This window comes from Vanellus vanellus (genome assembly GCF_965231255.1).
Source record: "Vanellus vanellus genome assembly, chromosome: 1".
Lineage (NCBI taxonomy): Eukaryota > Metazoa > Chordata > Aves > Charadriiformes > Charadriidae > Vanellus > Vanellus vanellus.
Window position 1 is genome coordinate 183922157 of NC_138905.1, and position 288358 is coordinate 184210514.

A 288358-nucleotide genomic window follows, 5' to 3' on the forward strand; every position below is an offset into this window, starting at 1 on the left:
AATCTCACACATTCTCCAACTTTTTTAACTAATTGGATTTAACAGAAATGCCTCCAGATGTTTCGAGACCATAAATCAACCTGTTTCAGTGTACCTACTGGACAGTTCTGACCTGTTTTCCTAGCAGAGCCTTAAAGCCCTTACAGGCTTCCATCTCACTGGAGATCGGGGAAAGATCAACCTTTTTCCTCCGGCTTTAAGCTGCCAGGTTTACTCAGGATTATTCTTACACTCTGTGGGAAAAAAATACAGATAATCACTTCAAAATGTGTACTTTCTATGTAGTAAAACTAATAGGTATCAGAAGGCGTTCAGCTGATTTCAGGTCTATCAGTTGGCTGGAAATATGCAAGTACAGTCCCGATTCACAACTTGGGATGCATCATGCACAAAATATTAAATCAATTTCTGGTGTGAAAGATGTCTTGCCTCACAAGATGAGTAACCAAGTGACTGAAGCAATGAAGCCATACGCTGTTGCTGAATGATGGCAAGAGCAGGAGAATGAACTTCAATCATATGGTGTCATCCTACCCGGATGGCACAGCAGAAAATATTCTTCTCATCTTGCACTGAATCTAGACACTCCACGAACATAGTTAATGTTGTTTTACTCTTGGTTTATGTTCATTTTTCTCTTGGTTTATGTTCATTACATGTACAAAAATATTTTACATCAAGGATTTTTTTTTTCTTTTTCTCATCTCCTCCCTATCTGAACAGTTGTAAAAAAAAATAGATTTTACTGTTTGACAGCTTCATGAGCAAGGATATCATTGACTACTCTGCTGCACAGGAATTGGTACTGAGGGGGTAAAATCAATAACAGGGAAAAACAGTGGACTTATGGTGTGAAGTGTGCATTTAGGTCATAGCAACAGAAGCTAAAGGAGTACCCTGCAGCATCCACTCTGATTCCCAGAACAGACTTAAGCATTTTTTTTCCTGTTTCAGTTAAAATGATTATCAATAGGGTGAGGCCTCTAAACTGAAGAATTGTTTTTGGCCTGCGTGATAAACCAGGAAAAGGATAAATGCTCTGCCACTATGCTTTGAGGATGCCTGCTGCGTGGTGGGAAAACGTCCTCTGAATCCTCTTGTGAGCTCACACTTTTTCACACAAAACACGCCTCTAAATGTCATCTGCTTTGAAAAGCACCTCCTGCCTTCAACATTTACCCTACTGGCTTTTATTTTGGGTTGTGCTTTGTGCAGTTTTTCAGGGCGAGCGAAGGATGGGTTGCCTAAATTAGTTGAAATTAGGACCTGAAGTTTTTTTGTTTGGTTTTGTTTGTTTGTTTGTTTGTTTTAAATACACAAATGGACTAGAATCAATGATTAAGAAACAACAATTTTAAGTCAGTTGCCCAGTGGAAATACACTTGGCTACTTTTCAACATTACAGGAAATCCTTGCAGCAAAGACTATGCAGCTGGATGAAGACTCAAGCTGACATGATGAAGCTTTCAAATCAACTTAGCCACCAGCTTTAGGAGTACTATCTCAAAATAGGTGAGGCAAATACCGGGCTGCACATTTGGTCTGCATCTTTCCCTCTCCCCCATCTGTCAAAGCACAAGCAGGCAAACCTTTTAAAACTCACTGCTGAAAGCTTAAATAAGTGATTTCCCCAGGCCTTTGGCAACCTTTCAGTGAATTGGACAGAGGAGCACCTGCACAGGTTTTGGTGTCCTTTTCTATAACGTATCATTGGAATACTGTTTCTTTTTCACTTGACAATAAAACCAAGTGCCATTCTTGATTGTAGGTGGAAAAATACCAGCAATAAAAGCTTACTCCAGGTTTTCCTGCGAATCTCATGTATACAATAAATCTGAATAAATCCATGATCATAGAAATCTAGAAAAAATATGCTTCCTTATATTTTAATAGACTTATGATTCTGTGTTCAACAGGATACACAGTAGACTAGCTTACCTGCAAATGACCTAAGTTTGAAAAAGCACTACATTATAAATTGGATAACTCATCACTTGTCCTCTCAGAGGAAGAAGAAAAATGTATAGAAGATAGCAAACTTCCATATCCCCTTTACTTCATTCTTTTTCCGCAAATTTCATATTTTTGTTTTCATCTTTCTCACTGAACTTCTGTTAGAGAATACTTTCACTGAAGATTGAACGTTAGAGGCTCAGCATTCTTTATCAGTCAATTAAAGAGAGAAACTTCTCCAAATAGTAATATAAAAGTACTTAAAACAAGGTTCCACTATAAATTCTCTGGATTTATGAATAACCAAATAAATAGATAGATAAATAAGGCGAACTTGTGCAGAAATTTTATATCCTGCAAACACTATTTTCTTACCTGCCTCATCCTGCAAAAAAAGAAAGACCTGGGAAAAAAAAAAAAAAAAACAAAAAAACAAAAACAAAACATTAATCAAAAACAAGGAAAACAAGGAGAGGAAGGAATTGCTGGGAAGAGATATTTGGCATTCAATGTTCCAAGTTAGACTGGAGTTTGGGGCAACACTGTCTTCTCAGAGCTGATTTGTGTTTACATGGCTTACAGAGAAGGGAGAGAGAATAAGAGAGTCTTATGGGTGAGAACAGGTTGCCCAGGGAGGTGATGGAGTCCCCTTCTCTGGAGATTTTCAAGACCCACCTGGATGCAGTCCTGAGTAATGTGCTCTAGGCAATCCTGCTTTAGCAGGGGAGTTGGACTAGATGATCTCTAGAGGTCCCTTCCAACTCTGAAACTCTGTGATTCCGTGAAAGAAATGAAACTAATGAAATATTAATGTTAAAAAGAAAATATAATAATAATAAATTAATGAAATATATACAATATATACAAAACCAGTATCGAGCTCCCAGGATGACGATCATATCACTGGCAGGCACTGGGAAAGTCCCAGACTGGACTCAGTAACGGATGGGAACTGGATTTTGGATCTGGATTCAGGAATACACAGATTGGGATCAAAGGCAGACGAACAGACGCGAGTCCTCCTCGGGCACTGGTCACTGAAGAAAAAGGCTGACCCCTTTGATCCCTCAGCTTTTATACTGAGTATGATGCAGATGGGATGCAATACCCTGTTATTCAGTTTTGTGTCACCTATTCTGTCCACTCCTCCCCGTGGGTACAACCCCTTTACACCCTTCTGCTTCCATCCCTCCAACTTGATACATAACAAAGTTAGCTGACCTTGGTTGTTATGGGAATAAGTATAAGAAAGAGCCTCTCTGCATACCATTCTTTGGTATTAACTATAAACATCAGATGTTATCTGTTAGAAGCAGACACTGTCTGAAAAAAATGCCGTTAATTTCAAATAGTTTGTTAGTTAGAAGAGACTTAACTGAAAAGTAAAATTACTGACAAGAAAATCGGTTCTGTTTTACCTCAAACCAGGATGATATTGGCCTTCTTGGCCACCTGGGCACACTGCTGGCTCATATTCAGCTGGCTGTCAACCAACATGCCCAGGTTCTCCATGGACGGATGGCTCCATCCATGACACTCCTGGCATTGAAATGCACTGTAAGACCATGCATTCATGCTGGCTAATACTAGCTGAGAGAGACAAATTTCTTGACCAGAAGTGAAAAACCTACGTGTAGCCATGTGGCTCCCAAGCAGGTATTGGACTGATTCAAGTCTATTTAGTGCACAATATATGGAAGAACAGTAAGACAATTTTAGGAAAGTTTAAAGTTTTATCATTCCGTATCAAGCTATGGTCTCGCTTCCGATACTGGTTAAAATGTGTTTGGTTCCCAGTTAATCTATCAATGTCACTTGTAAATCACACAGCTCTGTCTGATGAACTAATCATTGCTTCTCATTATTTGAACTGCAAACATGATTTTAGAGAATCATCAAGTGTGTCTTACATTCACAAAATAAAAGAAATAAAATAAGCCTGCACCTGTAACTTTTCCATTTCTTTTCCTCAGTTGTCTCAGGTTTTAAAGAAAAGAAAGGAGAGGGGAAAGTTTTCTTTGAGTTTTGCTACAGCAGTTGAAAATATTTACTGACTCCTGGGAAGATAAGAAAAACATGATGCTCACAGCCCTTGAAAGAACATAATTACAGTTCCTTTCTGCTACTCTAAAATATGCACACCTTCCACTTCATGGCTGCAGATCAGACACAGAAATGGGCATATTTTAAAGTGACAGGGGTGGAAAATGTTCTTGTTCCATGCATGTTTGCTTTCATCCTTACCTGTTGATTGTCACTGTTGCTGGAAACACTAAACCAGCCAGGAGATGGCAGCTTGTTTGCCCCAGAGCTTGAAGCTTAAGCTATTTTTTTTCCTGAGTTTTACTTTTAATTTAACTCAAGATGTGTTTAGTACTTCTTCATCTCCCCCCATTTTGTTATATCAACTTAGATTCTCAATGGTTTGCTGCATCCAAGTTTTTTGAGCAACTGTGTCCAAAGAGCCCCACAAACCCTTTATAGTTTATGCAAAGTTCCCTCCAAGAAGAGAGGAACTTTTTTGTTATTCTAATGCATTGGCTCAGCAGTATCTTCTGTTGCTGAACAACAAAACAACTTTCTTGAATCTCTTACCCTGAGGCAAGGACAAAAAAGCTAGTTAGAGTTAGACTGTGGGATTCAGGTGTCACTGTGCCAGCAGAGCTTAACAGAGCAGACCGTGGCTGATGAAATGCTCCTTTTATGCAAAGAGGATTTCAACCCACATGAAACATTTCTTCTTCTGTTACAAAAGCTTATCAGGTTCCAGAGGCTTTAAAAAGTCCACGTGGGAAATTCAATTTATATAGAGGCACTTTAATCAATTATGTTAAAAAAGATTCCAAAACAGTGAAAACATATCCAAGTGAACAATATCCTGCACAGAACAATGAAGGAAACTAAGTATCCGTGGAGCTGCTGGGGCAGAGCTGAAGGTCGGGACTCCTTTACTATTGTGGATATTCACATTGTTACGAATGCAGTCATCCAGGCATGATTTCAGAATTAACAGCAAATAAAATTTGGGAATAATTGAACGTTAGGTGTTTGAAAGAGAATGATAAAAGCTCATCATTACATTCAAAATCCAGGTCATAGTTAATCCACCATAAGCTATACCCCAGTCACAGAAAAGTAACATTTATCAACACTGTATTCTGGTCTCTTCATTGGACGAACAGTACCAAAGAGACTGACTAAGTCCTACTGTTGAAAACCAGAAAACAAATTGTAGTGAAACTACACACAACAAAAGAGAACTTAGACACTAACAATAAAGTTAACACCAGAAAAAAACAACCTAAAACCAGTGCAGTAATTTTCTATTAATTGATTAACTGTTAAAATAAATAGATATTTTTTGAATTATTGTTAAAGAGAATGAAAAGAATTGTGAGAGGATTTCATGCCACAATAAGAATTGGAAACGGAGAGAAGATACAGCACTTTATCTTATATGGAGGCCAGAAGAGAGTATTGATAGATGTTTAAATCATCTCCAAGAAGATCAATACATATTATGAGAGATGCATAGTTCATCATTCCTCTTGACCAACAGGAATAATGAAATACACAACAGATAGGTGTAAACATTGAAGTACTACTCTTTGAGGGCATAAATATGCTTCCTGTAAAAGAAGAGGTCCCCATTTTAACAAATGGAGTATCAGAAGTAAATCCATTCACTGCAGTGAATCCATTTTAAGTAAATTATGTAGTTTAAACAGAGAGAGGAAGCTAGTAGACCTCATCTAAACAAGGATTAGAACTTTTACAGGCCACCAAAAAAGAGTCCAGGTCTGCCATGGGGACCTGCATATATGATAGTATAAACCTGAACCAAACACCAATCTCTGGTGTAAAACGGCACATGGGAGTGACACTTATCTTAGTTCTCCTATAGTTATTCCCTTCCTCAGCCTCAGAAGAATGACTTGCCCTGCATCAGGTATAACCTTATCTCCAAAGGCTTACAAATGCATATGAGCATTTACAAGTATAAAACAAGGATTTGTGCAAACAAATTATTCAGAATTTGTGTACATTTTTGAAATTTTACCAACCATTCTGGTTCCTGCTTCTGACCATTACATAAAGACTTAAATAATAAAAAGCAACCAACCAAAACAAAACAAAACAAAACAAAACACCATAAAATCTGGATGTTGGAGCTAGTTACATGCTTTGGCAAAGTGTAATGAGTCTTTGAAAGTTTATTATCTTTTCAATCTCATATAAAGGCTTAATAGCACAAGAGATTATAAAGCCAAATTGATGCTGCCTTGGTGAGGTCAAGTTACCACTGACGTAGCAATGCAAACTGTCATACAGTGTTTGAATACAGATAGGCTTAATCGAGGAGAAAAAGGAGTCCATGCCACTTTCCACAGCTGGTTTTCCAGTGGCGAGAGGGACATCCTCTATAAGGTTTATATGGCAGCATGGAGAATGTGCCAACAGGAGCTCCAGTCTCCTAGGAAAGCTCTCCCAGAGCTGGAAGGTGGTGAGGCAGAGCAGTGCAGGGCTGTGGCTGAGCTAGCAGCCTTGCTGGAAAGCGAATTATCTTAACCCGACCTCAGAGCTGCCTTGACCCATACAGGGATCGCACCCAATGACACATTGCAGGCACGCTGTCACACCTGTGTCCTGACTCATATGGTACAGGCCCTCAGAAACAGTCTTTAACCCCTTTTTATTTCCAGTTACCTGAAGCACATAAAGTAGGACCTGTAACCATTCCACCCAAGTTTGACACAATTTATTTGACCCACAGAGGACAGCAAGCATCTCCAGGAAACAATTCATTCACACATAAGAGCTGAACTGCCCTCTGAAGTAGTCCCTCTCTCTTTCTCTCTCACTCACTCTCTTTCTCTCTTCTCCTCCTTCTCAGCCTCACTTCTAACGAAGATGCCTAGCAGAGGCGAGATAAATGTGCAACTTAGATTTCATTATCAAGTCTGGAAAAAAACCCTCCATACTGTTAACTTCCAATCATGGAGGGAAGAGGCGATTCTTGATAATCAAAACAATTCTGGGCTCTTGGCTGAAAGTGCACACTGAGCAATGCTGGTCCACCAGGGCAGCAAGCAAACTGCCCTTAGCTGACTGTGAAGCAGCAGCTACTGCCAGCATCCATAAATAAAAAGATTCTAATGCACTAGTTATTTAATCAGCGGCCATACACCTTGTGTTGACTGTATATCACTGATCAACAAATGAATGTTAGTTTTGCCCTGAAGAAAGCAATAAAGTGGGACATAAAATTAATAATGAATGTCAGTGCATATGAGTAATAAATAGATTTTAATGTTTTCAGCTCCTTAGAGGGAAAAAAAAAATCAATTTCTGTGTAAAAGTTTGATACTTTTACACAAAGCTCATTCCCACAAAAACCACCCAAACATTTTAATCTAAAAACAAACAACAGCAATTACTTTTTCATCTAAATTGGCCTAAAATCCTATTATAGACTTTTTTCTGAATTGTTTCTTGTAACTTTAGTTTAGCAAAGAACTAACAGCCCTGCGATCAGATGACCTATGAATAAATTAATGAAGTAGTAATGCGTAATATTTTATTTCTTCAATGTACTTCCTGAAAACAAAAGGTGAAGGTGTGAGTTTGCAGTTGACTTGATCCAAAGATCTTACAGAAATGGAGCCAATTTACACTTGGAAAAAGAAATGGCTCAGCAGATGAGCGTGCGCCCTGGCAGTAGTCTTCCACTGCGGCTCCCATCCTTCTGCGTCATCTTTTGTTTGCACAGCATCCATCCAATTTAGACCTGTCCTGCTCCCTAGCTTAGGTATTCACAACACACCTGTCATCTTCCTATCTAAACTCCTCAAGTCAGGAACTTTGTCCCACAGGGCATCTAATCCAGCAAAGTCATACAAGTATACAACTTCTGAATCACTGCAACTAAGTAAAGGTGTCTGTTGGCCGTGACCACTGACATAAAGGGAATAGCAAACAGATGTAAGGCAATAGAGGTCTACAAGGGGAACTCAAGGGGAACTGAACAGCAAAGATAAGGAGGCAAGTGAAATCCACCTGCCAGAAACAGGAGGAGGGAGACAGCAGGCCCTGGAGACTCAAGTGTCCAGTTTTGAAGTTGGAAAGCCAGAGCCAAAGAGCACTTCTCAGAGATATTGCCTTTGGAAATCTGTGTAAACCAGGTGTTAAATCTAGTCAACAAAGGGCCTTGATGATTGAAGAAAATGTTTTAAACTTTTTGTTATTTTCCTCACTGAGCAGCTGCCAGCAGTTCTCAACAAAAGCTTTCCGGATCCATTTCTGTCCAACTTCTGTTAAGCCCCATGTTGCAGCAGAACTTAAGGCCAAACGAAACTATTCTTGTCCTCTTCCTTTCTTTCCTAATTATAATCAAGGATGAAAAATCACTAGTAAAATACATGTATAATTAACATATTTGATGGATGTGTTACTCAGTGGTTCCTGATTATCTGTCCAAGAACACCGATAGCTTATCATCCTGTTCAGTAGTTAAAAATGCACTGAGGGTTGCAACAAGACCTTGTAGGAAGAAAATAGAGCAAATGCTATCACAAGAAAAGATTTTTAAAAACAAGATAACAATCCTGATACATGATAAAAAATCTGGTCAATTAGAATGTAAAAATACATGTCCTTCAAAAAATGTTTTTGAGAACTATAGTTTCATAAACTCTGCAAAACAATGCAACATGACTTACAATGTACGGCTGCTCCATCCCCAACTTTTATCTTAACAGCTGGTTACAATGTACTTTCAAGGAAGGATCTGATCTGATCTCTTCCCATTTGATTACAGAATTTAAATGTGCCATTTAAAGTGCTTTTGTTTTCTCTTTTGAAATTTGCTCAGGAGGAAAGATTTAATTTTTTCTTTAGAAGGTTTTTCAGTGGTAACTTTTTTCCAGAAGATTTACTTTTTTCCTGAAAAATCTGAGTCCTTCCTCACTTCCACTTCCCCCATCAAATTCTTTAGTATAAAAATAGCTAAATAATTGTTCCATACAGCTACAAAAATCAGAGATATATTGAGGGAAAGAGCACCTACAGTAGTAGGAATGGCTTGTAATTCTCACATGTTCAAGTTTAATATATCCAGCAGGCTGAACTGGTAGCAAAGGGGGAGACTTTGTATTTATAGTAACAGAGCTGTCCATCATATATTAGATTGAAACTGATTATTACTCATCCATTAAAATCAGTATATAATCTGTTCACTCCTTGCCCCTGGATATCTAAATACATCAGCATCCTTTCCTGGTAAGACAGCAATGAGCACAGTGATAGTTACAAACCCAATGACTAATCTAAATTTAATCAAAACCTTCCCCTCAGCTATCAAAGTAGCAGGAAACAACAGAATGAGCCACATGCTTCATCAGTGAGGGATAGTGACCAACACCTGTTTTCCCAAATGAAATGTCATCATAAGATGAGAAAAACTCAGCACATAGTTAGTAGCAAACACAGCAAAAAATTGACAATACTTTTTTCTTTTTTTTTTCATTAAACAGTTATCAAAAACCTTATAGTTGAGTACGTAAGCAATAAAAGTTTTCTCATATAGCTGATCCCTTGAATTTGTGAGTACACTCAAAGAACTGATTTAACCTGCTACTATTCTCATTTTGTGTGTGTTGGAAGTTGTGGTGGGTTGACCCTGGCTGGATGCAAGATGTCCACCAAAGTCGCTCTATCACTCCCCCTCCTCAGCTGGACAGGGGAGAGAAAATATAATGAAAGTCTCATGGGGTGAGATAAGGACAGGGAGAGATCATTCAGCAATTACTGTCACAGGCAAAACAGACTCAACTTGGGAAAATTAGTTTAATTTATTACCAATCAAATCAGAGTAGGATAATGAGAAAATAAAAACTAAATCTTAAAAACACCTTCCCCCCACCCTCCCTTCTTCCTAGGTTCAACTTCACTCCCAAGTTCTCCACCTCCTCCCCCAAGCATTGCAGGGGGACAGAGGATGGAGGTTGCAGTTAGTTCTTCACAGACTGTCTCTGCCTCTCCTTCCTCCTCAGAGGGAGGACTCCTCACACTCTTCCCCTGCTCCAGCATCATGTCCCTCCCATGGGAGAGAGTGTCCATGAACCTCTTCAACGCGAGTCCTTCCCATGGGCTACAGTTCTTCACGAACTGCTCCAGTGTGTGTCTTTTCCACAGGGTCCAGTGCTTCAGGAACAGAATGCTCCAGCACGGATCCCTCACGGGGTCCTGCCAGCAAACCTGCTCCAGTGTGGGCTCCTCCCTCCATGCATCCACAGGTCCTGCCAGGAGTCTGCTCCAGCATGGGCTTCTCATGGGGTCACAGCCTCCTTCAGGCATCCACCTGCTCGTGTGGGGTCCTTCATGGGCTGCAGGGGTACAGCCTGCCTCACCATGGTCTTCACCACGGGCTGCAGGAGAACCTCTGGTTTGGTGCCTGGAGCATTTCCTCCACCTCCTTTTTCATTAATCTTGGTGTCTGCGGAGTTGTTCCTTTCACAAATTCTCACTCCTGTCTTAGTCTGCAGTTGCTGTTTTTTTTTTTTTTTCCCCTTTCCTAAATATGTTATCCCAGAAGCACTACCACTGACAGGCTCAGCCCTGGCCAGTGGTGGGTCTGTCTTGGAGCTGGCTGGCATTGGCTGACATAGAGGAAGCTTCTGGCAGCTTCTCACAGAAGCCATCCCTGTACTCTCCCTCGTTACCAAAACCTTACCACACAAATGCAATACAGAAGCAAAAAGGAAAGTCAACATCCATAAGTTGTGTTTCTAATGCAGTTTATATGGATATTTCCTTGGCTTAATGCTATTGATACTGTGATGAACTAGGTGAAATTCATATGCAGAGGTAACATGTTTTATTAAGAGTGGAAAACAGATACTGTGTGAAGAACTTCTGCACAGAAGCATCTCTTTTTCTAGGTGCAACAATTGATCTAACAAAAAAACATTGTCCATCAAAATGTTCACCTCCCTGCAAAATCATCATAAAATAACCCCTTTTGTGTGGCCTGTATTTTAATAATGCTTCTGCAAACTTGGTTTTTCTCCACAAGGCACGTACCTCACTATTACATAGTCCTTTGCTAAATACAGAACAAAGATTTAAACTCTGCTCTTCCTGGATATGTAACCTTAAAGTCATAGAATCAGGTGCATCCATTTTTTGCTGGTAGACCTGCTCTGCTTTAAAGAACCACTTGTAAAAATCTTTTTGACTCCTACAATATCCATTTTCCTCAGACCCTCCCTCAAATTCACCTACATACATCAAATCTCTAGCAGACATCCCAGAAGAACAAATGACAATAGTGCAAAAGAGGCTCAAAATATACTTTGTGAGCTTCATCATTACTACATTTAACATGGAATTTTCTCTACTCTTCAAAAAAATCCAATGAACTGTGAAGACTTGTTCATTGCTTCAGATTTCTTCTCCATTGTCTGTGGAAACACTGTATTGAGTAGGAAAGGTAATTGTTCTTCACTCTGAAAGGCATGGTTTATATAGATCTTTGACTATAGTAAATTACCTAGGCTGTATCACTCAAATAAGCTCTTCATAAAAAATATATTTTAGGCATTTACAGTATAGTAAAAACACTAAAGTTTCTTACAGCTTTTATTTTTAAGAGAAACTTTAAAAAATCTATGCTGAAGAATACTATAGCTCAACCACATACGTTGTTGAAACAATTTCTGCTTTGGATATTCACTCAGGACATAGCACTTAAAAGACAGTGGGGAGGAAAGGTGACTGATTTTTGCTCATTTGAAACACTTTAGCTTTATGAAGAAGATTCCAAATTAATCATTACATGAATTTTAGAAAGTACTTACTTCTGAAATTTAGTGATGTTGGGTCTGAATACAATTGATATAGAGTTTTATAAATTAAACAATGCTCAGTCAGTACTTGACTGGTGCATCTACCGTAAATGGTAAACTTGTACCGATGCCTCATTGTAGATTATAGGACCAAGTAATCTAGGATGACACATCTACATACTGTCCTTCTGTTCTATGCTTTGATCTCTGCAGTAGCTGGCAGCTATGCAAGGTACAGACAACCGAGAAATTTTGTGAAATCCTCCGGGCCACAGGTGTACGACTAACTCAACCCAAAGCTGAAACTTCCTTGTTAAATCTACCACATTTTTTTCTGATTCATTTAACATTTTCCACAGATTTTACCCACTTCGAGCCAAATGTCCCTCCATGAAATGTTGAATGCAGGATAGTTCCCAAGTGGGAACGTGAGCCAGACTCAGTGCTAGCCTTTTAGCATGGAGATGACCTCATTTGCTCACTCTGCAGGATCACTCTAACATTATCACTAGATGCCTGTGTTTTAATACTGTACTCATCATAAAGGACTTTGGTTCTCTGTGAGTTAATGAGAATGACCACAGAAAAAAAGTTCATCCATGTATTTATTCAGGTCAGATAAATGTCAATAACTATTTTATCTTTTTTTTTTTTTTTTTAATTTCCAAGAGAATATTTAAAAGAATTTGCCTGTGTACTGAACAACAAGAAAAAAATCCTAACATGATGAAAATCTCTGGAGTGAGGGGCACGATTGTTTGCTTGCTCTTCTCATCTGCCCATTGGACTAAGAATATATTACACAAATTTCTGTGCAAGTGGATCTTCAAATATTAGTCCACAGGCAGTCCTCTGTTCCGTGTTGATTGCATTTGATTGTTTTTACATGCTTTAGGCCAAAAATACAAACTTCTTCCATACTAAGCACTGTGTAGCTCTAAGCAGATGTTGCTTTAACCCTGTTTCTAACACAGAAACTAACAGAAACTTCCCAGAATTCCTATGTTTTGCCTTATGGCTAACTTAAATGACTGCAATATAAATCTCCACGTAAGGTTTTTCCTGAGCTTAGTTATTCATTATTGTTTTTCTTACAGGAACCCTCTTTTCCCTTTCCTAACTCCCTTTACTACACAGTAACACTCCAATTTGTCTTCTGCCACCACTAATAAACCCCACCTGACTACGTATCAGACTGAGTCAGAAAGGAGGTTTCTGCTTTTCTAGCATCTTGTAACAAACTCAAATCCTATCATCCTATTATATAGCTCATTAACTCACATTTATCACTCTTCAACTATATAAATTTGGCATCATTAAAATTTGGCATTACCCAGTGCAATCACTGGGTGATTCACTGATAATTACATAGTATCTCCAGTGACTGAAGATACCTCTATGGAAGGAGAGGAATAACGTATCTGTGGACATCCTACCAACTAGCAATCTCTTCAGAGTCTTCATTTTCATAACAGTTTTCTTTCCACTTTTTCAGCTCAAAACACAACCCAAACGAAAGAGCGATGGAAGTCACTTCCATAGAGATAAAAGAATAAAATGTGTTGGCTACGCTGCAGCATACTCAAAGTCTTACGCAGACAAGCCAGGAGCTCCTGCACCAACAGGAGCCAATGGAGAGGCACCGTTAATACATGGCGAAGGAATGCTGCCTGGAGAGCAATGCAAAGTAATTACAGCTGCTCCAGCCAAGTCAGCCTCAACGAAGACACAGCTGAAGTGCTTCTATGCAAATACACATAGTATGGGGAACAAACAGGAGGAGCTAGAGATGTGTGCACGCCTCCAAGGCAACGATCTCATTGGCATCGTAGAAACTTGGTGGGGTGACTCCTATGACTGGAGTGTTGCCATGGAAGGCTACAGGATCTTCAGGAGAGACAGGCAAGGGAAACGAGGAGGTGGCGTTGCCTTATATGTCAAGGAGCAGCTGGAATGAATGGAGCTCAGCCTAGGGATGGATAAAGAGCCAACTGAGAGCCTATGGGTCAGGATTAAAGGGAAACCGGGAGCAGTGGACATTACAGTGGGGGTCTGCTACAGGCCACCCGACCAAGAAGAGCAAGTGGATGAAGCCCTCTATAGACAGATAGGGGTGGTATGACATTCGCAGACCCTGGTTCTCATGGGTGACTTCAACCACCCCAACATCTGTTGGAAGGTGACACAGCCAGGCATAGGCAATCCAAGAGGTTCTTGGATTGCATCGAGGACAACTTCCTTCTCCAAGCGGTTGAGGAGCCAACGAGGAGAGGAGTTATGCTGGATATTGTTCTTACCAACAAGGAGGGGATGGTAGACAGTGTCAAAGTCAAGGTTAGCCTGGGCTGTAGTGATCATGAAATGGTCGAGTTTGAGATCCTCGAGGCAGTGAGGAAGGTGCGCAGCAGGCTGACCACCCTGGACTTTGGGAGAGCTTATTTTGGCCTCTTGAAGAACCTGCTTGGTATGGTGCCACGGAATGAAGCGCTGAAGGGAAGAGAGGTCCAAGAAAGTTGGTTAATATTCAAGGACTACCTCCTCCAAGCTCAGGAGCGATGTATCCCTACAAAGAGGAAGGCAGGCAGAAAAGCCAGGAGGCCTACATGGATGAACAAGGAGCTCCTGGACATGACCAAAAGGAAAAAGGAGGCCTATAGAGAGTGGAAACAGGGGTGGGTAGCATGGGAAGTATACAGAGGAATAGTTCGAGTAGCCAGGGATCGGGTTAGACAAGCTAAAGCCCAGACAGAACTAAATCTGGCGAGGGACATTAAGACAAACAGCAAATCCTTCTTTAAGTATGTCAGCAAGAAAAGAAAGACTAGGGAAACTATGGGCCCTCTCCGTAAAGAAACACAAGAACTGGTTACCCGGGACAGAGACAGAGCTGAGGTACTGAATGACTTTTTTGCCTCAGTCTTCACTGGCAAGGACTGCAGCCATATTACCCAGGACAGAATCCAAAGGCAAGGATTGGGAAAATGGGGAACCACCCACTGTAGGTGAAGATCAAGTGCGAGACCACCTGAGGAACCTGAAGGTGCACAAGTCCATGGGACCTGATGAGATACATCTGCAGGTCCTGAGGGAGCTAGCAGATCAGGTCGCTAAGCCACTAGCCATCATATTTGAGAAGTCATGGCAATCTGGCGAGATTCCTGCTGGCTGGAAAAGGGGAAACATAACCCCTATTTTCAAAAAGGAAAACAAGGAAGACCCAGGGAACTACAGGCCAGTCAGTCTCACCGCTGTGCCTGGCAAGATCATGGAGCAGATCCTCCTGGAAATTCTGCTGAGGCACGTAGAAAACAAGGAGGTGATTGGTGACAGCCAGCATGGTTTCACCAAGGGCAAGTCAAGCCTGACAAATTTGATGACCTTCTACGAAGGGGTTACAGCAGCAGTGGACAAGGGAAGAGCAACTGATGTCATCTACTTGGATTTATGCAAAGCGTTTAACACTGTCCTACACGATATCCCGGTCTCTAAATTGAAGACACATGGATTAGACAAATGGACCACTTGGTGGATAAAGAACTGGCTGGACGGTCGCACTCAAAGAGTTGTGGTCAACGGCTCAATGTCCAGGTGGAGACCAGAGACAAGTGACGTTCCTCAGGGGTCAGTACTGGGGCCTGTACTGTTTAACATCTTTGTCAGCGACAGGGACAGTGGGGTCAAGTGCACCCTCAGCAAGTTTGCCGATGATACCAAGCTGTTTGGCGCGGTAGATACACTGGAGGGGAGGGATGCCATCCAGAGGGACCTAGACAGGCTGGAGACATGGGTCCTAGCCAACCTCATGCACTTCAACAAGGTCAAGTGCAAGGTCTTACATCTGGGTTGGGGCAATCCCAAGCACAAATACTGGCTTGGCGGGGAATGGCTGGAGAGCAGCCCTGAGGAAAAGGACCTGCGGGTGCTGATTGATGAGAAGCTCAACATGAGCCAGCAATGTGTGCGATCGCAGCCCAGAAGGCCAACTGTATCCTGGGCTGCATCAAAAAAAGTGTGGCCAGCAGGTGAAAGGAGGTGATTCTGCCCCTCTACTCCACTCTTGTGAGACCCCACCTGGAGTACTGCATCCAGCTCTGGAGTTCCCAACAATAAGAAGGACATGAACCTGCTGGAGCATGTCCAGAGGAGAGCCACGAGGATGATCTGAGGGCTGGAGCACCTCTCCTATGAGGAGAGGCTGAAAGAGTTGGGGCTGTTCAGCCTGGAGAAGAGAAGGCTCTGGGGAGATCTTACTGCGGCCTTCCAGTACCTAAAGGGAGTCTACAGGAGAGCTGGGGAAGGACTTTTTACTAGGGCAAGTAGCGATAGGATGAGGGGGAATGGCTTTAAACTGGAAGAGGGCAGGTTCAGATTAAACATTAGGAAGAAGTTTTTCACTTTGAGGGTGGTAAGGCACTGGAACAGGTTGCCCAGAGAGGCTGTTGAGGTCCCATCCCTGGAGGTGTTCAAGGCCAGGCTGGACATGGCCTTGGGCAACCTGGTCTAGTGAGAGGTGTCTCTGTCTATGGCAGGGGTATTGGAACTCGATGATCTTCGAGGTCCTTTCCAACCTAAACCATTCTATGAATCTAGGAAAATAAAGGTCATAGAATAATACAATTGGTGGCTTATTAAGAAAACATGCAGTTCAGAGTTATACAGAAAAGTCATATTTGTGCCTTCAACAAGGTGTACAATCCATCTAATCTCTTTTGGGTAGATTCCAAACAAATATAAAATGAGGTTTGCAAAGAAGAAAGATTTGGTTTTAATATTCTACCTAATTTTGCCTTTAAGAGGTGAACTGTACTGAGATAGGGAGTCATGACTATTGAGAACATAGCACAAAAGTGCCAACAACGGTGCTTGCAAGGGTCTACTGATGTGAAGAAAGCAGATAGACCTTGACTTCATTTATGAAGCATGTGTAAAAATAAACGGATTACTTCCCCCCCCCCCCCTTACATATGTTCTATAGGGGGAATTATTTTCTACTATTTAAAATTCAAAAAAGAAAATTCACATGATGCATATAGGTTGAGGATAGGGTTTACAGACTGCCTGTGGATTAACACTGCACAAGAAAACTACAATAAAGGTAAAGTTTAGAGTGAGCTCTTCAATCAAGTTAATATAATGGATCAATATACTGACCTCTTCTAATACTACTTTATCTACAGTTTCAGACAAAAATCAGACGGAGTGAGGAGATAACAAAAGTGATTGACAGGGAAGTGACATAACCAGAAAAGATAACACACTGGGTAAGATGTAATAACTTATGTAATGTTATGATTTAAACTGAGATAAAGCATCTGTCATTTGCCCTCCCAGCCACAAAATCTAACATCCCATAAAGTGAGAACCAAGAAATGTTTAATAGTCCAGAACCCCTTAATGATTCGCTCAGCAAGCCACAATGCAACTCACCCGTAAGAAAGGCAGAACAATTTGAAACAGACTGTTAATTAAAAGCAAAGCACCTGAAGATATGTGCATTGAATCTCACCAGCACTTAGTACTAAGAAAACTCTCAAGAGATGTTACTCAACTGAAAATGTGGCAACTGCATTACAAATAAACCTTTGGTACAACCACAGTGTGAGAGACAACAGAACTTTTCTAAAAAAGCTGAAAACTGCAGTAGCCAATGATGAATGGAAATTGGAAAAAAATTAAGATAACTGAAAAGGGTATGTCAACTAGTCAAAGATAGACGCTAGCAGTTTGATATAGGATTGATTTAATGAATACACAGACTCACATGCATATAAGAAAACAGTCAGATAAGGTTTGAATGTGCCATTCCTCAGAAGTACCACTAATATTTAAATGCTGCACATCCAAGCTTTCTCTGGTTGATGTCTCTATATGTATCACCTCTCACTCCTGTAATTTCCCTGTTCCATTGCGAGTAGTATATTCATAGACCTGTCCCAACTACTGTTTAGTTTTCCAAAGATTCAAAAGCCACCAAGCCAAAGAGCTTAACCAGAGTGCAGTGCAGCAAGTAGCAAAAAAAAGGCAGGTTGGGTTATTACTGATATTAAACTCAGAAAAGGTAACAGGCTCATCACAGTTAGAAAAGCAAGACAAGGGGAAACAAAACACAGTTCCATTGGCATGGGAAGAAACTGCTAGCACGTTACCTGTTTATGGACATTTTTTGCAATGGGATCTAACTTGATTCAACATCCTAGTGAATTTCTATACAGGATATATAAGTATTTATTTAATTACTGGATCTCAGACTGATCTCCAGAAGCAGGACACTACTACTGTTTTTTCTTGCAGTTAATAAGCTAGCTAGAGAGTAATCAACTCATTCCCACGCAGGTTCCATAAGACACCTCTCTTTTTGAGGCCAACAAAACTGGTCATAAATTATTTCCAAAACCAGAGACACCACAACCACTGCCCAGTTATGAATCCAAATACTATTTTTCTTTCTTTGTGCATGTTATTAGGTTTTTTTCTTAGGACTGAAGGGAGGAAATTAAGTTGCTTCAAAATAAGATAATATGTTTTGGTTTTTAAAATCAGTATTATAACTTTGAAATATATAGTATATGACAATCAGGATCCAAGCACTTGAGAACATTTCCAGCATCTCTTTTTTTATCAAATACGTGGACTAGCAGCCACAGAAAATAAAATAGCTATCCTCCCCTGAAGGGTGTCAGACAAGTACAGGGGAGTGAATGCTTCCCATGTTTTTCTTCAATGTGTCTCAAATCCATTATGATGGGACCACTTCCAGAAGGATGTTGAAGCCACTCACTTTCAGAATATCTCACAGAATATCACTTTTCTCCACTCTCTACATGCAAGAACTTCAACAAATACACCCATTAACAACTGTGGAGGCAGTTTTATGACGTGTATATCTGTCTCCCGGGAACAGGACTGAAGCTACCAACCCAGTTTGCATGGACTACCACGTGAACTTCAGATGGTAATAAATTAAGGTGACAACTGCCAGCTAAAGGCTTGGTATTCTTATTACAAAACCCCTGAGCAACACAGACAGGGTATAGTTTTTGAGACTCTAAATCAAACCTGTAACATTTTGTGAACATAGGTCGTGGCATTTTGTATCTTATCTTGCGTTGGAGAAAGAAAAGGCAGCAGCCTTTAGAAGGTGCTTGGGGGTGGGGAACATGTCAACCTGTATGTTAAAAATTAGAGGAGCGTAACAAATTATTCTTAATATGCATTCACAACACACACCGTAATGACTGAGCATGCTGCAAATACTGAATGTAAACTATTGCTAATGCGTTTTACAGATCCACACCACAGAGTGCATTGAGTCATGTTTCACGTTTCAGTTGACAGATTGACAGATACCAATTGACAGAATACACAGCAGTGGAATTCTTGACATTGCTATTATCTATCATAAAGTGTAGATGCACGATCACAGTAGGACACATTTCCATGTGAAAAATTAGTCATAGAAAGTGGTGCATTACCACATTTCAGTAACGCTGACTGTACAGAAAATTAAGGAAGATGAAGGTACAGTGACGGTTTTCTCTACCTTTTCATAAAACATTGCTTTAAATGTTGCAAGGACTAATTAAAAGAAAAATACTGTTATGAACTAATAAACTGAAATACTTGATTTACATAATCAATTTGTATCTGGAAAATCAATGCAATGAAAGCAGAAAATCAAAAGTATGTTTATACCTCAGCTCTTCAAAGTACGTGGTTCCTTTTAAATTGCAAGGAAGTCACTCCGAGGGCCTCTGGCTCCTCCTGCTGAAAAATAATGACAAAATAAAAGTTTCACCACAAACTTGAATAGGAATAAGACAGTTCTTTAAAATTGTTTCCTTTATTTAAGATATACAGTTACATCCTTTTATATATATGCATATGTATGCATGCATATCTGAACAAAATGTCCTGAGAATATAAGTCTACAACATAAACTTCACTGTTTCTTAGGTTGGTGCTCTCACCAAAACATAAGACAAAATTCTTAAATGTTTGATTAAAAGTAACATTCAACAGGCAGCATGACAGTGCAAAGTGCTAAAATATTCCTGTAAAACTTGTTACTCTCTTTGCATATTTTAAATGCCATGTGGATTTTTCTTCTGTTCTAGATGACTCATATTCATATTTGTTAACAAATCTTCAGAAACAAATGCCACAGGAATGAATCAAAAGACCACCTCATGAAGGATAATGTTAGAGGTGAAATAAATAGATTCAGGCATGAACAAAACATGTAATTCTCAAGATCATTCCCATAGGAATGTCACAAATATAGAGAAACCAAAGGCTTTTTGATTTGTAGGAGAATGAACCTCTAACGATGGAAAATTCAGGTAGATCTAAATATATATAAATTTCTTTAATAGATATTTCAGCAGACTGAAGATCTGAATTACTAGACAAAAAAAATGTTGAATTTGAATTAGTCATTGCATTATCGATAGAATTATATTACCATAATGTAAATCAATCAAAATAAACCATAGATTTCTTGTTATTTGCCACATTTAATTAAAAATCATTCTGTGATCCATACTTGCATAATTTCCTAGACCTCCTGTGGCTGCCAGTGACAGTCTACAGCTACAATAGGGAATTAGTTCATACAACAATGCATACTAATGAAGCAACTGATACAGAATTCTCTGCCAGCACAGGAGAAAATACAAAAATGTTGTTGCCTTAATTGTGGAGATCACTGGGAATTATAACAGGATGTTTTTTTTTCTGTGCTATTAATACAAACTTTAGTGTGCAGCTGCCCAGTGTGCCGCATTAATGTGTTAATTCCTTGATGCAAGTTTAATCACTTTACATTGACAGAAAGCCAAAGGCTTCTAAGTTGCTTGCACTGCTATAATATTGAATTTTTTTTCCCTCTTCCTCCTGTCTTCTCTTTTCAGAGCACAGTAAGAGACACAGCTAGACATGCACAGCACTCTGTAAAACGTTTTAACAATGAATTTACTGTCTGACAAAGAGATCATTTACTTACTACACCTTTGTTTCTTATTACTGTATGCACTTTCACTTCTGGCAGTTTCATATGATAAGGTGGCATCTTATTTATTATATACTGAGTATTAAGTACCACAAAAAATCCCCAAACACCTATCAACAAATGTTTCAGCTAAATTACTTTTTTCATATTTCCAGCTGCAGCACGTTGTCACTCAGGTGCTGGATATAAAGCAGTTTAAGGAGACGGAACATAAATTTACAAAAAACAAAACTTTAAAAAGGAAAATATAGTTCTTCCTGCAATTTCTTGGCAGGATATCTGATGTTCTAGTTTGTCATTCAAATTGGACAGATCAGTTCTGACCTATTCCTAAAGTGTGCACAATCCAGATGATTTAATACCTTTTTACGTGAAGGCAAGAGACAACAGAAATGTATCTCTAGCACAATGTTCAAAGATGCAAAGCAAACACGGTGCTTAGCGAAGATAACATTTTGACAGATTCAGTCCTCATGGTAGTCTCAGTCGAGACCTAACAGTTCCTTACGTGTAGAGCTAATGCAGCAGAGCAGGGGTGACTGAAGTGCGGACAGTGGAGCAAACTAGCCCATAAAGCAATTTTAGATGGTCTCTGGGAATGTTTCTGGCCAACCAGTCACCTCACACTATCAGCTGCTCACCCCAGAGATGAAGATCATGAACCTTCAATAATTCCCGGGCAGGTTTTAACTCATCTGTGTTGGAAAATGAGAGCATTCTTGCTTCTGAAGGATGTCTGTGAGGTCCTAAGTAAAGCAAAATGGCTAATAATGAGGCAAGTGATCGGATAGGAACAGAAGTTGGCCCAGACCTTGGCTCGCATTCTTGTTGCTGCTTAACCCAGAAGAGGAGACCTGGTTGAGAAAGAGAAAGACATCTTAGTTTGCCTCCTACTCCAAACCTGAAGTAGGAGGAGGGAAGGAAATGCAGGTGTCTCCACACAGGTAGCTTCTGCCTACCTTCACTCAATAGGTCTGTCTTAGCCCAAACACAAGGGCCAGCCCTGTACTGTTGAGAGAGGTCACCTCCTCCAGCCACCCTGGCCCAAGACCCCTCCTGCCCAGCCACTGGAGCCCAGCTCCATACCCCAGGGACCTGGGGTCTTTGGCCATGCTGAAGGATGTGGCTTATGCTGTTCCCTTTGCATGTTCAGCCAGCAGCGAAGCTGAGCACATATCCCAGACACACACAGAGAACAGGGCCACAGCTGGTCACACAGACAAGGCGCTGCCTCCAGCAGCATCCACATTCAGGACTCACACCAGACACAGGCACAGACAGCCACGTCCCCTCCTCCTCTTGGGATCACAGAGGCAGAAGTTCACTGATGCAGCACACACCACACTCCCTGGGTTCACAAACACATGCACATTCACGGATCCCCCAAGCACCGACATGACTCCTCTGCCCACCCAGCACCCCTGCCCAGATCCTGACTTTCATCTACTGCTTTTTATACATCACAAAATTGCAGCAAGCCACTTCTACTTCTCGTCTGTTTTCTAACTATTCTTTCTCTTGGCAGGAGAGTTGTTTCAGTGAAACACTCATAGCTAGAAACTAGAATCTGTTCATCTATTTAGAGAAAAGGCATAATTACTAAAGAAGTAAGTTGCATATATATTCTCCTGCCAACTTCACCAGGAAACTGCAGAATTATTGCCTACTTGATTTGAGGTATGCACCTCATTTCAAAGTTTTATTTGTCTGTGCCTTTGATCAGCTCATCCTAATAAAAGTATATCCTATTTAAAAAAGTCTGTCTGTGGCTTTAGGGTTCTTTTTGGTTTCTTACCAATTGCCCAATGATCATAAAGGGCAATAAGAAAATTTAAGCTAAAGAGTAAAAATGTGACAATAAAAATAGCACATATGCCATCTGCAGGATCACACAGCACAGCTAATTTATGGCACGATGTTGAAATTCAGAACAAGGCTCAACTGTACTTGCCTAAACTTTTTCTCCCACACAGATTAATAAAGAACAATCAATCCAGTGTACTGCTCTTTCAGTAGACTTAATGTACAGTGAATTGATAGCAATTAAACTTCAAATTTCTAAATTGTCATTGTGCTGTAGTCTTATTTTTTCTATTTTGGGGTGTTGGGGTTTTTTTGGTACCACCTATAAATTACACTATAATGTATTATTAAAAGGATACAGGAGGCAGTATTGAGATTAGAATATCAAAGTACCACAGCAACAAACAAGTAGGGCTCAGCTTTCAAAGAAATTTTTATACTACAAGTGCAGTAAAACAGAGCACATGATGATTTGCTGCGAGCAGAGAAGAAAGTCATACATGATTAAAGTATTTCAAGTGAATACTAACAAGACAACCCCTTCTGGACAGCATAACAGAACTGGATAAAGGACTTCTAGACATGAGGTCCTGAGTTTCTACAGAAGCAGCTAAAAGCCAGCCTTGGTCATTAACGTACTAGTAGACTAACATCCCATAACTAGCAACCTAGTTCAGATCATCAATGCTTTTGATAGCTTCCCATTCACTGCAATGGTCAATATCACATCCTCCCTTGCCCATCCTTATTTATGCCTAATTTTAGCTAACAGACTTCAATGTTCAAGTTAGTTGTTCGGTTTCCTCACACTCCCTTTATTGACAGTAGGAAAAGGCAAGCTTCTACAGAGTAATTTGGAACAGAGGCATAAACATGGAAGAGTTCCAGATTTCCCTTGAGCAGATTATCTCACTCTGCTGACTGGGGAGAGGCCAGTGACAATGTTCCTACTTTAAGTATCTAAAAACCAGGCAGCTCAATCCAAGTCAGTCTGGCCTAACACACCCACCCGGACATTGCTTATTTTTGAAATAACAAAAGGCAAATTCCACTTTCAGTTTCTCTGCTCCCCAAGACAGTTTTGCACTGGGAAGGAAGTAATTGGCTTCGAATCACAGTGAAATAACCTGGTCTCTAACAGGGCAGGGCCAGCATCTGGCTCATTTCTCCTTCAGCTGCCCAGGAGAATTCATCCAGCAGCTGATAGACCAAGGCTTGCAATCTGATATGAACAGATTTGGACAGACAGAGCTGATTGAAATTGATTGCTGGCCACCAAAGCATGGCGAGTTTTGTGTGAATAGTCCATGGGGAAATGATGTGTGAGAGTGTGTGTGTGCTTATACAAAGATTGCAGCAGCAGCACAGTGTTAAAACTGTACCAAGAGATGAGGTGCTAACCTCCTCAAGAGGAATCCAAGATGTCTGTCAAGAAAGAGACAAGCTAGTTTAAACCGGGGGTGTCAGAATGGACAAACCACCTTCCTTTATCTCCCACGTGTGACCCCTTAGTGTAGAATTCCTTGCTACTGAGGGTTGCCAATGCTAAAAGTCTAGGTAGGTTCAAAACTGATAGGACAACATCATGGAAAGAAAAAGAAAAAGAAAATAAATTTACCAATGGCGGTTAAATGCAAAGACACCCCTCAATCCATAAATCCGTTGGTCAGGAACAACTGGAGTTTGGGAGAATATTCTGGAAAGTACCAAATGCTGACTTTCTACATGTACTCTTCCTCAGGCTATTGTCAGACAGCAGATATTCACTCTGATGTAGTAAGGACATTTTAATGTTCCTTGTCATATTCTTAAATACTCTTACCAGACTGGGGGTTCTCTCTCACTTCCTAGAAAATCTGTCACTGTCTCCCTCTAGAGAGGGAGACTCTAGACAGACTAGATAAGGATGGTGAGAAAACAGGAAAGAAAGAAAGAAAGACAGAAAAGTCTCACTTGATCGAGGTGCTCTAAAGAGAATAGAAAATGAAGCGTTTCCTTCCATAGGCACAGACAAGATGGAAAGAAAATTCTCCATGCAGCAAGCAAACAGAGTAACAGAAAGAGATTTAGTCTGTATCTCTTATGCTGACTTTTATAATCTGAGTGAAGATACAAATGCAAATCTCTGGATTCAGGACTAGCTAACCTGTTCAATTCCCTGTTAAGCCATGTTCATCACCTGGTCATCTAAAATGTTTTAAGAAGTAAAAGCTCAGACATTCCATAGAACTTCCAAAAATACCAAGAGATTCTCGCATCTGTTAACCTTCAGCTATTCTAACCTTTCTTATACAGTAGCTCAGTAAAACATAAGCACATCTTGTCATCCTTCTCTATTCAGCAAACATTCTATTAGACACACACGCTTTAGAGATTTGCAAAGTACGGATGGTTGGTTGAATCAGGGTTCAAACAGCCACGCTTCTTTATAAATCAGAGTTTTACATAAGCTCTGAGATTCAGAGAAGGGTAAAAAAGGCACCATTGCTATAACAAGGTCTATTCTGCCGTGTAACACAGGCCACAGGTATTAAATCCTGCTTTAGGTCCAATAACTGTGGTTGAGCCAGAGCATATCAAAAGGTTTTAGCAAGAAAGAATTGAAAAGGAAATGGGGCCAAAATACTAAACTTTTCAAAGTTGCTGGGAAATGACAGTTCCTAGAGACACAGAAGACAATATATGCCAACAAAGAAGTCTAGAACATGAGAGAAACCAAAACTGAAGAGCTGTAAAGATAATTCGGTCTTATGTGTTCAATCAGACAGAAAGCAATAAAGTACACTAACTATGCTAGACCTAGATATTTCAGTTTAAATTATAACCCTAAATTGGAAAAGTTATTTTCCTTCCAAAGGCAACCAGAATACCCAAAGCATCTGGCTGCTTTGAATAATGCATGAAGAGGGGGGGAAAAAAAAAAAAATATTTTAACTTCCTTAGAAAAACAAGCAGAATTTTTGTTAGAATTCTAAACTTTACAGACTCATTTCAGAAAAATAAAAATGCCTTGAGACATAAAATATTCTTAAAGAAATGCTTATTAATTTAAATTCCTTCTGTTTTTATTCAGAAATCGATACACCGTATTTAACTAAGACAAACTGTAAACACGTTCATCAAAGGGTTAAGAGATCTAAAAGTTAATATTATACCATCACTTTTACTTTTAATCAAGATTAATTTTACGGAAAGACTGATAACACAAAGATTTGTATGTGTGCTTCAGCTTATGCACTCCAAGTAGTCCTATCCGACTCTACAGGAATAGTCACAAAGGATAAAACTGAGCAGCAGCATAAGTCTCTGTAGGATTGGCAAGTAATACATCTGGGAAAAATAATTTAACTATTAGCCTCTGGGCGAGAAGAAACTGAAAGACACTGATCCCAAAAGAGATCTGGAGATTTTAATTGGGAATTTAATTAGATTACTATGTAATGTGACAGAGAAACAAAAAAGGCAATGCAATTCTGATTGAGGTATTGCTTCACAGAAGTAGGGAGAAAATAATCCTCTCTGGTTTAGTCAAAATAGTAGCTATAATTAGAAAAAATACGTATAATTACATTACTGAAAATGACAGCCTCGAATAATTATTAGAAAAAATATTCTAACAACGGGAATCATTAAGCTGTGGCATAATCATTTGGAGAAAAGACTAAAAAGCAGAGCAGCACTTAGGAATTTTAAACTCTGCCAGACATAATGTTAGAAAATTGTTGTACTCCCAGGACAAGTCTTCATAGGCTAGAAGGTGAAGTGAGTAGCTTCTTTTCCGTATTTCCATCGCTTGTCATTCCATGAGCTTCCAGCTGTGTGAATAGCACTAGCAACTCTGAGCCCGTTTTGGATGCAGTGGTGGTTCACACGAGATATAGACACACTACGTCTGAGACTATTCCCCTCTCCACAGGCAAGACACCAAACACATCTCATGACCGAATCTGACTGTGCTGAATTATGCCATAATTAAATAATTATAATTACTTATATTAACCATAATTTAATATAATTACCTAAATGATCACTGTAAGCTTGTCTCTCAAATTAGCAACTTTTTCTCCCATTCAAAGGCAGATGTCTTTTGTAGTACCTGTCAGTGCTATTTTTTTTATTTATTACAACCTGTCTTCCCTTGACAGTTTCACTGAATAACAGGAACCTGCCCCTTGGAGAATTTACCTCAATAGCTAAAAAGTTTTGAATCCAACGGAGTCTTAAATAGACTTGGAATCACAGCTCCTGTGTGACTGTAACAACATAGATGACTCAGGTTTGCAATGCTTTTTGTTATAAAAATGTAGCGTTTGTTTTATTATGACTTCAACAAATTGAACAATTCAGGTCAAAATTTTCTATGTGCTGTGACTTCAATTTTAATGTTTAAAACCAGGAAATATTCTATAAGCACGGATAAAACCTTCTTGCAGTTTCTAAGACCAAACAGACTTTCCATTTGCCGTATCAGTGTCTGGGTGCAAGTAGAGGAAGGGATGTATAATTGTACTTCAAATAGAAAAGTCATTTAATTTTTTTCTGTTTCACAGGAACATACTATGCATTTAGCCCCAGGAAATAAGTTAACTAGATCCTATGATTTAGCATCCAGCCTCTCACCCCATCCCCACACCCCAAAAAATTAACCTCAGCTAGCCATTTCCCCAACTGCAGTATTAATTTGTAATAGCAAAACAATCATTTTTATAATATCACACCTAAAGAAGCATAAGTTTTGCTTGTGCTGTTGTTCAAAAAAAGGCAGTTTAATAAAGTGAGTTCCCCTATTCTTTATGTTTTATGACTTGTGATTCTTCTGCTTGTCAGTTCATTTCGAAGTCTCCTTATACTATGAAAATAGCTTGTGACACAATCTCAAGAAAGGAATTTCTCTAAGGATTACAGAGCAATGTTAGTGGATATATGAATGAATCACCCTCTACGAGCAGGAGGTTTAAACCTGCTTGGCAGTTATAGATCCATCTCCAAAAATATGCTTGCACATAAGGCTTCTTTTTTTTTTTTTTTTAAAAAAAAAAAAAAAAAAAAAAAGAGCCTCGCTTGCTCAGACTGAAGTTCTTTCTTAGAGACTGCCAAATCCCAAAGCTTAATGGATGCAAGATTGCTGCACCTCTGTGACCCCACCTCAAGCCAGTAGTGAGGTTAAGCATTCATTCCCAAGAAGCACACATGCATATTATATAGCATACATATAATACATATATAGATATATCCATATTCACACACATCACACAGATCAACGCAGACAGAAAATGCACAGCACTCACACAAACCGGCAGCCTGATCCCTGTTCCTCCTCTCCAGCTGGCCAGGGTTGAACTCTGTCAGTAGAACGTAGCACCATGGGTGTCCATACACACAGTTATAAATACGTACATCTGTTATTGTATACGTGCATGTGCAACATCAATCCTTCCAGCAGCTGCCCTAGATGCTCAGTATCTACCCAGTAGGTGGTCCCTGATCCTTTGGTCTCTCTAGCTGTGGGCACAGAGACCTGCGAGCCTCTGGAGGTTCATGGCCCCACTCCAGTTGCTGGCACTAAGACCTCTTCTCCTGCTCACTGGCTAGTACAGTTTTAAATTCATTAATATTCACATACACACACACACAGGATGGAGAGCTCAACAACACAGACAGTAAAAATTAGGTTTAATAAGAAGATATGGCAAAGTGTGGTAATTAAGCACAGGACTCACTCAGACAAGTGTACTGATCTGCAACCTGATTACACTCAACCAGGTTCTTTAACCCCTTCTTCTATTTTCCCCACACCATTCCTCCCCAATCCACCGCTGTTAATACCCCTAAACATGCCATAGTAAGTCTTACACATTGCCACAATCCCTTTAATATATCACATAATACGTTTTACACATTCATCAAAATATTCTTCTGCCTGCATCCCATGATGGGTCCTATTAGCCCTCTGGGCAGTAACATACAATCAGAGAGTAAAGGGCAACATTTCCTCAACCTTACATAACCTCCCTTTGTACAGCTGACATACAATCAGTTACTTTCTTTAAAGAAACCTGAAGCCTAACATAATATTGTAACTAGCACCAGCAAGAAAAAAAAAAAGAAAAACGGTTTGGATTTGCTTACGCACAAATCATTGTATTAATATTACCAATTATTTACTCTGTGGAATGGATGAGACAGTGGCTGCAAAGCAGGTCTTAAAATATCTAATACAGATTTAAACAATGAAAGCATTTCCTTACTGAGGGCTAAATACAGACACTTCACCATGCAGCCGTAAGGATTAAATATTCACATTAACTGCATAGAAATTAACACAGAAACTGTCTGTACCAGACCATAATCTTCCTACTTCTGTGCAAAAAAGTATTTTGAAAATCTGAAATAATCATGAAGCATCCTCTTGTGAACACCATGTTTAACTACACTAAAGCAGACGCATAATTGGTTGCTATACCTGGAGCTATTTCTTTACACCCAAATGGTGGAATGGACAAGAACATATTTTTGCCCTGGAAAGAAGAGTATCTGGGCCTTTCCAAACATAATTTGATTTGCCTCAAAACATGAGGCTAGTCTGAACCCGCAGGTTGTATGGATTACTGCAGTCTGGTTTAAGTGAACACACTGCTTTAGAGCTCTGCTTTCCAATTCATTTCCCAATAAAGCTGCTGGATTTTGATGTGAGATTTTTACTTTAATCTATAAGACTTTAAGTGATTACCTTCAAGCGATGATACGAAAGATAGCTTGTAGCCACAGCAAAGAGTAACAAAAGGTTTTTATCTGGACCACCTTTGCTGTGGTGACTTTCTCTGGAAGAGAGCATTGTTTTTTTGAACTTGTTCACATTTAATCTCTTCCTTTCTCCAGCACACAGATTTGTTTCTGTTTTCAAACATTCAGCAGAACCCACCACTTCTCAGGCTATTTCTCTAGAGGAGATTGCAGTGATTAACTTAGCCCCTGCCTTTCTCTCTCTTTAACCCATGAGATTGAATACATTAGATAAATAATAACCAAACTTGACATTGCAAAGCAACCAGGCAGAGGGAGGTTTCATACCCATGGCTATCTGAACCATTCATGCTGGGTACTCAGGAAAATGAGGCCATTTAGCTTTGAATGGAGAGAGATGCATTACGAGCAGAAATTATTAGTGCTTGATCATTATTTTATTAAAAAAAAAAAAGAAAAAGAAAAAGCTGCATTTTCTGAATATCTCATACTGCATAGTATTAAAGAGGAAGCTTCCCTAGTCTGTCATCTGAGCCCCCCTGGGAAATCATCCTTCAAGTCTGTCCAGCAAAATGCATCAAACACTTACTAGCTTACATTTCCAAAAGACCTTTCAGGATCTACTAGAGGTACACAAAGAAATAATAGAGAATAAGATTTTTAAAAAGTTACTAAAATTTAACATTAAAGAAAATATTTCATACTAGAATTTTAAGATTAAATCATAACAGTTCACATACAGTCCTCAAATACAAGCCTACCAAATACTGTATTATTGCATACGTACAGTAAATGTCAAAGTACTTCTTTATTTTGATGTGATAAATGTCATGTCTCTTGAGTATTTTCCAAGCAATACTGCTTCTCAAACAGTAAATAAATTCCTAATTTCTGTTATAAATTTTTATAGCTTCAATTTCAAAAGATTTAAATTTATCTCATTAAAAGGTTTGTGAACTAAGTTTTTTCAGGACAACAACTTTGACCATAATATGAAAGGGGAATATACATAATTGTATATACAAGTGGTATTTAGAAAATACACGCTTATATGTGTGTGTATATATGTATACACACATATATATACCCACTTACATATGTGTGTGTATACACACTTTTATATATATATACACACAAGGATGTCTGTAGTTCATATAATTTTTAATTTCCTGTTCCTTCACAGAAAGAATCTATCAAAAGCTCCCTGAAGCTGAATTATAAGACAATTTTTTTTAAAGTAAACAAGTGAACCCTCAACTATTAAAACAGGAAAGATCTAATTATTTCCCAGAAGAATGCTAAATCTCATCATCACAATGGAAGTTTTGATATACTGGGGTTTTTTATGAATTTGCAATAAAGCAATACATAGCACTGTCTTCCAAAGGCACCTAACAAAACTTATCGGGAGTATTCATTGTTTTAATATTCTTTTACAAACATTGTGAATAGAAGATGGCATCCATGGAAGAGCTGCATCCGTTGTTACACCACAGATGATAGCTTCCAGCAACATACACCATGGGTCTGTAACTCCAGAAAGGAACACATAAGGGAATATGGCTTTTCTTTCAACCCAGCAAATCTGTCAACAGTTCATTCTGCAGAGGACTTCATCAGAGAAAAATCATAGAGTTCCCTCCTAGCACCCTCAGTCGCTATTTTTATCCTTTTAAGCCTTTAGAGACCTTTGATACTTCTAGAATTATAGATTGAGAATCGTTGCTTCCAACCACAGTTCTCTCCTTGGCACTCTGCTCACATAATGTTCTGAAGTGCACCACATCGTTTGGAGGGTAGAGCACAAAACCGAGTGACAAAAAAGGTTAGGAAAAAAAGGGAAGATATGACTTTGAGGTGGGAGGTTGAACTAAGAGGAACAGACGCATAGATTAGAAGAGCCCTGATTTCTTTTCCTGCACATCAGCAAGCTTTCAACAGTAGGAGATGAAATATTGTCTGTTCAGATGGACTACTGCCTAATAGCTAAGGCAATTTGTGGGAGATGCAAATGTGATTCCCATCAAATGGAGGAGGGACTTTCAGGTTAACTGTGAATGCTCTCACATCATTACCACCTTCTCCTGCTTCTGTTCTGCAATGGTTTAAAAGGGGAACATAAGCAGAAGGAAAGCTAAGTGCCTGGAGTCCAGTCCTTCTTTGTCAAGTGGTAGGTACTACTGTGAACACCAAGAGTAAGACCTTTTGTGGGCATTTTTGAAATTTAGGCACTGGCCAAAAAACAAAGCCCCTTCCCATCAGGCAGCAGATGACAGGATTACAAGTTTGCACTTCAATGCTGAAATTTCACTGCTGCTTTAGCGTAAAGGATTGAGGTTTATCTTTGCATCTCAACCTTTGGAAGTCTCCCATATGAGCAAACCACAGCATTCATCAGAACCCTACATTGAAACGCACAGCTTCAGGATGGGGCACCAGGACAGATAAAAGCTAATCATATTGTCAGCCAGTTTAGGTGGTGACTTTTTAAGTCATTACCTTTCAGGGACATCACATATTCACCATCTGAGTATCCACTGAAACTGCCTAGAGTTTCTTCACAAGACTTACATATATAGCATGCGTTGGCAACGCATCTGTTCTGTGGCAGCTGACCGGTGTTTTGCCATTCTGCTGCCATGACAGTGCCGTCATTAAAATGTAATCAATACAATTCTGTATGCGATCTTGATCTAGCTTCAGAAAGGCATATAATTGGATTATCTTTTGAATTGTAACCTCGCAACAACTGCAGATGGGGCTTCTTGTATCTTACTCGGTCAAGGACAGGTGAAGTATGAAAGCATGTTATTGAAACCAGAAAATTCTATTAATAAGTCTGTGTTTAATATGTTTCAGTATGACCTGAATCTCCCCAGGTCTGGAGTCGTAATCTTTCCTTTCCAATTTATTAGCAGAGTAGCTTTGGGTATACGAATAAAGGAAAAGAATTAACAGAGTGAATGCAGTCTAGAAACAGTCCTCTTTTCCTACTCTCCCGTCCCTGTCTCTAGGAATTTGAGTTTTTCCCTCCTCACATCCCACTAAGGACTGAAGAGCTTATTAATTATCAGATAACAAAACCCAGTCATTTAGCCCTTGGCACATAAATAAAAACTAGGAACTACGTTAGCGCTACAGGTTATGAACTTTTTTTTTTTTTTTTTAGATTTGTTGGATTAGTAGCACAAAGCAAAGCACCTAAACTTTATTTGAAGATTACCTTACAAACTTGCAAGTCAAATTATTTATGAACTCTTCCTGGCTCCTGGGCTGGGTACAATACCTAAAGGGTGACCCAGGAGTAAAACCTTGTATCTTTTTTTCAGAGTGTTGCTATCCTTGTTTAGGGCTGAGGCAAAACGGAGATCTACTCTCTTTTGAAGGGCAATAGGAACTGGTATGCTATTCCATATGGACACCGATTTTAATAGTAATACGATACAAGCTAATTACATAGGACTGGACTTTGCCTGAGTGCTTTAACTAATGTGTTTCCAACTAGGAGAAAGGCAATAGCAGTGGAACTACTACAAAGATTTTAAAAGAAAGGCCACACTCGCAGCACTGTACTCCCCAAACCTCAAGCAGCTAAGATGGAAAAAAAAAGGGTTCAGAGTCCTTGATCTGGAGAGGAAGAAGGAGAGAAGCAAGGAGAGGTTTTTCATACCACAGAAGATGACAGCCAAATGCAAAACAACTTCCCTCTCTTTTGCATTCTTATTCCCTTCTAAAAAGCTTCTTAAGTTTTGAGAACCCCATTCTTAGATGGTTGGTTGGGCAGAGAAGCCCAGATACCTGTTTCAGGGCTGTCTTTGAGTAGCTACTTGTGCACCTAGTCCACGGACCTTCATTTCACATAAAGACATGGGGTCAAGTAGCAGGAGAAGAAAGGGGATTGTGCTCTTTTTTTACACTTCACACTGTGATTCATCAGCACACAGCTAAGCCGTGTCACAGCATCTCATGCTGACAAGCCACAATATCGCAGCACGTCGCAACCAGGGAACTACCTGTTTAGGCTTAATTTAACTACTGCCATATCCCACAGCCAGCTTGGTTTTGCTACGTTTATCCTGCTATAAAAGCAAGAGCAGTTAACATCCCAATGTACGTTTTACTGCTGGGTTATGGCAGGAGCCTGCAGATGAATAAGCGTGGCTTTTGGAATATCCCAGGAAGTATCGCCGTGAAATAGTCATGAGGGCAATTGGACAAGAAAAGCAACAAAAGACTGAAATTCCAGGATGACATTCAAATCCACTCCGTTATTATGTTGTTTATACCAAAGCCCATGGCTCTGCTGTTGTTAAGGGTCTTGTCAGCTTTTCCATTATATGTTCTTATTTTCAGGGATTTGTTGGTCACAGAGATTCACCCCAGGCAAAGTGAAAACACTAGGAGACTAAAATTTGGCCAAAGGCAAAGAGCATTGTTTACAGCTGATAAATTCACAGCTGGACCAATTCTCTACTTTAACAATGTCAAAAATAAATGGAGAAGTAAGCATGTCGTCTTATAAAATGAAACACTAATAAGAAGAAAAATCTTTAACTTGATTTTTACAATACCAGAACCTATTAAGCGCTAAAATCCTGCTGAGGATAAACTCTAGGCACAGCTTCTCAACACAGTCGCATGCCTTTTTTCCACTCATCCCCAACTCAGAATTACAGGGCAGGAGCAAGAGTACTTTGACATCTGCATCCACATGGTAAGACTCTGCCTGCACACATAGGTTGGACTCAGTTACACACCCGAAAGTACACTTTGACCACCTCTAAGAATCTGTTTCCAGGTCTTCTGAAGCAGCGACAATCTAGGTAAAAAGGGTGGTCCTAAGCTGTATGGACAGAGCCAAATACTCACAAGCTTTGGATATGGTCACACTTCAGTGCACATGTCATAACTGGTTTGTATGAAAGCAGAAACACCTACAAAGCACCTTCGAAAAAAAATAGACATAATTTAAGCATCACTTAGGTATACCTGAAGGTAATAATTCTCTACATTTTTAAACTTAATTCTCTCATTAAAAGATGTGTATTAAACTAGCTGATAAAGACAAAACGGATTAGATAGATAGAAAAAGAGGTAACGTGACATTGAGGTGGGAGGTTGAAGTAAAAGGAAAAGACAGATAGCTTAGAAGAGCCCTCATTTTTTTTCCTGTGCATCGGCAAGCTTTCTACAGTAGAAGAGGAAATACTGAATGTATGGTTTGCCTCATTTTTAATGACCATTGAAGAAAAATTTCAAAGAAAATTTACATCTTCACTTTTTCAGAGAAACTCTTCCAACACTCAGACACTCATCATCTGATTTATGGAAATGTTGATTTATGTAATCAACAATTGAATCAAGTTTATTCAAAAATAAAAAATTGAGAAATTAAGATACATAAAACACAAAAATCTTCAAAAAAAGAGTGCACATTTCTGAATACCTTCTTAATTTTAGAGAAGTATATAGAAACTTAAAAGTCACAGATATTTGGATTTAAGCAGCTTACCAAGGTTTCTTTACTTAGTCGCGTCCATGGTACTCAGCTTGCCAGCAGGGAAAAGAAGGTAACATGGGGCTGGAAGTGAGGACGCCAGGTTCAGTTTCTGGCTGTGCTGTTCACTGCCTCTGTGACCCCAGAGAAGGTGTTCTGCTCTCCTTCTATAAAATAGTGTCGCAGCCTCGTGCCTTGAGGTGTCATGAGATGTTCACAAACAACAGGCAACAAATTCATCATGTTAGAGGAAAGAAGAGATGAAGCAAGGCTACCTTCTGACAAGAAAAGACTTTCCCCGTCCCCCATTTTTCTCTGTGAATTAAGTGACATCAACTCTTGGGGGGATACACAGAACCATTCAAGCTCTGGAAAGTACATGTTTTTCCCAAGTCCTTAGTCTGTAAGCACATTAACAACCATTTGCCTGAATGTTTAAATTATGATCCATTCCGGCACTACGTACAAAGACAAGCCATCCCAAAGCTTTTACAGAGAGTGGCAATTCCTCTCGGACAAGCGCAGCAGTATTAGGACAACCATAGTCATCCTGTTAGATTTGAAACCTGTGCAGCTATTTACAACATCTTTTCAGCTCACCTCCAAGTTCTAAACCTTAAATCTCTGGTTACTGCAGAGATCTGCAAACAGTGGGAGGTCTCATGTATCACGCTAATACTTTTGGCACAGCAGCAGGAGACACTATAATTGCCTCAGCAAAATTCCTTCATTTATGTGTCTACATCACTGAAGAATTTGCAATTATTTTTAAATATTTGCTGGTGGGTCTTTTAAAATATATTTATAGAGCTAACATTTTGTGCAGCGCAGAAACTATAAACCGTACAGTCTGTTCATATTGTTTTGTATGTTACACTTCACTGACACTACAATGTCTCTAATGGAAAGGAATCCTGATACTTTCATTGCCACGTGAATTTTAACAGGGTTTCCAGACTGCACAAGTACTCTTCTCCAGCTCTGTAAAGGGTCAACATGAGCTGTTGCATTTCTAGTGGTCCATTAGGATGAGACAGAAATTACAAAGTACATAGGGTATACAAACCAAAAAATGTGTTCCAGCCTCCTCGGATGATACTCATCAGACAAGCCACTGTGCTACAATTTCCTCCTAGTTAATACACAATCTTAGTATCTCCATGTTCAGAATAATTAGGAAGTGTTCTCTACACTGCTGTCTCTTTCTAAGTGAAGAACATTAAATATTTTGATAGCTTCACCGTACCTCACTGTGCGTATTTTCCTATGTCAGGGCAAATTGGAAGCAAATAATATCAGTAGAGCATTAAGAAGGATGAACAAAAATTCATTCACATAAACTCACAAAATAGCCCTTGGCTAAGTACTTGGCTGAATGGGAAAGTTTCACCAATAATAATAATTTTCCTCACAACTGAACAACCCCCGATACAAGTGGAGATTTTTTTTAATTATGATTTGAAGCCCCTTTCAAGTAACACACAATGAACTTAAAAAAGATGATTCTTTTTAAATCCCAGAATAAGCCTCAACATTTGAAGTGGGCTGGGGAGAGGGAAAGGCTGCAGAAAGTTGCTTCGGGAAGCAAAAACAAAGACGCACCATTGGTGGCTTAAAAGAAACTGTCAGCGTGGTTAGAAAGATGCATTTGAAATCTTACTTCTGGATACCTACAGGCAAATCGTAGTAGTGAATTTCTATAGGAAAGAATCGTGATTTAGTTTCAACAGCCCCCAAAGAAGTCCTTTTCCATCAGCTGACAGTCAGTAAGAACATACTGGGCTCAGGTGATTATTGTTATCTTAACGACAAGACCACAGACAACCTACCACGCTACACCAAGTAAAGGGGCTCTCTTGAGGAGATTGATATTTGCATCCAACTTAAAATATAAGACTTTTGAAACACTATGCAACTGATGCAGGAAAAAAAACATAATCATGAATTCAAAAGTAACGTTAGCTAAATTACAAGGTAAGCCAGTATAAAATCCAGTCTGAAAATAGAATAACGTTTTTCTAAGGAAAATATAGCAATTGCCAAGAACTGACAATTTTAAGAGCAGCTGAAAAGTTACAGTAGTCACAAAAGTTCATTTACAATTACTGAAATTTTCCAGCCTATCTTGCCACATGTACCTTATTTCAGATGAAATGGGAGGGCTGTAGAAAGCTATTCCGTTGCTACACACAAAACAGACCACTAACTTGCCTTCGTGCGCTTTCCTGCAAAATCACTTGAGCTTTCTAGTCAGAGTATCCTTCTAAAGCACTTGACTCCTCAAGACTCAATAACGACCTGAAATCTCAACAGAAACTTAAAACCGTTCATGAATTAAATTGAGCAATGATTTTATTTTAACTCTAAATGAAATTAAAAGCAACACGAATGAGAAAGAGCAAAGCAGCCAACTTCAAGTGTAGCCAGTTTCCCTTTAGAGCACTTCTAAGTAGCTGGATTATACTGAGGCTTCTATTAAAAACTGAAGTACAATAAAGGGAACAATTCCAGAATAATTGCCATTACCTTTCTAAAGCTGCAATCAGTTAAGAAGCAGTGAAGATATTTAGCCAACCTCACTCAGAAATGAACACAAAATTCAAAACAGAACGAGCAACAGTGAATTTTGAGTTGTGTTTAGCACATATTTTGCTTGATAAAAATATTGAGGACAGTAATTAAAAATACATACAGGGGAGTACAGGAATGAGTCTTGTGCGCGCACACACACACACACCATCTTTAAACCCATTTCTTCTGCTGCAAGGGAGCAGCTCTGCATTGCACTGCAGGCAAGAGACAGCCCTAAAACTGAGATAGCTATTAAAAAAGAGGATTACTTCAAGTGCTGGGGAGCCCTCCAGTGGGACAGAGTTATTATAGCGATTTCTCCACTGCCTCTGGCTCCAACTTAGAGTGAAGTACATTGATGTTTGCTGTGCAGATGAACTCTCCGGGGAGTCAATCTCATCTGGAACAATAAACACGTTGTTCCAAATCACATGGGGAATTGTCCAGCACATGTAGAAACCAGCATCAAAAAAAAAAAAAAAAAAAAGAAGAAAGAAACAAAACCACGGATTTACTTTAAAGCTGTGAGTCTATCCACAAGGAATGCAAGCTCATCGGTTAGAGCATGTCTTTGTGTTCATGACAGCCAAGTTCAAGTCCCTGATCTACTGTGGGGTTAAGCAAATCATTGTGTGATCTACTGCGGGGTTAGGCCAGAACCCTTCCTCTCTGCTGAAGGATGGAGATCCAGCTGTACAAGAGAGTTTTTACAATAAATACATTCCAGGCAGTTCAAGCCAGACTGCATACGCGTATAACCACGTAAATACCACATAAGTTTTAAAGAATAGCCAGCCAGGTCTCCTCTGGTTCACCCGTGAGTCCTCGCCTCATTTCGCAGTTACTCCTGCTGCATTTCTCAGTAAAGGCCATTAACTGTAACAACCCAGAACAGCATCACAGAAGGTAGACTTTTTTTTGTTAGAAGTGCCTGTGGATGAATGCCAACACTGATGAGCATTGATCAAAGCATGGATCAGCTGCTATCCCTCTTGTGTCAGGGCACTTTAAGAAGCCTAAGTTGCGGTCCTAAGCCACAAGAGAGATCTCCAGCAACAAGGGAGATCTCCACGAGAGATACCAAGAGACCGTATCAATCAGCTGGCATTACCTGGTAAACTGACAGTGTTCACAGCCCAAGGGGAGAGCGCTCCTATGAGGATATTTCATCAAAAAGCAAATCTGATACTTCTGATTGCACAATCTGTTCCCACTCAATTTTGATTTTGCTTCATACTGACTTGGGGGGGGGGGGGGGGTGCGGGGGGCAGTGTCTAAATATCCAAGGACAAACTAGGTCAAAGAAATAGAATTTTGAGATTGTTAATTTTTATGTGTTTGGAGCATCAAGCTATCTTCTTCTTTTTTTGCTCCATTTCTTCTGTAATTCCACAGATTTCGGTTTGACCTCCAAGTTCTTTAGTCACTTTAGAATATAAACCCTTCCACTAGTGTGCATCACTAATACAACTTTCAGTCCTCAGGCAGACATCCTCTTGACTTCAATGTAAAGTAAAAGTATATTCAAGTGGCAACAGAAGTAAACCACCTCTGTTGTTGTAGTTTAAATTGCACAGTTTACAAAGTAGAAAAGCATATGAAATTACTCCTGAATGCTACATTTCTAAAATGCACAAAGTATGAAGAAACTAGGCTTGGCTCAATCATTTGCAATTTTTTGTAAAGCACTGAAAATGTTGTTAAATTCTGAGAGCAAAGTGGCAGAACATTGGCATTTCAAAAAGAAGGCAAGGAGTAATTACTAAGAAGTCAAAGGAAAAATATGGTTTTGTTCTGCACTTTCATTTTCTTCCATTTAGCAAGAACTAGAGTTGATTGTATTAAAATATTTCATTAAGCCTTGAATTTTCAAAGGTTGAAACAAGCTGTTCAGCGTTTAAATGCTCACAATACAGGAAAAATAAAAAACAGCGTAATCAGTATAATCGCAGAGGAAGAAAAAAGAAGATTATCTTTCACTGATGCCAAAAAACCTAACTCACGCAAAATGAATGGTTGCATCATATGTTGTTTTAACACTGTATCAATTTACTAATATTAAACTAGAATACATGAAAAAAAATCATACTTATATCATAGGTTTAGGTTGGAAGGGATCTTGAACATCACCTAGTTCCAACCCCCCTGCCATGGGCAGGGACTCCTCCCCCTAGACCAGGTTGCTCAAAGCCCTATCCAGCCTGGCCTTAAACACCTCCAGGGATGGAGCTTCCACAACTACTCTGGGCAACCTGTTCCAGTGCCTCACCACCCTCAGAGTGAAGAATTTCTTCCCAATATCTAATCTAAATCTACCTTCTTCCAGTTTGAAGCCATTACCCCTCATCCTATATAATTAATCTCTTCCAAACTAAACCAAACCCCAAGGAAATACAATAATGTAATTTATAGGGGTGAGGAAAAAAAAAAAAAAAAAAAAAGCATTATTTCACTGTATGACATGAACTTTCTATTTCTTATCATATTCTCACCATCCTGCCCATAGCTTTAATTTACAGAATGATTAATAGCTATTAATAGAAGGTTATGCTGCATAGGTTCCCACCATTACTTTAATAGAAGAGAACTCTAATATAGTCTCAGCTCTTCTAATAGAAGATTATACTCTAATAGAAGAGTTTAAAACAGAAATTAAGGTAAATATATGCATTATTTAAAGGAGAGATATGAACATACTGACTAGCTAATTTTTAAATTAATCTCATAGTGAGAAGTATCTGATTAGTTTTAAAGAGTGACCTCTCCGTTTGAGGAGGAAGGGGACCAGGGCAGCTCCGTTCTGCTATCAGATCCCGCAGGAAATGAGCATGCATACACACATAGACTCTGTAGCCCTGGGGCAAAAACCAGCATTGAACCGTGGATGAAATATCAAAAATGTTTAACTTCATTAAGCTACTGAACACACCTGTCATGTGGGTAGAGATCAAGGAAGGGAGATATGGCATAGACTGGTTTGGTCCTTTAAGGGCCATCTGGCATTTCAACATCTTTCCTTCCAAAATTCAGCAGTGCCTGGTGAAACCATGTTGTGACGTGTTCCTGAATGATATTTTTGGCTTTACCTGTTGCGAGGCCTGTACATAGAGAAGTCCTGCCCCTACAAAATGTAATTACCAGAAGGAAGTATTTCACCACACACTTCAGGTTCAGACTGCCTGCTGCAAAAATAGGAAACAATCCACACTGAAATATTTCTTGCACTAAGGGGAGGAAACACAGACCTAATTCAGGTAGGTATTTAATTTTTATAAACTATTTACATTAAAAAAAATCATGAAAGCATGAACTTGCTTTGAAAAAAAAAAAAAAAAAAAAAACATTTCTAGAAGCTTATTTTATTTATCCAAAAAGCACCACTCTTTTGGCAAATAGAAAAGTTTTGCCAGACTTCATATCATTAAGGTTTAAATTTGAATGGAAGGTTGCAGCATCATTTTTTAAACGTTTTTCAGATAGCAAAGAGATGTGGTTTTCCTTTTTTTTTTTTTTTTTTTTTTTTTTTTTTTTTAACGTCTTTAAGCACACAGTGTTGGGTTGAACACCGAGGATGGCAGTCATCTGACAAAGCACAGCATTCCCCATTGGGGTATCTGACCAGGACTGTTAGTAGGAGCTAATTCACTTGCAGACTGAATGGTTACATCATATATTGTCTTAATACTTCATCAATTTATTAACAATTACATTACAGTCCTGTTAGTAGAAGCATTTTGGAGATGGTGGTGCTTTCACTGGATGAATTGCTCTCTGCAAGTGCTTTAAGGTAGATGAGGTGATTCCTGGTCTTGAATATGCCAAGTTTCCAACTTTTATTTGCTATACACAGTAATACAATATATGCTACAGTGATTCTGATAACAATTTAATTCCAGATCGGGGTCAGGCAGGAGCAGGAGAGAGGCTGCAGGGAATCGAGTTCTGGGAGTGCACGAGGCCATGATTAGGGTATAACTCATGTGGAAAGAGCTCAGAGTTTATCTGTACTCTTGTTTTATTCATGACCTGCTCTGACCCCCAGCAGAATAATTTGGTCAAAAAGTTCACTTGGAGTTCTCTCATTTCAAAATCAGCAACAAAACAAGAAAGAAATGCATAACCTGAGGGATTGTCAGTTGGCTAAACTGCTTTTGCTATACTCACTTCAGTGGAGTGATGCTAATTTACACCAGCTCAGAAACTGCCCCGATGCGTTTCATTTACTCTTGAAGTCCTTTAAAAAACATACCAAGTTCACCTGGTAATTTTCCCCAAACTTTTGAGGTCAGTCACCTCTACCTACTTCTGAACATCTCTTTGAATCAGAATGGGAATAATACAGTTTCTCTGCATGGAAAGAGATCGATTCTTCCTAATATACAAAGATTTCAGTGAACAAAGTGATGATTCCATCTACTGTGATATGTCATAAATAAATGTAACAGCAGAATCAGTGCTGTTGCCAGTTATTCCACAGGAAGCTATCATCCTTACTAACAATATGTCAATATGCTTAATTAATGACTCGAAAGCATATGAAAGCCCAAAATCATGGCAGGTTTTCAACCCAAAGATCAAAAATGCACATTTGTATCCCAGGAGACAATTAAATTAATCAAAAGATAGCAAGCCACACACCGAGAAAAACTACTGTAAGACAAACAGTAATATGATCTATGCCAAACCAGCTTAAGAATAGTAATAAGTCATTCTACTAGTACATCCATGGAAAACATATTTTCCTATTGAAGGCCAAGGAGGCAAGAATAAAAAGGATAATAAAAAAATTATAAGCTTAGAAACTTATACAAGCTCAGTCTCAGTGAGACTGACAAATAGAATTCTCTCTGTGCTATAAAAATACTTTTTGAGTAATTTGAAATTTTCAGAAAAAAATAAGAAATTGTCTTAGGCCTAGAGATATTGACTCATTTAGGCAAATGAACATACTGAAAAGCTTTCTGCCAAGAAAAAAATACAATTTTGCATTTTGTATCACCTGTAGTGAATGGGGTTTTACTGCTTAAATCACATCCTCCATAAAACAATCATCAGCGTATCAAAGGCAGGAAAAATCTCTCATACGGACTGAAACTTCTTTAAACTGCAAAGGATTCTGCAGACAGGTAAGAAATGTTGCACACTGCTCCATACCCTTCTGTGTTTCCCCTGGATATGGGTTAGAAGGACCTCTTGATTCAAGGCCAGCATCTCTTAATGGAGTCAATCAAGCTATTTCACCTTTAGTAAGCATCCAAAGCCTACACCCTTCTGGAGGTTAGTAACCTTCTAGTTTCTAACCTAACTTTACCCACGGAAAAATGAATACTCCTGGCTCCTCTTCTACCCTTCTCCTTTAACTCTTGTTTCCTAGCATTTACCCTGGACATGTTTCTAGTATGCAATCAGGCTTTCTCTTGCCAGGCTAAACAAGCCTGTTTCTTTCAACTTGTTCTGGTCAGATTGGCTCTGCATTCCCTGATCATCTTAGTACCCCTTTCCGGCAGCTTTTGCGTTTTGAAATAATTTGAAGTCAAGGAGGTTATATGGGAGTAAATCTGTAGTAGAAAGAAATTGGAGATGGTCTATGGGATAGACTTAATGGTACCTGTGCGCCCTAGACTATATTTGTGGCTTATAAGGGGGGAAATAACACTGGGTTAATAACTTGCCCTCTCTAGTCTCATTGTTTTCCTTTGTTTCCTCTCAAACTGCTTTATTATTAATTGCAAAGAGCAAATCATAATAAAATTGGAATGCAGAAACTCAGCTGTGCCAAAAAAACTCTCCCTAACCTCAAGGACATTTTGCTATTAGCAAATGCCTCATATAAAACTGAAAATAAATGCACAGACTCAGCTTACAAGATTTTCTTTCTACAGCTTCTGCACACTGCCAAACCACAAAAACCAGACAAGGGCAATAGAGCCTAGGGTGCTCTATTTCCTCTCCCCGAAGGTTATAATTGCTTATACATTAGCTTATGCTTCAAAAATTTACAGTGTAGAGTGATAAACTCATTATTACATTATTTCTGCCTTCCTTCTTCATTTTTCCAATTATTATTAGATTTAAATGAAAGTGTATACCAACACCTCATTTTATATTTCATTGGACTGATCCCTGAAGCCTTACAATTTCATATGTGGAAACATGTATGTGAAATAACCTCAACTGTTACATTCAAAATTTCAATTTTTTTTTTCCCTAAATTTTTCTTGACTAAATTTTGCAGAAAAGACCAAAAAGACCTGAATCAGCTCTGTTGCTAACTTGGGTTCCACAGTTAGATCAAAATTTACCATGTGAGAAAGGCAATTTCAACAGCAGAGGCAAAATATGGTAAGAAGACTTTAATGAATTCTTTAGTATTTTCCATAGACTGAAGGACTCAAATTTTAACGGGTCTCAGGCTGAATCTTTCCTATTTGTTCCTACCAACATGTGACACTACAGCCTAGATTGACCCAGTGGAAAAAAATTACTATCTTTATCAGTTCCCTCACAACATAGTTGCAAAAAAAAGATGCGGTAGGACAAAAACATTAAATTTCACATTACTGGCAATGACTAAAGAGATAGGGACAACTTATATCAACTTAGACAGCCTTACTATGCAAGAGGTGACAGCCCTAGATTTAGAAAAACGTTGCACATCTTTTCAGTATAAGAAATTTGCTAAACTGAAATAGTGTCAGTACAGCCAGAGAAGGATGGCTCTTAGTCAGCACAGGCATCTTGACTATTTCTTGGTGAGTGTTTCAGAATCATATACTAATTTAAGTTGAAAGGCACCTCAGGAGGTCATCTGGTCTGATGAAGCTTTGCCATTAGATAAGGTAGCTCAGGGCCTTATCCAATTGAGTTCATAGTATTTTCAAGCATCTTCCACAACTTTTTGAGGCAACCTGTTCCAATATCTGATTGTCTTTACTATGATTTTTTTTTTTTTCTCCTAATGTCTAATTAGGATTTTCCCTGAGGCAGCTTGTGTCCATCGCCCCCCCATCCTTTATCTGTGTACTATTTAAGAGACTGGCTCCAACTTCAAAAATCCTTCTCCCTGAAGGAGATAGCTGAAGATGTCAGTTTATACACAGGAAACGGATGAGGAGAAAGGTAAACATCACTATTTTAACAGTCATGACACTTCAAAATATTGAAAGATTCTGTTATACACGAACTGAAAAGACAGATTCAACCCATGAATAAAAGCATGTGTTACTTATTGCTAAGTTAACATCAGTAAGATTAACCTTCTCAAGAACAGGAAAATACTTTGTTGAGATAGGAAGCCCCGTAAAATGTGTTTTATAAATGGGTTTTCTGGTTGAGTCCTGCTACCTTGCTCTCTGTCAACTCCGAAATTATATTTCCATCACATGAGAAGTGGAAAACAATGAAAAAGACTTAAATGATTCAGTGAACTTTGGCATGCACGTTATTGAGATAAAACTCATACTCTTCTTTCAGTCAAGCCTTAATGAATTGCAAATTTTTCCCCTGAAGGAACAGTGATTGGATATTGATTTAGAAAAGGTAAAGGGATGTGATTAAAAAACAAACTGCAATAGAATCAAATTACAAGGATGTGGAATCTCACTGTATGGTGAAATGTAACCATCCTATATACACTACTCAGCATGGGAAAAAAAAAATGCACAGTTTTTTTTTATCTCAGAGGAGGCAAAGTACAGGTAGAAAAGTCATCATGCATTGCAGAACAGGCAAAATCCATCCCTGGAGTGAGCTACCTGAGCTCTTTCTTAGTCTCCAGATGGATTTTATTAAGCTTTCTATTTCATTCTTTCAAACTTGTCTTCATTTTTCTCTTGCTCAAATGGTGCAGGAAAAACTTATTTTTTATTCTTTTCAGAACAAGCATTATTCTAGAGATTCCACTGTACAAACAGTAACAAGATTCAGTGTGTGTTGTGTGGGTGGCCTGAATATCACCTCTGTGTCTATATTTACAGATGGGTGGTTAAATGCACAGAGGCTGTTAATTTTTTTAATTACCCTTAAATTATGGTGGCAATTTGGTTTTTAGGAAATAGGTAAATTGAGCTGAAGTGACATAAGCAAATCTAAAAGAAATTAACTTCATTTTCCTATTTTCTTTCAGCTCACCTGTCTCTCTAACGTCCCCCTATCCTTCAGGATACCTCAGTATTTCAGTAGATATGAATTTTTATGCCATATTGCCCCCATCCTAAACCTACCCCTCATCTTAAAACAACATCCCAGAGCTAACTCTGCCTTACCAGAATATGAATCCACCCTAACCCTGCAAAGCTCTCAGAATCCACCACTAAATCAAGCTCTTCAGATTCTGGCATTCCTGAACTTAATCCCAACCCTGACTATTAAACTATTACACTGGCTCCTGCCCATCCCAGGTCTAGTCAGAGGTCATGTGCCCCCTTATCCTGGCATTCTGAGTAGACCAAACTTCCAGGCCACTGTGACCCCAGGAGGGAGCGAGTGCCTCAGTTGGACTGGTTCTTTCCTACCTGTCATGTAATAGCTGTATTTCACCCTACTGAGACGACTCACACCTTCCCCTAATAAAAAAAAAAAAAAAAAAAAAAAAAAAGGTGGTACATATACCTCTATCTTTTGTAAAGGCTGTAAATTGTGTGCACAAGTAAACATACATACAAAGGTGAAGTCTACATTGCTGTGGAGGAGAGGTCTGGAGCCTGATCCATAGCTCTGAAGTTGAATGGCGCTGTCTCACACCTACATGCTATACAGTGCTTGTGGAAGAGGGGGTCCACTCCTCTCTTTCTCACACCCATCCCTCCTGTTATTGTTCCCACCGCAAAACCTTATTCCAAGTGACTTGCTAGGTCTCCTCCTACACACTTTTCCTTCTACTATATTCTATATGTTTACTTCTGCGGCCCACCTTCCTCTGTTCACAGTCCTGTGTCATTTTTTGAATGGTTTCCCTTCACCTACCCTAATCAGAGCCAGTGTACTGAGCTTTAAATGTTTCACACATCCCTTTGATTCCCTTCTTGTTGATCCTTCCTCATTATCTCACTAGGTATCCTTGTCCCATCATTCCTCCTTCAGTGCAGTCAGAGGAGCCAGTACCCACTTTTCTTCACCCTATACCTTCATGGTTATAACTACATAACTACCTTAAATAATGAATCATCAGACTAAATTGTCTTACTAATCACTCCTTTTTTTTTTTTCCAGATTATTTATGGCTATGTTATACAGTGTAGACCTATTTGATAACACTATCAGTGACATTTCCCCTTTGGAAAACTGATTATTGCTGTTCTTCACTTCATAATCTTTTAACCTCTCCCAAAGAGTAAATTCCATGTTATCTGATAGCCCCTTAGTTTTTTGAAAGAGCTTTCAGCTAACAATCAGGTCAAAAGTTTGTCTGAACTCCATGTACACTGTTTAACAGGATGACCTTTATTTACACATTTATTGATTTTTTTCAAAGTTACAGATTTAGAAGACGTGATACGGTAATGTAAAAGAGAAGAATCAATTTGGATTTTGAGGAATGTTAAGGCTGGGGGAAAGAAATAAGATGGGGGAAAAAAAAAGGGGTGTGAAGGGAAATTTATTGTCAAATTTTTGAAGACTAACAATAGACAATGCAAGACCTGCTGTCATAGAGATGTTGACTCGCAGTTGATCCTGGGGCAGGTGGGGATGCCTAGGTAAGTACGGGGGTAGGGCTATCCAGGTCTTAAGACAGAAGAGTCTGGAAAACTAGCTTTGATGTTGACTATTTGATGTAGCACCCTACATCGTCCATAGAGGTAGTATAAGGGTCAGACCGGGTAAATAGTAATGATTTTCAGTTATTTTTGAGGCAGACCATGTTTGCTGGACTATGGCTTTAACTCCAGCCTTAAGCAGAAACTTAGTAATGGTTTGGGATAGGAGGAACTGGAGATCTGTTATCTGTTTGCGGGATATACACATCAGAGAACAGAGATGATCTGAATGGCATATTGATAGTTTTTGTCTCAATCCTAGGCAATAAAACGTGAGACTGTTAGTATGCAAAGTTAGGCTTTTATAAAGCTGGAATGGAAGAATTAAATTTCCTCATGAATCATCCACACCACGCAGAGCTAAGGTGACTTAGAGCACCAACAGGGACAACTAACTCTGGGACAGAACAGTCTGTCTGGTCGTAGTTGTACTCAAGGAACAGTTAGGAACCTGCTGCAACCTTTGAGGATAACCCAGATAGAAAGAGGGTAACGTAAATGCCTTATGCAAGGTTCTTCAGAGAATTGCAGAATTAGGATATAAAGATTACAAAATTAGAATATTCAGATTATGGTCAGGATTGTGGCTAGGATTCATGTTTGGACCAGAAGGGGGAAAGCTAAACTTCCTGCACATCATTAATTGGGGCCAGGGAGCAGTCAGGAGTCTGTATAATGAGAGGTCCCCTAGCCAGAAATCTAGCTAGAATTAAGTAAAACTAGGATTAAGAATTGTGCCACTGGGAGTAAAAAAAAGGTCAGGCCCTCCAAAACCAACGTGGCTAGGATGGAAGAGGCTGCTGGCAGAAACAAGGCTATGGTTCTTGATGTCCTCATCCAAGGTCAGCAGGTGTTTCAAGTATGATTGATCTAGGGGTTCAGCTGAATGACAATGAGGGATAGAGACCAAACAGCTCGGTGTTTTACTGAATTGTGAGGACCTTGGAGCTGAAAGCTGCTGCCAGGGAGGGAGAATGGCTGATTTGACTCCTGAGGCAGGAAAGGCACAAGAGACGCTAGCGTTAAGCCCTGGAGTCAAGATTAAGCACTATACTTCACATCCAAGACATCTGGGTATCTGTGGTACTTCTTGGCAAACTTCACAGGGGTCAGAATGAACTTGAGAACAGTATATTGCTGGGCTGTTTCAAACCTAATTTAGGTAACTCCTAATTTCCAGCCTACGTGTATTCATAGCCAATTTATATTAATTTGTTGTTGCACTCAGTTAATGATCCAGTGATACAGGAATCACTATGGCCATGTTCAAATTATTAAGCAATTAAAATCAGCTTCTCACACAAATAACCCCATCGAACTTTTCAAACCAGGTGGAGGGTCTGCGTGGGTTTTACAGTCTGGGAAGGTTATTTTGCAGCTGAGCCACAGAGAGCCCTGCACAAGAGTACCACTCACTGGTCGCTGCCAAAGGCTGTGGGCAAGAGCCCATCTCCAGCAGCACAGTATCTGCCTTGCTTTCTCTGATAGTCCTCATCCTGTAGGTAACAAAGCAAGAATACGAAAGGACCTGACTTTGTAGTCAGCAAAGTATACTGAATTGCCCTTCACTTCAGATCAACAGCAAAGAGAAAAAATATACAGTTAGTGAATCAGAGCCTTCTCCTAGCCCACAGGCTCATACCTTAGTCATCTCTCAGCTAAGTGGATCTTTCTTAAAAAAAACAAACAAAAAAAAACCCAAACCAACAAACACACAAAATCCCCTCAACAACAACACCCTCAACCTCTCCCCCCCCCCCAAAAAAAAAACACACACCAAAAAAAGCTTCTTTTAAATTCCAACACAAGCAGAAAAAACATCGGGGTGAGTACCCGCAAGTGAGAACAGCTTCTGGGACAGCTCATAAAGAATGAAGTCCTCTCTGAGAAATGGAATACAGAATAAAGACCAGAACAGCCGGAAGATAAATACAGGAGTCCTTGCCTAAACATGAGAGATTGAACCTGAGCCCGTACATGAGACTGACTCCTTTTTGAAGACGTTTTTTCTTTCCTAAATGGATGATAGAAACTTGTAAAATAAGTATCCCCGGTATTCTCCCCTCTATCTATTATCAATTGTGCCTATTTACATTATCCAGCAAATCTAGATATTTTCCTGTATTTTTAAAGGGCCATACACCCTATTATATATATCTCAGAGGCTTCTCTCCCTCCTTTCAGATGGAATTGGAGCATATGCTTCCTCTTCTATGTTTAGACAAGCAATGTTGCTTAACAGGGAATATCTTGGGGGTAATCTAAAGTTATGCTGCCACATACAGGTAGGACATGTGGCTTCACAGACCAGGAATTTTTCCTCATGGTATTCATTAAAAGCTGATAAAAGCAATATGCACTTTCAGGTTCACTATCATCATTACCATCTGAAGTGTTAATGTCCCTGTGTGATGAAACCACCTGGCCAGAGCACACTTCACAAGCTTTCTAGGGCTTCATCATGTAAATGTGACCTTTTCCTCTTTCTCCATCTTGACCCATTCAAAAAGGGTATTTAGTAGTTGAGAAGAAACACAATCCACAAGTGGGTTTAGAGTTCATCAACTGCCACTTTTAACACTGCCAAAATAATTCTGTATGTCCAAAAAAAGGCTGTGCTCTCAAGTTTTAAATGCATACAGATGCCCATGCACAAATTGCCTGCCTCAACGCCTCTCAGCCTGCCTCAGGATTTTATCTACCTGGCCTCTGTCCACAGCTACAAGTTGTTGCTCTCACACAGCCCCAAGATTAAGCTGTTCTTGAAGAAACACCTGCCTGGAGTTCATTAACTGTAGAACCCGAGTTCCTTCTGCTACGTGGGCCACATTGTCTTGCAGGCTCATCATTCCTCCCCTGGTTTCTGAGGTAGGAACAAAAACATGACCAGCTTGTGGCAGGGACAGCTTCTAAACTTCTGGATCTCCTTACCAAAGGTAAAGCCCTTCACTTCGGAGGGACCCTTCTATTATGGACCCTTCTTTTTTCTGCCAGCAAATCTTGCCCTTCCTGATACGAAGGTATCTCTGAACCTGCTTCCAACAACCATATGGGAAAGACAGCTGTAGGGAGAAAAAAAAAAAAAAAAAAAAAAAGCAGATAACAGGGTCTCATTGTGCAAATTCCTTTTTCTACAAGTGAAATGCCTTAAGGTCTGGAGTCTTCTAGTGGTCTGCTGCCTAGGTACACTTTCAGCTGACTTTCTACCGGTACTGCTGCCATCTCTAGGCCCAGCATCCAGTTGTAGCAATCCCATTTCTAGACTCCCCTTGGGAACACCCAGAAAAATTGTTCTCGGGTAACTTGTTTTGCTATCTCTTGAGAGAAAAGTAATCTCTGGTTTCAGCCATAGGGTTCAGGTTTGTCTCCTTAGGCATTCCTGTAGGGCTAAAGTCTGAGATAACTATATCCTCTGCTTAATCATCTCCAGCCTTCAGAAAGGCTTCTTGTCTTAACTCAAACCAAACTAGAATAGCTATATAGTCTTAAGCATCTCATGCTTCTCATTAGTTAATGATGTATCCCCAGATGGATGATCCATTTCAGGGCTAGCTATACATATCATAGTAGGAAGATTTTAAGTTATCCACTGCTGTGAAGACTCCCCATCTACTGCAGGTTCCTGTGTCCTTGCACCCACTTAAGGTCTCTCTTTCCCAGGATTTGTTAGGCAGAACAAAAAATGTTGCTATAATTGTTACAGAGGTCAAGAGCTGCTACTATTCCTGTCACCAGACACTTGTTATTCACTACTCTGGCCATTTTGATTGCATTTTACTCTGCATAAACTGGTTCTATTTCCTGTTAACCACCTCAACAAGAAAAAAAAATCCAAGATACTGTTTGTTTTTTTTTTCCCCCACTCAAACAAAAAGAAGGAAAAAAAAGAAAAAAAAAAAAAAAAAAACACCAGGACATTTAAACCGATTTCCTCTTAAGAGAAAATAACTACTGTCATTCTGTGATTTTGTGAAAGAATGGTTGAGGTTGGAAGGGACCTCTGGAAGTAATCTGGCCCAACATCCCTACTCAAGCACGGCCACCTAGAGCTGATTGCCCAGGACCACGTCCAGACAGCTTTTGAGTATCTCCAAAGATGGAGACTCCACAACTTCCCTGGACAACCTGTGCCAGTGATCAGTCACCCTCACAGTAAAAAAGTACTTCCTGATGTTCAGAGGGAACTCCTCTGTGTTTCAGTTTGTGCCCACTGCCTCTTGTCCTGTCACTGGGCACCACTGAAAAGAGCCTGGTTCTGTCGTCTTTGCATCCTTCCTTCAGGTATTTATATACATTAGTAATATCCCTCTGAGCCTTCTCTTCTCCAGGCTGAAGAGTCACAGGTGTCTTAGCCTCTTCTCACATGTGAGATGCTCTAGTCCCTTCATCAGCTTCTGCACCCTTAACTGGGCTCTCTCCAGTATGTCCACGTCTCTCTTGTACTGGGGAGCCCATAACTGGACACAGCACTCCAGGGCTGAACACAGGAGAATCACAGAATCATAGAATTGTGTAGGCTGGAAGGGACCTTGAAGATCACCAAGTCAAACCATCAACTTAACACTGCCAAATCCACCACTAAACCATGCCCCTAAGCACCATGTCTACCCATCTTTTAAACACCTCCAGGGATGGCGACTTCACTGCTTCCCTGGGCAGCCTGTTCCAATGCTTAACAACACTTCATGTGAAGAACTTTTTCCTAATATCCATCCTAAACCTACCCTGGTGTAACTTGAAGACATTTCCTTTTGTCCTATTGCTTGTTACTAGCGAGAAGAGGTTAACTCCCACGTCGCTACAACCTCCTTTCAGGTAGCTATAGAGAGTGATAGGGTCTCCCCTCATCCTCCTTTTCTCCAGGCTAAACAACCCCAGTTCCCTCAGCCACATAAGACTTATTCTCCGGACCCCTCACCAGCTTCATTGCCCTTCTCTGGACACGCTCCAGCGCTTCAATGTCTTGTAATCAGGGGCCCGAAACTGAACACAGTACTCGCAGTGCAGCCTCACCGGTACTAAGTACAGGGGAACAATCTCTTCCATAGTCCTGCTTACCACACTATTCCTGATAGAGGCCAGGATGCTCTTGGCCTTCTTGGCCCCCTTTTGTTCCTGGGGGATGAAATATGCCACTCCCCTGACAACCCAGGATTGGCTTTTATTCTCTGCCGGTACTGTCCCAAACACAGCTTGCAAGTTAAGAGCCCCTTTCTGCTAGCTCACGTGAATCTGACAAGACTCCATAAGAAACAGGGTAAGTTGGTTTTTGTTTGTTTTTTTTTTTCCACATAAACATGGAGTTTGCACGCAGCAAAAGGGGCCAGCAGAGAGAGAAGCAGAAGAAAAGAATAAAGGATGGTCCAAGCCTAGTACCAGGGAACTTGACTCTGCTCACCACAGACCTTAAGGACAGGTGTAATCCTCACTTTATTCATGTGAGAATGTGAACCTCTCTCACACACACTCTCTTTCACACTCGTTCTTTTTTCCTAATGCTCTCAGAAACTTCTACCTTTAGTCAGTCATCCTTGCTGCAAGTCTTTTTAAATTGTAATTGCATCCTCTCCCAGTTCAGGGGTGCCCTTTTGTCACAGGAATTCCTGCAGAGATGACTCCTATCTGATTAAATTCTTTGTACATTCATGTTCCTGTATTTTATTTTCTGTCAAATTAGACTGAATTAATGAATACTGTGATCTCTGTGTGCCACACCGGGGATCTGGATCTTAGCCTGCACACTTGCCACACTCAACCTTAGAGATCCCTAATGCCTAGGAACCATTTGAACTAATTTCCTCAATCAGTTTCTTATTTTCACCCTCTGTGTACCTGTGACCCTTAGTCACATGCAAAAGCTCTACACGTAACAAAACAATGCACTACTGAAGCCACCAGCACTGTATAAATCTGGGTAGTTTCAAACCAGTATAGCTGCATGGAGTAAATGCAAAATTATTGTACTATTTTCATGAAATGTATACATTATTTGATTTTCCCTGCTGTATTCTGCATTGTTACCTACCACAGCAGCAGGGGTGAACAGCTTTGCTACGAGGTGTGCGTCTTCGTCCCTTCCGTGGTTGCCTCTATCAGGAAGAGACAACGTGTCCAAGGAGCTACTTTGGAGATGTGACACAAAGCAGCAACTGAGCCATTAACGTGTAGGAATACTACTGGGTTAAACCCCATCTTTCTGAAGGTCCTCTCCTGTTCTTGAGAAGAGAGCACAGAAGTTATTCCCATGAACTCGTTGACATTTTGAGCCAAAGAGTGAAAGTAAGCATTAGTTGTGGCAAGCATAGTGCTGCCTGGGGCAGAGGAAATGAAATAATGTATGTCTGTGGTACGTTAAGCAGCAGGGAGATCAAAACGCATCTGTACATCTCAATCTTCTGTTCTAACCGAAGAACTATACAGTGTGTTCCCCAAACTAACAAGTATTGCCACATGCAGATTTATACACCTGCTGGTTGCACTTGCTTCCAAGATGGTTGTATTTCTGAAAAGAAACCAAATTATCTGGTAGGGGAGAACGCTGGTGAGAAAGAAAGGAACTGAAGCTCAGCTCCATCTCAGAGCAGTGAAGCTGCTACGGCCACTTTGCAGAGCAGAAGACTATGCCCAGAGCTGAAAAGAGTACGTTGCTAGAGGTGCTGATTAAACGTCTGGAAACTCATAGCAATTTGTGACAGTCACATTAATACAATCAACTTAGGAAATCTTCTCTTAGCATTACTCAGTTCCATTCGCATGACTTGGTTCTAATTCTAAACTGTATTAAATCCTCTTCCTTTGAAAGCAGACAAAAAAAAGGCAAATTAAATAGGTTAGGTTTTCCCTGCAATATAAAAGAAAATTTGAACAGAAAAACAATTTTCAGATGAAAACAAGAGAAACAACAGGAAAAGCAGTCATTTGCTGTTGAAGTTCACTCTGTTTTATAAACCAATAAAAAAACAGATTAATAGATTCCTTTTTTCCCATAAAAATGGAAATAAGACATATATATTTCCTCTTTGCAACCCATTTAACCAGAAAATTCTGCACTGTTCTGCAAGAAGTGCCTTCTATTTGAGGACAGAAAGAGAAGGAATGTAAAGAAAGGCAAAATTTTGTGTAACAGAAACTCACCAAATTATGCAAACTGTATAGGGTTCCTGGAACTAATAATACCAAAGAAAGATAAACATACTCTTGGAGTAATAGGTACTGCTCTATTACTAGAAAAGATAGCGATCTTAAATACAGGATTGACAAAACAACAAGTAATTACATTGGACTACACTTCCTTTACATCATTTCACAAATAGAATTAGTGTTTACAAAAAAAATACAGAAAATAAAATGTTCTATGGAAATACACAATGACCACTCAACTGAGACCCTAAAGCAGTATCATACACCTCAGGTGGGACATAAAGACATTCCATTGCAAGTCTTTATTCACCATTTTGTTCCATTATTGCCTGCAACTACAGTCTCATCTTTCACAGAAAAGTACATCACTTTAAGAGGTTAAACCATGCTGGAAAGTCAGTGAGCCTCCACTGCTTCATCTTAGCTCTCAGGCTAACAACAGGCCCAGTCATGTAAAAGTTGGGAGCGGGAAGCAGAATGTAAACCACATCACCAGAGCTGCTTCTACCTGGAAATTCACAGAACTCTGTTTCAAAAGCTGGAGAACTTCACTCAGCCAGTGTCAGGTTATGATAGCATCATGCATATCATAGAATCGTTATGGCTGGAAAAGACTTTTAAGATCATCAAGTCCAACTGTTATCTAACCCTACCAGGCCCACTTCCAAACCATGTCCCTGAGCACCATGTCTAGACGGCTTTTAAATACATCCAAGGATGGAGATTCAACTACTTCCCTGGGCAGCCTGTTCCAGTCTTTGATAACTCTTTCAGTGTAGAAGTTTTTCCTAATGTCTAACCTAAACCTACCCTGGCGCAACTTGATGTCATTTCCTCTTGTCCTATTGGTTGTAACTTGAGAGAAGAGACTGACCACGACCTCACTACAACCTCCTTTCAGGTAGTTGCAGAGAGCAATAAGGTCTTCCCTCAACCTCCCTTTCTTCAGACTAAACAACCCCAAGTCCCTCAGCCGCTTCTCATAAGACTTATCCTCAAGAGCCTTCACCAGTTTTGTTGCTCTTCTCTCGACCCTCTCCAGCACCTCAATGTCCTTCTTATAGTGTAGCACCCAAAACTGAACACAGTACTCAAGGTGCGGCCTCACCAGTGCCAAGTACAGTGGGACAATCACTTCTCTGGTCCTGCTGGCTACACTCTTCGTGATGCTGGCCAGGATGCTGTTGGCTTTCTTGGCCACCTGAGCACACTGCTGGCTCATGTTCAGCTGGCTGTCAATCAACACCCCCAGGTCCTTTTCTGCCGGGCAGCTTTCCAGCCACTCCTCCCCAAGCCTGTAGCGCTGCATGGGGTTGTTGTGGCACAAGTGCAGGACCCAACACTTGTCCTTTTTGAACCTCATACCATTGGCCTCAACCCATCGATCCAGTCTGTCCAGGTCCCTCTGAAGAGCCCTCCTACCCTCAAGCAGATCAACACTCCCACCAATAGATTAATCTCTGAAAATCCAAGCTCTTCACCCAAAACTTGCATACCCTGCAATCAATCACCTCCATGTGGATGCTTTGTTGTCATGATCTAAGATACTGGCTCACACTCTATATTTTCCCCTCCCTGGGCTAGGAGGCAGGGAGGAAGAAGGGCAGGAAGAACCTCCACGTAGCCACGCAGTTGTGCTCTGTAGCCCTGCAATTCCAACTCACCTTTGCAAACTGCTAAATTGGCTTATTAAATGCAGATTTCTTAATCAATAGCAATCTGCTTATTAATGACAACAAAGGATACAAAATTTCCATGAAAATATAAGGTTGAAATCAAAACCAATTAAAAAAGACAACTACTGTATTTTAAGTGATGTAGTGGGAGCAACGACTATGTTTCAGTAAATCATATGCATAGACTACAAGGATTTGGGAGAAGCTTTCTAAAACAGCAACAGGCACGAGTCTACTAAGGTCAGAGACTGAACCGTGAGCTCCACTGGTTAAAATATAACGCAGCGCAATTTTAGCCAGCAGGGACAGAGGTGTAACATATTGCATTATTAATGAAGACAAACATAACTGAAATTGGAAATAAACCCATTTGGCTTTTTTTCATGTTTTTGTACCTTCCATCTCAAAGAAGTCTGCTCTACAAGTCAGATGCTTTTACAGAAAGCCACTACAGAAACATAACATCTGAGGTAAAAAGGAAATTGCAGTTGTCAGACATGTTCCTCTCCATCGTTGTAAGTAGCATCTGCTTGAAATTATCCCTAATGAACAAACCATGTTCTTAAATTTCTACGTAATCTTAAAAACTTTGATTTAGACATTTTTCATTCTGAACCAGAGGGATTCAGTTTGACAGATTGCCTGGATGTTTCTCAAAGTAATTTAGCAGAGAATCACAAAACTCTGTCAAGAGGTGCTAAAAATCCAAGTAATCAACATAAGCACTTTGAAGAACACACATCAGAGACTGAAACTTAGATATTCTTAATGTGAGTATCACTGAAGAATTAAGATGCAGTTTTTACTGACTCCACAAGTCCATTAATTCCCCTTCCCTCAAAGATGGAAAAGTGAAGCATTCTGTGTTGAGGAGACTGAGGCAAAAAAAAATATGTATTTGCCTGAATATAAGTTCTTTCTATCCAAATAAACATGATTACCCCTTTCTTTTACCCTGAAAACATGGGCTACCCTAAGCTCTCATATTCATACGATTCAGCTGTGAAGGGCAAAGGGATTTTTCTCGTTACATGCAGATTCAACTGTACTCAGTATGCAGCATTCAAGTGCTCTAAGAAGGAATTTTATGACTGGATCCCTTTGAGGGATCCAGGATTACAACAATTTCTTGAGCTATGATATCTCCCAGTGTAATAGGGAAACATTAAGCATTTATAAAATGGAACTTTGCTGACATACATACTGGCAGAGAATGGTTATTGAGGACCAGGATGAGCAACATTTTCTCTATTTCCCATGTATCTCAGGGGGAGGGGGGGAAATAAAAGGATTTTGTATGTTCAGATTAAGCACTTCCTAATTAAATATTTTAAAATAAATTGTCATACAGTGCTTCTCCTTATATGAACAGTAATTTCGAATATTATTTTCTAAGGAAAATATTGGAGATAAAATATTTTTGTATTTTCTAGGTTTATTTAGTTAATCTCTGCATTCATAATCAGTGACACATTATCACAATGTTTTGAGCACAGGACAAACAGAAAGCTCATTTCAAATGTTTTATCAGAGCACGTATTTTAAAATCCACAAAGATGAGGAGGAAACAACAAAAGGACAATGCAGGAATTTTTTATTTTATTTTATTTTATTTTTTTAGGAAAAAGGTTACCTACTTGTTACTGCATCACTGGAAAGTGCACTTTGAGCTAATCCAGCTCAACAGACAAATTCCATGAACTTCCTGTCATTCAAGCTGACCTCTCTTAAGATGAGGTGTAGAAAAGCTATTTAGAGTTCCCTTCAGAATCAAGAAGATTAAGAACATTTCTAATTAGTGTTTCTGTATATTCTGGACAGACTTAAGTTTCTGCTACTTTTAACAGATTTAACCCTGAAATTTAGGGATATCAGCATGCAGAGAAATCTTATTCCCTGGAAAGAGAAAAGTATCACATAAACCACAGTGAATATCAGAATTACTGTAACAGAGAAACAGAGAAGCCACAATTCAAAACAACGGTATCAAACTAGAGGAAAAAAAAAAAAAAATTAAAATTGACACTAGAACACCAAACAACTAAATACTATTTCCAAAAGCAACAATTTTTATTCTCATATAGGAGGTGACAATTTCAACAACATTATTTGGCATATTTGCAGAGTTTTTAAACAGGTTTTTACACAGATGCTGCCTTAAAATTGTGACGTTCTTTTTTTAGTATGTTTCTGTATTGCACCATATAGCCTTCCAGTACAGTAATTGTTTCCTGCATCATAAAAAAAATAAAAGTCTCTAGTACATTGACACAGTGTTCTAGGTATCCAAAACTCTGTTCTGTTTGTAGAGGTTTAAAAACATTTTTTCTAGCGCAAAAGTTAATCCTCATCTCTAGTTAGAAGAAATGCAGTTCTGCGTACTTTCAAAAGAGCACATAAACCCCTTAATGCACATCTGGATTCCTGTAAAATGACTGAGAAAAATGCAAAAACTGGCAACAGGACAGAATGGGCTAAGGTACAGAAGTAGGGTAGCAAATCAAGAATACACCGAGCACAGACAGATGAATGACATTTCAGGTCTGGCTGCTCTAGATTTACCATTAATTGCTATAATAAAAGTAGCAGCAGTTTCTTTCTCTATTAGAAAACGGGTGAAATACATCCAGCATTCATTCCTACTTGTTGCCAAGTTATGTCCTAATCGCAATGAAAAAATCATAAGAATTACCAGGTAAGAATTACCAGGTAAAAGTCTTACTGATTACAATAGGCTCTGTTGACTGCAGGATTGTTTGCCTGTGTAGAAGAATAAATAAAAGTGTCGTCTTAGTCTAGTACGATCCACACTAAGAAAAGGGGTATGGGTGGGACAAGACAGATAGAAGGACGTCAGCTATTCTTAGACTGCTGCTGCCATACAGCCAAAAATACGCCGGGTGAAGCACGGGCAGAATTTTCACTGGAAAAAGGTTGCACGAATTACTGTGTTTACACAGTAAGGAGGGAAAAGGGAGAGAGATTATGATTTTCAGTCACAGCCTCTGTATTGCAGAGCAGCACAGACCCTTGCCTTTCCCTGGGGCAGAGGCAGTCATACCCACCGGCTGGGGCAGCGCATCCTCTAGCACCTTCCTGAAGCTGGTGAGCCAGCCCATCGCAAACGCTGCCCAACAAACTCTCAAGAGCAGGTCCTTACGCTGCTCCTATGACAGAGCACACGGACACACGACACAATGACATCAATAAAAATCATTGTGCTTCGGCTATCCTGGTACAGTCATAGTGTTTCTACTACTGTAATCTGTTTCCATAAGGGAATGACCCTTTAAACGATCATAAGTCTTTGCAACAGGAGGATTTTTACCAGTATAATTATCTCAGGAAGCAAAAAGCATACCCTTATGTGATCCAGTTATTATGCAGAGAACACATTTCAATGTATTCTAGCTTTACCTGTGCTAAGATATTTATAATGAACTACCTTCTATAAATATCTCTTCTTTGAAAAGGTAAGCACTGCTAGGCTCCAAGTCACACATTTCTCCAACAATGTAAATATTAAATGACAGGCCTTTGGTGAATGAACAATGATCTTAATCAACCATGCTCAATGAACCACAGCATTATAATTTGATCTTGTTCATTACATATTACTTGGCATTAGATAAATTGCAAGTACTTTTTGATTTTGCCAAGCACAGCTAAGGTCTCTGCTCCATAACTCCTTTAATTAATCAGATATAGATGTTGACTTTTATATCGTATTTTGGGTTATTTATCTTACAGCATATCACAGCTCATAATAAATGAGCTCATGGTACAAATCTCCATGCAAAGGAAAGTTTTAAATATGCTAACGACTTTCATATTTGGTACATTCAACCAAGCAGCTGGAAGAAATGGACCAAAAAAGGCTCAGTAAATGTAGACTCTTAAAGTTAAGTCTTACATAAATCCTCACATGATGCTTTAATTCTGCAGTCCACAGACAAATATAGACGAAGAAACGTATTTAAAGTGATGTGGTAATCTAATAAAAAAATAGGATATTCCAATCTTTCAGATTACTGTGTGACCAGTGCAGTCTATTCCAAGTTTTATGGGATAAACAGATATATGTTACAGCTCCTGCTAGTAACTGCTAGCAATAAAACATACTCATTGACAGCAAGTCCTGGAGGAAAAAAACATTTATTTTTCATTAAATGGGTACTTCAGGATATGCCTACCCTTATGATTTGTACTGTTCCAAGTTTCTTTGGAGGCACAGTTTGGAGACCATGCCAGGAGCGCCGTGTTCCTCAGGTTCTGCTGCTGGGAATAGACACATTAGTCCAGCTTCTCTGTTGCCAAGTCGATGCTCATCAGACTTTGTTCATCTTGTGCCCAAGGCCAGCTCTGCTCCTGACATTGTCCGAGACACTCATTTCTATTCCACATTGGAAATACAAGTAGTTAGCACATAGATTTTACTCTGACAGCATTAGACTACTTTGCTTCTGGGTCCTACCATATCACATAACATATCACTGTCAGTAGATGGCTTCCCTGCCCTACTTCAAAGAATTCCAAACAGCATATTTAAGATAAAGTTGCTTCATACTGGTAATATCAACAACATAATAAACAACCTCTTCTTCCCCAGGCTCAGTTACTACTGTTTGAGTTTGTGCGCCAGGCGTGCTCAACTCTTCGCCTGTGGAGGGTGGAGTTTTACAACCAGTCAGGTCAACACCTTGTCAAGAACCATCAGCAGGTGGACGCAAAACTCCAGTATTTGCTAGCAGATGTGTTCTGTGGAGCAACAGTCATCTGGCATACAAGGAGTATCAGTCCAACTATTTTAGACACATATTAGATCAAGTTCACAGTAGCAGCGTTAGGTCAGCCAGGCTTACATTGTTACATTGTACAATCCAAGTCATTCTTTTTATCACAATTCTATCCTTATCTTTGCCTTCTTTAAATTATTTTTAAAATAGCCTATTTTTGGATCTTCCTAATATCTTACAAGGAGATGAAACATTGTAACATAAATAAAATGCATAGAAATTGTAATTAGAATAATAAATATCACATGGTATGCTGTGGTAACAGGTACTCCCTCCTGCTGTATAGTCTTACTGCAAATCCCTCTTACTAAGCAGAAGTTTCACTTGTCTTCCAAAGCACAGATCATTAATTAGAGTCTGACAAGCCCCCAATTACTTGAATAATTACCTCTTGTTACTACCAACTAAGCTTTATTCTAGCAATGTTCCTTTGGGACCTATGGTGATTAAGGAGTTAGAAGATGATTCAAGGACCAGCGAAGTCATTGAGTGCTGATATACTGTGTCTTTGCAGAAGACCAACAAACCTACTGGTCTTGAGGCCAGTAACAACAGGAGTACCGCAGGGGTCTCCCCTGGGATCTGTCCTGTTTAATGTCTTTATCAGTGACCTGAAAGAGGCAATGAAATGGTTGCTCATAAAGTTTGCAATGACACCAAACTGGTGGTGGGCTGGGAGGAGAACCAAGTAACATGCTTGAAGACAGGGCTACCATTCAGACGGACCTAGACAGGCTGGAGGAATGGGCTGACAGGAATCTCATTAAACAAAGGACAAATAAAAAGTCTAACACCTGGGAAGGAAGAACGCCTTGCAGTGCTACAGGCTGGGGACCGACTGGCTGAGGAGCAGCTCTGTGGAACAAGAGCTGTGGGTACTGGCAGACGGCAAGTTGAATATGAGCCAGTGGTATGCTCTGGTAGCAAGGAAGGCCAACAGTATCCTGGGGTATATCAACAGGAGCATAGACGGTAAGTTATCATTCTCCTTTACTCAGGACTCATTAGACCCCACCTAGAATATCACATACAGTTTTGGATTTGCCAATACAAGGAAGATATCAATATATTAGAATGAGTTCAGTGGAGGGCTACTGCAATGGTCAAGGGGAGGAGCACCTGCCATGTGAGGAGAGGCCAAGAAAATGGGGCTTGCTCAGCCGGGAGAAGAGACAGCTGCAGGGGGAACTAGCAGCAGCCTTCCATAGAGAGATTTATGAAGACAGAGCCAGGCTCTTCACAGTGGTGTATGGCAAGAGGACAACAGATAACAAGCACTCGCTGAAATAAGAGGTTCAGACAATGTAAGGAAAGACTTTTTATCCTCATGAGGACAGACAGTCAAACATTGGAGCAGGTTGCAGAGAAAGGTTATGCATCTGCATCCCTGAACGTTTTCAAAACCTGACTGTATAAAGCTCTGAGCAATTTTACTTGACCTCACAGCTGACCCTGTTTTGAGTAGGAGGTTGGCCTAGAGATACACTTCCTGAGGTCCCGTCTGTTGCGTTAAGGGGCAGAGTAGTTTGGGCAGAAAATAAACCCCCTTGCGTTCTATAACACTCCTCACCGTGGTGGGAGGCGAGGTGCGGCTAGGTTTAAACTCTGAGTGATGCCCAATCCACCACTATCAGTCCAGGCGCGTTTAATATATTAAACTGTTACGGCTCAGCCCATCGACTGATCCCAGAAGTCCACGATGGTGTCTTCCCTCACATCCCCCCTTTCTTGGGCTATTTTTGCACTATTTGTTATCTTCAAGGTGGAGTTTGAGTGACTCTAGTCATAAATACTTTCATTATGATTGGTGTAACATTTTCTCGCCTCTCATTTAAAGGTATAGCTTACAAAAAATTCAGGGTGCAGACTCGAGGAGAAATGGTTACACCTTGGAGGTGAGTAGCCTTTGGGATGGAGGTGTGTTTTGGTATTACAATAACATTATAATGAGCAAAGTTCACTAAAGGACAGCATTTCATCAAAAATACAGATTGTTGGCTCAGGGTAACAAGTAGGCAGTTTATCAGTTCTGTAAGACCTTCGAGGGCTCCATTTGGTCCCCAAGTTCCCAGTTTATCACAGAGTTTTAGCCGCAGTGTCTCCACTCTGCTCCATCCTTCGCACTGTTTTTCTTCCATGGTGCCATCCCATTCCCATGTTTGCTGGATTATCACAGGGTTTGGCCTTGGAGTCTCCACCCCACTCCACTCCCTGTGTTGCTTGGCAAGCAATATTGTACAGGGAATCACAGATGTAGTGGATTCTTCACATACCAGCTGCGGCTGTATTCTACCCTAGAAAACTTTTGATTTTATACCTTTCCTTAATGTGTGACCAATGCTGTATTACTGATAATTTTTAGTAATCGTTCCACACCGTCTAACCTGCACTGTTCTGTAATACAGAATCACAGAATCTCCTAGATTGGCAAAGACCTGTAAGATCATTTAGTCCAATCATTAACCTAACACCAACAAGCCCATCACTAAACCATGACCCTTAAATACATCCAGGGATGGGGACTCCACCACTGCCCTGGGTAACGCGTTCCAATGCCTGATGACCCTTTCAGTAAAGGAACTCTTCCTAATATCCAATCTAAACTTCCCTTGGTGCAACTTGAAGACATTTTCTCTTGTTCTACCACCTGTTACTTGACAGGACAGGTCAACTCCCACCTCTCTGCAACCTCCTTTCAGATAGTTGTAGAGAGCGATAAGGTCTCCCCTGAGCCTCCTTTTCTCCAGGCTGAACAACCCCAGTTCCCTCAGCCTCTCCTCGTAAGACTTGTGCTCCAGACCCCTCACCAGTTTTGTTGCCCTTCTTTGGACATGCTCCAGCGCCTCAATGTCCTTCTTGTAGTGAGGGGCCCAAAACTGAACACAGTACTCAAGATGTGGCCTCACCAGTGCCGAGTACAGGGGTAAAATCACCTCCCTGGTCCTACTGGCTACACTATTCCTGATCACACTATACAGTCTTTTTCCCTGATCATGAGAAGACAGGCACATGAAACTAAAAGTTCAAAGAACACATCGGTTCAGCAAAGGCGTATATGCCTGAACAGAAATTACTGCATACAATATAAGCATGGAGGACCACATGAGTCACAGAATGTCCTGCGATAGCACGCTGCCACACTGCAAATGGTTATTGAACAGGAGTCGCAGAATCGCAGAATATTGTGCTTCCATGACCTCATTCAGCACAGTTCAGAAATTGCCCACAAATACCTCAAGGGTCAGGTGAGAGCTCTTTAAATTGAAGGTCAATGGTGACACAAGCACAAGTGTGTATAACTGAATACATTTTGGCTGTAATTAGAAGATTTTTAGCCTTCTGAGGAATTACATTCAGGAACAATCTGGTAATAGAAGTAATTGGGAGTAACAGAGCTAAGTGCTTTCAAGAGCTAAGGAACTTTATCAAAGGGACAAGTTAATCAATGTCCACAAAAAATTAACAAAGTCCTCATATGCAGAGGGCTCAGGAGATTCCTATTTGCTATGCTGAAGAAATATCTGGATAAAAGTCTATAGCCTGTGATGAAAGCCAAAATCCCCTTAAAAATGTGATACTAAAATGTAAAGTAGCACTGATAATCAGTCTTTGATGAAAGGATCCAAGATAAAAGTACATAGTAATATTACTCCTACCTAGTTAATCCTGAAGCAGAACACTCTTCCTTGTTTTACAATAGATTTTTTGCCAGGAAAAAAACAACATACCAAACCCAAACCAAGTATCATTATTATTCTGCATTACACTGGTTTGAATCGTAGGTGTTACATTACCCAGGGAAAAGTCACAAAAATGACTAATGCAGTGGTTAGCAGTTTAAAGATTGCAGGTCAGAAATGGCCCAACTGAACAGTGTGGTCCAAATAAGCACTCTGGATGCACATTTTCTTGAGAGATATTTGTTTGGCACTTGTTGGCCAAATAGAAAATAATGGTACGAAACAAAGAAACAGTGCGACCCATCCTCCATGAATGCTTTCTCTAGAGTAGGAGGTACAAAAATGATGGCAGGAGACATCAATGTTTTGGTCAGATGAGGACACCAGTTGAGTTATACAGACTAGCTGGGCTTCAGCATATGACCCACAACACCTTCATAAGAGGCTATATGGCCGTCTCTTACTAAAAGACTGGCCTCCATTAGCATCAAGGAAACAATACATAGCTACCATTATTTCTAACCACCAATGAAACGAGAAAACAAATAATCCAGTGGCAGACTATTTTTATTGGCCTACTAAAAAATAACAGCATCTCACCTACACCTCAAGTAAACAGCATTAAAGGCCTTCTTAACAGCCACAGGAAGATAATCACCTTACTGCAAAACAGGAAAGTCAACCAAATGATGCTGATATGGATGGCACATTCAAAAGATCTTAAATTTGATTTTCTTTCTATAAATACTGTGCACTCTACTGTAACAGAGGCTGCATTTCAGAATGCTAAGCACTTTGCAGATGGCACACTTTATTTGGCAAAATTAAGCTACTATATCATCATTTCAATAGTTGGTTTTCCACCTGTCTTGTCCTTGTTCAAGTATGCACAACTGCAGTTTGCAACACATTAATGATACACCACTCATCCTGAACAACTATTTAACCACAGAGTCCCAGCTTCTTCCATATTTTCCAAGTACAGAGTACAGCTCCTCACGTTAAGTTAGGAGGAACTCGTAAAGCGACATCAGTATCTTAACCTCCCTTATCAACTCTCATTTGAGACTCCCAACTGTGGTCTGACTTCTTGCAAAGTGCTGCAAGAAAGCTGGAGTGCCAGGGGTAACTAAAGCTAGGTTCCTCATGGGGTATAGAGACTGAATGAAGTGCTGGTGTAGTTGTTTTCTAATATGACTATCCTATACCAAAATTGTTCAGATTTCCAGTATTTTGGAAAAAATGCCAGATCCCACAGCTACAGAGCGCAAACGTTCCTGGTTGATGTGCGTGGCACGTTTTCACATTTCACAGGTCTTGCAACTTTTTGTTTCTTTCTTAAGATGTTGCAGGCATCAGCTTCTTGTTTTAAATTTGATCACATTTTCAGTGTTTTACGTACAGCTGTAAGAATTTCATCGTTATTTTTCCTTTTAAAAATGAGAGTACAAAGTTAACGCAGCTAAGTAAAATGGAGCAGCACAGGCTGAATTCTACTGTCATTTCTGCAGCTGTAGTACACTGAAACTTAGTTATAAACCCTACTCCAGATTAATATCAGCATGACATATCTGAACCTTGCCATGTACAATGCTAAATCTCAAGTTTTGATATACATTTTAATGCAACCAATTGGAGTAAAAAACACACTTGGTACTTGGCCATCAAGAATATCTGTTACTGGGAGCATTTGATGTGGCAAGAGCAGCAAAATGCCAGAGTAGATCATCTGTCTTATCAATTAAACTGGGATGAAATATTTTTTAATTAGCAGGGGGAAAAACCATATCAAATTTTTACATTAAAAAAAATCAATTTTGAAGAAGGCCGTTTTACTCATTCAAATAGCACATGGAACGCTGATTTTGTATATGCTATTCTAGTCCCCCAAAAAACAGTTTAATTTGTGGCATGTCAAAATGACAGAGAATCCTTTATTTATTCTGCTTTTTACTTTTATTATTGTAAACAAACCAAGTTCCTCAGCTAAATAGCTACAGAAGAAGAATCAGCACAAAATAGGTGGTTAATTGTGACTTAAATCTGCACAGTCTTGTAAGATTATAGCTGTTTTAAATGGCTATGCCTCTGCTATCTAATGACTAACAAAATAGACTTGGGGTTAAGACTATTTTGACTATAAAAAAACCCAAAACATAAAATACCATTTATGTTCTTTAACCTTCGCAGTTTAGAAATATATGGTATAAAATCAAAGCATTCAAGATCCCATGACATACTAAACTGCCCGAAAATCACATGAGTATCTGCTGCACAATACTTACCTATACATCCACTTAAAGATAGATTAGTCAAGTTGCACGAAATGTTACAAGGCACCATAATGATTGCAAACATTTTCCTTAGAAGCAGCTGCAGAATTTTTTTTAGATCTTTAGTGCTCCATTGCTACTATATGCCTCATTTGCCTTCCCACAGTTCCTATTTATTTGAACACATGTAAGAATTATTTGTAACATACACTAGATTCTGTTTCATTCATACCACCATAATTTCCAGAATATAATTATGTCCATCAACAGCCCATGTCTTTGAATGGAAACTGATGATTTATGGTCTCTCAATCTTGTGGGAAAATTAAGTATTGATGTAATTTCTATCTTTACTTTTTAAATTATTTGGAATCATTCTCAAAACCCCAAAACAAAACTGTAATTTAAAGCCAGAACAAGCCAACATAAGCAATTAATATTAAATGAATATTGAAAAAAAAAAGTAATTATGAGTCTTTACCATTGCTTTGAAGGCTAACACTAATACACAAAGCTTTTCATATGCATATCATGTTATCAGAAGGTCAGTGCCTACATGTTTGGAGTACATTCCATAGTTAGCTGCTCTCCTGCAATAGGCTGCTCTAGAAGATTCCAGAAAGAAAAAAAAAAAAACAAACAAAAAAACCCAAAACCACACACACCACAAACAAGAGAACACCTCAATAGTTGTATAGCAAGTAGAAAGGTGAACTGAGTTAGCTAGAATTGTGCAATTACCCATTCTTGAGGCTTATATAGTTCTCAAGAAAGTTGTTGTAAGATTTTACTGGTGTTGGATCAAGTCACATGATGAAAGACAGTCAAAATGGGATTCTCCTTCAAGAAAGCATCTATAGACAATCATTCCGAACTATGTGTTCCTTTGGATGCACAAAAGCACTGGGGATTTTTCTGTTTGAAGTCCCCTCCAACCGTAATGCTAGAAAAGGACTGTTTACCCTACACTGCTAGATTCTTTCAGCTACCTGGCTAACATTAGACCAACCTTCATTAGCTAATTCTTCTGTTTGGGAGTTCTCTTGCAAACATCTTATTCAGATTTACTTCAAGCTAGATCTTTATCTCCCATTAAACTTTTACTCATTCTGTATCTAATGCCAAGCACACCTCATGGACAAGACTTGTCCTTCCTGTGATATCAACCTTTCGCCACCTAATGGAAATACGCATTGTTAATACTGCCTTGGAAAGCCATATTCCCAACAAGTTTCATCTGCATAAGGCTCAAGTCATTACAGAGACATTCTTCTGAGAAAATTCCATCAGTGCTTCTTGGAAGAACGACCTTGACAAGCCAGCCTCAAAATGCTTTGTACTGCTGTTGCCAAAGACTTAATAAGAAAGTACCTGTTAGTAACAAAAGAAAAAGCTATCTTTTTATATATACACACACACACCCCATTAATATATATCAGATGTTAGTCCGAGGCAGAATTTTAAATGAAAACTTTACAACTTCAAACAGATTTTCTTACAAAACTCTGAAAACACCTAAGATAAACCCATAACATTTCCACTCTTTGTTTCAAAATGTTTTTACATCTCAACAAGGGGAAAAAAAGGTAAAAATAAATTTTATTCAATGATAGTATTACCAATTTGGAACATAACTTTTAGAATAATTTGAATCAGAAACACTAACTTTTTTTTAATTTCCTTTAGGTAAAAATGTTATATACAAGTCCATGGCAAGGAAAACACCTCATTAGAATTACATCCCTAAAATTCAAGACAGAAATTCTCATAAGCTGTATCTGTAACCCTAGTAAAGGAAGACCACGGACCGAGGACCTACTGGTTCACAGGTCAAGAGGCACAGATTGGCTCATGTCCAGCTTGCAAAGGGCAAAGTTTCTTTGTGACAGGTTTGTCTTAGAAACAGCTAAGTCAACAGCACGCCAAAACAGAGTCAGAAATCAAGCTAGTAAATAAATAGCATAGATGATCAGAATAGCCCCATAAAGCTCAGGAGCTTGCTTTTGCTGTTGCTTTTGACAAATTAGAAGTTAACTTTTACATCAGTTTTGAAGACCTACCTAGTAGTGATAACATTTTCTGAACATAAAAGCTAAATAAATTAATGTTGTACTTACATATGTAAACTTTACAACATTATGATTGGCATCTTATTGTATTTGTGGGTTTGATAGATTATGCAAATAAAGAAAATAATTTATATACATACCTAGTTCATAATCATGTTTCCAGATATAGGAATCAATAAGCATTAATATATGAATTCTTGCCTTTCAGAACAGGTTGACACAAACAGATTTTATCTACGCAATCACTGGTTCTTCAGATCCTAAACAGGCAGAACTTTCAAAAGAAGTTATTTCAGTCAAAATCAAAACAGAAAAGAATCATAAAACACACAAAGACAATATGTCTTTTCAAGGAGACTCTCCAGCTGCTTGCTTACCCTGGCTTTCCAGTTCTTCAGCACCAGTGAAAAGACCAGGACATGGTCTTTACTGTTTTACAAACAAAAACAACATTCTCAAATATATTCAATTTTCCTACAGACAGCTGCAAGTACATGTGGTAATTTCATAATGCCACAACCAATACAGAGGAACACTGCACTGTATTTCTACAGTCTTCACATTTTCATAAGTAGGCTTTATTTTTTACAGTTCACTAAATCAGACTGCAGTTTTATGAATTTTATGATTCAGTTCACAGCAAGAATGAAAGCTCAAAAGAACATAAAAGTTATTTTAATTTCAAAAATTGCTTTGGTACACTGATTGTAGGGCTCTGCTTTAATGCACAGTCTATTTGTAAAGAAAAATCAAAACTGCTTTTTAAACTGATGCTATGGCTGCATAGCTTTATGATGCTGAACAGCTGTTATCAGTGGTCTTAGCAGTAATTCTGGAAGTAAAGCATCCAACATCCAATATATTAGATCTACAATTTATTTATTTGCTGGTACAATTTAGCAGAACTGACCAGAATGATTCATAGTATTGGAAAGTGGTTTCTAACTTAAATCTAACAAACTTCATAAAATTTGTTGTGTCAGTTGACAGTGAAAAACTTCAACATTGTACAGCTCATGTTTTAAGCTTCCAGATTTCCTTAGAATTGTTAGTGAGTTGCATTATAATTCTCAAGAAGCTGCTTAGTATCGCTTAAGGCAGCAAAACATTTGGTTCCTTATTATTCTGCAAATATTTATGTGCTTGCTAATATTTCACTGCATTTGGACAGTAATCCACATTACGTACTGCAAATACATTCAATTACATCATCAATATAAAACTTCTTTTCATCCAAATAAACCAGTTTTCGGCCAAACAGAGTTTTTTATGAGCACTCAAAGAGAAATTCAGTAGAATTAATCATACAACTTATACCATCAATACATATCTCCGGTAAAATTCTGCCTGTACAGAACTACCTCAAAACGTATGTGATATTTCAATCTTAATTGATCAGAATAATGCTTAGAAGGGTTTTGCACGGTACACAGACCTTGAGTGCTTCTCAGCTAAAGAAATACTGAAATTTCAACTATTTGTCATAATTACATAAGATTCAAAGATATAGCTTAGAACAAAAAGTAGTTTGACATAAGATTCTTTCAAGCATCAATGACAATCAAAAAAATCTAATAATAGGAAGCAATAAAAGCAGAGTTCAAAGCTACAAGAAAGTTAGAAACTACTATTTAACAGGTTGTACATGTGTGCATGTATACACATATTTATGTTTAAAATACTCATATTCATCTTTCGGTATTTTTTGTTTAAATTACTTTACTGTACCTTCTAGAAATGTTTCTATTTCTGTAATATAAATATTCCTAAAAAGAAAATATTTACCTAAAATTATTTAGAAAATTACTATTGAAACTGATGATTTTTTTTTTCTCCCCTTCAACCTCTTAGTCACAGATCATGAAAAACATAATAGGCAAATTTGTAATTTGGCCTTCAGCAACTTTGGAAAATAAACACAGAAAACACAGTCAAAACCTATTCAGAATGTCACTGTACAGTAATTAGCTGAAAATCTTTTAACATGTTTCAATAATGCTCGCCTAAAATTTAAATTAAAGGTCCAATCCCGTCTGCTTGTGAGAAAATATAAACTTCACTTTTACTTTACTAGAAACAATATTGGAACCAAAATCAATTCAAACTGAATAAAAATCATGATACATTAGTATTATGTTACCTAACAATGAAGGCTCAGTAAAAAGAATACAAGGCAAAGAATAGAATAGTGCACTGTGGTTTTATTGATGGCAGCAATGACAATTTGCCTCTTTCATATGTAAAAAGTATTCAGCTTCATGTAACTAAGAATTTTAAAAAAGTCTTTTGTGGTGTCAGGTCCAAATTCCTTCTGCTCACACGAGCTTTCTTTGTTCCATCCTGTTGCTTGAAAAAAGCCAGAATTTCTTCCAGAAGTCTTCTGCAAGTTGGAGCTGCCAGTGAATTTCCCCCCACCCCGAGAAGGTTGCTAAATGAAAAAAATAAATACAATAGATAAGCATAAAAACTCTCTGTTCTTTGTGCAACATACGCTTTACTGTTATTTTCTTCCTCCAAAAGAGTAGATATCTGTTTTTCAGTACTTACAGAGATAGTAAGTCTTTAAAAGAATAAATCAGAAGGTTGCACTTCAATGCAATAAATATGATTGGTATAACACAAGAAAAGAACACTTTCTGGCAACAACTTCTCACAAAAAAGCAGTTTCTCCATTGGTAAGGACTTCAATACAGATTTTATAGCAAGTTTGACAAGGTGTAGATTAATTCTGTCACAGAGCAAAGGAAGACCCAAGAAACAGATAATGATGAAGCACTCATAAGTTCACACTATTAGGTTCTTTCAAGCTCCACAAAAAGCTATGATCACTCAAAACACTCATTTCTCACTACTTGTTCCCTTTCTTTTTCATACTATCATGACATTCTATCCAGAAAGTGTAAACTCAGGATGTATTTTTATTATTCTTAAGATTCTAATTCTTATATCTTGATTGTCTAGAAGGAGGCTTCAAAAAGGGCAAGGAGGACCAAGGAAACTACAGGCCAGTCAGCCTAACCTCCAATGTTGGAAAGGTGATGGAACACCTCATCCTGAGTGTCATCTCTAGGCATATGGAGGAAAAGAATGTTATTGGGATTGGTCAACATGAATTTCCAAGGGGAAATCATGCTTGACCAACCCGATGGCTTTCTATGATGGATTGCCTACGTTGCCTACCTTGACCTTAGCAAGGCTTTTGACACTGTCTCCCATAGCATCCTCATAGGTAAGCTTAGGAAGTGTGGGTTAGATGAGTGGACAATGAGGTGGATTGAGAACTGGCTGAATGGCAGAGCTCAGAGGGTTGTCATCAGCGGCACAGAGTCTAGTTGGAGGCCTGTAACTAGCGGTGTTCCCCAGGGGTCTGTACTGGGTCCAGTCTTATTCAACATATTCATCAATGACCTGGATGAGCAAGTTTGCTGATGACACATAACTGGGAAGAGTGGCTGACACTCCAGAAGGCTGTGCCACCATTCAGTGAGACCTGGACAGTCTGGAGAACTGGGCAGAGAGGAACCTAATGAAGTTCAACTAGGGCAAGTGTAGTGTCCTGCAACTGGGGATGAATGACCCCATGCACCAATACAGGTTAGGGGTTGACCTGCTGGAAGTGTGCCCTTATGGCCAAGGTGGCCAATGGTCTCCTGGGATGCATCAAAAAGAGTGTGGCCAGCAAGTCAAGGGAGGTCATCCTCCTCCTCTACTCTGGAACACAGGAAATTCCATCTGAACAGAAGGAAAAACTTCTTTACTTTGAAGGTGACAGAGCACTGGACCAGGCTGCCCAGAGAGGTTGTGGAGTCTCCTTTTCTGGAGATATTCAAAACCTGCCTGGGCGGGTTCCTGTGCAATCCGCAACTTCTTGCAAGTCTGCAGCAATTGTTCTTAATACCCAAAGTGTAGAGCAGTGTGGCAAGAAGCTCTTCTGAAGGACAGAATCATAGAATGGTTTGGGTCGGAAAGGACCTTTTAAAATTCACCTAGTCCAACTTCCCCTGCAACAGGCAGGGACATTTTCAACTAGATCAGGTTGCTCAGAGGCATGTCCAACAGGACCTTGAATGTTTCCAGGGATGGTGCACCTACCACGTCTCTGGGAAACCTGTTCCAGTGTTTCACCACCCTCAGCATAAAAAAATTCTTCCTTATATCTAGTCTGAACGTCCCCTCTTTCAGTTTAAAACTATTACCCCTTGTCCTATCACTACAGGCCCTACTGGAAAGTCTGTCCACATATTTCTTATAATCTCCCTTTAAGTACTGCCATAAGAAGACTGCCATAAGGTCTCTCCAGAGCCTTCTCTTCTCCAGGCTAAACAATCCCATGGATCCAAATTCCACTTTTAAAAAATAACTCAGGCTTTTTAAAACTTAAGCCTCCTCACACTTAAGACCCCATTACCTTCTAGACATAGATTATGAACGGATTATTTGTCAACACTAATTCCATATTCGCAAGGGCAACTTCAACACCTAAATGTGTATGCTGAGAACTAATGCAGGAAGCAGTATAGCTTAATTTCTGCATTATTGTACCAGTGCTAATAAGTCTCTCTGTCAAGTGATGTAACGTTATACAGGTAGGTCTAAGAGCTCTTAGGTCTGAGGTGATGTGTCTACTGTATGGACCCACTGTTTCATCTTTGATACGTCTCTGTCATTCTCAATACAAATATGGCCAGCAAATTTTACATTTAGAATTGAAAACAAGGCACCTTGACATTTTAAATATTAAATACTACAATATTAACATTCTAAGCAATTTACCAATTTATAATATGAAATAATCATCAAGAGCTCTCCCATATCTTTTCAGGAAAAGAAAAAGAAGTTACTTGACATAATACAGAGGTACGCCCTCTCAGGGAATAAAGGTGTCATTAATCAATGATCTGGTGAAGAGGTAAAGCATCCTTCAGTAGAGAGTTGTGGTAATACTATCTCTCACTGAATCCCTTAAAACTTCCCTGATAAATCATGCCTTCATCTAACAGGTTATCAAAAACTTCAAATAAGAACAATAAGACATGCTCTCAAAAGCAATAAAAAGAAGGAAAATGAGGAATAAAAAGGAGGAAAAAATGCATAGAAATCCACTTCTAGGAACTGACATTCAATACTCCTGAACTTACACATGTCAAGACATGCTACACTGTGATACAAGTCTGGGTAAGCTGAAAGCAATTTAGAAAAGGACTATGTTTCATTTTCTGCCTGCATTTGAAATTGGAGAAGAACTGATTACATCCAAGACTTATTTCTTGAAAAGCTTAACAGATTTTCATTACTGGTTTCTCTCTAATTCCGCTGTCCTTAACCAGTACCTCATTAGGTCACATGTATGCATTTCAAAATGCAACGTAAGATATATGGTAGCATGAGATGTATATGAGATGTACTGTAAGCCATACCTGACAAATATGTCCACCATAGTATCGCAATAAACAACTCACAACTCTTTGCAAATGAGGGCAGCTACACTGGACTCTACACGACATTCAGAAAGTAAATCTAGCAGGTGAAAGCTAGTTTGTACCACACAGAAAAAGCTTTGGGTACAGCACTAGAATATTTTAATCCTCAAAAAGATTGTCAGTAGAATGTTCTTAAGATGAGGAAGAATTTCCACTTTTTGACACTATTCAGAGATGACCATAAATGCCACACTCAACAGGATGCTCAGTTTTCCAAATATTCACTAGAACACAGTGGCAGGGGGAAGAAAATCCGTATTACTAATTCTAGACAAAATAAAGGATTGCTTTGAATGGAATTAATACAGGAGCTAACTGCTTAAATAACACCACACAGCCTCTATATAGAAGGCCTCTCTAATTTCTTTTTCTACCTGAATTCTAGTGTTTCAAGAATCTAAGACCGACATATTTAATTTCATACTTTGACAACTCCTTTTTGGTGTTAACCTCCAATAGCTGTTACATTATTTTATGTTGAAATGCAGTTGAGCTTAATAGTGGAAGACTTCCAAACACAAACCTAAATCTGATAAAGCAGCTAATTAATAAAGCTAGATGTAGTAAATCATTTTAATATGAAAATACATAAATATTCTAATTGACTACATTTTAGCCATTTAGAGACAGTTACCACTTTAATAAAGTTCAAGATGATTCAATTACAGCAGCCAAAGAAGATGGCATTAAATGTTTTGATCTAGAGGGAATGAATCTTCCTATCATGTAGTAAGTTCTATTTTCTCATAATGAATCATTGTTTTAGGATGACTATTTAAGGTATATAAAACACCTACAATATTTGCTATTTGCATTGCAGAAGATAAAGTGCATAATATTCCAACAGTTAGACTTACAAAAGTAGCCAAAATTTACCAGGTTTAAACTGCCACTGATTGTACATTGCACTGGGTTAGTAAGTTCTGTTTTCGATGACAAATTGGCACAATCTATCTAATTTGAGCAGATGTTGAAGTAAACAGTCCTGGGCCAAAAGAGGACACAGGAAATTCCTCATTTCATCAACTGTGGAAGACATTTTTAAATTATGATGAAGAAAAAGAAGGATATATGTGGAAGTACTGTCAATAAAAGATGTACTTTTTATGTAAATTAAGTAATTATTGAAAAATTATATTCAGCTTCATGACACATTTTCCAAAATATATCTTGATTATTTTTTTTTTCCTGGATGAGAAGAATCCACTGCTACTTGTTGACAAATGCTTTTAGGTTTATTCAACTGACACTGTTTGCTACCTGAATCCAACCCCTTTATTTAGAGATGTCTGACAGAGAACAGTAGTATTTGAACTGGGGCAGGGGAAGGGCTGTAACTTTACTTCTTCTGGTAGGTGGGTTTTGATACAGCGTCTGCTGTCCATTTACATCAGAATCCTGTTAGGATCTTCAAAGCAAAGCATAAGAAAATCTGCAAGGAACAATCACCTGTGCCTTAGAAAGGTTGTTCCTTATTTGCCAACAATTCATTCGCTATTCTTGAGATACAGGAGTTCACTATCATTCTCTCTGGATGTCTGCTTTCCCAGTTCTCCCAGCTGATGAAAGCCAAACACAGTTTTCCAGATTTATACTGTTAAGTTAGGTAATATTTTTGGTATTTCACTAAAGACAAAAAAAAAACCCTCCCTGTTTTTGACTGCTGTCTACATTGAGCAAATTTCATTTGGCTGATCGCACTGACACTCCTCTGAGTCAACTGAGCTGGTTTAGAACTCAGCTCAGTGCCTGTGCCAGAATTGTTTATGCATAAATTACCTTATGGTATTTTTATTGGTGGTGATTGATATACTTACTTAAAATAGAACATCAAGTAATATGGGCAAAAATAGAATAATTATCACCTTGGCAAGAGTCAGGGATAAATTTTGCTCTTATATTGCCAGTACTTCCCCAAATGAAAAGTGTATGATCAAAAAAGTAAAATCATACATTATTGAATGTCAGAAATATCAAAAGCTGCAGAGATCAGCAGCACCTATTAAGCCAACCGAAGGTGGAGGACTGGAGCAAGGAAAGGAACTAAAAAGAACTCGGTAACAATAAACTGGCTAATAGGGAAAAAAATTAAATCAGATTCAAGACAAAGGCACATTGTAGACGTACACCAAACAGCATGCAACTTTACAAAGCTTTCTTTATTCCGGACTTTTAATCAATGCTTGAAAACTAAGGATTTAGAAGACCACAAGCAAAATGAAAGCAGTACAGCATATTTGATTTGTTTAATAAAAGAATTACAATTGTTTCACCTGGCTGGCCTTTTTAGATTTCTGAATGCACATATCAGGTATCTTTTCTGAATATGATATATAATTCCTTGATTTCTGCTAATTAATAAAGTATAGGTGCAAGCATATCATCAAGATTCTGAGTATGGTAAACATTCTTAGGCCTTATACCTCCCCATTCAATGGTGAACTCACAGATTTTTAGATTTTAGTGCTGCAAATTGTCCTTCCCATGCTAAGCAAAACAATGAAAGAATATTTAGTCACATAAATGGCTCATAAGAAGTAGAATTATGGGACCTTGGGCAGAGACAGACAGTACTGAGTTCAGCAGGGACTGCAGCCACTTATTTCAGAGAAGAAGCTGGTCCAATGTATGCAAACGAGAAATTTGCTACTGCTCTCAGGTGAAAAAGCACAAATTAAAAGCTTGCTCAGATGGCATGAGCTCTTACATAAAGCAAAGTTAAAAAGCTATTTGTAAAGTGTTTTTATTGCCTTCCTTTTTCCCACAGGTATACTAAGTCTCTTCCTACAGCCAGAGAAAGAGATGAGCAATTTCTATCATAAATATACCAATATCCCTAAAAAAATTTAGAAGCAATATGCCAAACATATTTTCCATGTAGGTGATCGCAAGAAGCAGTATCTAAACTAAAAAGTCACAGCCATAAAACTTTCACTTAAATGGTAAGAAACTGATTTAATATCAATAGCTCTCCATATGTGTAGCAATCACTGCTCTGTGCTTGTGGTACTATAAACATATTACCACTATTAAACAAAGTAAGTCATACATGTGCTGTGGCTTATTACTACTTTTTTTTTTTTTTTTAAATGAAAACCAAAGTTTTTCTAGGAATTTCAAGTTGTCTATTTGCTTGTAAAATGGTGATTACAATAATTTATTTGTTCAAAATATTCATCATCTGCAACCCAGTTCTCTCATGAACTTCAAAAAGACTGAAGAACACTGAAAAATAGAACAATCCAGATGCACTTTACTTAAAATCAGAACCCATAAATAAAATGTCAATATCATATATTTACCTTTTATTTCTTATTAATCAGTTTCTAGCTCTTGGGGGTTGATAAAATTGTTGAGTAGGTCGTGTGGACCGTCTTGGCTGACCATCCCCTCCTCTGCGGAATTCTAGAGTTTGCTCATATGTTTCTTCTTCCTCCTCCTGCAGGTAAACAGCATTGTTTTAAATGGAAGAGTAGGTAAATGCATTATATGTAAGTAGGTACATGCATACATACACACAACACACACACATACACGGATGAATGAATTCATGCACACAAAGCAACTGCTGCTTCAGTGCTGATGACCACTTATTTTATTAAGTGAGATAATAGGAGTGGGTTTTTAAAACCTAGGAAAGCTAACAAAAACAAGATGAAGAATCTCAAAACGCAATCCCCACGGCAGCAGCAGAAGTTATTAAATATTTGGAGGAAAAAAGCATATATATTAAAGCAAAATTATTTTCCAGGAGAGTCATACAGGCAATACACTTCAGGAAGCAAGATGACCTCAATAATCTGCCAGAGCAAGAGAAATCCCAGCTTTTGGGAGTTTAGGAATGTGTGTGGAATGAAATAAAAGAATTTGGAAATGGAAATGCAAGGAACAACATCTGGCAATACGCAGACTAGAAACACAGATTTGAACACAGTAGATAAAAATCTGTGATGCAGTAATAATGAAAAAAGCCTACAAGTATAGTGGACAGCAGTTTAGATATGAATTTGCTTTGTGCAGCAATAATAAATATAACCTCTGAAAAATGACAGAAGAGGCAATTACATATTTGCAATATTGCATTCACTTCTATGCATCTCAATACCAAAAACATATTGACAAATTACATGGAATTCAGAGAAAAAAAAACACCAAAATAATCAAGAGACTGGAGAATGATTTACAAAGGAAGATTAAAATAGCTACAAATTTACTTTGGTCAAGAAATACTGAAAGGAAAAACATTCATCTGACGGAATATTTGAAGATGGTACACATTCAAGATAAAGGAGAATTTTAAGAGCACTAGAGTTGATAACAAAAAGAATAGAAAAAAAAGTTACAGGCTAAAAAAAAAGTTTCTGAACATGAATATGATAGTCAGATGGTGGCTCAAGGAAACAGTTACAACTTCATTTCTTTAATATCCTAACACTACGCTGTAGTGCGCACCAGATCTAGAGGGAACACGCTGTAAGAAATCCGCTTTTGGGAAAAGGTACCGAGTATAAAACTCCCTTTCATTCACAACCTATGAACATACAAGAATACAAACCGAGAACACTGAATGATTCGTTAAAAGTTCATCAAGAATTCCAACACCCAGGAACTGTCTTAGAGTGCAACATGCTTGTAACAAAGATTCAGCTAGTCAGAGCAGTAAAATATTTTATTATAGGAGCCCAAAAGGAAAATCTACAGCCTAAGTTTCTTTCTGCTGTGAAAAGTCAGATCTTATTCAAGAAACATCTCTTTCTGAATCAACTTGAGTATCAACAAACATGGATTTTTAAAATAAGTTAGACAACCACGTTCCTCATGGTAAAGTCTCCTATTTAACAGGGCACATCTGTGGTTATATCTATATCTCCAGAACAACAGATTAAGCCCTACTACAGAGTCTGCAGTAACTGCAGAAGAACACAGATTTTCAATACAATTGAATACAGCATAATTGATTTTTATCTTTTAGTTTCACTGTAGCCAAAGGCTGAGAACCATGGAATTCTGCCATAAAACATACTTTTTTTTCAGTGTACCTCTTTTACCGCTTGCAGGACTATCGATTCCCTCAAACCTCGAAGAGGTTCAGAGACACTGATTATCCAAAAGAAAAAAAAAAAAAAAAAAAAAAAGAAATGCAGATGTCTAACCAAAAAATCTATGCAGTTTGCAATACTGTTAGCCCTCAGTATATGAAGTAATCTCCCATCACTGACAACACAAGCTGTACTAGCATCAAAATGTTAAAAGGTAAGTTAAATGCCTGAAGCAGCCTTAACACCTTTAACTCTTTCAATATACTCCAAGAAACTTGAATAGCTGAAAATAGTTCCATATTATTTGCCAAAAGAGTAAAGAAAGAAAGACACAATTGCAAGTTTTCTTAAAATTCTTTGTCAAAGCTTCAAGCTGACATAAAAGAGCTCACACTTCAAGAATAAATTGGTGAACTTTCATGTGCTCGATATTTGGATTTTTCCAAAACTGGAAAAGTAAATGGCATACATATGTGATTGAAAATTTAGCAACGCATACTGGTGCACTAATCTTTTCTTTGTAACCTTGGTAGTCTTGGCTCAAAAAGAACAGAAATTAAATAGTTTAGTGCATCTCATCTCACCTGTAATAGCCAACCTCTTTCTGAGGATAAATATATCAGAGTAAATTTCTAGAGCAGCAAATCTTCATCAAATGTCGAAGTTAATGTTGTTGATCCTTTGAATTCAGTAAAATCAAATTAAAACTAGAACTTGTCTGACATTTCTATTTTGGTGCAGTTATCTCTACACATAGAATGAAAAACTATAGATGCATGCATTCTGATTCAAGTATTTTTTTTTACAATAGACAAGAACGGAATGTGAAATCACATTCACTTCTTGAGGCTCTGAAGAAAATGAAAGTGAGCAACGCAGCAAGTTATAAGAACAAATGAGCAACAGAACATGTTTCAACTGTTCCCTTGCTCTTCTCTATGCACAGTGGCTCCCCACATAGAATTACTGATCATCTTGTTGAAGTCTGCCATCTTCATGTCAGATGACACATTCTCATTTGTTTGTTGGGTCCTAACTATTCTCATTTGATCCTAATCGGATCTAGTATTCTCCAAAATAACTATTTGCCAAGCCATATCTTTATTACATGTTGTTTCTTGTTTTGGAAGTAACTGCATTTCTTTTCTTCCATCTTTTCTTGATCACTGACCCTCAGGCCACCACTGCTGATCTTTCATCCTTTTTCTGTTGCCGTTTTATTTTATTTCCATGTTAAGGGTTTTTTCCTGGGTTCATCTTTATCTCAATTTACTTTAAAATCCCTCCACCCCGAACTCAAAACTGCGATCGCTCTTCTGGAACACCATCCACCCTTTGTAGACAAAACTCACTGTCTGTAATGTGCACTTCCTTGTTTTCTCTGTTCTTCAATCTAAGAACTTCAGCTGTCTACATTTCTTCCATTACAACTCTGCAGTCAATTAGGTCACGCATCTTGCCACCAAGTCTAGTATTCCAGTCTTTCTTGCTGCTTGCTTTCAACTCATCAGTTGCTTGTGATTCATTCTAAATTATTCCATTTCCTACTTCCTTCTCCATGTAGGACCCAGATTACATTTTATAAAGCAAAGGTGTCCACAAATCTCTCAGAGCATTTTAATTCTCCTTCTATTACCACCAGAATTTCATATTAGTACACTAGTCAAAAAATTTATAGTTTTATTATCTCCATCCTTCAGCTTATTATTCAGTACTTATCTAATATTCCAGGACCCAGAAGGGAATTTTCTGGTACTTGCACAGTGCCTACCTAGTGCAATGTACACCGAGATTAAATGATACCACTAAGCACAACTGCAAAAGATAGCAAAAACTGGCAGATCCACAAGAGAAAGCAAATGAAAGCTTACAATGCAAACAATGAAATGGTCAAATAAATTATTGCAGTAACAGGTTAGATTGACATGAGTGAGAGGGTGGAGGATGTCAGCACTTTTTAGGTATTAAAAAAAAGATGGCGAACAGGGAAGTATAAGTCATTGGGAATTTCAGCTCCTATTCAAGATTTTGCCATAAAAATCTGCTGTTACTTTAGATATTTTTGTTCCATCTCATACGATAGACCACAACTAAACAAGCGTAAAATGGGAATATATGCACACCCAGTGCTTTTATTTTGGACCCATATATTCTGAAGAGCTTGTACCACCACCGTACTTTACCAGCTCAGCTGAAGTGAATCAGCAAGTAAATTCAGTCCAGCCAAGTGACTAGCAGCATGCTTTTACGTAAAAAATTCAATGGATTTCATAGCTGCAGAATAAAGTTATAAATCCAGCATTTAAAATAATTTAACAACGAATTTACTCTTAAAATTAACAATATTAGAGTAAACTTATGTTTCATTAAAAGCTTTCTCACTGAATTTCAATTGCAAGACTTTTTAATGCATCTAAAAGAACCATTTAGAATTTTTTTTTTTTTAATATAGTCCTTGAAGTAAATACTTACTGTATAACTCCTGAGAACAATGACTAGGTGGATGACAGCAAAAAGCAGGACACAAGTTATTTATGACACAAAAGCTTTGCTGAATGTTCTGCTCACAGATATTTAGGATGCTGTTGCAAGTCACAGCTGAGCAGCTCCAAGTTTGCCACCTACAAACTAGTCACCTCTGTCTATTCCTGCTTATGAACAGAAAATTCTGTTCTATTCACTGGGCCCTTCTGCGAAGGCTTTTTAATTATAGCTCTCTGTGAGCTATCAAGTGATGATCACCAGAGTGTGTGCAAAGAGGCACGAAAGAGCAGTGCGGGGCCAGGAACCATGGGATGAAGAAGAGACAGAAGGCAAAGAAAACAGAAGGCGTTTTCCATTTCAGTAACGTCAAACCACTGCTTCAGTTTAAGCTGTACTTTTAACTTCACCCACATACTCAATGCATGGAAAACTTGCTGGACTCAGTACAAAGAAGTGCTTGCTTCCTTGCAAAATGAACTTCTCTTTCATGTCCTCTTCAATTCCCATTTTGCGGTCCAGATTTAACGTCTCTTTGCATTACTCACTAAGCTGGCAACAGCTGTCTCCTGTTATTAACACACCAAGTGATATCTTGTTTTGCCGTGTAAATTCCTTTCTTAAAACTTGCTTCTTTTGCCTAATCATCCAGCGTTGATCTCCTGAGTACTGAGCTTTGATTTTTGCAGTTTCACTTGCCTGTGCTCCTATCAATCCAAAATAGACTGTAAGTCTTTCCAGACATATCAAAAAACCCCCAAACACACACAAAACCCAACCACGCTACAGCCATATTGAAAAATTCACAAGTTTCCTAGAAAAGGCTAAACTTAAATATTTAAATTGCAATATATTACACATCCTATATCTGCAAGGAAAAAAATAATTGGCTAAAGTGTCTACAGTACTCCCTTAAACTTTATCTGAATACTTCATGGGTTCTTAGAACTCCGTAACTATTAAGTCTGTAAACACGACTTTATGAAAGATAGTTTTTGTCATTTAGTTACTTAAGTATTAAGTAATACTATCTTAGAGAAGCTTTAGGACATAATTTCAAAAATTACTAACAAATGAGGTGTGAAAATTCCAAGTAAAAGAGAAATTACCACCAACGTTGATTTTTCAAGGGTCTGAACCAAGTACTGACTTTGAGAACAGCATTGTTGAAGTGTCTATTACAGAATTATTCAACATATTTGCTCTTGATCAATTTTCTTCGCAAGTTATTCTTGTGACTTAAAACACCAGTTCCTCTCAGAGTAATCTTCTCACAGAGCAGTCTTTGTGAGCCTGCAGATGCGGATAAATTTTTTTTTATCCACAGTACACAACACATCTATATTAAGACTGGGCCTATGGCCTTACAAATTTCTGAGTTAAATTATGAGTGAGAAGGACAAGTGGGATTCAAGGTTATACCGCTAGACCTGCATAGAGCTGACCCCTCGATGCTGTCAGATAATTAATGTAAACTCTTAGCCTTATTAATGTGCATTTAAAGGGCAGCACTACATTTTTAGAAAAATTTTTAGTATGCTCACACATATCACGTAAGACATTGCAGTAAGGTATCACTGATGACTAAAAGTACACTAATTGAAAGCATATGGCTGTGTTTAAACTAAAAATGCTACTTTGAAAAAAAATATTATGTAGTAATTAAATGATTTTTTTTTAAAATGAACCTTTTAACATACCCTTCAGAATGTTAACAATAAGATACACGATTATTTTTATAAATTAATTCTTGCCTAGATCTTTTGAATTGTATCATCACACTACAATTAAATCTTTTAAAAATAAATGAAGGAATCAACTATGTGACACCCTTAAAATTACAGCCTAATTCTGGCACGTAGGCTGTAGTGCTGTAGACAGTTGCACCAGTCAGGATTAGCGAGGAAGAACTGCTGGTCATCAGCTCACTCCATAAAATCATACTCCTAATCACTCTTAAATTCTTTTCCCATTAAAATAATCTTATGGAATGTGCAATTAGCCTGGCCTTATTAAAATGGTGTGTGTGCATGTGTGTGTGAAACAGATTTCAATATCAGAAGGAATCAATTAAGAACATTTAAAAGTAATTCTGAGGAGGATAATAACTTATGAGCTGACGTGGAACTTACACCTTCTTATCAGAACGTGTGCGTGTTTGTGTGCAAGCCTGTGAGAGAGAACAGTCCCAAAGTTACTATTTAAACACAAAGATTTAAAACAAAACCTAGGCAGGATTTTTTCATTTCCAAGTTAGCCCCGACTATCATCCATGTCCTTCTAATGCAGAATTATTTTTATAGTATACAGTTCACTGGTTCTACTTTTTACAGTTTTAGTTTTCTTAGGAAATATGACCAGCTCCGATTTTTTAAAAACTTAACAGCTTGATAATTTTTTAAATTTAAAATAATTGCAATGGACTGTAAGCAAATTTAGAACTTAAAAACAGATTGTCCAGATTTCTAATTAACTTTTAAATTATCCTAAAGACCAAAACCGTTAACTTCTATTAAAACTGGTAAATCTACATGGCATTTGTGAAAATAAAGTGAGAGAAAGGCAAAGACAATTCAAAAATAAAGAATTATATATTTCTTCATTCCTGAATCATGAATGAAAGTGGGAAAAAAAATAAATTACAAGACATATGAAAGGTGATACACATTTTCTAACTTACAAAACTAGAACAATGACATGCAAACTACATTCTTTCTTTCATCCTTCCCCATTGTCTCTATCTCAGTATTTCTCCATATAGATATTTCTAAGTATCCAGATATATTCTACTGAGATGGCAAAGAAAGAGTTAAAATAAGCACTTAATCTTCTGTATTGGATGAAAATTTTTTTTATATTTAGACTTTTCTTAGAAAAGCATATAGAAAACCTAGAGAAGACCAAGAATACATCTTTAAATTATTCCAATAAATGTAACACAAAAATCCCAAAATATAAAGAAAATGTTTACACCTGCTTTTTCAAATTTTTTTTCTCTCACATTGAGAAAGTACCGTTTTAGTGTTGACTTCTGGGTACAACCAGCAAATTGGTGAACTACAGGATATTTAATCAATAGACTAACCAAGATCTACTGTAACATACGGAAACAGTTGCATTGTTCTAAAACAACAACAGCAAAGAAAATGGGAAGAAAATGAAAGGATCACATACATTGGAAATGTTTGGCCTTATTGTCTATATGGATTTTTTTAAAAGCAATAGACTTTAATCCTGAATTGGTTAGAAGTTGTAAGGTCTGCTCAAAATGAAAAGATTTTAATTTCAAAGTAAATTTTATCAAGAACTTTTAATAAAATTTAATTTTAAATTTCTTCTAACGGTATATGCCTGGGGAAATTTGACTTTGGTCACTTCCAACAAGGAAGCTCAACTCCATCAGCAGTAGGGACTACATAGTACTTCAAAGATATTTACTAGCGGCTGCATCGATACACTGGCATTATTTCTGTCTGTAAAGGATAGGATAAACAATTGTAAAGGATTTATAGAGTATACATGTTCTTTTGCCACTTGAAAGTCACGACCCCATAAGCATCTAGCTACACATGGGACATCAGAAGCATTAGATAATTAATACAGATGACATACATGTGTATAAACACACATATACTACATGTATAGTACTCCACATGTAACTCTGATTTGACTTTTACATCAAAACCATCAATAGCTTTGCAGATTTTAGCTTTAGCTTCACTGTAGTAAAATATTATATTATACTATTCAATATAAGACAGTGGTGACAGAAATAGCAAAGCTAAATGTATTACAGAAACCAAAATCCTAACACAAGTTTAATTGCCCTTAAAGGGATGCAATTGACTTAATGTATGGCACTATATGATTTACCAAAAACCTCATGAGACTTTGAACTGCAACTACACAATTATTGTTTATTGCCATTCTATATACAGCCAGAATAATTCCTACCCATTTATATACCCATTAGTTTTAACCTACCATACTAGTGCCATCTTTCTCTCTTCTACTGTTTCTCTAATTGTATGAGATTTTGATGTACTGTACAAGTAAAACACTACATTCTACTTTGAAGCTCTGTACAAAGCCTTTTACGAACAGAGAAATTCAGTTAATGGTTTCCCTAAGTTACTAACAATTCAGTAAAACAAACTTGCTGCAATGTAATTAGAAAAAAAAAAAAAAAAAAACAAAAACATATACAAACCATTTGTTTCCCTTATTTACACTTAGAAAAAATAATTGATCTTTATGAGGGTATGTCTTCGTCTCTGCTGAACACACATGGGCCATAAGTGAATATGTTCCTAACTATGGTATGTAAAACTAGGTGGCATACAGCTACACCATAAAATCTGTTGCTTTTTCATTTCCAAAATAAAAATTTCAAGATGCCCCGTCCCTGAGCTGTCTTTTCTTTAGCATCAGAAATAAATCAATGATAATAAATCTTTTCTGTTGACTTGCACTAACCAAACATCAGAAGTCAATTAATTGTACGTTTTCTTGGTCAGTTTTTGTAAAATTCAACAAAGCATTCTTAAAGGCCACCAATTTATCAACTAAAGCCTTAATACACATAAATTTAAGACACTACATTTATAATAAACATTTCAGTAAACCTGGATTAAAAAACTGGATATACACTATTAACATTTTTAATTAGATTTATCTCATTTTTCCTCTGCTGGAAAGATAAACTGTGACAAGAGCACATGAGCTTTAAACACAGCTAATTTTTAAATTATTCTGTTAAAACAATATACATCTTGAGTTTTGAGTGAAGCATTAAACTGTAGACACCACGTGACAGAAGATCTGTAGATTCTTCAGAAAAATCAAGAAATGGAGAATAGGTGGATGGACAAGGAAAAGAATTACATACTTAAATGGGAGACTGCTAAAAGCAACACAACAGTTCACTTGGAATCAGACATATCTCTGCACTTCATCGATTTTCTTCAACTTTGAAAACAAAGCACTCTGTTTTCTAAATAGACTACATTCCAATTACATTTCCATAAAACTAGGCTAATGTAAGCCTAGGGCATGACTATCCCACAGACATTTTGCTAGCTTATCTGTTCCCCTTAAGGGTATTGCACAGGTTAGTATTACATGCAGTCATTCCCTGTGGCACATATGAAGATAAATGTGCAACTCTTCTTGCGAGGTTTGTGCTTGAAACAAACATTCCCTCCTGCAAGCTGCCACCATGTTCTTAATACAGAAAAAAGTCATGAATTTTAAAAGTTCTTTAGAATTACATATTTAAGCCATTCACACCATATCCCCAAAACAAAGCAAATACCAACTTCTATTAGTAAAAGCTTCTTCACATTGAGTAGTATCGATACAAAACTATAAATAGTTAAAGGTTTATTTTTAATAATTTCTAAAGGAAAAGTAGATACACTGAAGTGAGATCTGCTATATACATAACATGCAACCAGACACATCGAGTTTTCTCAATTCAGCAAGAAGCCACAAACTGGAAGTAGAAATGTTTTCAACAAAACACAAATTTAACAACATGAAATCAATAACAGCAAGGCACATAAGGAGTTGTGTGCCATAAGGAGTAATGCTATTATAATGAGTAAATGTGCCAGTTTTTGGAAAACAGCAGCAAATTAAGGGTCCATCTCCATCTCTCTCCCCATATACAATTCTCAGCCCTTCCATCTCCCCAGTGTCTTTTTTTTTTTTTTTTTTTTTAAATAAATAAAGTACTCATCCAGTTTTTCAGAACATCAAGTGGATTGAGCCTCTGGAAAGGTCTGGTTCACATCGGTAATACAAGCACAGTCCTAAACATATAGCCAAAAGGAATACTTGCATAGACCCGAAGGGGGGGGAAAAAAAAAAAAAAAAAAAAAATAATCAGCATTCAGTTTCCTTGCACTAGGTGCACTCCTAAGCAAAACCATACACATCCATCTGGGGTGAAAAAAGTATCTGCTGTATTGCCGGTCTTATTTTAATATGTAATCAGAAAATTCTGCCAACAAATCAGAACAAAGATGCTAAGTGATAGTATGAGAAATTACCTAATGCTTTGCTGTTAGGGCACAAAATCATTATTAAAACCTAAACAGGGAAGCAGTGAATTTTGGTGACATTTTAGCTGAAGCAGAATGCTGTGTGCACACACTCAGTCATGACAAAATTTGGCATACAAATCCCCAACGTCAAAGATGTATACATGTGATAAAAAAACGTTTGTGTGATTTTACTTGTGAATGACCAATTGCAAACAAAAAAAAGATGAAGTAAAACATGAGAAAGGGTATTTCAGTAAATATATAGAAAAAGGTTTTAAACAAACAAGTATAACCCAACTCCTAATTAAAGAAAAACCAAACCAAAACTGCTTACAGGTGGTGCAGGGACAGAGCAATTTAAGAAAGTCTTAAAAGTGAAACTGCCCATAAAGCAACTCAGAATAGCCCCATACAAAAGGGAGTATCTTAACTTGAAATCCAGGGCCTCCACATTACATACATGCTGTATCCTTGTATTTTGAAGTAAAATATGTTGAATTGCACCTATTTTTTTAATTATTAACCACTACTTAAAAAAATAAAATTGACCATGTCAACCTGCAAGTTCTACACCAGGATCAGAAAATTATGATGGGCAAAATATGGTTATAAAGATTAGGAACTTTTTATAATGCTACAGGATAGAACAAAGTTCTAAAAATCTATCTTCAACAAATTTTTATGTCTACACATAATTGGTCAATAAGCTAGGGTCAAAGTGGGAAAAAAAAAAAAAACCCCAAAAAAAAACCTCGCCATTGGTAAGAAAAGCAAAAGCACTACATAATAAACCACACACATGCCAATTTACTCACGTTTGCAGTACTTCCCTCCCCTCCCTGATATGGAGGGAAGTGCTTTTCCAGGTCAAGAGATCAACCTTTGTTGAGTAGCTCCCTCCTTAAATTGGCCTGGAACTTGTAGGAGGCTCAACTCTCTCCCTGGCCACTCAAGTTCTCTCCTCTCCCTGGACAGCGATGATGAAACTCTATGAGTTACGATGCAATTGCCAACGGCTGTACACCCAGCAATGAGGACTGCTGAAGTGAGCTAACGGGTGTCAGACATCAAAAGGGGGACGATTATGTGCACAGGGAAAAGAAGCGAGACTGGAATGGGCCAAGAAGGAAAGCAAGCAAGAGAAGCCTCACCAAATCTGCATCCAATATCTTGTAAAATTTTATTTTCAGCCCTAGCACTCAAGAAGGTTCATCCATCACTGTCCTAGAGTGAAAAGGTACACTGAGGGAGCTCCGTCAGGAAAGGAACAAAGATTACAGCAATCACTAAACACCACTGTTTTCATTTTTTTTCCTATATGCCATTTGACCCACAGTGGAAGTCCTATATGGGCACATACAGTGTAGGGAAAGAACAAAAATGCCCGGATCAGAAAATGATCAACACAAGGAACAAATTAAAAAAGGAAACGGGATACTATGACATAACTACACATACCTTTTCAGCAACATATTTTATATCTACCGAAATGAACCTAAATGAAATAAGCTCTCAAGTTTTCCAGTAAAAAGTCACAAATAACATTTCCAACTAGGTACTAACAAAAATACTTATCGAGTATAGGATAATGAAAGTACAAAACCAAAAGACCAATAAATGTGCTCCCTAAGCATAGGAGAGCCTGAAACAATCTTTCTGAGCAATGAAGATATTTCCTGATATCCTCCAGCATGATACCATGTCCCGTTAGAAGACCCCTTGATGTTTGATATTCAAAATGTGGGACATATACACAATAAATGCATAAACCAAAAAACCCCTCAAACCTCTACATAGCCATCACACATTTATTGCTTTCTTGTTAATCAACTCTCGCGCTCATTAGAGAAACAGGTATTCCACTTTGGCAAAGAGCTCTTCAACACCATACTTAATTTTTAAAAGGAATATGGAATTAATCTCAACATCTTTGACATTCTACCCCCACCGAGGAAATTACAACAACTAGTCAGTTTTATACTTATAAAAACTGCATCTTGACTAACTTAGTAAAGATATTACAAGCTTTGTGTAAGGTTGAAGCAAACTTCTCTAAAACTTTGAAAAATCAAGAAAAAAAAACCCACACCACAAAACAGAGTAATTTTATGCGCTTTAACATTTCTGAAGGAAAAACAAATCAGCTTTCTGAAAAAAAACTGCCTTCACAGGTTGTTTGTGGGTTTGGTTTTTTTTGGGTTTTTTTTTGTTTGTTTGTTTGTTTTTTTTACATTGCGGAAGATTTCTTTTTTACAGATATTATTTATAAGTCATCAAACAAGGAAAAAAAACACCCAAGCATTTCAGACATTCACCATGCCTGTACAAGAAAAGTTCAGTACATTATTTAATGTGTCTATTCAACATGTGCTGTATACAGTAAGAGGCATGTAAACATACCCCACTACAAATTATGTTTATCATAGCTTCTCTTCTGCGATATCAAGCCAACAGTATCATGTCTCTCTTCCCTAGAAAGCAATCAGTCAAGAATACTACATCAATTCCTCTGGTTTCCTCCTTAATAAAAGTCCTTTAAATTAATCTATCAAAAGTGGTCAAACTCAGAACACTGAAGCGTGAAGGAGACAGGGAAATCAGAAGATAAGTGGTGATGGCAGGAATAGCCCAGACATTTTTACACATCAAACTTCTTTTATACACTCAACATGTTCAACCTCAACAAACACAATAGAGAGAAATCCAAGCGTAAAATCCTTTAGAAGTCTCAAAACGAGAATCTGAAGAACTTTCATTACACGACAACAGGATCAAACACAATACTTAATGGGTTAAACTATGCTATCTCAAAACAAAAATTGCAAGCCACTTTAAAGGAAGGTGTTTAGCGAGGAACAAAATAAATCTAAGGAACCCTTATGCAATCTCCAAATAATGAGCCATCATCGTATGCAATCACATTTAATAACAAGGGGTGGGAGGTGGGTGGGGGGTGAAGAGCAGTGTAACGCTCCAAGTGTACTGCTTTAACCGTCACAACTTTTTTCAATAACTACAAACTCCAAAAAGAATGTGTCCTTAATCTGATTTGTACAGCCGACAATAATTTGCAATGATATTTCATAGTCTGATGGATATGAAATGCTCAAGTGGAAGACTCAAACATATTTTGCAATGCCTAATGATACAGACAGAAAAAATGAAAGCCATTGTTTTATGCTCACTCAGTATAAATTACCTCTTCTAAACAGAAATTTGCCTGCTTTTAGTTTATTAGAAAGTAAAATGCAGTTCCTTAACCATCTTTAAATGTCAGTTCCTGCATTTCAGCTAAGGGCCAGTAACTTTCAGAGGGACGGTTAACTTAAGCTGTGATCATCTGTCTATATTCCAACATGGATACACCAAGCTAAAGTCTCAAAAATTATGCTGTTTCTCAGAGGAAACAGGTGCTAAAGAAAAATACTAGTAGTTTATCAAGATAAATGCTTTCCACAATGCTGGTCTCTAAATACTGCCCGGGGAATTTAAGGTCTCTAAATACTGGCTGGGTAAATAAATAAATTACATAAAGCATTATCCTGACAGAACCTGAAGGTTAATTTCACATAAAGGCATGTATGACAATGCTCTGCAAAAGATGTGATGGAATTTACGGCAACATTTCCAGTAAGTAAAAAAGTCTCCAGTAAGAAAATTAAAAAAAAAAAGTTTAGGACAGAATACGAAAAGTAATTTTTCAGGCTGGCAGGACAGAGGTACCTGAAATCACCACATATAGGCGAGATGGAAAAATGAGGCAAATCCCTAAAAAATAACTGCCTAAATCTAAAGGTTTTTAATAAAGCAGAAAGATACCCTTTTGTGGAAACTAAATCCACAATAAATTAATTTAGTCAATGAGTAATTATGAACTGGTAATATTATTCTAGAGATTTTCCTTACAGTACAGAAGCCAAAGAACAAATACATCAATTTTTTGACTGATGCAACTATTTAGGGGACATTTTTCTACAGTAATCTTAGAAATGGTTAAAAGAGAATTGTATAGTCTACTTAACAGCCTTATTTTTAGTATACTCAATGAAGACAAACACTAGATAAAAGATCCAATCAAGACACATTTATCCACTGCACCTACTTAATTATTCCATGGGAAAGACTACCTGCTTGACACACACCACAAAAAAAAAAAAAAAAAAAAAAAAAAAAATCATAGTGTGATGCCAAGGCTGTCCAGGCCAAAGAGCCATGAAGAAATGGCACCCAATCCTTCAAATAAGTATTTGCCTGTCATAAATCAAGACACTGGAACGGGTTCAAAACCTCAATAAAACAGACAGGCAAAAGTCCGCTCCAGCTTAAAGAGGCAGCTGTAAGCCTTTACTATTTAGTTTTGGTGTTGCTCTTTACATTTCTGGAGAGGGGTTCGAACACCTTCAGAAAACTCACAGGAGTCTTCTTGTTTACTTACCTGAAACAGGCAACAGCTATAAGAAAGCCTTGAATTATAGTTTGATTTAAGATAATTCAACACCTGTAGAAGCTCTTAGAGCTCTGTGAGGTACAAGACACAACAATACCAAATTTGGGCTCTCATACATCTGCTGGCATGAACTAACTGTAATCCAAGACCCTCTGCCATTTTCTTTCCTCAACTCACTCTTTACTAAAGGAATGAGTTGAGGAAAGCTGCAAAGTGGATTTTCAGTCTACATAGAACAAAACAGATTATAAAAGAACTGGGATTATACATACCTTAATAATAATTTTTGCCTTCTTACCTCTTTAGACAGAAATACAGGAAGAGGAAACTCAACTACATAATTCACTTCATAATTAGTATTTTTAAGTGAATTACTGTAAGCAAAAAGTTCGTATGAATTCTAGGTTGTTTTGACAGCAATCAGAATAAGGCCATAACATGCATAGGTGGGAAAACTACAATCTTTATTTCCTTCATATAGTAATAGAAAACAAAAAAAACAGAAGGGTAATCATAGTGTAAATGAAAGAAGGAGGCCTAAGATGTAGCTAAGGAAACGCAGAATAGAAAAGGGAAAGCAAGGACTTGGCTTTAGGGAAAATGTCACAAGATAAGCACTTAGGCTACATATTTTCATAATTTATTAAGGAAAGAAAATCCTACAAGTTAGAGAATAAAATTAAGACTTAAATTTTAAAGTATTATCTTGATTTTATTTAGTTTTTTTCTTTTTCCACAGAACAAACTATTACGTGAGTCAGGAAGGCCCTTAATGTTCCATGCTTTTCAGTTGTTAGTATAATCTTACATATTTAACAAGAAAAACCAAGCAGTTCTTATTTCTACAATGGCTTTTCAATAATTTTTTTCAGTGAGATTATATTTTCATTAACTGACCCCTGCTACATTGAGGGAAATAGAAGGATACAGTATTGTAGCGTTACACGCGAGATAATTCGAAGAACTCTAAAACAGTGGAATCCAAATGTAATTTTATCATTAAAAATATTTATGAATTGCATACCTAAGACATTTTCCAAGCACCAAAAAACCAAAAAGTTTTAGTGTTCTTACATATATTTATATGGGTATTGTATGTGATTATTGAAAAAAAATTCTCCACTAGATTTTTTATTTACCTTGTGTAAAACAAAGCTTTGTCTTCTATATTTCTAGCCATCAGAAAGATAAATAGCAGCATGTTAGGTGTCAGAGGGATTGAAAACTTACAAGGACCCAGAGCAAACTGGGTGATGGACAGTATACAATCAATTGTCAACTAGTATAAGATCATCTAGTAACACTTATTCCATTAAAATGGAAAGCACAATGTATCCTGACAACATCAGGCAGATTCAATCTACAGTCAAAAAAAAACCCCAACCAACCCCAAAAAAATATCAAACCACAAAAAAACCAAAACCCACTCAAACCACAAAACCTGCACTAATGCAGTGCAGAGTCAGCACGAACAGAGAGCACGATGTTAACCACAGCTGGGGGTGAAGAGAAAACGAAATCATATTAAACCTACTAACAATGTAAAGAATTTTCATTAAGTTATTATTTTTGATAATTATAAAGGCTGCCAAAAGTGGACCAGAAGCTCAGATGCTTAAACAACAGGTCATGTCATCAAAATAAGGTAATATTTTGGCTATTTTTTCAAGTGACTAATTGAGCAACTTTTTTGCCCCTGTGATTTTTTTTTTTTTTTTGCATTTGCTTCCTCCCAGTGGTATACTTTGACCAGTTTATACTTGTTGGAAAAAAAATTTAAACTCAACACGAGTACCAAAAAGTGTGCTGGAGAAAACAGTAATGAATAATCAACTCTAACACATAGACTAAATTTATGCCTTTAAAGTCAATTCACTAAATCTTTTCTTAATATCAACAACTCTTTCAAAAAGGAATCTGAAAAACTGGCAATATTAGGACTTCAGAACTCCCATACAGTATATTTCCACATTAGTAACAAGTCTTCAGTACAGACAGCTAAGACAGACTTAGCTATCTGGAAGTTACCTGAAAGGACCAAGATAAAACTCAGCATAAGACTTCTAATTTAACAAGTTCATTGTTGCTGAGAACATCGATCAGTGAAAGAAAAGTAATTACTGAAGTGAGTTTAAAATATGTTTTGTTCTTTTGTAAAGAGGAAATATCACAAAGTTACTTAAATCTTATGACAAAGAATTAAGTATTAAGCAGCCCGAGAACTTCATTTTGCATTTGTGTGTGCTATCTAGATTTATCTATTAATATGAACACTAAGACAAAGAAAAGTGACCAACAGTGTTCAGCTTAAAAGACCTGAGTATCAGAGAATAACTCCGATGGGTGATTAAGAACTGCAAATGCAGAATCCTCTTTCCATACACTGCCCCACCATCTCTCATCAGCTTTAACAAGATGACTCTAAAATAAAACAGATGAAACTTGGGGGTGGAGGGGCGGGAGGGGAAGTGGCCCATCTCCTTGGACTCATCCTGTAGCTACATGACTGATGATTCAACATGGGAGGAGAGAGAACAAGAGGAACGTGTGGTCAGAGCTAGTCAGAAGAGGCAGGAAGAAGGACCACTGCTTCAGGTTGGCACCTCACCACTACATCAACTTAGTCTTAACACCAGCTCAAGTTCTTAGGCTGTGAGAGCTAACTTTCAGAGGGGTAAAGTAAAATAAAAGCCATTCCACGCTTTTGATTACAATCTTGAGAAGAAAAGGCTGATTATTAACCCAGAAAAAAGGGTCAAAATAAGTACAGTCATAGAGTAAGAAACTAGCACCTTACAGCTCAGCTATTGGGATAAAAAGAAGGGAAAAAAGAAAAAGGTAAATTTTTATAGGAACAGCAATGCATCAGTAGTAATATGGCTATATGACCCAGAGGTAAGAAATGAAAATAAGCACAGTCAACTAATCATTAAGGAATCAATATACAAATATGACTACTTTTTGTGCAGCTTTTTATAGTAAGAGTAAACAGTAAAGAATTGTGCACTCCTGATATTTTTCTAAAAAAAAAAAAAAAATTAAAAAAATAAAAATCAAAATGTACCTCTATTTCCATGACATTCACAAATAACACCTTTCAAAATTTCCAACTTCCATAAGGCTAATACGTTCTAAACTTCATAAAATGGATTGAGGCATACGCCTCCCCAACAATATTTGGCAAAGAAATCATTTGAAACAAGAATAAAATCATGACACAAAGTGATACAGATGTCTATTTTTAGCCATACATACATATGTAGTAAAAACCTACAGATTAGAAATTTTAAAAGACTGTTTCCTAACTTTTACAGAACAACATACAACATACACGAAATAAAACAGAAAATTGTTTAATAGAGTAAGCAACAAGGTTTTAGAGAGAAAATATGCATAAAACTGTTTGGCTGACAGGTCAATTATTCATTTTCAAACAATACAATTAAAATTTATTATACAGGAAGAATACCACATGATAATACACTTTTATGTTTCATATAAACAACTAGAAGTTGAGGGTTTTTTGTGTATTTGCTTAACTGTTCTTCTACACATGCAATTAGCATTTTTGCATGAGTAGACAATAATTTCTGAAGGGTTACATATTTTGTACAGAGTTAAGTAGTTTAGATATTTAATACAATTTTTTATCACATACCCATGTGTCTGCATGAACAGGCCTGATGTTGCTGAGGAGCACCTCTTCATAATTTCCATAATCACAGAACTTAACAACTGCAGTTGTCCCAGAAGAATGGAGAGCTTCAATTTCTGCCCGGTAGAACTTAAAAGAGAAATTTTCAAAGGTCATAAAATACTACCTGAAATACCACAAACAGCTTAACAACTACCATTTCATATGTATATGTGTGTGTCTGAGTATATATATACATAAAAAATGAAAATTTAGTCTTAGTCGGCATTATGCTTTGAATAAGATTTAATACATCTGGTTTAATATCCGGTACAAAAGTCCACATGGTAGACTTCAAGGACACATGGCAGAATGTGTTTAGAATACTCATTGAAGAAACATGCAGCTTATGAAATTAGACCAAACATTTAAAAGACTTGTTTTCATTTCTCTGAAAGCAGAACAATTTCATCACTAACACAAATGCTGTTATATAGAGAGAAGAGTTACTCTAAGACTTTTTCTTAAAATACATGTATCAGTAAGTGCCTATCAGACATATACACTGTATATACTAATATGTAACTATTTTAATACATAATAAACCATAAAAATATGATAAAACTTCCCCTTCAAGATGTCCATTTTCTAAACGCAGAACTTTCCTCTTTTTTTTTTTTTTTTTTTATGTAAACACAGATCAGCTTTTTTGAAGTATTCAATCACTTATATCTTACTGAACACAAGGAAATCACGGCCTCCTAACATGGTTAAGCTCAGTACTGTATTTTATCATCACATTTCAAAATTGTCCTAGATGTGAGCAGCAGCATTTACTGTAACTACCAAAAAACCAACAGTCCTCAAAAAACCCTTCTAATGTGATGAATACTTTTCAGGTAACAGTCAGATTACCTCACATCTACTTATTTTGCAAGTTTCATACTTTCCAGGATTTCAAACCCTCATCTCACAGTAATGCAAATATGCTTCTCAAAATAGGAAACAATTCCATAATATGCCACTACATTTCACACGAATTCATCCACCCAAGCTACATATTCCTATTTCAGAGAGTCAACTAACTATATATTGTCACTACCAAAAATTTTGCATGCCTTATCACCTGTTTTAGTATAGAAGCAAAAGAGAGAAGAATAAAGACATGTTGCTGAGCTAACACTATCTACTTTCTGTAAAAAGACCAAAAAAAAGGAAAATAACTTAAATAAAGAATATAAAATAAACAACAAAAAAAGACAGAAAATGGTGGGAATAAAACCTATTTAAAGAACAATAATATTTAAGGTAGTTCTCTTCTCAGATTATCAGAATGGGTCAAAAAGTGACGAAACTACCCAAGGAGAGTGACAGAAAACTCTTGACAGATAATAACAAATCAAAGAAAATATACTAAAACTTTTTAGCAAAGGAAAAGATGAAAAGAAAGTGTCTTGCTGCAAGAGAAATCTTATTAATAAGAAAATCAGCTGAACAAGCAGTATTTAAACTTTCAAAAATCAGTAAAACAAAACGATCATCCAGCGTAACTCATCTGTTCCACAAATACTTCAGCTAGTAGTTTACTAGTGATAATAAAAAATAAGCCTTTTGCTGTTTCCTTTCTGTGATGATTGAAATAAAAGAGGGAGATTTTTTTCAAACAGCCCTATTCCTGCAGATTGTGGCCTTCCCTTGCACTGGTAAGGGTTGCACGCTGACTTATTCTAGAAAAAGGCATTACACGTCTACCATTACAGACTATTCTAGATAGCACAGCATCCTGTTTCCTGTCCCCTGGTAAATAATATGGGCACCTAGATCCATATTCATCCCTTCTAATTTTTGGTACTTAAAGCAAATGCTTTAGTTAGGAGCTTAGTCATCCTAAACCCCACCTAAATGAGAGAAACAATCACCTTAAAGATGACTTAATTTAAGCACTTCAAGTTTCACACAATGAATAAAAGCATCATATCTCATAAGTAAATAAAAACAAAAGAGAACAAGAAGCTAGCCAAGAAGCACACTACACACCTATGAACAAAGCCCTGTGTCTCTCTGCTAGCATGCTAGACCTCCCATAATTATGTAATAAAACATAAAAGGTACAAGTTCAGGTCCTTCTCATTTGGCAATGGCATACCTTATTGTCTTCCCAATAAAGAGCAAAACATTCATCCCCTGGTCTCCAACTTTTTCCATACTCCATGTGAACTGATGGTTCTAATATTTTCTCCGGTTTGATAGGCCCAGATCTCCTTTTGGGACCGGTGTTGTAATACAACATTTTATCATCAAAAGATGGTATCGTAGTGGGTCCTGATGATTTGATAGGTCCTACTCGTCTTCCTTTCTGATGATGCTCAGTATCTCCATTTGGTACAGCATTAAAATTATCAGTTCTGCCAGCATTTTGGTAATCATTAACACCAAAATGCTGCTCACTTTTTACCATAAAGGCTTCACTACTTATTGTTCGTGCCCTCCTATCACAAAAATTGATTTCAGAGTTGTGTATTTGGTTTTCCCTTTTCCCACGTTTCTGGTTATTGTTGTCTGTAGTATCTTGAGCAGCAGAGTTCTCCTTGAATTCTGTGAAAGACACCCCTTTTCCTACTCTGTTTTGCATATTGTTATCCCTTTTTTTGAAAGTAGTATCACTCTGGTGAATGGCTATGGGATAACCCAAATCCTTTGGCCTATCATTTCTAGGATAATGTCTGTCACTTTTATTTTTTTCCTCTGTCCAATGTTCTAAAGAGCTGTGCCTTTCAGGACCTCTGTTTCTTGGTAACCCACCACTTTCCAAAGTCTGCCTTGAATTTTGAATATCCCTTTGAAAACGAGGGGGTTTCTCATTCCTTGGTTGTCTCATGTCATTGCGAGAAATGTGTCTTGAATGATTCTCTTTGATGCCGTTCTGTTCTGTATTCATGACTTTGTGCTGTACTTGATGTGGTGGCTGAAATTGCAATTTTGGTTCTACAAAGAAAAAAAATATTTTAATTATTAACATATTTCACAGAAATGTATTTTCAAAATAGTGTTTCAGACCCCAACTGATATAGCAACAGCATTATTTAGAAAAGTATGCAGTATTTACCTTTATGATACAGAAATGGAATGGAACATAGAAAATTTAGCAGAGACATTTGAAATGTAGTTCCTAATTATTGGAAAACATAAGCTACTCTGGGCTGTACTTGGAACCAAACCACCTACCAGTATGAGAAAAGTTGGGCATAAATTTCCAGGAGGTTACTCATTTCTCCCTGTGGATACCAATAACTCATTTGAATAACAGCCATTTAAGACAGAAAAATAGAATTCCAACATGGAAAAAGGAAAAGGGAGGAAAATGAGGAGAAAAAAGGAATACACTTAATCTGAATTGAAACTTTCTGAACAAATACCTTGTTCACAGGTATTCAGCATAAAAGTCAAAGACAAGAAATAGGAGTCATAAAATGAACGCAGCTGATAAACCATAGATAATGGGAATAGTAACAAAGCCCATAACTGTGGAGAGCTCGATCAATGAGCCGTAACAGGAACCGCTCAAGCATTACCTTCAAGAGATTCAACCAGAACTTTAACTGATGAGAAGAAAAACAAGATTATCACGGATCTCATGAGAAAGAGCAAACTTGCTATGGGATGCTGGGGAGGAGGGAAACTGGTGGCTGGGTATGAGATCTGCTAGCAGACTTTGAACCCGATTGAAAAGGAAAGCATGAACCCATGAGAGTAATCCATGTTTGTATGCGCGATTCCACGTCATGTAGGTCCCTGCAAAGGTGTCATTCTCTTGCCTGTGTCCGTCCATGGCAGTTGGCCATGTAGGTACTGTGTGCATGAGCCTGGTGGGACCATGCACTCAGGCTCTCTGCTGCCTGGCCCTGAGTATGCTCCTGTGGGAAGGAAAAACTAAGAAATTCAGTTTGCATGTTACCACTAGAAGCAATGAATGTTGATATCTCACAACAAATGTAAAAATGTTCATAATTACTTGCTACATGGTAAAATGTAAATTTTAACTTTTTAAATAAAATCAAACTTCCAAGCATCACATTATTATTAACAGCTCACAGAATTTTTATCAATTTAATTGACTGAATTAGCTAATAAGAATCTAATTTCATTTTTACATACACTTGATTTACCCTAATTTTTAGAAGTCAAAAAGGTTTGACTAAAATTAGTGGTTTTCTTTAAAGTAACGTAAGCATACATGAGGCTTAGCATGATCATAATCTTGATAAAAATACATCTTACTGCAAAATTTATGACTTTGAAACCAATAATGTTTTTAATGCACACATATGTACATATGTATTACTCAAAGAAAGTTTCATAAATATTCATTTTCTTTTTAAAAATTGAAAGATGACTTTTAAAATCTTGTAACATTTAAAATTTGGGGTTTTTTTTAGACTAAATCCTTCAAGTTTGAAAGTACCTCTTTATCTCTCCTTTACAAATTGAACATGAAAATACTGTTTTTCTTTGATTTATATCTGTAACTTTTCTGTAAGTATCTTATTACGCCTTCTCACTCCTGGATAACACATACCAATCTTCTGGATTTCCTGTCATCTAGAAAGGTTTATCTTCCTAATTAATTAACAATCTTCCTTCATGACATGCTTAATTTGTATCTCTTCTCCTCTGGTAGTAAAATCCTTGGGCTTCCATACTTCCTATTCTCAACCTAAACTATCCTGTCTATTCCTAATGTTAACTACACTTGAAATGATCGAACTGTTTGATGACCTCTGAATGTTTGCTGCCTTGTATACACCATTAAAGAAAGTTGTGTATAAAATTCTAAGATATTTCATTATAAATTATATTATTTAATATTTTGTAACATGAAATCCATTAAACAAGTCACTCGCACAGGGGAAACGTTCCAATGGTAAAAGCAGAAATGGGCTATAGACTAGATTGGGCATGTTAATATTTTGCTAGTTGGCAGGATTTTAGGATTGATTTAGAATTTAAATGTTTCCTCTTGAGGGCTGTCCTTTGACCATTTTCTAAATGAAGAAATATCTTCTGAGCTGAGATGGGTAGTCATCTCAGAGAGTCTAGTATACACAAGGACTCTACGGCTGCAAGACTTACCCTCAAAGCATGCAGAGCAGTTGTTATACTTTAGTTAAAGCCTTGAGGAAAAACTGAAACATATACATATTATTCTATAATTGGAGAGAGTTTACTGAAATAAAAGTTTACTGAAAAACTTCAATGAAAATAGCTAGTTTTACTAGACATCAAAAAATCTGGACCTAATAGATATCTGAGCTACCCACTTCTGTCACACAGCTGCGGAGATCTTTTCTTCTACCTTTCTTCCACCTCTTTGACCTGCTTTCCAATAAAAAGTTACAAGCATTCTCATGTGAGACAATACTTTCTGTCTTTAGAAAGGCAATCTTCAAAATCTAGAAAGAAATAATTCAGAACTCCAATGCTATTCACCTACTTAAGAAGAATTACCTGTAAAACAGGACTTTAAGAAGTTTCTTTTAGAGTTATAACCCACTGTTCCACAAAGAAGCATGGAGATTTGAAACAGAGTAACTGCTAAGAAAACATAGCAGCACATTTAAACATCAGCATAAGTAGCTCCACCCAGAACTAAGTAGTTAGAAACAATTATATATTATCTCCTTTTTTCAAACAACAGAAATTTTAGCTGTATGTTAATAGAAAAAGCCATCTGTTGCAGATCTATTTAACAACAACAGATTTCTAATATAGCAGTGGCAAACCCAGGACTATCGGATGATCAAATAAATTATTTCTACCCAATATAATGCGATCATGATACAAAAGCAACAAGCTGACTTTAAAGTGTGTCAAAACTCTCAGTTACAGATTTTTTTTAAATAGTTTGGGGAAATTAAAATAATATTAAATGTTAGACAGCATGGAAAGAGATCAGAGAATTTCAAAACAGTGAAAATAAGCATCTTTTTCCAGGTCTATTTACCGTGACATGTAAAAGCTGCTCACAAAACATCTGCTATTTTTCTATTCTAAACTTAAGAGATGTAAAATCTAGTAAACTGACGTCTTCTACAAAGATGCAGTTATTGTGCTAAAAGCTTCCCAGGGGACTATACCATACAGAACAGCCTTGAATGAGCAGGACATGTTAACCGATTATTTAATGTTCAAGTACAACCCGTGCAACAAATGGGAACTGCCAAACAACAGTAAATGTTACTTTGTCAACAGCAGTCAGTGAAAAAAGCCTAGAGATGAGAATGTTACAGGTTCTTCATGAATTTGTGCTGTCTGGCCTGATCACCAAAAAAACTGAAGCGAATTTGAAGCTTCTTTAATAGAAGTAGTTAATCGATGAGGGATGTTATTCACAGATTGTCTATTGCAGCTGCTGTTGCTTGCTTCTACTTCTTGCCCCACTTCCAACAAACCATTAGCTAATGCTCTCAGAAACATAATAGTTACTCCAGGGTAGTAAAAAACAAATATTAATTTGGCATTTAACAAGAAGATTTGGTACACTATTCTGTCAAAGAGCGAGATGCATCAGCCCAGCCATCATCGCTGTAACCGGACATTTGGGAACACGGTCTAGAAATAATCCATTTCAAAATGAATGACAAAGCTTTTGTCATCTGCTGGGTAGTTTTAAGATGACAATTAGCGTTTTCTCAGTTTGAAACCGTCACTCAGTTATTTTACTCATTTTAGTTTTTGTATGTAATGACCCAAGAAGACCATACAGAACCAATCACATTCCCTTGCTTACATGACACCAGCAGGACCTGCTGCAGTTGGAAATCCCAGCCAATGCAATTTAAAAAGCACTGCTCCATGCACAATGGAGTTTAAGCAATATGGTTTCCTGTAGCTCACTCCCGTGGATTTTATCATGTTTAATAATGTGGTTGAACTTAAAGACAGCAGCCCTTCCCACAGCAGTGGCAATAATTTGGGTAGCTTCTTCCAACTTGAATTATATTTTCATGCAACTCTATGAAAGCATGTCTTTGAGACAGCTACCCCCAGGCCATGTTCTATCATGTATTGGCCAAAAAGATTAAAATATTAGAAGGAAATTAATAATACATTTGCACACATTTCATGTCATGGAGTGAAATTCCAGTTACTCAAGAGCTTTGTCGAGTTACATAAGTATCAACATTATTCTTTCTAAAATGTAATAACACTGAGGAGCTAGAATGTGAATTCATGTTTCTGTTGAAACAAAATAAATACAAGCTGAGGGGATGATATTATTAATAAAGAATTGGAAAAAAAAAAAACAAAATATTCTGACATTGCATTCACTACAAACGAACTTACAGGATTAAAGGACTGAAACAAAAATTGATAATTTTATTACTCTTTAAATTTATGAAATTTACTACATTTTTCATTCATATACTTAAAGAGAAGTTACTGACAAAATAAAAATACAAAAGTCTTCTAACATGTCACCAATGTCAACATGATACTACAACAAAAAGTTTGATTTTCTTGATATTCACAATTAACAGTGACTGAAATTCAACTTTTAAAAGTAAAGCTGCATAATAAACATGACTGTAAATAAGGCACTGTGCTAGGTGAAAAAACAGCTACTAAATGATAAATTCCAAATAGTACAAATTCCCTTGAACTCCGAAAGGTCAGACTCTTTTTTCCTCCCGAGTTCCCTCACCCCTAGATATTCAAATAAATTGTGTGACCAAGAAATGAAACAATTTTTTTTAATTATATTCTACTGCATTAGCAATTTGTTTCAAACCTTTAAGTTATTTTGTAATATATAAATCATAACGGACTAAAACAAGAAGACGACTGTTGAAATTGGACAAGAAATACTAGTCCCAAATTGTCCAAACAGTATGTTACCATATAAAAACAAAACAAAAAACACCTTGCACATCACACATCCTGGTTTACCTCAAGCATAAACAGTTAAGTAGGAGAATGACAGAAATTCAAATCTAAAAATCACAGAAATGCCCTGTTCCTTCAGAGATGTCTGGCGCTGGGTTCCTAAGAGTCTGGGTGTGTGTCCTTCCGTTTGCAATAAACGCTTCTCTGCACTAAAGTCCTATTTCTTCTGAGGGACTTTTGGGTGAAGAGTTATAATATGACACAGTAAGAAAACCTCTGCCAAAAGCAATTGTTTGTAAGTGATCCTACAAGGTCAGCATGTCTTTTGTTACTTATCTCTTGCAGACAACACTGATGGGGGAGAACTTAAGTGTAACTGCAGCAAAATTTGGTGGGATGCTCAAGATGCAGAGTGAGCAGAGGCAAGAGTCCATGCGATACTGATGTTATATATCATCATTCAAACCACTACAAGAGTATGGTCTGTATTTATGTGATGTGCATTTGAAGAAAACTGATAAATGAGTTTGTTGAAAAAAGAGAAAACAGTCTGGAAAAAAGCCTTTGATGAGAGGCTAGAAAAGCTCAATTCACACAGCTAACAGCTGATGGATAAAATACAGGTCCGTTATGTCTTATAAATAGCTACTGGGAAAGCAAATTTTGATAGCTCTCTCTATGGCAAGAAAGGCATACAGCAATCAGAAGCTGAGTATTGAAAATTTCAGGTTAGAAATGAAAAATTGTTATTTTTTTAATTGCTGAAACAATTAACCTTGGAGTAGAGTTTATTCACCACCTTTAAATCAAAACTGCATGTCTAACCTTGTATTTTAATCAAATACTAACTGTTGGAGCAAGAAGTAGAGACTATAGCCTATGACTTTCTCCTCACTTGCCCTAAAAATCACCCTGTTAACAGACTACACAGACACACCACCTCTCACTCGCTTTTTCTGCGAATCCATTAATGTTGTAGATTTTTTTCACAGGAGGTTCATTTTAACAGGAAGAGCATAAAATGTCCACCCCAAGCACAGCCTGTCTCGGGAAGACTGAAGAGCCAATTCTGCACAATCTGAAACGGAAAAGTTTTGCCCTTCTATGTCCTGGGTCAGTGTTCTAACCAAAATCATTGTTATGTTTCTCACCATCTACCCCATTTAATAGCAAATAATTATTTAAAAATTTATCTTTGCTTGAGTCTTTCAAAGATGTAGATGTCTGCCAAAAGCTTTTGTGGCTTTAGATCCAGGACAGATGGAAGCACCAGCCTGTTCTCAGTCCCTAAGAGCCAAAGAGAGAGTAAATATCTGAAACACGCCTGGTTGTCAGCATTTTGTCCATTATTCCTTAATTCTATAGTCAGAACTCTTGGCACTGTTTTGTTCTCCCTGATAATCCTTGTGTTTACTTATTTAAGCTGGCAAAGATGGATGAATTGTTCCTCATAACAAAAGAAAAACAAGATGATGATTAATGGAAAAAAGTCTTTTGTGTTCAGTAGCAGAAATAATCCAAGTACAAGCAAAGGCAGCTAGTCATCAGCAATTGTGTCTACTATTTTTGTTATCTCTCACAGTCAGCAGGTTTCTCTCTCCAACCAAAACTCAAACTACTTAATTTCAACACAGAAATATTTTCATAGGTGTCACCGAGCCTTCATGGTTAAGAATATATAAATAAATCTGCAGTATAAAACTATGGGTTTGTTTATTTAAATGAAATGCAAAGAATTAAGGCAAAGTATGTTTACTATATGCTGTTTTACAATTAAACAACCAGCAGATCATGCAGTCATGTACTTAATAGTTTTGACAGCTGCAATTACTTAAAACAGTTTTTCATTAACTCTGAAAGGAGACAACACAAAAAAACGTCACAAGACACCACTTACAGGGTAAAAGATTAACAACTTACAACTAATCTGTACTTATTAAAAAACTCAAACAAACAAAAAGCTTAATGTGCTGTCTTATCTCTAAAAAGGAATAGAAGTACCTACGAAACAAAATATAAAGGCATTTCAATTCATAAATATTTTTCTACCCGGTCTAAAGCCAACTATGAAAACGTACCAGATCAAAGATAACAAATTAAATAACTGCTCTGCAGTTCCTATTTACATACGAAACCACCTAGCCTGGTTACTGCAAATCCAGAAGTGAATTTAGAAATTCTCAAGAGTACTGAGGTTTCAGGTGACAACAGAAAAACTAGATAAGAAAAACAAGGACGGATGCACGAGAAAAGCAAATCAATCCTTTGCATGCTTGAAAACAAACAATTCTTCTTTTCAGACACTTTCTCCCCAGATCACATAAGCAGTTTTTGAAGAAAACGTGGTGTGGCACAGAATTAAAACATATTTATATCAGTTCAGCAAAAGTGCCTTTTGTTTTTGCTTCTACATAGACTCTCAGTCATTTAGAAGAAATTACAATCTGTCAGAAGGGTATAGAAGCCTAATGCTTTCAATAATGATAAATATGGCCATTCCAGGTAATCATATGCTTCTGATCACATGCATTAGTGTAATAGTGGGGGTGTGCTCATTTATTCAAACCACTATCCGTATACAAATGCCATCTCTGAATATCTCTAAAACAAACAGGGATTTTAGAGACCATATGGGACAGCAAGGGGCCAGAAATATTGCAGAACAATCAATCTTCTTTCATGTTGCATGGAGGCTGTACTATGCTCCATATAAATGCAGAGGAACCTGCCTGCCTGGGCCCTCCTTAGTACAGTAGTTACGCAGGGGGGAAAAAAAAAAAAAAAAAAAAAAAAAAAAAAAAAAAATCAATGAAAAGACCTTATTCTTGAGTTGTTTCTAGCTACTTCCCTGATGTGTCTTCCTTCCTGACCACTACTTTTTTAATGCTAAGAGAGAACTACATGTCTCTACTGCCAAAACCCGTCAGGAACAAATTAAATGAAAAAGGTGCTGGAAATATATATCCTGTTTTCTGCAAGCACCTGGATGCAGACCATGACAAAGAGTTCACAGTGGTGAGTATAATCATTGCAGATACATCACCACTGTGCAAACAACACTCACGTCATCTCAGTTTGCATGGAATTTCAGACAACTAATCATTAAGAATTTGAATGAGATTATTTTCAACCACAGAGGCATAAAAATGGCAGAAAAATAACACTTTCACTAACTTATTTTTAAGATATGTTTGAATTCATCAGACTATACAGGTTCTCTCAAACTTGACAAAAAAAAAAAAAAAGCACTTTTAAGAGACAAAAAGCCTGCAATTCAGCATATCCCTATGTATTTCTTGAAAAATCCATTTGAAGTAGACTCTGCAAGACAGAAATAAAACCTGTCACAGAAACAGAGGCACAATCCTATGGGCTAGACACATTCAGTAAGCAAAATAAAAGCTACCAAAATGCAACTGTGCAAACTTTGTAAAGGCCACTGACTTCCAAATAATGGAAAGTACAAGAACATGTACGATTATGTCTTCAGAAGGAAAATAAGAAGTAGAAATATTAAAAAAAAAAAAATTTCAAAAGGTTATCAGAACACTTTCTGAACTCTTCAAAAATGCTAACAAGTGGGTTTTTTCCAGAAAAGCATAACTCAGGAATTGCATCAGATTACATATTGATCATTCAGAAAATGCTAGAAAAAAAACAATATAATGTTAAAATACACAAAATCAAAAACTCTGTGTGTCATGTTTGGAAATATGCCACAACTTTTGGCAACTGAAGGAGTACGAAGCCTTTACAAAGTTTTCATAACATTGTTTTTCTTCTTACAACATTTATGGAATCTTTATTTAAGAGGGGAAAATATACAAAAGCAAAGCATACTTATCTTCAGAACACAATACTGAAGATTATAAATTGAGGTATATATGCTAATATATCCTCTTTTTTTTTTTACTCGCATAACACTATGCTTAATTACACTACAGTATATTGGCTACATACATGTACTAAGCCCAAAGGATCATAAAACTGCCCCTAAGCAAACAATACCAATCAGCAATATCATTTTAAAAGAAGCAATTCACTCATTTCACAATTCTTGGTAAATTACTGTTACTTACTTACTATAAAATTACTGACAATAAGAAGGCATATATCCCACAGGGATTATTTCTATTTTTTTTCCTTTAACTGTCTTTGTCATACATAAAAGCCTTCTCTAATCTCTCAATATAAGCACAGAATTTATCCAAAGAAAAAACAATGGTTGTAATGTGAGAGAAAAACACTGCAACTGTTTTCATTTCTTTTCACTGTAAAAATCTAACTCATCTTTGGTAAACAAAATGACTTGCCAAAAGATATATCTCAAGCATAATTCCCTACACATGCTGCTGAAAATGCAATTACATTAATTACCTGAACATTTTACAAAGTTGTATCAGCAAATGCAAAATGTTTGTGTATTTGAAAGGTATTTAAATATTTTAAATTTCTGACCAAAACAGTGAAGACTCATGATATAGATGTTCAACCTACAACTAGTTTCATTTCATAAAGGAAGCCATAAACTTGTGGCTACTCACCATAAACAAACTATAAACATACATAATAAGAAAAGGAACTCTATTATAACTTTTTGTTCACTTTCTACAACCATTTTATTAACACCTAGACCCAACTAGAACGCAGAACAATATTTAGTTATTTAAAATCACTTGTTTTGCTGGCCAAAAAAAAAGACACTGTTGCAATGAAATTCAACCTAGGTACAGCAACAATTTACTATCTGCTATCAAAAGAACTACAAGCTATCACATTTATAAGAAAAAGCTTTTCTGTTCATAGCTGAAACTTAGCATGTCATAAAGATGTTTCGTGAACTCCAAAATGGCTCACAGTGCACCTAATTCTATCTGCAGCAGCAAGAGACCCCTGGGTTTGCCAGCAGGTTCACTAATTCCTGAGCCCATCTCTCGAGGCAAGTTTTCTACAACAAAACGTGGGTCCTTTTTCTTTGCTGCTGCTTCCTCTTTTTTGGATAAAGGCATCGTCTATACAGCTCCAAGAACTAAATTTCTAAACTGCTATGTTTCCTTCCACCTGAATATGGGGAATTTTAGTTGCTACAGGCTGCAGAAGATATTCAAACACGTTAATGCAAAACGCTACACTGCTTATGCAAGTAGCAAGAGTAAATGTGCAGCTTCAAATGTCTAAAAGTCTAACAACAACAACTCTTGAAAAAAATATGCCATGCATTTAATGGAAAGTAGATAGTCCTAATAATTCTCACAGAAAACTGTGGTCTGGATGCACTGACAGAGTATACACGGCCTCGTGTGTTCATTTCTAATTCAGTAATGACTCTCACACAACTAACATTACATTCACTGCTATGGCAAAAGAATACAAATATTTACACATTTTTAATACATATAAACTACAAACAAAAATAATACATTCAACAAAAGACCTCTCAGTCGAATAACCAGAGTGATAGGGATGTTCTACTTGTATTTCAGATGCAGGTGCCTACTGACTTTACAGCCATTCATACCTTTCCCAACCAGGCAACCTGTTCACTTTCATTTACTACAAGCTTGTTTTCCACTTATTCCATATTACTTTTTTTTTTTTTTTTTAAATCCCAAATCCAGTGAAAACACACAAAGTTCCATTATCAACAATCCATTATCAACAATCTACAAAGACTAGTTTTGGAACTTCAGTTAAAAAAATAATTGCATATGAATGCAGTCACTCCATAAATGCACTCATTCCTTAGAAAACTACAAAATATCAAACAGTTCATATAAACTAGTCTGACCTTTTTTTCCGACCCTTTATGAAAAGTGTCATTTTATAGGCAGAAAAAAATTACAACTCCATCACAAAACCTTCATGTTAAATAACTGAAGCAGATATTTTTGTTTCATGTTCGCCACTGAAACACCTTCAAGGCTATACCCAAACAAAAAATGATCTCCATTTATAACTCAGCTTACCACGAGTTTTACTTTAATATTACAGCAACCTCTACAGACCTCAGGATGTAAGGAGTTTCCTCTTTTTCTTTTAATGCATCTGTCTGTCAAAGTTTTCGAAGTACTGAATGATTTAGACCTAAACAGACATCCTGATGCATAGGCTACATTCTTGTATGGCTTCTTAAAAAAGTAAAGTAACTAAAAGGACATTAAAGAAAAAGCCCATACCTTTTGCATTAAATCTGAAGGAATATTTAGCATCCCTCTTTCTAACATCCTACCGTTCCCTCAGTCCTTACAGTTATTCAACAGGAAAACCAGGAGAAAAATAGTTGTTTAATATTTTACAGGAGGTAAAAAGATATTTATTGTTTTTCTGTCCAGATAGAGGGAATACAAAAACATTAAGCTTACCACAATTACTAAACTCTTAACTGGGCAGCACAAAAAGTGTGCTGTTTACAAACTGAGGAAGGAGGACTGCAGTTATGCCTTTTTTATGACTTACTTCTGAACAACATGAAAGTCCATTAAAGTTGTGAGAGCCTGTATCAAATTAGATCAAACTGCAACTTATGTCACCTTATTTCAAAATTACTGACTTTCAGACATCTAAGCCTGAAATAAATACCCTAAGCTTTTCTATAATCAAGACAGAACTACAACCACCACACTGCAATGTATTTTACCTTTCTTCAAAGGAAAGGAATAGCTCTCCAGCACTCCTTGGTTTTTTTTTTTTTTTTTACTGCTGACTGTGGAGGAAGTTCCAGTAACCAGCTTTAAGATGACAAAGTCTGGAAAAATAATTCCACCAACACTGTCCAATATTGGTTCCAGATACATTAATTTCAATAACTTACCGTCTACTGTTAGAGTACCCATTTTGGATTCCAAGAAATCAAATAGTGTGCTTGGTGCAGACGGTCTGGTGTTTCCTAGCTCTTCTTCATCTTCAGGTCTTATTCGGCCTCGGCCCTTCCCTTTACCTGTAAACATCAAAAGTTTTTTGTGAGTGGGGAATAAATAAAAAGCGTACATACTTTTTTAAAAGTTATACTTGATTTATAAAATGTTTGTATTTTCTATCTTTAAAAAAGTCTATCACAGACAAACCAGATACAGGTATTTTCCATTTAAGGATATTCAGATCTGTGACTTCAAATTAAAAAGTTTTTACAAGAATACAATACAGAGGTATTTTCTAAGTCAATGCATTCTAACTTGCAAGAGAAAAACCATGTAGATTATGGCCTACTATAACAACTATATTAGTAAACCACCATAAACAAATTCTTTTTCTCTTAAAACTTTTCTTTGCATTTTATACCTCTAGGTGGTGGTCCCTGAATGGGTTTCTGTTTACTGCTGTTCAAAAGAAAATTTAATGCCGCCTCTAGGCTGTTACTGTTATCCATAAGTGCCTGTCTCGCCGCTTCTTTGCTGAAACCCATCTCTGTTATGTGTTTTAGAGCCTTTTCATCAACCTGAAATAAAAGGTACACACAGAACTAATCATAAGATACAGCAATTCTACAAAAACACTAGATTTTACTTTAATTTTCCATTAATTTTTAACTTAAATACTATTCCACTGATGCTAAATATTTCAGTTTTATATAAAATCTTCACATACAATCTCTCTTAGGTCCAAACAACCAGCTAGTAGAGGGGTTTTAATATTATTATTATGATTTTTAATTCATCGGTTTCAGTTCTAATATTACGTGGTTTCAAGCACAAATTCCCCTAGCCTACCCTTTCCTTTGCTGTACACTGTAATAGTATGACAGACTGTAATATACTTTCTCTGAAATGAAAACTAAAATGAATCTCTCAAAGTAATACCGGTATAAAACCTAGCCATTTGTTCCTGTTTGAACCCTTCCACAACTTTTACAGACAATACAAAACCCAGTTTTCTTAAAACATGGAGAAAATATAATTGCTAAAGGTTCTGTAGAAGAAAGCACAAAAATACAAACAACTTATTTCTGCAGAAATACAGACTTTCTTATTCTAAACTGTATAGAAGCTAAGCAGGAATCACGGAGCTTTAATTACAGAAAATAACCTTACATCTGCACTGTGTTAAAGCACTCAAATAAGAACTTCCAGGGCGGACAAAACTGCATGCAATAAACATGAAATAGGACTAAACCCTCTGTCCTTCCTCATCCCATAAGCAACCAAAATTATGCCAGTTATTCACCTACTGCAACAGCTGTAACCAAATACGTTCTTAACTGGAGTCCCATGAGCATAAGATTTTGTCTACAGGTTCCAAAATAGCCATACTGTGACCCTTCAAAAAAACCAAACAAACCAAACCAAACCTAATCTCTGCGATACACAACCTCTTCTTTCTCCCTCTGCTTAAACGACCATGAACTTTTATTGCTAAAATGATTTAAATTACGGCTGTAAGAGAGTTGAATGAGAAGTAACATTTAACTCTTCCTCTCCCCTGTTTTCTGCAGTCTTATGATGTAATTTCTCCCCTCCTCATTTCTCCTGATGTTTTAACTTTTTGTCTTAATTCCAGCTACACACTGTGTTTTGGGTAACAGATATGAACAGGTCTCCTTTTCGGGCAGAGACACAAAAATCAGTGGTTGTGGTTGCTATCTCAATACAGAGATTTCTCAATACAGTAAACCAGAAGATATAACTCAAATAACTGTTGTAACTATGCTTAGCTATGCAAAAATCACTGTAATGAGCAAAACATGACTTTGCAGCACTTGGCTACAACTCCCACATGCTCAGCAACATTAACTCCAAAGCTTCCATGTAGCCTTCTGCATTCCCAAACTCTACAATACTCAAATTAACTGTCCAAAGACTAAGCAAAGGAACAGCAATTTAAAAGGTTTTCCAAGACCAACAGGGGCAGAAACATAACCTCAATGGCTACAAGGAATCATCATCCCACTTGAGTTTGACTTCCAGTTGCCTAAACAATGTCTTATTTTTAATAAAAGAATATAATATTTCTCCCTCTGGGACATTCTCCTAGATTCTTCTGCATGGCAACAAGGGTACAACAGAGGTAAGTACTTCCTCAGCCAACCTGTAGCAAAGTAGCTGGTTTGGATGAGAACATTACTGCTGCATCACCTCCTTTCTAGAGTGGAAATTCTGTGCATGACAGCTACATTGAAAGACCAGCAGGAAATGAAGACTCATATCTGCAAAACCTGCACTCTCAGCTACGGATACAAGAAAGAAATCACGGATAGGTCACAATTTGTGACCAAAGGGAAAGGCAATTTTCCAGATACAAATACTGTTTGAGAAAGGAGGTAGTATCTTAAGTATCTTTGGGTGTCAAAAACATTCCCTTCAGTATCACTTACATGGCACAAATCTTGCTTCTCATATACAAAACTGTAAAGACAAAAAAAAAATTGTAGGACATATCCTATAAGGACTATCAAGAGAGAAGGACAATTGACCTCCACAATCTATTGTCTGTCTACAAAGAAAATCCGTACTTCCTTGTTTCTTGTTTTGTAGGTAAAGATACAGTACTCCAGGTTTCTCAGAAGGTAACTGTGATGTCCTATACCATATACACTACTACTTTTCTTTTGTGAGGACTCAGGTTTAAATGTTACTGCATAAGACAGCATTTTTTTTTTTATTTTTTTTTTTTTTAAATCACGTTGAAACTCATAACTATCTCAGTAAGGTACAAAAGCACCTTAAGTATTCTAAACACAATTCAAAATAAATTGAAAAGGAAAGCCCTTATTCCCCAGGGTCTTTTGGTTTTATTTTTGTTACACATGGGTTTTGTTTTTTTTTTAACAGTACACATTTAAAGTTCCATTTAAGTCTTCCACCTTACCAGTTCTCGGTAGACACCTTCATTCTTTCCCTCAGGTTTTGTTATCTTCTCTTTCTGGAACAGTTCCCTGTTTCGATTCCCTCCAGCACTCACACTGAGATTACTTCTGCTACTACCACCACCTCCTCCAAACGTCTTGGTCTTCAGATAAGCACAAAAATAACATTTCGGTAAATAAAACTTATGAAAATAAGCTTTAATATTTAGCTAGTAGAAAAGTGCAGTAAAATTGATGCAGCTGTATTTCTTATGATTATGCTTTGCACCAACAAATAAAGCACTAATTTACAAACACAAAAACGATGAATTTATTGGGTAGGACTTTTATTTTTTCCCCTATGCCCAAATGAAGATGTAAAAAGGGTATATAATTCTAGTTTGTATTTTTCCAATTTGCTTGGTAAGTCATAAACTAAAAAGGAAAACCAAGGGAGGACATAAAAACCTGACACGTTAGAACTAAACTTCCTTGCTATTCTTTCTGACTAAATCAGGGATTTTTAAGAACTAAAAAAAGCAGATGGCAATTGATAACGTATATTTATTACTTAAATCTTCTTAGCTAAATTGTAGAACACACATTTTTTAATAGAGGTATCAAATCAAAATCATACCTACAATAAAACATTATGATACATTTATTAGCGTTATTAAAATAAGAACATACTCATCAATCCAAAAGAACTCTGTTCTGGATTCATCTTTTTAAAGATACATGAGTAGAATTATAAGAAGGCAAACATCAGAAAGCATTTGTCATTTAAGAGAGAACTACTTAAAATAACAGGAAAAGATCAATCACAGTAAGTAAAATGCTGCAACACACGCATTCTAACCTCCTTGCTCTTTGCTACTTCTGCAATAGCAGCTGTTCTTTGCTTTTCAAATTCATCATTGTCCGCAACAGTTTTTACAGTATTTGTCATTTGCAGAGTCTTTCTGCGATCAAGCTCTCTGCTATCCACTTGCACGTGAGAGGCACATTTCTGAAAACGCAAAAGAAAGTTTTAATTAACTCTTCTGCTTATTCTCATTAAAAAAAAAAAAAAAAAAAAAAACAAAAAACATTATTCCATTAGCGTAGTACAACTGTAGATAAAGAATATGATCCCAAAAATGTACACTTAGGACAACTAGATGTCTTTGCTGAAATCACACTTCTGCTGTCCACTAGAAAGGCCCAAAAGAATTACTTTTACATTCCTGTAAATACCTTTGTCATTTAAGAAATATGTTAGCACCTACAAGATCTGACAGGAAGAATCAAAGGGTCCACATACTAAACAGAATGTTAAGTTTGAGAGGAAAAATGTTAAATATAAATTGGCAAAACGAAGTGACAGGATCAACACAATTTTTTTTTTTTTTTTTTTTTTAACAGGCACGTTTTAGATCCAAGTATTCATGATCTAAGGTGTTTTGATAGCCTTTATCTAACTGGAACCAGGTTCCCTAGATATCATGATAAAGTGGTTTTTTTTAACGAAGTGACAAAGAGAAGTATACTATACCTGCCCGAAAGGCAGAAAAGGGGGAGGGCCACCTTCTGTTCCAATGTTACTCCTATTGTGTTTTGCTAAACTCTGTAAAAGAAAATAGTTGATTAATAAATTGCAAACAAAACCCAGACTGTATGATAAATGTCTGTATTTCAGAAAGTATATGAAACTTACAAGATGAAAATTTTAAGCATAAAAAATAAAATCTATGATATACTTAAAATCGTGAGGCACTTCACTTAAGCAAGGAGAAGGCTGGATGAGAGGCAGGGAAATGAAGAAAACCATGAAAGTTTGCAGAAACATGAAGAAAACATACACCACATGGAGAAAATTCAGTTATATATCAAAACCTACACCAACAGAACAAAGCAGCACACAAATAGGCAGATTATAGAATCATAGTATCATTTATGTTGCAAAAGACCCTTAAGATCATCAAGTCCAACCATAAACCTAGCACCACTAAGCCCACCACTAAACCATGTCCCTAAGCACCACGTGTACCCATCTTTTAAATACCTCCAGGGATGCGATCCCAATACTTCCCTGGGCACTGTTCCAATGCTTGATAACCCTTTCCATGATGAAATTTTTCCTAATACCCAATCTAAAACTCCCCTGGTGCAATTGAGGCCGTTTCCTCTTGTCCTGTCACTTGTCACTTAGGAGGAGAAACCAACACCCACCTCACTACAACCTCCTTTCAGGTAGTTGTAGTAAGGTAAGGTCTCCACTCAGCCTCCTTTTCTCCAGGCGTAACAGTCCCCATTCCCTCAGCCACTCTTTTAAAGACTTGTGCTCCAGACCCCTCACCAGCTTTGTTGCCCTTCTCTGGACACGCTCTAGCACCTCTACGTCTTTCTTGTAGTGAGGGGCCCAAAACTGAACACAGTACTCAAGGTGGGGTCTCACCAGTGCCAAGTACAGTGGCACAATCACTTCTTCACCTTCCAGCCAATTTTTTACTCAGCGAAGTATATGCCCATCCAAGCCATGAGCAGCCAGTTTCTCCAGGAGAATGCTGTGGGAAACCATGTCGAAGGCTTTACTATAGTCCAGGTAAACATCCACAGCTTTTCCCGCATCCACTAAGCGGGTCACCTTGTCATAGAAGGAGATTAGGTTTGTCAGGCAGTACCTGCCTTTTATGAACCCATGCTGACTGGGCCTGATCACCTGGTTGTCCTGGACTGTGTGACAGCACTCAAGATGATCTGCTCCATAACCCTCCCAAGCACTGAGGTCAGACTGACAGGCCTGTAGTTCCCTGGATCCTCCTTCTGGCCCATCTTGTGGATGGGTGTCACATTTGCTAACCTCCAGTCAACTGGGACCTCCCCAGTTAGGCAGGACTGCTGATAAATGATGGAAAGTGACTTGGTGAACACTCCCGCCAGCTCCCTCAGTACCCTTGGGTGGATCCTATCTGGCCCCATAGACTCGCATATATCTAGGTGCTGTGTGGTCGCTAACCATTTCCCGTTGGATTATGGGGGCTTCATTCTGCTCCCCATCCCTGTCTTCCAGCTCAGAGGGCTGGGTTCCTCAAGAACAACTGGTCTTAACTATTAAAGACTGAGGCAAAGAAGGCATTACATACCTCAGCCTTTTCCTCATCCTTGGTCACTATGTTTCGCCCTGCATCCAATACAGGATGGAAATTCTCCTTAGCCCTCCTTTTGTTGCTAATGTATTTATAGAAACATTTTTTATTGTCTTTTACGGCAGCAGATACATTAAGTTCTAGTTGGGCTTTAGCCCTTCTAATTTTCTCACCACAGAATCTCACATCATCTTTGTAGTCCCCCTGAGTTGCCTGCCCCTTCTTCCAAAGGTCAAACTCTCTTTTTCCCCCTGGGTTCCAGCCAAAGCTCTCTGTTCAGCAAGGTCGGTTTTCTTCCCCACTCCTGTCTTCTGGCACAATAGGATGGCCCGCTCTTACACCTTAGAGATTTCCTTCTTGAAAAACATCCAGCGTTCCTGGATGCCTTTGCCCTTCAGGACTGCCTCCTAAGGGACTCTGTCAACTAGGCTCCTGAAAAGACCAAAGCCTGCCCTCCGAAAGTCTAAGGTGGCAGTTCTACTAACCCCCCTCTTTACTTCTCGAAGAATTGAAAACTCTATTATTTTATGATCACTATGCCCAAGATGGCCTCCAACACTTACATCACCCACAAGTCCTTCTCTGTTCACAAGCAACAGGTCTAGCAGGGTGCCTTCCCAAGTTGGCTCCCTCACCACCTGTGTCTGGAAGTTATCTTCCACACACTCCAGAAACCTCCTAGACTGTTTCCTCTCCACTGTATTTTATTTCCAGCAGATATCTGGGAAGTGGAAGTCCCTCAAAAGAACAAGGGCAAGCGATCACAAGACTTCTTCCAGCTACTTATAGAATATTTCGTCTGCCTCTTCACCCCGGTTGGGTGGTCTAATAACAGACTCCTACCATGATATTTGCCTTGTTGGCCTTCCCCCTGATTTTTACCTATAAACACTCAACCCTATCATCACCATCATTAAGCTCTAGACAATCAAAACACTCTGTAACATACAGGGCTACCCCACCACTTCTCCTTCTTTGCCTATCCCTTCTGAAGAGTTTATAGCCACCCACTGCAGCACTCCAGTTACGCAAGTCATCCCACCATGTTTCTGTGATAGTAACTATATCGCAGTTTTCCTGCTGCACAATGGCTTCCAGCTCCTCCTGTTTGCTGTCCATGCTGCATGCATTGGTGTAGATGCACTTCAGCTGGGCTTCTGAACCCATCACCTTTTCTTTACCCAGCACGCAGCGAACTTGCTGCCACTAGAGGCTGTAAAGGTATACAGTTTCAGCATGCCCAAGAACGGATCAAACAAATTCAGCCCAGAGGAGGTAAGGGTCAGGGGGATCTTATCAATCTATACAAATACCTGAGGGGAGACTGTAAAGAAGATGGAGCTAGGCTCTTTTCAGTTGTGCCCAGTGACAGGACCAGAGGTAATGGGTGCGAACTGAAATAGAGAAGGTTTCCTCTGAACATCAGGAAACAATTTTTTACTGTGAGGGTAACCAAGCACTAATAGAGATTGCGTGGGGAGGCTGTGGAGATATTCAACAGCTGCCTGGATGTTGTCCTGGGCAACTGGCTCTAGACAGCCTTGCTTGACCAGGGGGGCTGGACAAGAAGACCTCCAGAGGTCCCTTCTAACCTCAACCACTCTGTGAAATTCATGAATTCATGTATAAGCAAATACTGAAAGGATTAGTCAGGATCATATTCCCTGATAAAGATAATACACCAATTCTGAATACCACAGCTCAGGCAGTGGTACTCTTCCTAAAAAAACATGTCTTTTTGCCATGGTTGGGAACAAAATACTGTGCCACTAGAACATTTCCCCTATGGCCTTATGAAAAGTAGAGCACGTATGCTAAATTCATCACCAGATCTTTGGATTGTAAGGATCATAACAATAAGCACAACAAGTATTGATACTTAGCATTTATAGAACAGAAGCACTCTAAACTCTTAGCCACAATCAGGCAATTAGTGACCTAGGCCTAAAAACAAAGCGTTCTCAAATAATAAAAATTAATAGTGGCAACAACAGTAAAAAGATGGATTTGTAAAACATCGCATTAAAATATCTGCCCACAGTTGATAACATTTTATCTTTCTTTACAAATTGTGAGAACTGCAGCAACCTGCAAGAAAATGAAATTCACTGGAATCGATACTCGGTTATGTGTTAATGACTTCATATTACAAAGAAATATTTGGTTTCAGAAGTGGAAAAAGGCAGAACAGGTCCTTAATGCTATTAAAACGCTTCATAATTGTATTTCCTATAATGCATCTGTTTTATCTTCATTTCTTATTGTCCCTTTTTCCCCACTGGGACTGTCATGCATGATTACATACAGCATTTACTACTCCCCACTGGAAGAAGTTTTAATTACTATGACATTTACCTATATATTTATTACCCTGATGTAAAATTGATTTAATTTAATCATGTGAGAACTGTAGCATAAACATTAATATGATTTAAGCCATTACACTATAAAGGAATTTCTTAAAATAAGTAAAATATTAACTTAGCTAACTAATACCCAAACCAAAACTTTTGGTCCACTCTCTTCAAGTTAACTACTTTTATTTAGGAACCAAAGTCCATTTTCTAAATCATTTATGGTTATTAATGCCTTTCAAGGGTGGAAAAAAAAAAAATATCCTTTTCCTCATGCCTTGGAGTAAAAAACACTGTTTAAGTATCCAATAAATTATTAAAAACAAGGCATTTAGAAGTGCAGAAATCTTAAAATTTTTCTGCTTTGGTTTCAATCTGTTCACTTCAAGCGCTGCTTAGAATTATGAGCTAACCAAGGGCTGATCACTGTAGCACGGTCATACCTTCCTATATCTATTAACTGAAGCAGCACAGTACAACAATCATTTCATGGCCAAGCCGCTTCATTTCCCCAGGGTAGGTGCTCTAGGTACAATAAACCCTACACTTTTTCTCTTCTAGAGAAATGTAGGCTATTCTGGAATGAACGCCAGCCCTGAATCAAATTATAATAAAAATACCTATGATATGATAATATGATAGCCTAAGAACTTGAGCATTTGATCATAGTTAATTCTTCACGTCCTATAATCAGTAAGAATATGCTTAAATTTAAGGTCAAGCTTTTTTCTTCCCCCCACCCCACCCCCCACCCCAAATCAGAATCAAGGAAACACAGACAAGAAAAAGACTGTTCCAAACTACTGCTCAAACAAGTAATTTGGAAAATAGCAAAAAAACACTTAAAAATTGACTGCATATTTACTAACATTTAGCTACATAGATTTTGAATCATAACAATTTATTGCACAAAATTGTTATCCAGAATGAAAGAACTCTGCCTAATGGCAAATAACAGCATTGACACTTTCTTCTCAAGTAGCCCTGTCTGCTGAGAAGTGAGAACAACTGCTTTGGAAATTAAACTCTACTTTACACCAAATAAAAAGCAAACAGGCAACAAGAACAATATTTTTAACTTACAATTAAATTTGCTTGTAGCAGAGCGGTAACTATAATTTAGAATAAACTTTGTTATTAATAATACTTTAGTATGCTTCTTTTACCCTTTCCACTGTATTTGTATTGTAACATGAAAAAAAATATTTTTTAGGGAATCTCTTAAGAAACAAAGGTTCACAATACGAGACTCAACTCCTAGATATTATATACTATTATCCCTTCATACTTCTTTCTAATATGAGTTTTGAAGTATACGTAAAACTAATCCTTTTTCCCATCAGGTAACTTCAATATTTAGCCTCACCTTCACCAGAATAGAAGAATCATTAAGTAGACCAGAGAACTTTCTTTCAGATAATCTGTAGTTTGACAGATTCTATGTTTTAAAAATGTAAGGGACTAGCAAACAGTATCACCTATCATCTCAGCAAAATTTGCCTCAGTCTTCACTTACAGATCATTTCATATTTTGATTAATAGCAATACAAAGTACTTTTCCTTCATAAAGAGGGTACCAGCAATTATCTTGCAGATACTGATCCTCACTGATTGAAACACCAGTCACCACCAGAACACTGGGAACACTATGAAGCAGCAATTATTTGGAACTGTATTGTCACCTAAAGAAGTCCATGACACATTACTTTATATTTTCAGATAGTCTAGAAAAAAGATCACGCAGTAACATTCTCGTTTACTCCTTCCTTATTCATTTACTGTCACTTAAACACGGACACTTAAAAAAAATAATTGAAATTTCTAGGCAAGAATTACCTTATGATAAAATCGAATGCTACAAATAATATATTTATTCCACATGAACTACATTTGCAGTGTGATAATACTGCATTAATTCCATATACACTGTATTTGTAGAGCAAGTCTTTCACTACTAAAACTTTATTCCTCCTGAAAGCAATTTAAAACAACATTCTGAATGGAAAACAGTAATGCAACCAGAAACTGACAGACAGATGCAAGGGCAATAGTTTAAGACTGGACAAACAACTTCAATTCTGAAGTTCTGTAATATTATTTGACCTAATAGCACTAACTTTTTAAATAACTGTAAAAGAAACTTACTTTGTCCTTCATCTACACAAGAAGCCCAATTAACACTTCTCAGACATTGTAGCAGAGAGAAAAAAACTGGCTTCAAAACAAGTAATTTGAAATAGTCACAGAAATACAAGTTTTCAGACTTTTTATGCAAACACAGTTCAGCATTTCATTTAAGCTCCAGTAGCAAAATTAGACAAGGAGTGGCAATGTCCTCGATCCAATATCTTTGCAAGTTGACAACCTTGCTTATTTGTCAAACGTTCTCTTCCGTAAAGCTTTCTGAACAGGACAGAAACATCGAGTTCATGAGGAAACTGCTACCAAAGTAGTATCTGGCTTCTATAGACTTGTTTGAGCACTATCTGTCTAGCTGTCAGTCTGGATATAGATATGGAACTATAATTTCCAGTGGTCATGGTTCATCTGTCCAAACTGATTTCTTGTCACCCACAGCTTTTCTGATATGGCCACATTTATGCTGGGAACCCAATCGTGTGCTGTGAGGTGGTCAATGAGAAAAAGAAAACAGTCTGGCAAATTGCAAGATGGAAACAGAGAACCAAGGGGATAGCAATAGGCAATAGTTAATTTTCTATACTCTACATTACCAGAGTAAGTCAGTAAAAACCTAGTTACCGCTTTTTAACATATCACATAAAGCCAACAGAACTGAATAACAAGTGCTGGAAGTTGTAGTCAGCAGCATGCCAATGGTTATTAAATGGTTTGCTTTCTCGTAAACAGAACGTGTTCTGAGTTACTTCTTGACATTGAGCTCAAAAACAAATTAATATTTACAGAGCAACATTTATTTGTTGAAGCCCAGGTATAATAAACATGAAAACAGACTGTCCAAAATATCACCAACAAAGCTAGCCAATTCTATTGACGCTTCTCTTACCAATTAGCTGGCATTCTTAAGAACGTGTTAGTTTATGTGTCTCTTTTCCCTCCCCATCAACCTTAACACTTAGTGCTTTTTAACTGGAGAGAGAACTCACGAGACTTTATGCTAAATATGAACAAAAATGATAAAGTGGGATGGTTTCTGCTGTTGGTCCCAGAAACTTCTTTTTAATCAAACAGGCAGTTTCATTTAACACCAGGATTGCTTTTTAAAAAACTACTTTTAACTATAAGAGCACAAAAGGATGCCAAACAGAATCTACTAAAATTGACACTGTAACTCAAATGTTCATATAAATATTGGTCCAGTTTGCTCAAATCTATAAAATGCAAATCAACACCAAAGAAGACTAGTTGTAACAAAATCAACTGTGCCAAACTTAGCATTAGCAACAATAAAAGAAGTACTTTACATAGACGTGACCATCGTGTTCATAAGCTGCTACTCTGTTTCAGAGATCTGGATGTAAAAATATAGTGATGTGTGTCTCTAGTACTGACAGTAGGTCCGTCAAATATTTGGGACTGTTTGGAGCAGGGTCACAACTTCCTGCCCTAGGAACTTCAGCTTATTTGTGATAAAACGTATGAAAAAGTCTTCCCGCAGCAACTTTCGTTCTGTTGTGACAGGAACCAGTCTAAAAAGGAGTAAGAGTGCTTACAAGTATTTAGGGCTTGTTGAAAGATTTTAAAACCTCCAATCTGTCTTTCTAATCACAAATTTACCTAAAGGACTGATGAAATCTGCAATGCAGAATTCATACTTAAGGTTACCAATTTCAATGCTTTCCATACACTTACTATTATTATTTTTGCCTCAAAAATATACAGTCTGCACATCGTTATTGTAAAAGGCAACTATACTTTGGTACCTAACACACTGTTTAGGAAAGTAACCACCCATGACTGCACTAAAATAAGTTTCATGTATTTGATTAATGTTTTCAATCCTTGCTGACGATGAAAGGAATCAGTTCCCATGCAAAGATCACTTATCAGATACATTATGCATGAGACCTATTTACACATATTTGGCTTCAACCCTAAAAAGTTCTAAAAGCTTATTGTATGAAAGTTCACAGTCAACACGTTAAGCTTGATGTCATTAAATGTAATATGCATCCTGTAAGACAAGCATTTCCAGTGGTGTTACCTCACCCTTTGTAATTCCCACTTTTCTATAAGATGCTCCACTTCACCTCCGAGCACTGCTGTGTTACTGTCATCCAACAGCAAGAATCCATTTCTCACTTCAACAGTTCCTGAAAGCTTAATTTTTGTTCCAGGTGGAGTGTTTAGGCTAGAAGTAGAAACAAAGTCAAATATTTCAAATGTTTATTAATATTCTGACACCAAAAACATATAAAACCCTACTCTTATTATACTTCCAACATTGTCATATTTCATAATAAAAAATTAGCATCAAAAACCTTTGCAATAAGTCCTTCAGTGTGCACCATACTTTTCAATACTTTATTGGAATGCTTCCCATTCATTACACAAAAATGCCATATTGCAAATTAGATTCTAACAGAGATGAATGTTTGCAAATTGTCTGTTTGGTTAAAATCCAATTTAACAATATCAAACTAAGGATGTGATTTGTTTAGACTAACAGAAGATGTCTCAAAATCAGTTCTCTAAGACTAAGTTCCTCAACCTAGGATGCATTTATAGTTAATACATAGAAGATCTCCAGATGGTTAATCATCTCATTTGTTTTAGACATTCAACTTAGGAGAAAACAAAGAGCTGTTAGAAAAGAAGTTTTCTATACATTACTAACAGCCAGGACTATACCAGAATAAATATAAAAAAAACCATACAGCTTGTAGTGCTGCTTCTCTCATTATTCTATCAGTTGAAGACATACGGATATTCTCTGTGGTCTGCTCCCACAAGGGGGTACCTACCTTCTTTTCACATGAATCTACCTTATGAAAAACAACAGCAGATGCATAAAAGAGTAACATATCTCCGACCCAATAATTGAAAGATATGACAAGCAGCACAATCTGGAAACTATGATTTTTCTTGTGAGAAACAGGACACTGTCAGTTATAACTTTTCAACCAAGAGACAATAACCTCTTCAAAATATGCTAAAGCTATCATTGCAATCACAGGACCATAGGAGGCAGTGAGGAACATTTATAGTGGAGTCAGACAATTTCAGCACTAGTGGTGTTAACCTTAGCAATATTAATGGATTTTTGGTATTGTTCTGATAAAAGCAAAGAAAATGAGATCAGAAAAAAAGACAAGAAAGAAATACGGCAAAAAAGGAAAATTATGCAAAGGTGGGGTAAAAGGAAACCCTGATAATGAAAAACTCATTTAAAAGAAAACTGTGATTTTTATTATTTATTTAAAGAAACACTATGTACTGAAACAGCACATTATTGTAGGTTAACATTCCATTTCAAACCTGAAACAACCACATACAAATTTAATTCTCATACATTACTTGAAAAGAGCAGCTCACATCATTATTACAGACTGATGAGTTCTCTGGCATTTTCAAGGTTTTAGATAAAAGCTTTCAAATTATGTCTTCTACTGAGCTGCCTTCTTTAAGTGTTTTGTGATCTAGAATCTACTTACACTGGAGCCTGCTTGCCTTTCTTTTCTGCTCTCTTTATATTCACACTGGAATATGACATTCCAAGTTCTGCTGGCTCAAGCTAAAATTAAAATATCATTAAGTGTCCTACCCTTTAAGACAGCATCACTCTAAACGGCAAGCTGGCTCCTGCTCAGAAGGAGCAGTTTAACAGTAAAAGATGACATTTTAAATGAAGTATAAAAGGTCTATATCTAACTGTTGCAGCTAGCAGAGAAAGAAAGAGGAAGCAGATTACTTTTTGTTTTAAATCAAAGTCATTTGAACTAGAGTGAACAGCAAAGCACACCATGACTCTAGAGACTAAACACTAGAGATACTTTTCAACATCTTTGTAACTAAATACACAAAAAATCCCCTTGTTCACCAGCAATTAGCTCTCTTACCCTTCATTTTTTATCTGAAGAATTATTTACTAATTCAATCCGAGTTAAAGCCTTGCCCATGGTAAAGCAGCACTAGTTGCATTAAGTTAGGTTTGTCAGGCCTGTGACATTCCTGCTACCACAGTCAGACAAAAGATCTGCTACTACTAAAAATTGGGAATTTGGCTCAAGTTCGCACACACCAAAATGCCGTGTGCTGTATCAACTTGAACTCAACACATGGCTGCAAAAATCCACTTTCTTACTTTATGTACTTCAGCACAAATAGGATTGTAAATTACATTCCTATATACCTTTGCATGCTGAATTTAAGGTTCTCCTTTATATACAAAATTCAAGAAGGAAACCTGTTTTGTGAAGCAATTTTTCAATAGATTAATAAGGACACTTCCATTATTTTAAAGACATTTAAGTTCCAAAGCAAAACTTCGAAAAGAAAGTTATTCACCTTATTTTTGACATGCTACTGTACTCGATAGCTGTGCAGCTTGTGTGTCCATCGGTCATCTGTAAACGTAACATTCTGGGAGCAGCCTGAGATTCTTCGTTATCCTTTGGTGCAGAAACATTGCGTATTTTCTGTATTTGAAGAACACATGGCCCTTCCAGCTATATATGCAAAACAGAAAAGACAAAACTGTTAACACCCATGAAGCAAGCACACTGTAATATCTAGACATACTAACAGATGCCCCCCGGGAAAAGAAAGTGCAATTTGATCAGGCAGTCATGTTCAATTTCTGTCACTCATGTACCGAATGTTCTAAAGCATGACAGAAATGGCTTTTTCAAGTTGTGATGCTTCACACATCTCTGCAATACCGATTATGGAAAAGAAGTGAATAAAAAGAGTTGGGGGGGGCAAACAAACAATATTGTGACAATATTGTCACTTCCAACATACTATGGAGTCCAGAAAAGATTTTACATGCTGTACCTCAGTGTCCCGTTCACAAAGTGTTCTAAAGAAACAGCCAACCACCTTTGAAGACAATCTGGTGGTATCAAAATTACATTGCAAGTTCAACTAACTAGGAACTCAGCTTCTTCAAGCAGAGGTGCAACCAGAACATAACAACCTCAAGGGACATCGCTACCTGTTGGGTGCCTAAAACTGCAGCATATCCTACTATACACACCACAGTTTGTGTTAATAACAACAACAATGACCAAAAAAAAAAAAAAAAAGCCCCAAAACCAACACACCACCAAAAAACCAAACCAAATCCAACCAACCAAACCACTTCATCACATTTGGGTTATAGCTGAGTACACAGTCATTCTGATCCCTCTGAAATAAAAATGAATAATCTGTTGCCGCTCAACTGATCACTAGCACCTGAGAGACAGCAGAAAAGATGAAAAAAGTACACATTTTATCAGCTTCTTCCCTTTGAGATACAGAATAGGTAGCACAGAACACCACAAAATGACAGCAGATAACCAGGAGGTGAATATACATAAATGAGAACATAAAGAAAAGAGAAATGAATAAATAAAAGAATATAAGCACTGAAACCAGATAAATTAGAAGATGAGGAAACAGGAACTTTATTTAGGATGAGAACAAAAGAGAACGGAAAATACTTTGGAATACCGTCAAAGCATGAAATTGTACTAAGGGGAGGAGGAAAAGTGTCACTAAAAGGAGCAAAAGCAGCACTCTACAGAGGCCGCTTCTTAAATGGCTTTGTGATCTTGAGACAATAGCCAGTAATATAAACAAAAATTTCCAAACAAATTTCCTATTCTTGACACTTAAATAAATTTAATTTGAAGGCACTTACACCATTTATGACTTCAAATTGAACCATGGAAAATACAGTAATTGAGACAGAGGATTTCTCAAAAGCTGAAAAAGTTATGTTTATTTGGAATCTACTGAAACTCAGAAGCTTTCATTTCTTTTTTCTTCAATACACAATGTTTGAAGAAAAGAGCATAAATAAGAACAACAGTACTTTTAGTAAATGCTGACTGATTCTTATTTCTTTCAATAACAATTAAAAGAGTCTGTTTCTCACATGGGGGACTTCGATCACTGTGATAAAGGCAACACAGCCAGGCACGCACAGTCCTGGAGGTTTCTGCAGAGCATTGATGAAAACTTTTTGACACAGGTGGTGGAGGAACCAACGAGGAGAGGTGCACCGCTGGACCTTCGGCTGACAAAGGACTAGTTGGGGATGCAAAGGCCCGGGGATAACCTTGGCTTCAGTGACCATGAACTGGTGGACTTCAGAATCCTCCATGGAAGAAGCAGGGCAAAAAGTAGAATTACAACCCTGGACTTCAGGAGAGCTAACTTTGGCCTCTTCAAAGACCTACTTGGAGGAATCCCATGGGCTAAAGCTCTAGAAGGAAGAGGGGTGCAAGAGAGCTGGGTAATATTCAAGCAACACTTCGTCCAAGCTCAAAATCGGTGCAACCCTAGGAAAAAGAAATCAGGTAAAGGAGGCAGGAGACCTGCATGGATGAGCAAGGAGCTTCTGGAAAAACTCAAATGGAAGAAGGAAGTTTACAGAATGTGGAAAAAGGGACTGGCCACTTGGGAGGAGGACAGGAATGCTGTCAGAGTATGCAAGGATGCAATGAGGAAGGCTAAGGCCCACTTGGAATTAAAGCTGACAAGAGACATCAAGGACAATAAGGACTTCAAGTACACCAGTAGTAAAAGGAAGACTAGGGCCTGCTGGTAAATGAAGTGGGTGCCCTGGTGATGGAAGATGCAGAGAAGGTGGAGTTAGTGAATGATGCCTTTGCTTCAGTCTTTACTGTTAAGGCCTGCCCTCAGGAATCCCAGACCCTGGAGGTAAGGGAGCGAGCCTGGAGAAGGGAAGACTCTCCCTTGACTGAGAAGGATTGGGTTAGAGATCATTTAGGCAAACTTGACACCCGCAAATCCATGGGCCCTGATGGGATGCACCCACAAGTGCTGAGGGAGCTGGCAGATGTTACTGCAAAGCCACTCTCCATCATCTTTGAAAGGTCATGGAGAACAGGAGAGGAGCCGGAGGACTGGAGGAAAGCTAATGTCACGCTAGCTTTCAAAAAGGGCAAGAACACCAAGGAAACTACAGGCCAGTAAGCCTCACCACCGTCCCTAGAAAGGTGACGGAACACTTCATTCTGGATGTCATCTCTAAGCCTGTGGAAAAAGACAAGGTTATTGGGAGTGGTCAACATGGATTCACCAAGGGGAAATCATGCTTGACCAACCCAATGGCCTTCTATGATGGATTGACTGAATGGGTAGATGAGGAGAGAGCAGTGGATGTTGCGTACCTCAACCTTAGCAAGGCTATTGACACTGTCACCCATAATATTCTCATAGGTAAGCTTAGGAAGTGTGGGTTAGATGAGTGGACAATGAGGTGGATTGAGAACTGGCTGAATGGCAGAGCTCAGAGGGTTGTCATCAGTGGCACAGAGACTAGTCGGAGGTCTGTAACTAATGATGTTCCCCAGGGGTCTGTACTGGGTCCAGTCTTATTCAACATATCCATCATTGACCTGGATAAGGTGACAGAGTGTTCCCTCAGCAAGTTTGTTGATGACACAAAACTGGGAGGAGTGGTTGACACACTAGAAGGCTGTGTCACCATTCAGCGAGACCCGGACAGGCTGGAGATCTGGGCAGAGAGGAACCTAATGAAGCTCAACAAGGGCAAGCATGGGGTCCTGCACCTAGGGAGGAATAACCCCATGCATCAGTACAGGTGAGGGGTTGAACTGCTGGAAATGTGCCCTTGTAGCCAAGAAGGCCAATGGTATCCTGAGATGCATAAAAAAGCGTGGCCAGCAGTTGAGGGAGGTCATCCTCCCCATCTACTCTGCCCTGGTGAGGCCGCATCTGGAGTACTGTATCCAGTTCTGGGCTCTCCAATTCAAGAAAGACAAGGAACTAGCGGAGAGAGTCCAGCAAAGGGTTACAAAGATGATCAAGGGAATGGAGCATCTCTCTTATGAGGAAAAGCTGAGAGACCTGGGTCTGTTTAGCCTGGAGAAAAGACTGAGAGGGGATCTCATCAATGCTCATAAATATCTAAAGGGCAGGTGTCAAGAGCATGGTGACAGACTCTTTTCAGTGGTGCCCAGCAACAAGGCAAGGTGCAATGGGCACAAACTGGAACACAGGAAATTCCATCTGAACAGAAGGAACAACTTCTTTACTTTGAGGGTGACAGAGCATTGGAACAGGCTGTCCAGAGAGGTGGTGGAGTCTCCTTCTCTGGAGATATTAAAAACCCACCTGGAAGCTATCCTGTGCAACCTGCTCTAGGTGAACCTGCTTTGGCAGGGATGTTGGACTAGAGCTCCAGAGGTCCTTTCCAACTCCAGCCGTTCTATGATTCTGTGTGAATATCTTATTTTACAGACCTGTTAAAGTTAGTATTTGACTCATACCCTAAACAACCTAGAGTGGGGCTCAAGGGGTCTAAATGCAATGCTCTGATAAAATTCTGAGTTAATGTTCTCTACCTCAGACTGCTGGATATTAAGAAACGATCATTTCTAGGTCAACTGCAAACACAGTAAGGTGGGAACTACCCCATCCTTGTGGGGCTCAAGGCCTACATACATGTGGGCTTAAGGCCCACAGCTTACCTAAGGTTGCTAAACAGCTATTTCTAAAAAGACTACAACTCAGTTTGATATGTCAGCATTACAGCACGCATGATCTTGTCAAAATCATCTCAGTTGGAAAAAAAACAAACAACTAAAAATATGTGTGCCAGTTTTTGACACATGCAGTTTCAAACACAGTTACATCTAGAAATCTGGTGTAGCAATCACTCCTGCTGGAAGTTAAAGACAAGCGCCTTAAGACAGGAGGATTTGGGTTTTTTTAAATGCAGGTCAGCTGTAACTAGAACAGCAAATCAGATCATCCCTTTTTGGAAAAAAAAATGAAAGACAAAACAAAACAAAAGCCTGTAAGAAAACAAAATCCACAATCAAAGAGACACTAAGAGGCAACTAAGCACAGTTAGTTGTATTCAAGTAATGAGACAAATTGGGAAGCATATGAGTAACGTTAAACAGGAATTAGAACTGTTGGCAACTTGTGTTTTAACTGCTTACCATCAATCTGTTGGTACTCAAAGCACCTCTCTGAGCACAAAAATGAAATCCTTTTGAATACTTCTGCTAGAATGAATGTTTCCATTGTAATGGAACATAAATACTCAAAAGAAAACCAGTTATGCCTTAAACATAACATCATTAATAAATTTTGTTACAACTTTATAGTCTGCTTTGCATTTTTATTCCACCAAAAGTATTTAATCTATATTTATGGTATATAGTCATCTAGATGGAAATGGGAGGGTTCAGCTTTTTCAAATCCTATGCAAATGTGGCCATCTTGTGGTTAGCGCTGGTAATATTGATTTTTTTTAAAATCCATACAAAACACACATATAAATGAGTGAATAAAACATTTCTGTGTATAAATGACTGAAGTTGGTAACCACCTATAATGATCAAACACCCGTGTTGTTTAAACTCTAGGACTCTATGCCAGCTTTTATGCAGACATTTGCCTATAATACTACAAAATAAAGTTATACTCTATGCAAGATGGAAATACATCATATGTTCTCAACATACAGATAATAATACTGATCCTAGTCTTGGATGAGAGGAACAATAGTAGCATATCATTTCTATTGTTTCCTGAAGCATTTCTGAACCACAAATGTCTACTTTCTACTGAGAAATTATATTAAAAGTTCCTGTCCCAATCATATCCTTTACTCGCATAAAGCAAATAATCTTTATAAACACATAGTTCTGTAACAAAATATTTGAATACTTTGCAAGCTAAGTAGCAGCACTAAGTAGTCAGATTTGCTTTATGTTACTCAAAAAAAAAGAAAACACTACAGTTAAAAAAGCAAAGATTCAGTACACTAATACTGTGCACTAAAAACTATAAATAGGAGTCATTCTCAAACACAGACTTTTTCTGTGCAATCATTACTCCTTTTCAAAACTTGGAGAATATCATCCTCCAGCAAATGGTTTGCAGGTGTTGTTTTGGTTTTTAACTTTTTATTATTTTTTACTATCTATGATGCAAACAAAGACAGTCGATTAAAGTAAGACTAAACTAAATTTTACTAGAAGTTCACACGTAAGAAATCCTGGTTTCTTAGCAATACTGATAGAAGTACGTAAGTCTCTAGGATTTCACGAATACCATTTGTTAAACAAACACTTGTCTTTAACAAAGACTGTTAGGGGCCATAGTTTTCTTCTGTCCCGCCTGTTTCCTCCAGCTTATCAAAATTTCCACTCCTGTTGTCAGGAGTCATTACCTATGGGAAAAAAATACCCTTTTCCTCTTTAACCATTAAAAATTGGAGAAGTCTGTAAGGACTGATCTCTCTCAACTATCTGACAATTTGGGAAACAGAAATACCTCGAATGAAACAACCTTTCAAAAGGAAAGTTTGGATTGCACAGAAATCCTGCAGCATTCAATCCTATTATCCAGTCCTCCATCTCCATCAACTGTAAGACAATCCCATGCAGAAATTCACCAAGCTCCATTCAGTAACAGTTCCTCTTTTTTTTTTTTTATTTAGAATCCTCTATATACACTGTTTTCTATTGCCAGTAACAAAAATGAGAACCGTAAAAAGGACATACAGTAACACAAAGCAGAACATACAGTGAGGGGAGAGCAGCAAGTTTAATAGGGATCCTTGAAAATTCAACTAGAACTAGGTTTTTCTCACCTTTTCCACCTTTTCTTTTTTGGAGATGTTCAATTTTACAAAATATAGATGTATTTGTGTGTGTACAGGTGCAGAAGGTTTTTCCCATGAAAGGGTAGCAGTTATCTCACAGGTATTTCAAAGCACTAACCACCAGAGTTTTCCAGCACACTGCCCTCGTTTTTGTACAGAGGTTTTGTATTTCGTGGAAACAAACAGCTCAATTGCACCTTCTCTAGTTTGAGCTGAGAAACATGAAAAACTCAAGTGGTGACTTGAGCACCTAAACTAGAAGCCAACACTGTAAAGCATGTAAGTAGATTCTCTTATATAACGTCCAAAGCTTTGAGGAATTCAATGACACTTTTACCTTTGATTGACCACTTCAACTATGCAATGACAACAGAAATTTAGAAAACATCCTCTCTAAAAGGAATGGACAAGTTGCTAGGTATATTCTCAAGTGATGAATGAAAACTGAACAACTACTTCTAAAGAAATCCTACCATAATGCAACAAAACTCTGAAAAAACAGTACTGTCAAAGTCACTTTGAACTGGAATTATGTTTCAACAGCAAAAATAAATAAGGCAAGCATAATCACATATACAACCTTAATAGTTTGGAGAATTACTTTTAACCAAACACAATCAGACCTTGTGAATATGACATGATCTGAAAGAAAAATTTAGTAGTACTTCAAGTAAGTAACTGAGAAATGAACAGAGCAAAAACAGATGCCACCAAAAGCAATTTTGCTTGTTTTCTGTATTTCAAAAACAGGATACTGAAGAGGAAGAAAAGCATTAACATCACAGACATAAGAAACAGCTAAATCAAATTCTTTTAGGTAGTGAAAAATTATTTAAGCACTGAAGTATCTTGAACAGCGTGTTATCCAGAAACATAAACAGGTAAACAATCAATTTATTTTTTTTTTTTACCTGCAAAAAACATAGCTCCACAAAATGAGAAATGAAGTTAATAAAACTTTTCCCAGAAAGTTAGTTTAGTAAGTAACACGTTGCATGCACAGACTGCTGCCTGGCTAAAAACTATGATCCTGCAATACATTATCTCTTAAGTCGGCTTTTTCTATATGACAATAATGTTCCTGCTGTTCTTCTGCTGGAAGCCAGCATTTACAGTCCATTTAGACAATAGCATCAGCAGAAAAAACAAATCTGAAGGGCTCTTAACAGCCTCTCATCAGTCTTGCTTTCTTAAAACAAATGTGCCTTGATTTATCACTATTTGAATTTCAACAGTAATGAAATGTTTCCCCAGAACTTTCACATCAGTGTCAATATTTGGAAGTTAAGGATAATGATTCAAATTGAGAACTACTACTAAGTTTAAAATAGAATTCCTTCATTTATACACTCCCGTAACTGTACGTAAGGAACAAAACAGAAACGGTGTACTGAAGGGGCCAAATTTAATTTTAATCTAAACTTACAACATATGTTACAAATCTAGCACATCCAAGTTTTGAGTAGAATACTATTCTGTAGCATATAAAGTGTTATACCATCTAACGTGGTTTATCCACATAACCTGTAGGATAGCCAGTCATAGGAAAAATACATGAAGTGTGTAGCTATCACCACATATATTATTAAGTCAAGTAATACAGCAGCAACATGTATTACTGCATCACAATCACACAGCTGCCTTGCTTTATTCCTAACTTGTTTTGCTGCCCTCACAAGAAGGAAGGAGGGGAAAAAATTCAGTGCTGATAATATGTCAAGATCAAACAGGTTAAATGACTTTCGAGTGATAAATTTCTAGTATTGTTCACATTTATTTAAACATTTCAAAGTTGAAAAACAAAAAAGAAAGGGTCCTCTCTTTATGAAGCCTAGCAGGCAAACTAATACATTTATATATTTATTCTATAACACACTCAAATATTGGGTTCTTTTGTATGTGAAATAATGACAAAACCACAGTAATGCAGCATAGAAGGCTGTCATTGCATGAAATCACAGAACACAGAAAAAGTGAAGTAAAAATATTGTCTACCTTTTCCACTTTTCCACCATTGATATCACTGGGGAGGAATTTCTTGCCAATCGTTCTTAAATCTGTCTGAAATTAATACAGAAGACAAGAGAATATTAACCTAAAACATCCTGTTTCAAAAATCATCATCATAAAATAGGAAAAAGAAGGGTTTCTCTTCTATAGTGCCAACTATTTATAGACTATAAAAAAACCATCTCTCCAACTGCATGTGATAAAAAAATTCAACAACTAAAAGAGTTTACAAAAGAACTCCTTTTGCTTTTTAAGTGATATTCTTGTTCTAAGCACATTTTCAAAGATGATTAAATGTTTTTAATAGATGAAAAGAAATGACTAAGTAATGTTTAATTATATAGACGCAACTCCGAGGTTTAATAGAGGTAATCTTCTTTCTTCGTTCTCCATGTGACACTTAAGAGAAAAGTGCTTTTAGTTTGTGCAGTTTTACATGCACAAATCCTTCATAAAATGTTGGGATGATTTTTGCAATTATACCTGGAGTAAAAGCTTACAACATATTTCTATTAAATGTTTTTTTAACTTAAATATCTGATTACTTCCTTTGGAAGTGAGGTAGACAGCTGCATCACATTATTCAGCAACTGTGCAACATGTCAACTGACAACATTAAATTAAAGAATTTATATGATCAAAGGAACAAATCTCCACAAAAGCACTTTCTTCACCTAACACTGTTTGGACAAGCATATCAATCAGGGTGATGTGTGACAAAAGTATGCACTGGATGGCTAAAAGGTTCGGCATGTGGAAATGCAATAAAAACTAATTAAACTTTACACATTAGGTTTTTTGTTCATTTACATGTGTTAAGAAAAAAATAAAGTACAGCAATGCAGCCTAAAACACCTATATTTTCTAAACTCTATTGCTTGAAATAAGCCTGTTGTTTAAAATAGAACATGCTGGTGCAGACTACTGTACTGAAGCTGAAAACCCTCCTTATTTATACGATCATAAACACTTCCAAATGAAGAAGGGCTAAATGTAATTACTACTAGAATTTATATGCTAACTTGCCATTAATATATGCCAATGGACTATTGTTCCAGCATCCTAATCTAGAACTAAGCAGCACTGTATTTTACTATCTCTGTAAACAAGTAGTTTATTCTGTTTTTCAGCGAGAAACATTAGTACCCTACAAATAGAAAACTAATCGTAGGGATGCTCTTTTGTATATTTACTCGGAGTATCTATAGAGTGGATAAATGCTCAACCCACTTTCTGTTGCACAAGATAGCCACAGACAGCGATAAGAAAGCACATTCGGTTTTCAATCTGAGCCCACCTGAGGGAACTGATCTGTCATCTGTCAGGTATTTATCTCTGAATAGCACACAGGTTCCTTCCCATAAACTATTTGTACATGTTCCATACCCATATAATTGACAAGTCTCCAACTAGCTGCTTTGCAATCACAGCAGCAGGAAGGGGACACAACTTTTACAAACTCTTTGCAAGATCTTATACAAAATAAAAACATTTGAGGGAAACATTTATGTCTATTTCATGCTTATTTAAGCAATTCACACAAAGAAGGTCAGTTGACTTCATGGTTTCTTCTGCCTGAAACATGACTCTAGCAATCAAGGAAAGAATTTGTAAATTCGTAAGAAGTGGAATCTAAATTCACCGTTATCTTGTCACTCAAGCCGCACTACTACTCCCTACTTACTCAACAGGCAACTTAATTTTCTGGTCATCAAAACAACTGACTTAATGAAAAAAATATTGAAAAGCAATTAAAACTGGCTTTGGGAGTATTTGCATAACATTCCTGGTTTATTTTATTTTTATTATCTATCAAACTGGAAATATAACGCATACATGCACAAATTATCTAGTTAGTACTGGTTCCAGCATATAATTACATGCAGGGTTATGTCCAGCAACTTGGAAGTATTTTTTTTTTTTTTATAAAGCGGTAATGCATTCTCGTATATATATAGGCATGCTACTACAGTCCAGAAACCAAATGCTTACCCTCTGCATGTTTTGTATTACATTCTTTGCATTTTTGCATTATAATTTTGCTTTACTTCTTTTCAAATTCATTACATGAACTGGTGCATATATGTGAGTGATCAAACACATGCTCCAAAGAATAAATAAAAGGAGCACAGGGGATACTCTTTTCAGAGTATCATCTTAAACCAACAGTGGTTGAATCTCAAAGACGGTTGAATCTCAAATAATCCTCATCAATTCTCATTCATAATTTCATTAAGAAAGAATACTTTTCTCTTAAGCGCTCTACTACATTGTTTTCCCCTTGGAACTACATATAGTTATTACAAACGATAAAGTTTACATAAATCCATACACAGTGCATACAAACTGTAAAACTTCTGAGTATGGGTGCCTGAGAAGTTTTAAACAAAGAAAACATACAATTCTCAAAACTATCCCCCACGATTTCACAGAATAAGTTAAAAATAAGTAACAAATACATGGATTAAGTAGCTGCCCTCTTTTTATTGTTACTGAAAGGGAGAGACTTACTAATGTTTACCAACAATGTATATACTAGAATTCTGAAAAAACAGGAATTCACATGCACACTTTTCTCAAGTCCTTAAAAGCATTAAGGTTTATTGCTTCCAAGTTGTTTCTCTATCTTGTATATTTTTATATTTTTTTGTTGGCAGGAATAACGACTACTAATCCAGATTTCTACAGTAATAATAAAAAAAAAATTGTAGTTACATAAATATGTAGATATCACAGAAAAATTCACCACTACTTTGAACATGCTTTAAGGAGTATCATGTCCAGAAGTCAAAGTAAGGGTGTTTTATTCATCCCAACAAACTAATATTTTGTACTACAATTTCATACCTATGTCAGTATACAGCACTTCTGATTTTATTAGTGCTTGTATTTTGACTTTAGATTTACGTTTCATAAACATAAAAATATTTTCCTACTGTGAATTATGTTCATTTTTCTCCTCCAGGTTTCACAGTTTGGAATAGGTGTTATTTGCAAATTCACAACTCGTACACGCATGGAGACAGATAGGTATGCTGTCCTTTACGTAAATCACATAGACTACAGTACACTTAATTAGCCAAACCAACCTACACTTGAGTCCTTAGCTATATCATTTTTAGCATGATTTGTCAGAAGAAAGTTTTCACAATCATAACTTACATTAAGGGCAACTAGGATAATGTCATTTGTATTAACTTTTTCAGAGGAACTTATGCAAGCTTCAATTCCTTCATCCGAAAGATACCTGTTAAAGAAAAAAAATAATATTAGAACATCACATGATGAATCTATTAGGCAAACATTTTTTTCTGTATATAGGATTAGTGTCTTTAGTTTGTTTCTTTTGTGCTGGTGAAGCATAGATTTAAAAATACTTGGAAAATTACTTCATGTAATCAGTTTCCTTACACTGAGATTAAGGAAGATATTTCTTCTTCCATAATTTCTCAACAGCAGAAAGAAACCCTCTACTTAAAGTAACAACAGCCATCATCCTGATTATGTCGAACAGGGTAACACTACCCTCCTCATGCCCACCCCCCAAATTATAGGAACCTGGTTTCAAAATTCAAACATTTGGGCTTTACTTGATCTAAGTGGCATACGTCCACTCATGCACTTGCAAGGAAAATACAAAACAAAACAAATAAAAAACCATCCCACACACAACACAAAACACAACCACATCTGTTCCTCTTTAGCAAGACTGTACAGTTAAGCCCTCAAGGGCTGGGACACATAACACTGCCATCCTATAAAACATATTCTTGCTTGGCTGGGCTACAAAAAAACTGATAAAAATGGAAGTGCATTACAATGTATCAGTAGTCAAATACAGTGAAAAAGCTTAAGCACAAGATCGGTGTCTTTCTGCAAAAATTCTGTAAGCTACAATAACTTTGTTGATCTGAAAACTAAGTAAGTTTTAAATGGATCCAGCTAATAAATTCAAAAGTGGTGTCCTACTCTAACCTCCAAAAACACTTTAAAAAAACCCCAGATTTTAACTTGAGTGGTCAGAAATTGTGACATTTGTTACTCATTTTGCATAATGCTTCCTATTCAAAGCCCCATTTTTAATTTTTATGTAGCTAGCAATCTGCTTTCTCTGCACAGCTCTTCACTTTATTTAAATAAATCATACAATCATTAAATGATTGGTATTTACTAGATACTCAGCCTGAAACACAGTACTTGCCCAAATAACATTTAAATAACTACCTACCAAGAAATCACCATTCCCCAAAGAATAAAAGAATGATTTAAGAACAGAAGCTTCATACACATTAAGAAATATTTCAAATAAATATTCCTGAGTGCTTCAAGAAATGCTTCTTTTTAAATAAAGTAATATCCACAGTGTAACATATAAACAAGGCGAATCATTTGAAGGAAACTACACTTGACAGGCCTTTTTTATTCTAGCCCAGGTAACACTAACATCACCCTCTCCAGCCCTTCCAGTTTTCCCAGACTAATAATCCCAGTTGTGCTCCAACCAAGACACTTCATGGGATCTAATTGTTCACGTCGGACACTGACATCTAGGAAATACTGAGGGACCAAACCACCACCACCAAAAAATAAAGAAACAAAACCCAAAACATCCCCCCAAAAATTGCACATATAAAAGCATAAGATGAAACAATCCCATTTGTTTTATATAAAAAGTAGACGCTTGAGAAGAATAATGTGGCAAGATTTGGTGGCTTGCATGGGAATGCAGGATTTCCCAGCTGAGCGACTCTGCGCTCAAGTACTACATAACCTGTGAAGATTCAGGTAGCTACTGTGCATTAGCAGATCTTGTTAGCTGGGGTCAGAAGCAGAACAGCATTCCCACTCTGTGCCAGAGGAAACTAGAACAGATACATCCTACAGGCACTATCCTACTCTAGAGGCTTCAACTGTGGTTTAATCACATCAGCAGACTTCCTAGAAAGAGCAATATCATGAATCCTTCAAGTTTACCTTCTGTCATCTTCAGTGTAAAATTGAACTTAAGTTCAACACCAGGGGTTAGTGGGGGTACAAAATCCTTAAGCTGAATGTTAGACTCTCGGGCAAGTCCAGGAAAGATTCCTCCTCTACTGCTCCTAATGTAAAGGGAGTCGCTCTTCAATTCTACAGAAGCTATCAGGACTGCAGTTCTCTTTAAGAATTACTTAGCCTAGTATTCAGATGTAAGCACTACCATTTTCCAGCAAGAGAAAAATGTTTTCAGAGAATGAATAAACAAGAATCTGACCTAGACTTTATTTGTCCCCAAATAGGACAAGATTAATTCTGCTATCACAAAATTCACTGCTGATTCATGTTCTACTTTCTCACGTCAAAGTGAAGACTGAATCACAGCTGTCAAAATCTCAGTCTGCTTTAGTCAAAATTTTCAGTTTACAACTTTTTATGTATAAATTTATATATAAATTTTCAGTTTAGTTTGTCTCATTACTTTGGAGTTTTTTTGAGACAGAAGGATAAAGAGAAACCCACTGGAAAAGACTATTCATTTTTGACTTGTACTAATTTAAGCAACATCACTTAGCAGAAACATTGCCCACCTGACTGAAATCTCTGCCAACATAACAGAGGCACCAATCATAAAATGCCATTGGGGACATCTGTTATGTTGATTTAAGCAAACACTAAAGCTTTTCAGCAAAAGATTGATTAACATGGTTATTAAGACAGTCTTCAAAAAAGCAAAATCTGTGAATGTCGAAGTGGGGGGGATATTTCATAGTTTGGGGTTGGTTGGTTTGGTTTTTATAGGTATTTATTAAATGAAAACATAAATTACTTAAATTCCTAAGATCAGGATCAAAATTACTTTCAAGACAAAAGATCAAATCAACAGGTATGTCAGCAAAACTATGCTGAAGAACTTTGACAGAGAAAAAAAAAAAAAAATTAGCAGTTTTCCAGTAATGCATCAGGTGTTGCTTCTGTGCAACAGGATGTAAAAGTGCAGGTTTCATCAGAAACGGTCAGGAATTAGTCGGGGAACAAACCTCAACCAGGAAACACTATACACCAGAATTAGCCAAACCACAGATTTCTCCTTCTTTAATAGAAGCTTGGACATATCAAAACAGTCTTTTCCATTTTGCCTTAATAACTGTCTTATACAGACTACTTTATACAGCAACAAGTACTCCAAATAAATGTTTAGATTTTCTTTAAAACCTTACAGAAAGTTCTAATATAAAATTCATTATTTTATTTTCTTTTTATTGTCTGTACAGCCTTCTGTAAGAACTACCTAAGTTTTAGTTTTGAGTATTTCCTGCTGCTACAGGCCCACAAATTACTTAAGAAAATAAAAATTAAAATCTGTATTCATAAGAAATTTTTGGTTTACAATAAATGTATTTATACAGAAAAATATACATCTGTATCTCTCAAGTATGAAAACAGAGTTACAACAAGCAAAATTAACTCTTCAGCTGACATAACCCTTCACCCCACAACATACAGATTATTAAGTATGAAATTCTTTTTCCAGGCTCTGAAGGAAACAGAGTCCCCTTTTCTATCTGCTCTTAATAAGGGCATGTCATATGCTGAAGGTAGGACCTTTACAGCATAAGGCCGCTCAATCTTTTTGTTCTCTGTATTAGATGAAGGAAAAAAAATCCTGACCCTGAACAAAGCCAAAAACAGAAAAAAAATTTCTCTGGAGTCAAACAGAACAGCCCTGAAGATCTGTGTCTCTATTATATTCATTCGAGTGCCTCACAACATCTACATTACCCATTCTGCACATGCTGCAAAATATCACGACCTATCACAACCTTAGATAACGAAAGGTGAATTACAATGTGATCCTATTACACTAATCCAACACATTTCCTATTGCCAAGGGGTAAGAAGCAATCCTAAACCACCCATGAACCAGACCACGATGTTGAAAGAAGCGCAAGTACCTCCCCAAGAGGTACCTGGCAGTGCTGTACAAGCAGTGTCCTCATCAATTCTTGCTTTCCATACATCCACCCCAAGCTGTGCCCACCTTTTCTTTAAAAGGCAAAGGGGCACAGGGAATAACCTGGCACAGAAATGCTGCTGCCACCATCAACAATTTTCCCTTTGTCTTTCCCATAAACAAACATTTCAGAATTATTCTCTTTTGTTTAGGATGAAGGAGTGAATAAATAAATGGATGAGAAGCAGCCAAGCTCCACAAAGCTTTCTAAGAAGTCCATGGCAAGCCACAAGCCACTGACATCTTGCACTGACACCAATAAGACAAATTATTTCCTTAACATTAAATTCAGATAACACTACCCTGGAAAATGAACCTGAAAGACTTAGAAGGAGGCAACTATGTTCCAGCTGGCAGCTTAATTTTTGGCTTTAGCCACCAAAATCTTAAGCATCCTAAAGAGATGTTTGTATTTTTGAGAAAATTAAAAAAAAAATTGAAACCACAAAAAAAACCCAACACATACACACAAAACCACACTGAACTTTCCTCTATGAGGATTGGTAACTACAATAATCAAGCACCTTTGGTTTCCAAGAAAAAAAAAATAAATGTATTCACTAGACTACTTTCCTGCACATTTTAAAACAATTTCAAAAGTTATAAATTGAAATAATGCAGACAATTCAATTGATTTCAAAGGAATTATAGCAAGTAATGTTGCATGAGTCACACAGGGATTTTGTGGTCTTGGCACATTAATACAAATTTAAAAAAAAAAAAAAAAAAAGCAGCAAAATCAGTTTACAACCAAACAGGCACAAAGCTGCTTCAAATGGTTGAGATGGTTATATTTGTGTAGCATTCTCTTGAGAGCAGACCAGAAGAGAGAGGAAAATATATGCTTTACTGCAATTCTTCCACGTTATGCTTGCTGAAACCTGAGGGATCTCTCACCTACTCCTCACCCCCCACCCCATCTGAGACATGTAGTAGCACAATCCTCTTATCAACAGCTTTTGTCAGAAGAACATCTCCTATAAAGTACCTAGATTCTCAACATACCTTCAAATGAAACAGTAAAACAAAACCAGTAGTAATGAATCAGCATTTTCTATGTGAACCATTCACACATAAATCCAAATCTGCAATTTTTCTGTCAAAATATTCTCAATAAGCTTCTATGAAAAACAGATTTCAGTAATGCTTCCTTTGTAATACACAGAAAAATGATATTACATCAGTGACAGGCAGAGCTGTTTTCCCCACTGCTCCTTCATATCAAGTATGGTATCAATTTAATAACCTACTTCTGCAGATTATAGGTGTGCACGTTCTCCTTTTCGGTATTTCCCATTGCTAAGGGCTATAACTCTGTAGTACCAATCTCACCTGTGCCTCTCCTTATCTCATTTTATCTTCTGCTTTACTTCATCAAGAACAGATTACACCTGACATGGTCTAAATAGGCAGGTTTTTGTACTGCTACACTATCACCACCCGTGTCTGAAACACTAAAGAAATTGGCAGTATCAAAGGAAGATGCATTTTTCCTTGTCTGCTCTATACAGCTGGATCAAATATTTGATCTGCAGAAAAACATGCATGTGTACACACACAAACACACTTTAAAAGGTTTAAAATAAGAGCTTTATTCCAGATTTATATCCACTGGGTACACAACTTTCCTAATAATATTTATTTTTTACAAGCAGCTTTCTTGAAAAGTATGTTTTCTCTATTTGTAATTAAGAGTTCATGCACAAACACAAATCTTCAATCTTCCATCCTACTGCTATCCCGTATTACTTTTTTCTACAAATCCTCTATAATTTTCTCCTATCTCCTCTACAATTAACATTTTATTAAGAAATTTTCTTTAAGGAAAAAAGTAAATAAGGGAAATTAGTACTAATAAAGAAGCCTTATAAAACTTACGTATTTCAGATTCACAGCTCTTCATAGAATCACTGCGTTATTAACAGAAAACAAACTGCGCCAACAGTACTTCTTGTAATTCAGTGCCAGCCACATGAAACAATGATGAAGTTTTATAGTAAATTTTATATAGCTATTTTCAATGTGTGTATGCAGAAATCAGAATGTTCCTTCCATTACTTCACTAAGAAAGTAGATTTATACAATCATTCCATACAAGAGATAAGTTTTTAAAGGAAAAAAAAAAAAATTCGCTGAGAGCTTTCAAATTTCTCATACTTGCTAACAATACAAAGGAAGAGAGAACAATTTTAACAATACAACCAAGTGCAACTTCAAAGAACGCACTAGTAAGAGACCACCACTGGGTGCCAGTATTGTTCCATAACAGAAAAACTGTACCTCCTATATTAGCTATTTAAAAAACTTGGGAGTTCTCTTAATAGGGTTTCAAAACGTTCTGCTGAATTTCAGTTGTATAAAGGAATTACACTGCAATGTTACATTTCATTGAGGGGCTATCATTAGAGCTGTTTGAAAAAAAAAATAACATTTTAAAACATTATTATGCTAAACATGAAAATCAGATTTTAAAGGTTTCTTCATACCCTATAACCTGCATAACAATACTGGGAAGGCAACTGACACTGTTCTTCCCTTCAACTTCTAAGCTTTTTATTTAAAGAATAACGTAGTATTATACAAATTACCAGACAAAATAAAATGGAACTTAGGGGTGAAAAAGAATAGAGAAGATTTTAGAAAGATTCAAAAGCCCTACCAAAACTAGGGCCAACTGTTCCTTTATCCACATGTAAACATCTGTAAGGAATGACAAATGGCATTCTTGGCAATTTTCTATTAATGTTCTGATACCCAGAAAAGTGAAGTTCTTCCTAACACCTAACCTCGCTGCATTGCCTTCTGTCACTTCTTGTTTTCTCCAAATCTACGGAGAAGAGACCTCGCCTTTCCTTTTTGCAATCACATTTAAAGACTTACTTCCGACATCTTGTACACCTTGCTCTACATCTTGGGCATCAGGTGTATCCTTCTCTATATCTTGTACTGATACTGATGATTATTGCTATCCACAAGTATTTCATACAGCCTCAGATTTTGACAGTGAACAATCCGTAGCCATTCTTTCTAGTTTTATAATTGCCCTATAGGAACTCAATCTAAACTACTTCCCTGTTTCACTCCTTAAAGATGCAAACCCACAATGTTAGAATAACAGAATGTACTGTATTCTATCACTATTAAAAACTCACTAGGTTTTAAGTGGAATTATGCTAGCAAAAACCTATTTGCACCATTCAGAAAGCACACTGAGAATTACAGAATTTTGGTTGCAACTAGATAAGCAATTTAGATGAACAGATACTTAAATCTACCTTTAAAATGTTACTGACATTCCTAAAACTGGTGCACAGTCACTATAGCACGCCAGTTGCCCAGGCAGTTAAACTTGCATCCCAGCTACCTAACTTTTCACTCCTGGGAATACGCCCCTTAAGTGCAGTCTCCGACCAAAGTCAAGCTGAAAACCCAGAAAGGAATTCTTAAAATATGCATTCCCAAGCTGAAGTTCTCACATGTTCAGCTGACAAAATTTAAGACCTAAACCCCTCTCAGATGTCCGACGCTTGACTTACAATAAAAACACCAGCTAAGAACGCCAATGGATTTTTAGAACAAAACAAACAAAATGGGATTTGGTGGTAAGGAGGTTTCTGTTAGGGGCCACCAAAGGCAGAGGGCACCCCAGCACTTTCCCTGCAATACTTCAAGTGCTTCAAAGTCTGTATTTGTGTCATGATTTTTTAGTCACCTCTACTAACCCAGCTTCTCATCCATTTCTAAAAGACAAGGACTATTTTTTTATACAAAAGCTTGAGTAACCAGTGATAGTTTTAGAATCATTCTTTAATACGTTTGACATGCAAAACGAAGTATAAGTCTATTATTAGGTTAGCCTGACAGTTCATCATTCTCTCTCACACCTCGCTAGACCCACACACCACTCTTCTCTTTTTAATTACTGGCACATACATTGTTGGGTTTGGTTGGTTTATTTTTCCCCCCTTCAGCCTCCCTGAAATTACTCTGTTCCAAAGGTTAAGGATCAAAAGAAAGTTTTCAGCATACTCATCAAGTTCTTTTACAGAGAGCATGCAATTTAAGACATTTTAACACTTGTGTTAGTGAGGTGTTTATAGTATTACCTCCCAGTGTGATACGTAGTGTGACATGCTTTTTGCAGGTCTATTTTCTTCTATAAAATTCCTACTGCTGGAAATGCAATTTTATTTTTTTACAGCACAAAAAGGTTGTCATGAGACTGGCAGCATATTTTTCACGAGCATTTCACAACAGAAAAATTAAGAAAAACGTTGTGCTTGAACCAAACATAAAACTTATAATGCCTATATAGCGACATTACCCAACTCCAATAATGCAGCCACCAAAAACCTCAGACTCTATGCTTGATCTTTCCCAAATGTAATAGATTTTTCTCACCAAATGCTTTATCTAAACTATGTAAGCAAAACTAAAAACCAGAATCAACTTTCCTTTATAGTCTCAGTTCCCAACAGAACATCACAAAATAATCGCTGGTAAAGCCCTGACTAAGAGTCAGAAATCCTAGTAATTAGAGAATGTCTCATCATGCAGTTCTACAAAAGGCTGGTTTCAGGACACCCACCGTTCTTCTCCAAGCAAGTGACTGAGAAAGGGAGAAATGCATGTGGAGAAGCCTCACTTGAATAGGCAAGAAACTACTAAGCAGGGTACTGTCTGAAAGGGCTGCGCAGCTGTTGAATTTACTTATGCTTTCAAAAAGCCCACATTAGATGGCCTTCACTGAATGCTGTAATGATCATCTCTTTTCATTGGCATCTGTAAACAGGGTAAGAAACCACTGAAGGACAGGATAAAAGCTACAAATTAAGTTGTCAGATCTGCATGTGGTAGGTTTTAATAAATTGTACAGCTGCACTTTTAGGGTATTATTTGTGATATACTTTTAAATTGCATTAGCAGCACTGTGAGTATATGCAAAGCTAACTACTCTCAAGGCTTACATAAGTAAATAGCCATTTTATTTTCAGCTTTAAAACAACTGCAAATGCTACTGATACTTTGACAGGTGGTTTACATTCAATAATTACCTAACAAAGTATAAGTTTTTCATATTAAAGTTGTCAAAATCAGAAACACTTCTTAGGAAGTCAGGAATTTAGTGTATTGGAAGGATGAAAGAACAGAATTTTCCCCAAATAAAAGATTGCAATCACCAGCTGCTTAGCACCAGTATCAAAGGAACTTTTGCCCGTCTCATCCATGACTATTTCCACTTCTTCAGTCCTGCATGAACACAGGAGACACAGAGTGCAACTTTCTCTACTGGAAGTGGCCAACCAAGTTCCATAACTAATCATCAATCATCATTGAAATGCAGACACAGAAATCACTTATTTCACCACCATGTGTGTAAGACTAGGAGTGTCTGAATCAAACTGAGAACTCAATTCTGCTTCAGTAGCTGCATACTATCTTTCTATTGTGAAGATTAATAAGGCATAGAGCTCTCGTTTCACCATGTAAATAGTTACATACAGAATCTTACAGATAGAGAGAATGAGTTGCTATCGAGTTCAAGAAAACAGCCAAAAGCTCATTAAAAATTAGATACTTAAGATACTACAAAAATATTTTGAAACTGTGAGGAATTATTATTTCATGATTTAAAAAAGTTTCATGTTTTTGTGACTTCCCAGAGAACTTCATTCCAAGGCCATTATTACTGATGGCTTAGGCAAAATGGTAAAGGTAGTGAATTTTACATTTAAAGCCCCAAAATTAACTTCCCTTTTTCCTTTGAAGCATGGCCATTAATTATACCAACCAACCAAAAAAAAAAGTCAAAAGAAAGACCAACCAAAAATATTCTGGAGGATTAATTTGACAGAAGCTAATAATAAAGACATTTCAAAGCAGATGCAAGAAACTTGACAGATGACAAGGCTGATAAATGACTGAGATGCAAAAGGATTGATAAAGAAAGAAAAAGCTATAATATGTAAGCTTTAAAAAAAAAAAATATTGCTAAACTATATCTCTACAACAGAGATTTGGAAGGTTTCCAAACTACAGTTACTGTTGAAATATGTTTCTAGGCAAGTTTCTCAAACTGATATTATCAAATAAAAGGTCTTAGAATAAATACAGCAATGACAAGACGACCCCCCAGGACCAGCCAGTATTCACCCAAAAGCTCTACAAGAGCCAAAATACAAAATTGCTGACATACTTTAAATCAACACCGCTACCAGAAGAATAGAAAACAGTAAAACATCACACAGCATTTTTAAAAGGAGCAGTCACATGAAAACCTAGGAGTTATATAGACTCTTATGAGCAAATTCATATAAGCTACAATAAAGACTAGAATTTGTAAGCTTGTGAGAACCCTGTGAGTTTTCAGGTGAAGTTGATTCTTCTGGCAGATAGAAGATATCCGACCCACAGCTATTAGACTTCTATGAAAGATGAAGAAAATGAATGGAGGCAGAAGGGGGCAGGGAGGATGGGGTGGAAAGACTGTTGTTGTAATAGCTTTGGTAAGATCCTTCAAAGGTTCTCAAAGAAATTGCATTGTTAAGGCACAAGAAGACAGAAGAATCCTTTCTCGCATACTAAAACATGGTCCCTCTTCTAGAGAATTAGTTAACAGTGGCTGTATTCCATTGGTCTGCACTGCATACCACAAATACTAAGACAAAGGACTGGATAGTAAGATGGCAATTAGTGATGATTACACACAGTTCTAGATGGCACCAAAATCTAAAGCTCACTGCCCTCTGTGACCATAGGATAAGATGTCAGGTGAATTTCAACACTAATAAACACAAAGTACTGCACAAGGAGAAGAAAACAACCATAACGCAACATGCACAGTCCTGAGCTCTAACTTAGTTATCATTCATGAAAAATATGCAGTCGTGGTTATCTTCTGGACACTAACTCATGGCTCAGTAGCAGTCCAAAACACACAAAGAATACTAGGATCCATTTTCAAAATAACACGACACAACTTATAGAACAATGCAAATCAAATCGGAATTACTAAGGAATAGTGCTGCTATACATAACTTTTGGTTATAAAAGCTGGAAATTACAAGTTGTTTAATTTTTAATGCAGACTTCCACCACAGGTCATACAGTGCAGCACAGAAACAGGTTTCCCAGAGTGGCTGTAGAACCTCCATCCTTGGACTTCTTCAAGATACAGCTAGGCAAAGCTACAGCTGACCTGATCGAGAGTCCTTCTTGGAGCAAAAGCTTTAATTAAGATGACTTTCAGGGATGCCTTCCAGTCAACCTTTCTGTTATTTCAAGAACTCATTCCAATCTGCAACTATACCTGAATAATACATTTTAATATGCAAACATATAGGTATAGTTTTAAATAATCTAAAGTTATGCTGCCTTCAGTTAATGGAATTTACTCATATTTCCATATTGGGTTTATATAGATATATATACTTTTATTTCCAGGGTTTGAAATTCAACTGGAATTATGGCACAATTTCACAGATGTTGTCGGCCCTTCAGGTCAGTGTTTTATTTGTTTGTTTTCTTTCATACCTTGGAGCAAAAGCTATTTAGCTTTTCTAAATAGATTTGGTAATCCTTTAGCAAATAACTTAATTAACATATACATTTTACATTTAAGTACAAGAGAAATTTAAAGTCAGTTGCTGATACTGGTAAAGATAGACAAAAATACCAAATCCCAGTTCAGAACACATCTAATATTCTACATGTTAGCTTTTCCACCTGAGAGCAGGAAGTGTTGCAGTTTGCACTGCTGCCTCAGCATGGGTTCAAGGCATATGCCTTCAAATGTTACAATTCTTTTATAATTTAATGTCTTAATTTACTAGCATTTATAACACATACAGTAAATAGTTGATACCTATGTGGCCTCTGTGTAACCAAGCTGATTACATGACAGATTACAGAGCTCAGCTTTCTATAAAAAGCCAGACAAGAATTAACCAAGACCAGCTCTGAGAGAGTACAACACAACTAATGAAGTGGTAATTTACTGTACAGGAACTCAGTACGTATTTTCATCAACTAATGACTTGGGAAGGAGTTTAGAATCAATAATGCCTCCAATACTGAAACAGATCTGTAAGAAACTATCATGTAGATAAATGTAAGCAATTGAGCCTTTGTGTTACCAATATTGATTTGTTGTTTGCCCCCCCCCCCCCCCCAAATCAGTCACAACTACAAGTTCTAAGTGTTATATAAACACTTTTAAGAATCTATATGTAATTTCACAGTTGATATTTAGAGATTTTTATTGGGCTGGATTTTTTAAGGTTGCTTTGTTCAATACCTGGCAGGAACAAATCTAATCTAACAACACCGTCAGTCATTCAAAGTTGAGATCCCATCGTCACTTAGTTGACTAAATGACAGAAGTCTGCAGTTTGGTGACACAGAGCACCCCTAAAATCACCATCTCTGATGGCTGTCATTGGAAGTCAGCACTGAATACCTTGAGCAGACACAAACTCTTCACCCACAGAAACCATTCTCTTATTCAAGACAGGCACAAAAGAAAGGCAGGATTAGAATTAGGATGCAGAAAATGATGATAGTAAGGCTATCAAGTAATTAAGTATTACCAGCAGTAACCTGATGACATAAAAATGACCTAAAAATGACTTGGTTTGGCATAATATAGGATGTATTTTAAATCATTATCTTGCTGTCAAACTTGGGGTTGCATCTGCATAAGCATGTATTTGTCAATATGTAGGTTCCAGAACCACCTTGGTTATTTCATTTTTCAATTTAGTACTGTTTCTCTTCTCCTGCACTCAAACTGCTGCTACTGCCTTCTAATTCATGCAATTTATAAATATGTTTTTCCAGCTTATAAAATGAAGGTAAATACAGCAATTACAGTGTTTATGCTAAATTATTATTGCAAGGTACAAAGTAAGGCTGTGATGCTTCTGGCATTCCACTGCATAGAAAAGCCAAGTCTACCATCAACAACTAGTTCTCTGCCAAACAAAAGCAAACATTTAAAAACTTGAAACAGGAAGCATGGCATTAAAACCTAAATTCCATTAACCATACCAAAATTCAGACAAACAAAAAACAGCTCCAACAACTACAAACATGAGCTAATCACCGTTTCTTTTTTCTTCCCCCCTCAGAAAACAATCATTAAACTATTTGTTATTGCTGACGTCCAGGAATTGTTTTTAGAAATACTTCCTAATCGTGAAAATCAAAATTTTTCAGTCATCTTAACTCAGAGCTAATACTGGGAAAGTAACGGAGTTTATCATCAATATTGGATAAAAACTTCTCCAAAAACTTATTCTGTGTTTTGAGATTTCACCTTATCAATGACAGCTACAAAGGCACGGATCTCTGTAAATGTTCTCCTTTCCAGCCAGAGGCACTCTATTTTGTTCTTTTTGTTTTCAAATAGTGACATTATAAGTACAGCCATTATTTATCAACAATTTTAATTAACCCACAAGGATGATGTGTTTCCTCATTTATCTAAAATAACTGAAGTGTTAAGATAAGCATACATAGCAGTTTTAATGGAAGAAGGGTTCATTTCTATTCCTTTCCCTTCCCTATCTTCTGCCTCCCCATGGATCTAAACGGTTCTTACTCTCAAACCGAAGGACTGCAGAAAAACGTAAGCTGATCTCATTTAATAATATGCAAGAAGGCATGTAAGATACCAGGGCTTTACAACCGAGATATGACAAGACAGCTTTCAAATGGGCAGTTCACAGTATTCTCAGAGAACATAAAAGATCCACGATGTAAATACATCTCCTTGAAAGCACACCATTCTCCGTGTTACTGCAGTATTATAACACTTGCATATACAGGACTTACGTACTAGCCTATAAAACATGTAGTAATTTATCTAATCAACATTATTTTTATTTCCAGTATTGCTCACACATTAATCCTACAAGCAAAATAAATTTACCCAAAAATAATTATTAGAGGTAGGTGCAGAAGTAGGTGTAGAAGTCAGGTGTGTGTTCCTTGACCACATCTTGATCACTACTGCCGTTAAAGTATTATAGACAGCCATGAGAAGAGAACATAGTTTTTAAATATTTGAAGAATTAAACTTCCTAGGCAGTCCTGGTGGACAACAGGATGACCATGAGCCAACAATGTGCCCTGGTGGCCAAGAAGGCCAATGGCATCCTGGGGTGCATCAAGAAGAGTGTGGCCAGCAGGTCAAGAGAGATCATCCTCCCCCTCTACTCTGCCCTGGTGAGGCCGCACCTGGAGTATTGTGTCCAGTTTTGGGCTCCCCAGTTCAAGAAAGACAGGGATCTGCTGGAGACAGTCCAGCAAAGGGCTACAAAGATGATTAGGGGATTAGAACATCTCTTATGAGGAAAGGCTGGGGGACTTGGGTCTTTTTAGTCTAGAGAAAAGAAGACTGAGGGGGGATCTTATTAATGTTTATAAATACTTAAAGGGAGGGTGCCAGGGGGATGGGAACAGTCTTTTTTCAGTGGTGCCCAGTGACAGAAGAGGTAACGGGCACAAACTTGAGTGTAGGAAGTTCCATGTAAACATGAGGAGGGACTTCTTTACTTTGAGGGTGACAGAACACTGGAACAGGCTGCCCAGAGAGGTTGTGGAGTCTCCCACTCTGGAGACATTCAAAACTCACCTGGATGCCGTCCTGTGCAACCTGCTGTAGGTGACCCTGCTCTGGCAGGGGGGTTGGACTAGATGATCTCCAGAGGTCCCTTCCAACCCTGGCCATTCTGCAATTCTGTGATGATTCTCTTTTTAAATTAAACCACCCCAACTCTTTTAGCCTTTCCATAAAGGTCATGTTATTTTCTAGTTCTTTACTTAGACTTCTTTTTCTCTCTTCCCTTCTCCTCACTCACACACCTTTCATACACTGCTGTACCCAAACTGGGCACTAACTCCAGCTCATGTCTTACAGCACTGATCGAAGTGAAAGAACATTTTCAGGTATCTTACAAACACCATACTTGTTTACCAACCAGAACAGTTGATTTCTATACCCCATTCAACAGCATGATACTGTATCATACTCTGTATGGTGTATAATGAAATAGAAAAAAACTCAAAAAATTTTCTGCCGAACTGCTACTTATGAACCCTACGATATACCGGTGACTAATCCTACCTAGACCCACAAAATAATCTGCATTAAACCTATTGAAATACATTGCCTTTGTTTCCCCTCCTTTCCACATCCTTTTCAAAGTTCATTTTAAATTCTGAAGACTTGCCACTGAAGGGCTTGCAACCTGTCAGGTTTGATATTGTCTCACGCTGTAAGTATTCTCCCATCTTACAAGCAACTGTGTCTGCCGTACATAAACTACATTTTCTCTTATGTATCTAAAATACTCCAAAAGCTTCGTTAAAAATACAAGACAATACTGTTTTTTCCTTGTCAAAACTTGTCATGCCTTGTTTCTTAAATTTTTTGTTTGGGGTTGCTTGTCATCCTATTATGTTTGGTTATAAAAACACTGAAAAATTATCAAACTGTTTACAGAACACAGTGTTAGCCTGAGTGTTTTAAGATTCCCATTTTCACATGAAAAAAATATAAAGGAGCGGTAACAATGGCTAAAGCCCATGAATCTTTTCTACCAGTGTTTTTCTGCTGCCACACTTAGGAAAGAGTGAATCATTCAATTTTACAATATGGTGGATAGCAGGCATTTTGGAGGTAATCTTGTTACCCAACTATAGGCCAACATTTTTAACCTAATCCTGTATGGAGATAATCCAGATGAACAGGTCAAAGACATAAAATGAGAAAGAGGGAGCAGTTCACACAATAAGACCCCTACCTTAACCTGTTCTTTCTGATACTACTTTATTATAAGGGGAGATAGACAATTATCTTCTGGAAAGAAAAGCCTATTTCTTACCCCTAATTAAAACCTGTTTAGAGAAAGAAAAGAAAACAGACAACCACAAAATATTTACCAACTTTTCTCTCAAAAGATTTGTCCTACTGTTCAGATTTTGGGGAACATCTGGTCATTTAAACTTTCCCTCTGTTCCAATTGCTAGTGGCTGGACCATTACACTATATTAAGTGCCAGCATTCAAGTATGGCATCTGAAATTTAACTGACGTCAGCTTACAGTATGCTTTACAGTGTTTACAGTCCTCACATGACATCCAGGATCACAGGTCACAACACCTTTCACTGAAATGTTGCTACTTACCAATCATGTCATATGTCAGATGAAAGTGAAGAGACACAAACTGTAACTTGTTCCTGCATGTGACACTATTTCAGCAATAGACACCTTACTGATACTTCCATATACAATGACTCAGTCATGTAGAAACTTAAGGTGAAAAGAGGATTTACTTTCTACAAGGGTAGTTTCTCACAGACATTGCCTCACAGTGGGGAAGCTTCTCAGTAACAACTGCTAGAGGCATTAATTGCATAGTTTGCATGCAAGCTATCGAATACAGGCAGAGTATCCCTATAAATAGGCCAGATTTGTTCCCCAGAGACAGTGCGTGCTGACTTGAAATGGGTTACAAAGGTTAACCTACACATGATTTGGCATCAGAACTTGGATGCAGGCTATTCTTGTTGCGGGATGGCAGCCAAGTAGTTGCTGGCAGCATCTTACAGCAAAATTTTTACTATGACAAATTTGGGTGGCTGCACCAGTACAACAGAGAAGAATGAATATATCTTTCCCTGGGGAAAAAAAAAAAAAAAAAAAAAAGGAAACTCTGCATATCTGCAGCAGTGACATTCAGGGCAAAGATTATCTGCAACCTCCAAGTGGCAGTCCCAAACCTTTCTATGGAGACATGGTATGCTCTGCCATCAGAAGAGCAGCTTGCAGGTAGTTCAAGCAGCTACAACCACCTTTAGCTACAAAAGGTAAATCATTTAACAAATTCATTTAACAAAGCAGTGTATTTGTGCTATAAAGTATCTCTGCTTGTAAAAACACTTTTGTAAGCTTGTTAGGCAATTCAGCACATTTCCCCAGTTCCAGTCCATACAAACTCCTATAAGGTGACTGTTTTTTACTGCAAGTACAGGGGCTTCACAACCTTCTTAAAAGTACATTTGTCAAGCTTTTTATCAAGACGTATAAAATATGCTGGTTCTAACCTGCCCTGTTACAGCCCATGAAGAAAAATGCTTACTTGTTAGCCTGAGCTGTGTTAGAGCAAAGGGCTATTCCTGTTACCACCCTACTAAAACAGCAAGGGAGTAAACTAAAAGCAATTTAAATTTCAGCATACTGCAACAATTTTGCATTCCTAGAGATATGCACCTGTATACTGATGTTTATCTCCTTCTAAGTACAAGATAACATCATGCCACGGCAAAACATTTCAGAACACAATTTCCCAATTTCACACACAGATGCAGCATTCATGAAGACTTAGCAGATTCCTGAAGTCAAGACACACTAAGCATAGGAGTATTCACATTTGAGAGGCCCAATGTATAGAGAAAAACTTCCCAGATAAAACTAAGCTACTGCACCACAGAAGAAATTCAAACAATCGATAAACAAAATTTCCAGACACTAAGAAAAACCTTTTCCATAAATCACACACCTCAAAGTCTCAGGCATGATCTTCCAAGGAAGGAGTGCCCCCGCTCCCGCCTTTTTCTCCCTCCATCTACTGGCTGCTAAATTCCGCCTTCCCCCCTCACAAGAAATCCAATGTATAAAAGCTAGCCCTGATCCAGAAAAACTGTATTTACATTGATCTGCGTTTACCTTGCTCATTGTTAAAAACTGAAAGGATTCTGAGCCCAAAAGGTTGTTCACTTTTTCCAAATTCACTACCTCTTCCTATAAATCTTGGTTCCTTTTATCCTTGGCCCATCATAGCTACTACTATGGATTACATATTACTATTATGGATACACTACTACTGTAGATTAAAAAAAAAAAAAAAAAAACCACACACTTTCTAAGAGTCCACTTGACAGTGATGCATGCATTGTAGCATTTGTTTTATACACGGATCACCTGTTTCCAAAAAAGATTCTCACAGTACTTCTAAAGGTATCTTACCTTTTTACTCCTATAACATTGTTGTTTTCGTACAGTAGCTGCAGACTACGAATGACCTATGAAACAACAGTTATAATGGCTACTGCAACTAAATTAAGCCACAACAAGCAATTAAATTCAGCAGCTAGTAGGTTCCTTCATCATTTGCAAAAATGTCTTCGGGTTTACTGTAACATGCTGATCCCTGAATTGGAAGCCAACACCACAAACAGCTGATCCCTTCCAACCATTTACTGGTTACCGTAACTGTTGAAGAAAATTCATTTTTGTCCAGTTCATTCCTCTTGACAAGAAAACACATCTATGATGGCTACCATTACTACAGATAAAAGAGTAAAGTGAAAAAAATAATACATAAGGATGATAACATAATATAAGGTTTCAGCATCAAAAAAGTAAAAATTTCTACTCAGAACTTGCACTGGGATGGATCCAAAACCAGTAGAAACGACTAGATAGCAAAAGGCCCTTACTGTTATTGATAGATGGGAAGAAGAGTTTTCAATGACAATACATAAAAAAATAGTCCACTCTTTAGGAAGGGATTTATAGTATACAACAAACTTGATGCCTTAAAATGCAGAGACCATAGAACCTTAGATATTTCTTTGCAAGAAAACAAAATTTTGGGGGGAATTTATTTAAAGTCAACTCTTATCTTCACCTGAGCTCCCCTGGAAATATTCTGGGTATGGGGCAGAGACATAAATGGGTGTGCCAGCATCACAGCAGCTTTCAAAAGCCTCAAACAACTGCATTTCTCAGACTCTAATGCTTCTCTGACAATTTGATAGCGCTAACTGTAACTTTGAGCTTCACATCCAGCATTCAATATGAAATCCAATTCACCTGTATACTATTACAGCTGAGATAATTCAGAGCATTGGTTGAAAACTATTACAGAATTGACAAAAAAAGATTTATGTTTGTTGTTGTGACCTTGTTTCAACCTGTCATAATCCCAGTTCAGGTAACAACCCTAAGTTTTGGAATTGCTGTTTTATATTTCCCTGTATAGAAGTTAAAATAGAAACTACACTGTCAAAATATTTGCCGCAATATAATACAGATGAACTTACAATTTCTCAGGATTTATGAATTTAAGGTTTTGTAGCATTATTCCCAGCGTCACTAGCATTTTCTGAGGTAGTCACAACCACATCATACCTTTCCTCTACAAACCTTGACAACATAAACACATCCAGAAGGTTTACCAGTACAATTATGTGTGCTTAATTAGAAGTGAGACTTTCACATTTAGTTTAGTCTTATATTGTCTTCTATAACTACAGGCCAGAAACGAAAAAATATCAAAATCTAAGCAGTGAAAGTGAACTGCAATACAGTAACACAAGGATTTATTTAATCTACAATTAACTATTCCTACACACCTGCTACTATATTAACAGCGTAAAATCACTCATGACAACTTACAGCATAGTGAGCTACAAAAAAATTTGGCACCAAGCTGTCATACTTTAAGTCAAAACACACAAGAATTCTAACAGGGCACGTTGCATGGTTTTTACAAATGAGAAAACAACTGTGCTTGCAAAAACAGTTATGTTTTCTTCCTATAAAAAAAATTAGTTTTAGAAGTTTCCTACTTTAAAAATAAATTCATTTCCAGCTAATGATAATGAAGAAATCATGCAAGTTTTCAGTTTAGAATGATGTTTTTATTTTCCCCCTGAGAACTAGAGCATTCCAACGCTACACAAATATGCCAAAAATTAAGGTATTCCAGTAACAGGGATTTTGAGATCTTCATGCGGTTAAAGAGCTCTCTATTAAGGTACTTAGTGTTACCAAGACACCACCAGCATCCAGCTCAGATGCAATACCAGACTCCTGCAAGGTGCGTGTCATACCTGCCAGTTCTTAGTCTCAACTGGTGTCTCTGCATGTCCAGGTAACATAACTGAGCCCTCGCGCCCACCAGACTTGGCACCCGGCTCACACGGGCATGCTGCCCTCTTCGCGTGCAAGGAAAAAGCAAGACTCTGCCACAGCTGCCATCCATAAAACAGAGATAACATTCCTCTCCCTCACAAAAGTACTGAAGGGAAAATTGAATTTGAGGTAAGAAGCATTCAGAGGCAAAAAAGTGGATATTTTGATGAGAAAATTTGGAGTTTTTAATCAACAACTAAACATTTGAAGCAACACAGTTATATCTCATGTTCAGAAATACTTCAAAGATAACACACACACACTCCTTCCTCCGTTATCTTCCTCCACATCCTCCAAGGAAAAGGCAGATGAAAAAGCACATTTATTTTACATACAGTGATTTATTACATCTGTTGCTATAATTAAAAACATAATTAAAAAGCAAAAACAATTAATATTGTCTACCATGCTAAAAATAAAAATAAAAATCACTGGACCATATTATACATCCATCTTAACTACAGCTAAACAACCCAGAAAACAAATACTCCTTTAAAAATGGCTCAGGTGAAAAGGAACTTTTATGAACTACCACTGACCCTCTGACCTGGGAATCCAGAACCAAAAGTTGAAGCAAACAGCAGTAACTCATCCAAACCTCCAGAGCCTCAAAGGCACGCAGCAAGGGTCAACCTACACTTTTATATATATATATATATATATATATATGTATGTAAATATATCTCTCCACAGCTAGAAACAGGAAGAAGCAATCTGCAACTGAACTAGTGCCATTTGAACAGTTCTGATGAGATGCAGTCAGTGACCCTCGCTGCAGAGGGTAAGCTGGATATTTGAATCCGAACAAGTCACACTCTGCTCCATTTGTAATCACCACAGCAATTTATCTTTCTTATCTTGGACACCTAGCTTCGAAAGAGATGAATGGCCTTCCGGAGGCAATTATTTCTGTAAATTTAATGGAGTAACCAGGACAACACAGGCATCTTAAAATTTAGACAACTAAATTTGGACAGAGAATTAAACTTGTGTCTATTGTTGGAGCATAACTTCTAGGCTACACATTCTTGACACCAGGCATCAAGACAAGAGCTATACTTTCCAAAGCACAGGCTAAGATTTACCCAATATATGAATACAACTGCAAAACAGCCTTTCAGTATGTCAAAGAACAAGATAAAGCCTCTACAAAATAGGCAGAATCATAACAGTAGGAAAAAGGAAATTCTCTCCTCAGAAATAACAACTGAAAATATGTATATACATAATTAAAGTCTTCTGAGAATCCCAAGGAATCCCTCCCTGACTATTGAAGAAAAAGTCCTTCTTAGGAGAAACCACACTTGTGCTTCCCGTTCTTTTCTCTAATAGGAAGATAGAAACAGCTACTACGCAGACAGCATTGTAGAGGACTTGCCTAAGAAGTTAACAAATCATTTTACTGTCCTCCACCGATGACTGAACTTGATGGCTCACAAAAATGATACAGATTGATCTGGATGGTTTCAAGGAAACTGCTAACACTGAGTTACTTTTACACCTACAGCACCAATGGCTGCTGCAATAGACTCCAGAAGCACACAGAAAGGAGACAACATTAAGTCAGGATGACTGAATGACGTCCCTCCTGGAAATCACCATCTCCAAGCAGACACAGCACCGCAACCCTCGCAGCCAGAGACATAATCTGCTTGCAAAGTCCAGTCTAGATTATTTTACCATCAGAAAGTAAATGACCGCCTCAACATTAAAGAGAGAAACCTGCAACAGGCAAAGAAGGCACATAACTGTAATGCCTCTGAACTTCTGCTAATACAAGTGTCTGTTTTCTGACAAAATTGCTATTGTTTTTTCACTGAATAGACACTAACCTAAATTTCTACTTCGTGTAACTCAAATTTGCAGCAAGTGGTATGCAGCCAGTTAACAGTAGCTAATAATGCAAAAAATCCTACAATCTTTACTCTGTTTCATTCTGTAAGCACCACAAAAAAATTCTTCCATCTTGCACTGCCTCCCACAATTGATTTTATAACTGTACTTTCACATGTAGATAGAAAATTCAGAAACATAAAAATAAAGCTCTCAATAATTTATCTGATGAGATATATAGAAAATCTACAGGTTGCTTTCAAAATCTATGTACCACTACACAAAAATTATATTAAAGACACACTAAGGTTTCAAAGACAATATCAGAACATTAAAGGTCAAACTGTTCATAAACAGTCTTTTTATGTGTACTTATATACACCACTTCAGGCATAGGCAAGACCATAATAGGCAGTCACTCTTTCAATAGCTACTATTTGCAGTCCACGCTAAATGAAAAAAATATGCCACCCTTAATATTTTTTTTGTTATAGTTCGGATATTGTCATCAGAGAATTCAAGTGAACAATATGAAATAATTAAACCTACCTTCAAGGGCTTTGTAAGGTGAGATGACATTACCTTTTCACAATATGGAATCAATCACAGATAGATTTTACTTGTTGTGTCAACACAGCAAGCATTAACTGTGAATGCCCTGCTTAAAACCACACCTTTTGTTGTCTGATAGTTAGTATTTTCATATGAATCTAGAAGTATGCACTGAATGTACAAATCAAACTCCATACTTCTGAAACACCAGCTTTTGTGATCACTCTGCTACTGTCTCTAGTCAGAATTCCCACTTCTCAGCCTTCTGTATCTGATGCAAAGCAGTCTTCCCTCAGTCACCATCCAAGAATAAGATCATCAGCAAAGTGTAAATATTATTGAGTCTCTCTGTAACAGGGAGGCAGGTAAAGAGTATTTTGCTAAGTACACTCAGACAAAGCAATTTGGCATCTGGCTTGGCATTTTTCTATTCTGGCAACCTGTATTTTGTTAATGTCATGAAGTCAGATTTACATACAACAAGATTTCCTCACACCCTTAAAGGTTTAGAAATATTTTTGATACATCGAGCTCTTTAATTCACACTGAACACAGGAAAATATTTTTGATAGAATCAACTAAGAGATTAAATAGAAAGCATTTCTTTTTTACCCCTTCTGTCTTCCACTGACAAGCTGTAAAAGCCTACCTAAACAACTCAGTAAGGGCTTGTCTTCCTGCACACTCAGACTGTGCTTACCCTTTATGGCCAACTATTTATTTTGTCTTTACAGACTCAAGGATCTAGCAAATGTCTCCTCAAATATAAAATAAAAAAAATACGTTCCTCATAAGACAATTTTCGCATCCCTCTCCACAAACATGACTGTCCCCATCTCTCTGACATTACTAATAACCCTTTGAAAGGCCAAGAGTCACTGCCTGCACTTGGCAAACTACTATGCTATTTACTACCTAGGAGTTAAGAGAAGTTAATGGTTTGACAACACAAAATTTGGCTTTCAGAAAGACTGGTCAAATAGCCATATGACTCACAGTGCTGATCTCATAAAGTTGCTTTGCCCATACAAATTTGTTCAGAGAACTCCCTTTTTACTCACAGACTCTTCCCTGAACTGGGCATCATCTCGTTCCTCCACAGCCAGCACAAATCCTTTACTATGTGTTTTGCCTAACTTCACATCTGTAATCATACACCCGTATCTGCTCTGAAGTTTAAATGATGGATTTACATAAATTCCTGATCTCCGTGCTAACAACTGCAGTCACAAACTTCAGTGTAGCCTCACTTCACAATAAACTGTACAGTAACACGCACATCATGAAGTATTCTTGATATAAATTAAATTGATACATGCTGCTCATAAGCCTGAAAACATTAATGTGTCTGAAATAACTGAGCTCCAGCTCCACCTTCTAGATGCAACACGACAACAAATCATGAAAACTTACAAAACTAAGTACAAGTGTGTTCACAACTCCACCTATGTTTACTGGTGAGATGCAGTAATTTGCAAGCAAGCCATGGGGTGGAGGGTGCTGTACAAGGACTAAGACTTGAGGTGCTCAGCTTCAGACATCAGCAGCTCTTACACACTGCAGCTTTCCCTTGACCAAAAAAAAAAAAAAAAGTCTCTTTAAACTGCTTATATGACTGAAAACTGCAAGCTTCAGTACAAAGAAATGCAAAGGACCCAGACAAAAAAGGGTGACAGAAGTGACATATAAGGATGAAGAACAAAGCTAGAAAAAAAGATACAAAATCAGTAAATTTGTCTCTGCTTCTTTTTTTATTTTAATATCACTTCAACTGAAACCACTCAGTTTTCTGTAGTCTGATGTTCTTTCAGCAGTATTCAGAAAGGATATCCAGAAAGAATGGAGCAACATGAAGTCTGTCTTCATTGTCGTAAACAGGTAACTAGTATGACAGCCATTTTGTCAAATAACAAAATGTTGGGTTTTTTTTTAAATGCTCTTATCTCCTTTTCTTCTCTTTTCTTGATTTAGAGTTATTTGGCTGGAGTTAATATGTTGGCAATGTGGAAACATGGTAACAGGAGACCTATGTTCTTGTTATCTATTCAGTGTATTGCAGATTAACTGAAATTTAGAATTAACTGCAATTCTGCGACCCTTCATTAATCCCTTCCTCCTCCCTGCTCAGCTACTTCAGGTTCTGATTTCCTTACAAGTTTCGCAGACAGTTAAATTCCAGTCTGCTTCTGTCTCAAGTATTAAAAGCTAAACACCTTAGTGCACACCTGCTTTTGATCACTGCCAGGTAAGGGAGGATGTGGTAGTGAGCAAAACTAATGCATCAGCATAAATAGAGAAGTTAAATTCACAACTTACGCTGATTCCCAGGGAGAACAGCATAGCTAAGAATTAGGACAAGTCATGGTGCCTCACCACAGCGTGGGGAAAAAGTAAGATTTGCAAAGCCACGCTTAGGACCATTGTCTTCCTTAATTTGAGGGCATTGCCTCAAATCAAGATAAGATGTGCTGAAACTTCCATTTTCTATGAAGAGAATCTCCTTCAAAAATTATTCTCTTATGCTTTGCAGGATAATTATCTGCCAATAACCATATAAGCCCTATAAACTAAATCATAAGAACATCATTCTCAGCCATTTTTATTTCAGACAAATTTTTATTTCAGACATCTTCAACCTGTTGAAGTTTTATCTACCTCACAAGTCTTTCAGGAAACGGTCACTTCCAATCTGTCTTGAATGACGAGCTTCTAGAAATATGAAGGTATTAGAAACAATTTACCGCAGCTGCACATTTTCCTAGCAAAGAGTAACTGCAGTGGGTAAGTGTACAAGTAACTATGTGAACATTAGCATCTCTTCACAGTTTCAGTGCTAGGTATTTGAGCCTTTGTCAATTCCTTCTGTTGAAGTTGCTCCAAATGTTAAAATACACACAGAGACAAAGGAAAAAAGCCTAAAACAACAGACTGACTCACTAAGCCTAAGGGGTAATTTGCCTGAGATGCTGAGGCAACTCTAAAGGAAGTTTGATTATTTATAAAGTGTGGAAGGGCATCAAAGAAGAAAGATGATTTCACCACAGAATATGTTAGGGATTCACAGACAGAGCACTCTCTCACAGGAAGCAGAATACATGGTTCAAATCGCCAGGGCCTAAACTGGTACCACTTCACCCATACCGAAACACTCTAGCTGCCGGACTAATGAGCATAAGGAAGAGACAGACACTTTTGCCAAGTCTCCCCTCCCTCCTTTTGTATTCAATACTTGGAAAAACAAACACTTCACAGATTAAATAGATAAACCATTTCACATGTAGTTTAGTTTCTTCATTTTTGTTTTAGTGAACAAATCCAAAAGTTTTAAAAATGCAGTTGAATTCAATTACCCTTAGAAAACAATGATTACATATTATGCAGTCTGTCCAGCAGCCCTGTCACACTGATAAATTCTAATCACGCAGGCCAATTTCAGCCAAATTTGACAGAGAAACAGAGGTCTCGGAGACGCTGAGTTCCCCTAAGTTTCACAGAAATCGGCTGCCGGGTAGAAGCAAGACATACAAATTAGCAGTTGCATTGTGGAAAAGGGAAACAGAACTTGGCTCTCATCCATTTCAAGCAGCAGCAATCAACTGGTCAATTGAAGCACTCGCCTAGCTCCAAACCAGCCATAACACATGCTGGCGCTTGCCAAACGGAGAGGGACGTGAGAGGAAGCCGAATGTGTTCTGGGGTAGGACAGACCACGAGAAGGAAAGGAAGGCATGAAAGTACACAGGCGCTAGAGAGCACCAAGAGCACTGCAGCAGGCAGTCACAGGAGTCAAAGGGGAAAGTTTACAATAATGAGTTTAGTTTTAGGAGCGGAGGGCACAAGCCTGAAGACACTTTCAGATTTCCATATATCTCAAAAGCTTATTTTCAGCTTGTTTTTCGTTTCATCAATGGAGTCAAATAATCATATGATGCTGACTCAAAACCAGACTACTTACTTTCTTTAATGCAAGTTACTTAAAGTTTATGCCCTAATATTCCAACTGAGAAATAGTGAAATCAAGTGTGTGTCACAACATTTAGGAAGTAATATTCATCTGCATTCCACAGAAAAATACAATTCATGGCATATGATGGGGTCAGGACTTGAATGGCTACAGGCAGACCAGCAAGAACCAGCTAAGACATGACATCAAGAAATAAACCCCTCTCAGCTGAGAAGCAGAAACGGATGACGCTCTTCATCTGCCAAGTAGTAAAACAGGTATATCATCTTCACAGAGAGAGATGGCGTGATAAAGCGAAACCTTTTAATTCTGCATGTTTAACACCATAGGAACATACCCACATCCAGTCGCCAAGTCTCTCAGAAGCCTGTGCAAGCCAAGCCCTAGCTCTTGTAACTGTTCACACCCTTCTACCCAAACTCACAAGTACGTAACGGGCTAAAAGGCACCACCCAAAGGCCACACACTTGCAATTTTGAAACTTGCACCTAATTTATCATGCATTATATTTAGCTTAATAAGCTGTTAATGATTTTTTTTGGAGAGGTGGGGGGTTAAATACTACCACATCTGCATCACGTCACATTTTCTCAGTCATTTAGCACTTTCCTCTATAATGACAGAGATTGAATGATACGTATCTACATGTTATCCCCCTTCATTTTCCTCTTTCTCCTTGTCCTCGTCAGATAACTTCCTCTCCTAAACCCTCCCTCCTTTCAGGATCCTCTGCCTTCTGTCTGCCCTTCTTTATTTGACGGTAACAAAGCGAATCTAACACACAGAACACCTTTCTTTTGAAGATTAACTGCACAGAATAGGCTTCTCCACCATGAAAAAGACTCAAGAAGGGATTTAACATACCTATATGGTTGCAATTGACTTTAAAGAGATAAAAAGGGATTGGTTATTCACTTTCTCTAAATCAGCTAGTCGGAAATTCAGCAAACTTCGGAAAAGAGTGCTTCATACAGCATATAAAGTTGTTACTCACTATTCTGTAGCTGCTAAAATTTTACTAGATTCAAAAAACAACTGCACTGATCCATGCAGAAGAAATTCATCAAAACTCTATTTAATAGAAAGGAACCATCCAGCTGAGGAAATGCTCAAAAAACAATAGTTAAAAGCTGGGGAAACGTTCTGAGACACAATCTCTGCATATCTGTCACACTCTCAGGCTTCTCTACAGACATCAGTTATTGGACTTGATTAGAGACACAGCACTGGGACAGAAACTTTGACACAGCAAAGGACAGCACAAGATCATCCACTGTAGAGAGTGAGCAAGGAAAGATGTGCACAGGGAACAGAACAATTTAAGTTTCTTGGATCCGTAGCAAAGTTAACTCAGAATACCACTTCCACATAAAACGAAGGATCTTTCATCTTCCGTGTTAGTCTCCACTTCATAAATTTGAGAAGTCAGAAGTTCAAGCAGTTGCCAGACCAAAAAAGGCATTCTAGTAATGGTTCATATTAAGTACTTACTTTCTACATATCACATTTTATATAATCAAGTAGTACATTAGTTTTTTCACTACACATCAGCATAGTTTGTGCTAACATAAGCTTGTCAAAATTATATTAACATAACTACTTTACAGTTTAAGAGAGATGCACAACCACAACAGAACTAATTTTCGTTTTTCTTTTGGGGAGGGAGGGTGCAGGAGATGACATGCTAGTAAAAACTGAACTATGTAAGAAGCACCACCATAGCAGTTCCTTGGCCAAAAGGAACGTCACAGAGCCCAAAGATAAGTGCCGAGCCATACCCCCCCACTGAGGCTGGAAAGAGGCTGGACAGAAAGCAGCTCTGTGGGTTCATGGAGAAGAACAATCACAGAATCACAGAATTATCTAGGTTGGAAGAGACCTTGAAGATCATCATGTCCAACCATCAACCTAACACTGCCAAAACCGCCACTAAACCATGTCCCTAAGCACCACGTCTACCCGTCTTTTAAATACCACCAGGGATGGTGATTTCACCACTTACCTGGGCAGTCTGTTCCAATGTTTCATAAAGCTTTCAGTGAAGAAATTTTTCCTAATATCCAATCTAAACCTTCCCTAGCATAACTTGAGGCCATTTCCTCTTGCCCTGTCACTTGTTACTTGGGAGGAGAGACCAACCCACACTTCTCTACAACTTGAACACAAACCAGTGTGCCCATACAGTGGTAAAGACAGACCAGCAAGTCAAGAGACATTACTATTCCCCTCCTCCCAGTGCAAAGCCATGTCTAAAATACCATGTCCCATTTTGGGGGTCCCCATTATAAGAGAAGACCCACAAAATTAAGACAGGCCACTAAGATGTTTTTGGCAGCTGGAGCCCATGGGAGTAGAATACGACAGTGCCTTTTGGTCTGTCAAGTTTGTTCAGCCTGACAAGAGCAGACCAAATGAGGCACTAATTTGCACCCTCACACACACTATTTGAAGGTAGTTTAAGGAGACAAAGCCAATTCTGAGAGGTGTGGAGTAAAATGATAAAGTGCAAGAAAATGGGAAAGCTCAACTGGACATAAGGGAGAGAGAGTGGGTAAGCACTGGAGCAGGCCACCTTGAGGATATTCAAAGCTCAACCAGACAAGGCTTTCAGCAGGATGATCTAACTTCTGGGTCAGCCCTGCTTTGAGCAAGAGCTAGAACTGGGATGGCCCCTCCAGAAGTTGTCTAAGCGAACTTTTTTTTTTAAATGACATTTTGAGTATCTCAAAACAAAGCAAAATCTAGCATCTTTATAAAAATTAATTCCCAATAATGCTTTCTCAAAGGAACATTTTGTGTATTTTTTCCAGTAAGAATACTTAAAAGTTGGTTTATTGAGACTGGAATATGTAACATATAATACTTGTACATATAAGTAACAAAAGGCTATAACTTTAGTAGATCAAATATAAATTTGATCATTTTTAATCACCTTATTTAGTTTATCAACTGTACTTATGAAGGAGACTATTAAAATTTCTCAATTCAAGCTGTAAAATCTCACTTTATTACCATACAGAAACACCACTGAACCATAAAAATACAAAGTGAAACTTGGAAACATTATTAATTGGTATTTTGTTATTAAAGCACGTCTTCCATATCAGTGTCAAAGACCTGGACTACTTCTGCTTCAAGATACTTCATATTAATTTCAGAAATAATAGAAGCTTAACATCCCCAGTGTTTGCTGACTCACAAAGCAAGATGCTAAGCAAATGCCTCCAATTTTATTTGAAATATTTAGAACAGAATTTTATCACCAACACAAAGTCCCCAAGCATAGCTGCTGCAGTGGGTACTGTTCTTATAGAATTGGTTCTAGTGCTCTAAAAAAAACCCACAACTTTTGAAGACACCTCAACACACATTCTCCATTCTACATATCAAAAACGACAAAACACAAACAAACAAACAAACAAACAAAGAAGTTACAACCTGCTCAGAAGACAAAGATGAAAGATGAATACTTGCTACCGAAAAAAGAAATATATGTTATAACTGAAAACACCAAGCATAAAATAATTTCTTTTACAGCTGTAGTCATCAATGCTTATAATACAAACACCGTTATTACTATTTGCATAATTTTAACTCAGCACATCAAGTTCTTCTGCATAGAGAGAAGTTATTCTCAAGTCTCAAGCCTGCAGCAGTGGCAGGTTTCTTTTTATTCTAGTTTATGCTAAAAATAGCCATTTCTACAGACCTTTAAAACTAGATTTATAGCACATATACAAAAAAAAAAAAAATCACTCAAAATAAGCAGTGTGAAGGTATGCACGCTCTTTCAATGTGAAAGAACACACACTAAGCCATGTTTACAACTAATTTGAAAAGCTCTACAGCTACAGACATTCATGTATTTCTCAAACTAAAAAAATACCACTGCATCTGTTAAAGGATTTCCAATAATTACTTCCAAGTTGCAGTTCATCAGCTGCACATAAGCTACAGAAGCCTCATTCAACCACTGACCTACAGACAAGTATAGGTTTGTATGAAATATGAAAGCGATCAGCCAAACTACTGCAAAACCAAGTTAGATATCTGTAAGTGCAGTCTGAACATGCAACCAGGATCATACTTTTCCTAACTGGTAGTATTTTTTATTAAAATGCTCGTAGCTATAGCAGACACTTTTTCAAAGTTAATAAGAATTAAAAGACCACTTTGCACAGGAGAAAACCTGCATTGCACTTGATCGATACTGCTATAAACAAACTGCAAAAAAAGAAACTTGATAAGACACCAAATGATATTCCCTTTTGTATGGTTTACTTAAATGTGCTTTGAAATAACAGGTAAAAATCAGGTGTTGAAATAAAGCCTAGTAGTGAAGGAACTATTTTTATATTCTCTGATTTAATTAATGTTTTATAATTAGTATTTTAGCATTGCGGGCTCAAGAAGAAGATGGATTTAAATTAAGGGCTCTAACACTCAAGAGATTCATCTAACCTCCCAGCCAGACGATGTGTAACAGGAGAGCAACATACGGTCTTTATTCTCCCTGGTTTTTTTGAATGATGCTTTAACTCAACCTTTCATTTCCCTTCCTTCATCAAACCAGGACATTAAGTCAGTCGCAGAAACATTTCATCTGACAGAAAATTAGTTTTTTTGTGGTCAGCCAATAACTGTGGGGCAAGGAAGGGGGAGGTCAGTTATTACTGTTATTGGAAGATAAAAATTTAAGAATCAAACAACAATGGAACACAGTAATTATTCTGCACAGAAAACAAAAAAAAATTACAAACTCAAACCTAAAGAAGAAACTGGAGAACCTTTAAGAGTGGAATTCTGCAGTTATAAAGCACTAAGTTCATCTCTCTAGTGCTACAGCATGAAGAAAATATCATAGATAGTACATAATAGCTATTACTATTCAAGACTAAATTAAGCTTTTTCCATTTCTTCACATTATTATCATATGGTGACATAGTTTAGAAACTGAAATGTAAACTAGGAAAACAGAAGAGACAGTGAGTAATGAAATTATTAGAAAGATGTTTCCTCTTCCCTTCTCTTCCTCATTCCCAAACTTAGCGAAAATTACACACTGGTAAACCCTTAGCAGCATTGTCCAAGGAAATCTTTTTCCATCTTAAAAACCACACAATAGAGAATCTTTTTGCCTAAGAGTTTAAAATCATGACAAGCATCGATCATGAATTTCTGTATCAGGTACCTATCAAGGTTGAAAGTAACAAAACTCAAGGTTGGATTAATGAAACAACACCTCAAGCACAAAAAAAAAAAACACTACAAATTCTTGCTTCCTCATTTGCTCATTCCACAAGGATTTTCTCCAGTTTAGCCAGTCCTTCAAAAGGCAATTCTAAGATGTATGCAAGAAAACTTTTAGGCCAATTTGACAGTAACAGACTTCATCAGCCATTAAGAGAAGATAAAATTAAAAATTGCTACATACTAAACCTTATTAAATTACACAAAAATGGTTTGAAATCATTATATGCTACATATTCAAAAACAATTCTGTTAAACTCAAACTGGTTTAGCTTAAGATATTAAGTATACACATTGATGCATTCACTTACTCCATTTACTCTGATTTTCATTGTTACAAACAAACAAATTTGATAGTATTATGTATCAAAAATATATAAAACACTGCAGATAGCACTCAAGTGAAAAGTTGCAGAGGAATTTGGCAATTATTTGCCACAAATCAGAACTCCAAGACGTTTCTTAGACTAGCTGAACAACAACTCTCAATATGAGATACAATATGACACAATCAATATGATATACATACAGATGTATGTATACATATGTTACATTTGAATTAAAAAACACAACCCTGAAAAAGGTTTTAAAACCAAGAATCGTGACTGTGCTCGTTACACATTGTTTTCAACGAAAAGCAGCTTGATGGATCATATGTTTTACATAAGGAACCTTTCAGCATTCCTTAGCAGCTCATCACTTCAACACAAAACATGCCTCATTCAGAAAATACTACTCTACACAGTCAGAACCAGACCCTTGAAAATCACTCACCTTCTCTTCAGCTCCTTCCCTAACTTCCCCCCCACCTTTGCACTCTCCTCCAAATAACATTTAAATGGAAACCTTAGCACTTGCAAGTCCTTTCAGCTATAAAACACTGTTCTAAGAAGTTGAAAAATGTAATGCTTCATTAGTGTTATCATTCCAAAAAGTAATTTAGAACTCAACATCTCTGCTTTGTATTTACAAATGTCTTGGACACAGGATCACAGTTTAACAAATTAAAAAAAAAGTATGAACTTGGAACCTCCTACTAAACTTAACTACCCTGATGCCTTTTAATGTCTCCCCAACCCCCACTGTACAATGAGCATAACCATAATTACAGTAACATCAACCAAAAGAAAGAAGTGTAAATGTACTTCCACAATAAATGGTAATTTCTATTTCTATCGTTCTATCAAGCAATACTACATAACAAGATGATCTAGTTGTTGAAAGATGTATTTTCCCCATTCAGTATAACGTCATCAATATCAGAGCTAAATAAGTGATTTCATAACTTTATAAAATGGGAAAAAATGTTATTAATGCATCAAGTAAGGGTCCTGGATAGCATACACTTGTAGCTGATGTTTTAATGGTATATGCTGATGCACATCTATGTAAGTATTTATCTATTGAGATAACAACATACTGTCTTTTACACCAGTAAAAGAACATAACAAAGTGAAACTTCAGCAGATTGCAAACAAACGTTAACATGAGTCTATACAACTACTTAATAGAAGAGATTTAGTGATAAGTATACACACTGTTATCTTGCAGTAATAGCTGCAATGCAAAAACGTCAAACTTTTCCAGGTAACACCCAGAGATGTGCCCAAGATAACCTCACTAACTCCAAACTTTGATAGGATAAGCTTTCAGCAAGCAACACTGCTGTAATACAGCAGATGCTAGAAACAGCCCCTGCAGTCAGAAAGCACTGGACAAGAGCTCTTGCATGCTTTGCTCCTTGAGACCTGCTACTCCATGATTTGTAACGGGACACAGCAATTTGACATACAAAAGTCACAACAATGAGGAGGGTTTTCTTTCTTCATCTAATGGAATTCTTCTTTTTTTTTTTTTTTCTCTCTCAGATATAAGCTGTAAATACTGTTTCTAACTCACATTTCCCCAGGAAAATGTTGGGGCTGTGCCAAAGACACAGCTTCTATGCCACTGAGTAAGTATATCGAAGCTGTCTGAACACACATGGCTTTTTCTCCTCTGGCTTTCCTCAACAGCTCTTTTTCACACATGACACAGTACAAGAAGCTCCTAGCCCTTCTTGGAGCACTATGAGACAAACAACAGGAAAGAAAAAGCCAATCTTGACCATGCTTCCCAGAGAGCACTCTCTGACAAAGAAGCATTTTCAGCACATCTCTAACTCAGAGTAAGTCTTCACTTGCTGTCAGTTAATGCCATCACTCCCATTTCTAATACGTAGGCTACATTTCTCAAAGTGAAGGGCTCAAAATGATGCCAATGCAAGAATGCCCATCATGCTTCAATTACTTACCAGTGTTGCAAAGATTATTTAAACCAGTAACCTTTTCCTTAAATGTGTGAAGCAGCTCAATGGTTCTATATCAGTCCTAGATCTGTTCAGTCTTCCTATATTCTGACACCTCACAACTATGCATTACATTAAGTACATAAAATGTGATTAGAAACATTCGCAAACTATTCATCCCCCAGAGAGCCTTTCCTTCTTTCTGTCAGCTGTATTAGAATTATTGCTACTGGAATTAAATATCCTCCTTTTGCTCTAAAGAAGCAGAAAATGTACTACTCCTGAAAATACGAACAATAGGCACAGCTTGGAGAATCAGTCTTAAATTGATTTTAATTATATTGTTCTGACTATTCCATAATAGGCAAACTATAAAAAATTAACTAATGTATAGGATATTTAAAACCCAACATTTCTGAGTGTAATTTTAAGTTAAGCTTCAGGACAGTTTCATACTTCTACATACTCCTACATGTATTATTTACATTGAGCTGTATTTTATCCAGCAGTAACCGTTATGTAAAATAGAATCACTGAATGGTTTAGGTTGGAAGGCACCTTGAAGATCATCAAGTTCCAACCCCCTGCCATGGGCAGGGACACCTCCCACTAGACCAGATTGCTCAAAGCCCCATCCAGCCTGGCCTTGAACACCTCCAGGGATGGAGCTTCCACAACTTCTCTGGACAACCTGTTCCAGTGCCTCACCACCCTCAAAGTGAAAAATCTCTTCCTAATATTTAATCTAAATCTACGTTCTTGCAGTTTGAAGCCATTCCCCCTCATCCTATCACTACATGCCCTTGTAAAAAGTCCTTCCCCAGCCCTCCTGTGGGCCCCCTTTAGGTACTAGAAGGCTGCAATAAGGTGTCCCTGGAGCCTTCTCTTCTCCAGGCATTTATATGCACATATAAAAAACTACTGAATATCAGTTTGTTGTCAGTATGAATGACTGTATCGGGTCTGGCTGAGGTGGAGTCAATTTTCCCTATAGCAGCACTCATAGTGCTGTGCCTTCCACTGGTAGTTAGAAAGGTGCTGATAACACACCAGTGTTTTGGCTACTGCTGAACAGTGCTTGCACAGCATCCAGGCTCTCTCTCCAACATTCCCTTCCCTCACCAGTAGGCTGGGGGTGGGCAAGATCTTAGGAGGGACATAGCCAGGACAGCTAACCCAAACTGACCAAAGGGATATTCCATACCATATGATGACTGCTTAGCAATAAAAGCTATGAGAAAGGAGGAGGAAGGTGGAGGGCATTCGTTAATTACATTTGTTATAGCAACCGCTATGCTTACTGAAGCCCTACTTCCTAGGAAGCGGCTGGACACCACCTGCTGATGGGAAGTAGAGAACAAATCTTTCCTTCTCATTTGCTTCCACGCATGGCCTTTGCTTTTGCTTTATTAAGCTGCCTTTATCTTGATCCACAATTTTGTGGGTTTTTTCCCCACGTTATTTTCTCCACCCCATCCTGCCATCTGAAACCATCTGTCTTAAGAGTCTCATAACATGATTTCAGAATGCAAAAATCTTTGCAAAGGGCTTTCTCCCGAGACCCGATTCATCTCTATCTAACATCTACCCCAAATGCCTCAAGTTTCCATTTTCTAGAAGGTACTGGCTTTCTAACTAACAATGTAAAACTCCAGGAACACACAAGTTTAAAACATACCTGTTTTTACTTTTGCTCAAATCGGAAGAGATACGGACCATCAGGAAACAGACTTCCTAAACACACTGCTACTTTTATTAACTCACTCTTCCATTGGGAAGTTCATTTGGGAAAAGGCATGCTGCTATTCCATCCTGCCCAAGTCCTTCTCTCAAATACCTACCAAAATCACCTTTTTACATGCTCCGCTTACAGTATACTTTGAATCAAAATTTGTGGGAGGGAAGAGGTAAATCAATCTAAAGTGATCAATCATAATTACGTAAGAAGGTCACCCATTCACCTTGTTTAGGTGTTGATATCATTAGTTTACCAACAGACAAATGGATAGAAAATATGAAACTCGGCAGACATCGCCATCTCAAACATAACATGCATAGTTCAATGAGGTCAGTCAAAGACCATGGGGACAAAAAGAGACAGAAAGAAGGAAACATACATCATTCAAAGACATTAAGTGACACTTGTCCTAATAAAGTATTTGTGCCTCAAAAAGATGGCAAAGCCTATGAATTATAAGGCTAAGTAAATAACTTCTGAAACAAGACTCAATATGTCTGAAGTCTCCAAGGTCTCCAAAAAGGAGATTAGCTATGAAAAGCCAACACAATCCGACAGAACTCACTGATTGGAGCGAATCAGCTGGAAACACACTATATCAAGAAAAGTAAGGCCACTGAAAAGTTGAGTGTTAAAAAAAGGTCTGTAACAATTTAAAGGACTTTCAGCTTTAGGTATGTTGCAAGTAGGCTAAGCCTTTTTTCTTTCCCTCCTTTTTTCTTTGGTTGAGTAAAGGATTCACAGGAGCAACACCTTCACTCTAAGTTGCAACAATTCCATAAATAATCAAGTACATCTTATACCAGTACTTCACCTTCCTAGCAGATTATTCAGTGAAACCAGCAGGTGAAGTCTGTGCCCCCAAAGATGACGCATAAATTGGTTTGAGACCTGGCATAACAAGACCAGAGAAGGAAAGTCTCTCCCAGCAACTAATGAAAACCTGGAGGCTGAGTTGGAGGAAGGCAGCGGAAATGATAGGTGAGACTGAGTTCATAGGGGACTATCTATCACATTTGCTTTGTCTTTTCTCTTCTGTCGTGTTTCCAACAGTCCTGTTCATTTCTCTCCAAATTCCAACTCTCTTCTGCAACTTCCAACCAAAATTCTTTCTCTAGCAGAACTACAGCATGACAACACTTACCTACCACACAAAAATAAGAACACAAATGGTGCTTTTATTTATGCAATCTAAGTCTACCTAACATAGTTCCTTTTTTTCAAGGGTGGCCAGAAGCAGATGATTCAGTTAAAAAATGTAAAACACACGAAATATCTAGAAGTGTCTGGAATAATTCCTAGCTTTCAGACATTTTAGAGCTGGCAGTCCAACTCCACCGTAGTGTTCAGTGCTCAGTGCATCTATCCCTATCTGACTTTGTCCAATTACAATTTTAACCCACTTAAATTTTTCTGCTCCACAATATCATGTGGCAATTAAGATCCACAATTTAATTACACATTGCTTAAAAAGCTACTTTAGTTTTCATCAGGTAGAAGGTTTAATTTAATGGGTGGCCTAATTCTTGTCTTAAGAAAAATAGCTATTCTTGCTTTCTATTCATCACTTCTGTATGATCTACAGATTTTATAGACCTCTGTCACCTCTCCCCTTATTGTTCTGTTTTCCAGACTAAAGATCTTTATCTTTCCAGCACAGTGGATCTTCCACAACTCTCATCCACTTTTTCACTGTCCATGAAACCTTTGCTGTGCTAGGATAATTACATTCATGCACACCGTTAATGATTTGGACATACCATTGATATACATAATAACCTAACAATTATTTTATTCTTTGTGAACAATTCCCGGTAGCTTTCTCACCACTGCCCTTTTCTCAATAAGTAGCATTAGTGAATTTAGAGCTCATCACTGTGTAGATAGGTTTGCATTATTTTTCCCTGCATGAGCACTGTTTGGCATTCATCAAAACTGAACTACATTTGTATGTGAAAGCACTGGGCAATGGTATCTTAAGATTTTCCTGCAAATACACAGTCGGTTTAGATTTCGCCAGTCCCCATATATGAAGAAACTGCCACAACACTATCAGTCCTTAAGACTATCTTTTAATATGATAAACACCTAGATCCCAGCAGAAATCTACTGGTAATATTTTTTCCATCTTGAAGGAATCATTTATTAACCAAGTGTACTAATCCACAGGATAATCTTTTATCCCTGGTAAACACAGATTTGGTTGAGGTCCTTGGTCAAATATTGTACCCATTTTCAAACCAGTTTGCCACTAGCTTTGCTAAATGCGCTCTAACTCCAGTGCTGCGGCATTCAGTGAGCAATAATCCTGCAGGATTTGGTGAGTAACAGTTCTACTTTCATCTTACATACTGCCTGCAGATTACATAAACCTCACTAAGTTCTCTCCCTTCAGTTTTCTCTTCTACAAATTGAGGGGTTTCAAACATGTTAGTCCCCTACCTTCTTCCATCTCCTTATTTTAGCTACCCTTCTTTGCACCTTTTAAACTATTAATTATAGCCCTAAATCCATTTCTTGTAAAAGTTGGGATGATTCCATATGATACCAGTCATTTGTTACCACCTAGCATCTTCTTTAAAAACAAAACAAAACAAAAATAGTATCTGTATTAGTTTCTTGGGTTTGTTTCCCTGAACAGAAAGTAAGACGCTGGACCTTTTCTACTCCTCAAGAGCAAAAATGGCGTAAAGAGCTCAGGCTGTAACTACCCATTCTTCATGATCCAGCAAGAATGCAAACCGATCAAACCAGCCAGTAAGGGACAAACAAACAAAAAATGCAGTGATGCGGCATTTTGTTTTGTACTGGCACTTTGAGATTTCACAGTACCAAGCAAACTTCACAAAATCCATATGTATATCACAAAATGAGTGTCAAGGACCTCAAAACAGATGCATCTCTCCTGTGAATCACTGTGTTATCCCTGTGTCTAAGGAATATCTTGTATCCAGCCTGGGCGTGCTCCGTATGCAGGGACCAGTTTCAGCTGAGCTTTCTAAAGACATTTCAGTGAGACAGCAAAAGAACATGTAGGAAAAGCAGATCAGCTTGCAGGATCCTGGAACTGACTACTTTGCCAAATTCCTGTTGCACTCTTCGAAAGAGGTGTTAGATTCACCCCTGTGAGCATTTCCCCGGGTTTCCAGGCATGCACCTGCTTTTGCTTTAGAGCTTGGATCACACCACATGATCACTCCTACAAAGAACGAGTTTGAACAGACCAATCTTAAATCCAAAGTTATCCAGTATGCAGCACAGTACTCGCTGAAATACCTAAAATTCAGTTTAAAACAGTTTATAGTTTTCACTTACAAAGTATATAAATCCAAAATTACATTGACCCAATTTCTCATGTATTACTAACCACTATTCTTTTGTTTCCAAACAATCAGTACAATTCCAATTCCTCTTCATCTCTGGGAACATTGTTTACATAATCTTCAAAATACGTGAAGTTTGACAAGACTATAAGGTTCTGCCATAGACTTACTAATTTATATGGCATCACATAGTACAATGAAAAAATCTGTACTACTTGACAAGGAACTCACATGTACATTTAGTTGTACTAAAAAATTCTTTAGATACCCAGTTTGCACATCTTGCTTTCCTACATTCAGATCAGTCACCAGATTCAAGATCCACAGGCTAAACCTGCAACCTGCTCTAGGACATAGCATATTGTTAATTTTTGACAATGTATAGGCATTTCCATGTAAAAAATTCCCAAGTTCCACTAAGACCTAGGACACTGAAGAGGTCTAGCTTGTCATATTCTTTTGTGAAATGCCACCTGTGAGACTTCCAAAAAAAAAAAAAAAAAAATTCTGTTTCAAGCCAGTGAGAATTGTTATGCGTGTTATGCGATTCATTCTTTGCATAGGAGGGCGTATTCTGCAGTCCTTCTGGGACTTCGCTTCTAGTAAGAAAACTAGATTCAATAACTCAGGTTCCATTAAAGTCTATATTTTAATGGGAACACTGGGAAATTGGTTCCAAAATACATTAATGTAACTATAACAATAGAAGAAAGTAATTCTCTCTGCCCCTTAGACTTCCTCCTCATAAGTGTCAGGTAATTAAATACAAAGTTAACAGAACTACTGTTCCAAGACTGAATATCTTTTTCACTGCAATGTAATACAAACACACCTTATCTCATCTCTAAAGCTGGAGCCAATACGTCATTCCAAGGTACAGCGTAGTGCATAATGAAACAAACTAGCCTCAAAAAATGCATACTTTTAAAGACAGCTGCAAGGACACCTCTTCAGAAAAATGACAATTCTGCACACAAACTACAGGGGTCTTTCACCCATTTTCATGAAACACCACCATCAAAAACCAAAACAACAGAAGATTCTCAGCTTTAGCTACCACTTTTAGATTTACTAGGTAGGGCTACTTCATCTTTCAAAAGCTGATAAAAATGGAATTGGTATCTTGAAACAAGCTTGAAAGGCAAACATTACAAATTTCCAGGCAATTTTACAATGGATGACTCTTTTACAATACCTAGTTGGAAAAAAAAATATATATTACTACTATACTATATTAACTACATCACGTTACTGCTTTACTTGAAAAATCTTTACTTTGTATTCAGAATCATAAAAAATAAAAAACTAATTACAGAAATTCACATAAACAAGTGCCTACATTAACTCCTCTTACCTTTAAAGATTTAAGAAAGTTACAGTAAAATCTCATCAGTAGAGGCAGTATCTTACAACCTAACAAATTTGCAACTACGGAAGAACAACAGTTCCTTACTTGGTTTGAAACATCAAGCAGCACTTCTGTAGTTTAAGTGGGGACAGACTTCAACATATAAACTCAGCTTCATTTTTGTACTAGAAAACATACCATTTTGACAAGAGGTGAAGCAACAGTGGCAACTAATTTGGTACAGAACATGTTTTAACCACCAGTGTAGTCAAGTATAGTCAGAAATATACTACATTAAATGTCACTGAAAGCTTACTCATACATGTGTTAAATAACTAAGATCTACTAATCATATGAGAAAAGTCATAACCATAAGAGCAACAGCAAAAGAGTTAAAAGCATGGGTGTCCAGGCTATTATTTTTTTCCAAAGTGCACGAACACATAGCTAAACAAGATTCCTGAAGTGTTATTTCTTTTTCCACTCCACCTCACATTCCTCAAAAGTATATGCATTCATTTTCCCCTCTTTCATACTACCCTTCCCAATGCAACTAGGTCAAGGCATAATTCCAGTGGACCTGATAATCAGTCCATTACTTGCCCAATCATCTTTCAGTCTCCGTCTTTGACTCACACTCTGCAGTACTGCAAGAATAACAAGTGTTTATAGCTGTTCAAGAGTATATGCCCCCAAGGAGAGAAACACACACTGTGGAATAACAGCTCATTTCACAGGCGCCTCATATTTGTACTGCCAAAACCTGAAAGCCGTTTACCAATGGCAATCGCCCAAGTGACAAAGTAGTAAACCAACTAAGAATTGAAAACTGTATGATAAAATTTTGAATATGCAATAGAAAGCAAGGAAACTATGAAAATAAAAATCACTTTTATAAAAAGCTTTCTCCTTTTTGGAGAGGAACAAGTATAGAAGAGGAGGCGGGTGAGTTTCCAGTTACAGCCAAAACTTCCCTATAAATAAACTAATGTTATGAAAATATAGCGTAAATAGTTATGATTCTTTCAAGTCACTGATATACAGGAATCACAGAATTGTGCACTCTAGAACTGCTTAGAACAGTATTTTTGAAACCTATGATCCGCTTACCCAAGAAGCGGACCTAAAGACACTAATTTTCTCAATTTGGTTAGTATTATCACAAAGTAACACTGTAAAAGCTAGGTAAATGCTATAAGAGCTAGGTTATCAAATACAGTGTAACCAGCTCGTCAAAAGAGGTGATTATCCATCTTTATTTAGCATGGGTGCTGCCTCACCTTGAGTACTGTGTGCATCACTTAAGAAGGATGTGAAGGTCCTTGAATTTGCCCGGAGGAGGAGAACAAAGCTGGTGAAGGGGCCAGAAGGAACGTCCTATGAGAAATGGCTGAGGACTTTGGGTTCATCTAGTTTGCAGAAAAGGAGACTAAGGGGTGACCTCATTGCTCCTCTCCTGAGGAGGGGAAGTGGAGAGAGAGGTGCTGAGCTCTTGTCCCTGGGATCCAGTGAAAGGACACATGGGAACTGTTCAAAGCTGCACCAGGGGATGTTTAGACTGGACATTAGGAAGCATTTCTTTATGGAGAGGGTGGTCAAACACTGGAACAGGCTTCCTGCAGAGGCAGTCCATGCCCCAAGCCTGTCAGTGTTGAAGAGGTATTTGGACAATATCCTTAATAACATGCTTTAAAGTTTGGTCAGGCAGTTGAACTAGATATCACTGTAGATCCCTTCCAACTGAAACATTCTATTCTATTCTAAACTATATGACATGTTTTAGTCTTTTACAACCTAGCCATACATGAAATCACAGTCCAGGAGAACCGCTAAGTTAAAATGCAGAACAGAAACATCCCCAAAATGTCATTGGAAATAACGATGCTTCTCATAATTTCAGCAATTTTTCTCAATTACAACCAAGGTAAGTCGCTTCGTGTTTTGCTAGTTAGCATTGAGCTTTTGTTTTAGTGAAACACTGGCAAGCAGTTAAGGAAAAAAGACTAAGTGTTGACTAATAAGCAAATTACTTCGACCAATTTAAAAACAAAACAAAAAAAAAAAATAACTTCCAGTCAACGGTGCCTTAACACCCTAGCTAGCAAATGAGATGCAGAGTTTGCAATAGGTATTTGAAAAGCACAACTCATTGAAACACGTTTTTCCAAAACAGATACGGTGTGCCCAGTGATCAGGACTGACCAGAAAACACGAATACCTGGCTTCAGGCCTCACGTGTGTATTTGCCCTACCTTAATCCACTTTTCCCATCTTAACTTCCTCGCTGGAAGGCAGCACCGTGTAATTAAACCCAACAGAACTACCGGCAAGCACCAGGCCTCCTCCTGGCATTTGCTGTCGCCGACACCCAGCCGAGGCAGGCCTTGGGGAAAGGCGGTGAGGAGAGGCGGGAGGCGGGCAGGCCGCAGCGCTGCCCCCGCCGCCCCTCAGGCCCACCGGCCACCGCAGGCCCCCGGGGAGACTCACGGCCCCTGGGGTGTGGTGTGCTGGGGGACGCCTCTTTCCCCCGGGGCCACCAAGGCGGGGGTGGCGGAGAGCTACACCCCGCGACGAACAAAAGCCGCTCCAGGGACAGGCCCCAAGCGCCCCGAGAAGGGTTGGGGGGGCGGCACCTCCTTTCCGCGGAGACCACCCCTGGCTCCAAGCCGGAGCTCGGGCGGGGGCGTCCCTTCACCGTTACACGCTCCAAAAAAAAAGAAAACAGAAGAAACCCCCAAAACCCCGCACCGCTGCTCGGAGTTACCCGCAAAGAGGTACTCGCTCCCGGCCCCGGCCCGCTCCCCAAGGGGTGGCGGGCAGACTCCGGCCAGGCCTGGCGGCCCGGCCCCGGCGGCAGAGAAGGCCGCGGTGCAGCCCAGCTCGCCCCCCACTTACCAGCCCGACTGGGAGAGCGCCGCCCTCGTCCTGTCGGCCATGGCGCCTCCTGCTGCTGCTCACCCACAGAACTTGGCGGGGCCGGTGCGGGGCGGCCGAGCGCTGCGTGGGGAGCTCCCGGCGCTCGAAGAAGGGACGCGGGGCCCGCTCGTTTCCCCGCCCCCTCGGCCCTCTCCGGGCGCTCGGCCCGGCCAGCTCTCCGGCAAGGGAGGGAGGGAGGTGAGCGGAGAGAAGGAAGGAAGGAAGGAAGGGGCGGAGGCGGCGCAGGCAGAGACGAACAAAGCCGGCGACCGGCTGCTACGGGGATGAGGGAGGCGGTGGGGGAGGGCGTCCCGCCGCTTGCCTGGAAGCCGCTGCCGCCATGGCGGAGAAGGGAAGGAGTGAGGGCAGAAGAGGAGGAGGCGGCGCCATGGGGCTGGGAGGCGGCGCAGCGCGGGCTCTGCCTGTTGCGGCCTCCGGGCTCTTGCAGGCCGGGCCCGCCCCGGCCTCGCTGCGAAGGGCCTTCCTCATGTAGGCCTCGGATGGGCCTCTGCCGCCCAGGAGCCTTTGGCGGCGGCCTGCCCCCTTGTAGTAGCGGGAAGTTTTTGTTTTAAACGCGTTTCATCAGTAAATGATGTTATTGCTCATAACATTGTGTAGGAGAAGAGTCTCCTCCATGCCTTCAGAATGCATATTGTGGATGATAAAGGTTGGTTTTTTTGGCCTTTAGAGTGGCAAGACCTTCCTGTGTTAATGTCTTTTTCTTTTTTTTTAATGCTTTGCCCTAAAACACTGGGCAGTGACGTAAACATTCAGTCTTATGATCTGCCTTTTTAGCGGGAGTTATACTTTAAAAGACCAGCACTATGTCGTCGTTGCTGCTTTAAGTGCCCCGTTACCTGGGCGCCAGCAGCGGGCAGGGCAGGGTAGGGCAGGAGTGCTGTCCACCCCTTTGCTCTGTGCCCCCGCGCTCAGAGAAGCTGCTAGAAGGTGGACGTGAGGTTGGGAGTTAAGAACGTGCCTACCCGAGCCTCAGCGCTCAGGGTTTCTGACTTCAGGTGTGGGCAGATACCTTCCAGAAGACACCAATGGTTCACATTAGTCAGTCGCATCCGGCTACTTCTGTAACCCCTCTCAGTGCCAAATGTTAATTTTCTTTTACTGCACTGAGGTTTCAAAACTTAGCTACCTGGCCTGTTTACCTGTTAAAGATGCACTTTTCTTTGTGGGTCATTCCTGTCCTTGAGATGTTCCAATTTTCATGCAGCATTTTCAAAATAGCTTCTCGTTTTCCTTTTTTCTTCTTTTTTTTTTTTTTTTTTTAATCGGCCTGAAAACCTGTTGTCGTGGTTTGGCCTCAGCCAGCAATGAAGAATCACACAGCTCGCTCGACTCCCATAGCCGCAGGAAATTGCGCACCAATGTCCGCTAGAGCCCTATACTCCTGTGGCTCAGATGTGCCAGGCCATCAAATCCACACAGTCAAATAAACCCGGTTGTCCCTTTCTCCCACCTGGCCAGGGGCAGGGCCCCTCTAATCCTGATCATAGTATCTGTTACTCACTTGTTGCAGAAATGACTTGGAAGTCCCTTCAAGAGGATCGGAGGTAAGATCAGGCCTTCCACTTTGTCTGGGGAGCTCTCTGCTGGAAACGGGAGCAGCACTTTTCCTGGAGGGATCCCTTTTTGTGATTGTTCTTCCCTGCAGTTCATGTACCTGTGCCCGTAAGGTCGAGGTAGGTTGTCCATCCCACCTCCTCATGTCCTCTCCATGGTCACGCAGGTAAAACCACAGGGTGCCTCATGGTGTGTACCCCCTATACTCTCCCTCTTGAGTAGGGAAGCGCCTGCTCCTAATAGCTGAGATGCTGGCCTGTACAGGTGGGGAGTAGGACATACTCTCTTCAAGTTGCTGGACCTTCTGGGACAGTTTCTCCACAGCTGAAACGAGGGGGGAAGATAGGCTTTCTTCATATTGATGGAGTCGTCCAGCCACCTCATCCACCATTGGTCCCTCTTCACCTCTCCATTCCATCACTGCCAAGGAGTTGGCATATGATGATGGTGCGCTCTGTACAAACTTCTGCCATATGGGCCTTGTGTACTGGGCTTCATCAGGATCTGTGGGTAACTGCGCATTATCTGGGTCGAAGTAAATCATCTCCCGTACGGCTACTTCCCTCAGGTACTGGATACCTTTTTCAATGGTGGTCCACTTGCTTGGATGACATACAACATCTTCACTGAAAGGATACCTTTCCCTCACACCTGACAGGAGTCACCTCCAGAGGCCAATGGCTTATGTCTTTTTCCCAATTGCCTTGTTAATGCCCGCCTCCCTAGACAAGGATCCCAGCTGCTTAGCTTCCCTGCCCTCTAATTCCAAGCTACTGGCCCCATTATCCCAGCATCGGAGCAGCCAGGTGACAATGTGCTCACCAGGAAGTCGACTGAAATCTTTTCGCATATCTCAAAGCGCACTCAGGGATAGGGATCGGGTTATTACCTCTGATTCTGTCTCTTCCTCCTGTTCCTTTGATGGCCCTGGTTCATCATCATCCCTTACTCTGTGAACTGATTTCTTGGTGTATTTCTTCTTCTGTATAGGAGCAACTGATACTGGCACAGGTTGGTTGTCCGGTTCAGCTGCAGTGCCTGCCACTGGGGTTTGAGTGGCTGCATTGCCTGTCACCAGGGTTTGAGTAGCCACAGTGCCTGCCACTGGAGTTGGAGTAGCATCCTTGTCCACTGATCTGTTTTTCCCCTGAGGGTCCTGCATAGTACTGAGCAGTGTTTGGTAGATACTGGCCAGGGCCCAACACAGTGCCGTAAGTTGTCCCTCTCTGGAAAAGCCACAGCATTTTCCTTTCAAATATTCTATTACTTTATCAGGGTCCTGTAGTTGTTTGAGGGTGAAGTCCCAAACCATTGAAGGTGAGAAGTTTTCTAGATACCTGCCCGTATTCTCCCACATCCCATGCCACCCCTGACTATCTGACCTTGGGACAGATTTCTGAGTGGTAGTCTTAAACAGCTGTTTTACCCTAAACAAGACTTGAAAAACATTCAGGAGACATAGCAATAGGAACACGCTGGTTTGAGCATCCCAAGGATATTCAAAATTCTCAAGAGGTGTCATATCTGGCCCAAAGGAGAAAAGGGAGGTGAAAGAGACAGGGAAAGTATTTCCCCCTGTTTCTCCCATAGATTGGGTGTGATTATTGATAGCTTCTGAGAGACGGTAACCAAGGTATGGACAGGACAGCAATGCTGCATAGATACCCCAACAAAGCTACCTGAATAGTGATGTTACCATATCATAAGTTGATATTGCACAGGACAGCAAAATGATAGTCCTGATCCCTCTCCCTGAGATAACAAACAGCATCACAGGGAGTACATACAGCATATAAGAATCTACATAACACAGCCATGTAAACAAAGCAACATTGTAACCAGCGACTATTTAACTAATAGGAGAAATGCATATAAGAAATCCATTTTAACAAGCTCTGGTCAGGTCTGTCGTTATTGCAACCCTTCGAGCCCCACATTGGGCGCCACAAAGGACTGTCATGGTTTGGCCTCAGCCAGCAACAGAGAACCACGCAGCCGCTCGCTCGACTCCCACAGCCCGTGGGAAAAATCTGCAGAAAAGGCAAAACTCGTGGGTTGAAACAGTGTAATTTAACAGAACAGCCAAAGGGAAGAAGAAAGAAAAACAATAACACCGATAAAGGCGTATAAGAACACGATTACAGTACCACCAAGCAGACCCGCACCACCGCAGCCCGCCCCCGAGTGGCTCCTCTTATAGCGGGGCATGGGTTACGTGGTATGGAATGCCTGCCTCCCCTGCCGGTCCTTGGGGAAATTAACCCCATCCTTGCCGGAACTAGGACACCTGTCTTTGCTATACTGAGTGGAAATCAAATCACTCAGTAGTTTTACACGTGACAAGCTGTGACTTCTGCTGAGCTGGTCAGCACTATTCACTTTTTTTTTTTTTTTTTCAAACTATGGCCTGTTCATTCATTGTAATCTCTTCCATATCACTTACATGAGAGATGAACTCCGGGATCGTTTTGCTTCAGCCATGTTGTATGTCGATGACACAAGCAGGACTATGTAACTTAAAAAAACAACTCCTTAAAAACAGAAAAATGTGAATCGAGTCTGTGATAGGCTAACAGGTTGTGAAAGAATGTGCACCCTAAAGTACCAAACCAATGGGAAAGGGACAGGAATTTGGGCAATCAGGGAGGGTATAAATACCTGAAGGTTTGTAACTAAGTATGCTCTTTTTGAGACACACCTGACTCAGATGACTCGTTTCTTTTGTTCTTGAATAAATTTTCATCTTTGCTTCAAAGACTTTGTCCTGTCTACATTTTGTTACCCGTGAGCAAGTGTTTCTCACACATAGATTATATACTCTAGGACACAGGTTTTTGCCTATGGTGTCCCACGTGGCTGCTGTTTTTCAAGAAGTTATGCATCTTTTCTAAAATCAGGAATTATAAAAGCCTTGCTACAGAAGAAGGAAACAAAGCCTATGTTGTTCAGGTTAACCTGAGCGATTTCTTACATTACATGTGTAATAACCCTTGAAGCTTTTCCGATCTGGAGTCTTAACAGAAAGAATGTACTCTAGCCCTAAAATAATAAATTTCCACTTAAAATAGAAGACTGACACATACAATCTCTGCCAGCAAAATCTCAAACCAGCAAGTATTGCACTCAGGGAAGATTAGTCCTCGTGCTGGTCATTAAAGAAATAAAATTGAGCAGAGGGAGCCTTATTAATTGGGATGGTGCAACAAGGCTTTTTTGATGTAAGCTCATAGAGAGCAATCACCAGAGCCATCTACGCAGAGTTCAGTAAGCTGAGCCAACCCAGTCAGCCATGTAGTTCATGGGTTGAATAACCATATGACTTGTTTATATTTTCAAAGGTTGTGCAGTCCCATATCATGACAAGAATCTGAGTGAATATGAGCTTCCAAAGGAATGCTCAAGGAGAGCTAACCTAAGAGCTCTGAAATAGACCTACTGTATGTCCGTACCAAAGAAGCTCTTAAATTAGCGCCGAGGAATACCCTAAAGTTAAGCAGAAGAGCCACACTGAAATGTTAGTGGCCAAGTCACACCCTTGTTGTGCATTTAACAACTGTGACATGGAAAAGCACTAGCAGATAGGTGGAAGTGTAGTGCCAGTTCAGACACTTACTATGCAAAAGAAATGGGAATAAAAACACCTTGCGTTTGGAGGCTGACCTGGCTGCACATTAGATTATCAAGAAAAGGTTGTAAACATTATTGTAACTCAGAAAGTGGTGCCCGTAGAGCCAATTAGTAAGGGATGGAGTATGACCTAGGAGAAGATAATGAGAATTAAGGACTTTACGCATTACCTCATGTTAGTTTAAGACATGGAAGCTTTTGCTTACTTAAATCTTCATTGAAATCACCAGGCAATTATACCAGCAATTTACGCCAGCATATGGCTAGCTGTTGCACCTCATGGCGCAAAACATCATCTATAAAGAAAGCATAATAACCAGAACTGTCCTTCTTAAAGGTCTGCAAGCATCTGTTCTAATGAATTCATTATATGCAAGCTGAGATATGTATAGATATATACACATATCCTTTTGTACATGAGAATTCCCCATTAGTGCATGTTGCTCTGCTCACGAAGGGCACTGCCTGATCTTTGCTGTTTCTAGCTGCTGTTAGCTGTGCTGCAGCGAGGTAAATAATTAGCAACACTATAAAACAGAAGGTGATACAATGCCTGCTAGGCAGTCAGAAAACCACAAATTGGAGGGATAGGACCCTCTGTACCAACTGTTCATGATAAAACATTCTTAGAACAGATCTCCATATCCATCGCCTTTAGAATAAATGACATTGCTGAAGCTAAGGAGCATCAGAGTGCCTGAGGCGATAACAGGGACTGAGCCTAGACTCCAGCACGCTTGTAAGGTGCTCTGTACGTCCATAGCTTTCTCTGAAAAATGCGTGTTACTCAAGATGAATCAGTGCATCACTGTTCACAAAATTCACATGGTCACCTTCAGTCCAAACCATAATCTAGTTTGATGTACTTCACTGAATTTGAAAGGGTCGTTCGAATTTCTCTTTCCAAGCATCTGTTTCAAAACGTTAGTCATGGAAAAGTGCGAGGTTAAAAAACAAGGTCTTTGAGGAACAACTAACACTGCTAAGTTTCATATGTAGCTTCAGGATAATTTGTGTAACAAAATCACTTTTTGTAATACTTTTGACAGAAGTCAATGCCAGCCAAAAAAAAAAAGTAATTTTTAGTTTAGTTAGTTATTGTGATGGTTTGCACAAATGCACCCCCATGTGTGACTGGTTGGCAGTCCTATTTAAAAATGGTGCATGTGTAAATCAGCTATGTTGAATTTTAAGAAATGCCTCAACCAGTTATTCTCCAGAGAAGTGTCATGGAGCAACGAGGGCTGGCTACTTCTCGAGGGAAGGCAAGCCAGGAGTGGAGCATGGTAACACGGCAGGCAGGAGCAGTAACCTCAGTGTAAGGAGTCGAGATGTGGAGTGGCAAGTCCTGGCCAGGATCAGGGCCAGAGACAGTGGCCAGAGCCAGACACAGCCCGGTGGTCACCCAGTACAGCCACCAGGACAAGACAGGTCTGAGCTCTGCCAGGAAGCCGGGTCTGAGTCCAGGTCAGGATGGAGGAGGTACAAGCCCGAGTGTAGACATAGCCGTGACGCAGCTGCGATGTAGCCCAGGCGGGAGCTGGTGGTAGAGCCACTGCTTAAAAGTAACTCCCATGGAAAAGGAGAGTCAGGGCCTTGCCTTTACCTTCTTTGCAACACCTCTTACTGGCAATGAAGATGCCCTTGGACTTGACCAGCTAAATTTGACCCAGCCATCTAATCTGGAAGGGGATGTGCTCCAGGCCCTGAGAACAAGACAGTTCTGCTGCTGTATTAACGTGTGAATGGGTCTGATGAGAAACACACTCATTTATCCCCAATTTGTCTCTGAGGATGGGTTTCTCAGTGTTTTAAGCAGAACCAGGCTTAATAGTAACAGCATTCTGAATTGTCTACAAACAGGGCATGAGATTTAATAGCTTACTCTGGTACCTCTTTTACAAAAGATTTCAACTTTCAAGGAAAACTGGGGAATTATCTGTATTGATCTTCTCTTTCAAAGCAAAAAAAGAAAAGTAGTACTTTGTATCTTCAATGTGCTATACATGAAGCTATATAAGTTTTCATAAGATCTTAAATGAATACAATTGTTTCATTAAGTTTTAAATCTATTAAATTTACCTTTTAGATACTACATATGTTCAAAGTATGACATGGCTATTTAAAAAGGTAGAGGGGGTAAATGGAGAAAGATTGCTTAATATGTCATCTTAGGCAAACTAACTGCAAGTATGCAACAGTTTCCAAAACTAATCATAGAATCATAGAATGGTTTGGGTTGGAAGGGACTTTAAAGATCGTCTAGTTCCAGCCCCCCTCCCACTGGCAGGGAAATCTCCTGCTAAACCAAGTTGCTAATGTAATGTAAGACTAAAGTAAGTAATAAGGAACCCTCATCTGGACTGTGCTCTATTCTAAGCCATATCTAATTATGCAGTGCAACTTGCTTTTCTATTACATTCAGGTTACTAACCAACAAAGTTTAAAGTATTACTATTTAATTCTGTATGACTATCACTTTGCTTTCATATCCTGTATTTATCTGCCTGTATTTATTAGAAAGGTAAGAGGCTAAGAGCAGAAATTAAATACAGGCAGCACCTGGCTCCTGTTGTTTATTTTAGCAAAGGATAACTAAATCCTGTGATTTCCTCAAAAAACCCACAATGGGTATACCATGTCAGCCAGTGACCGAGGGAGGCAGCCCCTCCTCTGGAGTACCAGGTAATGACAGGCATGCAAAGATACGCCTGAAATGCAGTTCTTCCTGACTGCTGCCCGTGTGACCTGGGACAACTTAATCTATGACAAAGACGTTATTTCCACAATGCTCTGTTGTTGTAAGTACCTAAAATGTTTGGTCTCTTCGAATGCCTTGGTGAGGGCACTGGTGAGGCAGAGAACAGACAACTAGTGCACTGGGCAAGACAGCAAGAGCATTCCCCACCCATGCCTTGATTCATGCTCGTTGCCTTGATCTCCTGCCAGTTCTAGCCCAAATAAACTTGGTTCAGCAGTGGGCTCACAGAACTGGGGAGCTGAAACCGGTGACTGCACCTGCCTGAATTTCAGGCGAGAGCAAAACCTCATGACGCTCCTGAGTTATGGCATCATGCACCCCAACCTGGTGTGCTGAAACCAGCACCAGCTGGATGGAGGCCCTGAACACCGGGTTCAATGGGAGGCCCCCACATGGACAAGAATACTGTTTTGGTCTCAGTTTTTATGTCGTCTTTTACAGAATACTCTTTCTTCTTCATTATTTGAAGATAAGAAGTCCTCTCACTGAATGCAAGAGCAGATGATTCCTACCCTGGATCTGTAGCCCAAAGTAGTCAGGCACTGAAGGTAAAGGGCCTTCACTTCTCGTCACTGTATTTCCAGGAATGTGCTGGGGTTTCACCAAAAGTGGCTATCTCTCAGCATCCTGTGATGGGCCAGATCCTGATCTGATTTGACTACAGTCAGAAGGATCAGTTTTGCTGCGTGTATTGTTGCTGCACTTCAACCAAAATATGCAGGGCTGCTTGTGAATGTTTTCTCTGTCTTACTTGAAGCGGGAGGACAGCAGTCAGCACTCGTTCTTTTTCCTTATCCTTTCTCTGTCGTGAACTTCACTGAACTGTAGACAGAGAGCAAGGAGGGCTGGTTACTACAAGTGTTTCACACTGAAGAGGTGTTTGCTGGTGGTGGGGGACCAAACCTGAACTGTTATGTCTCAAGGCAGTCAAGCAGCTGTCATCTGTTATGGCATCTGGAGAAGGAATTGACTTTTCAGAGTAAAGAGAAGAAGGGGAAATTATGTAAGTAATGAATTTTTAATGGGGGAGAAGGAGAGAAACTTGGAAAGGAGCAGGATGGGAGGTGTCCCTGCCTATGGCAGGGGGGTTGGAACTCAATGACCTTCAAGGTCCTTTCCAACCCAAACCATTCTATGATTCTATGAAGTAAAGAGACAAACAGGAGGCACATTTTGAAGCCTGAAAATTGTTAAGAATTATGAAATCTTGGACATAAATCCACTACCTGTATCCACAGACCATGTAGTCAGGTGATGTTGCAGGGAGAAATAACTTCCACTAAGGCGAAGGCTAATGTTTTTCTCAGGCTGTTCTAAGTGATTTTCTTATCTGACTGCCCACTTCTGGAACCCTTCAACTTGAATGCACTCCCCACTTTCTCCTGCAAATCACTAAATGTATGGCAGGCCACGGTGATCTCGAAAGTATAGTTCGCGCTGGCATTTTGTCAGTCTCAAAGACAGCATCACTGCTGTCAAAAGACAGTTACTGAGGCACTGTGGTTGCCAGGATAGGGGCATTTATATATGGCATAATGATGCTATTGCCAGACCTACGTGGCTGCTCGTCAAAAGGTGGACAGTTCAGATCTGAAAGTTAGTGCAGATGAACCACTGCACCGATCGCTAGGGTACGATGGATCGCTAAGTACAGCAGGATGTAATCTTGTATAATTATGACGCTGGCGGGGCCCCTCGAGGGCCAGCAGAAGGGCTTGTGTTTGTCAGTGATTCTGGCACAGCTCAACCTACTGGTCCTCTGGACACTGAATTGGTAGATAGCCAGGGAGCAGAGGATCAAACGGCATATGGCTTCGCAGACTTTCACAGGGCTGCAGTAAACATCCCAGCCCTGAACAGCTGTGCCTCGTCTCTAACAAGATTACTTTTAAGAGACTGATACTTTCTGGACTTGATAGAAATCTGGAAATAAGCATGCTGCTGTCAGGTCTTTGAGTGCACCAAGTGCCTCTGCAACCTCTTCACCCCTCCTTGGGGTTTTGGCTGCCTGTGCTCCAGTCCAGCTCTGATACGGTGCAGCTGTAGCCTTGGATCAGGCTGCTGGGGAAAGAGCTGTGTGAGATGGAGCTATGGAAAGCCTCATGGTGACCTCCTGCCCTTTGCTTGAACTGCGTTGAAGCCCAGGCCTTCATCCTTGACTCTTGCCTGAGGTATGCCTGTGCCTGGCCATGTGCTTCGCTGATCCTGAGCCACTGATTTGAGTTGCTGGCCTGACCTTGCACCTGCTTCATCACTGCAGACACATCTCGTGGTCTTGAATATTGGCTGACCCTGCTCACCAGCATGGTACCTGCTCAGGTACTGTGGGATTGTGCCCGCCAGGGTGAGATTATTGCCCTAACCTTCCTTGCTGTTGCCCTCAGCTCCTGGCTTACCTTCCCTTGTGGGGCGAGCTCCTACTCCAGAGCTATGAACGTCGTCTGTTACATCAAGAAATTAGTGTCCCATTGGCAGTCAGTTTGTGTCTAAAATCAATACACATGATGTAACTGAAGAAAACTCAGCAACAGTGGAGACACTGCTGAAGGCCAACTGCTATCCATGCAGTCACTCAGTGTACAACAACAGTGCCCTCACAAAGAAGGAGAGCAGGTAGGGAATAGAGAATGCCTGGTGCTCTCTGCAAACTTCTGCTTTCCTCATGCTTCCCCCGCCTTTCAAGCTGAATTTGTCACAGGGAATCTCAGCCTCATTTCTCAGGGAAATTAAGGTCGATACTAATGGACACTGCTGGGCACAACTGCTCACGAAGGGCTGCATGGTGAAATCATGGCACGTGTATGGAGCAGACAAGTTAGAGATAGCACTTGGAGGGCCTTCCCAGATGTGCTAAAGGCCTTGTGGAATAGGTGTCGTGCAAGAGGGCCCCTCACACAGTGTCAGGTAGCTCTCAAGGTGACATAAACTACCTGCAGTGTGGGCATGGATGGAACACCTTAGAGTTGCCAGTCCAGCTCCAGTGATGTCCCTGTTAAAGCTAAATCCATTCCTCTAGGATAGGGCAGCAACACCCAAAACACTGCAGATGTTGGAAGCCCCTGGATCAACCCATCAGAGCAACGCAGGCATAGGCATCATCATCCTGCGTAGTACACAAACAGAATATGACCTTAACTATAAATATAGATTAGATTGGCGAGCGCAGCTGCACAACAAAACAGTGATGACCTATTATGCAGCAATATAGGTGGCTGTGTAGTAACTCTGTATATTGGTTTTGCTACTATTACTATTAAAACCATAAAGTTTTAATTTTGTATATCCGCAATACCAGAAGACGTCATCTCTATATGAGCACTTTGCGGCCTAAATGATCCACCAGCAGTCTGTGTCAGCACTTGACTTAATTGCAAGGTGGGAGGAAAAGACCAAACATAAATAAACACTGTTTTCTCACGGAAATCTAAAAAGATTATTTTCAGATCATAAGAGATTCACTCTGTGGTTTTCCTCAAGTGCTGTCATGTGTTTGTGCTTGAGGAAAAGCAAGTTATTGGAAATCTATGCCAGGCTCCAGCTAAGCAGTTGACTTTCTGTCCATGACTGAATACACACTAAACAGGCAAGAATGTTTCTGTGTTATTTCCTGGCAGTGAAAATATTCTGTGTCATGCATCTTTCCTATTCGGATGTGGAAGCTTTTACCTACCGCTGCTTTTCCCTCGTAGTCTGCAGACCCAAACCAGTGCAATTCAGAAAAATAACTAAAATTCTTAAGAACTTTAAAGAAGCAGCAAAATCAGCACTTTTAACAATTGGATGCAGTAACTAAGCATGCTGTTTGCTGACCTTCACTTATGAATGATTCAGTTCCTTTCTCTTCTGAGTCGGCTTTTATTTATGTATCTTTTCCTCTCTGTGTTGATTTTGGTTATTATTCTGTCCTCAATGCTCCTTGTTTCCTGCCTGTTAGCAAAACACAAGAAACCAAAAGAATGTGAAAGAATCGGCATATCTTCACAGTAGGTTTTTAATCTTCTTTCAGTAGAGAATCGGGCCCTATATTCTGAATAACTGCAGAATTATGAGGGGAATTATAGGATTATAGAATCATCCTTAAAGCAGTCTTACATACTTTAAGTTATTAAAAGCAAAATATTCTTTTTCCAACTCTGTGTTTCAGCTAACTTTTAGGTTAAATGCTGCTGTTCTCAAAGATGAAGAATAAAAAGAAACAGAAACAGAGCCCTAAGCAACTTCTCATTTTTTGCAAGTATACACTTTGAACTTCCCTGGCTTGGATATTTATCCTGAGAGCCTAAGATATTTCAAATGGAGTCCGTAAAACAATGGGGCATAAGAGTGAAAGGAAGAGCTTCAGAGACTGAAAAAGCTGCATAGCCCCAAATCCACAAGTGGGGTTCCACCGCCACAGTTGTTTTAAAAGCTGTAATTCCTTTAATTCAGTACAAAAGCATAACTTCACTTTTTCCACAGCCTACAAAAAACCCCCCGATTCAGTTCAGAAGCAAATATACATGCTAATTCAGCAACTACTCTGTGCGGAATCCAACAGTTGACAGCCTGGGGGGACACAAATACACTCCGGAAAGCACAGTGGTGTCTGGCAAATTAGTGAACCGTTGAGAACTGGCACTCACCATGAAAAATGAGCAAAGGGGGAAAAAAAGAGAGAAATCAGAAATCAGAAGAAAAAGTTCTAGAGGCAGACAACAAAAAATTGAGAGAATAAAGAAAAGTTGTCAACAACTGGGCCCCATCCTAGAGCAACAATTTGGGCTACCTGTGCCAACTGCAATTCAGACCAGTAAAATAAGATGCAATGAATTTAAATAATTTCTTGTCACAAAACAGTAATACGTCAAGTAATGCTGCTAGTAAGCAAACCAAAGTAAACACAACACATAAACGTACAGAGAGAGGTCATTAAGGACTCCCTTTTTTCTTCTCATAGAAATTGCCTTTTGGCACAGGGGGGTGAATACAGCTTTTATAGGTTTGTATCTTTCCCCTTTCTGGCCACAAAATCAGAAATAATCACTACTGTGTTCCACCCTCTATAAAATTCGCTGAGGCATTCCCTTAATTATGTTTACATACACTTATGCTTGTGTGGGGCTACCGTGTGAACCAGGCGCCTGGCTGAAAAAAAGGGAAGTTGAAGAGAAAAGGTGCTGAGATTTTTACTTTAAAGTGGATCTCTTTTCTGATCTGATTCACGTTGCAGTTCCGCACCACTTGTGTTGACATAGGGGTAGAAATTAATTAAGTCAGCACTGATGCTGGAGACAATATATCATTAGATCATTATCTCTCTGGAAAAAACCAAACCCCTTATTTGTGGAGCAGTGTAGCTGCAAATTAGAGGTGTGAGGAGAACACGTAACTGAGGGGCATATGAAAGGCAAATGTGAGAAGGACAGGAAATGTCTGTGTGGGAAAAGCATATGGAAAACAACAGAGGGATGAGGAGAAGAGGGGTAAAATGCGGTAGCAACACCTTGACCAACTCGCTGACCGTTATTATAGAGCCTAATTAAAACTTTCAAGTTTTGTTGGGTTTGTTTATTTTCAGATTTTCTGCAGTTACTGCTGTAAGTCTCAGGTTTGCATCAGCAGATACACAGGCATGGGCTTACGCACGTTTACTGCTAAAAATGAAACAGTTGTTTTCTGTCAAAGCACAAAAAGCGAAAGCAGCAGAGCACAATCTACCAGCAGTTTGTTATCTGTTTCAGTGCTCGCAACCATGTTCGGCTAGCCCTATAAGCAGGGGAGCCTGCTGCTAACAAACGTTGCCCGAAGCAAAACACTAAACAATCTAAAAGAACCTTTTATACCTATTTTACATATTTATTTTCAAACATTTCCTAACAGCTCCAGTTAATGCATTATGGTGCTCGATCCTTACTGGCTGCACAAATCAGTCTTTCCCGCTGACGCCAGCAGTATCGCCATGGTTACATTATTAGAGTGGTTTAACCTGGCAGGTGGCTTAGCAAAATGCCTAGTGCCGAAACAATCCTAGCACACAATCTATACTTTTCCATCAAACAAATTAGTATATCGCATGCTCTGTTGTCCAGATCGTGGCAGGGTGGTTTTGGTTGTTTTTTATTGTGTATTTGTTTGTTTGTTGGACATTTTTTTTTTCCTGGGTAAAAATGCTATTCTCGTAATTTTACTACTCAACAACTGCAAAATTGCTATTTTCTAAAAAACCCAGTTTCCTCTACTTACAATTTCATAGATTGAAAAATCTCAGTAAAGTAAACAACCAAGGAAAAAAGAAAAAAAAAAAAAAAGCCTTCCATAAACCACAAAAAGCCAATGTAAGATTTGTATTTATAACTGCATTTAAGGTTGGACTTTAAATCTGGAAAGATCCTATACCAGCTGGAGGGTGGCCAGCTTTTACTTGTTTGAGAGGATTCTTTGGAAGATGCAAAGCTCTGTGTTGTTGTTTTTTAACTGATGGTTTCAAAGATAGGATCCCGAAGCTTTGCAGATAAGTTCGGCTGTAAACAGTAGTGGTTGACAATACCAAAATTACTCGATCATGGAATGAGAATATTTGGCTACCAGGTATCCAGACCAAGTCACTCACATACAAATAGCAAAATGTTCCATAGGACTTAAAGCAATATGCCTTCCTGGGAGGACAGAAAGCCAGATAAATATGGAAATAAAAGTGAAAACATAATGGGCAGATCAAACTTTGGTATTTGAGAAAATACTACTCACAGTTTCTTGGATGGAAGCTACTGGCAAATCACAAACTAAGATAAAGCCTCAATACCTCAGTTATTATTATTTCAGCTTTAATTCCAAAGATACTATAATTGTTATATGTGATACATGCAAAAACCTTTGTTTGTTCCTTCCTGTTTAGTGGGGTACAATGATAAAGAACAAAGAGGAACTTCTCATTTTTAACACTTTCACACTGCTTGCCAAGATGCATTTTCTGATCCGAATATACGATGATGTAGTAGCTGAAATATAAATAATGAAGGTATAAAAACACCCTGGAGTGTGTAGAAGTTTCATTGATGTTTTGTAGATTCATTCATACGATAGACCCATACATTTTTTGTTTCACCTCCAAAAACATCCATCCTTTGTGTTTCTCAGCTTACGTGCATCTCCCTTTTCTCATGCTGGTTCCACTGGTCCATCCAATGAAGCTCCACTCCTCCGGTCTTTATACCCTAGCACTCAAGTTTAGAGACTTTTGCTTAGAAGCGACTCAAAGAACTTTTTGCAGTGGAGGAGAAAGCTGAAAAGCCGTCAATATTTAAATAGAAACATAAGTTTCGAGTGTAGGATAAAGGCTTCAGATCTCTTAACCTTATTCATCAATTAACATGTCTGCAACAGCTGGGTTTTGATCCATATTTTCAGAGAACAGTAATGCTGCTGATACAGCATTTCCAGTTCAGTCACAGGAATACTGAAGTGGTTTTCAGAAGATAATTTAAAAAGTACTCAGTTGACAGGATGTTTCTTCAGGGAACCATTGATCGCATTCTCGAATTGCAACAAAACCAGAGATAGTCTTCATTTTAATTTCAATATCAGGAATGCCTTAAGTGGCGATCACAGCTAACCCATTTTAATGACAACCCTGAACATTTAGAAACTCTGTCTATTCAATATACTTCTGTGCAGAGAAACAAGAACAGATGGATACTTCCTTAACACCTGCTGCTATGGGAGTCTTGAAACACTTGCAAGCAAGAAATTATTACCGCTATAAAATGTCTCTCAGTTTTATTTGTTTAGAGAATTTCTATAGAACACGCATACAATTTATTTTAGGTTTCTCAAGTTAGGTTGTGCTTTTGGAAAGCTGAGGAAGTATCACTTACTGAAGGAAAGCTTATTTCTATGCCTCATAAAAAAGGTTTTAGGATATTAAATTGAAGATTTATTGCAATCTGTTGTGTAAGGAGGCTGAGGGATGTACGCTACTACAGAAGTGATGGAATAGCTCCAGGGACGAAGAGCCCCGTCCTGCAAAGCAGAAGGAGTCCTGAAGAAGAGAGGGCTTTCTAGAGGAAATCACAGAAAATTGAAGCCTAATGCTTTTCTGACTAGGAACATCACAGAAAAATGAAGTGCAGAGATTGTAGCTCGTAATTATCTTAATAGCTTTCCTTGGGTGATTTAAATGTTTCTCTGCTTCCACATATAGCCAAAAGGAAAGAGACAAATTATTTCCTAGGTTTGGAACGCTATTCTCTGTTCTTTTCTGAAGTTATATGCATAGATTTTGTTTGGTTTTTTGTTTGTTTTATAGAATTTCATATGTAGTAGATTAAAGAAATAAAATGTAAGTTCAAAGGATCTGAAAGTGACGTGTTATTAGGGATTTTAATCCACCTAGGTTATTTAATGGGTTTCATTTTCATTATGCTTAGTGGTCAGAAATTGCCCTAAAAAATCTGCAATAGGAGATACAACCCGAGTTACTTTAAATATCAAAAGAAGACAGTCTAACTTATGTCCAAAAAAAAGAACATATTTTCTTCCTGCCATCTTTTGGCATGGGTGTTGCAAAAATGTATGCAGGTGATGAGAAATTTGGAAAATGGAGAGCATGGTGGTATCTGACGCAGAAGTAAGGTATTATTTCTTCCAGTCCAGGCAGCCATTGGGGATTAACCATGTAGCACATCACTCTGGTTCTGCTTTATAGCTCCACAGAGTTAAAAACTGAAATAGCTATGCAGACAATTTACTCTGAACTTTTGCAAAATAGAGGTCACAATACCTCACCCAGTAATTCCTGACCTATAATTTCTGACTGGGCTGGTGGACATCTCTTAGAAAGACACACAGTCATAATTTAAAGGCTTCACGTAGTCATAAATTCATTAATTCCCAAGGTAAGTTGTTTTGACTGTAAATTGCCATCATGTTAAAATGATGTACATTATTTTACCTTGAATTGGTATGTTTGTCTTCCCATTGCAGAATTTTTATATGTTGTCTTACTGATTCCACGGTTCTCTGATCTAAATCTCATCCCAGTGTACATACTGATAGACTATGATCAAATAACCACTGACTTTTCTATTGGCTAAACTTACTAAATGAAACTCATTAGTTTATCTTCTGGCTGTAAGGTATGATTTCCAAACTTTACCAAATTAAGAAAGATTCAGAAGAAAGCTAAAAGTATTTGCTGTATATTTTTAAAGACTAGACAGAAGAAAATAACGTTAGTTCTTACTTATCTCTGCACTAATGCCATACATCAGCATACAAATACGCCTTTCAGATTTCTTGTTAATTTATCAAAGGATCACAGCAATTAATTCAGACACTTTAGATAGGTTATCCTGCCGATTTACATGCATCTAGGATAAATCTTGTGATCCATTGTGGCTTCTCTGTCTCCTGAAGGCAAGGATCAATTTGCTATATGTCTAGGACTTGAATTCCAAGAGCTGAGCACTATATGGTGTTTAATGTACAAGTTTAGATAAACTGTTTATCTGGTCTGGGTGATTAGGACCTGAAGTACGTGACTTATGAGGAGAAGCTTAAAAGAACTGAGTTTGTTTAGCCTTGAGAAGGATGGGGGTAATTGTTGTCTACAAATGCCTATTGGGGGGTGTAGGGAAGATGAAGCTGGACTCTCCTTGAGGGTGCACAGCAAAAAGCATGAGATGCAGTGAGCACAAACAACTACAAAGGAAATTCTGATAAAATATTAAGAGAAAAAAAATTACTCCTCTCGAGGGTAGGCAGCCACAGGTTGCCCAGGGAGGCTGAGGAATCTCCACCCTCACAAATACTCAAAACTCGACTGGATGACCTGAGCAACCTGCCAGACCTACTCTGAATGGTGGCGGATTAGATCAGGTTCCTTCCAGAGAGAGGTTCCTTCCAGTCTAAATGACTCTGACTCTATGACTAATTAATTAGCTCTGCTGGCCTTATTCAGTGGTGGAACTGAAGTGATGCTGTAATTGAGGCTTGAAATGCAGACCTCATACCAGACCATGCTGTAATTTCCAGCAGTGTAGTAGTAGCTGCTGCGTAAAATGCTGACTTCTTCCAACAGCAGGTGGAGGGCAGATGGTTGAGAGGAAAGGAAGCATGAGCAAAACCAATTTCTGAATCAAGAGCCTCCTTTTTTTGCTTTCATTGCCACTGAAAAATGGTACGAAAAGTTATGTTCTTGACACAAGTACAAGATGTGCCAAAGCTAAATGTTATTGAGCGTGCTTATCAGACATGATAAGCAATGCAATGTATATAATACAGTTAACAACTTAATTTGTACCTGTTGTGTTCAAACGAATCATCCTATTATCTTTACTTAACAATCTTCTACACCGAGTTAAACTAATCCAGTGAAATACACGTACATAAGAATTAGGCCTTTGATATGATCAGTAAATTAAATTAACTTGACTCCAGGAGGAAAAAGATAAGAAAGTGCCTGTCCTTACAAGAAAGGTCACAAACAAAGAATGGGAAGAGTGCACATTTAAAAATTCAGAACATAAGGAAATGATGTCCAGAGGGATAAGGGACCTGCATACTCTGTAAATTTCTGTCTTTCTGACATAAATCTTACTTCAAACTTTACTGTGTTTCAGATTAAGGTCACTTTCTGGTTATGTATTCTGACTCGATACATGTAAAATGCTGCACTTTTATTCCAGATAAACCAAACACACTGTGTTGCAGTAGAAAGTCAGAAATAAGGACATTAATGGATTAAACTACGGCTACATTGGCCAGTGTGTTGTAAATATACACAACCTCCTCCCCATTTTCCTCTCCAGTTTGAGGCTCACATCAAAGTCACATCCCTATATTGATGGGGAAAAAGACTTCCGAAGTCAATGCTTAAAACACCGGGAAAAACGGAAGATGAAACCATGAAGGTGTGAGCACTGTGAGTTACTCAGTTAAGGCTGTGGATATGGAAGAAGTGTCTCGTACTGGGGTGACAGCCTGGGGAGCAGTGGTTTTCTGTAATATACCTTTTCCCTTAAAGAGTCTATCTCCTTCTGCTAATTACTCCAAGATCAAATATTATTGAGGAGATGGATGTGCACAACTCATCTCAGAGCTTTTTACACCTTCTCTTTCCAAAAGCAAGTGTTTCAGCTTAGGTTTCAAAAAGTCCAGCCTATAACGTGATCTCCTCACACAACCTGGTGTGCCCTGGTGGCCAAGAAGGCCAATGGCATCCTGGGGTGCATCAAGAAGCGTGTGGCCAGCAGGTCAAGGGAGGTCATCCTCTCCCTCTACTCTGCCCTGGTGAGGCCACACCTGGAGTACTGTGTCCAGTTTTGGGCTTCCCAGCTCAAGAAGGACAGGGAACTGCTGGAGAGGGTCCAGCAAAGGGCTACAAAGATGATTAGGGGATTAGAACATCTCTCTTATGAGGAAAGGCTGGGGGACTTGGGTCTTTTTAGTCTAGAACAAAGAAGACTGAGGGGGGATCTTATCAATACTTATAAATACTTAAAGGGAGGGTGCCAGGGGGATGGGAACAGTCTTTTTTCAGTGGTGCCCAGTGACAGAAGAGGTAACGGACACAAACTTGAGTGTAGGAAGTTCCATGTAAACATGAGGAGGGACTTCTTTACTTTGAGGGTGACAGAACACTGGAACAGTCTGCCCAGAGAGGTTGTGGAGTCTCCCACTCTGGAGACATTCAAAACCCGCCTGGATGCCATCCTGTGCAACCTGCTGTAGGTGACCCTGCTCTGGTGGGGGTGTTGGACTAGATGATTTCCAGAGGTCTCTTCCAACCCTGACCATTCTGTGATTTTGTGAACTAGGAAGACTTAGATGGTGTGGATATGTCCTGGAAAGGGTACTGTTAAGTCAAAGTTGGGCAACTCGAAAAACAAACAGACGTTGTTGAGGCTCCATCCCTGGAGGTGTTCAATGCCAGGCTGGACGTGGCCTTGGGCAACCTGGTCTAGTGGGAGGTGTCCCTACCTATGGCAGAAGGATTGGAACTCGATGATCTTCAAGGTCCCTTCCAACCTAAACCATTCTATGATTCTGTGATTTTCTGCAGAGAAAGAAATATCCACTAACCTTAAAGGCTGTCAGCAGTGACTACGGTGATGTTTGTCAAGTTATTTCCTTTGAAATATATCTGCTTCAAAAATAAAACAAACAAACAAAAAATCTTTCTACCACCTTTTGAGTGGATGCGTGATTCACCTGCTGGCATCCAGCTTGAGCAAAAGAAGATATAAACTTACTTAAGCTCTGTCTTTTGGGGTGTTTCTGTAGACTACCTCAGGTGTTTCAGATTGCAAGTTTGTTTTCCTCTAACTCTGTAGAATAATTTGTTATTCGGTCTTGGCAGATGAAAAAGTGATCATGCCCAAACAGCATTACCAGGAACCTTGTTTTGCTGCCACACTTTACCCCCACCGTCTAACAGCCTTGTTCAGTGACTCATTCCCCTATTGCTACACAATTTCTCCCTTTCTCCTGAGAGCAGGCAACAGCAGTAGTTTCATCTTTGGTTGTTCATCAGAAAGCCCTTTGCAAGTTTATTGCTACTCGTTTGGTCCATCTCCATTTTCTTAATTCAAAACTGAGAGTTTTGTTCATACCATGCATAACAGTGTGTGGGCTTGCCTTTGAACTGCATTTGTCTGATTAAAAATGTATTTGCAAGTAGTTATATCAAAAATTCAGTCGCCATAACAAGATTTGTAACTGGGGTATAACCGAAGGTGTGAAACGTGTATGTGTGTGTGCGTATACTTATCCCCATCTTCTCAAACAATAATTTAATGTAAAACTTTGAGTGTTATTTATACATCTACTCAAAGCTCTAGAGTAATTAGTGTAGAGTAAAAGAAAAAACCAAGAGAGATGCAAGTGTTATAAATCTTGCTTTATGTTTGGGGGCTGTACTAAACATAATTTGCCAGAAAGCTGCATCTTGTGTTTGCATAGTGTTTATCAGCCTTCACTATTTATAACAGATGGAACTAGGGCATTGTGAATGTTTCTATTAAACAGTAAATGACACCGCAACATAAACACAATATTGCGGAAGTTTGGTCTTGCAAATTAAATTCTACAACCTGGCAGATAGCTTACAAATTTAAAATCATCTTATCTTCTGTTCTGTAGAATATAACTATAGCAGATATCCATTGCCATGTGCTCAGTGAGGGCAACGTTATTGCTGCATACTCTGAAACACAGGAAGGAGAGGATAATACTGATAATTCTGCAGAGGCCATTGCATGGATTTCATTAGGCACTATCACTTATAAAAAGAAATGAACATTTAAGCAACAAAAAAGCAATAAACAAAATCTCTCCTGGCAGGTAAAGAAAACTCAGTTTGATTCTGATTCTTGGATGCTTATGCACCCCCACATTTCTGGTTAAAATAATTTTCCAAACTGATTTTAAGTCAATAGACAAAATCGCAGCATAATCACAGCCATCCCACATTGAACAAGTGGCCATTGCTGATATGGCAGAAACATCCTCTTCCAATGAACAACATACGTTTCCAAACCTCTGGCTTTGGCCATCTTCAAAGGCCATGAATAATTGTTTAATCACAAGCATTTATGCAAGTCCTTCACCTGGTAATCATCTCCTTATCCAATTTCCAACATCTTCATCATTTTTGTCTCACAGGCTGAGGTGTGTTTCCTCCTGGATCTCCATAGTACCCATCCTTGTTACAGGTCCACTCAAGACTAGAGGTAGGCACTCACTCATTGTCTATAATTTGTCTTCATTTATTAAAAAAAAAAAGCCACCCAAACCCAAACCTTGTGTGTGTGAATAAAACCACAGTACCACAGCATAAGAAGTGACGACTACCTGTGAGTCAATGTGTTCAAATCCCCTCACCCTCATTAGTTTGTAACCTTTTTGACAACTAGAACCACACAGATGGACACAAAATGGCACTGTCATCTTGAAGCTTCACTCACATAAAAAGTTATATGAGAGTTTCCATCTCCAAACTCTTGCAGAAGTATTCACCTGAGATCTTATTCTCTGTAGGGTCATGGGTTTACATAGGATGGTGCTTTATCTTCTCTGGCCCATGTGCATAGAGTGGTGACCCACATGGACCAGATGGTATTGGGTGCAGATGTCAAGGTTTTGGTAGCAAGGAGATGCAGGCGTGGCCTCACCTCCATGAAAATATATTTAAGAAAGGCCAAAAAATGCCACACAGGCAGAGGAGGAGGGTACAAAAGAGAGAAAGAGCCCTGCAGACACCAAGGTAAGAGAGAGTGAGAGGAGGTGCTCCAGGTGCTGGACCAGAGATTTGCCTGAAGCCCCTGGAGACCCCCCACAAAAACAGGTTTACCCTGAAGGACTGCAGCCCATGGAAGGACTCATGCTGAAACAAGGGGAAAGTGTGAGGAGGAAGGAGCAGCAGAGAGGAGCTGTTATGGGCTGACCACAACCTCCATCCTTCCTGCCCCACTCAGGGGTGGGGGCAGGAGGCCGAGGAGTTAGGAATGAAGAAATTATGTAGAGCCCGGAAAAAAGGGGTGCAAGGGTGGGGAGAAAGTGTTTTAGTTTTTGTCTATTTTCTTACCATCCTACTCTATTTTAATTGTCAATATTAATTTTCCCCAAGTCAAGTTGGTTTTGCCCACGACAGTTATTGTTGAGCGATCTCCTTGTCTTGAAGTTTTTTCATCGTATTTTTTCCTCTTGTCCCACTGAGGAGGGGCAGTGAGAAGGCAGCTGGCTGGGAGTTTGACTGTTAGCCATGGCTAACCCACTATACCAGTGTGTCATCTCTGTATCATCTCTAATTTGATCTCTATCAAGTGAGTCCATTCAGAAAGTTACAATTATAAAAAATACGTGCATGCAACTTTGTGTTTTCTAGCTAAGCCTATGAAAGATTTCACTTGCCATTTTGTGGGTAAAACTGGACACTCCAGCAAAAGACACATCTATAAGCCTTAAATTTTTTTAATTTCTTAAAGGTTATCCTCAGTAGTTTTCCTCATTTCTCATATTTCATCACAGGGCTGGGGTGGAAATGAATCCCATAACCCTGAATAACTTCTGAAAAATAGCTCTTGTTCTTCGTACACGTTCAATCCGTAAGATGTATGCATAAGGTAGCGCTCATTGAGATGTGAATACATAACCACAATGACATTAATATCCTGTCCAGGAGTCCCTGAAACATCGCTGGAGCTTCACACTTGCCAAGCAGAGCTAAGGCAGTCTTCTGTACCTTCCTGTAGCTTTCTGCATCTCAGGCTTTCTGCCATTATCTCCTCCAGTCGAGCATGATTACATACACAGCTTCACCTGGCATTCTGACAACTCAAGACATCAGATTGTGATAAATTTAAATAGGGCTTTTAGATTCAGGAATCAATATGTAAAAGGTAATATGGTTGAACTTTGGAGCCAATACAAGTTATATAAGATAACACCAGGAATACCACGAGTGGTATTAGACATTTCAACAGCATCTCTCTTAAGTATCTTTAAACTTTTCAAAAATATTTACAGTATCTGGAAGCGATTCTAATGGACCTGAGGCACATGCGGTGTTCAGTCAAGTGGATTGCCCACGTAGTGGTTGTGAACACATCTCATCCTCAGATTCCTAACTGACCTTATATGTGACCTGTGTTTTGCCTAACGACACTTAATTATTTCAGCTATCAGATCTATAAAGCAGCTTAATAGATTTTAAATTTTATCTTGAGTGAAGAATCAGCTCCGTCAAACTGTTATCCAATTTCAGAATAGCATTAAATAAATCTGGCAACTGAAAATCTGCTGGTTTGGTTTGGGTTTATATTTTTTAAATTGCCTGTGGCTGTTTCTTTGAAAAACAGTTTTTGAAACTGTTTTTTGAAAAACATTTCTTCTGTATTTATGATAGTAGCTCATCTATTGATATCAACCAAAGCCAAAAAGTTCAACACAATACTGAAAAAGAAATTAGAGTTTGTAGCTGAGCTTCTTCACAAAAGTTCTGATTTTTGGATTAGAGCACTCCCCACGTCTTTATATTTCAGGTTTAAGAATTCATTTTTGCCTGTGAGAGCCTTTTCTTTCTGAAACTTGGCATGACATAACTGTGATATTAGTATTAATCTGCACTGTACACACCCAAGTCTCTATCTTTTCCATTGCCCCCAGTACCACAAAAACATAGGGGAGGTAAATATCTCAGCTAAAATGCTTAAGTTAAATGATGTGTCTGCAATTCAGCTGTTATGCAGGAAGCTGAATGGCTTAGAACTCTTTGGTCTTTAACTGACAGAGGATCACAGATTTTCAAAAGCTGATGTGGTTAGCAAGGCCAGCTATTTCATTCAAGCCAAACAAGGAAACAGTTAAATTTATAATTGTTTTACTAACGGCAGACAGCAATGAAACCTTAGAATAGGCTATATCAGTTGGAAGGGACCTACAACAATAATCTAGTCCAACTGCCTCACCAATTCAGGGCTGACCAAAAGATAAAGCATGTTATTAAGGGCATTGTCCAAATGCCTTTTAAACACTGACAGTCTTGGGGCATCAACCACCCCTCTAGGAAGGCTGTTCCAATGTTTGACCACCCTCTCCATAAAGAAATGCTTCCTAATGCCCAGTGTGAACCTCCCCTGGTGCAGCTTTGAGCCCTTCCCATGTGTCCTGTCACTGGATCCCAGGGACAAGAGCTCAGCACCTCCCTCTCCACTTCCCCTCCTCAGGAAGCCGTAGAGAGCAATGAGGTCTCCCCTCAGCCTCCTTTTCTGCAAACTAGACAAACCCAAAGTCCTTAGCTGCTCCTCATAGTACTTGTGTTCAAAGTTTAGATTAAGTGGTAATACATGACCCAAGTCGAAATTACTATGTTTGCACGTGTGTATACCAGAAGGCAAATGCAGGAAACGGCATGAGAATTAATTGCTGTATATGACAGAGAGCAATCCAAGCCAGAGAACTCAGAGTAGAATGTTATCAGGTGAAAGATATGTCTCCTGTTTCTTATTTTCCACCATATGCAGGAAAACAGGATTTCATGTACTTTTTTCTAAAATAAACAAGATTACAGCAAAGGCATAACTGATTGCAAAATCAATTTCAGGGAAAAATAAAACAATCTGAAAAGTCCCAAACTGCTTAACTTCTCAAGCTATACCTATACAGAATTGTGTCTTGCTATTCTTATTATAGACCTGTAAGAAAATAAAGAGCATAATTTCCAAAATGTTCTTGTTTGTGTGTTACAAACTGCAGGAAAGAAAAATATATACTTATGAGGCAATGAGGGATTATTTCACATTTCATTTAAGCCAAAACATACAGTTTGTAACGTAAAAGTAAATCGTTCTATACTTAAACGTTATATTTTTCTTATGGAGTGATTAACCCCAAGCAAAACAGCAATGCTGATTTGTCATAAGGAAGCCATTTTGCCATGCAGAAATGGATTATTTTTCATTTAGTGTTATCTTGATTATTCTATGATATAGCTATTACTTCTTACACAATTAATTTTTAATTGTTAAAATTACACCTGTCAGCGGTAAAGAAATAGAATCACTTTTTCAAAGTTTACATTTCCCTTCTTATCAGGTGAACATGTTAAAAAAATAAAAATAGGAGTCACCCGAGCTCCTAATGATAAAGCATGAAGCGCACAGGGCACTCTGCTAGAATACCGGGGGGGAGCCTTGGTCCATGCTTTCAAGGTTGCTGGAATTTTTAATCAAAGATGGTCTAATGTAAAGTGCACGTGTTACAGAAGCCTGGTCCGGAAATTAGGGATCTGTTCCCTCTTGGGTGATTGCCTTAGCCACAAACCTTTGTTTAGGCTTTGCTTGTCTGTTCTTCGGCGTGATCCTTGTATGCCTAGCTATGCAAGGGAGCAGTAGTCGTGACTTGACCATGTCTGAAGATCGGGGTGTATTTAGGGGATTTGGGTTGAGTCAAAGGAATGCCTGCCCACCGTGGGGATTGCAATGGAGCATGAAGTGACAGGCGGGAACCCACCACCACCAGATTTAAGTGCCTAAAGGATTAGACCAAGGTGGAATGGATCGCTGGGAGGGACACAGCTGAGTTTTAGCCCGATTTTAAAAGGATTTAGCTATGCTGAATTCGTTCTGATCATGTCATCATCCTTCAAATGTACCTGTTGATGTAGGCAGCCACTGCCCTCTTCCCATAGTTACAATCTTGTTATGATTTGTTGTACACTAACAGCAGCCAAAAAGCAAGAGTGCCCAAAAAGCCAGATGATGAGCTGTATGGCTTAGAGGTGTTGCTGAGACAGATTAACACTCCTGGAGTACAACTGACCCATCTTTTGACGAATATTTTTCCTACGGAGTGTGGTGATGCGGCAGCCACAGTGAACAATTGCGATACAGGAAGATAATACTGAGACATTCACCGTTCAAATGTCACCAAGACAGATGTCACCTGGTTTGGCATTTGGAGACCATAGAGCTCTGGATACGCTGTAGTAACACTTCTGTGCTTCCTCTGGCAGCAGGAGAGCAGCTCTCACCTTTCCCTCAGGAAAAAATTTACCACTGCGACTCCCAAGGCAACAGCTCCCAAACATTCTGAGAGGGAGAAAATCCATGTCTCTCTACTTCTGCTTTATCAGTTTTGCCCATCAGAGGTTTACTTTTGCATCAACGGTGAAAGAATTTTGATTTGGAGCCACCCACCTCCTCCTTATATTGGCAGCACCGACATCTCGCATGCCTCACATCGCTTTGCTGTAAGTAAAGGCTGGACCTCTACTTTTCAAACACCTCAAAGATGTAAAAGAAGCATTCTAAATCTGGCCCTAAGTTTCTCGGTCAGTGAAATGGAGACTTCTGCATCACAGCACTGCTTTGGAATATGACACTCAGGCTCAAATTGCTGTGCACTTTGGTAAGTGCAACTCAAAATTAACTGTCTATTGTACAGTAAATCTCTACGAGCTTTATTTCAGGGTCCAAAACTAAAACAGAGTTTGATTTCAGATGCAAGATTGTAACGAAAATAAAACCCTGGGATATTCTTTCTGAAGACAAATAAATTTCAAAGAATGCAAAGTACAAACATTCCAAACATGCAATTACATAAAACTATTTCACTTTGCAATAAAGCTCAGTAAAATATTAAATTTTTAATGCTACCATACCATAGAATATGCAAATTAACATTTAGAAGTCTACATTTTCCAACAATAGATGGCACTAGTAATTCCTGCATTCACCGCAGCATTAAATAATGTTATACTGTTTTAACATGTGCAAAAACTAATCATAACTGCCAAAGTAATATATGACAATCAGCTCTGCTTTAAAACATTTATATTGTTTTGGGTTTTTTTTTCTCATAACAAAACAGACAGTATATGATAGCAGGAGTAACATCTCAAAAATATTTTATTACTTACAATGATTTACCTGAACTGGGAAGTAGGAAAATATTCCACTCTCAATTACATCATAATGTTCAATGCCAAAGTATAAGAAGAGGATTTTGTTTATTAGCACCTGTAAAACCTGTCATGAACCTACATAGGAGCAGTAGGATTGTTTTTACCTTTCATTTAAAAGTTAGCAAAGTCATTTTAGACATAAGTCTCCCTTAGAACAACGCAAAAGTCACTTTTAAATGGACACAAAGCTTGCCAATGTTTGTTTGTGCAACAGGAACATGCCTGCTCCTTCAGGAGGGGAACTGCATGGGTTTTCCTTTACAGAATCCTACTTCAGGGGTTAGTTAGCATGGGGAAAACCACAAAGCCACCACACTGTCTAAGAATGCTGCTATAGCAGATGAAGGATCTGGACTATGACATGCAAACCTTAACACAGCCCTAGGTTAGACATCTAAGCTGTTATTTAGCAACCACAGAAGGCTATAGTTGTATATAGATGTATATATCATCTTTGTAGAAGACGATATATATACACTACGTGCCCTATGTTCTTCAGCAAGGTGAAGGTAGATTGAAGTCAGCTGGGGTGCATCAGGAAGTGTGGCCAGCAGGTCCAGGGAGGTCATCCTCACCCTCTACTCTGCCCTGGTGAGGCCGCACTTGGAGTACTGTGTCCAGTTCTGGGCTCCCCAGCTCAAGAAGGACAGGGAACTGCTGGAGAGGGTCCAGCAAAGGGCTACCAAGATGATTAGGGGACTGAAACACCTCTCTTATGAAGAAAGACTGAGGGAATTGGGTCTCTTTAGTCTGGAAAAAAGACGGTTGAGGGGGGACCTGTTCCGTGCTTATAAATACTCGAAGGGTGGGTGCCAGGAGGATGGGGCCAGGCTCTTTTTGGTGGTGCCCAGTGACAGGACAAGAGGTAACGGGCACAAACTTGAGTATAGGAAGTTCCACCTAAACATGAGGAGGAACTTCTTTACCTTGAGGGTGGCAGAGCACTGGAACAGGCTGCCCAGGGAGGTGGTGGAGTCTCCATCTCTGGAGACATTCAAAACCCACCTGGATGCCGTCCTGTGCAACCTGCTGTAGGTGACCCTGCTTTGGCAGGGGGGTTGGACTAGATGATCTCCAGAGATCCCTTCCAACTCTATGATTCTATGATTCTATGACTAGTAGCTGGTGAGAGAAGACTAAGACTAGGCACAAGATTTATAGGTCTAAAGTAGTGAACAGAGCACAGAGGACAATTTACATATGGCATATAAGAATTCAGGTGTTAGCAAATCAGACTCCTTGTGTCTGTGGTTTCCACAATACAGCAATTTTTTATCAGCGTGTGGGTTGTTAAAGTCTCTTTGGCAGACCAAAAGGAAAGGAGGAGGGGGACAGGAATGTGGACTTCACATGAAAGTGGGTATTCATGCTGATATAACAGAGGTGTAAGAAGAACATGGGATGACTGATCTCTGTGTAAACTGGAATAACCCACTCCAGAGTCTTCCTTAGTATAGACCAGCATCAACTTAGATCTTCACAGTCATTACAGGGCATTATAATGAAAACTTTAAAGTCTTTAGGCAATAAAAGACATGACTTCAGAAATGGAAAGATGTGTGAGGTAGCAGTGTCTGCTCTGGAATTTGTGGTAACTACAGTTTCATAAAATTTAAGTTACTTTTGCCATTACGCCCGGGCCACTCACCCGTTAACAAAACACTACTTAATAATTGCTGACTCTCAGTGACAGTCCATGGGAGGGAAGCACCATCAGGCAAGTCAGGGAGTCCTGCACAGACCTCTGAAATATAGTCCTTTTTCTCCAAGTAATATGGAACGTTCATTGCATGTGCTGTGGCAAATATCCAAGCTTCACGCAGGGCTGAACTTTAAGATGAAGTCGGCATGTTTATAACAGCCAGGCTTAATCAGTCCCATTGTTTAGAAAAATCAGCTCTAAGCAGACCTTAGAAATAACCATTCAATTTCTCATTTAATATCTTCATTTTTAATTGGCTTGTTGCATTCTTTATATGCATTGAAATCCTAGTACGCCAGCTCCTGTGGGAAAATAGTACTCAGCAATTTGAAGTTGTTAGCTGCTTTGAACATAGGGGATCTGATTCTCATTTATGTTACAGTCGCTTTATATTGCTCAGGCAGTAAATTGCATTTACACCCAGTAAATGAGCAACTAGAGTAGTGTAAAGTAACTTTAGCATGAATGAGAATTAGGCCCCCAGCCTTCCTAAGTTTTTATAGCGACTCTGTTATTCATCTCAATTGGTGAGATACGGATTGATTGACAAGCAAATAGCAACATGGTATTACCTGGTTTGGAAGGAGAATTGAGCCAGGGATTAGAAAACCCCAATTCAGTGAAGGAAATCAGACTGGCTATTAAAAGTCTGAAGTCCAACAAAACACTAAGGCCAGATGGTTTCAGCATACATTTTTACAATCAGCTAAGTATAAAAGATGAAATAGCTCCCCTGCTAGTTAAAGTATTTCAAAATTATTTACAGATGGGAATTAATGTTAATGAGTCGTGTAGCTAACTCCCTACATACCATACTGAAAATTTACCGCCCTCGAGTTTAGTCCCAGCCAATGCACCAGAAAGTTTCATCTTTTGGAAATGGAAATAGATTTTCCTTGTTTTACCATGTACAACTAACCATTTCAATTTCACATCTAAGAAGCTTAAACAGAAGTAGCATAATAAGGGACAGAGCTAATACCAGAAATGTCCTCAAAGTGAAGGTTATTTTAATTGTAAATTCCCATGGCTGGAAGATTTACTCATAAAACATAACATACAGCAGAAGTGTATTATAGAGAGGAATGATATTAAAGGTATATGCAAGAGTGGTTCAGGGGAATGCAGAGCTCTGTCTCCAGGTGAGTGGCTCAAAGCCGTGTTAGGTCAAAATACAGATTCCACCATTTGATGACTGTTCATTTACTTTGATTAAATGTGTTGGGTTAATCCATTTAGTTCCCGTGAGGCAGCCACCGACATGACAAAAGTACTAATGGGCCACCTAGCTGCATGTGTAGGCAAAAGACTGAGAATATTCAGTTCTTTTTATTGGAACATATTTATCGATCGTTTGCCCAGACGTAATTGAGTAGTTCTAACCCAATCAGGAATTTATAATAAACAACAAAGAAAACAGAAAATTCCCCCACTGCAGACTTTTAGTCAGCTTAACCAACTCAGTTGCTAGAACCATAGAACCATAGAATCTTACAAGGGTATTTTCTTGCCTGTGTCTCCTAAGGGTATATCATTACAGACTTTTTCTATTGCATGCATGCAAAGGAAGGAAAAATGCAATGCATTCGGTAGCTATTAATTGAAGATTGGATAATATTCCCGACCTTTCAAAAAACACGTTGATTTATGGCAGAGGATTAACATCTTTTTCAAGCAATCAGTGAAAACGAGAAACTTGAATAACCAATATCAGTAATTTAGGTGTTCTATCACACAAAGAAAAAGTGAGAAAATGAATTTTAAAATCATATTTAGGGCGGGCTGAATAACTGATGAGTTAAACGAACAGCCTTGGGTGAGATGCTTCTTGACAACGATCCAGACTCAGACCCAGGCTATAAGCAAGTGGTGGTATTTCAAGACTCTCCATTTGTTTCCATCCTATAGGAAAAATATTCACCCCAATCCCGGGCTGCTCTCCAGGTGCTCAAACAGTGCAGCGACCTGACTCAATGCAAGGGGATTTTGAGTCACCATTAGAGTCACCATAACTGCCTTAGCTCAAATTTCTCCATATGGCCCGTAGAAGAGATGGGTTTGGAGACGAGAGGATTTGGCAACAGCATTTGGCTATAAGGCATATTGAATATGTCTCATCTTCTCACCCACCACATTTGGATCTAATGACCAAATCCCTTTATTTCAGCTTGGAAGCTAAGCCAGTAAACTACAGCTAAGTAGAGTAAACACTATCTTTTCTCCGATTTCACTGTTCCAGCTGCTGTTTAGCTATTGAGCTCAATTAACAGAGGCTTAGAAATCCAAATTCTTACTTAAGTTTTAGCTATAGATATCCAAATAAGTAACACTGTTCGGCATACACACATCGCCTTAAAATGCCACGTTGACTTGATTAATTTTCTTCTAATTTAACCGCAAACTTAGCGCCAGTCTGAAAGCCTGTCTGAGTAGTTTGGGGGTGCGTGTCTGTGTTTGTTTGTTTGTTTGTTTTGATAAAACTTTAATTTTGGAGTACTAAATGTAGAACTCTTAATGGGACCCATTTTACAACAGCCACTATACGCTGTAGCTTCTACTACTACTTTCTAAATTGCTACAGTGCCTTTATTGGAAAAAATCTACTATGGTTATTGGAGTGAATTCTAGCAAGTGGCAAAGAGTATCTACAAAACCAATTATGTTGAAATGTCCTCAGGTGCAACAGGAGAATGCAGGAATGTGACATATTTATTCTTGTCATCGCAGAAGTGCTAAAATGTAAATACAAAGTGTGTGTGTATAAACTTATACCTTTATATATACATGTGTGGAAAAACTTTTCACTATCTTTGCCCCCAAGCTGGTTTTGTTCAGAGAGATATTGAACAAGCCTTCAGGACAGGACAGGCAGCAACGCCTTAGTATGCATTCAGGGTTTATTCTGCTGTCACTCACAAGGAGGTTATTACTTGTGTGAGGGTATCAGCCCTGCCATTCCCAACTCTCCAGCTACAGATCGCTGTGAAGCTGCTGTCCCACAGAGGGACTTGGTGGCACATTTGGAAATGTGGCCCACGCTAAATTAGTGCAGATATTCTCCTGTATACAAATTTAAAATTAAGATTTTTTCTCACTAAGTGGCACAGGTAAAGTAGACTGGAATCTGAATGAACAGGTTCAGATTTCTCTCCTTTCCACAGATAAAAATCTCACTAATCATTGTACTCCTTTAACTGATTCATTTCTCTTAGGTACAACTAGCTTACCGTTTGATCTCTATTCCCCCTTCCATTAAACAACAAACAATTTAAATATACTCCTTGATCAAGGTTCTTTCAATTGCTCATCTTACAAATAGGGATAATCCAAAATGAATGAGACCTAGAATAAATTTATGCTTTTAGTCATATATAATTACAGCCAGACAAATGCTACTTTTTTTTAAGATTGCATTCTGGACCTGGGCTAGCAAGGCAGGTTAATGTAGCACTCTCAACATTCTGCTTTTTCTTTGTTTCAACTTGACTTTAATTATAATTCTTTGGTATATAATAGCAACTTCTATATACAAAGAAACTCCTATCAAAAGCATCATTTTAATAGTCTAGATTGAGAGGAAGGTGAAGGCAGATAAACCGTCTGCAGAGATTATTAAATGATTGACCTTTAGCCTAGATGAGAGAAAACAAACAAAAAACCTCAGTTGTACAGAGAAAAAAGTTTTTAAAATACATCTTCAGAAGAGGTAAGAGGTTTCCTTCTGGTTATTTCTTGAACGACCCTCTCCTGACTTTCCCTCCATTCAGTTCTTGTCCTTGGCTTTTCAAATGCTTCTTCAACCTACTCAAATTGCCAATTTTGAAAGAAGTTTGATGGTCTCTAGTACCAGAGAACCGTGGATTTTATTTCTTTTAGAGCTAGCAGTGCCCAAAGTGGGGGAAAAAAAAAAAAAAAAAAAAAAAAGCAAAGGGCCATTCCTGAAGGAAACTGAAGTTACTTTTGGAGGGAATGCTTCATCATGAGAACTGATGGCAGCTATGCTCGGTAATAGGTTTCTACCGTTTCCATGACTTATGCATGGGCTGCTAAATGACTGAAGGCAGAACGGCGGGAGGTCCCAGTAAGTACTGAGCAGCACTGTTGTACCGATTATTGGTCCAAATTAGCAAAGCTCGGCTAGCAGCTGATCCACTTGTGTGAGTAATAAGGAGAGTCCCTGAAAAGCCTTGGGGCAATTCTCTAAAACCCAATTTATAATCCAAAACACGAGATGTAATTCCTGACAGCGGCAACGTGCACGGAGCCAGCCATCAGCTGGCACCAACTGCAAGGAATCGCGCATGCGCAGCCCCTTGCAAACAATAAATAAAGGCGCATTCCTCGGAGATATCCGCCAAAGATAACTGTCATTAATACTTCCTATAGAAGCTAATGATGACAAACTCATGCTAACTATTAGGAAAAGACCATTTCCACTTCTACATTTTCAGTGCACCTCAGCTTAATTATCTGAACTGCACGCGCAGCATTGAAACCCGTCAGATTCTGGTGCATCTTCTGAGACCTGGTTAATCAGAATCTTCCTTTGTATAAAAAGACAGTAAACGGGACAGTACCTGTTCAGGAAAATAAAACATTCAGTATTTGTCACTTCCTGAATCATGGAGAGGAGGAAGAGGGGGCGAAAAGGCACTAATAGTCTTGACTACTGGAGCAGTCACGTTGAGGGCTTTGAGTGATCCGGGGCTAATTCTGTTCACAGCAGTATTTCAGGGTCCTCAGAAGTAGAATGAAGCCAGAGCAGTAACTTTTCAAAACTAAGACATGAGAGTTGTGGGGTGAATTCACTCTTCATTCTGCACTATGGCAAATCAAGTACTGTTATCCTGCCAACACTTAATACCTTGTCTGTTTTCCATGAGAGGGAATTTCCCCCAAAGCCACGTGTATTAACTATTTCTGTCCACCGCTCGCTTCATTCTCATTGAAACCTTTTTCTCTTCTCAACAGACTGGAGTTTCCTTCCTCTCAGTTCCTTTCTTTTTTAACATTTTCCTTTGAAGGATGAGAAATAATTGCTACACAAATACTGAAGGTGGTATTACTTTCACTCTTGACGTGCTGAAGCAGATACAGTCTGAAAGAACAAATTAGCTGTACAGTTTTCCTTATTGCATATTAAAAGTAATTTAGACAGCAAATATAAAGATATAACAAACACATTAAGACTGAGAGATCATTACTTATTAAACTAAAACTGAGATAATACAATAATCAAATAAGAAATACTGTTGCAAATAAAATCAGCAAGTTGATGGTGGTTTGATTTAGATTATCAAATTAATCCAACTAGGAATCAAACCCAGTTATGAGACTGAGAAAGAAAAACCTGCTTTTTTCTAGTCCTGTATTGTGAAAGACGTTGTATCTCAGTCTAATACAGCTTTTTCTGCTCCTATTTTTCCCATAGTAATAGGGATATTATTCTGACAGTGATTCAACTGTCTTGACTGCTCTCAGAGTTGTGCATAGGCTGGATGTTCTCAAGGAACTACAGAGACCAAATAGACTTCCGTGGATACAGTTTCACTGCTGTTTTCCCTTTTCCTTAAGGGTTATAATTGTTCTAGTAGCTATTCTTTTGCTATTCTTATTACCCTCCCTATTGCACATAACAACATAAAAACTAAGCAACAGAAATAAAACAGAAGAGTGTTTACTGCAACAGGTTTCTCCACACAACAGTTGTGGCAGAAAGCACTCCTGTAACTTTGGCAGCACTTACTAACATAAAAGACCAATTTGGGAACTCATTTTAAGTTTTCTGAAAGTATTATGCGAAAAGTTTTTTCACAAGCACATAAATTCATTCTTTGCGCTTTCATGCGCTGGCAGAACAAGAAAGCAGTACTCCTTAAGAGGTACTGCATAGAATAGCTGATAGAGTATCTTTGCTTAAATTTTTTGACACCTGTATGCACCTAATAGAAAGCAGCAGATTTGTCTAGCTGATATCGCCAAGTCAGCTGGTTCTCACCTCCTCTTGCAGAGGGCGCAGTATCCAGGAGGAGGGAGGAACACTTCTTTTATCTGTTTTAGTTAACAGGCTACATATCCATCCTTTGTGTGCCTTTGATCACCTCTAGAAGTTATTCTCCTGTATTCAGTCTTTGATAAATGTGCTGGGCTTAAACACCAGTTTAAATATCTCAACCTTAATACTGGCCCGTATGCCCTACATACAGTTAACAATAATCCAGTTATTTCCCAGCTGATAGGCTTTAGGGCTGAGATCACGGTAGGGCCACTGAGCCATGCAGGAACCACCCTTGGAAAAACCCACTCTTCCATCTGCCAATGAGGTAAGCTCCAAAAACGTCCCAGATAAATTCTCCATTATCTGAGGTATAACAAGGCAAACTAATGTCGATGCCCCAAAACACAACTAGTAGGGAATACAGTGCAGAGACACTGAAAAAGCACCACAGGAGACAGCCCGTGTTCGGCATGAGATGGAGCTGGAGAACAGAACAGATTCAGTCTCCTGGCTGTGCTCTCCAGCACCCTCTGATCAACGGCTTCTGGCACGTAGCCCCGGATCTGAGCCGTCTCTCTCTGCTCCCGAAGTGCGGCTGAGGAAGTTAATAAACCTCCCGGAATTCACAGCCCTGGGAGGAATAATGCGAAGGCGTGAGGGTAGCTCTGCGGTGCTCGGCGGGGTGCTGGGACCGAGCCAGAGCAAATGAGCCCAGCTGATTCTGCTCAGGGACAGTTAATTGCCTCTGAAACGTGCACCCCAGGACTCATGGTTCACTGTAAGGAGCAGGCTCGGGCTTGTAGGAGTCATTAATTGATCAATCAGCTGTAGAGAAGTAGCGAAAACGGCTTCTGACTTACCAGTGCTGACCCTGGAAGCGGTGCGGTTGCAATCGTGCAACGCTGTGCCGGATCCAAGAGGCTCTGCGGATCTGACCGAGACCTGCACGGAATCAGCTGCCACGCTCCTCTCTCCCTGTCTGGGCAACCCACCAGCTGGATATTCACCCATAATAATCAAGGGTTAAATATATCGGTTGCATGCGAACCCCAGGCAGAAGAGGTGGCGTTAGTCTTTCTGCCTTCTCTTAACAAATAAGCCATACTTCGAACCATTCTTTAAGAATGACTAATGACCTTGTGAACACCCTACACTCACATTCATTCATCTTTTCACCAGCAGGTGCCAGGTCATACATCCTCACATGACGGGAAATTAGGGAAATGTGTTGTAAGATCTCATCAAGGGGTATTTTCATGATCTCCTCAGTAATTTTTAATCTAAGCAGAAATTGCTTCTACACCTTCTTACACTGAATTCTATTTAACATCAGATAATTCCACTTAAATGTAAGGTATTTCTTTAACAGACAGCTTTTTCCCCATTCCTCGTGGTCTCTCTAGCGCTTGCATTTACTGCAACTGCTGGCAGCAAGATTAATAGAAATGCTGGCAGCAGTTTTTCAACAGAAAGATACTTGCCTGCAAGATACCTCTTCCCCATTTCTTTTCCATTTTTTCTTATTTAAGAAGATGGGAATTTAGTAGCTTCCTCCATGCCTCACAGTTTCTTCTCTAGACCACCTGCTGGAGGTTATTACCACTCCACCACCGCATTTATAACATTTATTTCTGATGAAACTTCCTTAAAAACTGTGACTATGGTTCTATTAGAAGGGAGTCATTCCAGATTTGCAGTCTCACTGACATGAAATTCAATTAATTTTGTATTATGATCAGAAATATGGAATAGATTTGATTTTGCAGAAAGTTGACATTTCAGCCAAGAGAGATGTCTGTTATACTGATTTATCTGATTAGGGCAAAATACTGTGAAACGTTTTCCATGATGCTACTCATCTGCAAGAGAGTGATTCCTTATTTATGTATGAGCAGAGGGAAAGGGCTTTGACCTAGGAATGAAGAGATGTGATCGTCCCCTCTTCACATTGCTATGTTATATGTCTGTGTATCTCGGGAAGTTTATTGTGTAGCAAGGCCTCAGACTTTTCCTTAGAAAGCTGGCAACTATCACCCCCCAATTCATCATAAAGTGGCACTGCACACTAACTCTCAGCTAACATTTTGGCAGAGCTGGACAAAATCCCTTTCTCTTTTATGGCCAACTGGAGCTTCACCTGCTCAGGCAGAGTCCTCCTGGAATGAACATGGCAAACAGGAATTTGCATATTCACTAGGAGGGCTGAAAAGAATTCAGACTCTGCTGATGGCCTGTGAAGACGAACCCTGTAGTCATACAATAGGCTTTTTTCCCCACCAGTTTTCTTTTAGAAAATGGATTACTGATTTTATATATCTCTTGGTATATGACTTCTAATTAAAAAGTATAATCTGTCAATGATGGCATCACATGCTAAGCATAGACACGTTTCTGTTATTGGGGGACATATTTTTGGATCTCATTTATAAACATCTCTCACTTTTATCCCCTTTATTAGCATATTGAACTTTATTGATAAGTCTTATCACACAGTAGCACTACTGGAATTAGAGGAACATCTATAGTATATCGGTATTTGAGCAACAAACAAACATTGTGAATCTCTGTCTGCTTTTTATGCCACCTTCCAGTCAAAGATTATTTTATTTTGTCACAACACTTCCAGCAATTTCCATGGGATTACAGAAGTATCGCAGAAAAATGTGGTCTTTCATTATTTTTCATTTTGGTTTGGTCAGGGTGGTCAGTTTGGGTCAGCTGTCCCAGCAGTGTCCCCTCTCAAGCTCTTGCCCACCCTCACCCTACTGGCCTTTGCAGGGGGGTGGGGGGGGGTTGGAGAGATGCTGTGACAGCACTGCTCAGACATAGCCAACCCACTGCTGTGTTACCAACACTGTTTTAGCCACAAGTGCAAAGCACAGGGCCATATGGGCTTCTATGAAGAACATTAACTCCATCCCAGCCAGACCCACTACAGCGAGCTTCTTTCTGACCTCTGTGGACATGAAATCTCTGTCGGTACTTCCCAAAAGATCTGATGCTTTCTTCTCTCTCTGACAAGTTTATTAAGGTTGGCAAATGTTAATGCTGTCTGCATCTGGATTTTCTTATTCACTATGCCATGAGAGGTGTAAATTACTTCACCTTAAAAAGAATGGCATATATTTTAAGCAATTTCATCTGAAGACAAAGATTTAAATTTTTTCCCCAAGCCAGGATTGTTTGCAAAGATCATAAAAGGATACTTTGCATCTAGAACTCTTCATGCATTTTAGGAATTCAGTTTTTACAGTCACCTGTCAAAGATAACCATTAAAAACTATAAGATATTAATAAAGAAAACTTTGGAGACAAAGTTCTTTGATATGGCAAACAGTTCTTGGCAGTGAAAGAAAGAAGCTGTGATGTGAGCAGTTCTCTTATTTTGCTTGTTATAATAAATGCCACACTACAGATGGAATTCAAGCAGTGATTCCAAAAATATTAAATGATCTACTTTAAAAAAATGAGTCAAGTGAGTCCTCCCTTTTTAAAGGCTGTGAAAAAGAAATAGTCTTTTTTTTCAGACTTGCCAGTAGAGAAGGGGATAAGCGGGAAGTACAATTGATCTCATCTACAATCTTACAGTCAAGAACATTTATTATGGCATAAGGCAGAAAGTGAGAGATGCTTATAAATGAGATCCAACTGTCTCTCCAGATGCATTTTGCTGAAATACTATTCAGAGTGAACCTTTAAAACCTGAATTTGGAAAGCATAAGCCATGTTAAAATAAATCTAAGCTGATGTATTCATTTGTAACAAAATGAATGTGACACATCACGGCTATGACAATATGTAATTTCATCCTGAGAATTCAGTTTTCAGAGGTGATTTAATTTTCTTTAAAACATTATTGAAAACTACAAGACACAGATTAGAATAAATATCCTTGTCTCATATGGATATTAATTTTGACAATGTTCACCCTACAACTGAAATACAATAGGCAAATCCACTATTTGCTAAGTCATCTATGATGGAAGGGGTTGATACCTAATTATTTGAATGCTCAGTAGGATTATCACTCTAATGTTTAAAGACTCTGAGCAGGAGATAGGATAAAGGGCAGGAAAACTAGATGATTTATATATGCTTCATTAAATATTTTTTCAGGCATTAACACAATCCAGAAGAAAGATGCTAACTCAACCTACTGCTCTCTGCAAAGTTTGTACATCGGGTCTAAACCATGGTGAAATTAGAACTGCAGTGAGAGATGTGTCCATGGTATGGAGCTGTTTGATAAATGCTGTTGCAGTATTTGTCTTAGACAGTCCCCAGCCTGTGCCTATTAAAGTCAATGGGAATTTCTTATTGCATCAGGCGATGAAAAAGGCCTAGACTCTTCACATTTGCTTTTACAATCTGCTCGGTATTCTCAAATTGGGTACTGTCCTCCCTACAACTGTGCGTGTGTATGCAAATGCACACGGACACAGACACACACACACACACAATTAAAACCTAGGTGTGGGATTGAATCCTCTACCTTCACACTCGAAAGTCTGCCAGAATGAGTTACTGTGCACCTTTCATATCATGGGGATGTATAGTCTTCATTAACCAAGCTGCATTAAAATCACAGCTCCAATATTTTGATTTAGCAAAGCGTTTAATCCTGTGCCAACTTTAAGCGTGTAAGCAGTCCTGTTGAGTTAACGGTGTTCCTCACATGATTGAACTTAAGCATGTACTTAATTGCTTGATTTGGGGCCAGAGCACTGAGAACGCGGTGGGAGGGAGCCGCGGGTGGGGGAAAGCACTTTGCTAAGCCAGGCACCGTTCAGGTTGTAATGGCTTAGTTCAAAACTCTTTCTTTCCGACAGGCTGAAACTTTGAAGAAGCCAAAAGTTTTTTGCAGTTGTTCAAAAGGATCATCATGGCTCAAAATTTGAGACAATAGGGGGAGTGAGGTGGTAGTACGGACTGAGTATAAACCAGAAAAAATAGGAACAGAAAGAACAAGAAGATTATGAGATATAGCAAAATGTCAAAACTAATAAGAGGAGATTTCAGCTACCCAGACACACAGGAACAGGGACACAATGAGAGAAATAAATCAAGCAACAGTCATGTACTATATCCTCAATGTATCAAAAGGTGGCAAGAAAGACGAAAGTTCTGACTTTCAACAGTGCAGCTGTTAGAAGATAGAGGTGGAGGACTCACTAATGACCATAATCCAGTTGGATTCATTACTGCAGACTGAACCTGCATGAGGAATAAAAAAAACCCAAGGACTTTGAACATAGAAGAATGGGGAAGTGATGGAGAGGATCCAGTGGGTTAAGCGTCTAATGGGAGGAGTGAGAGAAGGGAAGGACACAGAGGAAATGGAAACTGTTCAGAAAGCAATTACTGCATACCTAAGGGTGATGTGTATTATCCAACAATATGTACCCTAGAAGGAGAAAAAGACCATAGCAAATAAACGCAAAATTGAAAAAGATATTAAGGGATAAATAAAAAAGATACATAAGCAGCATAAAATTTGAGGTGTGGAAGAAGAACAGAAAATGTATACAATTAACTTAAGATAAACGAAAGCAAAGATACAAAAAGTGCAAGCAGATAATGAAATGAAGATGATAGAAATAGACTAATTCAGAGTATATCCCTAGCATATGTAAGAAAAACTGCAAAGAAAGCAGCAGGTTTTCAGGGTGAAACCAAAGCAGCATGATACTGTGAGTTGGTTCAAGCCCCATTTCTCATGGCTGATTTTACTATTAATGAAAGGTTTAAAACAATAAAGCAATTGGCAACTCTTGTTTTTAGACAGTTTTCTCCACTTACAATATACTGGGAAAAAGACAATCCTGCTTTCTCCATCTCACAGTGCAGCTGACACCAAGAGAGGTAAGTTCACAGAGTTTTCCCACAACCTTCCACCTTTCCCAGAGTGATCCAGGTGAATTAAGAGTAGCTACATATCATCCTTAGAAGTAACTACATATCATCCTTAGCAGACACTGCAAGATGCTCAGGCAGCTGCCTCTTCCAGTGCCATTCCACCTCCATTTTGCACAAGCTGGAAATTGGAAAATACAGGAAGCACTGGGTTTGAAGAGGTATTTACAGTTCTAGACAGGATACATTTGCACTTTCGGGCAATACTATTGTCAGTAAGATGGGAAACATACTTTAGGCGTAGTTATGCTTGGTTTGTTGTGGATCTCAAGTCATTGCATCGGTGCCATTGAAATAGTATTTCCACTGGGTTTGTTTCTTTACTATGGCTGATATTTTACTGCCTTACTTCCATTGGTGGATATCTGCTATCGACTTACAACCTTCATCACTCCTAACACTCACATTCTTGGCTTCTACTCACGAGCTCTCAAACAACTTGACAGAAATCCTGGGATGAAGATGACTCAAGTTACACCGGCATAGATTTAGGATGGATATTAGGAAAAATTTCTTCACAGAAAGGGTTGCCAAGCATTGGAAGAGGCTGCCCAGGGACGTGATGGAATCACCATCCCTGGAAGTGTTTAAAAGACATGTAGACGTGGTGCTTAGGGACATGGATTAGTGGTGGTTTTGGCAGTGTTAGGTTGATGGTTTGACTTGGTGATCTTCAAGGTCCCTACCAACCTAGACCATTCTATGATTCTATTCTATGATTCTGTTACTCTAAAGGCTTGTTCTTGCCCTGTGCTGCCATCACCATAGCTAAGCAGTATTACTTAAAGTGATTTAACACTTCAGCTTTCAGATGCCTTTTATTTTGTCCAGGGCACAACATGGACGGCAGCTATGTGAATATATAATTTATCCTGGGAACATTTTTTGACACTGAGACCTACTGCAGAAGGGTCCACCTCCATGCCATTAAACTCTGACCCTCAAAAACAGGACAGCTGCATGCAAACTCTCTATTGAAAATGGTCCCATAGCTTCTGAACTGTGCCAGGGAATTTTTGGAGAGACCGTTAGTTTGCCTGGGCCAAAAACGTTTCAAGAAGCATCCTGAAAAATTATGAATATCCACAGTTAAGCCACCATGCCAGCGAGTGTTCCTCAATATTACTTGAGACTGTTGACATGGGTCCTTGTGAAGAACATCCTTCTAAAGATACTTGTCTTTATGTTTTTCTACTAACAACTGAGGAAGTCCATGGAGACCTTCCCTCCCCAAGCCAGTCTTTGGCCTCTTCCCTTCTTGACCCCCCAGCTAACAATCTAAGCTCAGACTACCAAAATAAGGCAAGGCAGGATGGTTTGGGTCAGTGGACTTGTAATTTCTTGGAAGTATTATAGCTTACAGCATTAGGATCTACAGTCTTTCACATCTACTTGGTAGAGTCTTATAGGACTTTATTAACTCACTTCCTAGGAACACAGCAATTAGCTTTTGAGCTGCCCAGAGTGATGTTCCCAGAGCCAACCCTTCCTATGTAAACATCTTTTATCCGTAAACATCTTTTCTCCATGGCAACATATTTCTGCCCCAAAACTACAGTTGTAATTTAAAAACAATTGGAAGAAACATCAAAATCACAGACACATGGCCAGCAAAATCACACTACCTCTATATTAATCAGTGAAGTCAACAACAGAAAATCTCTGGCTAAGAGCAGAAGGTTGCATCTTCTAAATTACTCCTATATTTGAACCACAGCAATAAACTGTGTAGAACAGTGCTTTAATGACTTCTGTTTAGATGTCTCGTTTTGTAAACCAGATTTACCCCAAGTTTTTTCATTCAAGATGCTGTACTGTTTTGGAAAGCAGAATGCAACATAGCCAAAGCCATAGCAACAACAATGTTAAATGACAGGTGGCAATAGGAGAAAGGTTGTATGATTTGAGAAACGGTTCCACTCAATCAAATGTTGCATTTGGAAACAACAGATAGGAGGGCAGGTGCTTGCTTATCACCACTCATAATGGAAGTACCACTGCAGCTCCAGTTCTGTTTGAGAAGGTGAAGCACACAGTGCGACACAGAAAAATAATAGTCAGAGATGCTGCTTAAAGCCACAAGAGAAATCATGGACTGGTTTAACAAAGGCACAAAACGCCCTTGATATTCATGAGATTCAGTAAGCGCTGATAAAAAAACTTCTTCTGATGCTTAACCCTTTATAACTTAGGGTGGTTTTTATTCTGGCTCTAGCATATGCGCACACTCTTGTGTGGAACAGAGCTAGTGGAAACATCAACTGGGGAAAATAATAAGAAGCATATACATCAGATATTATAATGCACCACTTCTCCTGTATAGTACTTAATATAATACTTAATAATAATAATTCCCTCATGACAGCTTCTGAAATGAGGAAGTATGTAAGAAAAGTATAAAATATTTGGATGTATTTTATTAGCTTTGTTTAGTATTTGTCACACTGGTCAAAATCGCAACAACAGAATTCTTGTGTTCAGATGTCTTCAAGTTCACCTTGTTCTTTCAGAAAAATAAGCGTTTGTGTCAGATTGGAGTTTTCTTTAAGACAAACCAGAACAAAACCTAACCTGAAAAAAACACATATCTCTTCATTTTAAATTGCAATGTTAAGAAGAAATCCAAACTTGTAGTTTAATGATAGTTATACTAAATGACTTTGTTCATTTGCTTACACATAAAACGTTCACTGCAGTTTAACGCATTAGGGCTACCTAATGTACAGAGAAGCTGTTGCCCTTTATAGTTCTTCAACCTGAAAAAAAAATAGATTTAATAGTATAACTTAAAACTATTGATCTTACTTAATCAGCACAAAATACACTTGGCTAAAGATATCTCTGTCCCTTCTGATGTGAAGCTATAAACCGATGTATGTATGTACAGTCCTTTATAATTCCAGACAGTAGCGCACATACTGTACATAAATGTGTCTTGATTTTATTTGCTGTTCTTTCAAGTTCTGCATCAGTGAGAATCTTCAATAACAGAAGTAAAGCACTTAAAGCCTTCTGCTGCCCCCTGCACCTTTCAGCAATAAATAAATAAGACCCCAATCCTGAAGGTAAGGCTAAACCCTTGCTCTTGTAAGGAGACCTTCTGACTTCAGTAGAGTTTCACATAGATCAAGTTAAATGATAAAGGTTTAAATCACTAATTGCAATAACTTGTCCATTTTCTTTGCATAACTCTCTTCTTTCTAAAAAGTATGATGAATTTCAGGACGTGGAAACCCAGGACATTTAGCATAAACTTTTAATTTGAGCTTTTTTTTAAGCAGATGAACAGATATTTCATTTCTTCGGAGCAAAGTTAAAGGCATTTGAAAAAAACAAAATAGTTTGCTAAAACTGTAATTAAAAAAAAATAATCTTTTTCCTGAAAGCTTTTTTAGGGGAACTAAATTATACTGGACATATATAAATAAAAAAAGAGCAAAGAAGAACATGAACATATATTACTAGTGTAATTCATCAAAAACAGTTGACACTTCAATCTAATCCAGAAAATGAAAACACAGAACTTTATAGAGTTATAGGAAGTAAGCAATTTAAACGTACCATGGCACAAGGTCATCTAACAATGAAGCCAGGAAGATGTTCTCTTTTTATTCGCTCTCCTTCACTCCTTTAATCCTTCTGAATCTATCAAGTACAGATTAATATAAATCTTTTTAACAGCCAGAGGTGATCTTCAAATCAGATAATTAATAGTAGTGGTCCAAGTCTTCTATAACAAGTCCATCTTTCCATTTTAATATAAAATGAAAGGGCACTTTATGTAACTAAGCTACCACTTTGGGAACGTTTCTTTTTACATAATAAAATAATACATGTCTTAACTAATTAGTTCATTATTTTAAAATGTAATTTTTGGTAAAACTCACTGAGACAGTTCATCTTCCTTTAAAAGGGTGCTGATGTGGAAAAAAACAATTCTCAGAATACACTCACCGCTGCTCATTCAAAACACTCACTTGCCAAATCATTCCCCATGTAGTCAGAGCTAAATGTATGAGGCAGAGGAAATGCACTCAATTTGTTTTGAAAGTAAACCTCCAAGGCCATTTCATAAGCAAAAATCATATTCATGTCATACAGATACTGTGGTTAAGTTTATGATTCCAATTAGGCCTGGAGAGCTTTCAATACTCTAGAAAAAATTACTTCACTAATCTATATGTAAATACTTCAGTAAAACCACTGAACAATGATCAGGTTCAGTATTAATATCACAAATTAAAGATGGCATCTGAAAACGCACTGTCGAGAAGAATGATCAGAGTTCATGCAGGAGAATAATCTGTGATTTCAGCAGCCTATAAGCACCATGGAAACAACTGTGGTGTTGTATTCATTAAATATCTCTGCTATACATAAGAAAAACACTAAATATTGAAATTCAGCTAGTGGTCTGGTGACAGCAGGGTGGGTAGTAGACAATGACCTGGAAATGGCAGCCTGAAGAAACCCACGGTAGGACTAGCAGACACCATGTTGTACGGATCAAATTGCCAATTCAAGATACTCTCTGTGCTTTTGTTTCCATTATACACTGTTAGACAAAAAAAAAAAAAAACCCAAACAAAAACCAATAAACCAACCACAAAACAACAAACCCAACAACCCAAATAACCCCTCTATTTCTAATTATTTGGTTGTCTTACTGAAAATGTGTTTATTTAAGTAGATGGAACAGCACAGTTGCTTGCCCCAGTGGAAAGTGGGAAGAATTAGCCAAATAACCCATTGAAGTCCTATTGAGAGGCAAAAATAGTTGTATTGGAGGAAGGCACAACCATCCCCATACTTTCCAATGCTTTTAGGGTTTTTGTAGCTTCAGGACACATGAACTGTCACTTGTTTACACCACTGCCTGCCTCAACGTACACCAGCATTGCTCTGCCCCTGTACTCAGCTTTCACACAGCAGCATGGAGACAAGCCAGCTGGAATGGGAAAGTCCACGGTAAGACTTCATGACTGTTCCTGCTCCTGCTTCTCTCCCTTGGCTTCGCTGTCTTATATTGAGCCTTCTGGATGTGTAAAACAGATTTAGACAGTATAATTTTTAAAGGCAATCGCTCAATTGACATGTAAGATATCTACGAGATGTATGGGACAGGACTGAGGTCCAGACCATAGATACCTAAATACAGGTGACTACCAATGCACTAGATACACAAGGTCTCACTTCAGTCAACAAAGGTCAATTCGGTGCCCACACATAGCTGCTTAATTTCATCTTAGATGGATGCCCTAAGGTCTCAAAGACACCCACCAAGTGTTAGCAGATGTAATACAGAACTTACAGGAGATCCTCAGTTGCAGCTGGTATTAGGAATGGAAACTGGTATTAGAGCAGTACCCGACAGTGTCCCAAATGATGTTGTGTGCCTATGTGTAAGCAAATGAATCAATCAATGCAATCAATGACGGCTGATCTGTTTAACTCACCCTGTGGCAGGCACCTAAGCTTGACAAATTCCTTTCTACCTGCCCCTACTGCAAAATAATTAGAATACATTTTTGATGCTATCTTTTGATGCTCTAGCTAATATAGGAATATTACTCCCTCTTCCACTCTCTGATTTCCAGCAGATGAATATTGTTTAAAGCTTCCTCAGCTTATAATGAAGTCAATTCTGGTAACAGGTCCATACTAATGTCACATTCCCCTGCCACTCGTAAAATTTGTCACTGTACAACCTATTATCTAAATGCTACTGCAGAAATAGTGTAAACATAAAAAGAAATGGCTCATCCACCCACAATTCATGATTGTTGGACCTTGTTGGACCATGCACAGCACAAAGAGCAGGAAGCACCCAAGTCCCATAAGTGGACTGCCTGACGAGGCAATTTTCACTTAAGGACCTAGAAGGGAAAGGAAGATGCTTCTCAGTTCAGCGCAAGCTATTTCTAAAAATAAATAAATACTAATGGTATAGATGATCCCTTTTGGGGGAGGACCAATCAGCTGCAATCTCTTCTCTGTTTTCTCTTCCTGTTTCCCATGTGGCAAAGGAAAGACAACAAAACACAGCTCCGAAGGTGAAACAATTTTCACCCACAGATACGAAGAGACAGGAAGACCCATGTAGTCACCCTGTGATGTGGAGGAAGAGGTCTCTGTCCTCCCTTAATTTGTATCTGATAAGCAGAGACAGGAGATATGGCAGCCAGAAAGCACACAAAAAATATTTACCACGAAGTAGAAATTCTATTTGCAATTATATTGTAACTGCTTTCAGCTGACTTCAATCTTTTCCAACTGGAATTCACCCAAACAATACATTACAGGACAAAGCACTTTATAGATGTCATCTAGAACTGGAAATTGAGGCACCTACCCATGGCCAGTATGCGAGGCTCGTTCTCACACATGTTACGGGTTTGACCATTTGTCTTCATGAAAACCATTTGACCTCAATATATTACAACAGGCTGTGAAACTGCAAGTTTTTAATACTTTACATAATTGCCCAGATTTGCCTGTGATTCCAGATCTTCATTTTGAACTCACTATTTCATAACAGCACAAAGGGAATTTAACTTGTCAAGTGGCTGGCAAAGCTGAAAATGAAATATCATAATAAAATATGTCTGGGGTAGACCTTTCTGACCCAAACTTCTCTTTTGCCAGCAGAACAATTTGTCTCACCAGTCACTGTATGGGCTCCATCAATTGTACAGCTGATGTTTTTTCTGGACTTTCATCAGCCAACCTCAGCGCATCGATCGGGACATTCCTAAACCTCTGTCCTTTGATGTTAAATCCAAAAGTTCCTTTTTTCATGTGCCCTCAACAAATAGGCATTGATAACCTCAGAACATACTGATATGATGGATTTTATCTTGAAGGACCTAGAATAATTAAATGTGACCAACTCATTTCTGAAAGGTTTCCTTCAGCTCTGCCTCAAGGCTGTGACATATTTGCTGTTTTTTCTCAGTTTTTGATTCCTATTGCTTTGTCAGGGAAAGCAATGCTGTTGTATATCACACAAAATAGTGATGCAGTGAGAAGTGATGAGTGACAAAATCCAGCAGAGAAAAAGAGTTTAAGTAGAAGCGTTGCGTATCTTAAACCATACAGGATTTTGCCAATAATGTAAAAACTTTAAGACTTGGCAGATGCCATTAACCAGGATTTACCTTCCTAATAGACTAGAAAGAAATTTTCTTTCCTCAGAAAAGCAGGAGCAGTCAACAAAAATTCTCATCATCATTAGGAATGCAAATACAGGGTGAATTTATCCAATGACCTTACTGGAGAAAAATTGTTAAACTCTGGAAGTGAAAGCCCAAAAATTCATACTGTTTTCCATTGTCCATTTTTTACATTCAGTTCATTTCACCTTATGTGTCTGTATAATTATGTGGCTTCTGCCATCACTGTATCCCAAAATCTCCTAAACACTTACAATCTTTTTTTTTTTTTATTATTTCCCAGCTTGTAGAAATATCCTCACTGTTTTATACACCTACATGTACAGAAGACTACAACAGAAAAAATATGTAAAGGATTTTTTAAAAATATTCTGCTCTACATGCAGTAATCTCCATGGTTCGTCTCAGCCTAGGTGTGAACCTCATCAATGATCACATAAACGTTTTGTCTCCTCAGGTATGTTCAAGTCTCACTGCAGTGGACACAAGTTGTCGTGGAAAGCATTGCTCCAAGGACAGAACTAATTTCTTAGGTAGATAAAGGGACTCTGGGGGCTTGCAGGGAGAGGAGCAGCTCAGGGCATGGCTGTGGGAAAGGCAGGACTGGGCAGTGGCGCTGGGCAGAGCTGAAGGCCATAGCTGAAGGGCTGAGGAGGGATGGAGAGAACGGGCAAGGGGAGCAGCTCACAGAGCAAGGCAGGGTTGGCTGAGAGAGGCTGGTGAGGAAAATGTGGCAAGTACAGGATGCTAGCAGCTAGCCTTGGCAGCACTGGGCAAGCGCGGCTAGCAACGAGGCAGAGCTAGCAAAGAGGTTAGCCAACACAAACAACATGTGCCACCATATCGGCTCATTCTGACTCAGTGCTACCCAGTAATCCCTAATAATTTCAAACTGTGAATGCATAAAATTGCAGGAGGGGGAGCACACAGAGGGAAAAAGACTACGAATTGTTATAGTTGTTCTTTAGGAATTAATTATGGCTACTCTGTTTTTCTTATCTCCCTCAAATAAGAATATTATTTTTTATGTCATTTGATTCGTGTTTGTGCGTGTCAAGTCCAGGCAGATGCCAAAGCTAGTAAAAAGTCTGAATAACAAGCAGAATATATGCAATATCTGTTTCTAAAAGATAAACCCCCTTCCTTCATAGTAATTGCTCTATTCATGATCTCATTTTGATGCGCTATAGTAGCTGAATAAACAAAACTAACTAGATTAAAATTTGATTGTGCAGACACCTCTAGATCATGAGTACATTGTTTTGCATGGGAAGAATTATTTTAAAGAAAAATATGAAGACTTATCAGACAGAAACCCCCAATGTCCCTACTAGGTAAATGCTACCTGTAAATACAAAGTAAATATTTTTACAAAACAGCAGAGATTCATTTAATCACTGGCATATAGTGGCCTCTGTAAAACCTGGGTAAATTAAGATTATAAAATCAATTAAATTATATTACTACTAATCTCCTCATCCCCATAGTTATCTCTGATATTCCAATTTCTAACTGTCAGCCACATTGAAATGCAGAAGATATAGGGATGGTACCCACACTTAGTTCTTATCGTTGAATGGTGGCATTTGAAGCCAGGCCTTTTTTGTCACCAGAAGATGGAAAATTCTATGGAGACCAAAGATAAAGCGATGCTGCTAAGAAGATTGAGCTTCCAGATAACTGAATGAGGGGACAAAAGCACTGTTAGGATTATGCTGATAATAGATCTCAACCTGGCTGTTCAAAGCAGTGAAGCTTGCCTAAAAGTGAGACACTTTCAATAGTACTACCTTGAGGACTCTAAATAAAATTGTTGCTTGCAAATGTTGTGTACTTGATTTTTTTTTCCTATGAATGACAGATTTCGCAGTTACTCGATTTTATTTCTAGCCTGCATTTTGTTTGGTTAGGTTTCTTATAACCACCTTCCACCTACTACAGCATGTACAATGAGCTCTCCCTGACCAGAAGACAAATGAACTATCTCCTACCCTAGTAGGAGACAATGGAATTCAGAGACACTGTTATGACTCAAACTCGAGAAGTTGGCCCATATGAACTTCATGAGTTTCAAGAAGGCCAAGTGCAGAGTTCTGTACCTGAGTTGGGGCATCCCCTGGTATCAGTACAGGCTGGGGGATGAAGGGATTGAGAGCAACCCTGCAGAGAACGACCTAGGGGTGTTGGTTGATGAGAAGCCCAACATGAGCCTACAGTGTGCACTCGCAGCCCAGAAAGCCAACCACATCCCGGGCTGCATCAGAAAAAGCAGGTCGAGGGAGGTGATTCTGCCCCTCTACTCTGCTCTGGTGAGCCCCCACCTGGAATACTGGAATACAGTTCTGGAGCCCTCAGCACAGGAAAGACATGGACCTGTTGGAGTGCCTCCAGAGGAGGGCCACAAAGATGATCAGAGGGCTGGAGCACCTCTCCGGTGAAGATGGGCTGAGAGAGTTGGGGTTGTTCAGCTTGGAGAAGAGAAGGGTTTGGGGAGACCTTATTGCAGCCTTTCAATACATAAAGGGGGCTTATAAGAAAGACGGGGACAGACTTTTTAGCAGGGCCTATAGCGATAGGACAAGGGGTTATGGCTTTAAATTGAGAGAGGGTAGATTTAGACTAGGTATAAGGAAAAAAAAATTACAATGAAGGTGGTGAAACACTGGAACAGGTTGCCCAGAGAGGTGGTAGACACCCCATCCCTGGAAGCATTTAAGGTCAGGTTGGACGGGACTCTGAGCAATCTGATCTAGTTGAAGATGTCCCTGCTCATTGCAGTGGGGTTGGACTAGATGACCTTTAAAGTTCCCTTCCAACCCAAATTATTCAACGATTCTATGATTCTGTGACTGAAGTCACATGGTTATCCTGATGGAAAGCACTGAGCTAACCTTCAAGAGGGGGTCTCAAAATTATAAAGAACATCTATGGTTTGTTTTTAATGTTACTGAGGCACATAGGAAAAAGAATAGAGTTCACAGCTCTGTGTGGGGAACAGAGCAGAAATGGTGCTATTAAAGGGGCTGTCATCTTCTGCACTGTGTCAACAATAACCTGTTGATACATGCTGTGAAATACCACACGTTTTGTTTTTATTGATTATCTGGACTGTCTTTCTTTGTGTGGAAGCCAGGGCATGGAAGCAGGGAACCCTCCACAGAAGCTTAGCTTGCCTCTCATTTCCCTCACTTGTGTGGTCATGTTCAGCCTATTTTGTTTCATCAATTTTTCGATATGTCCTGCTTCCACCCCTTCAAAGCAGGAACTTTCTTCTCTCAAAGCAAGAGCTCTTACAGCGCGTATACTTCCATTGCTCCGATTCTTCCTCTTCCTCTCCTCTGTCTGCCAGGAGTTTGTTTGTTTCCCATTCTGCCCCTTATATCCACCACTGAGTTTGTGTGTTGCCCCTTCATTCCTTCCTCCCTCCTTTCAGTACCAGTGTCTATTTTTCCACTGCACAATGCTTCTGACAGTTTTATGCTGCAATTCTTCAGCAACTCCATGCTCCCTCATTATTAATATTTATATCATCTTGGAAACAAATGTCTGAAGGCATGAAGATATTGAACACTTTGGAGAGAATGAACAAAAGTAAGAGCTAGATAGGTTGGAAGGCATGAATGAAAGTCATTAACCACTTCCTTCCTTTACAGAGTTACAGAATTCATATTTTAAAGAAACAAGTCATCCTTTTCCTTTCAGTATTCAGATTTCCTCTCAAATCAGGGATGCTGTCCCCAGTTACCTGCCATCTCTTTGAACTGTGATGAATCTGCTGTACCTGCTGCTCAACAGTGGTGAGGCCACATTTGGAGTACTGAGGCCCATTCTGGCATCCCCAGTGCAAGATATGGATTTGCTAGAGGAATTCCAGCAAAGGGCCACAAATATGATTAAGGGACTGGAGCATCTTTCATACGAGGAGGTGCTGGGAGAGATGGGGCTGTTCAGCCCAGAGAAGAGAATGATCAGAGGGGTCTTATTAATGTATATAAATACTTGATGGGAGGGAATGAAGAAGAGAGAGACAGATTCTTCTCAGTAGCAACCAGGAAAAGAGGCAATGGCACAAGTTGAAACACATGAAATTCCATCTGAATGGAAGATAGCAATTATTTTACTGTGAGGCTGATCAAACACTGCCACAGGTGCCGTAGAGAGATTGTGAGGTCTCCATCTGTGGAGATATTTACACTGTGTCTGGATATGGACCTGGACAACCTACTGTAGCTGCCCCTGCCCTGAGCTGGGGGTTGGGCTAGATGATCTCCAGAGGTCCCTTCCTACCCACGTAATTCTGTGACTCTGTGAAACAGTCAAGATCCTTGTGTTACAGACTGACATACAGGAGAACTGACATTGAGTTAAACCAAAAGTTTTACAAACACAGGCAAAAGTTTATCCGAAATTCTATATTGTGCATTTATTTATTTATTTATTTATATTCAGGAAGTTGTAACTGACAGAAACAGGAAAAAGGTCTATGACAGATAAAAAGAACTAAACTTATGGTGAGGACCCCTTTCCTATGCAGGTGTCAATTTTTTTCAGATATCCTAAATCCTTTTTTTAAAATTGGGTATTATCAAATAGAAGCAATTTATCTCTTTTCTAAGGTTAGGCAAATAATCCATTCAGAATTAACATGCAGCTTCTATCCCCAAGAATATTTTTTAGGAAATTATTTTAAAATAAGATTCAAATCTTTATAATTAAGAAGGGCAAATATATTAATAAGGATAAAGGGATACATTTCTAATCTCCAAGTTATGCAAATTACTCTGTGATTTTTGTCGTTCACTTCAGAACCAGCAGAACAATGGAATTTTTTCACATGCATGACAATCCTTCTCATTTAGGTGCTTGACACATTGCAGCTGGGTATTTATTCTTACATGGCAAACTTTAATGACATTGAGCTATAAGTGTGTATCTTTTATTTAAATATATTCAGACTTGTAAAACCACAATGTTTGTAAATATTTTTCTTTACAAATAACCTTTACACAGCTCTCAGATCTCAGTCTATTATTGTTTGAATTATTTTCCAGGTGATTAAAGGGGACAACTTTGCTTCAGACAATATTTCGTGTTTCCTTTTTGCCTTTGCTTTTTTTGTCTGCACATCAAATACCGGACGAGCCAAATATCAAATAGGTTTGAACCCTGCTGTTAACAGACACGTCAAATACGTTTTATGCCTAGAAGAGAGCTGCACAAATTCAAACAATTTGTTGTAGCCTCTCTTCGTTTTCACTCAGCTAACAGAACAAAGAAGAACCGCTTGGTAATACCAGGATTGGGCTAATCATCGCTATTGCACGGTGTTTATAGAGCACACTGAGACTCTCCCTGTGCTCAGCTGAGGGATTAGACAGAGTATGCCTAAATAATACAGCACAGCAGCATGGGGAGATTCCCGAGCTAGCTCAAAACAAGATGAGGGCAAGTAACATGCCAATACAGCTGTGCTGCTTTAAATAAGGGGCTCCTTTATAGTAGGCAGGGGAGCTCTACACGTTCCCCGTTTCCCTGTTTTTCCACTCAGAGTATGTTCCAGCACCTCTCGTACCACCTACCTGATGGTTCATACGCTGAGAGGTGCATCCTGGAAAATGCTTCATGGGTTGAGAGATAAGGAAGAGGAGCTTTGCCAGGCAGCTGTGGGTGGCAGAGCAACCATTTCTGTAGGGCTGTGGCCAGGGGAATGGAACAGCAGTGGGGAGGGCTGAGTTGTGCAAGCAGATGATACAGAAGGAATGCACGGGTGTTAGGAATCCTTTTAGGCTTTCTGGAGAACCCTTAGATATGAAACTGTCACAGTGGTGAACTATGGGCTGCTTCTGCATTTTCTTTTCATGCTCTCTGCCCACCTTCAACCACTGTCTTCTCAGCACCATGCTGTTCCCATCCTTGTCATTTGTCTTTTGGGTGCCTTCACTGCGCTGCTGTTACAGGTTCCCCAATAACATGTCCTCCTCAGACATACTCTATATTTCCCCCCCCCCCCCCCCCCCCAAAAAAAAAAGAAAGGGAGCACATTTCCTATGCTGGTACATTCAATGCTTGCCAAAACCCCTAAGTCAATAACCTTACAGCCTTTGCCATATTTGATGTCCAAAATTCCTTTGGCTTTAATAACTCTCCATTTTACATACCTAAACCCACACCTATGTACTGCAGCCGTTGACTAATTTACTCGATTAAAGGGGAACATGACAGCTCTTCAAATGTAACTGATTTTGTGTAAAGACAGACAGAAACATTGGAAAGCTTGATCCCAGGAGGACGCTCAAATGTGTAGACTGCATTCTGTCAGCAATATCACTTTCCTGTAGTCTGAGTCAGAAACTTTCATTACAGCCACAGCTAACGGGCAATATTTCTTTGCACTGAAGGAGTACACAATTCTGCTCATTGAGGTATAGGGTGAAAGGGATGCTGGAAAGACAGAAAGAATCCCAAGGAAAGGAATATTCTCTATTCTTTGTCACAGAATTTTGGAGAAACTAAAGCCAGATATTGAAAAAAAAAAAGGTCTCACATAAGAAACAACTTGCTTTTAGTCATTTATTGTCCTTTGGTTTAAATCTCAGATAGTATATGAAGGAATTTTCAGGTATTTGTACAGAAAAATGAAGGCATGTTTGAAACAAAGACACTCTTAATGATACTTTTGTTAATGACACTGGTATTAGTGCCAGTGTCCCAAGTTTCAGGATAGACTGGCAGACTCAGTAGGTTACCGAGGCACGTACTTCTATGTACAGCACACTAAAAATATGTAATTCAACGGATGACAAAAGCAGCTGCTGCTTTGTGAAACAGACTTAAAGCAGCATCTTACAGAAAATACATACAATTGGCTTAAAGGGATACATTTTCCTTTGTCACGTACTCATTCACCTGAAAATCCTTCAGAGTGGAACTTGTGACTGTTCTGCATATGGATATAGATGAGATCACAAGGCCCCAGTTCTATAAAAAAATCACAAAAATAACTAACTGTAATGATGTGAATAGGCCCGCTGAAAGATATGGGCTTTTATAATGTGCAAAAAACTTACTTTTATAAGTAAATAAATAATTGATCTACAAATAATGTGATTAGGTACATGTATCAAATGTCGAGAAGCATTTAACAAACAGATCTGAAAGCTCAGCTTTCCTTTTTTCCATAGGTTTCTTGAAGAAAAGACACGTTATTTACCTAAAATAATCACTCTAGTCAATAATTTCCAGTAAAATAATGAAAACTATACTTTCAGGCATAACCACATACCTAGATTGTCATATTCATCAGACCTTGGCTAACTAGCTGACAGAATTTAAAAAAGCCACCAGGATTTCTAGTCGGCTTGCTTCTCAGCTCTCTTTTGCAGATCTGTTTGGGTCCATGTAGTTAACAAATTTCAAAATGTAAGCAGAGCTGCTGAATAACTCACTGTCACTTGAAACCAGAAGCTATTCTATGTATTTGAGAGAAAAAAGATTTACAGTTATTGAATGAGAGTTTACAGGACACGCGGGAACGACAGCATCACTTCTAGAACCATAAAGCTACATGTAATATCCTCTGCAAACTTACAAAACACTAATTCAAAACTCACTAAATGAAAAAATAAAGTATTTGTTACTTAAATGAGAGAAAGGCAGAACTCTTTGTACATGAGAAAATATTCCAAATTATTTTTTGTACTGAGATAATTTTGAGATAGACAACTTCAGAAAAATATATTTAAAAAATTAAGTAAATTTTAAAATATACCATTTAATTTTTTAAGATTTCTAATCTACTTTTTTTTTTTTGTTCAGAAGAACTTTAACTTGGAGGAATTTTACAGTTGAGCAAGCCTCAGAAGAAAAAAGAAAGAAAGGAAGAAAGAAAGGAAGAAAGAAAGAAAGGAAGGAAGAAAGAAAGGAAGGAAGGAAGGAAGGAAGGAAGGAAGGAAGGAAGGAAGGAAGGAAGGAAGAAAGAAAAAAAGAAAGGAAGGAAGGAAGGAAGGAAGAAAACAAAGAAAGAAAGAAAGGAAGAAAGAAAGAAATCTATCAACCGTGCAGATGCATTGGGTCTGTGTAGTACATCATACATATTAATGACTACATAAGAAATCACTTCTAGGCAAGAGTGGCTTTTACCTTGGGGAGAAGGATCCACCTCCAGTAGAACATTAAAACCTTCTGTAAAATCTCTGAGGTTTTTCTTCACGAAGTTTTCTGCACTAAGTGCAGATAGCACACATACCAAAGCCAAGACCCACATCAGAACAGGACACACCATATACACTAAGAGCAGAAATATGTACTGGAAGAAGAAAGACATTGTCCTGGCATAGCAGTCCTCATCTGCCTATACTTTTTCCAATGTCCTGAATATAGAATCATAGAATCATAGAATTGTGGGGGTTGGAAGGGACCTTTAAGATCATCAAGTCCAACCATTAACCTACCCTGACAAAACCACTTCTAAACCATGTCCCTAAGTACAACATCTACCCTTTTTTTAAACACCTGGAGGGATGGCGAATCCACCACCTCCCTGGGCAGCTGTAGAGAACCAATAACAGATGTGATTTTGTCTCAACATTGCCGCCATCTTCCGGAAAGACCATCTTCTTCATGGTTTTGGAAGTGGACGACTTCGTGCGCCTGAGCAAGGACTAAAGGCATGAAAAGGGCAGGAAGAGGCTTGTAAGGGACCAGCACTTCCAGTAGATAGCAAGCAATATATAAGGCTTTTGGTGGGCTTCTTTGCTCTCTTTGTTCTCCCCACTTCCCTGCTGTGTGAATCTCCAGACCCCAGACTCAGCCGAAAACCATTGGACTCAGGGTGGCAGTAGCGAACTTTCTCCCTCTTTCTTTGTTTCTTTCCTTCCCCCCTTCCCTTCCCCCCCTTCCCTTCCCTTCCCTTCCCTTCCCTTCCCTTCCCTTCCCTTCCCTTCCCTTCCCTTCCCTTCCCTTCCCTTCCCTTCCCTTCCCTTCCCTTCCCTTCCCTTCCCTTCCCTTCCCTTCCCTTCCCTTCCCTTCCCTTCCCTTCCCTTCCCTTCCCTTCCCTTCCCTTCCCTTCCCTTCCCTTCCCTTCCCTTCCCTTCCCTTCCCTTCCCTTCCCTTCCCTTCCCTTCCCTTCCCTTCCCTTCCCTTCCCTTCCCTTCCCTTCCCTTCCCTTCCCTTCCCTTCCCTTCCCTTCCCTTCCCCTTTTACCATTCTTTCTCGGTTTTGTTAAGAGAATTAAGTAAAAGTTTGTACGACATTTGATCAACTTCAGCATCTTAATCTCGTCCTTGGGATTATAACGAAACCTTTCCTGACACTGGATTGGGACAGCAGCCTACTCCAATGTTTAATAACCCTTTCAGTGAAAAAATGATAATCCTAATATCCAATCTAAACCACTCCTGACATAACTAGAACCCATTTCCTCTCATCCTATCACTTGTCACCAGAGAGAAGAGGTCAGCCCCCACCTCTCTACAACCTCCTTTCAGGTAGCTGTAGAGGGCGATAAGGTCTCCCCTCAGCCTCCTCTTCTCCAGGCTAATATAAAGGACTAGAGCGGCTGCTGCCTCCATTATTAACCTATCCCCACTCTTTTTTTCAGAAAGTGTCAATAAAAAAGGTTAACCTGATAGTAATCAGGTGGTGGGTTAGTACTGTGTTCAAAGTAGACTGAGCTCTCCCTCTTTGTTTCACAGAGGCTAATAAGAGAACACTGACTGGTGACTGCTTGTGTCTAATTTTGAGTGCATAAAGCAAAGGAGCAAAAGTGAAGATATTTACATCCCTCAAGACATCGGTGTTTGCGGACATACTTTACTCGTCTTCTCCAAATCCCCATTGATCTCATGTCATCATCTCAAAAAGTCAATAGGCCGTTACTGCCCAGAACAAACAGCAATTGCACCGAAATACAATTAATCTTGCAAGTGTCTTAAAATGCCTTGGAAATAATGGCTAAGATGATCATTAAATGGGATGGTCAGAATTGTAATGGCATCATTAATTAGCATCAATATCAGACGTTAATTCTTATTAATAAAATAATCATATTGCTCTTAAGTGCCTAATAATTTTGTCAATATTCAAATAAAAGACATTAATCAAGGGGCACAGGCCAGCACGTTTTAATTGAAGTATTTTCTTACAGAAGTCTGTAGTGGTGATATTGCTGATTGTTTAGCAAAATACATTAAACTCACTATCTATTACACTCACTACGTGCTTTTTACTCACTGCATAATTATGAAGAGTAACAAGCAGGCATCACTTTGTAGACAACAGCTGCTTAATGCCTGTGGTACTACTGCAAGAAAAGCATCACTGCACCCTTTTCACTCAGAGGAAAGAGTTATCGCTGGTCAGTCAGTGGCAGAAATAGGGACTGTGTATAATTCTGTGTTGTAGGTATGGTGGGTTTGCCATGGCTAACAGCCAGACACCCAACCAGCCGCTCACTCACTTCCATCCTCAGCATGATGGGGGAGAAAATGGGATGAAAAAGCTTATGGGTCGAAATGAAGACAGGGAGATCGCTCACCTATTACTGTCATGGGCAAACCAGACTCGACTCTATTTAATTTATTGACAAATAAAGTTGAGTAAGATGATGAGAAACAAAGACAAAAAGTAAAAACACCCTCCCCCCACCCAACCCTGCCTTCTTCCCAGGCTCCTCATCGCTCCTTCATTCCCAACTCCTCCACCTCCTCCCCCACCAGCAGTGCCAGGGGATGGGGAACAGGGATTGGGGTCAGTCCATGACAGCTCCTCACTGCTGCTCCTTCCTCCTCCCACCTTTCCCCTGCTCCATCGTGGTCTCATCCAGGTGCTGCAGGGGAATCTCTGCTCTGGTGCCTGGAGCACCTTCTCCCCCTTCTTATTTCACCTTGGTATTTGCAAGGCTGTTTCTTATACTTTTTTCCTCACTCCCCACACTGCTGGGCAACATTTTGCCCTGTCTTAAATAAGTTTTCCCTGTGGTTCCACCACCTCAGCTGCGGGGCTCAGCTGTGCCCTGTGGTGGGTCAGTTGGAGCTGTCTGGAACCGGCTGTGTCCGTCATGGGGCAGCCCCGGCCTCTCCTCACAGAGGCCACCCCTGCAGTCCTCCACTGCCAGGACCTCACCATGGTCACCCAGTATGAAATGACACCAGCACATGTGACGAGCATTTCTGCTCCCGTGGAAAGGAGAGAATCAAGTCTCACAACTCCCATTCCCTACTATGATCCATGGTACTTAATCGTATGGGTATGAGAAAAACAGATGAGAGAGATTGAAAATGCAAAGCCTGTCCCAGCTAGATTCAGAACCTGCTCCTTCAAAATACCCTTCTCAGAGGGTCACCCTTGTTCCACCTGTTTTTCTTGAGCGCCAGAACTTTCGGGAGGGTTGAATTTACCATCCCATTTCAAAACTTCTAGCTAAACTGAGATAGAAACACAGCTTTGGTTCACACAAATCCAGAGGCAGCAGGTGCTCCAAGCTGAACCCAGAGGTCCACATGTGGTAAGAGGCCATTTGGAACCATGTATAGACCAGACTGGTTCTATTCTGTGGAGAACAGCACCACTTCTAACGCTTTCCAGCTGGTGAGGATTGCCCCCGCCTCCACTGGGAGCTATGGTGTAGACCTATACATCTCCCCATGTGTACTCTGTCTTCCAGTGTTATGCTTTGCCAGGGCTGGTGCTAGCCTGTCTGCTACCACACTTATTCCAGGAGAAAATTAAGATTTAGAAAGTTTTTCCTAGTTGTTATAAAATTCTGGTGGAGATGGACCCTAGTACCCCAAAGGTAACAGCTCCCTCTGATGGAGACCACCTTACCAAAAAGCCCACCTTGTCATGTTCTCCTATTGAATCTGAGACACTTCTATACCTGGGACTACAGGAAATAGTTTTTCAATCTGCATGGCTCAGGTTCCTTCTTCAGGTTCCTCCCCCTTCAAGTAATTCTCTACATTTAGAATTTCCCCGTCTCCATTCTGCCCCTCACCCTACACCTGATGCTCACCAACTATTCTACTGGTGAACTGCTGCAATTAATTTTACAGAAATAAAACTTGCAGAAAACAGTTCAGAATTAGGAAATCTGCAACAACTGACTATGCTTATTACCTATGGAAATATAAATGCCCAAAGAAGATAAAACTCTCATCATAATAATGAAAAAATGTGAGAGAACATCAATTTAAAATTCCAGTACTTATTAACTAAACAATGCAAATGGGGGAATTGAAATTTACATGAAATAATTAAAGATACTAAGTATTCTTGAAACTCTCAAATACATTTTAAGAGTGAAAAGTTCATGCTTCCCCATACAATATTACTATGAAAAATTGATTTCAATATTAAAATCCTATCAGTGCAATGCATATGTCATTTTTTGTTGCTGTAATGCTGCTTTTTACAATGATCAATTCCCAATTATTAGGCTGAAAAGCATCTCAATAGACAGAAATAGAGATGAATACCTCATTGCTATACAGCCAACATCAAGTACTTTCATCATTTTTTCTTTTTTCTTTCAAAGGAGGAAATTAAACCTCTGCTTATAAGATTTAGTGGTCCTTCAAAAAACAAAGCCATTAGAATGAGTGGCACACGATCAGAAAAAGTGTATTCTGAGTGTCTGAGCAGTTAATAAGCTGTTGGACTTTGAGATATTAAAACAATAAATTTAAGATACAAATTCATGAACAAGAAAAGTTGTAAAGTGTGTAGGCAAGTGCTCTATAGGATTCCATTTATTTGCTTCATGACAGTGAGTCCCTGTATATTATATTCCAAATCAAAATTCATAATGGAGACAGAGAGAAAGTAGGTGGGGGAACAGGACACTGCTTTAGAGGGCAGGCTGTGAGAGGTACCAGAAAAAGTGAGGAAAGAAGAAAGAAAAATGAATGAAGGTGTCAGGCTTCACCTCGGTCATTTTGCTTGTATGGCTCCTCTCATCCTATCGACTTGTATTTACCTATTGGGTAAGGATTAATCTTTGAACTATATACAAAATCCACCAATTATTTTTATTATTTATTCTTGCATGTAAAAAGCGTATATACAGAGCAGGATTAGTCAATCCTGTTTCTTAATTATAAAAATCAGCTACCCGGGATTGTGTTTTTCTAGTTAGTTATTATTAAACAGAGTCACAGATTATCATGGTATCATACTGGGGAAGGCACTATAGAAAAATATTAAACCAAAAAAAATCCTGAAGAAAATGTCATCAAAAACTTTAAAAAAAGAGGCATGGGTGGATATGGGCAGTTTATTGCATTGAAACTGATGAAACAATGTTTGTCAACCAAACCAGTGGGGTTCTAAAATACAAGCTGTCGAATAATTTTCAAAAATGTGTAGACTTCACAGTAAACGAAATAAGTCTTTGGAGGAATTAAGGAATGATAATGAGATGAATTTGCAAGTGTTACTCAGAAAATATCCCTAGATGAGATGTCAACATGAGAGAAAGCACAAAGGTGCTTGTTTGAAAACTGTTAAAGTAAATAACGAATACAGGTATCATTACAGATTAGAAGGCAACTCTGATGAAGGATAACCAAGGTGACAGAAAAGAAGATGCAATAACAAGGTAAATACATTTCCTGCAAAGGAATGCGTAGTCAATTCCAAACTCTTTCTCTTTTATGCAGCTACATCCTTGATACCAGAAATCCTTCTAGCAACACAGCAAGGGGAAGGAGGCTCTGAGATCTGTACTGACCGTTTGAAGTTACCACTGCTTTAAAACTTGGGCTAGGAGGAAGATTAATGAGTCGCTAACAACCATGCCTCAGCAATGAAGATCACAGTACTCAATTGCATAACATCGCCTCAGAAAAGGGCTTCAAATTTTCTTCTTCATCTATGGGAATACAATTGCAGACTACGTGCAGTCCTTACTCTCTAATAAATAAAGCATCAAACAGAACACAATGAAAAATAAATGGGCCAATTGCTGCGTGAGGTCAAAAAACCTGCTTTACCCTTTGACTTTTATAGTATTGCACTGGGTGCAAATTAGGATTAGTATTTGAATAATTCTGTACCAGACAGTCAATTTGTATGATGAAAATAGAACTTGCCTACTCAATACTCTATTTACAATTGCAAATGAAGGACAAGATTGATAAATCATCCAATTTCTGCCAACTTCTACACAAATAAGTTACCTATAGGCCAGAATTAATTTGTTGCAATGACATTGCAAGGTCAGGTGTTCTAAGGAAGCGTTGGGCTAGCCACTCCACAAAGGGATGACGGCAGAGTCATCTATTTGTCCTCTTCAGTTTTAGAACTGATGTCTTTAGCAACTTTTTTTTTGATATGAAAAGGTGGTGGCAGGCCAGAGGAGGAGCTTCTGAACCCGCAATTTTACGGTGACCTGTATACTGAACGGGGAAAAGCGGTAGTTGCATTCCCAGTATTACTGCTGGTTCAAAGACTGTGAAAATGGAGTTTAGTGAACAAATTTGCATCCCCACATAACCTCACATGCCAGGCTCCTGTGGGGAATAGGTGAATATAAAATTCCTATCTGTATTCTTCATATGTAGTTTTAACATACACTTTTCACCTGGGAAGTCCGGCCCAATGAATCACTTGTCTTATCTACACTCTTCTGCCTTAAAGGTTTGATGAAGAAGTATGAAAAACTACAAAATCCCTCTGTGTGAAGAGGAAAAGCAAAACAAAACAAAAAAGTTAAAGAAGAAAGAACTTTTTCCTTAGCCACTGCCAAGTATCAAATTAGTTTCTGTTCATTTGAAGACTCACTTTGTGTTAACTTTTCTTCTGACATTACAGGAAACCGAACTTGCCTGAGGCTTCATCCTTTAAAGACAATTTCTGAGATGTTTTGCCTGTAATTGTTAGTTGTCATGAGGTCACCTTGCTCTTGGATCACAGTTTGTGAAGAGGGAAATCTGAACAAACATATTATTTTTAAAACCACGATGATACACGATAGCAAAATGTCATTCATGTTCCATTTCTGTGCAGTGATCTTTTCTCTGCATACATGAGATATATACATAATGGTATGCTTAAAGGGAAAAATATGTATTTGAAAGAAAAAAACCAACCCAACAACCTTTCCAACAGCTTAAAATTCAAAACAAAGCTTATTTACCCAAAAAAGAAATGCATATCTATCCCTGTGATTCTCCTCGCATCCAGATTGTGATGGAAAAATGAAGCAATTAAAACAAAAACAGGAAGGTTTTTTTTAAGCCTGCTTAGAGCACTGAGACTGAACAGCACTAGAGGGGTAAGACTTACCAATTAATCCTGATTCTGTTCCTTACTGGAAACACTGGCAAGTCAGTGAGGATCTGTACAGACAGCTCTTAACTGAATTTATGACCAGGTAATGAAATTGTTGACCCCAAATGCAGCTTCTTCTAAATACCACTGAGGAGCAACTGTTAGTAACCATGAAGAGTAATTTCAAAAAACCATATTTCACACTGAAAAAAACCTAAGTATGAGATTTACTTTGCATCTGTCACAACCTTAAAGTTAGAAGGAAGAAATAAAGTAAGTGTTCAGGTTCCTTCTATATTTGATGGAGAGGAGTGTGGGCTTCAAATCCTCTCAAAAGGGAAATTTCAGGTACCTAATTTTGGTGTCTAAAACTAAGCGCTTAGGAGCATTCCTCACTATGTGTGGATTACGTTCTTATTGAAGGTAGGACCTTGTAACTGATTTTGCATAGTTTGAGAGATGCAAGAAGAGGAAGGCTGGGTTGCTTTCATTCATTTTTTCTGCAGGAGGACATCCCAAGGCAAACTGACACATATGCAATTTACCATCCTTCTGGGAACATTTTCTCCAGAACCACATTCTCTGGTCAGCAGCTATGAATCTGTATGAAAGTATTAATAAAAACACAATCAAATAGTTGTAGTTGCAAATACAGTTTTGAATGAAAGCTTTAGCTACTTCCCATTGAAACACCCAACTAACCAATTGCACAGGTACCAGATGAGCCGTGTCACTCTCCGGGCTTCAGACCACACCAAAGTCACAGCTGTGTTGTTGACTGCTTCTGTAGGCAATTAGGGAACAATACTCATTAGTTTCTGAGTAGTGCCGGAGATTCTTCACTTTGAAGATGGGCGTAATATTATGATCTTTTATCTGACATAAGTGATGAAATATTTAGCTATGGCTTTAGCTATCCTGCACAATTAAGACCAATAGCTGACAGTAATTCCTTTATGAGAGCTGTTAGGCTAGTGAAGATTATTAGATATATGATTTGTTTCTATAAAAAGCAGACCTTTATGAATCGAAAAAATAGCTGTAAGTCATGTATTTTTTATCTTAAATAAGGTACCTGGGAAAGCACATTTGAGAATCCTAGGACTTGTGCAATATCGTGTAACTTTTCAAATTACAAGTTATGAATTTATACTGCAAGGTTAAACATTTTTTTGTAGCTTTTCAGTCTGACAGTACAAAGTGCTGGTTATACATGACATAATGAAGTCATACAAGACAGAAATGAATTATTCATGCAACTGGTCATACTTATTCTGAAAAATTTTGCATGTATTATTTTCCGCGTATTATTCTATATAACGGGAAAGAAAAAAGGAGAACAAAATGGGTGGGAGATCTTCACAGACAAATAACCCAAACCACATAAACTTTTCTAACTGTCACCGTTCCTCAGATTGGTGCGGCTCAATCTCACCCTGTCAAATTCAGGTCTAATAATCTGCTGTTGTTTGGGATGGATATAATTACAAAGCAGTCTCTTAGTGTTTTTAAGATGGATATAGTAGCAAAATAAACTCTTAGCATGCTGCAAGAACTTGAAAAAAGGGACACAAAAGATCCTTTTCTCAGAGCTACTATATTGTAGAATATAAAGCATCTACTGAATATAACCCTCACACTTGAATCTTATCATGACACTTTCTTCTTCCTTAAAATGAAACCTTAATTAGGTGTGTCTCTATCTCTAAATTATTATAGAAGAAAAAGAATATGAAATAAACGATTCCCTTATTACTTAGCTTAGTGAAGCTTGATGTTTTTAAGGTGAGAAAACACTAAATTTCTTTTTCATATAATGTCATCATTTATTAAATCTACATATTTCACTATTGAAAGTAAGAGCATTTTTTCCAATAGAGGTGACACTTCAGTCATCTCTGTGTACGTATCCTTGCTCTGATCCTGAAGAACGCTCCATTTATGAGACAAAAAAAATAAAGAACTGTTTTATGAATTCAGTTATAACAATGGAGGAAAGAATGAGCAAAGCAGAATGTTAGAGCAGAAAAATTTCCTTGCAATGGGCAAGGCACTACAAATACACCTAGTGCACTTGAAAGTATGGGTTTTGTTCTCTGTGATGAACAAAAACGCGTAAGGCAGTTCAGTCCTTTAGAGGTCTGAATTTCATCTGCTTTGATATGAATACTGAGACAACTGTTTGGAGTGCTGCTCCCGATAAGAAATAAAGTGAAGTAGGAGAAGGCATTTGAACAGTATAGGAATAGTCACACTTGTAACGATTAAACACAGTTTCATGCAGAGTAATTTCAAAAGCAAAATCATTACAAAGGGAACAAAACGTACTTCTACAAGAGCTTTATCTGACATGACAACACCGTTCTAATGTTAGTAACATATGCTGGTTTCACAGTCTCTGTTTTGATTGTTTATATAATATACTATCTGCGACATAGTCCTAATAATTGCAAAACTAAGTATCACATGTTTCTGCATTCTTATCCTTTTCCTTTCTCATCTATATGGTCAATTTTTAAATGTTTTACTGTTACTATGCTTATTCTTAACTTCCAAAGAGAAGGATCAGGGATGGGTAGAAAGCAAGAGTGGGAAGGTGAACCTTAGTAGACTGAGAGCAAAGTATGGAAAGACAACAAACTCTAGATTTTGAAGGAACCAAAAAGGCTAAGACACCACTCTAGGAAATAGTTTCAACATGGGCTTGTTTCAAAGTTTTCTGAATTGCTTTGCTATTTCGTCTCACACAATCACATGCTATTGATCTGCAAGTTAAGAGGAAAAACTCAATGCAACAGTAGAGGGAGGGCTAGAAAACAGCTTTGCTGACAAGGACCAGCGAGGAAGCTATCTTTATGGCCCATAAGTTCAACATGAGTCAGCAATGTACCCTGTTGTGACAGAGGTTAACCACGTACCGGGCTGCATTAGCAAAAGCTTAGCCAGCAGGTCAAAAACGTCGATTATTTCCCTTTATTCAGCACTACGGAGGCTGCATTTGAAATACAGTGATCAGGTCAGGGCTCCCCAAGACAAGAGATGTTGTCAAAATAAACTCCAATTGGGCACAAGGAAAAAATTATTTCCAAAGAGGAGTTAAGAATTGGAACAGGCTGCCCAAAGGGGTTGTGTCACCTCCACCACGGAAACATCAAAAACCCAGCCGAAGAAGGCCCTGAGCAGCTTCAACTACTGTTGAAGCGAGCTCTGCTCTGATCAGGAGTTGGGACTAGACAACCTTCAGAGGTCTTTTCCAACCTGAATTATGCTATGAACTAGGAGGAAGTCCATTTTCCTACTTATCCACAGAGCAATTACAATGCCATAATTCTGCAGTCATTTTTATGCAGCATAGACCAGCCGAATAAAGAGATCCATTCCTATTCCCTTGCTCAGCCATTCATTTCCATCCTTATATTAACTCCTCACTTGTGCCAACACAAAAGCTTGTGCTTCCAGGTGGTAAACTAGGCAGAGAAACTGGTCCAAGTTTAAAATGGAATATTTATTTTGCTTGCCCCTCTGCCATTACCTCCCTTTGTCCAGCACAACTGTTTGTGTGAGCACAGCAGCAGGAAAAGTAATCTGGGGAAGGCTGAAATGCCTCTTTTGGCAGCCTCAGGAGTTTAAAGTGATGGTTAAACTACGGCATAAATTTCTCTAGCTTATTCACAGCCAATGCCCTTCAGCTCTCTTGTAATAAACTGTTTCTGTGGGTATAATCTCTCCTTGTGGTTTCTGCTCATTTAGCTCACCTCAGCCAGTGAGCTGTGGCCTCTGTGGCATGTTACATCTGCTGTGTGATATTAACCATGTCACAAGCCAAATTTCAAAAATGTCAAACAATTTTACATCCCTCGTTTTTCTGAAATCTTTATTTACAGGGCACTAAGGGCCTCATGTGCCCTAGAGGGGCTCTAGGTTTATTGATTAAAACATTATGACAAGATTCAAACCCACTAAAAGTGATTTAAGCTGGACTTTTTTTTTTTTAAGTGGAGGAACCTAAAAGGACTAGTAACTGAAAATATTGTGCTTACTCACTGTGGTCCGTGTCTCCACAGGCATAATACCTTTGTAACTTTAAAGGACAGTATGAGAAAAAAAAATCATTAGTTTTGGGAAGTATCCAGATAACACGGTGATACAAAAGCGTCATGTTAAGAGCTGTTACAAGTGGCCACCAGTGCCTGGGGACCTGGGGTCTCTGCCCAGGCTGAGGGACACGACCGCTGCTGTCCCCTTTGCAGGTTCAACCAGCAGCAAAGCTGAGAATGTATTCCAGAGACACACAGACAAACACGTGGGGACACACACATGGGGACAGACACACACACACACGGAGGACACAGACACGGCTGGCCACACAGCAAGCCACACACCACACTCCTCAGGTTCACAAGCACATTTGTGCATCCCCCGAGCACCATCATAGCTCCTCTGCCCACCCGCCACCCCTGCAAAGATCCTGGTCCCCTTTACCCACCCCACAGGTCCCCAACTCACCTGCTGGTCCAGCTGGGTGCTCACTGCCCCCACACAGCACTCACACACTTGTCCCACAGGCACCCCACGCTCACAGGTCCCCCCAGATACCAGTACAGACCCTCCACCTGCCCGATGCCCCTGTCTGGACCCAGGGCTTCCTACTCCCTGGCTGGTGCAGCTTGGAGTTTGCCAGTGAATCCACTGGGGCAGGTACGGCATTTAAGGACTGGAGTTTTTGCTCAGCGACAGGTTCAGTATGTGGCTGCTGAGAAGTCACTTGAACTACTTTAGTCCTCAGTTCCTTTTTCTCTGGGAGGGCGGTGAGCCTGCCCGCTTCACAGTGCTGCTCTAAAGATCCACGCACTCAAGTTTTGAGGTGGTCAGACATTCAAGTCGTAAGACCTAAAAAGAAAAAAGAGAATACCTTGATGAAGATAGTGAATAAAAGCTCCCTTCAAAGCAAAAGGTAGGAACAGGGAAGATTAAAAACAGGCACCTCACCTAAGAGGTTGAAAGCACAAAAGAGAAGGAGGGAATTCCTTTTAACCAGCCTCAGTCAGGTGTGCATGTGAGGACACTATCACAGAGGTAAAAAAGAATCAACCTACATAATGTTCAGAAAGCAATTCATGTTACATGTCATTATTTTTAAGAGGCACTTCTTTGGCCATATCTACCGTAGGAAGTCTTCCCTGGCCCAGGCATACGCTGACTCTCTATCAGGGCTAGACTTAACGCACATACCAACCTCTCACTGGGCACTCACAGTAAAGGAATGCACGTTTGGGGGGGACAGCCACAGAACGTTTCAGTTGTTCTCTCAGCTAGAAGGCTGGGAACGACATTAAAATGAACCACACTAGAGAAGTGTAAATGTAGCCTTCATGGCTGGTTTTTACAGCCCTTGATGGCTTTTCCATAGTCACCGTGGATCTGTACCTGAGCAAAAACTGAACTTGGGTCCTTAATCCCATTTCCAGTAAGGTATTTGTATCCTTCACACTATGAAAAACTAAGAAAACCAAAAACTTCCAAGAAGTTCTGTTCTTAGTGCAGGTTGCCTTGGTCTGTGCACATAGCTAAGCCAAAGTTAGGATCACCTCTCCTATGAGGAAAGGCCAAGAGAGTTTGGAGAAGAGAAGGCTCTGGGGAAGCCTTATTGCGGCCTCCCAGTACCTAAAGGGGGCCTACAGGAGAGTTGGGGAAGGACTTTTTACTAGGGCACGTAGTGATGGGACAAGGGGGAATGCCTTTAAACTGGAAGAGGGCAGGTTCAGATTAAACCTTAGGAAGAAGTTTTTCACTTTGAGTGTGGAAAAGGTACTGGAACAGGTTGCCCAGAGAGGTTGTTGAGGCCCCATCTCTAGAGGTGTTCAAGGCCAGGCTGGACGTGGCCTTGGGCAACCTGGTCTAGTGGGAGGTGTCCCTGCCTATGGCAGGAGGGTTGGAACTTGATGATCTTCAAGGTCCCTTCCAACCTAAACCATTCTATGATTCTATGATTCTATGATCACTGAGAAAAGCAGGCAGACTGCCTGGCTCTGAACAATATGAGATACTCACACTATCACCCCTGGCTCTTAATGCTTTTCTAGGTCCTTTCTTATGTGATTGCTGTTGGCTGACTGTTCGGTGTGGTCTCTTTTTTTTCAGTTTGTGAGTCATCTAGGATTTCTCTACCTCTTGAAAGAAATTTAAGGACGGCCTCGTGAGAGCACAGGGGGCCTTGGTGATCAGTCTCCTAACTTAGGTAGTATGAATCTCCAAGTAGAAGGACAATTGACAAATAAGATGTATAACACTACAGGGCTTCCTACTGTGGCGGCTACATAATGACTATCTGTTGTTAAAAGCTTCTTAGGAGCTTTTAATATACTCAGAGAAAATTGTTTGCAGCGGTTGGTGCCCCAGAAGGCACAATCAGTTTTATAAAGAATTTTTGCAGGCTTTGGACACCTTGGTGTTCATACAACACTCAGATATATTCTCATATTGATTTAGGTTAATTTCCATTAAAACTAGCCCTTTATCAAGAAAAAAAATATTAGAGGAATAAAATATACAGAAACTTCACATTCCCTTACCATGTAAGATAATTAGATATTCTTTTGGTTTTTTATTAAGATTGCTAAAGTTGGACATGTCCTCCCATTAATAAATTCCCTCATTAAGAATACTTACCTACGCCCAACTGTATCAGCTTCACAGACTTTTAAAATTGAAGGCTTTAAAGGAGAGCATACCAACTCAAGGAAACACTTTACATTCTGAACCACTTGGTAATGCGTAAGTGTAAAGAGAGATTTAAACTTTTTAAGACTTTTTTTTAGACTTTTTAATCTACATTGATACTCTTCTCTTCCCCTTTTATTGCTTTCAACTAATTTTCTGCTGAACACTGAGAGTAAGCAGGTGTAATGAGAAGAAACAGAAGAGGGCTCATAAAACATATGGACTACATTTTTCAAAATTAGGCATAATTAGTGTGTATTTCTAAATTACGCATATAGAAACAAATAGTAGGTAACTGACCGCCTGCAACACCACTACCTGCCTTGTATGGCACAGCAGGTATTGTATCCATGAATTAACTGCATATTTCAAGTTGTGAGTATCCAGTTTTGAAATTCTAGCCCATATATCCGTTTACTACAAGTCACAGTAACAAGTAAACCATTTTTACTATTGTTGTCTGTTTAAATGGTACGTACCCAAGGAAAATGGACAGACATTTTAAAATGGCTGTTTTAGCTACTTTCCTCTCCATCTATGGACGTGTCTTCCATAAACGCCAGAACAGAGGCTACAAAAAACAGTTAGCATACTGGAGTATGAAATGTTCTCTGTAAAAAAAAAAAAAAAAAAAAAAGAGAAAGAAAGAAAGAAAAATCACAGACAGCTTGTTTATGACTAGAAGAGTGTAAATACGCATCTATTTTATTTAACTCAGTAATCCTCTGACAGAACTTGTGATGTGTTTGATCAGCAGGCTCCTTGTTCATCTTCCATCACAGAAGTATCTCTGCTTTCCTCAAGGGTATTGACAGCTGGCAGCAATCAAAGCCATCTAACTGCCAGTATCTCATTTAAAGGGAATGACATTCAGCTACAAAACTCCAAAATGCTTTTAATTCACTGTACTGTACCGTGCATCTCAATGAAAAAACACATCCTCGCTTACAAAAGGTGACATTTAGACCCTTTTTTCTAGGAATTGTTTTGTTCATTAACCAGTACTTCAGAGGCGCGTAGCACATGGCATCACTTGTTCTTGAGAAGACCTCAGGCATAAGGCAGCCTTGCCTATCATAATCCGCTTTGGATATGTTGTCTTTGAGTTAAACAGTATGAAGTCATCATCTTCAGAATTAGTGTAATTGGTTTATCTGTGGCCTTTCAAACAGAAGAAGCAAATTTCAGTAAATCAAACTTTAAAACCAAATCGCTCCACCCATCTGGCTTTTCATCCTGTTCACAGCAAGTCACATGTAAGTTATCCCATAACATGCTGGCATAGCGTAATGTTCTTTCTCACTTCCATCTTGTTTTCTAGGATTCTCAGAGAAGAAAAGTCAAAACAACGCTGTTTTTAATGACAGGTATAGGAGGTGGAAGAACTTTTTTTCTGAAAATTGCAAATGGTATCAAGCTCTGTCAGCGTCTTGTCCTGACTTTGGAAAAATGTTGGGAGTTTAGTCTCCTAACCTGGTGTATAATAAATAGCCTGGAAATACAAAGTGGCTTTCCAGCAATTCCCAGCCTGTCCCAGTGTCAGGTTTTGATACACTGTGACTCTCTGCAAACGTGAAAAAGCCAGCCCGAATGCCCCATTACTCTAGAGAATTTTAGATACTGCTGTATCGAGGGCCTATCTGGGATCAGTGATGGGACTGGCACAATGTTTTTCTGCGATGTACACACACTGTCATCACTTGCAACTTCTTCTGCAGAGTGGTGGGGTCAATTTTGGTTTTTACTTAACGTGCTGGTAATTGTCATGGTTACCAGAGCATGAATAGACCTGTATCCAAATGTGAATCCATGTTTCTCTCTATCATATGCCTATCATCTTTTTTGTCCTTCAGGTCTGTAGTGTCAGAGCACTGTTGACCCTCCTTAAGCCTGTTTTGGCCCTCCTGAATTCAGTTCCCAGGCCAATGCTAGCTACGCCGTGCTTTCATGTGTTAATTCTGTATCTTCAGTTGCGTATTCCATTCTCCAGTTTCAATCTGGACTTTTACCAGATGTCCATTCATTATACATTTGGCTCCTGCATCACTCACAGACTCATATATTTTCAATTTTTTTTTAAATGCATCCTTCATGCATTTCACCTTTGTGTGGAAAGTCCCATTCTCAGTCAGGCTTCATAATGTATTATCATGACAAAGTTATTTAACAATTAGCTTGAGTTAATTAAAAACTATGAAGCATAACAAGTGACACAGAACCAGATATAGTCAGAAATAAGGGACCTTCTGATTATCTTCCTCCTCATTCAGTGCTTAGATGGGAAATTAAGTGTTCCCTAAATTTTCTGTTTTCCTTTCGCAATCTAGGTGAAAGTTCTAGTGATCTTTTGTGTGTCCTATTTTTCAACTCAGAATATTTCCTCTACCAAAAACAACAAACAAAACAAAACAAAAAAACAACCTGAATTTACAGGTCAGTTCAAAGAGTTGAATATTTAGGGAATTTAATTTAGAGAGGTGATTTTGACCCTGTACTCGGCACTGGTGAGGCCACATCTTGAGTACTGTGTTCAGTTTTGGGCCCCTCACCACAAGAAGACCATTGAAGCTCTGGAGCGTGTCCAAAGAAGGGCAACAAAACTGGTGAGGGGTCCGGAGAACAAGTCTTATGAGGAGAGGCTGAGGGAACTGGGGTTGTTTAGCCTGGAGAAAAGGAGGCTCAGGGGAGACCTTATCGCTCTCTACAACTACCTGAAAGGAGGTTGCAGAGAGGTGGAAGTTGACCTGTCCTGTCAAGTAACAGGTGGTAGAACAAGAGGAAATGGCTTCAAGTTGCACCAAGGGAAGTTTAGATTGGATATTAGGAAGAGTTCCTTTACTGAAAGGGTCATCAGGCATTGGAACGCGTTACCCAGGGCAGTGGTGGAGTCCCCATCCCTGGATGTATTTAAGGGTCATGGTTTAGTGATGGGCTTGTCAGTGTTAGGTTAATGATTGGACTAGATGATCTTACAGGTCTTTGCCAATCTAGGATATTCTGTGAATCTGTGATTCTGTGAATATATCGGCTATTTCATATTCACTGCATAACCCACTCGTCAGACTCACCCAACTGATGAACTGTAAAGTACAACTCTTTTCTGTGCTAAATGTCCACACTGAAAGAGACACAGAACACCATGAAACACCTGAAGCTATGAGCTATCAAATACGAAAAAGGACAAAAAGACCAGTTCTGTGGACTGTGATCAAGGGCCACAGAAGTCACGTTGGCTCAGGTTGTTTCCATGGAATATTCTATGAATGAATTTATCCAGCAAAACCTTGGAGTAGGGGAGTGCTGCTATTGCTCCCAGAATAAATAACTCCATTGATCCAGAAAACCGACTACATTTCTTGCAGCTATAAAAATTAATCAAATTATTATCTGTATGTTTTTACAAAACTAATTTTAAAATCCCTCTGCCGTTTTTTCTTATATCTGTATGTTTTTCCAAACCTATTTTGCAACAACAAGTTAAAGTTTGCACATTGGATGAAAAGTCGTGCATAGAGCAGTTCAACAATAGTTACTGATTTTTCTTCCAGTTCCATTTCTGATCCCCTTGTGCATTTTTATACCTTGGTATTGTAGAAGGTCTGTGCCTTTCTATAGTCATCCTAAGCTGACTATTGCAGCAGTCAAAGCCTAGGTAAATCAAGGGTAGAGAGATTAAAAAATGTTATTAGTGCAGCTGTTTATTATTTTTCCCTTGAGGTGACATCAGATATCAAAAACTTGCAGCTTAAAACTGAGCCAAGGTATATACTGCAGCAGATTGCCCATCTGGTGTGACTTCAGAATATTAAAATCTCCTGCAGGCTATCAGCACAAGGACCAGTCAAAATCTTTGTAATCATCCAGACATCTTATTTCACACTACACAGAGCTGTGTGATCTCCAATTAAGATGTTCAAAATCATCGTTATTGGCTTGTGATGAATGTTGATCATATCACTCAACCACAACAATTCTGCATTTCATCTGTAACTGTCCAGCTAATACATAGTTACTGAAACAAGGTCTTGCCTGTAATCCAAAATATTACAGGAAATCAAGAACTGTCATTTGCAAAGTGTAAAATCAAACAACTTTCTAGACTCTGTTGAACACTGTCACTGTAGATTAATGTGATACAACTCCTAAGTGATTGCAAAGCCATGATTTACATAAGACTGAATCTGAATGAATATAACTTGTATAATCTCCCAGTTTAAAAGAAATAGTTGTACAATGACAGGCTTTGATTCTAGATACATAGGCCAAATTTCCCTTTGTTTTCACCTAAAACATAAATGGATAATTATAACCATCCCCAACTCCTCTCACAAGCCATACTAATAGACATGGGCATAAACCAGTCAATTCTGAGATTATGCACATGTACAGTTCAAAGCTATAAAATACCTCATGTCTGAAAGCTTTATTGAACAATGTCAACTACAAAATATGGATTATTTAGTAAATACGGTGAACACTGACAAATGTCAACAGGTAATTGGTGACTTTTTCTCCTATTCGAAGGGTGGAACATTAAGTTTGGAAAGCAAGTTTTTTTTTTTTATTCTGATGTATCTGTTATAGTGAATTTTCCAATATAAATGAAGGAAGAAACTCAGAGAGAAAGTATAGAAATCAAATAGAGTTTAGGTGTTCCAGTTTTTGCATGTAACACAAATATCAAGCTCTGTGTATTAATCAAGTGTTTATTATTGTAAGAGGCCAGGGTCCTAGAGCTGTTAAGTGTTTTGAACAAAAACAAGGCAACGTCCCAAAAGCTTGCTGTCTCTTTGTAGAAGTGGGACAGGAGCTAGAGACCAAATCAGAAGTAACACTTAAGAATGAGAGAGGCTGTAATTAAAATCTACATACTGGCATACTGGCAAAGAGGAACTTTAAAGAAATATTCAAAAGGGAATAATTTAGTTGCTTGTGCATGCTTAAAGATGACTGCTTCACAGAGTGAATGCCATCTGGGGAGAATGCACAAAGGTACCTGTTTAGAAATCTAACAAATTTATGATGGGACCGATGTCATGCACTCATTAGAGAAGAGAGTTAATATCTTCATATTCCAAAAGGTCCCAAGGTTGAAGGGGAAGTTTTGAAAGTGAGAAAAAACCAATATATTGTAACAGAAAAGGCATGTGGGGGGAAGGAAAGACAAACAGAAAGATGAAATAGATTTTGTCAAGAAAATGTACAACATTTAGGTCGGTACCAACATCGATCCTTTTAATCATGTTGTGATTTAACCCCAGCTGGCAGCCAGGACCATGCAGCCGCTTGCTCACCCCCCAGGATGGGTAGGGAGAAGAGGGAGAAAAGGAAGATAAAGGAAAAAAAATATCAACAACTCATGGGATGAGATCAATACAGTTTAATAGAAGAATATCGGAACAGAATAATAATAACAATAATAATAGCGACACAAGTCACTCTCACTGCCTAGTAAATTGGCACCGTCCCAAGCAGTGATTGCGAGTACCCACCCCACAGCTAACCCCATTTATATTTTGAGCCTGATGTCTATGGTATGGAATATTCCACTGGCCACTCCATTGTTCTGTCTCGGCTCCTTCTCAGCTTCTACGGGAAGCTGAAGAGTCCTTGCAAACTATAAAAATCGCCTGGCAACAACTAAAACAATTATGTACATTCACATTCCTTTCATACGAAATCTGAAACAGAACAACCCCTAGAAAGAAAGTTAACTCTGTCTCAGCTGAAACCAGGACAATCACCATCCAAGTAAGTCATTGCAACAGGAGGGTATATTTGCAGCTGAGCACTTCCCACAGTTTTTGAAGCAGTTTAATATCCATAATGATAACAGACTGCAGCAAAAGGAGTAAGTTGTTAATCCTTTTGGGGAAAAAAATCTGTCTTCAATTTTCAGACTATCAAAAACTATTGTCAGAGATCTGCTGATTATCTTGGACATATGATTATTCAAAGTTTTATTCTCTGAGGATCACAAGAGAATTTTCTTATTAATTCCAAGGAGTTATTAACATTGCTATTTAAATATTTCTACATTTTCTGAATTAATATGAATATCTCTAATAAAATCTAGTGAAAGGGAGTGAATTTATTGACTGCAAATTGCTAAATTTTCTCAATAGTTTGAGAAAATGAGATTTACCGCACTCACCTTCAGCATATAAAAAGTACTCATCTAGTCTAAGCCAGGTATTGAAGCATATTCTGTAGTCAGTCAAGACAGGGAAGTATCTCCAGAGGTTCTTCTTTCCATTTGTTTTAGATTCATATTTTAAGAGTAGATGAGCTGCCTTTTCTATGTGCTAGTTTCTCTTCACCAAAATAAGAGCTTCAGTTAAGTCTTACTTCCTTAATCATAGAAAGAGCTTAGCTTAGTTCTTTACCTGTGAGATTGCCCTGAGCTGGAGAATATGAACCTCCCTATGTATAAATGCCACCACCCCCCATATTTTATTTGTTTTATGGAACCATCGTACTCGGAAATACTTTCTCGTTTCAGGTATACTGACACTCACCCCCAATATCATTACTGACTTGTGACACACAGGGAGGGCCACAGGAAAGCCACATCACCTAAGCAGAACTAGGAGTAATCATTACAGGGGCCAAGTCTTACAGTGACTGACACTGCTGCCGGGAGCTGGAGGGTAGGTGAGTCACGGTCATGATATGCGTAAGCAATGTGGTTTTATTTGGGATCATACCTTTCAATGCCCGGTTCTCAGCACCATTCCGTACCTGAGCTTGCCTGCTGCTCTTGCTGCTGAGCTCTTTGCCCTGCACACTGCTCTTGCTTCTGCGCATGCTGTTCTCCAGAGAATTCTGCATCTCGGTGCTCTATTCTTATTTCCAGTGAAGAACGCAAAAGAGTTGATTAACTGTGTATGCTTTGAACCGCTTTTGGGACAACATTCTTCCTTTTTCCATGTTGCAGTTCATATAAAGAAAGTTGTTTTGAAAGTACGTATCATCCATCCAAATCACGTATCTGGATCATCACAGTTTGGATGCCCTTTATTAAACCCCCAGTACAGACAGCATTCTGCAAGTCTGTGCAGGTCCTCAAATTCCCTCTCTTTTAATGGGACTAAAAGATGTCTTTGTTGACACATTTCTACCTGGAAAACATGCATCTATCTGATGTCCAGATTTGAAACTCACACAACATAATGGTAAATAACAACTTTATGAGAACTTAATAGGGTGTAGTGATTGACTCCCTGATGACTCCTTACTTGATTTTTAATCTTGTCAAAGGTTATCCTACTTTCTTTGAGATTTTCATTGGTACCAGCATGGTTGTTCAAAACAAGGGGAAAAGAAGTCATGAATGAAAAAGAATGCAGTTTAGAAGACAGATGGGGATAAGGAATTGCATTATTTTTCAGAGACTGATGGACACATAATCATGGACTTTTTTCTTTCAGATTAATGGTGACTGTAGAAGTAACAAACAAAGATATTGAGTGTCATGAGGCCACTTATGGGATATATAAACAGGACGAATTCTAGTGTGTATCATACCACATCACAGAAAAGAGGACAGACCTTCACTCTGCCGGATATGAACCCTGTTGATCTTAGGATCTGACTTCCAAGTTTCACCTGCCTCATCACTGTGGACACTCCGACTCGTCACTAGGCTGTGCCTGACCCTCATTACCTTCACTGGGCCTGATCCTGACATTGACCTTTGGCCTGACTTCCTGGCTTGACATCACACCTGCATCATCATCACAAAGTTGCCTGATGGTCTGCACTATTGGTCTGCACTATTGGTGAAACCTAGCTACCATCCCTGGGCTGGTCTTGCTTGCCTCACTTGGGGGCGGTGGGATAGGCCCTGGCTAGCACGGCCCCTTGCCCTGCTGGCCACAGTTATCTCCCTCAGCTCCCCATCCCTTAGGGAGAGCCAGCTCTCCACATGCCCCGACATTTTCACACAGGCTGAGATTTTGCTCTCTTGAAATTTTCCATTTATAGAGTAACACAAACCATGTCAACTGGCCTGTGTTTTTCTTGACAAATGCATTTTGGTTTCAGAAGTCTTCATTCTGTCAGGCTGTGGTACAATGAACTGAAAACATCCTCAGAGGCTATTGTCAACTACTGCCAGCTGAGAGGCACTCCTCTAATGATTACAATACAATTTCTCTCATCTGCCTTCACCCCCAAACAAAGACCTGAGAGTGAGTTACATCTCTAGGTCCTATAGGATAACCTCCTCCGTATCACAATTCAACACAATAATCTCCCTTGTTTCTGCAGAAATACTTTGTAAAAATAAGTGAAGGCATTAATTTTTCTTAACTAACAGCTTTCATCTATTATAACACAGGCGAAGGAAAATGGAAACTTAGGAAGTTTATTCTGATTCACACCTGTCATAAAACTGCCACTTAAGAAAATTCTAAGAAGAAACTTAGCTTCGTAGCTCTGCTGCCCTGGAGGAGTACTTGTGATATGAAGTACACCCTTCAAGTATGTTCTTCGTCTTCCTATGACAAGAGATGAAGCTTCTACGTAAGGTAAGAAAGGCAGCACATTGCACTCTGTTTGTAGAAGCGTGCGACTACGTGTGTTAAAGAGCCATTAAAAATCAGGTTGGTCACTGAAACCTGCCAAGGAACAGAGGATCAAAAATTAATATGCAGATTAGATAGTGACAGAGAGACTTCCGTTACCCACAAAATTGCTGATTATGTAACATATAGAATCTATTTCAGGAATTTCCCCAAATTAATTTTTTTTAAATGAGAGGAAGCATTTTTCTTAATGTACATGTACAGTAGTTACTGCAGCTGAATATTAAGTTGCAGTAACCATGATATGGTTACATCCATTATTCTTGCAAGAGGAAAAACTAGAATGAGAAACTTAAAGATGGATAAGAATAAGGAAATCAGTCACAGAGAAATAAAAGCTATATAAACAAATTATAGTCAATTTTGAGACTTCCTCAATACATAACTAACTCATAAAAAGCATTATATATGCACATACATATATGTGTTTATATCTCTCTCTCAAAATGATACATCTGTCAAAAGAAAATAAGGGATTTTTGAAAGCAGACAGTATCACGCCCTAGTAGAAAGTAATATAAATTATCACAAGTAAAAATGAAATACAGAATCTTAGAAGGAAACTTGGAAAGTGAATCATAAAAAAAAGATGGAAGTATATTAAAAAAGGAAAGCTATGAAGAATTCAGAGAGTTATCAAGAAGTAATGGAAGATAATTACATCCCAGCGTTCTGACATAAGCCTTAAAAACTTTATAGCAAATGCCCTGAAAAATCTCTATGCTTGATCACACTACTACAGACTGTTATATTCACAAAAAAACTTCACCACAATTTTATCCTCTGGAAACATATTTATTTTCTTTTGGGAAAAATTAACTATTTGCAAAAATTTTACTAGGAACATTTAATAGTATAATGGTAGAACAGACAAGGTTTGAGCAGCTCATTTAATTCTTGAGGAGGCTCTGAAAATCCCACACGAAGTATAAAATTATGTAACATAGCCTTTATTGCAGCCCATGACACTCAGACCACTTACAATTTATAATTTATATCAGCTGTCAGGCTTAGCCTAGTCACTTCGACTAGAGTTAGAACTGAAGATAATTTGGCCCATAATTAAATTACAAACCTGAACTTTATAATAATGTAGTATGCAATGTATCCTAAATAGTGCCACAAATCACATCTCCAGTATCCTCATAAAGATCCATTTGATGAACTGTATAATGGACTTCTTTACTGATATTTTTCCCATCTAGGCAGTATCTTGAAGGAGGTATATTAAATTTCCTCAGTTGAATGAGAGGCTAGCCTAAAATACTTTGTGAGAAATTATTAGCAACATGTAATCCACAATAAATTGATGAAGCAAACTACTTTCCCACTTATTATATCCTCGTCTTTAACAGGGTGACTTTGAAAGCTTCAGAAAGGAGAATGGTGTTGTTCAGACTACAACTACTTCTGAAAGTCCTTAATTTAAATTCTAGCTAGAAAAGACAGAAAATAAATCCATTGCATGTAAAATTTTGTTTGACATTTCAAAAAGCTATGACTGATATAAAACCAATAACAGGATTGTGACATACGCTGTCTTCAGGGATGCCTTTCTCATCTGTACATTCTTCAGTAAAGGCAGCTATACAGCTATACCTTCAGAATCTGCTAAAACCATTTGCTTCATTGTTTTCTTCAGTAACAACTCCCATATAGTAATTAAAAATGTATAAAAGTATTTTAAAGAAAAATCTCAGTGAAAGCTTAATTTCAGCCTGAGTCCTTTAATTACATCTTTTTTAAGTGCATAGAATTTACTGCCATGCATAACTGAAAAAGAGCCCTGGTGTCCTTTGTGTTTCTCTAAAACCTGAATATTTATTATAACTGGTGCAAGATACATATTGCATTGATACTTAACACTGATACTGTTGCGCATGTGTGGCGACCAAGATGCCTAGCAATCAAGAATCGAGATCAAAGTCAAAAACATTCTGGTTTCCTGAAAGTACTTCTGTTGGTAGCAGAAATTAATTGCAAGAAATATGACCATAATGTTATTTTCTTCTTTATTTTTTTTTAAGAGAAAGGGAAGAAAACAATAGTTTTCAGAAGACACTAGTTCAGAGATTTTTTAGACACAAGAGATACACGTGCCACGAAGTTTGACTAGTTTAACTTTACCAAGTCTGTGATCCAAATGGCTCAGAGCTGCTTGTCTCTACAGACAATTAAACACACTGGGTAAGACTGCATTTTCTTTAATTATTTGTCCTATCATAGGGCCCTACTTCCACCTAAAATGTGCAAAAGTATTAGACAAACAGTAACTAGCACACATGTCTGCCAGGGTGCCCGATGGTAAACAAGTGGTTTTGAGTACTTCCAACTGTACGTAGCAGCCTGGGCAGTCAGACAGATGAGAGTTAGAGCAGGATTTTAAAAAAGAAGCATTGTAAGACAAATAACATCATACATTCTTAAAGCATAGCATAAGTAAAATGATCTTAATACCAAAAAAGAACCCAAGGAATCTCAAAGAAAATTACTAATTTTTAGGGTTTAGTCTAAACTCAGTTCTCAGATTCCCTTTAAGCAGATTCATAGCAAACAGAAGTTTTCTTGATGATGAGCTTAAGCAAAGGAAAAACTCAATTCTCTATGAAAAGACTGTTAAACCCAAATCTCCTTTTTGTCACATTTTAGTAGACTCATAACTCTGTAACTGTTCATAACTAAGTTCATAACCGTAACTGTACATCAGAAAATGTCTAATAGCTTTTTCCCTTGTAAGCACTTCAGGCTAGTGTCTTATGAGGCTGCAAATTTCTAGTTGCTTCCTTTTTCTGGTTGATAACCATGATCTTCCAGCACAGAGTTCTGGCTATGGATTTTCATTTTTCCTAGTCTATGCCCCAAACGGACAGCTGAGATGACATATACTGGTACAGTGCAGTGACACTGACTAAATGACAATCAATGATGTTCAAAATGCCACAAGAATTTTAGCTGTTTTACAGGAAAAAAACATAGTTCTTCAGTAAAACTTTATTATTTGAACAGAGAATGAATTATCTCATAACTGTAACATAAATTCGTTCATTTATTAGTATGATAAACTTGTTAACAGCCAGTTCCTTAGTAAATTTAATAGACTAGAATAGACTAGATGAACAATTTCAGTTTTTATCTACTCATTATCTTAATAATGGAATAATAGGCTTCACGAACCACCCATTCTGTGAAAATTAAGTAACATCTTATCCATAGGTTACATTTAAGGCTATTTTATTTTAATACATTTAAATTATTAATGGTTGCAGTTGCAATATGGAATGCAACTGTTAAAGAGTTCCTCATATAGCAAACAGCATCAATTGCCTCAGCAGGACACGAAGACATTTTTCCAACGTAACTTTTATCAGTGTGATGAGTTTGGCAATCATAGAATCATAGAATGGTTTAGGTTGGAAGGGACCTTGAAGATCATCGAGTTCCAACCCCCCTGCCATAGGCAGGAACACCTCCCACTAGACCAGGTTGCTCAAAGCCCCTTCTAGCCTGGCCTTAAACACCTCCAGGAATGGAGCTTCCACAGCTTCTCTGGGAAACCTATTCCAGTGCCTTACCACCCTCAAAGTGAAAAATTTCTTCCTAATATCTAATCTAAATCTACCCTCTTCCATTTGAAAGCCATTCCCCCTCGTCCTATCACTACATGCCCTTGTAAAAAGTCCCTCTCCAGCTTTCCTGTAGGCCCCCTTTAAGTACTGGAAGGCTGCTATAAGGTGTCCTCGGAGCCTTCTCTTCTCCAGGCCGAACAGCCCCAACTCTCTCAGCCCTTCTTCATAGGAGAGGTGCTTCAGCCCTTGGATCATCTTTGTGGCCCTCCTCTGGACGCGCTCCAACAGGTCCATGTCTTTTCTATGCTGGGGGCTCCAGAGCTGGATGCAGTGCTCCAGGTGGGGTCTCACCAGAGCAGAGTAGAAGGGCAGAATCACCTCTCTTGACCTGCTGGCCACGCTTCTTTTGATGCAGCCCAAGATACGGTTGGCCTTCTGGGCTGTGGTCGCACATTGCTGGCTCATGTTGAGCTTCTCATCAGTCAGCACCCCCAGGACCTTCTCCTCAGGGCTGCTCTCAATCCATTCTCTGCCCAGCCTGTATTTGTGCTTGGGATTGCCCTTGATGTAGGACCTTGCACTTGGCCTTGTTGAACTTCGTGAGGTTGGCATGGGCCCACCTCTCCAGCCTGTCCAAGTCCCTCTGGATGGCATCCCTCCACTCCAGCATGTCTACCCCACCACACAGTTTGGTATCATCGGCAAACTTGCTGAGGGTGCACTCAATCCCACTGTCCATATCACCAAAAAAAGATATTGAACAGCACCAGTTCCAGTGCCAACCCCTGAGGAACACCACTCGTAACTGGTCTCCACTTGGACATCCTATAACTTGATGTAACTACTCTATTAACTATTTGAATAAGATGTTAGGAAAGGCATAAGATACATATTCAATTGGTACAACTTCCAAATACCTATGCAAGTCTGAGGGATTTGGGATAGAATGGCCCATTTGATGTTTTTCACGAGAGAAAGAAGAAACCATTTTCCTGAAAAGACACGTCTATCTACCATTTGCCTTGCTTCTGCTGAGCCACAGAACTGTGGCTCTGGGAGGTTTTGCTTGTTAGAATACTTAAATAGTGTTAGTAATAAAGACAGTTAAACTTGTATGTTTGCTGTATAAAAACAACAACATTGCTCATAAAATCCTTCATAAGTTTTATGTGACAGTTTAAGAGGATGAAACTAATTAAAGAACAGTTAATTAACTGTTTTATCTTCTTCTTATAGGCAAGAACTAGGCGTTTCCAAATGAAATATGGAGAACTGCCTCAAACCAGTCAAAAGCCAGCTTGCAAATACTGTGCACAGGGATTTATTTGAAAAACTGCCTCCCTGGAACAATGAATATTAGGAGGGTATTCTTTTTTTTTTTTTTTTGGTTTAAGACCTGAGTCACAGTATATTAAAAAAAAAAAAAGAGAGCTATGGAACAGAATGGGAAGAGTCTAATTAAATCCATCAATCCAAAGGGCCGGTTTTGCAAACATCTATATGTTTAACTTCACTCATTTGCTTTGCCTCACACTTTTATAATTGAAAAATTCTCATTCCAGAACAAAAATAAGGCAAAATTGCTAACCTATATGCATGCTTGTTGTGGTTTAACCCCAGCTGGCAACTAAGCACCATGCAGCCACTTGCTCACTTCCCCGCAGTGGGACGGGGGAGAGAATCGAAGAGTAAAAAATGAGAAAACTCATGGGCTGAGACAAAGACAGTTTAATAGGCAAAGCAAAAACCGCACATGCGAGCAAAGCAAAACAAGGAATTAATTCACCATGTCCCATCTGTGTTCAGCCTGCCTCCAGAAAAGCAAGGCTCCATCACATGGAATGGTTACTTGGAAAGACAAATGGCATTACTCTGAACGTCCCCCCCCTTCTTCTTCCCCCAGCTTTATATGCTGAGTATGACATCATATGGTACAGAACACCCCCTTGGTCATTTGGGGTCAGCTCTCCCAGCTGTGCCCCCTCCCAGCTTCTTGTGCACCACCAGCGTACTCGCTGGTGGGGTGGTGTGAGAAGCAGAAAAGTCCTTGACTCTGTGCAAGCACTGCTCAGTGGTCACTAAAACATCCCTGTGTTATCAATGCTGTTTCCAGCACAAAACCAAAACACAGCCCCATACTAGCTACTATGAAGAAAATTAACTCTATCCCAGCCAAAACCAGCACAATGTCCCAGACCATATGCATGCTAAGTATAATCTTTCCCCAATTACAGTATTACTGATTAATTTCTTTCTCACATTTTTTTCCTTGGTCATGATTAATCTTGGCTAACTAAGCTGCTGGAAAGGTGTATTTGTTCTGTGAAGCACCTAACAAGCACAAGAGGGGTAGTATAAAATAATAATAATTGATCAAAAGTACTAACATTTACTTTTGGCTTAGCAAAACTGTCTGATAAATTATTCCCCTTAGTGTTTCCTCTATTATTGCAATACAGTACCTTGAAAGTGATATATTGGCACAAGCCATTGTGTTCTACCACAGTGCAATTAGGAGGTCCTTTTAAACAGCTTTATCATGCGCATACATAGGCTGATTAATTTTCTAATCAAATGTTCCAGGAAATCATTAACCATGACATTAAACAGTGTTGTGATAATTATACTCTCCACGAAGAATTCCAATATAAATTTACAAAACATCTATAGAAATGTGCCAAAGGACAAAGAGTTTAACATATACAAATAATTCTAGCAGCTACTCTACATAGCCCCACAGCTCCCTAATGTTAAACGCAAGTCCCACAAAGGTCCAGTTTGAATTCTGCTGCATTTCACCAGAGCTCCACATAGTGGTAGTCATTACATTTTGTAGGTCACTGCCTGTGTAAGTCACGTGTAAGGACTGAGATCTTTATTCTTTTGATGTCATTGCACTGGAATGAAAGCCCCTCAAATTACGTGGAAAAAGTGAATGCAATTGTTGGAGGGGGCTTTATTTTCACTGCATTCAAGAGAGTACAAAATGACAAAAACAATATGGAAAGCAAACAAATCATATGAAGAGCAGTTGAAGGAGCTGGGACTGTTTAGTTTGAGGAGGAGGATGCTGAGAGGAGACCTCATCACTCTCTACAACTATTTGAAAGGACACTGTAGAGAGGTTGGTGCTGGTCTCTTCTCACAGGTAATTAATGACAGAACAAGAGGGAATGGCTTCAAGCTCCAACAGGGTAGATTTAGTCTGAATATTAGGAAAGAATTTTTCACAGAAAGAGTGGTCGGGCATTGGAATAGACTGCCCAGGGAGGTGGTTGAGTCACCATCCCTGGATGTGTTTAATAGACGTTTAGATGTGGTGTTGGGGGATATGGTGTAGGGGAGAACTTTGTAGAGTAGGGTAGATGGTTGGACTCGATGATCCCAAGGGTCTCTTCCAACCTAGACAATTCTATGATTCTATGAAACCTGAGCATCTTTCTTAGTGAATGAGAAGAAAAAGGAAATTTGTTCTGTTTTAGAAAATACTCTAGAGATATGAACGTTATCCTTCCTTTTTCTTTACACCTAACATTGAGATTTGGAAATAGATTTTCCTCTCTATAAGTGTCCAGTCTGCATCATTATTCTAACTACTGTTAATTTAGGATAGATAAATGCGAGGTATTGATTGCAGTAATGAGAATTCAATAACTTCTTAAAGCATATAAAATTTGCTAGTCTACAGCATAATGAAATCTCTATTTACTTGTGGATTTCCCCATAAACTGCAGAGTCTTGGAGGTCTTTCTGTTACAGAAAACAACAGCTTGCATTAAGCAAATACAAAATGTAGGCATGCCAGTTCTTTTGGCCTTGCTTGTGCAGTTATCTGCTGCTCCACAAAGACTGTGTTGGTCACAAAACCAAATCCTGGCCTGAAGAGGTCAATGGAAATACTGCCATTGTTGTGCATAGGGCCTATGTCTCTCCTGTGTTATTCTTTCTCAACCTGGTACCAGCAAAATTATATAAAAAAATATTAAAGATATTAAAAACATATGTTTATGTATTTCTGTATTAAAAAATCAGGTCTCTAAACATATTAAAAAGTTACCTATAGAAAGAGATGAACCAGTATTCACCTGTCACATAGTGGCTCTACCTAGAGAATTGGAATTTTTACAAACCCAGGCTTTGGAAATTGGCATCCTAGGCCAAACCCATGAGAGGCCCATCCCGTCCTTTGGCTGTGGGTGATCAGACCACAGAACCCCAGAACAGCAGGGGCTAGAAGGGACCTTGGGCCATGATCTAGTCCAAAACCCCTGCCAAAGCAGGTCCACCTTCACCAGAAAAAGCAGGACCTGGGCGACAACGAGACAGAACCTTCCTGAGAGGGGTGAAGGTCTAACTTAACCCTTTAGATAGAGGAGATTTTACCTCAAAATACGGGCTTTTACCCATTTTCTGTCGCTATTTTCACAGAGCCGTCCCACCCCCGCAGGGGTGTTTGAGGACGAGCACAACCTCACCCGCTCTCTCTGCCAGAGGGGACTATCGCTCCCCTTCCTCAGAGGACGTGAATGTGGCGGCTCACCAGCTGTCCGCCGACAGGGGAACCCGCCCTGTCAGGGCGGGCCGCGCCCACAGACCTTACGTGGCGGCAGAAAAACTTCCTGGGGGACAAAACAAGACGCCCCCAAACCCTGAAGAAAGCCCGTGCGGGGCCCCCCAACCCTGCACAGGGGATGACCCCATTTCTCGGGCCGACCCCCGTGGTGTCCGCCCGCTTGGGACTGCGACTCCCGCTCGGCGTCTCCCTCCGCGGGCGCGGGCCGCGCTGCTCTCTGGGACATGTAGTCCGGAGGGTTGGCGGCGGGGGTGGGGCGACACGAAACGCCAGCACACCGGTGCGCTCACTGGGCCTCCTTGGCCGCCGTTCTGCCGAGCACAGCTGATTCACCGGAGATTGGCAGGCGGCCAGCCAACCGGATAACGCCATTCCCCCCTCTGCCGGCGCGGATTGGCTAGCCGCCGGGAGGCCGGGGGCGGGGCCCGGCGGTTGGCGGGAGGATTCGGACGGCGAGACATTCCTGGGCTCTGACAGGCGACCGACCGGCTGGGCGGCCGTTGGGAGCGCGCGCCCCTGCCTTTCTTCCCTGCCCGGTGCTCCGGTGGTGCCGGTGCCGTGGTCGTACCGTGGCTGGGGGCAGTCCCCGGCCGCCGCTGCCGGGATTAGAGGCTCCTCGCTAAATCCGTTGCCGCCTTGAGGCGGCGGCTTTAGCCCTGACCCCCCCCCCCCCCCCCCCCCCCGCCCTGCCCGGCCGAGCCCAGCTAAGCCGCGCTAATCGCAGGCGCCCAGCTCGGGCAGGGCCGCCGGGCCTAGGCCCGATCCCGGACAGTCCTCTCCCCTTCCTCTTTCCCCGCCCCCCCTCCTGCCCCCCACTTTCCGGCCGCCGGCATGGAGCCGCAGGGGCCGCGGCCGCGTTACTGCGCCCAGTCTTCGCCGCCGGGTCGCGGCGGGCGGGAGAACAAGGGGCTCCGTCGGAAGGGCCCGCCGGGGGCCGGGAGCGCCGGCGGCCCCCCCGAGGAAACGGCGGACGGCAGGAAGCACAAATTTGTAAGTACGAGTCGATCCCAAGCCGCCCTCCCTCGCACCCTAGACTGCCTGAGGTGTGGGGCTGTGGGCGGCCTGGTCCGGCCCGGCGGGGCGTTTCCCTGCCGGGCCTGTGCCGAGGGGGCCCGACGGTGCGGCGGGCCCGTCCTCTTCTACCCCTCCCCCCCCCCCCCCCCGGGACCGGTCAGTGACCCGCAGCCCCCAGTGACACCGGGGGACCCGGTAGGGATTGACGGGCTACTAAACGGCGCCGTCGACTTCAACTGGGCTTCAAAGCGTGAGCCCGCCCGCTCCAGCTCGCCTCTTCCTCGCCGGACTCAAAGGACCTGGCTTTATTTTGCAGGACGTTTTCAGGTCTCTCCTCTTCATCATAAAGCACTGTTGTTTTTCGTCCCCTCCCCAACTCGCTGTTTGACAGCTATATGTGTAAGGGGAACAGAACAGATCTTCAGCTGCTAAATACTGTTACTTTTATTAGAACTGGATTTATTTATTTGTCTATTTACTTTAGCGAGGTAAAATGTATAGTGAAAGTCTCAGCCTTTTAATTTAAGGCATCAAGTTCTCCTCCCTAACCCTGCTTTTACAAAATTTTGGCTTGCGCACCAAGAAACTGGGAAAATTGAAACGGCTAATAATTGTCTGCAAGATAACATGTCTATAAGATGTGCTCTAGCTAAAAAACATCCAGGACTAGTCAGGTTTTGTTTGGACGCTATGAAAATTGCAACTATTAAAGCTGTGACAAACATATGTTCTACAGGTCTTGTATCCACCACGTGCAGAGCAGATGCATCCCATGCTCATATTTAGGTGATGCATATGCTAGTCTTTGTTTAGCTGGTTCTGAGCCCACCTGCTCTGAGCTGTATTATGCTCTTACAGACTAGACACTATAATAAATAACATACAGTAGATTCTTGATTCTAAGGCCTCTTTATGCTCTATTCAGTAGTTGAGTGTCTGGCACTTGAGCACAGGTTCAAAAAGGTGTACCATACTTCATATGCAGCTAGTTGGAAATGAGCCAATAAGCAGTATCAAACTGTAGGCTAGCCAAACCTGTTCTGCAAGGCCACAACTTGCTCCTGGCATTCCTGTTTCCTGGAATGCTTTTCATTTTGTGGCTGTGCAGATTGCTATTTGAACCAAGTCCTTGTGCCGGTTTTTGCGTGTTAGAATAGGCATGTATGAAACTGTGACCAAGAGCTGTTTGCTTGTCTTTCTAACTGGCTGTGTATCTGCTGGAGGTGCATGCATTTTAGTCATGCAGGTGACATGGCTGGACATGCTTTAGCATAGGGTCCCCGTGTAAAAACTTACACAGTCTGTGCAGTCTCGAAGGTTGGATGGCATTACTGGTATATGACTTGATGGTTGGATTATTCCTGTGGTGAGTGGGAGGCATGGATTTGTGTGTGTTTGGGACTGACAAAGAACACTTAGGCAAGAGGTTTCGCTTCTTATTGCTACTTTAGCTACTAAGTTCTAATGCAAATAGGATATTGCAATAATTTTCACTTTTATCCCTAACCATGTGTTAAAACAGAAATTGGGTGTTGCCATCACATTCACTTTTTTTCCTAACCACGTGTTAAAATTGAAATACAGTAGTTTATAGGGAGTATAACCCTGCCAGATATGAGATACAAGTCAATGAGATTTTTTTCTTAGATGAAGTCTGGCTTTTTAGTGAAAGAAGGCCTTCTCTTTGGTGCAGATGAGCTTCTTTGATATATGCCTAGACTTCCCAGGCTAGGCAAGGGTGGTTTTGAGCATGTGCAGGTATGGACATCAGCTGACTGGCTTTTTGAGGTCACGGTGTTGATTTTTGCACCCAGCTACAGAAAATAAACAGTTGAATTTGGGTATCTGACTTAGCTTTGTAGGGTACATGATCGTCATGTGGGTGGGTTTTTTTATTTAATGTATTTTATTTTGTCTTGTCTCTGTTACCCCTGCCCAGTTTCTGAAACTCTTTAAGCAGGGATGACTGAGAATATCCTTAATTCACGAGAATGTCTTGTTAAACTGCAGCTGTTGAAAGCGTTTGACCTTAAACAGTAGTCCTGTTTTTCATCTTTAAGTAATCTCTTAAAGCAAAGATCTTTCCCTGGGGTGTTGAGAGGCAATGGAATGGTTCTCCAAACCTGCATTGTGTTCTAGGTATGCCGTTAACTCACTGGGTGACCTTAAGAGGAGTCAGAGGTGAATATTTCTTGAATAGAGTTTAGGATTTTGTCTCCGTCTTCATGTAAACTGCTGTGAGGGGCATAGTTTACAAGTGCGACCTGTGGAATTCGACAGTTACTAAAGAGCTGCAGGCTGCTCCATGCCACAAAGCCTAAAGAACTGCTGTAGCTATTAGAACTTTTGAACTGTAATCTCTAATCCCTGGTTTGTCCTGGCTAATAATTTCTGGTGAAGAAACAGAGCGATACAGGTAGAATTACTTTAATAGTTGTAGACATCAACTAACTTCTTTGATCGGGGTAGTTCGTTCAAAGGCTACTATGAGATATACTTTTCTTCATAAATTTTTGTCCTAAGAAATTGCAATACAGAATATTTATCAGTCAGCTATTAAATCTAAAGTTGGAAAACTCTCCTTCATATCTACTTCCTGTTGTCTCTCAAAACTGTTGTGGTTTTTTTTTTTTTTTTTTCTGGGGGGAGGTGGTATATCTCCTCCCCAAAAATGGGGGGGGGGGGGGTGGATCAAATGCACCCTCAGTAAGTTTGCAGGTGACACCAAGTTGGGTGGGAGTGTTGGTCTACTTGACAGTAGGAGGGCTTTTCAGAGGGACCTGGACAGGCTGGATCAATGCACTGAGACCAGTGGTATGAGGTTCAACAAGGCCAAGTGCCAGGTCCTGCACTTGGGTCACAACAACCCCATGCAGTGCTACAGGCTTGGGGAAGAGTGGTTGGAAAGCTGCTTGGCAGGAAAGGACCTGGGGGTGTTGGTCGAGAGCTGGCTGAATATGAGCCGGCAGTGTGCCCATGTGGCCAAGAAGGCCAACAGCATCCTGGCTTGCATCAGGAATAGCATGGTGAGCAGGACTAGGGAAGTGATTGTCCCGCTGTACTTGGCACTGGTGAGGCCCCACCTTAAGTACTGTGTTCAGTTTTGGGCCCCTCACTGCAAGAAAGACATAGAGGTGCTGGGGTCCATCCAGAGAAGGGCAACAAAGCTGGTGAGGGGTCTGGAGAACAAGTCTTATGAGGAGCAAGCAGCTGAGGGAACTGGGGTTGTTTAGACTGGAGAAAAGGAGGCTCAGGGGGGACCTTATAGCTCTCTACAGCTGCCTGAAAGGAGGTTGTAGCGAGGTGAGGGTCAGTCTCTTTTCCCAAGTAACACGTGATAGGATCAGAGGAAATGGCGTTAAGTTGTGGCGGGGTAGGTTTAGATTGGATAGTGAGAAAAATTTTATTACAGAAAGGGTTATCGAGCATTGGAACAGGCTGCCTGGGGAAGTGGTGGAGTCAGCATCCCTAAAGTATTTAAAAGGTGTACATGTGGTGCTTAGGGACATGGTTTAGTGGTGGACTTGGTAGTGTTAGGTTAATGGTTGAACTCTGTGGTCGTAAACCTCTTTTCCAACCTAAATGATTCTATTCTGTTCTGTGTTGGCTTGTTCACATCTAACTCTTCCTGTAATACATCTTCAATACACTTTCATTAGTTAAATTAGTTTTGTGTCAGAATACATAAAACTTCCTTCACCCCTTTGAATTCTCTGTAATCTGCCCTTAGATATAGGCTGTAGCCTTTTCTGTGTCTGGGCTACTTACAGTGCCATAATTCTTTGTGTCACCTGAATTATGTTTCTGATCTCTTGTACATTTGTCAAATGTAGATGAAATTGGTTGTTAGATTCTGTGAACTCAAGTCATCCAGATTGTATTAGTCTAATTTTCCTCAGTGCAAAAGGCTTGAAAATATGTTCCAGGTTGGACCTTTCTAATCAATGCAACATATTGATGTGTCACAGCAGATATGCTAATCTGAAAAAGAATTTGATTCCCTGACAAACCTTGAGGTTAAATTGGATTGCTGGTTGACAAAGTTGACATCATTAATGTGTAGCTCCTTTTTTTTTTTTTTTTTTTCCTTCCAACAAAAATTCTTGTTTAGCAGGAGGAAAATCTCTCTTTTTAAAGCCACTTCATTTAGAGGGGGGAGAAAGGGTCTTTGGGTTAAACAGTTATAGTGGTTGATTCCAATCAAATGTTATCCTGAAGTACTGCCTTTCTGAATAAACTAGCTTCTCAGAAGAAGTGAATGAGTTACAAGTCCTTGGTTCTGTCTGTTCTTTTACAGAATAGTTTAAAAAAATGTTTTTAAGGAGTGATGGTTAATTTTGAAGCACATACCAGCTTGGCTTTGTTCAGCAGGTCTGAGGTTTTGGAATAGTGGGACTCTTAACAGGGTAAAAGATGTTCAATGGTACTGTGGTGCTTCAGCTTATTGAAAGCTCTTACATTCACCCTTAGGTTAGGGCTTGGTAAAAAGAGGAAATGAATTGAAGGATAGTAGAGAGTATACCTTTTTTCTGTGTGTGCATTGACTGGTCAGGAAACTTCTGAAATCTGCTGGGGGGGAGGGGTAAAAAGCAGTTGCTTGCCACTTCCTCATCTTGATATATTTTTTTTTTCCTTAGAAATGTTTGGAAATCATAAAAGTGAGTGCTAGATTACGTGAATTCCAATTGCACTGTACAAGGACTACATCTTGTAGACGCTAGTCCTCAAAAGATCAACTTCAATTGCTAGCTGAAGTTAGAGGTGTTTCTATTAACTTCAGTATACCATTGACCTGTCTTCAGTGACTTTCAGGTTATGTTTTTGATTAAGTTCTTCATGAAATTTATGTGAGTCAAGAAGGCTTTCTTGTTTGTGCCGATCTGTTAAAAATAGACAAATTAACACTTGCATTTAACAGTGTCTGTAAATCAAAGAAAGATGTAGTTAAGAGCAAAAGCACTTCCATTTCTCTGGCATAGAGTAGAAAGGTAAGACCGATCTGTGTCAATATCTTTAATTACGAAGTGACTGAATTATTGCTGCAGTTGTGCTGCAGTGTAAGACCTTGAATCTAAATTAGTCGTTTAAAGAAATGATTGCTGAACAGATGTTACCTAAAACACTTTATTGCAGCTTTGTAAAATTGTAAATTCCTCATGCTGTTATTTTTGTTGGCATGAATTAACACTGTGGGTTATGATATTAAATTTTAGTGCTGTGTTCTAGCACTTTGTTATATAATCTTACCTGTAAGCACCAATTTTGAGTTTAACTCATCAATGTCTAAAGACTATTACTGTGTAGAAACTGTCATGTTAAGATAATTTTGTCTCTGATTGCTTTTCAGACTGCTTTCCAAGCAACAGAGAGAGAGCGTGTGATAAAGCCATTAAATACATGCTGAAGTAGTATATTGGAAATTAAAAGTAGAAAATGCTTTGGGGTTATACAGCAGTTTCTAAATTGCGCTTACGGACTGAGGTAGCAAAATTACTGAGGGAATACTGTGACAAAGGAAATCCTAAAGTAATAGCATCCACTGTAATCATCCAATTTACATCTCTTTAACTGAGTCTACAGATTTTCTTGCAATCCCTGCTTCAGTCTTTTGCTTGTGTTTCTGCTGGAGAATAGCTTTGAGGATAAAACAGCTAGTGTTGAATTTTTTTTTTTTTTTTTTTGGTGATAGAATTAATGGCGGTGTGTGATGAGTCCTTTCTCACTTTCTAATTTAAAAGGGTATGGAGGGGACTGTGTGATTATATGTACGTCCTGAGTTTTCGTTTATCTAGTTTCAGCATTCAGGCTTAAGTTCGCCAGTTCTAAAACTCATTGCATCTTGCGTAAACTCTCACCTTTTTTTTTTTTTTTTTTTTGCCCCCCCCCCCTTTGTTTCTCATAGCTACATATAGACTTTTAAGCTCTTCTTAATGCATCAAAGAAGCTATACATGTGTGTGATGGTTTGGGGGAGGGGTTATATGTTGTTTTCTTTGTTTTCTGCTGCAAGGAAGGCAAAAATGAAGATCCAAAAAGGAGTTAGACCCTTTTAGATCCCACCAGGCTGTGGCATTTTTTACTTTTTGTAAATTGAAGTACTTCAGTGTGGTGGAAGGCATGCATGTTGAAATTCTTGTTTAGCTGCCTGAGATCCTGTTACTTTGCATGCCTAAAACTCCTGTCATAATGACAGAGGTGTATGGCTGGGTGTTCGTCTTCTAATTCCATTTATGATCAACAAATGAGACTTTGCCTCTCTGGCATACTAACAATGTCCATCCCTGCCAGGCATGATCTGAGTTTGAGTACCAAACATACCATTTTTAACCATGCTGTTTTTGTTCAAAAACTCAGATGAGCAATGTCACTCTGCACTTATGTGATCATAAAAAGAACACTTGTGAAGAATGGAGGTGCTGCCCCTTTTGGTAAAGTGCCCAAACTTTTAGATGGTACAGATGATACCCTATATTGTATGAGGATATTCTTCATTTCGAGGCAACACTGAGCTGTAGTGCTGGTGGAAAAAACACTAAAGACATGAGACCAGAGTCCCATGTGAGAAGATAGCGTTCTTGTGTGTTCTGGTCCTGTTAGCCTGGACTGCTTGTACTGCATTTAGATAAACTTTTGTTTATAAATATGCAAAGACAGAGAAATAAATGTAATGACACAAAAGATCAAACTAGTATTGTTGATCCAATTAAGTGGCATTTCTCATTTCTTTGCTTTACTGTCTCTACCCAGAGTTGACTGGAGTAGTTATATAGGCAATGACTCAACTTGTTAAACTCTGTCTTGTGGATTAACTTTCAGTATGTGCTACCATTTGGATATGCAACATAATCATAGAATCACAGAATGGTTTAGGTTGGAAGGGATCTTGAAGATAGAGTTCCAACCCCCCTGCCATAGGCAGGGACACCTCCCACTAGACCAGGTTGCTCAAAGCCCCTTCCAGCCTGGCCTTAAACACCTCCAGGGATGGAGCTTCCACAACTTCTCTGGACAACCTGTTCCAATGCCTCACCACCCTCAAAGTGAAAAATTTCTTCCTAATATCTAATCTAAATCTACCTTCTTCCAGTTTGAAGCCATTCCCCCTCATCCTATCACTACATGCCTGAGTAAAAAGTCCTTCCCCAGCTCTCCTGTCAGCCCCCTTCAGATACTGGAAAGCTGCAATAAGGTCTCCCCGGAGCCATCTCTTCCCCAGGCTGAACAACCCCAACTCTTTCAGCCTCTCCTCATAGGAGAGGTGCTCCATCCCTTGGAGCATCTTTGTGGCCCTCCTCTGGACTTGCTCCAACAGGTCCGTGTCTTTTCTATGTTGGGGGCTCCAGAGCTGGACATGGTACTCCAGGTGGGGTCTCACCAGAGTGGAGTAGAGGGGTAGAATCATGTCCCTTGACCTGCTGGCTACACTACTTCTAATGCAGCCCAGGATATGGTTGGCCCTCCAGGCTCTGATTATGTACTGCCAGCTCATGTTGAGCCTCTCGTCAATCAGCACCCCCAGGACCTTCTCCTCAGGGAGGAGATCCATCCAGGAGGATCCATTCTCTGCCCAGCCTCTATTTTGCTTGGGATTGCCCCAACCCAGATGTATTACCTTGCACTTGGCCTTGTTGAACTTCATGATGTTGGCATGGGCCACCTCTCATCCTCTTCTGTATGACAATAAGAAGAGAGGAAATGGCCTCATGTTACGCCAGGGGAGGTTTAGATTGGATATTAGGAAAAATTTCTTCACAGAAAGGATTGTCAAGCATTGAAACAGGCTGTCCAGGGAAGCAATGGAATCGCCATCCTTGGAGGTATTTAAAAGACGGCTAGACATGGTGCTTAGGGACATGGTTTAGTGGTGGTTTTGGCAGTGTTAGGTTGATGGTTGGACCTGATGATCTTAAAGGTCCCTTCCAACTGAGACCGTTCTATGGTTCTAAGATTTTTTTACTGTGAATATATATGAAGTCAAATAGTATTTGGCTTACTTTCCCTAGCTGGTGATACAGAAGTTACATCACACATGGCTTCAGCATATATGAACTTTTCAAGAGATACAGTGCTCTTTCTGTTCTGGTAGTAGTCTTGTTGCTGTGCATGTGTTGTGAACCTCAGCTGTTGTGTCCTATTGTACCTTTTTGGTTTCTGTCAGGCTGTCACTATCTTCGATGTTTTTGAGATTGGGCCTTTTGGCAGCTTATCAAGAACACTGTATGTACACTGAATGTACATGTATATCCTGTGTCCAATGAAATCAGTTATTAACCAGTACGCCTGAGGGACATAATCTTCAACAGGGGATGTTTCTGTGTTAGATTGCTCACTTTCTTCAAGAATGATACTTCTATACGCTTCTTTTTCATTCTAACTTAGCTTTAACTGAACTTCTGCTCAATTGCTAAACAAAATGACCTTTTCCTCTGTGTCCCAGATTAAAAATGAAGTTACCCTGGAAAATGTAATTTTAAAATGTTAGTTGTTTACAGGTGTGTTTGTGTAGCTGAAGACTAAGCAGTGGTGATACTTCTCTTCCGAGTGTAAGTGCTACCAATAAATGTGGAATTCTAAAGTATCCTAATTAACTCCTTAATCACTTCATGGTTTTGCATCTATTTGACTAGAAAACAGGATGTCAACGTACTTAAAACATCATTAATTTGTTTTTTTGACTTTGCATATCTATTTTCTACATGATAAACAGACTAGAGAAATACTTGTACGTAGCTCCTATGTTCTCAAAAGCAATAATTTTATTATTCTGGAGTGGTTCATGGAAGGCATAGAATAGCATATTGGTATTTTCATCCATTGCAAAGCTGTATTCTTTAAGCTTATATCATATTTTTAACAGTAAATGAATATTACAGGAATATTACTTAAGCCAGATTTACTTACTTGCAGGCCTATGTTTAAGGCAACCCATTCACTTGAGCAGAATGTCTGTCTTCTGTGAACTGATATATCCAGGCCTGAAAATAAAAATATTTTCCTGTGATAGTAAAGCACCCCAACCTCTACCTAACTGTGGCCTAGTTATTTTTTTCCCCTGATTATAAATGTATTTGTTCTGCTTATTTGTCCTGGCAAGAATAAAAATATACTCCTGTTCTTGAGTCACAGCACTCCTCTAAATTTAATGCCATTGAACGATCCAGTTTGGTAAGATTTTTTTTTTTTTTTTGTGAAGACCACATGTTGTGTTCCACATCTCTGTATCCTTGAATGCTATGGAAGACCAGGAAAATTGACGACTGGCTTTACTTTGTACGGCCTTGGCAGAAGAGGAGGACTTAGGGAGAAGGGAAAAAGATCACCCCAGTTCTCATGTTTTAACCAGCTCCTCTGACTGAGAAGTATCGTAACATGAAATTCACTGAATAAGTCTTTTGAGATGTCTTACTGCAAGTCATTCAGCCCTTTAATCTTAGAGTGGTAAAAGATCTGAACATTATGTTGTAGTTCGCATGAGGTTTCTCCTCTTTTATAAAGAAAACTCCAAATACAATGTCACCAGTGTTGATAGATGAGTGCTGGTTAAGTAGGGTCAATTTATTTTAGTGGTTCCTTTTGAACCACACCCAACAACATTGTCTGGAAGAGGTCTTATGTTGGTATTTTTAGACTCCTGTACTGTAGGTGGCCCATAAGCTAGAGACTTAGAAGACTCATATCTGTATATTGAGTTTCCTATACCATTATGGTGTCCTTAATTGGTTGCATGGTAGTCTTTTTTTCACTAATTAGATGACCTGGGTCAATGAGGTGTTTTGATATACAAAATGGGGAACTTCTCACCCTTTACCACAGTAAACTCCATTACTGAATTTCACAGCTTCATTGAAAGGCACAACAAACAATGGGTTGAACTATCCCATTAACTTTTGACTTTTTCAAAGAACAAAACCTGAATCTGAAAAATATTCCCTTGATTCCATGGATGATGACAGTGTCTAGTACAGAGCAGTTGGAGAACATCTGACATCTGTTACTAAGTAGAAGTGAACTTGATGTTCTGCTTCCTGTGTCTGTTTAGTGGAATGTACATGATTTTGACATGAATCTCGAACTTTCACCTCAAAGGATATAATGCAAAACATTTTCATTCTAAGCAGATTACTCAATCTCCTACCGTGTTAGAGGAACTTCACAATGGTATCTGTGCATTGCCTAAGGCTTAGTGATATATTGTGTGTATGAAAAAGGAATAATTTCTATGTTCTTTGCTACCAAGTTGCAGTGTAAGACTATACATTAGTGTTTTCTCCTGCAGTTTTGATAACTTAAGGATAGTGGTATTATATCAACAACTTGCTAAATGTAAAGTCATGAGCTCTTGCGAATGACAGAAATTAATGCTTATGCTCTCTTTGTAGCTATTTAGCTATTTTTTTTTAGCTATTTATTTTAGCTATTTAGCAGAATGGGAAGAATAAGTCATAAAAAAACCCAGTTCCGTAGCAGTGTGTGAGTGATCTATCCCTGCAGCAGGAGAACACCAGTGGGAAGACTGGGATACAGATCTTCAATTTCCTGAGTGGATTGAAATATTTTCACTTTGTTATTGTTTTCATTCATTTATTAGAAATCCTCATCTATGAGGACATGGATTGTCATAAAAGTTCAGTACTGACCTAGCTCCAATTTGGTTTTATTATTGGTGGTAGAACATATGGTATGTCTCAGAGTACTAAGAGTTTCCTCACACTTCACTTGCTTGCTTTTTTTTTTTTAACCTTCATAGCAATTCATCAGATATTTCTTCCTCAATTTCTTGACAATACACAGAGTAGAGCGATCATGGGATAATATTTGACTTAACACACATTGTTCTTCAATTCTGAGGGAAGTGCCAGAGAAGATGTCATAAGTAATGATACCTAAGTATTGTTGACTTGGTGAAGGCAAAGCAAGAGTTTCCAAATCTGACTAATTTGGGTATAGCCAGTTACAATTGCTCTAGCTGCTGCCAAGCTTTGTATACTAGGCAGTGAGGGTAGCCTAAGAATAGGGTAAGAGTCTATTTCGCTATGTAACTTCACGTTCTTCCCACTTCCCTGCCAAGTCTGATCTGAGCCTCTTCATAAAAACTATAAATGGGATCCCGGCACCACTGACTCATCAGTCACCAATGTTTTTCAGTGCTGCTCTTTGGTTTTGTACAAGAGCTGCGCTTCCTAGCGCTTGCTGTGTTTGTCAATGTGCAGTGAAGAGCAAAAGAGTTGGTTCAGGAACTGTTGTTTCACACAGCAGTGAGGGATCTTCTGTAGATTTTTGGATGTTACTTCTAATAAATGCTTATGTCAATTTCTACTCGTAACTTCATGCTCCACATGTCTTGTAGGCGTTGCTTGACAGTAGTCAACAGTCTTAGTTGTTTGAGTGTTTCAGTTTGGCAGATAGTTTTGAACTGTTGAGGAACTGCATGTTCTTCTGTTGAGTTTAAAATCTCTGCACCAATTCCTTGGTGGTGTCCCCACACCCATTTTGAGAAGACACAATTCTAGTCACTGAATTATGAAGAGGTCTTCTATTCTAGTTCAAGATCAGATTACAATTTTTTGTTTTTAATCTACACTGTATTCCTTGTATAATTCGCTGTGCACTGTAAGCCAACAGAGTACAACTTGCCAAGAAATTGTTACTTCATTTCAAGTGCTGTGATTCAGTACTGTTTATCTTGCATCTTATTTTGAATAACAGTAACTATAACTGACACTTGCTTTTTTGTTTGGGTTTTTTGTTGTTTTTTCTTTTTTTTTTAACTGCACAATTGTGACGTGACATGACTGGTTTCCTGTTTGATTTACAGCACTTAAATATCAAGACACTGACAGATGATGTGGTAAGACAACTTAAGTTTTGCTTTGGCTTTGCTAAGCTAATAACCTTATTGCTAATGCAATAGAAATAACCTTATTGATACAAGAAACTGTCTTAATTGTGGAGTTAATTGGCAAACTCTCACTAAACTGTTAATTATCTGTAACATTCTCAGTGCAAGTAGCAAAAATCTATGGATGGCTTTGAAGTGTGCTCTAATCACGGGTAAATGAGCTTAAAACTGGTAATTGTGCCCGTTTACATGTGGTATAGTTAAGAAATCTGTGATTGCATGTTTAATATTAAAGTTACTGAGGTTGCATGGCTGGCTTAAAGTACCATGTGTAACAAACTAACAGTTGCTTGTAAAACTCATTAATACTTGCTTCAAACAATGTTAGGTATATTCTGTGTCATCCTAACACTGTGTTTCTCAAACTTCATCTGTCCTTGAATAGCGGATGAGGTTCTATATCACAAAGCAGTTTTTTTTTTTTTTTTTTGCTGTTGAAGTTACCTATTTCATTGTCTGTACTATTCTTTTGTAGGAAAGCATATTTTTTCTTTAAGTGAATCATTCTACAAAGTCTTTGATTTTTACCTGGGAAGTAATATTCTGTAAGCATCTAAAAAGATCAACTGTTATGACTTCAGTGCTATAAAGAGTTCTTGTTGAGGTACTTCTGCGTATAACTGAGAGCTTAAGTGTAGAGAGTTTTATGCTGAACAATGTGCAACACACTTGTGCTGAGAAACACTGCTGTTTCCTAGCTTAGGATCCAGTGGTCTGGTTATTGTTGATAAGGTGTGCAGTTAGTAGTCTTGAGCATATTGCCTCCACCGATCATTCCTAGACTCATTTAATTCACCTGCTATTTCTTTAGCAGAGCTTTATAGTCTCAAAATGGTTCTTAAGAAATTTGAGTCTGACAGGTTGATGATACAACCTTGATTCTATAAACTTGTGCTTTGTCTTGGAGAGCTGAGGAGATGTTCGTAGTTCTCTCCAAGCAAAAGTATTTTTTTGTAACCACAACTTAGTTTTGGTAGTGTCATGTAAGGATTATGGTCTGGATGCACTAGATCTTGCTGTTTGTTTTTGTTGGGTTTCTTTGTTTGTTGAAGCCTTGCTGCCTTATTGCACTTCTCCTTTCCATAACCTATTGGACTTTTCTAACTTGTAATGGTAGTCACCATAAGTTAGCAGGTTTATTGTGTTTGTTGGAATAAGGATAAAGAGCCTGATAGCTCTGTAGCAAGCAGTCTTCTTCCCAACTCCTTAAGCTTCTCGAAGCGTACTGTAGGCTCCTTCGCAGACTAAAGAAACTTCACCTGCAAAGGAGTACCAAGTTGTCCATGTATTTCAAATATATATATATCTTTTTAAGAGGGAAATGACAGCTGTTTAGCAAAAGGCTAACAGTAAAACCCCCCACTATTTTAACGGTAGGTGTTGTGTTCACTTGCAACTTCATCTTGAAACAGGAGTATGCTTTCCAACTGACACTTCTTGTCCCTCTATCTGAGTTTTCTGTTGGTTTAGTCTTTCTGTGTCTGATTCTGGGAAACAGCTAATAATGCTAAGTATCTGAGTCCTGGGCAACTTAGATGTTGCTCAGACCAGAGTGTTTCTGTCATTTCATACCAAGCATGAAAACTGGCAAAGGTATTTTCTCCAAATTCCTTTTGCGACAAGGGGGAAAATTGTAGTAAGAGAAGACTAAGAAATTGAAGGTTTAAGATGACTTGATTTTTGCAGCTTTCAATGAAATAATATATTTTGTTCCTTCTCATGGGCAATCATTTGCATGTTAACTTGCTCTCTGCTGCATTATACTTTGTAAAATATTTATATTTTATTACTCCCTGTCTGTTTCTTACAAATACAGTGTTGTATAGCAGTAACCAGGAACTTTTTTTTTTTTTTTTTTTATTTAGGTAAGTTTGCAACATTTTGAGAGTCTAAAATGTAGACTGCTTTTCAATAGTTAAATTGTATTGGATTATTCCGGATATGCTGATGAATTGTATACTTTTAGTGATGAATCCTTGTTAAGTTGAGAAACACCTTATTTTTTACACAATCAACACATGCTGCTTTTGTCTTGTTTGTTTACAAACTATGAAGACAGGAATATTATTCTTATTCCATGGATGAGTGGCAAGTAGGTATTTGAGAAATTATCTACCTGCAAGATCACTGTGGAAGCAAGCCTGTTTTCTATCTCAAGTGCTCCACATTCCAACAAATGGTTTGTAGGGCTCATAAAGATTAAAAAGCCTGCTTCTTAACAGAATTTTATTAAAAACGTATCTTATGTAGACAAAAATAAAATGTATACTAAAATTCCTTATAACATGAACTTATGTTGGCTGACTTCATGGCAACTGCTGCGAAGATGAGAAAAGCTTTATAATTTCCAGTATATAGAGAAACAAGATTCAGAATGAAACTTGTTCTACGTGTTCAGGATGTGACTGTGCACGGGCCTAAACTCTGTAACTTTTAGTTTTCTGCCATTAGTTAAATGACTTGCTCTCAAGAAAGGTAAAATAATCTCTGGGAGATTGAGCGTATTAAGAATAAGTCATCGTCTAATGAAAGGGATTCTTCTGTGTCTTGGTTTATGCAAGTCTTTCTTTTACTAAAAGCTCTACTGCTACCAGTGGAATTTCTCATACAGTAAGAAGTTAATCTTGTAGAGCAATTTGACTGTCAAAGAAAGAATATATTTTTTTTGATCTTCTGGAGCTTCGAGGAAGAAAAAGATGTTAAGAGGTCTTTGACTCAGAATCATTGGAAATAACTTCTTTGATCTTACGTGAAGTGAGGGGAAATAGTGATTTGCTTTTACTTCCAAAGATACTGAAATATATTGATGCAACCCATATTCTCCTGTGTGTTCCCCATCCACTAAGAATAATGATTATTTCAAATGAAGACACAGGATTTGTTCAACTTTGTATTCTCCTTCCTTTCTATGTTGTTAATGTTCTACTTATTCTTTGTCATTTGTCTACATCAGGGTGTTACAGCAGACTTTCATGATTCAGCTGTTGGCTTCTGTGACTAAAATGACTGGCAAAATCTCTGGGAGATTGAGCTGTGGTACTCGATCAGACTTTTCAGATATGAAATTGGGTTTACTGAGTATATAAATAGTGGGCAGTCAAAACATGAACTTGAAAATTGAGGGTGGTAGTACTTTTTGCCCTACAGATCTATAAGGCAGAATGAGAAAGACATCTAGAGAAAGAGCGAAGCTATAAGCAATACTCTTTATGCCTTCAGCCAGGAAATGAAGATTGTGTACCTGTATATTTCGTATCAGAACTCTCCTAATAAATTGTGCCTACTGATCATCATCGGTGTCTTGATAGTCCGTGTGTGTGTTTCTTCATGAGAATAGGAGTGGGGAGGGGAAGAAAGACAACTGTTCAGTACTTCTGGTAATGCAGTTTAGGCTAAAACAGACAATTCTCTGTAATCCTATGTTTTCATAATGAGGTATCAGCAGTAGTGTTACCTTGTTTGTGCGTTTGTGGCAAACAACACATTTCACATAGTCAGGACTTTTTTCTGATACCGGGTTGCCTACTTTATTAGAATAAAGATTTTCCTCCAGTGCAGTGACACCTCCTGGTAATAGATACTCCATAGACTTGTCTTGGGTGGAAGGTTTGTTGTTCATGTGGTGAAGAAAACAAATATCCCAGCTGATTGTTGCTTTGTAGCATTTTGATCTGGAGCCTTTAGGTTAATTTTTTTCTCTAGGAACATCCCAGAGCTTTGCACAGGGATTTGGGATGGTAACAGAGGATACTATTTTACCACTTCTGTCTTATGAAATTGGTGTAGTTCAATATGCTTTGTATAGCTGGAGAAATGGAATATGAAGACATAAAGTAGTAGGTCTGATTCTTGCTTCAAGGGCATCAAATATGATGGCTTCAACCTTAATGTGAGAGGAGTTTGCATGACTTGATTTATATGCTTTACGTGTTCCAGGCATCGCTGTTCGTTGTGCTAAATCAAAGTGCAGGGATCACAGAGCTAGTGCCAGATAACTCAAATCCACATGGTATGGTGCAGCTGTTGAGTCGATATGTTAGCTTGGGTCCAGAGCGATGCACGTCATGTCTAATCTGGTAAGCCCTGTCTCCAAGAATGAAAAAGAAAGAAAAAGTCAAGGAATCAAAGGCTGTGGTGGATGAAGGATCTTTATTCCTTTGTTTCCTTTTCAGTATATTGTGAATTGTATCTTCCATGGCAAAGCCACAGTACTGTGCTACTGCTTATATTGAAAAAGGATAGCTTTTTTTGTGAACTTTTCTAAGAATTTTTTTCATGACTTCAGATAATGTTTCAGCTATAAACTCCTTTTCTGTTGGTTTTGATGGGCCCACTTTCATAACTTTTATATCCTGCATAAACCTAACTAATTCTTCCATCTGCTACCTGCTAATTTGGTACAGCTGCTATTTTTTTCCAAATGCTGGGGTCCAATCACTGCAGTAAATACAGTCTAAACAGTGTTTATAAAGAAATATAGCTTATGTTCATAGTGTTTGTGTGCTTAACAAAATTTAGGTTGCTCAGACAGTGATGAGATACTGGATTAAGGCCACCACTTTAAGGATGGTTAGCATGCCTTTGTAGATAAAATCCTCTTGGCTAGATATGTGGACAGCATGAATGGTGACTTTGAACTGTGGAGACCTACAAGATGTTGTACGCAAGCTTTTGCTCCGAATATGAGCAATAGAAAACATGCATGACAAGCAAAGTCAAAAATAATTTTTTAGTTTCATTTTACGAATCTAATCTATATACAATTATCAGCTGTTTTTAGTCAAGTTGCATTGATACCAACATTCATAGTCCAAATTATCTCAGTAAAAGTCTCATTAAACACTGTTGGAAGTTGTTCTACAAAAACCTCCTAGTATTTATTCTTTTTTCCTGGTGTTGTGCTTACTATTCCTTTGCCTGTTTTGGTCTGAGGGCTTCAGTCTGGATATGGAGAAGAAAGATAAGACCCAGATGATGTAATGATCTGACCTCTGCTGCTAAATCACTTCCCTTATTCCCTACCCACCTCCTCTCTGTGATCGTAAATAAGATCAGCCACGCTCGTTGATTCAGCTTCATTTGTTGGTTCCCAGAACATTTACAAAGCACAAGTGTTAGTAACATTCCTCAGAAAATGACTGTTTTCTCCTGTTTGGGTTATTCTAGGAGTTATTGTCTGCAAATGGTTAATCACCTTCAACTGAAATTATTCAGTTAACTGGAAACTGAGTGTAAGCAGCACAGTTTTGAGAGTTACAACAATAACTTGAATTAAAATATGGTTGAAAACTTATTGTGGTGTTTTTTACATTTAGTTCAAATTCAACAATATAAAGCAATTAAAACTTTGCTTTTAAATAGAGCATCTGTGTTTATCAGAATGATACTGAATTTATTGGCTGACAAGGTATCATGCATATCATAGGATAGTCTAAGCTGAAGGGACCTTTAAGATCATCAAGTCCAACCATTAACCTAACACTGCCAAAACCACCACTAAACCATGTCCTTAAGCACCAGGTCTACCCATCTTTTAAATACCTCCAGGCATGATGATTCAACCACTTCGCTGGGCAGCCTGTTCCCAATGCTTGATAACCCTTTCTGTGAACATCAGTTTTGTGTTAAACATGTTGTCCAGTTGTTAACAGCTTCAAAGTTGTGTAGTCCTGTGAGAATTCCCTTAGCAAGTCTTTTTCCCATCAGGTTTTTCCATGGATGTCCCATTCTCATCTCACTGGCTGTCCTCTGTTCCCGAGAAAGGCATTGAATCAACATTGAATCAAGCTGGAGTGAAGCCCTGGCAGAACTAGGGAGTTCTTTCCGTGATCATGAATGTGGTTACACATGCACATGTTGGATTTTATTTTTTAGGAATTCCTTAATATAGCAACAGATGATCTGATGTGTTAATTAAGGGGGGGGGGGGGGGGGGCAGAGATGAGGGAGGCAGGATAGCAGGGAAGTAATACCTTTCATTCCTGCATGTATAGTAGCTCTGTTAGGAGGTGATGTCTTGATAAGGCGTTGAGCCAGCAATTAGTCTAGCAATAACTAATCTATTGATTCCTGTATTATATCAAGTGTGTAAGTTCCATAGACACTATAGTCTTAGAGAGAATGGTGTAAGAACTCTTCACTAAGATCAAAATGAGAGCACAAATAAATGTGCTTTCTGGGGACCTGATCAGAAAGTGTGATGAGCCAGAAGGTTTGTATTGTGGATCTCTTTGTAACTTTGATTTTTAGGTCCATGGTGTGTGCATAAAACCACTTTCTTATTTCATAGGCTCTCAGTGGAACAATAGCCTATGAAGCAAGAACGAAATAAAACTTTGCCATTTGTCCTGTGATGGTTGCTTCATTTTGGCACTTAGAGCTGTTTTTCTTGCTATCAGTGATTCAAATTCTGATACCCAATTTGCACTTGGTCCGAAATCAACTCTGAGGGGGTGAATGCTGCTTATTTAGACTTGTCATTTTATCTCTTCCCTTAGTACTATGTATGGTAGCTTTCTATATATTTTGAGAATGTCTAGAATACCATTAATTGTTTCAAACAGTGAAGGAGATCAGTGTATAATGTTTGATAGCAAGTTTGTGGGCTTTTAGTGCATTTGAACTAGATGATCTTAAGGGTCTTTTCCAGTCTGAATGATTCTAGTAATTTAAGTAGCAAAGGGAATTCCTTGAGTAGCAAAGGGAATTCCTTGAGTAGCAAAGGGAATTCCTTGAAGGAAAATTTAAGGGAGGAAAAGAATCCTGTAACCCAACAGAGGCAAGACTGCTGTAGCTCCATGCCCTTCAGGTCCAACCAGTAGTGAGGCTGAGGCACCTGCATGAACACATGCATGCAACACGTATGTATGTGCGTGGCAGGCCACACAGATCAATACAACCAGGACCATGGGTGTCATCCTGTTACCCTCTTTGGCTGATGAGGATGAAGTGGGAAACATGTACGGTGTGAATCTCTCCAGTAGGCAGGTTCGCAAGGTCACTACCTGGTTGGTGGCCCCCAGATCCCAGACTTCCCTGTGGATGGCACCTGGAGGCTGTGGGCTCGTTCCAGTAGTGATGCAGAACTCCTCACTCACAGACAGACACACAGAGGTCTTTGGCAGCCGGTGGGGCTTCCCTGGTCCCTCTAGTAGGCAAACTCCCCTTGTGACCTTGTCTTAAGAAACACAGATGTGCACACAGAGACAAAAAATCTCTGTCAGTTGGCCAGGATTCTCCTCACCCCTGTAGAAGTGAACTCCCCAGTGTCTACCCCTTAGACACAGACACAAGTGCATTTCCCAGTTGACACCCCCTCACACCCCTGAGCCTACGGTCTTTATGGCAGCTCTCCAGAGGAGAGCTCCCTCTTCTAGCCATCTTCTCCTATCTCCTTCCCATACAGATACATACTCCCCTGCTCCCAGGCCGCTTCACCTTCTCACTGGCTTGTCCGGCTCGATAGTTGATGGTGATCATTTACACACCACCCTCACTCGTTCTGGTTGCTGGCATCATGGACACAACTGAGGTCCTACTCAAGTTGCTGGTACTTAAGTTCACTCACTCTGGTCTCTCGAGTTGCTCGTCTGTGGTCCACCTGACTCATGGTTTGATCTTGTTGCTTACACATGGGCCTCCATACACACATGTGCCCACAAAGTAGAGAGTCTCACCTGGGAAAATAGTTGGAAATAAAATTGAATAAGGTAGGACATACTGTGCTGGTTGGGTACAGGGCATGGCCAGACAAGTGTACTAACTAGCAAACCATTTACACGCAACGGGCCCTACTTGTCCGATTATCTTATAATTTTCTAATGCTTGTTCCTCTCCAAATCACTGAGATACATCCTTTTTCCTTATTTCCCTTAAACATCTCAAAATAAGTCATGCACAATCCCAAAAAATTTTTTCCCTTTCATCCCATAATGTGTCTTACACCCTTAAGGAGTAACACCCCTTAGGTGGTCTGGAGAGCTGATCATGTTGACTCCTGGGATGGGTGTCAGACCTGGACCACTGGGCAGAGGCTTTGCTGGGAGGTGCCTGGACAGCGTGTCCCTTCCTGTGAATCAATAATTTGCTTTCCTCCCATCTGCTCTTGAGCCTCTGTGTTCATCTGGGCTTGTGGAGATAAGCCTTTGATGGGCTAATGGTTCCTGTGATGAGTTTGGGAAGAGACAGGTAAAATTATTATTTGGGTTCCACCACCCACCATTGTCTTTCTGTGCTCTTTTGCGTGCAGAGGAGCTCTTTATCACGTATCCTTAAGGGACAGTCTTTTCCTTTAGTCTTGATCCCGTGGCATGCATCTCCTTTCCTTTTGTCCTTTGTATACATAACAGGGGATTGAAGAAATCTTTTGATGTGTCCTACCTGTGTCAGTTGCTTTCTTTCAGGTAATTTCTTTAATGTGGTTGTGTTTAAAAATATTCATTAGAAATTAAATCCCCATGGGATTTGAATAC

The 288358-nt window shown here is 38.9% G+C and overlaps 2 protein-coding genes across 2 annotated transcripts in view; one reads left to right on the forward strand and one right to left on the reverse strand.

Moving 5' to 3' along the window:
- Positions 1-70990: 70990 nt before the first annotated feature.
- On the reverse strand, positions 70991-180406 carry TDRD3 (tudor domain containing 3). The gene is made up of 14 exons (XM_082498497.1): positions 180052-180406; positions 137050-137134; positions 133873-133938; positions 125568-125728; positions 123270-123411; positions 115134-115205; positions 114459-114608; positions 113623-113763; positions 111100-111256; positions 110633-110758; positions 98084-98922; positions 95962-96087; positions 77592-77728; positions 70991-71237 (listed from the first exon to the last, which is right to left on the reverse strand). Exons 1-13 carry the CDS (start codon positions 180090-180092, stop codon positions 77609-77611), a joined length of 2226 nt encoding a protein of 741 aa, XP_082354623.1. The 5' UTR covers positions 180093-180406; the 3' UTR covers positions 70991-71237; positions 77592-77608.
- An 87400-nt stretch (positions 180407-267806) lies between these two features.
- Positions 267807-288358, forward strand: part of DIAPH3 (diaphanous related formin 3) — a gene marked incomplete at both ends in the record, with an annotated part of 252852 nt that continues 232300 nt past the window's right edge. Inside the window, 2 exon segments of the mRNA XM_082489814.1 lie at positions 267807-267965; positions 279804-279836. Of these exon segments, the coding sequence (XP_082345940.1) occupies positions 267807-267965; positions 279804-279836 (192 nt within the window).

Coding starts and splice junctions, on each gene's coding strand:
- TDRD3 (XM_082498497.1), bottom strand. CDS start 180,092: ATGGCCGACAGGACGAGGGCGGCGCTCTCCCAGTCGGGCTG. Junction 125,729..133,872: donor ATGGTGGAAAAGTGGAAAAG/GTAGACAATATT, acceptor TTGCATATATAG/CTGGAAGGGCCATGTGTTCT. Junction 111,257..113,622: donor AAGGTGTCTACCGAGAACTG/GTAAGGTGGAAG, acceptor CTTTTATTTCAG/GTTGATGAAAAGGCTCTAAA.